This window comes from Aquarana catesbeiana, linkage group LG01 (assembly GCF_042186555.1).
Source record: "Aquarana catesbeiana isolate 2022-GZ linkage group LG01, ASM4218655v1, whole genome shotgun sequence".
In the NCBI taxonomy this organism is placed as follows: domain Eukaryota; kingdom Metazoa; phylum Chordata; class Amphibia; order Anura; family Ranidae; genus Aquarana; species Aquarana catesbeiana.
The window spans coordinates 831,779,737-832,068,094 of record NC_133324.1 but is presented as its reverse complement, the minus strand read 5'-3'; the positions used below and the strand labels follow the sequence as shown (position 1 = coordinate 832,068,094).

The following is a 288,358-nucleotide window of genomic DNA, read 5'->3' as shown; positions in this document are numbered from 1 at the left end:
ATTATCCTTTGGATATGTGTTTATTAAAAGTGATAAAAAGAAAACTACTCACAAACAATTGTAGAATTCTTGCAATATGAATAGTCATCAAGTAGCAGCATTCAGTCTAAGACGAACAAGACTCTCCAAAGATCACAGAGGAAATCACAGGGAACACTGCCAGCTGATGCATTTTCGAAGGGAACGTCCCTTCTTCCTCACAGAAGCGTTGATGGGGACAAGGTCCTCATCCCCACAACCCTTGCCCGGTGGTTGTGGGGATCTGCGGGTGGGGGGCTTATTGGAATCTAGAAGCCCCTTTTAACAAGGGGACCCCCAGATCCCGGCCCCCCCTGTGTGAATTGGTAATGGACCTACCATTTCACAAAAAAGTGTAAAAAATGTTAAAAAAGACAATAGCCGTTTTTTGACAATTCCTTTATTAATGTCTTCTTTCCCCGCTTCTTCTTCCATCTTCTGGTCTTCCTTCAGTTTTCTTCTTCTTCCTCCATCTTGTTCTTCCCCAGCTTCTTCCTCTATCTTCCTCTGCTTCATCCTCCGGTCTTCTTCTCCGCTTCGTCCTCCGGACGATCCGCCTCAATGGGAGTCTGTGTGACGCTTTCTGTTCTTGTGACAGTTCTTTTATAACTGAGGGTGGGGCCACACCGTGACGTTCCCGGGTGACCCCACCCCCTATAGCGCACAGGGACATCCCTATGGCTTTCCCGGGGCGTCACTAATTTGCGTAAATGGGTAACGGGTGACCCTGCCCCCCTCTATCACCACGGGGAAAGCCATAGGGAAGTCCTCGTGTGTCAGAAGGGGCGGGGTCACCGAGTGGCCCCGCCCTCCGTTATATAAGAGCTGCCACAAGAACAGAAGTGTCACACATTGGGAGACTCCCATTGAGGCGGATCGTCCAGAGGACGAAGCGGGGAAAAAGAAGCCGGAGGAAGATGCCGGACAAGAAGACCAGAGGAAAAAGCAGAGGAAGATAGAGGAAGAAGAAGAACACTGAAGGAAGACCAGAAGAAGATGGTGGAAGAAGCGGGGAAAGAAAAAGACATTAATAAAGGAATTGTCAAAATCCGGCTATTGTCTTTAACATTTTTGACACTTAATTTGTGAAATGGTATGGGTACATTTGTACTCCATTGCCAATTCACAAAAGTGGGGGGGGCAGAATCTGGGGCCCCCTATCAAAGGGGGCTTCCAGATTCCGATAAGCCCCTGCCCGCAGACCCCCACAACCACCGGGCAAGGGTTGTGGGGATGAGGCCCTTCTCCCTATCAACATGGGGACAAGGTGCTTTGGGGGGCTAACCCAAAGCACCCTCCCAATGTTGAGGGCATGTGGCCTGGTACGGTTCAGGAGGGGGGGCGCTCTCTCGTCCCCCCCTCTTTTTCTGCGGCCTGCCAGGTTGCGCGCTCGCATAAGGGTCTGGTATGGATTTTTGGGGGGACCCCCACACCATTTTTTACAACATTTTGGCTCGGGGTTCCCCTAAAAAGCCATACCAGACCCTTGATTTTGAGGGGGACCCCCACGTCATTTTTTTTTAAATTTTGGCGCAGGGTTCCCCTTAATTCAGGCCTGGTATGGAATTTTGGGGGAACCCCACGCTTTTTTTTTTTTAATTCCCCCACTGTGGGGGAATCCCATGCCGTTTTTTTTCAATGACTTTTATGTGCATTGCCAGGACCGACAATTCATTATAGCCGCGAGTAGTTTTAAATGACTTTTTTTCCTTTAGAAATGTCATTTTGCTCTCAGACTGTTCTAAACACGGGAGGCATACTATAGACACCCCCCGGTACGAAATTTAAAGGAATATTTCACTTTTATTGTTTCACTTTAAGCATTATTAAAATCACTATTTCCGAAAAAATGGACGTTTTTAAAACTTTTTTTTGCATTGATACATGTCCCCTGGGGCAGGACCCGGGTCCCCAAACACTTTTTATGATAATAACTTGCATATAAGACTTAAAAATTAGCACTTTTGATTATTCATGTTCGTGTCCCATAGACTTTAACGGTGTTCACGTGTTCAAACAAATTTTTTGCCTGTTCGCATGTTCTGGATGCGAACCAAACCGGGGGGGTGTTCGGCTCATCCCTAGCAATGTACATAGATCAGCCAGGGGGTATTTTTTTTCTCCTTAACCACTTGCCGACCAGCTGGCGTATAATACGGTGGCAGGTCGGCTTGTTCCCGCGAATCGCTGTACTGGTATGTCGGCTCCTTTAAGAGCCATAGCCGCCGGCCACCCACGATCGCGGGCACGAGAGACAGAACGGGAATCTGACATGCAAATCTCCATTCTGACAGGGGAGGAGAGACAGATCTGCTGTTCCTAGTAATTAGGAACAGTGATCTGTCTCCTCCTCCAGTCCGTCCCCACAGTTAGAAACACACATGAGGGAACCCATTTCACCCCTTGATCGCCGCCTAGTATTAACCCCTTCCCTGCCAATGACATTTACACAGTAATCAGTGCATTTTTATAGCTTTGATCACTGTATAAATGTCAGTGGTCCCAAAAAAGTGTCAAAAGTGTCCGATCTGTCTGCCGTAATGTCGCAGTCCCACAAAAAAAAAAAAATCCCAGATCGCCGTCATTACTAGTAAAAAAAAAAACCACACACACACACACCTTAGTTAGACTTACCGGTAATGGTATTTCTACGAGTCTTTCAGGACAGACCCTGGAGAGAGCACAGCTCCACCCACTTTCCCAGGAAACACTGCAGTCAGTTTCTTTAAAGACCGATCACTTCCACCATGGCCTCAGTTGTTTATAGAGTACCTCCAGCCATGCTGAAATTAAATAACCAGAACATAGCAATAGCATCACATTTTATAACACAATTAGGGTGGGTCATCGGTGCTGTCCTGAAAGACTCGTATAAATACCGTTACCGGTAAGTCTAACTATGGTTTTCTCACCTCGTCTTTCAGGACAGCACCTGGAGATGATTTGAGAGTACTTTCTCTAGGGTGGGACCACCGCCTACAGGATTTTCCTGCCGAATGATTGCTCTGACGCTGAGAGCAATGGGTTGAATGTGCCACTACTCCTACGGGAGGATCTACCCCTGAAGCTTTATAGGCTTCATTGATGGCCATTTGCAGCCATCTTCCTATGGTGTTCTTAGAAGCACTGCATCCTTTACGCGGGCCTGAGAATATAAACAGAGAATTTGATCTTCTGAATTCAATCTTCTCTTGTGATCTCGAGATGCAGTATACATCTTCTTACATCCAGGCTATAAAAAGATCTTTCCTTAGTGCCGGATGGTATAGGGCAAAAGGTTGGGAGAACTATCTCCTGTGACCTATGAAATACTGGTGAAACCTTTGGTAGGAATCCCGGGTCAGTTCTTAGCACTACCCAATCTGGAAAAAGAGAAAAAAATGGTTCAATAATAGACAGGGCTTGTAATTCCCTCACCCACCTAGCTGATGTAACCTCCACTAATAGTGCTAATTTGAGTGACCAAAACTTGATTGTCTCTTCTTCCGGAGGTTCAAAGGTTTTTTTCGTCAAACCTTGTAATACCACTGATAAGTCCCACTTGGGAAAGAAACAAAAGCTTTTGGCCTAGCTCTGGCCAATGCCTTAAAAAATCTTATAAGCGGATCCTGAGATATCTGTCTCTCCAGGAAAACCGATAGAACGGCCACTTGGACCTTTAAAGTACTAGCTGCCAACCCCTTCTCCATTGCCTCATGGAGGAATTCCAGAACAGAAATAACTTCCTGTGGGGAAAAAACTTTAGTCGTACACCAGGAATTGAAATGTTTCCATATTTTAAAGTTAATTCTAGTGACCTTTTTCCTGCTATTTAGTAGGGTTGAGACTAGTTTATTGGACAAACCCTTTCTCCTTAGGATTTGCTCCTCAGTAAGCAGGCTGTCAATCTGAGATGCTCGACATTGGGATGTTGAAGGGGCCCCTGAGTTAGAAGGTATTTTCGTAATGGAAGGAACCAGTGGGGTTCCATTTTCTGTACGGTTGAAAACCATGCCCTCTTGGGCCAAAATGGGGCCACTAAGATCATGGCTGTAGCCTCCCCTTTGCAGTTTCTTGAGTACCAACGGGATCATCTGAAAAGGGGGAAAAAGTGTAGCACAAGCGGAAGGTCCACGGCTGCGCTAGTGCGTTCAGTCCGTCTGCTTGGTCTCGTCTGTTCAGGGAAAAATAAACCTCCACCTTTGCGTTGGCCTGGGATGCGAATAGGTCTATCCACTCTGATTCCAGTACTCTTTCCCTGCTTAGGAAATCTGTCACTAGATACAGGTCGGCCTTTAGGTGTACCGCCGTCAGGGATGCTAGGTTGCCTTCTGCCCAGGACAGAATCTGAGGGCCTAGGACAGCAACACTTTGCTTCTCGTGCCTTCCCATTTTGATATGTAGGCCACTGCTGTGGCGTTGACAAACAACACTTGAATGTGGTGACCATTGACCCAATCCTTGAAGGCCCACGGTCCCAGAAGAATGGCCCTTAGCTCCCTCCAATTGGAGGATCTCTTGGCCTCTGTTTGTCCATGCTCCTTGGGCCATCTCTCCTTCCAGATGGACGCCCCAACCCCAGGAACTTGTGTCTGTTGTCAACCTCTTTTCGACAGGAAATGTCCAGAGTAGACCTTTGTCCAGGTTTGACTGTCTCCTCTACCACCACAACTTCCTCTGAACTTGAGAGGGCATCTTGATCAACCTCTCCAGAGACCCCCCATAGGACCAATTCCTCAGAATTGCCTGCTGGAGATCCCTTGAGTGGAGACTTGCCCATTGCACTGCTGGGATTGATGCTGTGAGAAGTCCTAGTACTGACATGGTGTAAGGGCTTACCTAGGTTGGAGTCCATGGCACAGAGATGTATGCTCACCCTTGCAAATACACACAGCCCACGTTAAGAAGGTAATAAGCTACCTGGGCTGTGAATCTGTGCACGGGGGCAGGAATTTGCCAAAGGATAGTCGAGGTGAAGCTGTAGTCAGGGATTCCAGAAGTCAGAATAAACGATAAGCAGAGCCAGGGTCAGAAGCCAGAGTCAGTCTTGGAACACTGTAACTAGAACACAGGAATAAAGGAATACTGGAACACAGGAATACTGGAACCTTTGGCAAAACAAGAAACAAGAGACAATTAACTGACCAAACCCTCAGAGTGAGGCAGTGTTTTATACCCAGCTGATTGGATAAACTGCCTCAGCTGAACCAGAAGTGACAGGTAGAATCAGAGTATCGCCCTCAGTACTTCATTCAGAACTAGGCATAGCTGGAAAGCAGGCTGAAAGGAACTGAGGCGTGGCTCAGAGGCAAGGTAACATGAGCACTAAACTGGCAGTCATGGGTTCAATACCTCCTTAAACCACTTGGGGCACAACCACACCTGGCCGTCTGCTTGGCATGGTAGTGACCGTAGGGACCGTGACACATGGCTGCCCTGATTGAGATTAGCAGATTTGTTTGAGCTTTTCTTTACTGTGTTTTGAACTCTCCTCTGGCAGGAAGATTCTTTACTGTATGGAATTGATGATATACCCCAGAAATCTTATTGTTTGAGATGGGATCATGTTTGACTTTTCTTTGTTTATGATCCATCCGAGACTCTCCAAGTGTCTCTTTGTCTCCTTCAGATCCATCTCCAACAGATCCCCTAATTTGGCAAATAGCAGGAGGTCGTCCAGGTAAGGTACGATTGATATTCCCTTTAATCTGAGGGGTGCTAAGGCTTCTGCTATAACCTTTATGAAGATCTTTGGAGAGGAAGACAGCCCGATTGGGAGAGCTCTGAACTGTAGGTGCAAGATTAACCCTCCCACCTTGACCGCTAACCGTAAGTATTTTTGTGATGCTGGTGCCATGGGCACGTGAAGGTATGCATCCCTCAGGTCTATGGACGCCAAAAAACAGCCTGGTGTCAGAAGACTCTTTACCGAAAAAATTGTGTCCATCCTGAACTTCTTGTATCTGATGGACTTGTTTAATATTTTCAGATTTAAAATTAATCGGAATTTCCCTGATGGCTTCTTTACTAGGAATACATGCAAATAGCACCCTCACCCTTCCTCTTCCCAGGGAACACTGATGATCAGTTTTTGTTGAATGAGTTCTTGCAGGAGAGATGACATTGCTAGGGACCTTTCTTGGTCTCAGGGAGCCTTTCCCTGCCCTCTTTGAGACCTCCAGGGTCTCTTGTATCCTGTCTCCTTCGTGTCCTGGGTTTGCTGAAAAGTACGAAATCTTTTCTTGACCTGAGGGGTTACCTTCTTTTTCACTGGGAAGGCCTTCTTTTTATCTGCTGTCCTATCCAGCACGGCTTCAAGATCAGGACCAAACACTAAATCCCCCTCGAAGGGAAGACTACATAACTTCACCTTTGAGGCAGTATCTCCTGACCACGTTTTCACCCAAAGTGCTCTACGCGCTGAGTTTACCAGGATGAGGATCTTTTTTTTTATAGATTCTGCGAGTGTCTAACAAGTCTTTGCGGGAGGTTCCGGCTTTAATATGGGTTTTCAACTGTTCAAGCCAGTGCTCTAGGTTCCTAGCCACCACAGTTGAAGCCATAGCTGATTTTAAATTGGCCAAGGTCGAATCCCAGGCTTTCAACAGGAAATCTGCCCTTTTATCCATGGCGTCTTTTAGGACGCCCATTTTCTCAAATGCCAGGTCTGTATTCCATGATACTTGTGAAAAGGCTGCATCAAGTTTTGGTTTCTTGTTCCATACTTGAGCGCTATCCTCCTCGAAAGGAAATCTCAGTTTAAATCATTTGGAAAAGAAATGGGCCCTTTCTGGGTCTGGGTCTTCCACTCTCTTTTCACAGTTTTAAATAGGAATTTATGCACTGGGAATACCCAATGTTTCATTTCTCCCATGCCCTGAAACATTTTATCATGTAAAGACAGATGGGCTTTGTCCTTTTTAATGTTTAAAGTTGTATGGAAAGTCTTTAATAGATCATCCACCTCTTCTAGAGATAATCTATAGCGTGAAGAAGAAGCTTCTTTTTCCTCATCCTCTTCTTCCTCAGAGCCTGGGGAAACACTTCCTCCTTCGTCCTCTGAATCACTGACCCCTCTGGGTGCAGAAATACTTAGACGAGAACAGGATGGCGAGCTGCCTCTACTGTTAGGCTGTGCAACCGAGCGTTTGTCCAGATAAGAATGGCACGTCTCAAACACGTCTGCAAGTTCTTTCCAGAAGGAGCTTAGTAGTTCTCCAGGTTGGGTAGCGGGTGTAGATGAGGAGGTTTCCTCCTTAATTAAATCTGCTGTACATGTCCTGCATAACACTTTGATCCAAGACTTCCTAAGTGTATTTTTGCAAGATGGGCATTTTCTCTTTGGGGGAGGGGAGGAATGCTTGGCTTTTTTCTGAAATACACCAAAAGCCCACTCCAATAAATACAGTCAAGCAATTAAAAAGCCCTTTACCTCACCCAAGCTGCCAAACAGAACAGCTAACCCTTTAGCCCCTGTGTTTGATACCGCAGCTTTACCTTGCTAGTGACTCCCCCACTGAGTCACCATGCTACAAACAAACACACTTTGCTTAGTGCAATGGTCCAAGGAAAGTGATGCAGGCTCCCTTCCCGACCCAGGGGAGTAAGAGAGGGAAAACTCAAGACCCTTAAAGGATAAGATACAGGGACCTCTGCCCCTGTTTACCTTGGTCTGGCTGGTGTTGGTGGCTCCTGCTCATGCCACCGCTGCTTGTTCCTCTGGATCCGTGCTGCCAAGGTTCCTAGTGGCGTCTGGCTGCTTTTATGTTTGATTTTCCTGGTCCTTTCGCCACTGTGAGGACTGGAAATTACACCAACTAAGGCTGCCTCCTCCCCCTGCGTTCAAGCATCTAGAACCGGAAGCCACGCACACCGCCGGAAGTCCCACCCCCCGGCCAGAAATTACATGCTTGCACCCAGGACCCGGAAAGCATGGGGACTGAGAGAAGAGGAGATGCTGCTCTCACCACTGTGTAGCGCGCCATCCCTCTTTCCAGCCAGCAGCTGGTCTGAAGAGAGCGGGGACCCCCAGCAGCCTGAACCCTCGCCAGGCATGAAGAGGAGGAGACACCTGAGCACCCCCCTCCTGTAAGGGCGGATGCTGGTCTGGCCTGTCATAGACTACACATACAGGTATGACTCTTACTATCCCCACCTGGAGAGAGCGTCCCTGCAGCGCTTCCACCATGGCGGAGGAAAAACTACAACTGAGGCCATGGTGGAAGTGACCGATCTTTAAAGAAACTGACTGCGCTCTCTCCAGGTGCTCTCCTGAAAGACGAGGTGAGAAAATGCCATAAATCTATCCCTTTTTGTAGATGCTATAACTTTTACGCAAACCAATCAATATACGCTTATTGTGATTTTTTTTTTACCAAAATTATGTAGCAGAATACATATTGACCTAAACTGATGAAGAAATTCATTTTTTAAAAACATTTTTGGGGATATTTATTACAGCAAAAAGTAAAAAATCGTTTTTTTTTCAAAATGATTGCTCTTTTTTTGTTTATAGCGTAAAAAATAAAAACTTTTAACATATATTGGAATTCAATTTATTATTTAGGAACAGGCATTCATCCCTATTTATTCAGCTGCAAAGTGCTGGTCTGTCATTTTTAGCAGTGCAGCACACAATACATTGGTGCTTTGCCATGCAACACAAGTACATTGGGAAGATGAGTTGGGGTGCCAATTGCTCCAATGTGTGTAACACTTTGCTGCACCACAATCATGTTATTGGCCATATTGGTTATCTTGGTTAAAGTGAATTTTTTTAAAACCACATAGCAGTAGTTAATATGCTGAGAGGTACCAATAACAGTGGAGATTTCGTTTAGTGTTGCATACAATGAGCATGTTTTTTTCTTAGGGGGAGATTTTCTATAATTTTAGAAACTCTAGAAGCAACAATTTGAATGTAATAATTCATAGGTCAGTGCATTTATAATCCTGATCCTGTCAAATGAGATGTCAGAAAATGCTGAGTCTTTTATTTTGTCATTAATACCTAAGGAAGCTGACAAGGTCAAGTCTTTCTCCCAAACTAACACAAACTTAAAAAAGCAGTTGAAAACATGACACCTCCAAACTCACAAAAATTAAAAAGAAAATGTAAAGAAACCTTCTAGTGTGATCTTTGTAGCCATATTTGCTTTGGGTGCTCAAAGGTCAATTGTCACATAAAGAGTCACAATGATGAGTGACCTCATTAAAAAAAGATATAGTAAATAACTATCACAAGATGTAACAATACGTGCATATTGCACTTGTCTCCATTAAAAAGTGTAGTGAGTAGTGATTGGTAAAAAAAAAAAAAAAAAAAGAAATACTATATATACATATATGTATATATAATCCAATATTTAGTCTGCTTGTCTTCAGCACAAGTAAACTATAAGACATACATATGTAAGATACCTGTGGTAGGTAGTGTCCGAAGTGGAGCTTGTATGCTGCAGATTCAGATGAAAACATAATCAGGCAGGTCAAGTCGACAACAGATCATGCAAAGCGGTACAAAATCGAAATCCAAAGAATGGTCAGGCAGGCGGAGCGGAGGTCATACATGAGATGGCGGTGAAGTACCAAATCAGCAGGCTGGAGAATGGTCAAGAATTCAGGCAGAGTTTCAATACACGGAAGTCAAAATCACAGGGCTAGCAATACACCCAAGGAGCAAGTCCAAACAAACAGGCACTGAGTAACAGGAAGTGCTGCTATTTATGGGCTGCTTGATAGTACATTGTCCGCAGCTGGTGGCAGGTGGGGCTAGTGAGTCCAAGGCAATGCATCAAGCTGGGAGAACATCTCCTCTGTGGCACAACAAGTAAGACTGCAGCTGTGGGAACAGGAACATCCCAGTTTGAAGACACCCAGGTACATGACAACATGTTTATGTAAGGGATTTATGCAGTTAGCAAAGCCCAGGTTCAGATGTTTGGCAGCTTCCAGCATGCGTGCAGAATTCCCAAACTCCTACTACTCCACACCCAGCACTAGGAGCTTCCTTTCCTGTCTTAAGTGCTGTTTCCTGGCTTACCCCTCCTGGCACCAGAGTCCCCGTAATCAGGGGTGGAGTTTCTTTCCCACCTGAATATCACTCTGATCCTCCAAAATTCCAGATCCCAAAATAGGCATTTATTAAAGCAGAGAGAGCCGCAAGTAATTTCTCTCCTTTATGCTTGACTGGCCCAGAACCACTCACCCTGCACAAGTGAGACCCCTGAGTACACCAACCATTTCTCTTAAAGGGACCATAGCCCAAATATGGGCAACGCATAGCACCTGTCCAGGACCCATCCCCAGCATCCTGTACAATATATATTAATTTTACGTAATTTATGGCTGAAGCCTGAATGTGGGTGTTTCCATGGGTGGGGGGGAGAAGTTACAGCCATTGAGGCTTGTCCCATCTCATTTCTCCTGTTCAGTACATGCAGATCCCAGTTGCTGCCAGCTTTTCAGGGCACAGAGAGTCGAAATTGTCAGCTTGTGTTGTGAATTATTGCAGCTGGAGAAGAGGGCTTAATTTCACAAAAAACGCAAGCTAACAACAGCGCACACTAACTACTATTTGTGTCTGAGACCATTGCAGTAATGCCCCGTACACACGGTCGGATTTTCCGACGGAAAATGTGTGATAGGACCTTGTTGTCGGAAATTCCGACCGTGTGTGGGCTCCATCACACATTTTCCATCGGATTTTCCGACACACAAAGTACACAAATCCGACGGACAAAGTGCCACGCATGCTCAGAATAAATAAAGAGATGAAAGCTATTGGCCACTGCCCCGTTTATAGTCCCGACGTACGTGTTTTACGTCCCCGCGTTTAGAACGATCGGATTTGTGTGACCGTGTGTATGCAAGACAAGTTTGAGCCAACATCCGTCGGAAAAAATCCTAGGATTTTGTTGTCGGAATGTCCGAACAAAGTCCGATTGTGTGTACGGGGCATAACTGTTATGTCCTGTTGTCAGCTTGTGTTTTTTGTGAATGAAAGAGCTCTTCTCCAGCGACAATTACTGTATTCACGGACAGTTCCTACTCTCTCCGTGCCCTGAATAGCTGGCTGTGGGTGGGAGGTCTGGACTTTTTTTTTCAACTTGTAATAGTTCTCCTTTAATGCCACTATATGGAAGCGTTAATGAAACTGTTACCTTATTTATAAGCCACCTCAGTATTAACACAGACACCAAGCCTTAAAAATGGTCAGAAAATCATATGGCCTTTGTGACAAGACTAAATTATTCAGATATCACTGTTACAAATCACAGTACATAAGCCATATGAATGCTACAATGTCATGTTCACCTTACACAGAACTGATCCATAAAATTGCAGTGAGATAGAGTTATGGTAGAAAAAAGCCAATATTATTTTGAGCTACCTGTGTTCTAAACCCAAGTTCAAATTTAAGCAGCAGGATATGTAAAAGAAGAACTGGGAAAAGCAACATTTAGCAAAGAAAGGGTGACATACATTTTCAGGACAGGGCATATGTCTAATCAAGCAAAACATTCCTAATCACTCCTAATTATGCTGCTGTGGTTGATCTCCAAACTCTTTAGTATGTAATATTTTACATATATTGATGGGCCAAAAAAAGTTTTATGAATTAACAAATAAAAGTTATATGAATTAATGTATATTATCTATTTTTTTGTTTCTAGCATAATATGATTCAGAATGAAGGAGGAAGAACTTTAGTAAGAGCCACCCTTACATCAAAATTCCCATCAGAGTCCCCCTTTGCATCAGGGTTCCCATCAGAATCCACTCTTACATCAGAGTTCCCCCTTACATCAGGGTCCCCCTTTACATTAAGTCCAAACTCAATGTCCCCCACACACACATTCAAGAAAACTGGCTGTTCAGTGATGCTGGGTGCTGTATTGACCATGGGCTGGAAACCGTGAATAATCAAAGTGAAGAAAATGTCAGCAGCACACCAAGGATTCCTCGAAAGGGTCCAAAGCTTTATTTTGTCATCATATAAAAGATATACAGCAATGTTTTGGAGTCACACAGGGCCCCTTTGTCACTTGCCTGACGAAGAGGCCCTGCATGGCTCCGAAACATTGCTGTATATCTATCATGTGACCACAAAATAAAGCTTTGGACCCTTTTGTGGAATCCTTGGTGTGCTGATGACATTTTCTTCCCCTTACAGTAGGGTTCCCATTAGAGTTCCCCCTTACATTATGGTCCCCATTAATCTCCCTTACCACAGTAAGGCTAACAGCGTAGCTGCAAGAAGGGAGCAAAAAGGTGAAACAGGTCTTGATGGAGGAAGTTCCACCCTCCTATGAAAGCTGAGGTAAGCATGTCATTGGTTGTTAGGATGCCATTAGTCCTAGCAACCAATGAAGGGGATGATGACCATGCAGCCGGGAGTGGAAAGGGGGTTTGGTAAGAAACAATGCTAAGATGGGGGGCAGGAGAAGGGAAGACCATAGTTAAAACACAACGCTGTATCTCATATAGTACATACTTATATATTGAGCAAAGTAAAGGAGGTATACTAATAGAAATTATTTTGATTATAAAAACTTTGTGACAATGCCATAGATGTGTGAAACTAGCAGACTGAATACTGCATCCTAAAACTGTCATTTCAGTCTTGGGGCACTCAGATGGTTGACACCCTATCTGTTGCAGGGGAATTCCAGAAATGTTACACTTCCCTTCAGTGGAGGTGCAGCCACCCCTTATATGTATCATGGATAGATTTATGAATTTATCTATGGCCCCCACTGCCACCCCCTATTCAGGCGTCCAGCCCCTTTTCAGATGCCGGGCACATGAATTCCAGTGGCGGGGGTGTTTTTTGAAGCACCTGATTAGAGCCATAGGCTCTAATAGGCTTCAAAAAAGGTGAACTTGGAGTATTGCACTCGCAGTCCACCCAGGTGTGTTAGAAAAGCGAATTAATATATCTTTTTCTAACACTGAACCCCCTCTCAGCCAATCAGGAGGCATGGGACTAATACCCATCACCTGATTGGCTGAAGGCACAAGTGATCCCATTGGCCGCCTAGCAGAAGGCAAGAAGAAACGCACGGAGGACACAGGAGCCGCCGCCTGATCCGCGCTTCCGGTCCCACAGCTCGCCGCCATCACCCGCTGCCTGACCCACCACCACGATGGGGTAAGTGCCGGACAGACAGCAGGTCAGCAGGTGGGTGGGTGTCACAGTGGCTGCATATGATGGGGCACAGTTGGCTGCATATGATGGGGCACAGTTGGCTGTATATGATGGGCACAGTGGCTGCATATGATGGGCACAGTGGCTGCATATGATGGGCACAGTTGGCTGCATTTGCTGGGCACAGTTTGCTGCATATGATGGGCACAGTGGCTGCATATGATGGGCACAGTTGGCTGTATATGATGGGCACAGTTGGCTGCATATGATGGGCACAGTGGCTGCATTTGATGGGCACAGTGGCTGCATATGATGGGCACAGTAGCTGCATATGATGGCGCAGTGAGGCTGCATTTGATGTTTTTGTTCCAGTATTTTTCAGAATTTTTTAGTTCGTTTGCGCTCCCCAAAAATTCTGAGCACCAGCCGCCACTGCTTTACAACACCCCAATCCACTTTTCCTCTGCGGGGGAATCAACACATTCTGCTAAGATACAGGTGTACCTGCGGGAATCTGCTTTTCCCAGTCTCTCTTCTGAGATCATAGAGGAACTGCAATGTCCGATTACTGAAGGGGAACTACTGTTATTGCCAACCTACCACTGGGTAAGAGTCCAGAGCCTGACGGTTTAAATAAATCGATATTATAAGAAATTTCTCTCTCAAAACCCCTCTGACACTATTTTAACTTGTCCACTATTAGTAATCCTTTGCCGCCTGAGGCGTTTTTGGCCCACATCATGGTGTTGCCAAAACCAGGCAAAGATCCTCCATATTTTGCCAATTATAGGCCCATCTCATTATTGAATTCGGGCACTAAAATATTGGCTAAATTGTTGGCTGTGCATATTAAAGACCATGTTACAGCCCTTGTTCATCCAGACCATATAGGTTTCATGGTGGGGCGCAAAGCCAGGGACACTACTATCCGGGCATTGCATCTCCTACATTGGGTCCAACACGGCCCTGAGCCAGTGCCTTGTGTGATTTTGTCGATGGATGCTGAGAAGGCCTTCAGTAGGGTAAATTGGACTTACATGGTGGAACTACTTCGAGGGCTAGGTCTGGCCAAACAGGTGTTGGGCTGGATTCTGGCTTTAAATCATAAGCCTAAAGACCGAGTGAAGGTGAATGAGATGTTGTCTGATTACTTTAGTATTGGTAATGGTACCCGGCAGGAATGCCATTTATCCCCTTTACTGTTCGCCCTTGTCCTGGAACCCTTCCTTAGGATGATTAGGAACAACAGGGACATCATGGGGATTCATATAGGTTCTACTAAACATAAGCTGTCTGCTTATGCCGACGACCTACTCTTATACCTTTCCTGACCCCTCACCTCCCTTCTGGTCCTCATGGAGGAACTCAATAGGTCTGGCCAACTGTCCAACTTCAAAATTAACTATAATAAATCTGAGCTGTTGCTGATCAATACTCCCTCCACTATGGCTGCCTCCTTACAACACTTTTTCATTTGCGTGGCAAAAGGATTCTCTTCCTTATTTAGGGACCCATATCTCACCTGACCTGAAACATCTATACGACCTGAACTTTGGTAAGCTACTGGACACAGTGACGGAGGACTTGAAAGTCTAGCAAATCAACCTCTGACTTGGTTCGGGAGGGTGAATGTGCTTAAAATGATGATACTACTGAGAATAGTGTATCTCCTACATACAGTAACCATCGCTTTACCACAGACCTTTTTTTTTTCGACTACGTCGAACCTTTATGACTTTTGTTTGGCACGGAAAACAGCAGAAATTGGTGTATGATATGCTGCGTAGACACAAATTTAATGGTGGGGTCAGTCTTCCAGACATTGCCTAGTACAATAAGGCAACAGCTTTAGTATGCATCTTAAATTGGTGTCACGACACTTTGAATAAAATCTGGGTACCACTAGAAAAATTAATGGCGGGTGGAAAGTTAGCAGTGGCTCCTTGGGAGCCATCTGACTATAGAGGACTCTCAGACTATACGTCCCCTCTGACACGGAACACCTTGATGGTCTGGGACAGAATGAATGTATCAGGCCAATTTGCCACCAAGACTTCCCCATTAGCTCCTCTCAGGAGATCCCCGTGGTTCCTGCCAGGTGAGGATATCGGGGGGGGGGGCCTGTCGGTAACACGGCCTGTGCAAAATTTGCACTCCAGGGTAAACTTTTATCCCTTGCTACACTGCAATCCTCTTATGGGAACTCCCCCCTAGCAACATGGAGATACAGGCTGATTCTGAGCTTCTTCGGAAAACGGACTCTAGATACCCTCTCCACATTCGACTCTATGTGTGTTCAAATTTCAGACTATAGGCACCTACTCTCCCAAATGTATAAACTTGTTCTGACTACTCAGTCTGTGTCTGTTCCGTGTTATATCAGAGAATGGGAAAGGGAACTTAGATTGGAATTTACCACCCCTCAGATTCAGAGAATCATTAAACTGATCTACGCCTCCTCCATTTGTACCCGTACATAGATCATCTTACAAGTTTTTTACCAAGCTGTATAAAACCCCTTCCCATCTGGTCCAGATGTTTTCCACTGCTGATGCCCAGTGTTGGAGGGGCTGTGGCCACAGAGGCACATTCCTCCACATACGGTGGCCTTGCACTATAATTAGAGCGTTTTGGGATTCCATTAACCCATGAATTAAGAAAACAAAATTAAGACCTATAGAAATTACCCCCCTACACTTTTTGTTCCATGGTGCCCCCTCCTCTATTAAATCATACAAGAAAAGTGACACTCCTCACTTATTGAATGCGGCAAAGTCCTTGATTCCCAGATTTTGGAAACAGCGAATCTGCCCTTCTCCTGCTGACTGGAAAAAGGAGGTGGATGCTATAATGGAGGCAGAACGCTGGGTACATACAGTTAAGGACCAGCAGGATAAATTTTAGAGATGGGTTGGATGTACTATTCTAATGAGATCCCAGCTCACCTACATGTGAGAGCAGCCCTGGTTATTGAATTTTTATTCTTTTCTGGACTAGCTGCTCTACTACAGTCCTGTTCAGGTCTCCCCAGACCCTCCATTATTCTTTTTTTCCCCTTCTCTTCCCTTCCCTATCTCAGTTTTGATTTATGTTATCTCTCTTCATAGGGGTGCTCAATATCATATATGTAACCTGTATTGTTTTCATTCACATAATAGCTGTCTCATTGACCCCCGTATTGCTTAGTTTATTTTACTAAACTGTTATAATGCTCTACTTAACATAAGCATGTCATGTGGATGTTCAGACAGACCTCTCACTAAGTTACTTATGGGCATTTGGACTTTTGTGTTTAATGCATTTTAATGGCATGGTATGTAATACCTGTTTTTTTATGTAATTGATGCCTTCTATTCCTCTTCCCACTTTTGAACTGTTGGAAAACTCAAAACTTTTGATTATAAAAAAAAAGATATGTTTGAACTGCTGCATATTCTCCTCATAGATGCACCCATTGTTTGTCAGTTGGACTTAATGTCCCCTCTTTTTTCACTTTTGCTTCCCTCAACTAGGGTTGTCTCTCCAATTCTGTTAATCCTTTATTCTCCCCTACAATGTGTAAACCTTTTGGAATAAGTTTGTATACTGTTTCACTTTATACATCTTAGGTGGGTGCAGGTACACTTCTACTGTAAGTTAGTGTCTTGTGTGGTACTTTGGTCTGACCACATCTGTCCTATCGTACCCGTGCTGACGATGGTGTGGGTCAGGTGGGACACTGAGGTACTCTTCTGTTGAATGCCTCTTGCTTTTTTTACTCGCCTGAGATCCTTGAATTACCCTTGTTGAAATTGTTATCAATGTGCAACCTTGGTGTGGAATGAAAGCTATTACACATTTGTGGACTTTATTGTTTTTGTTTATTATTTTTACTCTTTGTATTGTAACACTCAATACAATGTCATTATATAAAACACATTAAAAAAAGCTGAAGAATTTGAGGCATTTTTAATATAAAATGTTAAGGGGACTTTTCATCATGAAATGTTTCCCTTGTAATGTGAAAATGAAATTATAATGGATCTTAGTAAACTTTTCTTGTTAAAAAGGGTCTTAACTGTCATTCTATTCATTTTTGTTGTGATATAATCTTTTTTTTATACTTTTTTTAAATATAAATGAACATGTATTATGAGGTGCATTTACGAACCTTTGTTTAAAAAGCATGGTGCACCTTCTAATAAGAAAGCCCAGTCCTACCTCGGTCTACTTTTAGTACAGCAGCTACCTGAAAGGAAGAGACTTTCTTTCTCAACTTTCACAGGAGAAAGTTGTTGCAAAGAGCTGCACCTGCTGGCTGCAAGTGGTAAATAGGGATGAGCTTTCTGTTCGGGTCAAGCATGGTTTCGACTGGAACATTGGCTGTTCGCCCGTTCGTTGAAAACCGAACATTATGGGCCGTTCGCCCCAAATTCGAGTGGCGCATAACGGCCCCTATTGCACTGCAGGAGCGCAGTGCATTGCTGTATGATGATTGGCCAGAACATGCACCATGACCTGTATGTTTTGGCCAATCATAGGACCCTCAGCTAAGAGAGCCATAATTGGCCAAAGGCAGGGTGCCTTTCGCCAATCATGGCTCAGGAGGACCAAGTCCACGACCCACACTATACAAGGCCGCCTGCACGTCGGCCTTGTGTAGTGTGTTGTTGGCATGGACAAAGAGAGTCTCATTTAGATTGAGCAGGCAGGCAGACAAAATATTCAGTTAGCTGCAGTGTATTTAATATATATATATATATATATATATACAGATACTCTCGTATATATATATATATATATATATATATATATATATATATATCCACTGTATCCAGTTTAGCTAGATCTCACTGCAGGCCGTTCCCGGTGTACTGTTTCTAATACATTTCTGGCAGGCAGGTTATTCAGTTATCTGCTGTGTATTTAATATATATATATATATATATATATATATATATATATATATATATATATATATATATATATATATATATATTCACTGCATACAGTTTAGCTATATCTCACTGCAGGCCATTGCTGGCCGTTCCTGGTGTACTGTTTCTAATATATTTCAGGTGGTGTACACAGTATACAGTGCTGTGCACCCATAGTGCAGTTGCTCATACTTTTCTGGTGGTCAATACAGTACACCTATAGTTGTTATTATACTTCTGTTGGTGTGCACAGTACCGTGCACCCCTGGTGCAGTTGCTACTACTTTCCTGGTGGTGTACACAATACATACAGTGCACCCATAGTTGTTATTACACTTCTGTTGGTGTACACAGTACAGTGCACCCCTAGTGCAGTTGCTACTACTTTCCTGGTGGTGTACACAATACATACAGTGTACCCATAGTTTTTATTATACTTCTGTTGGTGTACACAGTACCGTGCTCCCCTAGTGCAGTTGCTGCTACTTTCCTGGTGGTGTACACAATACATACAGTGCACCCATAGTTGTTATTACACTTCTGTTGGTGTACACAGTACTGTGCACCCCTAGTGCAGTTGCTACTACTTTCCTGGTGGTGTACACAATACATACAGTGCACCCATAGTTGTTATTACACTTCTGTTGGTGTACACAGTACCGTGCACCCCTAGTGCAGTTGCTACTACTTTCCTGGTGGTGTACACAATACATAAAGTGCACCCATAGTTGTTATTACACTTCTGTTGGTGTACACAGTACTGTGCACCCCTAGTGCAGTTTCTACTACTTTCCTGGTGGTGTACACAATACATACAGTGCACCCATAGTTGTTATTACACTTCTGTTGGTGTACACAGTACTGTGCACCCCTAGTGCAGTTGCTACTACTTTCCTGGTGGTGTACACAATACATACAGTGCACCCATAGTTGTTATTACACTTCTGTTGGTGTACACAGTACCGTGCACCCCTAGTGCAGTTGCTACTACTTTCCTGGTGGTGTACACAATACATACAGTGCACCCATAGTTGTTATTAAACTTCTGTTGGTGTACACAGTACCGTGCACCCATAGTGCAGTTGCTAGTGCTACTACTTTTCTGGTGGTGTACACAGTACACAATACATACAGTACACCCATAGTTGTTATTACACTTCTGTTGGTGTACACAGTACCATGCACCCCTAGTGCAGTTGCTACTACTTTCCTGGTGGTGTACAGAGTACACAATACAGTGTAGTGTTTTTTTGCTAAACAAAATTTACAGGATGTCCGGAAGGCCACCAAGGAGAGGCAGATGCTCACAAGCCGCTAAAAGAGGGCAAGAAGGCTCTGTGTCTACAGTCGACAGTGCTGGTCGTGGACATGGTGCATCCTCAGCACGTGGCCGTGGGGCACGCTTGTCCTTTTTTCCTGCAGCTGGCTGTGATATTGAGCCACAACATGCAGATGAGTTGGTGGAATGAATAACAAAGCCGTCCTCATCCTCCTCATCCTCTGTCACCCAGGCTCAGTGTAGTTTGCCTGCCAATGCAGCTGCCAAAGCAGCCACGGAGGAGTCCCCCGAACTATTTGACCACAGTGTCGGGTACATGCTGCAGGAGGATGCGCAGCGATTTGAAGGCTCCGATGATGGTACCTAGGTTGAGGAAATGAGTAACATCCTAGAGAAAGGGGGTGCCCAAGAAGGTCAAGAAACTGGCAGTCATGTTCCCCCAGCTGCAGCATACTGCCAAGTTTGCTCCATTGAGGAGGAGGGAGGGGATAGTGAAGTCACTGACTCAACTTGGGTGCCTGATAGAAGAGAGGAGGAGGAGGAAGAGGCAGATCTCCAACGAGGTAGGATGCCCTCCAGGGGGTAGCTTAAGGGCAGCCACACTGTTGGATCACACCACAGAGCTAAGCAGGTACAGGGTGCTGCTGACTCCCCACATATTTTGAAAAGTTCTTTGGTGTGGGCCTTTTTTGACACGTGTGAAGCAGATCGCACCGTTGCTGTTGGCAACATATGTCTGAAGCGCATCAAGCGTGGCCAAAACAGCAGCCACATATGACAACCTCCCATGCAGTCCGTTGGCAACAGCACTTAAAAGACCCAAATCAAAGAACAAGGCGGACCTCTCCTTGCTCCTCATCAGCTGGGTTCTCCAATACCGCTATACCTCCAGTCCCCTCAGAAACCTGTACTGAGAAGAATAAAGGTATAGCAATAGGTGTCCCAAGTACTTGTGGCCAATCTGCTATCAGTACACCTCCATCTGATTTTAGCAGGCAAATTTCCCTACCCCAGTTGCTAAACCGTCTAAAGAAATTCGGTCCCAGCCATCCACATGCTCAGCGTCTGAATGCTAGCTTGGCCAAATTGCTAGCACTACAACTGCTGCCTTTTCAGCTGGTAGAGTCTGCCCCCTTTCGTGAATTTGTAGAATGTGCGGTACCTCAGTGGCAGGTTCCCATACACCATTTATTTTCATGGAAGGCCATTTCGGCTCTCTACCAGCATGTGAAAGACAATGTCTTGGCCTCGTTGGACAGGGCGATCAGCAGTAAGGTGCATATTACTGCTGACTCATGGTCCAGCAGGCATGGACAGGGATGTTACCTTTCTTTCACGGTGCACTGGGTAACTCTGCTGGCAGCTGGGAAGGATGCAGGACAGGGTTCAGTATTGTTGGAGCTTGTTCCACCACCACACCTTCAAAATGCTAATGGTGATTCTGCCACAGCTCTCTCATCCACCCCCTCCTCTTCTTCTTCCTCTATGGCCTCTTCCTCTGCAGATTTCTCCTCTGAACCAGCGGTGCTCCGTAGGCGTTCAAGGGGCTATGCAAGCACTCAGGCAAAAAGATGCCATGCGCTGCTTGAGTTGGTCTTCTTAGGGGACAGGAGCCTCAATAAGGGAGATTCTGGCAGCTCTGCAGGGGCAGGCTTAGAGGTCTTTGACACCATGCCAGCTGCAGCCAAGAATGGTGGTATGCGACAATGGCACCAACCTCTTCTCTGCCCTCCGACAGGGACACTTGACCCATGTTCCCTGTTTGGCTCACATTCTGAATTTGGTGGTGCAGCAGTTCTTGAGCAGGTATCCGGGCTTACAGGATCTCTTGAAGCAGGCCAGGAAAGTCTGTGGTCATTTCCGCCGGTCATATAATGCCAGTGCTCGGCTGGCTGACATTCAAAGAGAATGCAACCTGCCCAAGAACCGCCTCATTTGTGACATGCCCATCAGGTGGAACTCAATGTTGGCAATGCTGCAGCAGCTGCACATGCAGCAGAGGGCCATCAATGAGTACCTGTGTGAGTATGGTACCAGGACAGGGTCAGGGGAGCTTGGCTTTTTTTCGCCAATGCCAGTGGCTACTGATCAAGGATGCATGCACTGTCCTGTCACCATTTGAGGAGGCCACGAGGATGGTGAGCAGTGACAATGCATGCATCAGTGATACTGTCCCTCTTGTCTTCCTGTTGGAGCACACGCTTCGTGGAATAACGGACAGGGCACTTTATCCAGATACTAGTATTCCTGCAGGCCCACCGATCACACAGGAAGAAGAAGAGGAGGAGGAGGATTGTGTCAGCATGGAGGTGGAGGATAACACTCACCATCAGTAGCAGTCTTCAAGGGATCGTTTGCTGTCCCCAGAAACCCATGGAGTTGTACGTGGCTGGGAGGAGGTGGTTGAGGATCATGTGATCCTTAGTGACCCAGAGGACTCAGGATCGAATGCCTCTGCAAACCTACACTGCATGGCCTCCCTGATCCTGCAAAGCCTGCAAAAGGACCCTAGGATTCGTGGTATCAAGGAGAGGGATCATTACTAGCTGGCAACCATTCTTGATCCATGTTACAAGGGTAAGGTTGCAGAACTTATCCAGCCTACGCAGAGGGAGCAGAGGTTGAAACATCTTCGGGAGGCCTTGCAGAAAGGTTTGTGCAATGCGTTTCCAGAGCCTGGGAGGTTACAATTTCCTGGTGCTGGACATCATGTTGCTGAGGCTTCGTTCAGTCACAGAAAGAGCGGTGGAGAATGTGGCCGGCTGACCGATGCCTTCAGGCAGTTCTTCAGTCCTCAGCACCCAGGTCTGATCAGTTCCAGCAACCATCGCCAGCGTCTGAATTCCAGGAATGCAGGAATATCTAGGGGCAAGATCAGACCTGGAGACCTTTCCACCAGAACATCCACTGTGTTACTGGGTCTGGAGGATGGACCACTGGCCAGAGCTTGCTCAATATGCAATTGAGCTACTGGCCTGTCCTGCATCCAGCGTTCTTTCTGAACGCACATTCAGTGCTGCTGGAGGCCTTGTAACTGATCACAGAGTGCACCTGCCCACAGACTCTGTTGATTGCATATGCTGAGTGACTATCCTATTATGCTGAGTGACTATCCTATTCCTCCTCAATTTTCATGATGATAGCTTCTAAGAATGTTTTCGGTTCAGGGCACCACCACCACTAACTAAGGCCCAATTTTTTGCCCCTGTTTAACAGGGGTGTGTAATTACAATTTTTGATCAAATATTTAACAGCAGGGCTCGTTCCTGCACTCAACAAGAGTATGTGTGAGGGGTTGCAGTATTGTGGCACCACCACCACTGCCTAAGGCCCAATTTTTCTGCCCCTGTTTAACAGGGGTGTGTAATTACAATTTTTGATCTAATATTTCACAGCAGGGCCTGTTCCTGCGCTCAACAAAAGTATTTGTGAGGCTTTACAGTGTTTTAGCACCAAACATTAGTAAATAAATAAAGTATGTCAGAACACCTGATTCACAACACATTTTCACTGGGTGAAAAGCGAATTTTGAATATCAACTTTTTCTGTGTCAGAAGCATTTTCTGAAGGAGAAAATATATCTGTCTGTCTGTCTGTATAAGAATCTTGGTGGAGCTGAGCAGGAAGTCACCATGAATATGGTTTAACTATCCATACGGAAGCCAGAGATTATCCTGGGTGCCCTAACAACTGCGGTGGTGAGGAGATCGTTGAGGATATACCCATACGCACATTGCCCCTTTGGGGTGACTGGATTCGGTGAGTGGGGACCCTTGAGGGGGAGCACAAAAGTCACCAAGAACATTGAGAGCACTCCAGTCACGTTTTTTTTTAAGAACTTGAACACGTTTTGTAGAAATCCTATATAATTTATGGACTATGAACACTACACGATTCTGTTTGATGTTATGATTACGTGTTTTTTTTTAAATTGATTTGAAGGGGTTGCAGTTTATGGTTTCGTACAGTGGAACCCTACTATGTATATGTATGATGTTTATTTTAGGAATTTTTTGATGGCACATCACTATTATTTATAGGGGACTATTATAGATTTCTAGTTCCACTCCTATCCAGTTTTAGAAGGAACCATATGCTAACCTGCATGGCATCCATCACGATTTACTTTATCACACAGAGAAGCTTACGCTTACGCTTACGATCTACTTTATCACACAGAGAAGCTTACACTTGAATGATGGTGTTTATAACCTTCACTGGGTAATATTTAGCTTGTAACTACCACATTATTGGGCACAAGAGGGAAATGCTCACTAATTTAGACAGTTAGCCCTCTCATATAGCTGTCCATCCCATATAAACCTATATAGGTAGCGCCACACCCCATTATAGATATATTTGCAAATAGTCGGAGAATCCCTTGGGAAGCTCTTTTCAGGGGGGCTGCACACCTAACTATTGTCCTAAGCGCAGCCATCACATATATCTAATCTATTTTCTGAAGGAGCCCTGCCAAATATTTTCATGTAAAAAGTGAAAAGCATAGATATTACAGCCTCCCCTGTTTCATTGACCCCCACCTCTAGGAATTTTTTTTTATGTTTTTTAACCCATTCAGGTTACAAAGAAAGGTAACCATTTTTTCATGCCTGCCTCAACTCTCCCACCTCGTGTAAAACGTTTATGGTTTAAATAAAATTCCATCCTAAGCAGGCTCTTTACCCCGTCTGGGTTTACAGAAAGGAGTAACCTTCCCATGGTTGAGATCCTGGCCCAGCAATGTGCTTCCTGTGATAAGAATGAGTATAATGCTATTTAAGATATAACTGTGAACAATGGTACCCAAATAATAAAACACGCCCTCCTTGAGTTCCCACCACTGCGCTTTTAGAAAGGTGTGTATCTCAACACTGTGTATAAACCAATATAAAATATGTGAAAGTCTGTGAAACTTCCAAAGCTGCCTTTTTAAATGTGTGAATAATTATATAAACTCTATTAATTTGCAAAAACCCGGAAAATTAATGTAAGCGGCGCTAGTGTTAATAATATAACGTGATACAGTGACCAATTGTGTGAGACCAATGTAATGAGTGATATCAAATAAACAAATCATGTATATCACACAAAGCAATCAGTTGTGCATCACAAATGACCCCCCTGGGTCAGACAAAAATAAGAATTAAATTGTGAAGTCCATCCATAGAAAAGACACATCCATAGAAATATCCATAGAAAAGACACCGTGAATGATGTGCAGATTTCTTAAATGTCCACCAAATCAAACGTGCCAGTGATTCCTCTCCCTTCAGATTCAACACTCACCGGATGAATATGCCTCACACTCTCGTGTTTTGGCACATAAGCGTGATAAACGTTACATTCAGGTTTAAGCGAAAAATCCAAATTCCATCCATGTATGTACCATTTCATTCCACATGCAAATAAGAAAATGCACTGATAGTGTAGTAATGTAAAACCAGATTTAATTCACTGTGTATACTTCAAACATTGAACTCACATAAAATCTCTTTAAACCAAGCAAAAATCACAGCAACATCAACTCCCAGTCCTCCTGTGTAAACGCCCAACACCAGATGTAATGATGGTCACGGCGGACCCGAGGTGTGCGGATAAGGCTCTCACCACCACTGACTGATCCTCGCTTGCTCGAACTTGGATCCCCCTGCTCACAAACTCAGACCTGATCCAGCGCGTCCTCCGTTACACGCTGCTACTGATGGAAGCCGTACAGCCACGCCCCACACCTTTCTAAAAGCGCAGTGGTGGGAACTCAAGGAGGGCGTGTTTTATTATTTGGGTACCATTGTTCACATATATATATTTTTTTAACCACTTGCAGCTATGGACGCCATAAATGTTTTGTCTAACAGACAAATGAACCCTAAGTGTGTCTTCTCCATGAGTCAAGAAATGACTGACTGTAAGGAAGACTACACAGGAATGTTAAAGACCTTGGATAATCTGCTAGAGAAAAAGCTCAAGACATGGTGGGATGTTTTTACAGTCGAACATTACCTGAGAGAGAACCTTATTTTTCGTAGCCTGAGGTGGGAAGTATCCCCCTCAGGATGGACTCAATGACCAGGTGTATATGGACGAATGGTTCAAATTTTTTAATAAAGTAGGGAGGGAATTACAAACCCTTGTTTTAAAGAGAAAACAGATTAAACTTAGTAAACTTAAGGAGAAAATCACTGCTCTACAAAGTAAGTTAGAACTGATTAAAGAATCCAGTCAGATCAAGGAATTTAATGCTAGTATGAAAAAGAAGCTGGAAAAAATAGATCGAGAAACCCAAAAGAAAAAAGTAAAAAAATACAACAGAGATTCCAATGACTTCAAAACCAATAAAGTTTATTTATGGCAAAGCCTGAATGCTGAGAGCATTGAGGTCAGTGGTGCAAACAAGGAATGAGTGACAACTATGACTACTTCATACCCGGATCAAAAGAAAGATGTGACAAATAAGGGTACAAATAACAGAGGTGCACCAACAGGCCCTAATCACAATCAGAATGCCAATACCCCAGTAAATAGGAAAAATCACTATGGTAAACAATACCATTCACCAGGCCCATCTAGACCAATGAATGGGGGATACCCACAGTATTATAATTATCAATCACCCCGCCCATATCAACAGAGGAGGGGAGGGGGAAGATCTGAGGATTACCCCCAACGGGAATATCAACAATGGCAACATTACCCTCCCCATATGCCTGAATCCAATAACCATATACTGCTGTATAATAGGTACCAGCCATTAGCTGAAGAAGAATATAGGGGAAATTACCAACAGGAACCTTTTTTGGGGCAGCGTGGGAGGAGGGGGAGGGTGGGGGAACACCGAGGATGAACATGCACCCAGTGGATCACAAGGGAGGAGACAGAAATGGACCACCACAGTACCCAAGCAGAGATATTATACCCTTCCAAAGAGAAGAAGGGGATGTAGGGCAGGGAGACACAGACAACCCAAGAAAAAGATTAAGGGACACGTAGATACAGGGATATATAATCTTAGTGATGTCAAATTGAATGAGAAAGAATTAAACATACTACAGTCTGGCCTGAAATGTGCACCAAGAAAAAGGATGAACAAATTTGAAATATATATAGACACGCATAAATTTATCAGTACTTTAAACATGAAGAAGTATTTTCTGAGTCACCCTGTGGAATCAGGGATCAGAGCTAATAGAGTGGTGAATAGAATTGATAGCGGATTGAAGAACAAATCGATCTTCAATCCTCAGTTATCGAATAACCACTTCATTGAAGTGTTTAAACATTTGGTGTTGAGAGACATTGAGGAACTCCCCACTAAGAAGAGGGTGAACCCAGGATATATTAGAGATGGATTGAAATCCCTGGAGGATAAGAAAAATATAATTATCCGTCCAGCGGACAAGGGCGGAGGGGTAGTCCTGATGAACAAAGTTTTTTATCACGACCAGCTCATGGAACTTTTGGGGGACAGAATTACATACAAAAGGTTAGGATCTGACCCAACAGAAATGTATAAGCTACAATTGAATGCGTTGATTGAATGGGGCCATCATATCAGCGCATTAAGTATTAAAGAAAAACGTTACCTAGTACCGTCTGCATGTAGGATCCCAGTGATCTACACGCTGACGAAAATTCATAAGAACATGCAAGCACCACCAGCACGACCAATCGTGAACGGGATCGGATCAGTCACGGCACGTTTAGGAGAGTATTTGGATAGATTTCTCCAACCCAGTGTCATAACGACTAGAGCTTATCTGAAGGATACATCAGACCTTTTACAACACTTGAAAACGGTGGTGATTGATCCTGATGTAGAAACTTATCTGGTAACAGCTGATGTATCCTCACTGTATACCATTATACAGCATGAGGATGCACTGCTGGCGCTAAATTGGGCGCTGAGTAGGAGGGATGACATTCCCCACATGCAGAAACGGTTTTTGGGACATGCTCTGGACTTTTGCTCCCAGCCTCGCCAACCTGTTTATGGCCGAGTGGGAAGATAGGCGGGTGTTCAGTACCCAGAGGCCCCAATTGAAATTTTACCGTCGTTTCATAGACGATCTCAAGTTCATTTGGGAAGGATCAAGGGAATCGGTGATTGAGTTTTTGGAGCTCTTGAACAACAACCCGAATAACATTAGATTAGAGTACCAGATCAGCGATACCACTGTCAATTTCCTTGATGTAACTTTTGAAAGGAAATTGAATGGGTTGAGTACTAAAATATACTTTAAGCCAACGGATCGCAATAGCTACTTGACAATCAATAGTGGACACCACCCTACTTGGATCCATAACATACCCAAGGGACAAATTTTGAGAGTGCGAAGGAATTGCACTGAGCTGGAAGATTACCATATTCAAGTTAAAGTTCTGAAAGACAAATTTGTGCAAAAGGGTTACCAAGAACATATACTTGATAAAACTATACAGGAGATAGCAGATACACCTAGAGACCAATGTTTTGGGACTAAACACCCATTAGCGGATGCTGATCAACACCAAATAAGGTTCATCACTGGCTTTCATTTCCAATATAGGGATGTGGAAGCCATCTTCAAAAAACACTGGCACATTTTGGGTAGAGACAGACAATTAGGTAAAATTCTACCCACACTACCCAAATTTGTTTATAGGCGAGCCCCCAATTTTGGGGATCGGGTAGTTAAAAAATCCTAGATCCACCGGGTCAACAAACTTTGAGTATTGATTTAAAAGGATTTTTTCCATGTAGGAAATGTGCATGCTGTAAGACTGTAAGGGTCTCGAATAGGGGTATGACAAGGGTTATTAATGCAGATCAGGAAGTATTTGAGATAAAGGAATTTATCTCGTGCAATTCTTCGCATGTTGTGTACTTATTATGGTGCCCATGCGGATTATTGTATGTAGGGAGAACTAAAAGATTATTAAAGATCCGCATAGCTGAACACCTTACAAATATAAAAAATGGCTTTAAACATCATAGCGTATCGCTACACTTCAAAGAGAAACATAATCAGGACCCCTCTTTAGCACAATTTTGTGGGATAGATTGCGTACATCCATCATGGAGAGGGTCAAACAGGGTCAGGGACCTCTCACAGAGGGAGACCTATGGATATTCCGTTTAAAATGTCTCTCGCCTCGGGGCCTCAATATTGAGGTAGATTTGAATTGTTTTATAAATAATTTTTGAATCAGTTGAATAATAGATATTCCCCTGAATGATTTATATGATCCTGAATATTGATGAAAAATTTTAATTCATGTTAGCTGACCTTGATCTTGGGTATGCTGTTCACTAATATGCAGTGATCTTGCATTTAGGATAGCTAGAGTGAGAGACACTATATTAAGTGATCTTACACTTAGATTCATTAGATTTGATTATCCCCTTATACTTGTGGGTCTTTTGGACTAACTAAACAATAAAAGTTAATATAAATTCTTTAGATTTTTTTAGATTTTTTCTTAGATTTTTTTATTCTCATGTACATTTTGTCCAAATTGATGTAATTATAGGCCTCACCTCTAGAGGGCCCCATATGGTTCATTCATTGGGATGTGGGATAAGCCATAAGTGAACTATATATGTATATATACACAATTTGAACCATATATGTATACATACACAACTTTTATTAGCTGTAACAATTTCATATATACATAAAAAATGTGTTTGACTAACTGGATGAATCGGTTGTAGAATAGTGTGTGATTTTGATCAAATTATATGTAGGATATATGTACTTCATCTGTATTTTTATTTGTATTTTCGTATAATATATTAATCTGCATGTGAAAAACATGTATTTTATTATTCACAAATGTTATTAGCTATTTTTAATTGATTTAATGTCTTCCGATGTACATCACTGACATTTAGATATGGCGACCCTAACAAAATATTTGGGGATGCAGGCTCATATGTAATTGCCTCCCTTGTTGATGGTGATCGTCTCAATGTGGGATGTATTGCGGCCGCGGGGACACCTGGTGAGCGGAAGTAACAGTTACGTAGCCTTTAGCCGAGTTAGACGTGAAGGGTATAAGAGGAGGAGGAGCTGTACCGTACAGCCAATCCCATGAGTAAGTCAGGTATGACGAAACATATCAAAAAGGGGCGTGGCTGTACGGCTTCCATCAGTAGCAGCGTGTAACGGAGGACGCGCTGGATCGGGTCTGAGTTTGTGAGCGGGGGATCCAAGTTCGAGCAAGCGAGGATCAGTCAGTGGTGGTGAGAGCCTTATCCGCACACCTCGGGTCCGCCGTGACCATCATTACATCTGGTGTTGGGCGTTTACACAGGAGGACTGGGAGTTGATGTTGCTGTTATTTTTGCTTGGTTTAAAGAGATTTTATGTGAGTGCAATGTTTGAAGTATACACAGTGAATTAAATCTGGTTTTACGTTACTACACTATCAGTGCATTTTTTATTTGCATGTGGAATGAAATGGTACATACACGGATGAAATTTGGATTTTTCGCTTAAACCTGAATGTAAGGTTTATTACGCTTATGTGCCAAAACACGAGAGTGTGAGGCATATTCATCCGGTGAGTGTTGAATCTGAAGGGAGAGGAATCACTGGCACGTTTGATTTGGTGGACATTTAAGAAATCTGCACATCATTCACGGTGTCTTTTCTATGGATATTTCTATGGATGTGTCTTTTCTATGGATGGACTTCACAATTTAATTCTTATTCTTGTCTGACCCAGGGGGGTCATTTGTGATGCACAACTGATTGCTTTGTGTGATATACATGATTTGTTTATTTGATATCACTCATTACATTGGTCAAACACTTGGTCACTGTATCACGTTATATTATTAACACTAGCGCCGCTTATATTCATTTTTTTGGTTTTTGCAAATTAATAGAGTTTATATATTTAAGATATAACACCTGAATGGTAACTCATGCAAAAGTTGTCCTCAAACCAGACAGGGACTAGAATCCTGTCTACGATTAAAGTTTAATTAAAGATCTCAGTGTTTAATTAAACTTTAAACTCAGCCATGATTACAATGCATTTTAAGCAGTATTACACGAAAATGAACAGGAAATTAGCATGGAGTACTGCTGAATTTCACAAACATTCTCATGTGAAAAAAAATCTGCATTTGAAGGATGAGTTGAACAGAAAATGGGAAATGCTCAATCTTATGCCACGTACACACGACCAGACTTTCCGGCAGAAAAGGTCTGACAAAATCATTTCATCGGACATTCCGATCGTGTGGGGGCTTCATCTGACTTTTTCTTTTGAAAATTCTGACGGACCTAGAAATAGAACATGTTTTAAAGCTTTCCAACAGAATCAATTCCTATCAGGAAAACCGTTCGTCTGTATGCTATTCCGACGGACCAAAAATGACGCAAGGGCAGCTACTGGCTATTGAACTTCCTTTTTCTAGTCCCGTCGTACGTCATCGCATTCTAAACGATTGGACTTTGGTGTGATTGTGTGAAGGCAAGTCTGTTTCAGTGGAACTCCATCGGAAGTCCGTCGAAAAAACCATCAGAGTTTATTCTGCCGGAAAGTCCGGTCCTGTGTACGCGGCATAACATTTGCTATTTCTTTGCTTTACACCTTTGCATATTTCTGTGCTGTCAAAAACAAATAGATTTTGGAACAATATCGCTGTAGTTTGTGTATTATGTTGTATGCAGCAGTAAATTAAAAAAGACAAAATTGCTGCAAGGATGGGATATGAAAGTTTCATGTTCATCTTCCCCTTTGCCTTGTTATTCCTTCTATTCTCTGCATTTCCCTCTCTTTCCCCTTTTCATGCTCATTAGTCTAGGGGTGGTGATGAAACATTGGTGTGCATTCCACAGATGGAATTCCTTTACTCCTTCCTAACTGGTTCATTTGTCACATGTACTGGTGCAGCTGCAACATCCGTATCAGCTGCTCTAACTCCTAAGGGACTTGTTTGGCCTCCTGTGCATGTAGGGGCACCTTTACATTGGCCAATGGCAGCACATCTCCCACTGGCACTATTCAGTAATCCAATGCAAGTGCAGAAGGGATGCTGACATCACAGCAACAGCTGAGGCTGCTTTTGAATGGGGAAAACGGGGGGAGGTGGGGTGTGACTAATTTGATGACATCAGGAAGGTACCCTATTTAAATCAAAAGTGCAGTGGCAGCAAGCTTGTTTTGTTTTTCTGCTGCTGCAATTGCCCTTCTCCAACTTCCTGTTGTATTACGTTGCCATCCAGGTAACCTTGCTATTAAATGACCAGCCTTTCTTCTTTTTCTATTTTTGGTATCTCTGCTTCTTATGCTTTTGCTTTATTGTTTTTAGTTGCCTGAAGTAACTATGGACAATGCTGTCCAAACAGTCCAACTGGCTGTGGTACTGCACGGGTTCAGGTAAATATTTGTTGCAAATGCAGATTTAAAGGGGTTGTAAATTCTCGTGTTTTTTTACCTTAATGCAGTGCTGGATCCTGGTGGTGGCCTGAAAGAGTGGTGGCCCATGTTATATACACAAAAAGCGGATTTTGACCCACTTTAGCATAGGGTTAACATTATCTGGTAAGTTTTTATTTCAGGGAGAACTGTTCGTTAAGCATATACACCGTTAAAAACACACACATATTTTTTTCTGAGTAGACATTTGTTATGGACTTTATGTGTATGGTGCACAAGGGAAAATAACAGACACAGTTTTGTTTTCATATTTTTTATTTTATTTAATATTGTTAATTCCTTTATATACTTTCCATAGTATGTTCACAAATACTGGTATACAAATGCCAGGTTACTGCTACAGATATTGGTGTCATTACTGCAGTCCAATCTCAAATCTTGTGCACGTCCTCCACTAAGACCCCACCATATTCAAAAGTTTCCTCCACCCAATCAGATGTTCAGATACCTTTCCTCCACAAAATCAACACCTCAAGTCCAGTTGCCTATTTTGTTTCTTGAAGGCTCTGTAAGTAGTCATTCCTCAGCATGCTTCATTGTTCAAAAAAATATTTAGGCTTTTAAAGGTAGACTTTGTTTTCTTTAGAATTGCTACAGCGCTTTACTGCGCTGCGCTGCCCTGATGGAGCGTGAAGCATTTGTAGATGGCTGCTGCTAATCAACATAAAAAGCTTTGTCCAAGGCAGCAGAATAGTGCTCTGGCTAAAATGAAAGCCTACCTGGACATCATGCTTGTATCTGCCTATTACTAGCAGAGCTGATGTCAGTCACAGGAGAGCAGTGATGTGACCTCCCAACTGTTTATAGAAACGGTGACTGCTCATCTCCACAGGCAATAGATGCCTTCTCAATAAAAAAGGCAAACTATTCTTTCATTTCATGAAGCACCGGAATGACTAAAGATATATATATATACAGTATATTTGAAAGAGAAATCCTATAGTACAACTAATTCTGTTTAATAGATATTTGGCTGATTATGACATGCTGTTTCTGTTTAGTACATATTCTACAGTACTGAAAAAATTTAATAATTAATTCTGTAGTCTAGAAAATTATTACGCCATTAAAACCACATACTTTTACATAATTGAAAATAGACCTGCAAGGTGTTTTATCAATATGGCCATGTTAAGCTTCAGTATTCTAACATGCCTTAAGAATACTGCTTGTGACGTTTGGTTACATTGACAAACCAGCAGTACATCGCAGCAGTAGGAAATTACTCACGAGAAAGCTTCAAACACTGTAATATCATTCAGCACTAGAAACAGCAGGGTTCTGTGAAATGCTTTGTTGTAAGTAAAAATCAAAACTTTCAAGAATAAGTGAACAGCTTATACAATGAGGAAAATTTTCACTTGCCTCCTGCTGGCTATCTAACGCAGTATTCAATAAACCACATCAATCTGTAAAAGGTCAGCAACACCAAATGCAACTTTCTGTGGTCATAGGAGGAGGGGAAACAGGCAGAGACTGAGACAAGTGGTTTGGGTGTGGGGTTGACATTTATAAGTTTTTGATTTATACACAATTTAAAGTTTACATAAAAGCAAACTTTTTTGTTTTGTTTTGGATAGAGTAGAGAAGGTTAGACAAAAGTAAGAAAACCTAAAGTAAAACTGTGTTCTTTAAATAATAAGAACAATAAGGATCCACATGCAGTGCCACTTATTGTGATCATAGCCCCAATAACATATACTATATGCTGGGGTAACCAGTAAACCTGATCTATACTCCATTTACTCTTCTAGAGCCATTCATTCAAAACATGACAAAAAAGAGTGTCTACCTAGGCCACTCTACGTATATAAGAACATGCATAAAGTGCATAATTTTTCCCTTATAATCAAACACAGGTGATTGCTCCTTCAAATATCATCCATGGTATCTTCCAGAAAATGCAGTATGACTTAATTATCTAAAACCCTGTCTGGTTATTTCCTGCTTCAGTCTAATGCCTCGTACACACGATCGGACTTTCCGACAACAAAACCGTGGATTTTTGTTCGAAGGATGTTGGCTCCAACTTATCTTGCATACACACGGTCACACAAATGTTGGCCAACAATTACGAACGTAGTGACGTACAAGACGTATGTGATATCTCCATTATGAATGCTAGTTTTACAAGACACTTCCGGCTCGTACTTGATTCTGAGCATATGTGAATTTTTGTGCAACGGACTTGTGTACACACAATCGGAAAGTCCGACAACAAAGTTTTGTTGGCGGAAAATTGGAGAACCTGCTAGCCAACATTTGTTGGTGGAAAGTCCGACAACAAATGTCCGATGGAGCATACACAAGGTCGGACTTTCAGCCAACAAGCTCACATCCAACATTTCCCGTCGGAAAGTCTGATCATGTGTACATGGCATAAGTGTAAAAAATGCTTGATCTCCTGTTTTTAATATCCCATATAAAGCAACCATTTTACCAAGCTGACTAGCTTTGGTGAGGCTGCTCTCATATGGTGCATATCTTGTTAGAATGGAAAGAAACAACCAACAAGTTTTAGTGGTGTATGCACTCCCCCTTTATCAGGTCTTTGATGTTGTATAACCTCAGTAGGACTGGACTCAATATAATGATTGTGGCACTTGTACTGAACTGTCAGAAAATGGTAGCAGAAAACTGCACAGAAATAAATGTTTTTTTTTGTCTATGTCCTATTGGGGATATTTACCTTTAACAGGGTGTCCTGGACATGCAATGGGAAGTGAGAGGGAATCTCTCCACAGTGAGGGAATTTGCCCATTGGAAGAGTTACCCTTATCTTTTGTTCCAATAACTTCCAAAAACATTTTTTTATTACGTTGTATTACAGTTTTGCGTCTGTGACAATGGTTTCCAGGAAAAAATGGGAGAGTTAATCTTCCCAGTGGGGACCCAGACAGCAATAAAACTTAAAAAATGAGGTCTAACTTTCACCAATGTATTTAAAATGTAAAAAACAATTCCTATTATATGTACTTTAATGCTATCCGTCTTGAACCAAAGTAAATCTGCGTTTGGGATTTTACTGGGTAAGGTTCTAAACAATTATAGGAGACTCACTACCAAGGTTATGTGAACAGATAAAGGGAAGACCGTAATTTTGATGTTGACACTAAGTGGCTCAGTTACATGAGCTGGAGAGCCCTGGGGAGCTTTATTTGCAAACTGTGTACCTTTACCATGGTTGCAATACATTTTTTAGAAAATGACAGTTGGCTACAGATTGTTACAGGAAGGATACTTGGAATATCATTACAATACAAAAAGTCTTTGAGCAGTTCTATATGTTCCACCAGTAAACTAAATTGGTGTTGTACCAACAACACAATCAGCAATTGGTTCTAATTGCCAAGGTAAGTTCCAGATTTTAGTTTTTGGTTCTGTAAATGCAATAGCTTTGTTTTTTTTTAATTTGTATTATTCTTGCCTTTCAGAGTTAGTATTTTAGACCCAATGGGGTAGACTTACTAAAACTGGGGCACTCAGAATCTGGTGAAGCTGTGCATGTTAGTCAACCAGCTTCTAACTTTAGCTTGTTCAATTAAGCTTTGGTAATAAATCCTGAATGCTAATTAGTTTCTATGCAGAGTTGCACCAGATTTTGCACTCTCCAGGTTTATTAAATAACCCTTAATGAGTTTATCACATATGCATTTTCTCTTGTAGTGCTGCAGATGCTTTTAGACATAGTTCTCAAACTTTTTGCTTAAGTTTGCTATTAAAACTTTCAGTGAGACCAATTAACTCTGTAGGTAAAGACACTTATAGCTGCCTGTTTATTCACATCACAGACACAAGAGTAAACATTACTTAATTTATGTGTTATGTGGACTTTGTGCTACAGATATATTGAAAAATAAAAATAAACAAGTGATTACAAATAGCTGCTCCCCTCAAAGTGTAGACAATGCTAGCTTGAGTGATTTGTGACAGTGATAGGGGGCGGTAGTGTTAACGTTCTAACAACTAAACAAAAAAAATAATAAACCATTTTTTGAAAACTTGACATATACAACTTAATTTACATAATAAAGTGCTCCGTGTTTAATAATTTGTGGCGTTACACTTCATAAACGTCAATTGATGAAAGAATAAAATCATTTATAAGTCCATGAATTCTTCTGTGATAAATTTGCCAAAGCATAACACCTTCACCATATGCAGTAATCTTTGCAGTTGCACTCGATGTGTGTGGGTAAATTTCCTACTCACCAGAAGGACATGACCTCTTTAACTAAAAATAAGCTCAGAATGAGCTTTGTTTGTGGGGCTTTAAACTTGCCTGGATATTAGCTGGAGATGAACCAGGGTAGCCTTGCATACAACAACCTCCTTTCCACCAAGATATACCATTAAAAATAAGATATAAAGTGTGACATATCATAAAAACGTTTATTTTATTTGGCCATACTTCTCCTTTAACAGCACAGTGTTCAGAGCAGCATGTCTACTCTTTAGACTAGTGACAGTGAACCACCAAGTAAGACATCTATTCCACGTAGCTATCTGATACAGCGGGGTTACATTTCTAAAGGAGTACACGTTTCATTTCTTAGTGGAGCTGAATGCATTTTAATGATGAAATTATATGCAAAGGAAATTTCTAACTTTTTCCTTTGCAGATTAGCTGTTCAAAGTAGATACAAGTTCACTTATCTAAATGAACAAAACACGCATTTATAAAAATAAACCCCAACATTTTTATGACTAAAGAAACAATTCTAAAGCAGCATCACCTAAAGGATATGTTGGCTTTTTTTTTTAAAAAAAAAGATAAATGCCCTTTTTTTTGCAGATAAAAAAATGTGCATTTATTTACGGTATATATATATTTTTTTTTCACCTGTAAAGCATTGCACCAGGGATCAGCAGATTGCTGGTGCCATGCAGGTCTCCTGCAGACTTGTCAGTGTATCTGTGTGCCTGTACATCCCATAAGGGCAAGCAGATACACTGACTGCTCCACAGCTCTGTGGTAGTTCATTGAGAACTACAAGCTGGAACTTGATGTTCATTCATTCACCAGGGGCAGACTGACCATTCGGGCATTCGGATGCCAACCGAGGGCCCGCGGCCAGTAGGGGGCCCGTGAGAAGCTCCTAAAAGATGATCGTCGAAACTAGGGTATGCTGCTGGCAGTGCTGCGGCGGAGCCGTTCTGCCGCTGTGGGGGGGGGGGGGGCAAGACACAGCATCTCCCCCTCTGGCTTTCAGTTTGGGATGCAGTGGTGGTAGTGGGAGGCGGCGATCGGCAGCTCTATGGTGCTCATGGCATCTCCCTGGGGCTTGTATTTCTCCTTCAGAGTGTATACAGTGGAGAGGGGAGGGGCCTCTGACCCGGGCAGCTACAAGTTTCACTCTTCAGTGTACAAGTGACTTGCTCTGCTTGTACACTGTTGCTGACTGCTGCCCGGGTCAGAGGCCCCTCCCCTCTCCACTGTACAGAATCAGGAAGAGAACTACAAGCCCCAGTGAGATCCCGCGGTTCACAGGCACCATAGAGCTGCCGATCGCCACCTCCCACCTCCCCCTGTGCTGGGGGATGGAGGTGCACAGCCAGGTACAGGGGAACCTCTGGGGGGGTTAAGTCTGGGAACCCTGATGTATGGGGGGAGGCTCTCTGGGGACCCTGATGTATGGGGGGCTCTCTGGGAACCCTGATGTATGGGGGTGCTCTCTGGGGACCCTGATGTATCTGGGGGCTCTCTGGGAACCCTGATGTATGGGGGGCTCTCTGGGGACCCTGATGTATGGGGGGGATCTCTGGGGACCCTGATGTATGGGGGGCTCTCTGGGGACCCAGATCTATGGGGGGCTCTCTGGGACCCTGATGTATGGGGGTCTGTGGGGACCCTCATGTATGGGGGGCTCTCTGGGGACCCTGTTGTATGGGGGTCTGTGGGGACCCTCATGTATGGGGGGCTCTCTGGGGACCCTGTTGTATGGGGGGCTCTCTGGGGACCTTGATGTATGGGGGGCTCTCTGGGGACCCTGATGTATGGGGGGGCTCTCTGGGACCCTGATGTATGGGGGGGCTCTCTGGGGACCCAGATCTATGGGGGGCTCTCTGGGGACCCTGATGTACGGGGGGGCTCTCTGAGGACCCAGATCTATGGGGGGCTCTCTGGGACCCTGATGTATGGGGGGCTCTCTAGGGACCCTGTTGTATGGGGGCTCTTTGGGGACCCTGTTGTATGGGGGGCTCTCTGGGGACCCTGATGTATGGGGGGGCTCTCTGGGGAGTGGACCCTGATGTATGGGGGGCTCTCTGGAGACCTTGATGTAAGGTGGGGCTCTCTGGAGACCCTGATGTATGGGGGGGCTCTCTGGGGACCTTGATGTAAGGGGGGGCTCTCTGGGGACCCTGATGTAAGGGGGCTCTCTGGGGACCCTGATGTAAGGGGAGGCTCTCTGGGGACCCTGATGTAAGGGTGGCTCTCTGGGAACCCTGATGTAAGGGGAGGCTCTCTGGGGACCCTGATGTAAGGGGGGGCTCTCTGGGGACCCTGATGTAAGGGGGGCTCTCTGGGGACCCTGATGTAAGGGGGGGCTCTCTGGGGACCCTGATGTAAGGGGGGTTGGGGGCTCTCTGGGGACCCTGATGTAAGGAGGGGGCACTCTGGGGACCCTGATGTAGGAGGAGGTTCTCTGGGGACCCTGATGTAAGTGGGGGAGGTTCTCTGGGGACCCTGATGTAAGGGGGGTCGGAGGCTCTCTGGGGACCCTAATGTAAGGGGGGGTCGGAGGCTCTCTGGGGACCCTAATGTAAGGGGGGGCTCCCTGGGGACCCTGATGTAAGGGGGGGTCGGGGGCTCTCTGGGGACCCTGCTGTAAGCAGGGGGCTCTCTGGGGACCCTGATGTAAGAGTAGGTTCTCTGGGGACCCTGATGTAAGGGGAGGCTCTCTGGGGACACTGATGTAAGTGGGGGAGACTCTCTGGGGACTTATTTACATCAGCAGACCACTGTTCTGCCTCTGTTGGAAACGATCGTCGGGGCCCAGCTGATTGCGTTCGATGTGTCCAATCACAGCGGCAGCGGGTCAAACAGCACGCAGACCTGCAAGTGCAGAATCAAGTACCTGTACGTGATTCTGCTCACAGGAGATGCAGCCCCGCAGTAAATGTACGTGGTTAATGTGAGTTTATTTTTCTTTATTTTCTTAACTCTTTAAACATTTAATTTGAACATACAGTAGAGAAATTCTGTGACCAATGCATGTAATGTAGCAGTGCAATATATACGTGGGGCTTTGTGAGGGTGTGGCTTGTGTGTGGGTGGGTGGGGACAAAGGGGGCCCCATGATCCCTTATTGCCCGGGGGCCCCATGAGTTGTCAGTCCGCCCCTGTCATTCACAGAACTCTGTAAAAGGCCCCACACGACCATGCTGATTAAAAATTTGACAGTCAGTATGGGGAACTTCTCCCCGTACTGCTTTCACAGGAGGGGGGGGCCTGCAGCATTGGGAACAGGTTACATGTTCCACCCTAAAAATGGGTAACATGTAATATGTTCCCAAAGGTGAACTTATCCTTTAACTTAATGAGTTAGCGAAGCCCTGCCAGACCCCAATCCCATGTAAATTAAGCCAGCCAATTTGACAGGCAGGATAAACATCTAGAGAGATCCCTGTTGCCTTATACTGTATGTTGTGCTCATTCTTGCAATGACGGAATGTTGCTTTCCCCATTATAATATTGATCAAGGCTGCTAACTATAAGGCTAACTAGGGAAAATTTTCCAGGACACTTACCAGCTAGCCTGCAAAAAAGAAAAAAAAGAAAAAAAAAGCCCAAACTGACCCTATCAATTTGGGTTAAAAACAGAGGGTTTAGTTTGCAAACATACAGTATGTGAAAGGCACAGTGCCTCCCCAAGGCTCCTCTGTATACTGTGGTCCTAACTCTGTAGTTTTAAGAGTCTCTACATTGGAGCACATTGCATAGAAATTGGTAAATAAAGGAAATGTATGCCTGATGCCTGAAGGGAGCCCATTCCTCATTAAAGGCACAGGGACACATTGGATGCCCAGGAAGAGCACAATGGCAGCTGAAGGCATCCAATGTGTTCCCATGCCAAATTTCACAGACGAGCTCTACAGACAAGTGGCAACCACCCAATCTATACCTAGCCTTTACAGTAAGGTGCACATGAAAGGGCTTTGCACATCACAAACAACAGAAAAGTATAAAGCACCTCTGGGCCAGTTAGAAGCACAAAGTACATGTAAGTGTGCTATATGTATGTAAACCCTAACAAATAACTTATCTTATTTCCTCCCTTTGGTCCATTAAATATATACAGTTGAAAGTATTTTGTCATATCTGTTAGGTAAGTGTAAATAAATACCTGCTGATCCTGCCAAAAACCTAGTACTGTCCTGGTTACTCTGCAGCATCATCTTAAACAGGAGGGGGAGGAGTAGGAAAGGGGAAAATGTTCTTTCGGTCCTAAGGTAGCAATGCGCTGGAAATAGTATGGTTAGTGAGAATGGTCGCCCTAGGAATAGAAGTGTGTTGCTGGCAGCATCAAAAGGTAAAAGAAAAAATACTGCAAAAAAAGAAAACAAATGCAGCCACCACATCAAAGGACTGGTGATTTGCAATATACTGTATACATTTTTGTACAAGGTACAATTTAAAATGATACTCTCTTACACATTTTTCTTGTTTTGTTTCCCTTTGATGACAACATCTAGACATACTGTATGTGGCTGAATTTAGCAAGAGCACTCTAGAGGTAACTATCTGCAGGGGATAGCAAGGGCGAAGCATTAGAAATATAGATTATTTGTTAGAGGGCTGACCAAATCTTTATGTGGAAATATAGAGCAGTTGATTTCCAAAATTAAATTTGAAGAATGTTAGAAAATATGCGGTTAAGATTTTTGGAAGCCCAGCATACAGCTTAACTGAATTCTGTAATTGTAACTAATGCCAGGAAATAAGTAAATGGTGCCCATTTTACTGGAATTCTGTGAAATTTAGCTCATATCAAATTTGTGGTTGTTAATGTACAATAATTAAAACTTTACTGAAAATGTTTTCCACCAGTCTCTTATTGCACAGTGCAGTAATTTCTCTCTTACCTGCCACCAGTGCAATTAGTGAAAAATAGGAAAACCAATGATTAATGACCGCACTGTCTAAGGCTGGTCAAACATTGCCTGATATTTGGAAGTGATATAACCATGATATCCATCAGCTGTGGCAGTCGAGTTAGGGTTTTTTATTATAATGTATATCAATATATTGTAAAGTAAAGATCAAAAATCTATAAGTTATGGGAATCCTTCTGTACAGCCTTTTGATTGACTTGTCAATGTACCATTTATGATTCAGATATATCATAAGTTTGTAGATAAAATCTCCTTACATTAAGGATATTACTATGTGTACATTGAGGAAGCTGAATATTGAATGGGTACATCTCTTTGACCTGTTATGGCTTATTTATACTGAGTTGATGATGAAACACTGGTCAAATCTACATCATAAACTGGCACTAATTTAGTAGAAAATACATATCCAAACCAGCTAACCCTCCATATGCTTCCATTGGAGATAGAACTGGGGTGCCTGATCTGTAGTCAAGTTTGAAACCATGAGTTCATTATTAGAGTCTGAATATAAAAGCAAAATCCTTTAGTGCCGGTTTACACAGGGGCAACCTGACTTACAGCGCGACTATGCAAGGCGATCTGCACACGACTTCAGCAGCGGCTTGCAAAATGACTTCTGCATAGATCCCAAAGTAGTACAGGAACCTTTTTCTAAGTCGGAGCGACTTGGGTCGCTCCTATTAGAATGGTTCCATAGTGCAGAATGGAGCGCGACTTGTTAGGCAGCTAAGTCACCTGACAAGTCGCCCCTGTGTGAACCGGCACTTATTGTAATCCATCTAAAATAAATACAAAGCAGGTAAAAAACGACACAATGCTCTGGATGACATGTTTTCACTACTTAAGTCTTTATTCAATGCATTGTGAACAAACTAAAGGTCTCATTAAATCACACATCACCTGTATTGTACCACCTCCTGATGTTTTAACCAACCAATTAAACATATTCGAACACAGTTAGGGCATTCACTAAAGCTGCTGCGCCACTTTACTGGCATTAATCTCTCTTGTTAATGTATTCATGATGCATTTGCAGCACTTTTGGTTCTGACAGTGCCACTATTATATTGTCGTGCAAGGAATACTCCAAACTCAAAATAAAATAATGACACTTTGGGGTTGTTTTGCTAAAACTAGAGAGTGCAAAATCTGGTGCAACTCTGCATAGAAACCAATGAGCTTCCAGTTTTTAACCTCCCCGACCCACACTCAAGATTACATCTCAGGATCCTGGTGCGGTGTACTTACCTTGTCCCCAGTATTCTGCGATGTCCCCCTGCGCTGTCTGCGCAGGGGTTTAACTTCATTTGGCACTCATAAATGAAAAACATACTGAGCCCCCTGGCTCTCTTGTCAGCAGTTCCTCTGCTTGCTCCCAACAGACTTCTTGATTCCTTCCAGCCCCCTGGACTCACTGGCTTCCTCATTCTCCCTGACTCTCAAGGCTGGCCAGCCTTTCCCAGTCCCTGGGCAAAGAATTCCTCTTACACAGGCTGCAGTCTCCCACAGGACAGACCGCTTTCCTTACACAGGTCTGTCTTCAAACAACAACAGCAGTAGCAAGCTGCTCACACTCCACCTTCCACCTCCTACTGCTCTCACCAGCCCCTCATTATGAGGGCTGTGTACACCTGGGCACACACCCTGCTGGTTGTCAACAACACCCGGACATAGGGTTGGAGATCCCGTACCACCCAAGACTCTTAGGGATCTCCAAACTACAGAGCCCCATCTGGCGATAGCAAAATCCGGAGAAAGCTGCCAGAGCAGTTTTCTTCATTTAAAATCTATCCTCTGTAGTCATGCAGTCAGCAGACATACAAACTCTGTGTCCTTTTTAACCCCATTTTTTCAGAGACAGGGACTCTCGCTATTACATTAAATAAAGCTATCAACACAAAAGTACAATCTTGCAAAAAGTCTGCACTTGCTACACCCAGGTGGTTCCCATTTACAGTAGGTATTAACCAAACTTGACCCTGATTATCTTCCAGGATCAGATGCCAACAGGGTAATATGGCCATAGGCACATGGATCCATCTTGCTTTGTATTAATACTTTCGCTGCCAGGCCCTGTGCTCCATTTTGTACACTCAGGTGGCCAGACCATTTTTGCAATTTTTCCTTTGTTTTTTATTTTTAACTTATAGCTTTCAGAATTTGTGAAAGACCCCCTAAACCATATATTTTCTGAAAGCACATGATAGGTAGAATAAAAAGAAGGTGCTACTGATTTTTTAGACCCCGCGGTATTTGCGCAAATGTTTATCAAACCAATATATTTGCAAAAAAAACATTAAAACCATTATTAGCAGATAAAAACACAGCACATTTTACAAAATTCCTTCTAAATATAAAAGCTTAAACTGTATTGAGTGAATAAATAAAAAATATTTGTAACTTTTAAATTGCGCTTTTTTGCGAAATTCTGAAAATTGAACAGACGCAAAATTGTAAATATCCAAGGTTTTCATTTTTCCGTTACAGCTTTCAGAATTTGTGAAAGACCCCCAAAACCATATATTTTCTGAAAGTATATGACCTCTAAAATAAAAAGAAGGTGCTACTGATATATATTTGTGACTATATTTGCTAAAAATACACTAAAACCATTATTAGCAGATAAAAACACAGCTAATTTTACAAACTTCCTGCTAAATCCCTACTAAATATAAAAGCTTAACCTGTATGGAGTTAATAAATAACAAAAAGTTTTAATTTTTACATTGAGCCTTTTTTCAAAATGGTGAAAATTGAACGTACGCAACATGTAAATATCCAAATGTCTCTAAAAATCTGAAGGTTTTCATTTTTCCCTTACAGCTTTAAGAATTTGTAAAAGACCCCCAAAACCATATATTTTCTGAAAGCATATGATGTCTAGGATAAGAAGAAGGTGCTACTGTTTTTTTATACCCTGCGGTATTTGCGCAAATGTTTATCGAACCAATATATTGGCAAAAAATATACTAGGTGCTACTGTTTTTTTAGACCCCACGGTATTTGCACAAAATGTTTATCAAACCATTTTTAGCAGATAAAAACACAGTTAATTTTAAAAAATCCCTGCTAAATCCCTACTAAATATAAAAGCTTAACCTGTATGGAGTTAATAAATAACAAATATTTGTAAATTTTAAATTGCGCCTTTTTGAAAAATGATGAAAATCGAACGTACCCAAAAATTTCTCTAAAAATCTGAAGGTTTTCATTTTTTACTTACAGCTTTCAGAATTTGAAAACACCGCTCAAACTAGACATTTTCTAAAAGCACATGGCAAGAAAAATAAAAAAGTGCTACAGATTTTTTGGGCCCCGCAATAATTGCGCTAATGTCAATTGGGATGCAACGGATGAACAGGCATAGCTGCTGTTCCCAATCTGACATCCAGGTGGGTGTGGGTACATGACCCCGAACGCAGAGTGAGCTCAGGGACATGTATGCGGACCTACATGGATGTAAAATTGGGAGCAATGGCTCTGTTCATACAGGTGCTACATCCCAAATGACATCAATGGGACTGCCTGTACAGAGATGCATGGAACACCCGTGCTTCCCTGTAAAGGTACGCTGTGTATGCCCTGTGTGAACAGGGCCTTAGGCCCCTTTCACACAAGCACACCAATCAGGTCTGTCTGTCCAATTTTCAGGCGGGCCCAATCAGACCACCCATTGTTCTCTATGCAGAGACTGATGTGAATGGACATGTGTCCGTTTACACCCCCCTGCATCCGATCCAGTCCGCATCCGATCCAGTCCGCTCAAAACAAAGCATCCCATCCATCTAGCAGATCGGATCGGACGGCATCCGATGGAAATGGACAGGCGGTCTGTTTCCATCCGACCATCCCATAGAGAATAGGGAGCTGTGTCCGCTATGCATCAGCGGAGCGGACACTGGCCTGTCATCTGCCTGCTCAGCGGGGATCAGCAGACAGATCCCCCGTTGAGCAGGTGGATCTGCTTTTTCAGATTCTGTTCCATGTGAAAAGGGTCTTACCAGGAATGGCCAGTCCATTAGGGGCGCTGGGGTGCCGGTCCCCTGCAGGAAGCCAGACTCATACGTTTGTATGAGTTTTTTTTTTTCAAGCCACATGATTAGAGCTTGAGGCTCTCATTGGCTTGAAAAAGGTTGGGCTTGGGCGCACAACCCACCCAACATATTGTTGTGACAATAGTGAATTAATATTCTATATTGTCTTCCGGCTTCTCCTCCTGGCCAATCAGGATGGATCGGGTTGGCCGGGAGGAGAAGCTGAGGTATCCGTGGAAGGGTGAGTGCAGGGGGGGGACGGAACCGTGGAGGGGTGAGTGCGGGCAGACTTGGGGGGGTCTTGCTATGTTTGTGGACCTGGGGGGGTCTTTGGTGAGATATCAGAGGTCTAAACAGACCCCCATATCTCTTTTTTTGTGACAGAGAAGGGGACTGAAGATAGTTCCTTTTCTCTGCAGCACTTTACTTGAATGAATGAGAATCTGTATAGAGATTCCATCCATTCAGAAAATGACTCGTGGTTACAATAAATCAGTTGTCAGTGTCAGTGGGATAGGAGAGGAGAGTGGGGGGCAGTTTTATATGAAAGGGTGCGGCGGGTGTGGAGAGGCAGGGGACAGGGAGGCGGCGCGTGGGTGTGGGGGGGTCATATTAGGAGTTAATAACTCTGATCAGCGAGCTGTAATCTGCTGATCAGAGTTATAGAATTGTTCAGCAGAGTCTGCTGAACAATTCTGATATAAACTTATGGTCACTGAAGTGACCATAAGCTTATAGGAGAGGGAGAAAAGAGGTCTGTACGCCGTACTGACCTGGCCACCTGCAGGCACTTCTGTACATGACCTGGCAGTGAAAGGATTAATGGTCCAGGCTGGTGGTGGCATAATGGCGTGGGGGATATTTTATTGGCACACTTTGGGCTCATTAGTACCAGTTGAGCATCGTTTAAACACCACAACCTACCTGAGTATTGTTCATGACCATGTCCATTCTTTTATGACTACAGTGTACCCATCTTCTGATGGCTACTTCCAGCAGGATAATGCACCATGTTTCAAAGCTCAAATCATCTCAAACTGGTTTCTTGAACATGACAATAAGTTTACTGTACTCCAATGGCCTCCACAATCACCAGATCTCAATCCAATAGAGCACATTTGGGATGTGGCATGTGGCTATCATGTCAATATGAACCAAAATCTCCGAGGAATGTTTCCAACACCTTGTTGAATCTATGTCATGAAGAATTGAGATCTGAAGGCAAAAGGGGATCCAACCTGGTACTACCAAGATGTACCTAATAAAGTGACCAATGAGTGTAGATAGGCCTTGTGGTATATATAGATCTATATCTATATCTATATCTATATCTATATCTATATCTATATCTATATCTATATCTCTATCTATCTATTTAGTTTAGTTAAAAAATGTTTTTTTTAATCTGAATTATATGTCCGCTGATGAAGTCCAAGCCCATAGGGACGCAATGCATACGGTAGGAAGTGTTGTGACTTCACCCGCGGCCATCTCGCATCCTGTTTTACACAAGCTTATCATCTGGCACTAGATTAGTGCCATGTTTGTAAGTTTTATTCCTCTATTTTATTATCAAATGTTTATCTTGCGGAGAGCACTATGTTGTGTCCCTTTTTGCTTACATGATCCATGTGCCTTGGGAGTCACTTACTTTGCATAGTCATTGCCTTTTGCTGTATCCAGACTGGTCGGGATTTGCTGTTTACCATCTATATATACCCGTAAGGGAAGGTGTATCTGACCCTCTGTAATTAAAGGGTCCCCTTGTTAAGGTGAGAGGCCCTCTTTATCATTGGTGGAGGGTGCACAGATACCCACAGAGTTATCTGCATACTGCATCTATATATCAGCGCTGAAGATCACATGGATATTGTCTGACTGTTTGATTTTGGACTTGATTTTAGCGCTGCATCATCTATTTTACATGAATCAGAACACCATAGTCTAAGTTGGTGAAGTAAAATTAGTAAAATGTATACAAGAAACTATTTTTCAGAAATAAAAAAAATATAATTGGCATGTGCGTATGTATTCACCCCCTTTGTTATGAAGCACATAAAAAGCTCTGGTGCAACCAATTACCTTCAGAAGCCACATAATTAGTGAAATGATGTCCACCTGTGTGCAATCTAAGTGTCACATGATCTGTCATTACATATACACACCTTTTTGAAAGGCCCCAGAAGCTGCAACACCTAAGCAAGAGGCACCACTAACCAATCACTGCCATGAAGACCAAGGAATTCCCCAAACAAGTAAGGGACAATGTTGTTCAGAAGTACAAGTCAGAGTTAGGTTATAAAAAAATATCCAAATCTTTGATGATCCCTAGGAGCACCATCAAATCTATCCAAACCAAATGGAAAGAACATGGCACAACAGAAAACCTGCCAAGAAATGGTCACACACCAAAACTCACGGACCGGGCAAGGAGGGCATTAATCAGAAAGGCAGCACAGAGACCTAAGGTAACCCTGGAGGAGCTGCAGAGTTCCACAGCAGAGACTGGAGTATCTGTACATAGGACGACAATAAGCCATACACTCCATAGAGTTGGGCTTTATGGCAGAGCGGCCAGAAGAAAGCCATTACTTTCAGCAAAAAACAAAATGGCACGTTTTGAGTTTGTGAAAAGGCATGTGGGAGACTCCCAAAATGTATGGAGGAACGTGCTCTGGTCTGATGAGACTAAAATTGAACTTTTTGGCCATCAAAAGAAAATGCTATGTCTGGCGCAAACCTAACACATCACATCACCCAAAGAACACCATCCCCACAGTGAAACATGGTGGCGGCAGCATCATGCCGTTGGGATGTTTTTCAGCAGTCAGGACTGGGAAACTGGTCAGAGCTGAGGGAAAGATGGATGGTGCTAAATACAGGGATATTTTTGAGCAAAACCTGTACCATTCTGTGTGTGAGGCTAGGACGGAGGTTCACCTTTAAGCAGGACAATGACCCCAAACACACTGCTAAAGCAACACTTGAGGGGTTTAAGGGGAAACATGAGAATGTGTTGGAATGGCCTAGTCAAAGCCCAGACCTCAATCTAGAAAATCTGTGGTCAGACTAAAGCCTCGTACACTAGATTGGATTTTCTGCAGACAAAACTTCTGACTTTTGTCTGAAGGAGTGTGCCTGGATTTTGAATGTAGTGACGTTCTACGTGGTTTTTCAGCTCTTTAGTGCCACCCTTTGGGCTCCTTCTGCTAATTTCGTAGAAGTTTGGTGAGTGTTGATTCGTGCTTTTCATTTCGTGCTTTTCAGTTCATTTCTGAATGGTCGTTCGTCAACCAGACATGTTGTGGAATCGGAGGAGGTAATGTGTTATTTATTATTGGCCTTGGAGTTATTGCTTTGACCCAAGTCCAGTCCAGGAACAGGAGGAGTTCTTGGACCAAAAATTGGTTGCTTTATTAATCATGACCAATTATGTCATATGTCTTTGCTGTGGGAGCTCCAGGAGAATAATCCAGATGTTTTCGGGAATTCTCTGGGTGACGGACCCCTGGTGGTGTTGTGATAACTTGCCCAAAAACAAAAACAAAAACAACAAAGCATAATAATATTATTCTTGATATCACTAGAAAAAAAAAGCCTTTTGAAAATTTGCTGGCAATAACTCCATCGGTATCGCCAACAAAGCAGATTCATTATTATCCCATTAAAGAAGGAGAGAATGTGGGCTGCATTTCAAGATTTCATAATTTGCCATGTCACAAATGTTAATTCTCCATTACGAACGCTAGTTTACAAGACCGACAGCTTCTGGCTCCTCCTTGCTTACGAGCATGCGTGTTTGTACTTTCGACCTTTTTCCGACGGACTTGTGTACACATGCTCGGAAAATCCGACAACAGACATTTGTCCGCGGAAAATTTTAAAGCCTGCCATCCAGCATTTGTCCATTGAAAATCCGACAACAATTGTCCGATGGAGCATACAAACGATCTGATTTTCTGCAAACAGCCTGTCATCACACATCTCCCGTCGGAAAATCTGACCGTGTATACACAGCTTTAAAGATTGTTCTTCACAAGTGCAAACCATCCAACTTGAAGGAGCTGGAGCAGTATTGCAAGGAGGAATGGGCAAAAATCCCAGTGGTTAGATGTGGCAAGCTCATAGAGACCAAAGCGACTTGGAGCTGTGAAAAGGTGGCTCTACAAAGTATTGACTTTGAGGGGGTGAATAGTTGACTTTTTCTGTTATTTTGTCCTATTTGTTGTTTGCTTCACAATTTAAAAAATCTTCAAAGTTGTGGGCATGTTCTGTAAATTAAATGATGCAAACAAGCCATGTTAATTCCAGGTTGTGAGGCAACAAAACACGAAAAATGGGGGTGAATACTTTTGCAAGGCACTATATATATATATATATATATATATATATATATATATATATACTGTATATAAAGCATCTCATCTTAGAAGCTAAGCAAAGTTGGTTAGTACATGGTTGGGAGACAATCTGGAAATACCCAGTGCTGTCTCATTGCAGGATTATACTCAAGTGTTAATTGTTTAATATAGTTAGTATTTTTATATCTTTAAAGTTGCACTGAATTGAATAATTGTTTAGGAAGAAAGGCAGGAATGGTTTGAGAGAGGTGAAGATTTTTTTTGGCAGTGTGTCCATTTGCATAATGTAGAGTACTTACTGTCTTCCCTTGCAGTCTAAGGGAGAGGGTAGGGTCACTGCAAGGGTATTTTTTTCTTGTGCACGAAGTTGAGTTTTGACCCATATGTGCATTACACTTTACCATCACTGCCAACTCATAAGTTTCAAACATGTATGCCGCGTACACACGAGCGGACTTTACGGCAGACTTTGCCCGGCGGACTTTTCTACGTACTTTACGATGGACTTTCTGAATGAACGGACTTGCCTACACACAATCCACCAAAGTCCATCGAATTCGTATGTGATGACGTACGACCGGACTAAAACAAGGAAGTTCATAGCCAGTAGCCAGTAGCTGCCCTAGCGTGGCTTTTTGTCCGTCAAACTAGCATACAGACGAGCGGACTTTTCGACCGGACTCGATTTTGACGGATTGATTTAAAACATGTTTCAAATCTAAGTCCGTCCAACTTTTGAGAAAACAAAGTCCGCTGGAGCCCACACACGATCGAATTGTCTGACGAAATCCCGTCCGCCGGGCAAAGTCTGCCGTAAAGCCCGCTCGTGTGTACGCGGCAGTAGGAAAACCAGGCAGGATTTTGTATCAAAATCAGGCAAACTGAAGAAAAAAAAAAAGAACATACATTTTACTGTTTTATAAATAGAAAATAAATGTCAAAGGGAAATCTCAGTTTTAGCTACAGGATGATAGCTTTGTCAATTTTCCTGTCAATGCTCAGGAAACCCTCCACATAAATCAATACTTTTATCCAGTGCCTTGGTAAGGAGATACCATATCTCTTTACCTCTAATGATGATAATGCAATATCAACCAAGATCTTTATGTTTCAAAATGGCCGTATTAGTTTCCTTTTAAGCTCATTATTTCTGAACAATAAATAAGTGTCCCCATTCTAACTGATCTGAGCTATAAAAACCTATGAACTAGCATTGATTGCAGAATGTGAGCTTCTGTGTTATGGGTCATTAGAGTTCTTCTGCTAGACCATATGACCAGGCAGAGAGTTGTGTAGGAAATGGCATTCAGCATCTATTGCTCTTTTATATTACGATTTTCATGCTCTTACCCCCCTCTTCCTTAAAGCATTTAATTAAAACTTACAGTATCAAAATACATATTGATTCCGGAGAAAGATGTTAAATGAAAAAGTGAAGTAAATTACAGATTAGGCTTCAGTTGCACACACTGGAAGGTAACGTAGAATTCACATTGATTCCAATAAAGTAGGTTCTTGCATGTATACTTTATGCGCTTATGCATTATGCATTATGCACAGTATATTTTAAATATACTTTAGAGGTCAGAAAGCAATAGACCTAAATCATGTTAGTTTTCTATATACAAGTATATCTATATATGATATTATTCTCACAAATGATGCAGCTGATAGTTGCCATATTTGCATAGTGTATATTTTATGGGTACAATTCAAAACAAGTAAAAATGTAATCCTTGATATGCATACACAGGGAATAGTCTACCTGCCCATTAACACTATTTTTCATTCTTTCCACCATACTGTTTAAAATTGCCTTCCTGTTGGTAATCAGGTATTCTGGGAATATAAACTAATTAGCATACCTGGGAACTTTTGTAAGCTAAAGTTTAGCTATATGATGTTTAGGTGTAATCAATATGAAGGGTGCCAACCTCATACTCTAATAGATCACACTAAGTGATGTAAGGCTGCTGAAAATTTTACAGTGTGATCTATTAGAGTTTGAGGTTGGCACCCTTCATATTGATTACACCTAATCAATATTAAGGGTGCCAAGGGATATGCAATTAGCGGACCTCCAGCTGTCGCAAAACTACAAGTCCCATCATACCTCTGCCTCTGGGTGGCATGCTTGTGGCTGTCAGAGTCTTTCTATGCCGCATGGGACTTGTAGTTCTGCAGGCAGCTACAGCCACATAAACAAATGCCCCAGATTGTAACACTAGATTGGATAAAAATGAGGGGAAATTGCTGCGCTAAACCACACAATATAAAGCTGCTGTCACTAAACAAACAAAGTCCAGATAAATATAATATATAAAAGTGAAGTGCTGAATGTATCAATGTGACACCATGTAAACGGTGAACCTAAAAATGATAAAGAATCAAGGGAACAAAAACAATTGCTATGCACACAATATTAAACTTATAAATAACATAATATTCTAATACCCTATAAATAAGAGTGTGTTCAAACAACAACGTGGGTGTGTCTGAGCCCCAAAAATAATATAAGTGAACAAGTGCTGTAAACACAAATGACAGTGGTGATCTAATGTCCTGTAAGGAAGCAAAGATAGTGTTCAAAATTATAACATGGGTGTATCTAAACACCATAAAATTTATGAATGAACTTCATGAGCAAAAAGTCCATTCAGGTGACTTGATGGTACGTCCTTAGTGAAACATGGTGCACAAATGCAGACAAAAGATTTGTGGCGCATTCAAGAGTATTATTCATGATAAAATTGTAGATAAATACTTCTTACCAGACAAGGTGGACCCAACCTACTATACAGCAGTGGGTCAATCAGGCTTATATCGGCTAAAAGCTGGGTGGTCATTGATGGTGACAACTCCAATGGAACATATGAAAGGATCGCACGACAATCCCGATGTTCAATTGATCGGCCAGAGATGAATCTGGTGGTATGGCGCGGCTGGGTATCACAAGTTCAGGAACTCATCAGACCAGAAAGCAGTAGGGCTTCAATGGAGGGTCAATGACCAGCAATTCAATGAAAATGATCTCGCATTCAGACCATAAAACAAAAATGGAGAAAAAAACTCCACATGGTGCAGGTCAAAAAAAGAAAAAGATTTTAATCTTTAAAAAGTACAAACATCGAATCCAGATGCATGTATAAAATCGTGATCACAAAAAAGTGTTAAATGCAATGTGGGAAGCACATATAGCAATCCCAACGTTTTTCGATTTAGAGGTCTTCAACTGGGGCATAACATTGCTCCCCCACATTGCTTATATATATAACATATCCCATTGTCTATGAAGGAAAAAGGGTGTGCCTGCCACCGGTCAATGGACCGGAAATAGTAGCCCCTGGTGTGAGTTCCACGCCTCATTGTGAGATCCTCAAAATTGTTTTCCTCCAATAGTAAGCACCAAGGTTTACCCCCTCTATAGTAACCCAGAAAGCGGGGCCAACAGCGTGAGTTCCACGCCTCATTTCAAGGCTTTCAGAGGATGGACCAAGCAATCAATCAATGTGGTTCAGAGTCAGCTGGAGAGGCGCGTCGCTGAACAACCAGGTACACAAACTGCAACAGTGTTGTTCGCACTTGCACCATAGTGCTCCATAGCCGAGTCACAAGACCAAACACGTGACTTACCGTAAGTCACGTGGGCTGGGTGTCCATCATAGCACGGTGACGTCACACAACGAGACGCTCCAGAGGGATGCATAGGCCAATGGGAGCCTTGTTCGTGGTGCCGGGCTAACGTCACTCCTACACCCCCACGAACGGGCCTAACCCATGACCATCACACACCTTTGGATCAGGCCATGCTAGCGCCACGGCCATCCTAGCGTCAGAACTTGCTGACGTCACCTATTGCGCTCTGAAGCTTCACATTGAAGCAACACAAGCCTCGCTGTAAAAAGCAGGCCAGCGTGACTCCGGAAGTAGCAAATATGCAATACATGTAAACGGGACATCAGTATAGCAGCAACATATAAAAAATAAAATTCATGAACTCAGGTCCTATTCGCCATTCGGTTTGAATGTCGATTGGGACATACATTTTTCATCAATCAAGCTTGACTTAATATTTTAGCCACCAGTCTGCCTTCCATCATATTGACATTGTACAAAGTGACATATGCTTAATGCCAGTCCATCTACATTATGACATATGCACACCAATTGTTTGTATTACTGTTAACAACATTATTGTGCGTTTTTGTCACAACATTTTTATCAATATTTGGGTTCTTATTAACTCTTTTAAGATTATGGTATTCATGTAAATTGTATGCCATTCCAGTTGCATATACTTTTATTTTATTTTTTATATGTTGCTGCTATATTGATGTCCCATTTACATGTATTGCATATTTGCTACTTCCGGAGTCACGCTGGCCTGCTTTTTACAGCAAGGCTTGTGTTGCTTTAATGTGAAGCTTCAGAGCGCAATAGGTGACATCAGCAAGTTATGACGCTAGGATGGCCATGACGCTAGCGTGGCCTGATCCGAAGGTGCGTAATGGTCAGGGGTTAGGCACTTCGTGGGGACGTAGGAGTCACGTTAGCTCGGCACCTCGAATGAGGCTCCCATTGGCCTATGCGTCCCTCTGGAGCGTCTCGTTGTGTGACGTTACCGAGCTATGATGGACACGCAGCCCATGTGACTTATGGTAAGTCATGTGTTTGGTCTCGTGACTCGGCTATGGAGCATTATGGCGCATGCGCGAATGACACTGTTGCAGTTTGCGTACGTGGTTGTTCAGCGACACGCCTCTCCAGCTGACTCTGAACCACATTGATTGATTGCTTGGTCCATCCTCTGGAAGCCTAGAAATGAGGCGTGGAACTCATGCTGTTGGCCACGCTTTCCAGGTTACTATAGAGGGGGTGGACCTTGTTGTTTACTATTGGAGGAAAACAATTTTGAGTATCTCACAATGAGGCGTGGAACTCCAGGGGCCACTACTTCCGGTCCATTGACCGGTGGCAGGCCCGCCCTTTTTCCTTCATAGACAATGGGATGTGTTATATATATGAGCAATGTGGGGGAGCAACGTTATGCCCCAGTTGAAGGCCTCTAGGTCGAAACGCGTCGGAATTCTTATACATGCTTCCCACATTGCTTTTAACACTTTTTTGTGATCACTATTTTATACATGCATCTGGATTCGATGTTTGTACTTTTTAAAGATTAAAATCTTTTTTTTTTTTTGACAAAGAAAACGAATGCAGCCTTTGGGTTTAATACCGCTTTAACTGTGATGCAAGACTGATGGTGACAGCCAATGCCCCTGATGGTCTTCACCACAGAAAGTTTAAAAAGTTTTCCCCTCAGAATAGATCATCTGCATGCATGCAAGCAACCTAACACTCAGCAGTTAGTCATATTGTACCTTTCATCAGCTGAGATAAGTCATCACCAAGAGAAATGATTGCTGATTGGTTCTTGGTGATTGGTGCACTTTGCTCTTTTCTTTATTAAATAAATAAGAGGTCATTAAATATGTTAAAAAAGTAACCTGCTAATTTTCAGGCCAGTAAAATGTGTACAAAGAAAAATATTAATAATACATGAAGTGTACATTGACAGGAGTAGTTCAGCTGCATTCCCACATCATTGTTTAAGCACATTTTATGTTGTTTTATTTACTTTTTTATACATCTGTTCGCTGTTTTTTTCTGGTTTTATTTTTAACTTTGCATGGCTTTTACATCCAAACAGCAATTAAGTGGAATGTTGGCACTCGTCTTCCTTATATTAGAAGTTGTCAAAATATGTCACGGTGTAACAGAATTAATTAATACCTAATCAATGCGCAGTTCTAAAGGTCACTCCCCGCTGAGACCTGCTGGTTGCTGATGGAATCTGAATTGACTTTGTGTTGCGCTGTGCACTGTCAAGGTCCTACCTCTTTGCTCCGAACACTGCTATGGAGAAACTCAGAGTTACAGTAGACTGCAATATGCATAAGAACGAGAGTTCCTTACACAACTTAGATTAATTATAAAATGAAACTCAAACTTGGATGAAGCAACCTGTATTACCCTAATATCTATACTTATTTATTTGTATATATTTATATTTATATTATATAATATATATATTTAGTAAATGTTATTGTATTACAGATAAAAAGATTGCAACGAAGCTTAAAGGGTAACTCCACTTTCGTGGGGAAAAAAATAGCAAATAAAGAAAAAATAATATAGCGCATATAATTGCGACACTAATCATATTGTAATTGAATGTTATAAAAAATTACCTTTCCTTTTCAATCTGCAGCTGCTGTAATTTTCTGAGAATGCATTGCAATATGGCTACCTGGAGTTGTTCTGTACACAGAATGTGTACTGACCACTCCCCAGAAACATAATTTCCTGCTTGTGTGATTGGCTCACCAAGTTTCCTAGAAGTCTGCCTAAGATACAAGTTAGATTTCAGGCATCCCCTGTAACAAAAATGTCATTTTTGAAGAGATACTTTCAATAGGAGCATGTCTAAAGGGATGCAGACCCAGCAGCTTTCCTCATTAGTGCCCTGCAGCTGCACACCTGACAGTTAATTATGAAACCACTCCCATTAGACTCACTTAGTACAGAGGCACAGACAAACACACATGGATTTCTTCAGAAGTTTTTTACGTTTTTCCTAAAACAAAACTTTATCATACATTATTTTGATGCTTAGATGATGACCTCATGTGTACTGCATTGTCATAGCATAGAGGAAACATTTAGCCCTATAGATGTCACTCATACAATGCAAATAATACTACAGGGGGTCCCCTAGTTACAAACATCCGACTTACAAACGACTCCTACTTACAAACGGAGGGAGACAACAGGAAGTGAGAGGAAATCCACCCCTAGGAAGGGAAATTCACTTCTGTAAAAGCTATTATGGGGAAAAGGTACCTCCACTGATGCTTTATCACCAATCCTTGTTTCCACAACAACCCAAAATCCTATTGTCATTGGGACAGAAAGTGAGGTGAAATATTCTGAACAGGGGCACAAACAGCAAAACAAATGTTACAGGGGTGTTAACCCTTCCCTATGCTATCCAAAAAGTTTAAAAATAGTTTTTTTGGCTGGAGCTACACTTAAAAAATATACCTGTTCCGACTTACAAACAGATTCAACTTAAGAACAAACCTACAGTCCCTATCTTGTTTGTAACCCGGGGACCCCCTGTATTCCTAACAGGATACACCGAATGTATGGTTCAGTTAACTCTAATGCACTAGTGCAGTCCACTTGACATTTACTAAATGCAGTGAGAAGCTCATTTGGACACCTCCTGGCTGTCTATGTACAGTGTGTGTATATATATATATATATATATATATATATATATTAAAGGTTAACTTTATGTTGAACAAAAGTTAGCTCTATTAAAATATCCAGGGACACAAATTAGCATTGGAATTACACTATTTTACATCTGCCTAATCAAGTGCAAGCATTGCATTGTTTACATTTAGTCTATCTGCTGTCTGCACTATGAATGCAGACAAGGAATAAGAACAGTGAGGATGGATCTAATCCACATTCTTGTTTTATTCAGTATCTCTAGTGCCACTTATGATAAATAATGCTTCAATGATTTCATGTCATCATGATACAAACAGATTACAAAGTGATGGAAGGCAGTCCTGCTTAGGTTAAAGCGGAACTAAACAGTATCTGAGCACCACAAACTGAAAATGCAAATTTAATTCAGCTTTATTGTTCAAAGAAAAATCACCCATCCATCCATGTCTCCATGCTTTATTTTGTTGGGAAATCACTTTGAAAAACACCCCGCCAGCATTTTAATCCACAGCCATTTTGAGTAAGAGCAGATGATTTATGTGATATTTATGTTCTGAAAGCCATCTGCCCTCCCCTCCTCCAGATTAAAGTGGTTGTAAAGCCCCAAGTTTTTCCACCTTAATGCATTCTTTGCATTAGAGTAAAAAACCCTCTGTGCTGCAACTCCCCCTTTTTCTTACCTGAGCCTGATCCGACCCAGTGATGTGCACTAGTGCAGCAGCTCCAGCCACTGTCTCTCTCCTTATTGGACAGATTGAGAGCAACAGGAGCCATTGGCTCCCACTGCTGTCAGTCAAATCCAGTGATGTGGGGGCAGGGCCGAGTCCCACTGTCAGTGTCAATGGACGCAGCAGCGGGATTTTGGAGTGGGCCCACATGGGTGCCCCCACGGTAAGTGGCATTCTGTGGGGGCACCCAGTGAAGAGGAAGGGCCTGGAGCGCTGATGGGGCACCCCAGAAAAAGAGGATCAAGGCTGCTCTGTGCAAAACGATTGCACAGAGCAGGAAAGTATAGGCATGTTTGTTATTTTTATATATAAAAAAAAAAACAAAAAACGAGGGTTTACAACCCCTTTAAAGAAAAAAAAAATGCCTGTGAAGACTCCTGGGATGTATGACATAATTTGCCTAGGCCAAAAACCAGGAAGCAACCGAAGAAATATATACAAACAAAAAGGTTAAAACAACAAAATGTAATATCTTACTATCTATTTACTAAGGCTAGCAACAAAAGGATTAACCCCTTATCCCTGACAGTACACATATATGCAGCCCCACTGGACTGGGCTTTATTCTGTTGGGCCACCTATATGCATATATGTCTTTGTGCTGGGAGCTCACCGCACAGCACGCTCCCAGTACAGAGACCGGGATCTCAGCAGGAGCCCCTGGTCCCATACTAACTCACGGTTCTGAGTCACCTGATCTCTGGGTTAGCCTCTGATTGGCTATCACAGTAATCAGACACTGTGAAGCCCACCCCTGTGTTTCTCTCTCTGTGAATGGAGAGGAGAAATACACTGTATCTCTTTATCTCCTTGCAAAGAAAGACAAAAAAATACTGTGTAAAAAAAAAAAAAAAAAATACTAATAATAATAATAAAAAATGTAATAAAAATAGCTAGATCAAGGTTTAATCTAGGTCCGTGCCAGAGTTAGTGTTTGGGTCAAGTAAGGGTCAAGGGCAGGGTCAAAGTTTATTGTCAGTATATTTTGCGCAGGATTTTTTTAAAAACAGCATCTTTTTTAATTAGTATCAGTACCCATTAGAGTCAGTGTCAGTGCACCATTGTTTCTGGGCTGTACTATGGGTACAAACAACAATTAGCATACACATGTGTTGTATCGCTGCGACTGCCCGGAGCAGAATTGTTTTTGGGTTGTTCTTTGGTGGTAGTAACAAGAACAATAAAGCTAAATTTAAAAAATGATTTTTTTTTTTTTACTATTTTGGACCAGTTTTCCATTGATTAAAAAAAAATCAGGAGATATTTTATTGAAATTAATGGGCAGCGCTTCCAAAGTGCCTGAAAAGCGATTCGGAAGTGCCACAACAAGGGCGCTTTTAATTCCTTCTTTGGCCGCTAGCGGGGGCTAAAAGACCCCTGCTAGCGACCGAAAGGCACCGTAAGAGTGCCGCTAAAAAGAGCGGTGCTTTAGCGCTAACGCTCAATGGCCCCAGTGTGTAATTAGCCTTAAAGTAGCCCAGTACTGAATAGCAAAAAATCCACTGGTCATAAAAGGGGTAAAATCTTCCACTGCTGAAGTGGATAATAAAATTTTGCTGTGATCCACCCAACCCTTCTCTATTACATGGCTGCGAAGATATCAAATCGTTTTAATGCCTGTAGTACTGTACACTCCAAAGGACTGGCCTGTCTTCTCCCTGGTTTTCCTGTGAATTAAGTATTATTTGATTTACACTTGTATGTTTACATTGCGGACAAATGTGCTAAATCACATTTAAAAAATCAGCACAAGGAACGGTACTTACTTTCAGTAAAAAGTGTTCCTTGTGCTGGTGGCTGCTCTCTTAATTTAAATATTGTCTCTTCTTCCAAAACACTGTCCACCCCCTTCTCCATTCATAGAAGCAGTACTATAGCTTCCATCAATGAAAAGGTCACTATAAATGCAGTAGGCGGACCTTTCATACATTCGCCTGCCCTCCATTCATAGATTACTTTTCATTGATTGAAGCTATGGTACAGCTTTATGAATGGAGGAGGGACCAGAAGGTGGGCATAGTCAGTTAATGAGTGATTTTTGACAAGTCCAGCTGCTGTATTAACCCCCACAGAACCAGAAGATTACCACTGCGGGGGTATGGGGGGGACAGAGGGCAGAAGATTTAAATAAAGACAGCAACCACAAGCACAAGGGACACTTCTCACTAAATGCAATTACTATCTCTTGTGCTGAGTTTAACAAATAACTAAACTTAGGCTTTAAGATATAAAATAAGATACAGAAAGTCACATCAGCAATTTTATTGTCTTAAAGTGGAACTTTACCCAAAAGGGGAAGTCCTCCTCCCACCTCCTCTACCAAATTTGGCACATCATTTTTTTTTTTTTTTTGTGGGGGGAGGAATAGGTACCTAATTTTGGCAAGTAACTGCTCCCACTTCAGCCCCACTTATCTTCACCCACAGTTTTCTGGGACATGTCACGTGTCCCAGAAAACCATTCACAAAGTGTAGTGCAGTTTGTGCATGCGGAGTAAGAAGCCAGCTATGAAGCTGCAAGCTGTCACAACCTGCTTCCCACACTAAAGATTCTGGTGCTGGGGACCCAAAGTCTAGTGAAGAACTAGCTAGGGTGAGGACGGTGCAGGATCCCTGGACGATTAAGTTTCCTTTTATTTAAAATCAACAGCTACAGTTTTGTATTTTTAATTTTTTTTCTACAGTGAGAGTTATGGTCAAACGTGGATTTGATTCTTTGTATATCCCTGTTTCTGAATGCTCCATTTAAGTATTGACCTTATAACAGTTTAACTACAAATATAAAGAACAAAAATTGGTTTCCTTGCTTCTGCTCTAGTTAAAGAGCTGACCTGGGATCATCATTTCTTCTTAGCAATAAAGGTCTGCACATCACTATTATCTGCAATCTTCTGCAACCAGTGACAACAGGTTTTTAAGTGCTTAAACTCTTCTGCAGTGTACCAACCTGCTAGTACAATCATTTTAAATATATAAAGTAGGCACACCTTGTAACAAAAATGCTTTTGCAATAAAGTTGTGTTCAGCATATAAGCACAATTATACAGTAGGTACAAATATCCAAGTATGCCATTTCACATCAAGCATTACACAGGAAATGTATTTTCTTCCCTGTTAATTCCAAACTATATCCAAAAAAAAATACAGACACAGGTGGGTAAAGTGATCAGCGCTAAATCATATAGCAGCTGATGTTCAGAAATGCATACAAACCCTGGTGAAAAAAGAGAGAAGGAGGAAGAACCCAATGTTTTGGGTGTGTAGAAGCACCCTTTCTCAAGAACCTTCCACCCAAGCTTAAGGTTCTTGATAACAGGGCAGAAATTCTTTGGTTATGCAAACCGATTGTTGCAACAGCTGTCTGGGTGGCTGGTTTCAGATGATCTTGGAGGTGAAGATGCTGGATGTGGAGGTGCTGGGCTGGTGTAGTTACACGTGGTCTGTGGTTGTGAGGCTGGTTGGGTGTACTGTCAAATTCTCTGAAACGCCTTTGGAGATGGCTTATGGTAGAGAAATGAACATTCAATTCAAGGGCAACAGCTCTGGTGGACATTCCTGCAGTCAGCATGCCAATTGCATGCTTGGCATTGTGCTGTGTGATAAGACTGCACATTTTAGAGTGGCCTTTTATTGTGGCCAGCCTAAGGCACACTTGTGCAAGAATCATGCTGTCTAATCAGTATCTTGATATGCCACACCTGTGAGGTGGATGGAATAGGAGAAGTGCTCACTAGGGATGAGCCGAACACCCCCCACCCGGTTCGGTGCGCACCAGAACCTGCGAACGGACCGAAAATTTGCATGAACGTTAGAACCCCATTGACGTCTATGGGACTCGAACGTTCAAAATCAAAAGTGCTCATTTTAAAGGCTAATTTGCATGGTATTGTCCTGAAAAGGGTTTGGGGACCCGGGTCCTTCCCCAGGGGACATGTATCAATGCAAAAAAAACTTTCAAAAACGGCCGTTTTTTCGGGAGCAGTGATTTTAATGATGCTTAAAGTAAAAAAAAAAAAAGTGAAATATTCCTTTAAATATCGTACCTGGGGGGGTGTCTATAGTATGTCTGTAAAGTGGCGCATGTTTCCTGTGATTAGAACAGTCCCTGCACAAAATGACATTTTTAAAGGAAAAAAAGTCATTTAAAAACTGCTTGCGGCTTTAATGTAATGTCGGGTTCCGGCTATATGGATGAAAATCAGTGAGACAAATGGCAAGGGGAACCCCACACCCAAATTAAAAAAAGGAAAGGCGTGGGGCCCTCAGGCCCTATATACTCTGAACAGCAGTGTACAGGTGGTGCAAACAAGACAGGGACTGTAGGTTTGTTGTTAAGTAGAATCTGTTTGTAATTTTGAACTGGTACATTTTAAAAGTGTAGCTCCAGCCAAAAAATCTGTTTTTAAGCTTTTTGGAAAACATATGGAACGGTTATCACCCCTGTGACATTTGTTTTGCTGTCTGTGCTCCTCTTCAGAAGATTTCACCTCACTTTTTGTCCCATGACAAATGTTTTTTGAAAATTTGGGGTTTTTAGTGAAACAAGGATTGGTGATAAAGCATCAGTGGAAAGGAGAAAAGTTTTTCCAATATTAACTCTTACAGAAGAGAACTTCCCTTCCTGTGGGGTAGATTTCATCTCACTTCCTGTTGTCTCCTTCCGTTTGCAAGTAGGAGTCCTTTGTAAGTTGGATGTTTGAAAGTAGGGGCCTGCCCTATATACTCAGCAGAAATTTGGGCCTTAGGTGTTGTTGTGGCCTCAACACTGTGGCCCCTGTTGAACAGGGCCAGAAAAATTGGGCCTTTGGTGATGGTAGTGCTGGTGCCACAGCACTGTAAGTCCTCACAGTTAATCTTGGTGGGCGCAGAAACGGACCCTGCTGTGAAATATTAGATCAAGAATTGTATTTACAAGCCCCTGTTGAACAGGGGCTGAAAAATTGGGCCTTTGGTGGTGGTGCTGGTGGCACAACACAGGGGCTGAAAAATTGGGCCTTAGGCACTGGTGCCACAACACTGCAACCCCTCACAAATACTCTAGTTGGAACGCAGGAACGAGCCCTGCTGCAAAGTATTGCATCAAAAATTGTAGTTACATGCCCCTGTTGAACAGGGCCAGAAAAATTGGGCCTTTGGTGGTGGTGGTGGTGCTGGTGGCACAACACTGTAAGTCCTCACAGTTAATCTTGGTGGGCGCAGAAACGGGCCCTGCTGTGAAATATTAGATCAAGAACTGTAATTACATGCCCCTGTTGAACAGGGGCTGAAAAATTGGGCCTTAGGCACTGGTGTTGGTGCCACAACACTGCAACCCCTCACAGATACTCTAGTTGGAATGCAGGAACGAGCCCTGCTGCAAAGTATTGCATCAAAAATTGTAATTAGACGCCCCTGTTAAACAGGGGCTGAAAAATTGGGTCTTAGGCACTGGTGGCAGTGCCCAGAACCAAAAATGTTCTTACAAGCTATCAGCATGATCATTGAGGAGGAAGAGGATAATTACTCAGGATAGTCACTCAGCATCAGCATAGGCAGTCTTTGAAGGGATCTGACATTTCCCCAAAAAATTATTCAGTTACATCAGCATCAGGTGCTTGGTATCTGGTGGTGATCCAAGACTGATTCATTTTTACGAAGGTCAGTCGATCGACTGAGTCGGTGGACAGACGCACCCTGTGATCGGTTACAAAGCCTCCAGCAGCACTGAATGTGTGTTCCGAAAGAACGCTGGATGCAGGACAGGCCAGTAGCTCAATTGCATACTGTGCAAGCTCTGGCCAGTGATCCATCCTCAAGACCCAGTACCCCAGAGGATTTTCGGTGGGACAGGTGTCCAAGTCAGAGCTTGCCCCTAGGTATTCCTGCACCATGTAAAACAGACGCTGCCGATGGTTGCTGGAACCGATCATACCTTGGGGCTGCGGACTAAAAAATTGTCTGAACGCATCGGTCAGACGGCCACCTTCTCCACTGCACCTTCTTTGACTGACCGAAGCCTCAGCAACACGTTGTCCAGAAAGAGGAGTTTGTAACCTCCCAGTCTCTGGAAACGCATTGCACAGACCTTTCTGCAAGGCCTCCCGAAGATGTTTCATCCTCTGCTCCCTCTGCGATGGCAAGATAAGGTCCACAACCTTACTCTTGTAACGTGGATCAAGGAGGGTTGCCAGCCAGTATTGGTCCTTCTCCTTGATACCACGAATACGAGGATCCTTCCGCAGGCTTTGCAGGATCAGGGAGGCCATGCAGCGTAGGTTTGCTGAGGCATTCAGTCTGGAGTCCTCTGGGTCACTAAGGACGACATGATCCGCAGCCACCTCCTTGGGACTCTAAATGATCCCTTAAAGACTGCTGCTGATGCTGAGTGCCAGGCTCCACCTCCATACTGACACAATCCTCCTCCTCCTCTTCCTGTGTGATCGGCGGGCACGCAGGAACACTGTCTGGATAAAGGGGGCCTTGAGAGCTAAGGAAGTCCTCCTCTTCCTGCCTCTGTTCTGCCTCAAGTGCCCTGTCCATTATTCCATGCAGCGTGTGCTCCAACAGGTGGACAAGGGGGACAGTGTCACTGATGCATGCACTGTCACTGCTCACCATCCTTGTGGCCTCCTCAAATGGTGACAGGACAGTGCATGCATTCCTGATCATGGCCCACTGGTGTGGGGAAAAAAAAACAAGCTCCCCTGACCCTGTCCTGGTGCCATAGTCGCACAGGTACTCATTGATGGCCCTCTGCTGCGTGTGCAGCCTCTGCAGCATGGCCAACGTTGAGTTCCACCTGGTGGGCATGTCACAGATTAGGCGGTTCTTGGGCAGGTTAAACTCCTTTTGGAGGTCCGCCAGCCGAGCACTGGCATTATATGACCGGTGGAAATGCACACAGACTTTCCTGGCCTGCCTCAGGACATGCTGTAAGCCCAGGTACCTGCCCAAGAACCGCTGCACCACCAAGTTAAGGACGTGAGCCAAACAGGGCACATGGGTCAGTTGTCCCTGTCGGAGGGCGGAGAGGAGGTTGGTGCCATTGTCGCAAACCACCATTCCTGCCTTAAGTTGGCGAGGCGTCAACCACCCCTGAACCTGCCCCTGCAGAGCTGACAGAACCTCTGCCCCAGTTTAGCTCCTGTCCCCCAAGCACACCAGCTCAAGCACTGCAAGGCATCTTTTGGCCTGCGTACTTGCGTAGCCCCTTGAATGGCTATGGAGCACCGCTGGTTCCGAGGACAAAGCACAGGAAGAGGCCATGGAGGAAGAAGAAGAGAAGGGGGTGGAGGAGAGAGGTGTGTCACAATCATTAGTAGTGGCATTTTTGAGGCGTGGTGGCGGAACAACCTCCAACACTACTGCACCTTGCCCTGCATCCTTCCCAGCTGCCAGCAGAGTGACCCAATGCGCCGTGAAACTTAGGTAACATCCCTGTCCATGCCTGCTGGACCATGAGTCAGCGTTAATATGCACCTTACCACTGACCGAACTGTCCAGCGAGGTCAAGACATTACCTTCCACATGCCGGTAGAGAGCCAGAATCACCTTCCATGAGAAAAAGTGGCGTTTGGGTACCTGCCACTGAGGAACCGCACATTCCATAAACTCACGGAAGGGGGCAGAGTCTACCAACTGAAAAGGTAGCAGTTGAAGTGCTAGCAATTTTGCCAAGCTAGCATTCAACCACTGGGCATGTGGATGGCTGGGAGCAAACTTCTTTCGGCGGTGCAGCAGCTGGGGCAGGGAAATTTGCCTGGTACAATCTGACATCGGTGTACCGAAAGCAGATTGCCCACAAGTACTTTGATAGATTGCCCACAAGTACTTTGATAGATATGCTTGCCAACGAACTGCATGGCAGGTCAACATATGTCTGGTCAGGCATGTGGTGCCCAAGCGGGAGATGTTTTGGCCACGCGAGATATGCTTGAGACATATGTTGCAAATAGCAGCGGTGCAATCTGATGCACTTGTCTCAAAAAAGGCCCACACCAAAGAACTATTGGAATAACGCGCAGAGACAGCAGCGCCCTGCACATGTGGAGCTTTGTGGTGTGATGCAGTCAGTGTGCTGCCCTTAGGCTGGCCCCTGGAGGGCATCCTGCCTCGTTGGTGATGTGCCTCTTCCTCCTCCTCCTCTCTCCTATCAGGCACCCACTTGAGTCAGTGAACTCATCATCCCCTCCCTCCTCATCACTGGAGCAAACCCGGCAGTATGCTGCAGCAGGGGGAGCATGACTGCCAGATTGCTGTCCTTCTTGGGCACCCCCTCTGTCCGTGCTCACTTTACTGCCTTCATCTAGCTCAGTATCATCATCAGAGCCTTCTAAACGCTGGGCATCCTCCTGGAGCATGTACCCAACACTGTGGTCAAACAGTTCAAGGGACTCCTCTGGAGGACATGGTGGGGCTAGGGAAGAAGTCACTGATTCCATTGAGCCGAGGGAAGAGGCTGCGTTGGCAGCTGCTTTGCCAGACAAAGTACCCTGAGCATGGGTGAGGGAGGATGAGGAGGATGAGGACGGCTTGGTCATCCACTCGACCAAGTCTTCCGCATGTTGCGGCTCAACACAGCCAGCTGCCGAAAAAAAGGCCAAGGGTGTCCCACGGCCACGTGCTGATAAGGATGCACCATCTCCACGACCAGCACAGTTGCCTCTAAACACAGAGCCTGCTTGCCCTCTTTTATCGGCTTGTGACTGTCTGCCTGTCCTTGTTGGCCTTCCAGACATACTAATGGCCTGTAGCTGCACTAAGCTGGGATATATATATATATATATATATATATATATATATATATATATTGATACTGCAGCTAGCAAAATCAACTGCCTGCCTACAGTATGAGAACACCACCAACCTTCTACATGTAGCTTTAGCTGAACACTGTGCAGAGGTCGCACTACACTAATGTGTAAATAATTTAGCTGCTTGCAGTAGTAGTAGTGCTAGGATCAGAAAACACCACCAACCTTCTACAGGTAGCTTTAGCTGAACACTGTGTAGAGGTTGCACTACACTAACGTGTAAATACTTTAGCTGCTTGCGGTAGTGATAGGATCAGGAAACACCACCAACCTTCTACAGGTAGCTTTAGCTGAACACTGTGCAGAGGTCACACTACACTAACGTGTAAATACTTGAGATGCCTGCGGTAGTGATAGGATCAGGAAAACACCACCAACCTTCTACAGGTAGCTTTAGCTGAACACTGTGCAGAGGTCGCACTACACTAACGTGTAAATACTTTAGCTGCCTGCGGTAATGCTAGGATCAGGAAAACACCATCAACCTTCTACAGGTAGTTTTAGCTGAACACTGTGCAGAGGTCGCACTACACTAACGTGTAAATACTTTAGCTGCTTGCGGTAGTGATAGGATCAGGAAAACACCACCAACCTTCAGCAGGTAGCTTTAGCTGAACACTGTGCAGAGGTCGCACTACAGTAACGTGTAAATACTTTAGCTGCCTGCGGTAGTGATAGGATCAGGAAAACACCACCAACCTTCTACAGGTAGCTTTAGCTGAACACTGTGTAGAGGTCGCACTACACTAACGTGTAAATCTTTTAGCTCCCTGCGGTAGTGATAGGATCAGGAAAACACCATCAACCTTCTACAGGTAGTTTTAGCTGAACACTGTGCAGAGGTCGCACTACACTAACGTGTAAATACTTTAGCTGCTTGCGGTAGTGATAGGATCAGGAAAACACCACCAACCTTCAGCAGGTAGCTTTAGCTGAACACTGTGCAGAGGTCGCACTACAGTAACGTGTAAATACTTTAGCTGCCTGCGGTAGTGATAGGATCAGGAAAACACCACCAACCTTCTACAGGTAGCTTTAGCTGAACACTGTGTAGAGGTCGCACTACACTAACGTGTAAATGCTTTAGCTGCCTGCGGTAGTAATAGGATCAGGAAAACACCACCAACCTTCTACAGGTAGCTTTAGCTGAACACTGTGCAGAGGTCGCACTACACTAACGTGTAAATCTTTTAGCTCCCTGCGGTAGTGATAGGATCAGGAAAACACCACCAACCTTCTACAGGTAGCTTTAGCTGAACACTGTTCAGAGAACGCACTACACTAACTTGTAGTTTTAGCTGAACACTGTTCAGAGGACGCACTACACTAACTTGTAGCTTTAGATGAACACTGTTCAGAGAATGCACTACACTAACTTGTAGTTTTAGCTGAACACTGTGAGGAGGACGCACTACACTAACTTGTAGCTTCAGATGAACACTGTTCAGAGGACGCACTACACTAACTTGTAGCTTTAGCTGAACACTGTGCAGAGGTCGCACTAAACTAACTTGTAGCTTTAGCTGAACACTGTGCAGAGGTTGCACTACACTAACTTGTAGTTTTAGCTGAACACTGTGAGGAGGACGCACTACACTAACTTGTAGCTTTAGATGAACACTGTTCAGAGGACGCACTACACTAACTTGTAGCTTTAGCTCAACACTGTGAGGAAGCCGCACTACACTAACTTGTAGCTTTAGATGAACACTGTTCAGAGGACACATTACACTAACTTGTAGCTTTAGCTGAACACTGTGTAGAGGTCGCACTACACTAACGTGTAAATACTTTAGCTGCCTGCGGTAGTGATAGGATCAGGAAAACACCACCAACCTTCTACAGGTAACTTTAGCTGAACACTGTGCAGAGGTCGCACTACACTAACGTGTAAATCTTTTAGCTCCCTGCGGTAGTGATAGGATCAGGAAAACACCACCAACCTTCTACAGGTAGCTTTAGCTGAACACTGTTCAGAGAACGCACTACACTAACTTGTAGTTTTAGCTGAACACTGTTCAGAGGACGCACTACACTAACTTGTAGCTTTAGATGAACACTGTTCAGAGAATGCACTACACTAACTTGTAGTTTTAGCTGAACACTGTGAGGAGGACGCACTACACTAACTTGTAGCTTCAGATGAACACTGTTCAGAGGACGCACTACACTAACTTGTAGCTTTAGCTGAACACTGTGCAGAGGTCGCACTAAACTAACTTGTAGCTTTAGCTGAACACTGTGCAGAGGTTGCACTACACTAACTTGTAGTTTTAGCTGAACACTGTGAGGAGGACGCACTACACTAACTTGTAGCTTTAGATGAACACTGTTCAGAGGACGCACTACACTAACTTGTAGCTTTAGCTCAACACTGTGAGGAAGCCGCACTACACTAACTTGTAGCTTTAGATGAACACTGTTCAGAGGACACATTACACTAACTTGTAGCTTTAGCTGAACACTGTGTAGAGGTCGCACTACACTAACGTGTAAATACTTTAGCTGCCTGCGGTAGTGATAGGATCAGGAAAACACCACCAACCTTCTACAGGTAACTTTAGCTGAACACTGTGCAGAGGTCGCACTACACTAACGTGTAAATACTTTAGCTGCCTGCGGTAGTAATAGGATCAGGAAAACATCACCAACCTTCTACAGGTAGCTTTAGCTGAACACTGTGCAGAGGTCGCACTACACTAACGTGTAAATCTTTTAGCTCCCTGCGGTAGTGATAGGATCAGGAAAACACCACCAACCTTCTACAGGTAGCTTTAGCTGAACACTGTTCAGAGGACGCACTACACTAACTTGTAGTTTTAGCTGAACACTGTGAGGAGGACGCACTACACTAATTTGTAGCTTTAGATGAACACTGTTCAGAGGATGCACTACACTAACTTGTAGCTTTAGCTGAACACTGTGCAGAGGTCGCACTTAACTAACTTGTAGCTTTAGCTGAACACTGTGCAGAGGTTGCACTACACTAACTTGTAGTTTTAGCTGAACACTGTGAGGAGGACGCACTACACTAACTTGTAGCTTTAGATGAACACTGTTCAGAGGACGCACTACACTAACTTGTAGCTTTAGCTGAACACTGTGAGGAGGCCGCACTACACTAACTTGTAGCTTTAGATGAACACTGTTCAGAGGACACACTACACTAACTTGTAGCTTTAGCTGTACACTGTGCAGAGGTCGCACTAAACTAACTTGTCGCTTTAGCTGAACACTGTGCAGAGGTCACACTAAACTAACTTGTAGCTTTAGCTGAACACTGTGAGGAGGACGCACTACACTAACTGTAAATAGTCTAGCTGCCTGACTGTGGTACTAATAGGATCAAAAGAACACCAGCAATTTTCTTCAGGTAGCTGTAAATACTGTAACAAGACAAGCCTGCCTGTCAGTAGGAAGATAACAGGAACGGATCTAGCTGAACTGAATACGGTATATATATATATATATATATATATATATATTTATATTTATATATATATATATATATATATATATATACATACAACACCTGGGATGCATATATATACACAATACACTGTAAGTGCAGCTGACTGACTGTCCTGCCTAATCTAGCTAACTCAAATGAAATGACACTGTCTCTCTCTCTCTCTCTCTCTCTCTCTCTCTCTCTATCTCAGCACACCGGAACACACTACACAGGGCCGCCGTGCATGCGGCCTTATATAGTGTGGGGCGTGTTCTAAACCCCCTGAGCCATAATTGGCCAAAGTCACCCTGGCTTTGGCCAATTATAGCTCTCTCTACTGACGGCGCTGTGATTGGCCAAGCATGTGGGTCATAGTGCATGCTTGGCCAATCATCAGCCAGCAATGCACTGCCGTGACGCGGCATGCGAATGTGGCGCGAACGGCCCATATCGTTTGCAATTCGGCGAACAGACGATGTTCGAGTCGAACATGGGTTCGACTCGAACACGAAGCTCATCCCTAGTGCTCACTAACACAGATTTAGACGGATTTGTGAACAATATTTGAGAGAAATAGGCCTTTTGTGTACATAGAAAAAGTCGTAGATTTTTAAAGCGGAGGGCCACCCTAAAATAAAAAATTGCATCAATATTCTTTAAAAAATTAAAAAAAAAAATTTGAAATTTTTTTTTTTAACTTACCTGAAACCCCTGTTGCTAGGCAGTCTTCCTAATCTGCCTCTTCCTATTCCGCGGTGCTTCCTCCTCTTTGGCGAGCGGCCCCGTTGCCTTCTGGGACATCTTACATAGTTACATAGTTACATAGTAGGTGAGGTTGAAAAAAGACACAAGTCCAACCTATGTGTGTGATTATATGTCAGTATTACATTGTATATCCCTGTATGTTGCGGTCATTCAGGTGAATATCTAATAGTTTCTTGAAGCTATTGATGCTCCCCGCTGAGACCACCGCCTGTGAAAGGGAATTCCACATCCTTGCCGCTCTTACAGTAAAGAACCCTGTACGTAGTTTAAGGTTGAACCTCTTTTCTTCTAATTTTAATGAGTGGCCATGAGTCTTGTTAAACTCTCTTCTGCGAAAAAGTTTTATTTCTATTTTGGGGTCACCAGTACTGTATTTGTATATTGAAATCATATCCCCTCTCAAACGTCTCTTCTCCAGAGAGAATAAGTTCAGTGCTCGCAACCTTTCCTGGGACACGTGTGTGTCCCAGAAAACAACAGGGCCATTCACAAAGTGCCGCGCGACTCGCGCATGCGCAGTAGGAAACGGGCAGTGAAGCCGCAAGGCTCCACTGCCTGTTTCCCTTTGTTAAGATGGAGGCACCGGCAGCCGACCTGATGGACGGATCAGCCTAGGGGGGCCGACATCGTAGGCTCGCTGGACAGGTAAGTGTCCTTATTAAATGTCAGCAGCTATAGTGTTTGTAGCTGCTGACTTAAAAAAAAAAATCGCGGCCAGCACCCCTTTAAGTTCAGCTCATGATAAATAGGGGCAAACACAAAAGTGTTGCATTTATAATTTTGCTCAGTGTATATACATGCATGTATTATTTTGGATATACAGTGCCTTGCAAAAGAGTATTCACCCCCTTGGCATTTTTCGTGTTTTGTTGCCTCACAACCTGGAATTAACATGAATTGTTTGAGGATTTGCATCATTTTTTTTTTTTTTACAGGACATGCCCACAACTTTGAAGATGTTTTTTTTTTAATTTTTTTTTATTGTGAAGCAAACAAAAAATAGGACAAAATAACAGAAAATGTCAATGTAACTATTCTCCCCCTAAAGTCAATACTTTGTAGAGCCACCTTTTGTGGCTATGAGCCTGTCTCTATAAGCTTGCCATATCTTACAACTGGGATTTTTGCCCATTCCTCCTTGCAAAACTGCTCCAGCTCCTTCAAGTTGGATGGTTTGCGCTTGTGAACAGCAATCTTTAAGTCTGACCACAGATTTTCTTTTCAATCTTAGTTTATTTCAAAACAAATAAAAAAGTAACAGAAAGAGAAAGTTCTCTACATTGTAATATTACAATATATTATTACATACATTGCGTAAAGAATAATGAAATAAGTCTATACCATAGATAAACAGGTGTATACAGTTTGACATAAAATCTCTGATGAAACAACGAAATATCGCATTGTATATAACAGCCCTTAGACATATGGAAAGTATACCATATGAGTGGGATCCAACATGTGTTTACCCTTATGGATTTGCGTACTGGTATTCTCAGAGGGATCCTCCCCTTCATGCTGATATGCTGTCTGGATCTTTTAATTACTTATAAGAAGTATTGACGTCGTTAAACTAATCAGGGTATATGACCTTTGTTCTTATGTTTGAGTGACTAGTTCAGTGCAGGAAGAGGAGTAAGCAAAGAGGGAAGAAAAAGATACTGTGAAAATAGATAAGGGATGATGAAGAAGGTGGGAAACACACCAGCATGGCTAGCCAGTAGACGGTGATGGGGCATCCCTTACCCATACAGAAAAGTCATGGGAGTATCGAAACATTGCCCACGAGGTCCAGGTGATGGAAAACTGTTCCTCTTTCCCCGCTTCCTGCGCCAGAAGGCGCTCCGGATCTCTTATCTGGTTCACCTCGACAGCCCAGTTGCCCAAGGAAGGCACATCTGCTGTTCTCCAAAGGCGGGGAATCACTGTCCCGACTGCAGCCAGAAAGTGGCGCAATAGATCTTTTTTAATCGACTTGAGGGGGCCTGGGAGCATAGATAGTAGGGCTATCTCTGGTGTGGGTTTAATTGAGGTCGCCATCAGCCTGCTGTATAGATCAAAGACCTTTTGCCAAAGTTTCCTGATTGGAGGGCAAACCCACCAAATGTGGAGCATTGTCCCTTTAGAGGACAGGCACCGCCAACAAGTATCTGTCAAAGAAGGATTGAACCGTTGGATAGTCGCAGGGCATCTGTACCACCTCGTTAATAGCTTAAACCCTTTTTCTTGGGACTTGGTTGCTAAGGAAATCCTATGCGTCAGGACAAAGCTTTTTTGCCAATCAGCAGGGGAGATGGAGTGTTGTAAGTCTGTTTCCCATTTCTGTGTGTACGTTGGAAGGTCTGGGGCAGAAATGCTTAGTAGTATGGAATATAACAACGATACTACGTGGGTGGGCGGGTCTGATTGTAAAAGTAGCTTGTCGAAGTCTGATGGGTCAGCTAGGATCTCAGAGATGGAGGAGAAAGTACGTACGTATGACATTAATTGACCCCTCTGTAACCACATTGTTGGGGGCCCTAGGTCCTTCTGGGACGGTATGTCTGTTCTCAAAGATGGATCAGCGCGTAATACCTGTGCTAAGCGTCTAGGACTATCCCTATTCCAGGGTCCAAATCTCCACCTACTTACAGCCGGGGGGAAGGCCGGAGTCCCAAAGAGAGGGGTCATTGGGCCCTGTGACCACAGAATTTCTATTGGATTGAGGTCTGGGCTTTGACTGGGCCATTTCAACACATTTACATGTTTCCCCTTAAACCACTCAAGTGTTGCTATAGCAGTGTGTTTGGGGTCATTGTCCTGCTGGAAGGTGAACCTCCGTCCTAGCCTCAAATCACACAATCACAGAGTGGTACAAGTTTTGCTCCAGAATATCCCTCTATTTAGCGCCATCCAGCTTTCCCTTAACTCTGACCAGTCCCGACTGCTGAAAAACATCCCCACAGCATAGTTACATAGTTGAAAAAAAGACACAAGTCCATCTAGTTCAACCATAAAAAAATAAATTAAAAAATAAAATAAAAAATATCATACAATCCCATATACCCAATCCTATACCCACAGTTTATCCAGACGAAAAAAAAAGAAAAGCAGGATCCAATTTTCTACAGCAGAGGAAAAATTCCTTCCTGATCCCAGACAGGCAATCAGATTTTCCCTGGATCAACTTTACCTATAAATGCTAGTACCCAGTTATATTATGTACATTTAGGAATGAATCCAGGCCTTTCTTATAGCAATCTACTGAGCTGGCCAGAACCACCTCTGGAGGGAGTCTATTCCACATTTTCACAGCTCTTACTGTGAAGAAACATTTCCATATTTAGAGATGAAATCTCTTTTCCTCTAGACGTAATGAGTGCCCCCTTGTCCTCAGTGTTGACCGTAAAGTGAATAACTCAACACCAAGTTCACTATATGGACCCCTTATATATTTTTACATGGTTATCATATCCCCCTTAATCTTCTTTTCTCAAGAGTCAATACATTCAGTTCCTCTAATCTTTCCTCATATCCAAGCTCCTCCATGTCTCTTATCAGTTTGGTTGCCCTTCTCTGCACTTTCTCCAGTTCCCCGATAACCTTTTTGAGAACTGGTGCCCAAAACTGAACTGCATATTCCAGATAAGGTCTTACTAAAGATTTCTACAGGGGGAAAATGATATTGCTCTCTCTGGAGTCCATACCTCTCTTAATACAAGTGCTGCCACCACCATGTTTCACTGTGGGGATGGTGTTCTTTGGGTGATGTGATGTGTTGGGTTTGCTCCAGACATAGCTCTTTCTTTGATGGCCAAAAAGTTAAACTTTAGTCTCATCAGAACAGAGCACCTTCCTCCATTTTGGGAGTCTCCCACATGCAAACTCAAACCATGCAATTTTGTTTTTTGCTGAAATTAATGGCTTTCTTCTGGCCACTCTGCCACAAAGCCCAACTCTATGGAGCGTACGGCTTATTGTCGTCCTAAGTACAGATACTCCAGTCTCTGCTGTGGAACTCTGCAGCTGCTCCAGGGTTACCTTAGGTCTCTGTGCTGCCTCTCTGATTAATGCCCTCCTTGCCCAGTCCGTGAGTTTTGGTGTGCGGCCGTCTCTTGGCAGGTTTGCTGTTGTGCCATGTTCTTTCCATTTGGTTATAAAAGATTTGATGGTGCTCCTAGGGATCATCAAAGATTTCTATATTTTTTTATAACCTAACCCTGACTTGTACTTCTCAACAACATTGTTCCTTACTTGTTTGGAGAGTTCCTTGGTCTTCATGGCAGTGTTTGGTTAGTGGTGCCTCCGGCTTAGGTGTTGCAGCCTCTGGGGCCTTTCAAAAAGGTGTGTATATGTAATGACAGATCACGTGACACTTAGATTGCACACAGGTGGACATCAGTTCACTAATTATATGACTTCTGAAGGTACTTGGTTGTAACAGAGCTTTTTATGGGCTTGATAACAAAGGGGGTGAATACATACGCACATGCCAATTATCATTTTTTTATTTCTGAAAAATAGTTTTATGTATATATTTTTCTAATTTTACTTGCTCAATTTAGACTATTGTGTTCTAATCCATCACATATAATTCTGATTAAAAAAACATTGAACTAAAGGCTGCAATGTAACAAAATAGGTAAAAAAGCCTAGGGGGTGACTACTTTTGCAAGGCACTGTACGTAGATTGGAAATAACAGTGGAGCAAATACCTTTGCTATTTTATGCTTGATGTGATATGACATACATGGATATTTGTACCTATTGTATAATTGTGCTTATAAGCTACATACAGTTTTTTTTGTAAAAGCATTCTTATTATGTGATGTCCTTACTCTATATATTAAAAAAAAAATCACTTGTACTGGCAAAAAGCTGTCTTCAGACACAAGGCACTGTGCATATAGTTATATCAAAAAAGCATCCACAGCATCATTGCAGATTAATAGACCCTTATTAACTCTTAACTGACCTGCAGAATGCAGGTAAGGAGAATACACACCTAAAGGAATGTCAGGGCTCATTTCTTACAAAACATATTTTGCAGTTGGTTCTTCTTCTCTTAAATATTTGCCCTTTTTTAAATACATTATGTGACTCCACTTTGGATTCAAATAATGTATTCATTTTAGGGCTGTCAGTATTAGGAGCAACATAACAATTTAATTAATGTATATGAATGACTTCTATACGTTAAAATTGCACATCTAAAAACAGTTATACTGTGTTTGAAATGCAGCTGCATGTTTTCATCTGACATGTGCATATTATTGAGTAAGTCTGGTTCACTGGAATATTTAATAGCTTTATTCAATCAAGCCTGTAATTGGTGCTTTTTTGAATGTGATGGGATTCATCCAGCAATGTGGCATTCCCAGCCTGGTCCTCTGATTGCCAACTTGTAACCTTTTAACTCAAACAAGGTAATTATCTTAGCTGTGACAACTCCTAACAATGTACAGAAGTATACAAATGCCACGTATTCATTTAATGTATACGTGTAATATTTTTTTAATACATTTTCATATTACTGTCTATGCATGCTCAGCGTTACATGAATATGCGAACAATATAAGTAATCTTAAAGTACTGCTGCCACAATTCTGGACAGTTCAAATTAGGAATATGCTTAGCCATTTTTAGCGTTTTTCCACGTTAGCGTTTTTTAGCGTTAAAAAAACTTTCCAATGGATCAAAAACGTTAAAAAAAGATGGTGAGCTGCGTTTTTTGAGCATTTATCATCATTTTTGACGTTAGAGCATTTTTACAGCTGAAAAACAGCTCAAACAGCTTAAAAACTCCTCTCAGAACCCACTAGTTTGTTTTTTCTTTAAAGCCAAAAATGCCCCAGCCAAAAACTGCTGATAACAGTCTATGTGTGCATGGACACATAGGAGATAATGACGGGGAGTTTATTGACTGTAGAAAAAATGTCTGAAGCCAAAAACAGCAGCTTTAAAAATGTCCAGTGTGCATGAGGCCTAAGGCCCTTTTCACACAGCAAGCCCGCTCGGATCCACCTGTTTTTTGGTGGATTCGATTGGCCCATCCATTGACTCCTATGGGGAGATGGATGTCAGCGGAGATGTGTTCCGCTAACACCCGTCTGCTATCCGATCTGCTAAAATCAGACATATGGCGATACGTTTGCCATCCATCTTGGTGGATCGGATGAGATCTGATGAAAACGGACATGCTTTTAGTTTTTGTCCGATCCCTCCATAGGAATCAGTGGCACTCTGACAGGCCCTTCCCCACTCAGTGAGCAGAGACGGACCTGTCATCCGCCGGCTCAGCGGAGATCAACAAAGAGATCTCCTGCTGAGCTGGCAGACTCCTCTGAGCGGATCCGCCTCGTGTGAATGAGGCCATAAACAAACCATCATGTACCTATGTTGCTAGAGACATTGTGGAGAAATTAATCCTAAAATTCTGGACAGAGGTACCAAATTCAAAATTTACTATAGAGAGCAGAAACTTGGCAGTCTACCAGCTCTCTAATAAAAGCATATAGCCAATGTCATTGAGGCTGGGTTCACACTGGTACGACAAACGCTCCGACTATGGGAGATCATGTCGCATGACGTGTGAAAAGCAATGTTTTCCTATGAGAGCCGTCTTAACTGGTCCGACACAAGTTGGTCTGACTTTGAAAATGCCCCCTGCACTACTTTAGTCAGACTTTGATCCTACTTCAGCCCATTGAATATCACTGAAGTCGGATCCCTTCGGTCTGGTATGGATTTTAGGGGGAATCCCCCATGCTGAAAAAAACAGCATGGGGTCCCCCCAAAATCCATATAAGACCCTTATCTGAGCACACAGCCCAGAAGGTCAGGAAAGGGGGTGGGGAAGAGAGAGCGCCCCCCCTCCTGAACGGTACCAGGCCGCATGCCCTCAACATGTTAAAGGGGGCTTCCAGATTCCGATAAACACCCCACCCGCAGACCCCCACAACCACCGGCCAGGGTTGTCGGGAAGAGGTCCCTGTTCTCATCAACATGGGGACAAGGTGCTTTGGGGTGGGGGGACCTGCCCCAAAGCATCCACCCCCCATGTTCAGGGCCTACGGCTGGTACGGTTCAGGAGGGGTGGGGCCGCTTGCTTGTCCCCTCCCTTTTCCTGATCTGCTGGGCTACGTGCTCGGCTAAGGGTTTGGTATGGATTTTGGGGGGAACCGCCCATTTTTTTCGGCGTGGGGGTCCCCTTTAAAATCCGTATGAATGTGCTCAACTTGTCCTTGTTCAAACTTGTATGTCCAGTCCCCTATGCTCTATACTCAAAAGAGTCATTTTTTTTAGCGTATTCAGGGTTTTTTGACCTCTTGACTTCAATGGGTGCACCAGTTAACATGACACATGCATGTATTTTTGTACCTGAAAATCTCTCCACCTCTAGAACTGTTTTCCTGCTCTTGCCCAGCCCAAAAAACAAATGCCTGAAGTACAATACAAATTACAATACAAATTACAATACAATACAAAGTACACATACCTGTGTACAAAGCTTGTAAAATGCACAAAAGCAAGCTTCACAAATCACTGGGAATATTCTCTGCTCGGGTACGAATGCAGGCTTAGGTGTCAGAAATGGAATGGAACCTGACTTTAGAGCTTTTGCTGTCATCTATGAGGATTTTTGACAGTACAAGAAGCTAGAGAGGTCAGAGGTTTCTGGTTATGAAGCAATCCTTATCAGACCCTTATCCGAGCACACAGCCGGCAGGTCAGGAAAGGGGGTGGGAACGAGAGAGCGCCCCCCCCTCCTGAACCATACCAGGCTGCATGCCCTCAACATGTTAAAGGGGGTTTCCAGATTTCAATAAGCCCCCTCCCCGCAGACCCCCACAACCACCGACTAGGGTTGTTGGGAAGAGGTTCCTGTCCTCATCAACATGGGGGCAAGGTGCTTTGGGGTGGGGGCCCTGCCCCAAAGCACCCACCCCCACATGTTGAGGGCATGCGGCCTGGTACGGTTCAGGACGGGAGGGACTGCTCGCTCATCCCCTCCCTTTTTCTGACCTGCCGGGCTATGTACGCATGTTGTTTTTTCGGCATGGGAGTTCTCCTTAAAATCCGTACCAGACCGAAGGGCCTGGTATGCCCTTGGAGGGGGAACCCATGCCATTTAAAATAAAAATTGGCTGGAGCTCACCCTAAAGATTCATACCAGACACAGTTCCTGCTATTGTCGGGGATCAAAGTCGGATCCCTATTCACTGAAGTCAGACAGATGTTGGACTTCAAGTCGCAGGGCAAAGTCAGATCCAAAGTGGTACTACTGTTATGTCCTACCAGTGTGAACCCGGCCTTAGCCCCAATTTACACTTCAACATTTTTCAGCTTGTTTCCCTACACCTGAATGTGCTCAACTTGTCCTTGTTCAAACTTGCATGCCCAGTCCCCTATGCTCTATACTCAAAAGAGTAAAACATTTTTAGCGTATTCAGGATTTTTTGACCTCTTGACTTCAATGGGTGCACCAGTTAACATGACACATGCATGTATTTTTGTGCCTGAAAATCTCTCCACCTCTAGAACTGTTTTCCTGCTCTTGCCCAGCCCAGAAAACAAATGTCTCAAGTTTGATACCTGTGTACAAAGCTTGTAAAACACACAAAAGGAAGCTTCACAAATAACTGGGAATATTCTCTGCTCAGGTATTAATGCATGCTTAGGTGTCAGAAATGGACTGGAACCTGACTTTAGAGCCTTTGCTATCATCTATGAGGGTTTTTGACAGTACAAGAAACTAGAGAGGTCAGAGGTTGCTGGTTATGAAGCTCTTTTAGTGCCTGTTAAGATTATGCAACTACTTTAACCCTTTCCATCCCAGAACCATTTATTTCCCATATTTTGCACACGTTAAAATGCATATTTTAGACCTGAGGATTACTTAAAACCCACAAAACATTATGCTGGGAGTCACATAAACTTTACATCTGTAATGCTGGGGGTGAGCATCCAACGGTTTTCACATCCTAGCAACAAGTCAAGACACGGGGCTATTAACTAGGAGTTTTTTTAGCAAGGCTTCTGAAGGGATCCAAATGGCCTACATGTAAAACAATAAAATGAATGATCATTTTACAAAGCTGTACAGATTTTTAATATGGCCTCGGCCCCTTGACCGCATAGGCTTTTTGCTCGAAAAGCTGAACTTAGCCTTTAAAATGGTTCTAAAGACAGAACGTTTTTTTACTTTAATGCATCCTATAGATTCAGGTAAACAAACCTTCTGGGTGCAGCCCCCCAGTCCTCCTTATACTTACCTGAGCCCATCTTGATCCAGCAATGTGCATGAGAGCAGCAGCTCTCCTGAGTCTCTCTCTCCTCATTGGCTCACACAGCAGCAGGAGTCATTGGCTCCTGCTGCTGTCAATCTCAACCAATGAGATAATGTGGAGAGAGTGGGGGATGGGGCCGAGCTGTGCTGCCACGTACCTTCAGGTAGAGCCTGACAAGCAGAGGAAGGCCTCTTGTACAGCCCCAGTTCATGGACCACTGAGGTTGCAACAGTGGCCGCGAGAGCACGGTGAGGTAGGAGTGCCTGCAATGTTCTACGTAGCAGGTGAGCAAGTAAAGCAGGCAGCAGCGGTATTGGAGCTGTGGGGTATGGCTGTGAAGGCAGGCACATTGTGGATGGAGGGGTGCTGTAGGTGCAGGTACGTTGCAGGTGCTGGTGTACTGCAAGTACTTAGAGGCTGTAGCAAGTGGAGGAGACTGGTGCAGAGTCAGACAAGCCAGGTTATACATGGAATATCAGGTACATCAGAGACATCAGGCTCAAAGAATGGTCAAAATTCAGGCAGAGGTTTAGCAACAGAGAATCAAGCAGATAAAGGAGAATCAAGGTCCAGAAAGCCAAGGTCAGGAGTGGAGAGAATCAGAGTAGTCAGGAAGCCGGGTCACAATCAGATCACAGGCAGGTAAAGGAACAGGATACAGGGGAAAGCTGCAGATCAGACAGCAAGGTCTAGTGCATCTGCCATCCTTATATATGGCATTTGGGCGCCAATGCTAATGGGAACGCATGTGTTTCACGATCGCGCAGACATGCCTGCCAGGAAGGATATCTTTGGAATTGTGCCCACGCATACGCAACTGCCTTTGAACATTCGCTGCTCTATTTACAGGAATGTGGCTCAAGAGCAAGCCTGCGCGAGTGCTCCTATGGCAAGAGGCTTTTCACTGCTTTTTGCATTGTGCTATTAAGGGATAAGTTCACCTTTTAACATAAAATAATAAATGCCAATTTATTTGCAAGTAAAAAACTGTGCATTTAATATTTTTTGTTTTAGGAGCCTGGAAAGCTTTGCACCAGCAATCAGCAGATAATCAATGCCATGCAGGTCTTCAATGCCAAGGCAGGCAGTTTTACACAGACAGGAACAATCCATAAACTACCATAGCACCGTGGTAATTCGTGGAGAGCTACAAGCTGACAGCTGCAAAGGCTGTCGGGACTTGTGGTTTTCTCATTCACAGAACACTGTGAATGGATGACGAAGCTGGGTTGGTGGAGCCACATTTTTTCTTAGATTGTGGGGGGGGGGGGGTTACATTTGTAACACATTACATGATACACACTGAATATGTGTATAACATGTTACAAAAGGTGAACTTATCCTTTAACCACGTCAGTTCTCGTTCCCCACACTGCTTCTCTTCCCACACACACTGTTCCCTTTAACCCTACACCACCCTTCCTGTACACACTGCCCACATTTTAACCCTACACCTCCCTTCCTGTACACACTGCCCCCCTTTAACCCTATGCCCCCCTTCATGTATACACTGCCCCTCTTCCTGTACACACTGTCCCCCTACACCCCCCCTTCCCCACACACTGCCCCCTTTCTGTACACATTGCCACCTTTAACCCTGCAATCCCCTTCCCACACACTGCCCCCCTTCCTGTACACACTGCCTCCTTTAACCTTACACCCCTCTTCCTGCACACACAGCCCCCTTTCCTGCACACACTGTGCCCTTTAACCCTATACCCCCTTACTGTACATACTGCCCCCCTTTAACCCTACAACCCTCTTTCTGTACACACTGCCCCTTCAACCCTACACCCCCTTCCTGTATATACTGCCCCGTTCCTGTACACACTGCCCCCCTTTAACCCTACACCCCTCTTTCTGTAAACACTGCCTCCTTTTAACCCTACACCCCTCTTCCTGTATACACTTCCCCCTTCCTGTGCACACTTGTACACTTTTTAACACTGCACCCCCTTTCCAGCACACACCGCCACTTTTCCTGCACACACTGCCCAACTTTAACCCTACACCCCCCCTTCCTGCACACACTGCCCTCTTCCTCAACACACTGCCCCCTTTAACCCTACACCCCTCTTCCTGTATACACTGCCCTCTCCTTTTCCCTGTACAGGGCTTTATAATGACATGTGACTAGGAGTTGAATAGACCACAACTAAAAGACGAGGGGGTGGGATCCTGGGAAGAAATGCATGTGGAGTGAATTACTGGAGATTACTTACTGTGTGCTGGGGTGTAAACTGGACGAAGAGCTGCGGGAGGTGGACCTGGTGAATGGCAACAGCAAGTTCATAAAGCAGGTCAGGTAACCAGTGACGATTGAAGAGCCATAGCCTAGAAAGTGACATACGGGGATGGATGATCCTTTTGTCATAATTTAACAGTGATTGCAGATCTGTGATGACTGGGGAGTTGCTTGGGGAAGTGGTAGCCAAGAGTTCTGTTATCAGCATCAGGTCCTGGAGCCTGAATTCTTGCACCCTGCACCAGGACTTGCGGTGGGTCTGCTAGAAACCAGGATTATGCTGGTGCCGGCCCTGGGAAGAGAGTAGGCAAACCAGTGGCCTTGGCTGTACCCTTGGTGGCAGTGCGCCCTAGGCGGCTGCCTAGTTCGCCTAGCGGTAGTGATGGCCCTATATGCATGTATTACCTTTTTTTCCTGGCAGGTGTACTTTTCATAGTAAAATAAGCCCTTTATGTTAAATAAAATCACAGATCAGGTTAGTGTTAAGGAACTGTATTTCAATTAGCCCACATATAACATTAATATTTTAAATAATGAATATAGATACAATTAACACTGTCAAAATAAACTAGAAAAATGTATTTGAAGATTTGTAATGTAATAATTGTCTATGCCATACATGTTCTGTAACCAAAGCAATGACTAAAACTTCCTATACAAACAGTAGTGTGAAAAACACATGGACTACACTCTCACATGTTCTTCTGTTAAAACAAAAATCACCAAACAGCATATCATATTGATACAGACACACTCAGTACTATAGATTATAGAGTACTATAGATTAAATTCTATTACTGAATTAAAAATTGACAAAGGCCAAGGATCCACCTGATCTCACAATTGTGTTTTATTTCTAATGCTATGCTCATGCAGCTATGTATTTTATTGCATTTACATTGAATGGCATTTCAGAAATATGTCAACTGATTTTATCTACAGTCGTCAATTTTGTCATCACTGTTTTGTTACCATAATTATCATAATAAATACAGTCGTGAAAAGGTTACTGCAAAATGTATATTCATCAATGTGAGCACATGCATTTTTTAAGTTGTATTTCCCACTGTAGGGTAATGTTTGTGGGGCTATCCGAAAATTTCAATATTTGATTGTTATTTCAAAAAGTCATATAAGTATTACAAGGATTTTTTAATTAGATATACAGAACGGTATACTTGGTGTATGTTGTGTATGTAAACAAATTTAGTAGAAGTACACAAACATAGCGCAAATATTTCACTAGTAAATAGAATGTTCCTACAAATTATATTTTTCTAGTAGTTCCATCTGCCATGGACGTTTTTTCTCTGGAAAATAATCTGGAATTTTAATTTTTTTAAACTCTTGTATACATTTTTTCATTTCCTCCTCAATGCTTGGCTTCTCAGACACTTTCCTTTTAGAAAGGTTGTTATCCCGAGACTTGCTAATCAGTGTTTGAAAAAGTTCACTGTTCCTGCGTTTGTCTGGTGTTGGAACCCACTGGACTTGGTTCTTCTTTAAAGGACGATCCAGAGTTAAAGTATTCTGTTGATGAGAAGTTGATTGCTGAAGCACAGATGTATTTTCTTGAGGGGTACTAGCTTCTGACTGGCTATCACAACTAGATGTAGACAGTTCATTACATGATGTTCCACTTTCACTACCTTTATCTAAGACTTTTTCTTGCTTACTTTCTTCACAATCTTGTTTTGGAGATACTATTTTCTGTGGGGATCCTACAGGGATACAAATGTAAAAAAAAAAAAAAAATGTTTTAGTATAAGTAATTATGGCAATTCAAGTGTAAATTTTCTAAAGGGTTTAAACATAAAGATGAATGAACAGATTTATACACCATGGCAAAATGGTGAGGCTAGCAAATCAAATGATTCTGAAGCACCGGTCATTTTTTTCCAGTTGCTGGATGCATATTCAATCAAACTTGCAAATCACAATTAGTCTACAAGGCATCTGGATTATTTACCTCAATCTATTGTTAGTGACAGGTTAGTTAGTAAACTTCTTTTGCCCATACATGCTATATGACCATTTATGTAAGATTGACAATTTGCCAACAGTCAAGCATTATATGAGGTTGCTAAAATGTCCTCAGGAACCTGTGTTCCAAACAAAGCTGATATAGTATCTGGAGGCATTACTCCGCGTCAGAGAAATTAAAACATAGAATCTCTTCGATAGGAACTCCCTGTGAGCCCGACCAAAACAACGTTTAGAATTCCTGCTCCTGCCTTCCCTATTTGAAGCCCCCCTTGAACAGAGCTTGCTGTCTCTCTTCCCCCCTCTCTTTTCCAGATATTCTGTTCTTCATTTTTATGTTTTTCCTTTTTCCTTACCATCTCTCTCTTCTTATCTACAATGGGGCAAAAAAGAATTTAGTCAGCCACCAATTATGCAAGTTCTCCCACTTAAAAAGATGAGAGAGGCCTGTAATTGTCATCATAGGTATACCTTAACTACGAGAGACAAAATGTGGAAACAAATCCAGACAATCACATTGTCTGATTTGGAAAGAATTTATTTGCAAATTAAGGTGGAAAATAAGTATTCTGTCAATATCAAAAGTTCATCTTAATACTTTGTTATATATCCTTTGTTGGCAATGACAGAGGTCAAACATTTTCTGTAAGTCTTCACAAGGTTGTCACACACTGTTGCTGGTATGTTGGCCCATTCCTTCATGCAGATCTCCTCTAGAGCAGTGATGTTTTGGGGCTGTCGCTGGCCAACACGGACTTTCAACTCCCTCCAAAGGTTTTCTATTGGGTTGAGATCTGGAGACTGGCTAGGCCACTCCAGGACCTTGAAATGCTTCTTACGAAGCCACTCCTTCATTGCCCAGGCAGTGTGTTTGGGATCATTGTCATGCTGAAAGACCCAGCCATGTTTCATCTTCAATGCCCTTGCTGATGGGAGGAGGTTTGCACTCAAAATCTCACGATACATGGCCCCATTCATTCTTTCATGTACACGGATCAGTCGTCCTGTTCCTTTTGCAGAGAAACAGCCCCAAAGCATGATGTTGCCACCCCCATGCTTCACAGTAGGTATGGTGTTCTTTGGTTGCAACTCAGCATTCTCTCTCCTCCAAACACGAGTTGTGTTTCTACCAAACAGTTCTACTTTGGTTTCATCTGACCATATGACATTCTCCCAATCCTCTTCTGGATCATCCAAATGCTCCCTAGCAAACCTCAGATGGCCCCAGACATGTACTGGCTTAAGCAGGGGGACACGTCTGGCACTGCAGGATCTGAGTCCCTGGCAGCGTAGTGTGTTACTGATGGTAGCCTTTGTTATGTTGGTCCCAGCTCTCTGAAGGTCATTCACTAGGTCCCCCGTGTGGTTCTGGGATTTTGGCTCACCGTTCTTGTAATAATTTTGACCCCAGGGGGGAGATTGTCTTGTATGTCTTCCATTTTCTAATTATTGCTCCCACAGTTGATTTCTTCACACCAAGCTGCTTGCCTATTGCAGATTCAGTCTTCCCAGCCTGGTGCAGGTTTACAATTTTGTTTCTGGTGTCCTTCGACAGCTCTTTGGTCTTCACCATAGTGGAGTTTGGAGTGTGACTGTTTGAGGTTGTGGACAGGTGTCTTTTATACTGATAACAAGTTCAAACAGGTGCCATTAATACAGGTTAATGAGTTTAAGACAGAAGAGCCTCTTAAAGAAGAAGATACAGGTTTGCGAGAGCCAGAAATCTTGCTTGTTTGTAGGTGACCAAATACTTATTTTCCACCATAATTTGCAAATAAATTCTTTCAAAAATCAGACAATGTGATTGTCTGGATTTGTTTCCACATTTTGTCTCTCATAGTTGAGGTATACCTATGAAGACAATTACAGGCCTCTCTCATCTTTTTAAATGGGAGAACTTGCACAATTGGTGGCTGATAAAATACTTTTTTGCCCCACTGTACACCTCTATCTCGGTTGAGCATAATTTCATTTTGGAACTACCAGTATTCTAGTTCCTTACATTTGAACACCATTACCACTCAATGCCATTCAAAATTGTCATGAGTATACACCAATGTTTGTGCACCCAGAAGTTCTGGATATTATTATCCACATATTTCCCTATTATTATGTTTATAACAAAACTTATATTAGCGTAAATGACACATAATGTGGTGCCCCCATCCCATAGGACACAGTCTGCTCCCACTGGGGTGTCTGGGTTGGCGGGACCGCGTATAGAACGCAATAAGTTCATTACACCGAATTAAATGGTATTGACTTGTCTTCCATGTATTCATGTATGCTGTATAGAATACTTTGTTAACAACTATACAACCCAAGCATAATATGCCAGTGTGCCTACTGGTTTGCACCTGGTTACCTTGTTGACTGAAATGAGTTCCAGACAACAATGAAATGAATACTCACCACCGTATAAGAGTATTCATGTGTAAAAATGTTGTCTTTTCTATTACTAGTTTATTAGTAATGATTCTCAAAATAAAATGTCATTTTATGCTTTGTTATCACATCCAAAAACTTATAATTTCACATTGAGTTATTCACTTTGTTGTGAAGGATTAATGTAAATTCTGGCAAAAACTAAATCACCCCTGTTAGGTTTCTAACAATTATGTTTTGTAACTTTTAAAGAAATAAATTCAATTTTTTTAAACAAAAAAAAGTAAAGATAATAAAGAAAATTAGGTATTGAAATGCAAAGAGCAATAACTCACTGCAAGCAGTTTGATGAATGGGATCTACTAATGATGAATTAAAATTGTTAACAAACTCTGTAATACTGTAGAATGTAAGCAGAATAATGAAAATAAATAAAATTGTACTGTTTATTGCCTAATGAATCAGATTGGAATCTATATATTTTAATGCCATTATTTGGACTTACTCATAGGGGTTGAGGTACTAAAGGGAAAGACTGTTTACTTTGCAAAAGCAATAGCACTCTGCAAGGGTATTATTCTCAGAGCTTAGTGAATGAGATAAAGCTCTGCTAACGTCCATCATCCAATCATGTGCAAGCAAATTGCAGGTTTTTTTCTTTTATTTTCAATGCACACAAATGGGTATTTTTTGCAAATAAAGCTTCAACACATTCAAGCTCTGGGGAAAATTCCCTTGGAGTATGTAACTTCACTTGAAATGTAAACAGTGTATTTGCCTTTAGTAAATAAACCTAATAAAGTCTAGTAATCCATAGTGAACAAATCAGAATATATCTTTCAGTGATCTTAGTTCAACTAAAATCCATTGGTTACTGTAGGGTATAACATCAGCACTGCTCTTTGAATTTCCCTAAAGGATCTGTCAACCCAAAAGAAATACTTAAAGTTCTATGGCCTTTGCTGAACTACACACGAAGAGATTCTTCTGGCTATGAAAGGCCTCCCTTAATGAGATCTCTGCTCTTGAATTCCCGGGTTTACTCATCTGCTGTAGTCAGAAAAAGGGGACCCACTCTCCATGTTGGAAATTCTGTGGTAGTTTATAATATGGTGAATGCAAATGGAAAAGAATACACACCCAAAGGTGAGCACTCTAAGGTGGACAGGAAGGTGGACTAGAATATACCAGAGCGGGACAATCTTGCCTTTGGAGTTCTCAAGAGATATAAGAAGTCAGGTAATACAAGGATAGTGCCTTTTCTTATCTTATCTCAATGATATTTTCTCCTTTCTCCCTCAGCAGCATAGGTTGTGAGACTGAGCACCAGTGGTGGCTCGTCCATACTCCATACGGGGCACAGGGGCGCCTCCCCCCAATCCATGTGCCCAGCCCCGAATCTACATGCAGGGCTCCGGACACATGGAATCCAATGGGTTTTTTTTATAAGCACATGAGTAGAGCCTGAGGCTCTAATTGGCTTCAAAAAAGGGTGGGCATGGGTCGCAGAGCACTGCACCCTGAGCCCACCCAGTTGTGTGCCAATAGCGAGTTGATATTCGCTATTGTCTTCCTGATTCTCCTCCTGGCCTGAGACCCATCACCTGATTGGCCGAGAGGAGAAGCGATCCTATTGGCCGCCTAGGAGGAGGAGGAGGGGGAGGAGACACACGGCGGAAGCCGCCATGATACAGAGGAGGAGGGGAAGCAGGGGAAGCCACCGCCCGGAGGAAGCGCTGCCCGCGACCTAGATGGGGTAAGTGCGGGGCTGGTGACCGACCGGGGGGGACCCAATTGCCGCCCCCCAAATAAATATACCACCAGCCGCCACTGCTGAGCATTGTAAAGCTTCTGTCAGCCATCCCCTGAGCCAAGACATACAACCAAAGCTAGTAATGCACACTTTGCAGAAAATGGCATTTTTTTTTGTGAGTCAGGAAAGGGGGAGAGTTTTCAATAAGAAAGTGACTGTTCTGGGCTTCAACAACATGGTGGTATCCAGCAAGAAGAAACTGGAGCAATGCTGGAGGCAATTTACAGCACACACTAATTTTGGTAGCATAATTATTCATGTGGAATGCAAGTTTAAAGTACATGAACTTGTTACCATTGTTATGTGCAAAGTTCCGCTTTAAGCTTACTCAGTTTTTCAATAAATGATAAAACTCTAATTCCATAGGGTTGGTTCACTTTGCAAGGGAATTACCATTTTGCAAAGGACGTTTCTCCAAAGTTTAGTAAATGTCATCAAATTTTAGTTTGCAAAGAATACACAATCAGAAAACTGCATTTTTGCTTGCACGTGATTGGATAATGGAAGTCAGTTTCACCTTATTCATTAGGCTATGGGGAAAATACCCTTGCAAAGTACATATTCTCTTGCAAAGTGAACAGTATATTTGCCTTTAGTAAATCAATCAAAAGAAGGTCAAGCAATCCAGGCAGTTTTTAATATAATATAATATAATATATTAATATAGCCACAGACCTGACAATAATATCTAAATAGGTATGTTTTCTTATAAAAGATCTTACACACACTTTTATATCAGATTATTTTTGCCAGATTTCTAAATGACATTTGCAGCATTTGATAAGCAGCAGGAGGCACACCTAATCTACCCAACCTTGCCCACTTTTTTATGTCAATTTCTTACATTTTAAAAATATTATTTTCTTAACACTTCAGGAAACCTTTATGGGAATATTCTGCTATATTTCTGTGGCCCCCTTTAGCGTGACTGAATGAAAAAGCACTCTTACTCAAGAGGATTTAGTCTTAACCAGATATACCACTGGCAGCACCCTATATTTGTAAATCCATTGTAAGAACTTACAGTATCTTATAGGGATGTCTTATGTAGCATTTATACATGCTAGATTTAAATGCATCAAAAGTTAAAAGCAGCATTAAAAAAGTGGAGACATGCTACCAATGTTATTTTGACGTAAAATTTTGATTTAGTTTTAGTCATAGTCTCTTGAATAAAATGCCATTTTTGTTTTAGCCGTATTTTAGTCATCTGAATTGTTTTAGCTCTAGTTGTATTTTCATTGCCTAAAAGCTACATTAGATTTTAGGCAACTAAAAACCCCAGTACATTTCAGTCAACTAGAATTGAATAGGTTTACTTAAACTGTAATGCCCCGTACACACGGTCGGACAATGATCGGACATTCCGACAACAAAATCCTAGGATTTTTTCTGACGGATGTTGGCTCAAACTTGTCTTGCATACACACGATCACACAAAGTTGTCGGAAAATCCGATCATTCTGAACGCGGTGACGTAAAACACGTACGTCAGGACTATAAATGGGGCAGTAGCCAATAGCTTTCATCTCTTTATTTATTCTGAGCATGCGTGGCACTTTGTGCGTCGGATTTGTGTACATACGATCGGAAATTCCGACAACGGATTTTGTTGTCGGAAAATTTTATAGCCTGCTTTCAAACTTTGTGTGTCGGAAAATCCGATGGAAAATGTGTGATGGAGCCCACACACGGTCGGAATTTCTGACAACAAGGTCCTATCACACATTTTCCGTCGGAGAATCCGACCGTGTGTACGGGGCATAATGCATTTTATTTAAAAGAGAAGTATGGGAATGTTTTTTTTTTTTCTTGAATCATACATACCGATGCTGCATCTGTCCCCTGCCAACTCTAAGACTGAGAACCAAGCGATCAAACACTGTTACTCACTCGGTTCTCAGAGCTCCATGAGCAGAGAGCTGGTGACTGTCAGTGACTGCTCTCTGCTCTGCGCCCCCCGCCCCGCACTCACTGAGAGGCTGAGCTGGGTGTCAGTCCAGACTGATCTTTCCTGAGCCTGGATCGTCACTGTGGCATCAGCTGACAGCAGGCTTCAGCCCACTGTCTGCTGAAAATGGGTCACAGGAATGCAGACCGTAACTGCACTCCTGTGATCCACAGAAGTACAGCCAAACTAACTTTGGCTGTACTTCTCCTTTAAGCATTTCTCTAGAATTGCCAGGTGCAAGTAAAAAAACGTGTTATTTATGGCAGGGCTTTACAAATGTGCTTTGAATATAGGAGCCTGCTAAAAAAGTTTTCTTTGCCTACTGATTACTGTCACCCCCTTCCTGCCCAGGCCAATTTTCAGCTTTCAGCGCTGTCACACTTTGAATGACAATTGCGAGGTCATGCAACACTGTACTCAAATAAAATTTTTAGCATTTTTTTCAGACAAATAGAGCTTGCTTCTAGTAGCATTTAATCACCACTTGGATTTTATTTTCTGCTAAATGCATGAAAAAAATAAAATTTTGAAATAAAAAACCCTTTTCTTTATTTCTGTTATAAAATGTAGTAAATAAGTAATTTTCCTTCTACACTAATGTGTGATGATGATGCTGCACTGATAGGCACTGATGAAGCTGCACTAATGGGGCACTGATGATACACTGGTGCGGCTGCTCTGATGGGACACTGCTGAGGCTGCACTGATGGGGCACTGCTGAGGGTGCACTGATGAGGCACAGGTAAGGCTGCACCGATGGCACACTGGTAAGGCTGAACTGATGGGGCACTGATGAGGCTGCACTAATGGGACACTGCTGAGGGTGCACTGATGGGGCACTGCTGAGGGTGCACTGATGGGGCACTGGTAAGGCTGCACTTATGGTGCACTGATGGGACAGTGATGAGGCTGCACTGATGGGACACTGCTGAGGGTGCACTGATGGGGCAATGGTAAGGCTGCAATGATGGGGCACTGGTAAGGCTGCACTGATGGGACACTGGTAAGCTTGCACTGATGGGGCACTGATGAGACACTGAAAAGGTTGCACTGATGGGACACTGGAAGGGCAGCACTAATGGGGCACTGATAACGCTGCACTGATGGGACACTGGTAAGGCTGCACTGATGGGGCACTGGTAAGGCTGCACTGATTGGACACTGGTAAGGCTGCACTGATGCGGCACTGGTAAGGATGCATTGACGGGGCACTGGTGAGGCTGCACTGATGGGACACTGGTAAGGCTGCACTGTTAGGCACAGATGTGTGATGTGCAGACTTGACTCGGAGCCCGTCCAGGGTGGGAACTGGAGAGCCCAGGGGATCCTCTACAAGGTGGTAACCGACTCCGGGCCACTGCTGAGCCCACTCAGAGCCGACGGTTCGTACTGCAGGTTGTCTCCCCGGACAGTTCAAAAGACTTGCACCCAGCAGGAGGAAGGAGAGAGACGCACAGGGGACACTTCCTGCCAGCGGCTCCGCTCCGCCCGTCAGCTCCACTTCTCCCCCGACCCACCTGTCCTACTACACTACAGAACCGCATCTGCCCTAACCCGCCATTCACAGTGCTGTCCTCACAGCACTGCCACTCCCCACCCCCAGCATCAGAAAACACTTTTCCGGCCTGGGATTTATCGAGCCCTGATTTATGGTATTAAGGTTGAACATGCACTATAGACACAGATTTAGTTGTGATATATAACTTCATAAACAAAACAAGTTTCAGAAACAAAATTCATGTTTCTTGACAAACAGAATTGCAACTTTAAAATATATATAAAAAAACTGCCATTACACATATTACCTGAATACATTACCAACATTAAATATTAAGCAAAAAAAAAATAATATTTTTTTTTTCTTTCAGCAGCCTAGTAGATGCCCCTTATTCTTATGTGGTAGTGCAGTGTTAATTTTAACGTCACATTTTGATTTAGTTTTAGTCATAGTCTTTTGACTACAATGCCATTAGTTTTAGTCCGAATTGTTTTTGTTTTAGTCATATTTTTAATTAGACTAAAATGGTGTTCATTTCTTCAACAAAATGAACACTCCATGAAACAAATACAGGCATTAACAATCAGCACATAAGGTTCTATACAAAACAGTGGACTTTATTTTACAATGCGTTAATGTTTGTTCAGCTGCAGCACTAAATACATGTAACAAACGTCCATGTGTATAAGCGCTCTGCAGAATAAAATGTTAAAATGTTACTTATCTTTGGGGTAGATTTACTAAAACTAGAGAGTTTTTTATTCAAACCTTAATTGAGCAAGCTGAAGTTAAAGGCTGGGTTCACACTGGTCTGACAAACGCTCCGACATTGGGAGCTCATGTCGCAAGATGTGTGAAATTCAATGTTTCCCTATGGGAGCCATCCTAACTGGTCCGACACAAGTCGTTCCGACTTTAGAAATGCTCCCTGTACTACTTTGGTCTGACTTTGATCCTACTTCAGCCCATTGACTATCATTGAAGTCGGATCAAAGTCGGATCGCCGTCTTGCATGATCCGACTTTGGCATGCGACTTGTGCTCAGATGATCTTGAGGGGGAACTCCGCGCCAAATTTTAAATAAAAAACCGGCATGGGTTCCCCCTCCAAGAGCATACCATGCCCTTGAGTCTGGTATGGATCTTAAGGAGAACCCCCTACGCCGAAAAAACGGCATGGGGGTCCCCCCCAAACCATACCCTTATCCGAGCACGCAGCCTGGCCGGTCAGGAATGGGGGTGGGGACGAGCGAGGGCCCCTCTTCCTGAACTGTACCAGGGCGCATGCCCTCAACATGGGGGGGTGGGTGCCTTGGGGCAGGGGGGCGCCCTGCGGGCCCCCCCACCCCAAAGCATCTTGTCCCCATGTTGATGAGGACAAGGGCCTCTTCCCGACAACCCTGGCCGTTGGTTGTCGGGGTCTGCGGGCGGGGGGATTATCGGAATCCAGGAGCCCCCTTTAATAAGGGGGCCCCCAGATCCCGGCCCCCCACCCTATGTGAATGAGTATGGGTACATCGTACCCCTACCCATTCACCTAGGAAATAAAAGTGTCAATAAAAAAACACACGACAGGTTTTTAAAGTAATTTATTAGGCAGCTCCGGGGGTCTTCTTCCGACTTCGGGGGTCTCTTCCTTCTTCTCCGCAGTCTCTTCCTTCTTCTCCGCACTCTCCGGTTCTTCTCCCGCTCTCCGGTATCTTTTTAATTTATCTTTTTATTGACACTTTTTTTCCTAAGTGAATGGGTAGGGGTACGATGCCCTCAACATGGGGACAAGGTGTTTTGGGGTGGGAGGGCCCGCAGGGCGCCCCCCTGCCCCAAGGCACCCCCACCCCCTTTCCTGACAGGCCGGGTTGCGTGCTCGGTAGAGGTCTGGTATAGATTTGGGGGGGACCCCCACGCCGTTTTTTCGGTGTAGGGGGTGCCCCTTAAAATCCATACCAGACCCAAGGGCCTGGTATGCTCCTGGAGTGGGAACCCATGCTGTTTTTTCATTTAAAATTTGGCGTGGAGTTCCCCCTCAAGATTCATACCAAACACAGTGCCTGGTATTGGTGGGGATCCAAGTCGGATCCCCGTTCATTGAAAGTCGGACGTATGTCGGCTTCAAGTCGCGGGGAAAAGTCGGATCCAAAGTAGGACGCCTGTCATCTCGCACCAGTGTGAACCCGATCAAAAGCTGATTGATTACCATGCACAGCTGCACCAGATTTTGAACTCTCTGGTTTTAATAAATTAACCTGTCTGTGCTGCAAAGACAGCAGGTTCTATATAGCACAGGATACCAGGTTGACATGTTAGGAGGATGCATGGGTATAGGGCTGCAGAATGTTGGTGACCCATTGCAGTTGTGAGGGTCTGGACAGTCCCAAAGGCATAGAGTACAATGTGTATGCTGTTGTCCAGGTATGGTCACATAGTGGGCAGAATTTGGATGAATAGTTGAGGCCAATATTAACCTGTAAATACAGAACTGTAAGACCTGCCACTGAAAAATGATTTCAGGAGATGCAGAGCTATAATTATCATCTTTGATTTACTACTTAATGAGTCGCTGGTACAGAATTAATTAGAAGGTCTCGAGTTCCAGCTTTAGGAGGTGCATATAGGCTCCAGGTTTGTGAATAGCAAGGAGAAAGCAAGGGTAATAATGAACTTTCAGCAGCTTGTTCCTTCAACAAGTCAAAAGTCAAGTGTTGGCTTAAATGTTTTTTATTATGCCAGGTTCACTTTTAAATGTCCCAATTTTGTATGGTTGTTGGGGGGGTGTAGCTTAGAGTTAATGTATGTGATCCATAAAGAAAATAGAGGAAAGATATTTTATGAATGCCATACTAACACTGGCAAATGTACGGTCTTGAAATCAAGTCTAAAATTAAATGGCAAGGTAAAACAGCCAAAACATAAAAAAAACAACCTGTGCTGAACAAGGAAAGCTGCTAGCAATATGTAGTATAAAAAGTAAAATCATCTGGAACTGAGGCATGTAGAAAGTACAGAATTGTAATTACATTCAACTGCCTATGACCCCATGGATAGAATCAATTATATACTCATTTAGTTTAATACAAGATATATGACAGAGGATTTTCCATATTTAAACTGACAAAAACATTTGTAAAGTGGTGTAATATGCTGAGTGGAACTTATTAATAAATATTTCGGCATCTTTCATTACAAGCAGGATTTAGTGTCTATGTCTAGAGACAAAGATGATAAACGATAACAGCATGCAGCAAGAGAGCAAAATTCCCCTAAGGCAATTTATGAATTTTATTTCGCCATTAAATATTTATTTGATTTACTACTCACCCTACCTTGGTTTATCCATCTGCCAACAAAGATGTGTACACTGTTTGTGTGTGTGTGTGTGTGTGTGTGTGTGTGTATATACACACTGAGCAAAATTATAAACGCAACACTTTTTTGTTTGCCCCTATTTATCATGAGCTACTCAAAGATCTACGACTTTTTCTATGTACACAAAAGACCTATTTCTCTCAAATATTCTTCACAAATCTGTCTAAATCTGCGTTAGTGAGCACTTCTCCTTTGCCAAGATAATCCATCCACCTCACAGGTGTGGCATGTCAAGATGCTGATTAGACAGAATGATTATTGCACAGGTATACCTTAGGCTGACCACAATAAAAGGCTACTCTAAAATGTGAAGTTTTATCACACAGCACAATGCCACAGATGTTGCAAGTTTTGAGGGAGTTGGCATGTTTTTGATGCAATTGGCATGCTGACTGCAGGAATGTCCACCAGAGCTGTTGCCCTTGAATTGAATGTTCATTTCTCTACCTTAGGCCATCTCCAAAGGTGTTTCAGAGAATTTGGCAGTACATCCAACTGCAGAGCACGTGTAACCACACCAGCCAAGGACCTCTACATCCAGCATTTTCACCTCCAAGAAGATCGTCTGAAACCAGCCACCAGGACAGCTGCTGCAACAATCGGTTTACATAACCAAAGAATTTCTGCACAAACTGTCAGAAACCATCTCAGGGAAGCTCATCTGCATTCTCGTCATCCTCATCAGGGTCTCGACCTAACTGCAGTTCGTCGACTTGAGTGGGCAAATGCTCACATTCAATGGCATCTGGCACTTTGGAGAGGTGTCCTCTTCACGGATGAATCACGGTTTTCACTGTACAGGGCAGATGGCAGACAGCGTGTATGGAGTCGTGTGGATGAGCAGTTTGCTGATGTCAACATTGTGGATCTAGTGGCCCATGGTGGTGGTGGGGTTATGGTATGGGCAGGCGTATGCTATGGACATCAAACACAGGTGCATTTTATTGATGGCATTTTGAATGCACAGAGATACTGTGATGAGATCCTGAGGCCCATTGTTGTGCCATTCATCCACGACCATCACCTCATGTTGCAGCATGATAATGCACGGCCCCATGTTGCAAGTATCTGTCCTGGAAGCTGAAAACATCCCAGTTCTTGCTTGGCCAGCATACTCACCGGACATATCACCCATTGAGTATGTTTGGGATGCTCTGGATCGGCGTATACAACAGTGTGTTCTAGTTCCTGCCAATATCCAGCAACTTCGCACAGCCATTGAAGAGGAACGGACCAACATTCCACAGGCCACAATCAACAACCTGATCAACTCTATGTGAAGGAGATATGCTGCACTGCGTGAGGCAAATGGTTGTCACACCAGATACTGACTGGTTTTTGGACCCCCCCCCCCAATACAGTAAATCTGCACATTTTAGAGTGGCCTTTTTTTGTGGCCAGCCAAAGGCACACCTGTGCAGTAACCATGCTGTCTAATCAGCATCTTGATATGCCACACCTGTGAGGTGGATGGATTATCTGGGCAAAGGAGAAGTGCTCACTAACACAGATTTGTGAAGAATATTTGAGAGAAATAGGCCTTTTGTGTACGTAGAAAAAGTTGTAGATCTTTGAGTTCAGCTCATGATAAATAGGGGCAAACTCAAATTTTGCTCAGTGTATTTACAGATATACATATTTATCTAGATAGATATACATAGTATGGCATATGAGCTCTTACAAGAGTTTAAAGGAAAGCTATAATGATTTGGTTTTTGGATTTTATTTATTTTTAAACTGTTGCTATCTGTTTTTTTTTTTCTTTTTTTTTACTATTACATTACAAAAAATTCGCAGAGCACTAAGAGTATTTAGACCCCTTTCACACCAAGGCGCTTCAAAAACGCCCTAAAACGCCTTAGCGTTATTACAGCGTTTTTACCGCATTTTAGGGGCGCTAGCGATAAAATTAATGCAACGCTGCAAGCGTTTTAACAGCGTTTTTTAAGCGTTATTGAAGCATGTGTTATTGATGCTATCTTTCTGCTTGCATGTTTATACTTTGTGAGATCATGTAAAACAAGCAGTGTCTTGTAAAGTAACAAGCAGTGTCTTGTTTTACTTCAAATCTTCATTTTTCTGGGATTAATTTTTTTTTTGGCACTTTAATTTTGTTTTTTTGATGGTCTGTTTAATCATTCTGACCTTCCCACAATGTTGTTGTAGATGCTCTCTTTTCTGCTTGCATGTTTACCTTTTTGTGAGATCATGTGACTTTTCTACAGCTCAGGGCGGATTATAGGCGCTATTCAGGCGTTTTTACAGCGTTTTCAAATCATTTCAATGGAGAGGGGCATTTTTGAAGCGCTTTTTTCAACGCCCAAAAGCTGCTCCAAAGATGCTGCTTGCAGGACTTTTCTCAACGCCCCGCCAGCGCAACGCCTCAGTGTGAAAGGGTCCATTGAGATGCATAGGGAGCGTTTTATGAGCGTTTTAATAGTGTTATTTTTAGCGCTAAAACGCTGCAAAAACGCATTGGTGTGAAAGGGGTCTTAGCTAAAAAAAAATGGCAGAGCTGTTTGCTTTGAAGCACAGTTTATCTGACTGAAACTTTAAACTGAACAGTAAGATAAAGGATGAGCCACTGGAAGGAGTCACTGCTGATGGGTCTTTGAGATGGTTAAACAACTGGCTTATCAGATGAAATAAACCAACTAACAGCCTTTAACTGTGTCTACAGCTTTTGAGTCTACAGTTCTACCTGCTGGATCAAAAGCAGAAAGCAAAAGTGAATTGTGTTAGTGTATATTGGAGGAGTTAATGTTAAGTACCAAAGCATTCCACGCATTAGGAGGTTAGAATGTAGGTGAATTAAATGTGGCTAACACATCAAACTATAGTCAAAACTTTGAATAGTTTTATTGAAGGTGTAAAGCATCAATCAGATTTTATCTGCTGCCTCTTCCCAGACCAGCAACCACACAGAAGGTGAGGGGAATCACTCCAACAGGGGTACAGACAGAAATAAAAAAATGTACAGGAGGTTATAATGCTTCCCCACTCTACCTAATACAAGTACGAACTGACACTATCCAAAACAAAAGCTTTGGCTACTGTTGAACTAATATTCTAATATTTCTATTACGGTGATCGTAACGCCAAAATATTTTTAACGTTTTGCATAAAGTAGGAAACAGTGAAGATCCCTGTCTAGCTTTGTTTCTGTCTGTGAGGGAGATTTCCCTTTACTACCCGCCCCAGAGACAATTGTTCCCTCTTAGACAATTATTACCGGAGCAGGTTTACCCATTGGAAAAATTTCCCTTACCTCCTCTTTTTGTCACAACTCTAAATTTGATTTTACCTTCACTGAAATATCACTAAAATGTATACAAAAAAAAAATCTCCAATGGCTGTGTGAAATGGGTGTTGCTTAAAAAAAAATCACACCAGACCCAATTCCTATTACCAAACATGTGAGTTTGATCCATGTTAGTGCTGACATTGTCATCAATTTCTAAATAGCTGCCCCTGCACCTATTTTAAAGTACAGGCAATGTGCATCTAGAAAGAACTGCTTTTCCTAAAGAAAACAACCCTCAGGAACCATTAAACTCCATTGCACCCTTAAAAACCATAAAAAATCTTAATTTTGCCCTTCCCATTGACTCCGATGCTGAATTTTTTGTAAAGCAAAAACTGCTAATTTTACACATCACTACTGAAGGACAAAAATAATATGAGTAATGTGAGTTTTCTTTTTTTTTTATCCCAGCCTTAAAGATGGTTTATACCTCAAGTTGTCTCTCTGTTACTTGATACACTTAAAGTGTTACTAAACCCAGGATCCTGCATTCACTATATCTGGTCTCCCACAGTACACGGAACATGGAAATGCAATAGTTTTAGTAAATATAAACTGCTAAATACCTTTTCTCATCAGCGGTAAATAGCAGTCTTGTGACTACTATCAGTTCCTGGTTAAAGCTTGTAAGAGGAGTTTTCATACTGCACTGAGCTGTCCTATCAGAATCAAGGACCCCTGACCCTCTGTCTGGACAGTGCTGATTGGCCCTGTGCTGATCACATGCACTCTCCCAAGAAAAAAAAAAAAAACTCTCTAGCAATACACACCAAACTGAGCATGTGCAGCCTGACTCTAGTAACTCTGTCTTACACGGACCTGTTCTGGAGTCACTGGAAGAAGAAGAGGATCTGTGCATACAGGATCAAACCACTTTTTTACTCAATGCGGAGGACTGACCCCTTAGGTTCCACAGTGAGTATAAGAAGCATGCTTTACCGCATATACAGACTGATTTTACTGTTGTGGGTTTATTAACACTTTATCCAATTTCATCACAAGTACCAGACAACTAAAACATGTTTATGATGTGCATGTATAGAAAGGGATGGGCTCAAGTGGCCTTAGAATGAGCACTAAAATAGAACCAGCAGTGTTCATAGGTTCTAAGTATATTTCGTATCCAGTTAACACAATACTATTCCTCAAACTGATGGTAAAACATTTCCTGGAGTTTATGATACGAAAACAGGGATCTAAAAAGCATGTCTCTCCGTTCTAAAAGACATTTAGTCAATCTATTAAAAGCAATGGTAATTTACTTAGTGTTTTTGAGATTAATATTACATTTATAAATTGATATACTAATGTAATTAGAGCCAATGAACACTGCATACCCTATTTCTGTGACCGTTTTTTTTAGTATTGGAGCTTAACAAACTTTTTTTTAAAAATGCTAAAAACCCTTTTAGAATTATAATAAAAGGACACCCTTCTTCTTTGTTTTTAACCTCTTTCTACATAAAGATAGGTTTCTTTCAAAGAGAACCTGTCACATCACTACTAACCTAGGTCAGCTGTGGTATCTATCCAATACTGGAGAATTCTAATGGTCCAAGGTGTATTCAGAGACAAGTGATAAAAGCCTCCAGCAGTGTATAGAGGTCTTTGCTGACAAAAGTAATAAGGACCTGAGGTGTTTCCTTTAAAGCTGAACTTTTGTAAAAAATACCAATGTAATGACCTCTCCCCCTCCCTCAGCAAGGTTTAACTGCTTGTTAAGTCTAGGGGTAGAGAAATAAGCTGTAATAGATACCCTATTTCTCATTTAGGTGCTCACCTCTTCTCTCTGACGCTCAGGGTTGTGGAAGACCCTCACTGTCCACACATAATGCAAAAATAATGGTATTGCATTGTGCTTGATAACGTTAGAGTGTGACCCCCGACCCGACTGTTTTAAAGAAGAGGTCTGGAGGGACCGCTTGCACAGCATGGTGGATACCTGGCAGAGCGAGAAATATAGTAAGAAATACAGCTTATTCCCCCTAATCTAGATTTAATAAGCATTAAAACTAATGGGTGAAGGGGGGGGGGAAGACCCACTGTATGGGTATTTTTTCCCCTTTTTCTTATCTCAGAGTTCAACTTTAAGGAATATGTAAGATCTAGGGCCTAATTGCCATACCCAAAACTCTAATTTTGCTTAGAGATCTCTTTTAATCAGTTTAAGTGTCAACAGAGCTACATATAAAGGAGTAACTGCTATAAAATTTCTGTATAATAACTACAAAAAAATGACTGATTACTTACATCTTATTATTGTTGCTCAATTTTGTTCTCTCTCATACGGTGAGATGCTAAGCTCTCAGTAAGCCAAAAATAGATTGGGTTGGAAATTTGGTCCTAAAAAGTAAAGCGTAGTGCGCCATAAATATCAAATACATAGATTTGTCAAATAATCTACAGCATGAAAATGTCTGTAATTCTACACAGTTTAGACTTGACATAACATATTAACTAACTGTACGTAAACATTGCAATTTTATGCTAATGTAGTGATGTTTGATTTAACCTAATGATAGATAGGTGTTTAACATTGTATGAAAAATGATGTGAATTAACAACCCCCGTGCTTTCAGTGTCATTCTTATGCTCAACAATGGGTGGTAAAATGACAAGAGCAATCATGCTTTTTTTTTTTTTTTTAAAGCATCAGGGAGTGGTATTGTAATAAAGTTAAACAATAACTGTGTGAATAAAAAAAAAATCACACATACAGTGCCTTGCAAAAGTATTTACCCCCCTTGGCATTTTTCATGTTTTGTTGCCTCACAACCTGGAATTAACATGGATCGTTTGAGGATTTGCATCATTTAATTTACAGAACATGCCCACAACTTTGAAGATTTTTTTTTTTTATTGTGAAGCAAACAACAAATAGGACAAAATAACAGAAAAAGGATAACTATTCACCCCCCTAAAGTCAATACTTTGTAGAGCCACCTTTTGTGGCTATCACAGCTCCAAGTCGCTTTGGATAAGTCTCTATGAACTTGGGGATTTTTGCCCATTCCTTCTTGCAAAACTGCTCCAGCTCCTTCAAGTTGGATGGTTTTCCCCTGTGAACAGCAATCTTTAAGTCTGACCACAGATTTTCTATTGGATTGAAGTCTGGGCTTTGACTAGGCCATTCCAACACATTTACATGTTTCCCCTTAAACCACTCAAGTGTTGCTTTAGCAGTGTGTTTGGGGTCATTGTCCTGCTGGAAGGTGAACCTCCATCCTAGCCTCAAATCACACACAGAGTGGTACAGGTTTTGCTCAAGAATATCCCTGTATTTAGCACCATCAACCTTTCCCTCAACTCTGACCAGTTTCCCAGTCCCGACTGCTGAAAAACATCCCCACAGCATGATCATGCCACCACCATGTTTCACTGTGGGGATGGTGTTCTTTGGGTCTTGTGATTTGTTGGGTTTGCGCCAGACATAGCGTTTTCTCTGATGGCCAAAAAGTTACATTTTAGTCTCATCAGACCAGAGCACCTTCCTCCATACATTTTGGGAGTCTCCCACATGCCTTTTTGCAAACTCAAAATGTGCCATTTTGTTTTTTGCTGAAAGTAATGGCTTTCTTCTGGCCACTCTGCCATAAAGCCCAACTCTATGGAGCATACGGCTTATTGTTGTCCTATGTACAGATACTCCAGTCTCTGCTGTGGAACTCTGCAGCTGCTCCAGGGTTACCTTAGGTCTCTGTGCTACCTCTCTGATCAATGCCCACCTTGTCCGTGAGTTTTGGTGTGCGGCCGTCTCTTGGCAGGTTTGCTGGTGTGCCGCGTTCTTTCCATTTGGTTATGATAGATTTGATGGTGCTCCTAGGGATCATCAAAGATTTGGATATTTTTTTTATAACCTAACCCTGACTTGTACTTCTCAACAACATTGTCCCTTACTTGTTTGGAGAGTTCCTTGGTCTTCAAGGCAGTGTTTGGTTAGTGGTGCCTCTTGCTTAAGTGTTGCAGCCTATGGGGCCTGCCTTTCAAAAAAGTGTGTATATGTAATGACAGATCATGTGACACTTAGATTGCATACAGGTGGACATCATTTCACTAATTATGTGACTTCTGAAGGTAATAGGTTGCAGCAGAGCTTTTTATGGGCTTCATAACAAAGGGGTGAATACATACGCACATGCCAATTATCAGTTTTTTATTTCTGAAAAATAGTTTTATGTATATATTTTTCTAATTTTACTTCACCAACTTAGACTATTGTGTTCTGATCCATCACATATAATTCAGATTAAAAAAAACATTGAACTAAAGGCTGTAATGTAACAAAATAGGTAAAAAGCCAAGGCCCCCTTACTTGTTTGGAGAGTTCCTTGGTCTTCAAGGCAGTGTTTGGTTAGTGGTGCCTCTTGCTTAAGTGTTGCAGCCTATGGGGGCCTGCCTTTCAAAAAAGTGTGTATATGTAATGACAGATCATGTGACACTTAGATTGCATACAGGTGGACATCATTTCACTAATTATGTGACTTCTGAAGGTAATATGTTGCAGCAGAGCTTTTTATGGGCTTCATAACAAAGGGGGTGAATACATACGCACATGCCAATTATCAGTTTTTTATTTCTGAAAAATAGTTTTATGTATATATTTTTCTAATTTTACTTCACCAACTTAGACTATTGTGTTCTGATCCATCACATATAATTCAGATTAAAAAAAACATTGAACTAAAGGCTGTAATGTAACAAAATAGGTAAAAAGCCAAGGTGGGTGAATACTTTTGCAAGGCACTGTACATCTCAAGAAAAATACAATAAATTATTATAGTTGCCCTGTAAAGTAAACTTTTCACAGGATCCCAAAAAGGAAAGTGACCTTGTAGCTGCACAGTAACCATCTTCAGTAACACACAGTAGCTTTTTTGTGCATGCCACCCTGATCTTGTATGGAGGCCTAACACTATCACATGATGGCCTGGCTGCCCTTCCAGTGGAAGATCAAGGTGGCTGGTAGGCACAGGAAAGGTAAAGTGTGACATCTAAGGTTACCTCCTAAACAGTTGAAGGTCACATTTTTCTTGGGAGTAAACCTACAACAGTTGTGCATCAAACAATCGCAGTTACCAGATATATTTTATGTTATAATACAAAGTGTGGATGTCCATTAACCTAGAAGAGTTTATTGAATACTGCTTTGAAGTGATGGCTGCTTTTAGGAAAGTGGCCCTTAATGGCTAAATTCACAAAGTTTTACACAGAGAGAAGGTTCTTTATTTTCAGCCATGTGACTGTAATTTTGAAATCTCATTGGACTCATTTTGGTGATTTAATTTTGTGAATAAAAGTAGATTTGGTCAGAGTGGTGAGAGGTTAGAACCTGTGTCAGGTGTTTATTAAATCTGTCCCCGTTAGAGAGATTTTCTCTCTCTAATTGTCCTGATCAAATTAATTAATACATTGAAGTGAGGGTGAATCCAAAATTTAAATTTCCACACTTGTTCTCAGGGAAATGAGGGGATTTCCCTCACAGTGGAAAGATATCCTCTTACTTCTTAGTGAGTCTACAGGACAAGAAGGGAAATCTCCGTAATGAGAGACAATTAAAAGAAAATCAGACAACAGCTTGACCCCCTCCCCCAGTCTATCCCTATTAATGAAAACAAATTTGGCTTTGGATACACTTTAAGCCTATACAGCTACTCCTCACTTAACGACCAGGTTCCGTTCCAACAACCAGGTCCTTAAACAAATTGGTTGTTAAATGAGGAATCACAAGTAATCAATGTTTTAAGCATTCTTAACCACTTCAGCCCCAGAAGGTTTTACCCCCTTAATGACAGGCCATTTTTTGCGATACGGCGCTGCGTCACTTTAACTGACAATTGCGCGCTGTGCGACGCTGTACTTAAACAAAATTGACGTCCTTTTTTTCCCACAAATAGAGCTTTCTTTTGGTGGTATTTAAACACCTCTGTGGTTTTAATTTTTTTGCGCCAAAAACAAAAAAAGACCGACAATTTTGAAAAAAAAAAATGTTTTTTTACTTTTTGCTATAATACATATCCAAAAAAAAAAAAAATATATAAAAAAAAAATGTATTCATCAGTTTAGGCTGATATATTTTCCGCTACATATTTTTGTTAAAAAAAATTTTGCAATAGGCGTATATTGATTGGTTTGCGCAAAAGTTATGGCGTCTTCAAACTACGGGTTAGATTTAGGGACTTTTATTTTTTTATTATTATTTTTACTGGTAATGTTGGCAATCTCCGATTTTTAGCAAAGTACACTTTTTGGGGACCCGAAATGACACTTTTTGGGGACCAGTGACATTATTACATTGATCGGTGCTAAAAAAATGCACTGATCAATGTAAAAATGACACTGGCAGGGAAGGGGTTAACACTAGGGGGTGATCAAGGGGTTAAGTGTGTTCCTTGGGTGTGTTCTAACTGTAGGGGAGGTGGGCTTACAGAAACATGACAGAGATCACTGTTCCCGATGACAGGGAACTGATGATCTCTGTCATGTCATTAGGCAGAACAGGGAAATGCTTTGTTTACATAGGCAGTTCCCTGTTCTGCCTCTCCTCGCCGCGATCGCGGGCTACCAGTAGACATCGAGTCTGTGGGAACCACAGGCTATCCTATTTTTACAGACTGACGTACAGGTACATCAGTTTGCGCAGGAGAGCCGACCTGCCACAGTATATCTGTGTGAGCAGGTCAAAAAGTGGTTAACTACTGTACTGTACTGTATTGTGATAAACAGGTCTGAACACAAAACTCCAGCTCAATAACGGTGTTTTAATTTGCATAAGAACAGAACAAGAACAAAAATTCTGTACTGTACTGTAAAATACAATGATGTATATACGCGTCGTTAGAGTGGGGAGAGCTGGTCGTAAGTTCGAGTAGTGGTTAAACGGGTAAGTCGTTAAACGAGGAGTATCTGTACTATTATATTTGTGATCCCCAGTCACTGTTCTGTTTTTCTGTCTCAGAACACACAGGCACCCTATAGGCCTTCCAAAACCTCAGTGGTCCAGAGTCTATGGCGATTTTGCAACAAGTAACCAAAACATAAACGCTATTACTTCTACAATGGACTTTTCAATAATACACAGCAAAACAAAAGAAAGTGATCTGTGGACTTTACAGTGCCGACCATAACCCCAATGAATAAACGAAACAGACACAAATGTCTAAAAGCACATAATTTTATTACAATATATTGTTAAAATGTTATGGGACATAACATGTAAAGTGCAAGCATATGAGCAGCACAGTAACTTCCCTGACAGAGCAATAGTCCTATCTGGCCCAAACAATCATAAATATAAATCTCATAAAACTAGAAACATAGTAATATGACAATTCAAGGGACAGTGTTACAGGAAGGTGTGCAGCAGTCTCGACATGTTTCGCAACTGGTTTGCTTCATCAGGAGACCATATGAAGAACCCAATATGCACTGTGTGGACAGTGCTGCAACCAATGGGATAATATTCTTGACAGCCCAGACAAAAATTATAAAAAGAGGGATAGAAACTCTAAACTGGTGGTGAAGTGGTGGAACCTCTCTGTGGACAGCCCTTTAAATCATTAAGTCCAAAAAGGTCCAGATAGATGGAGCATAAAGGCTACAAAACAAAGGCACCCTATGAGAAGAGCCGCTAAAAGCAGGCCCAACTGCTATGAATAATAGAGATGGTCCGAGAGCCAAGCAGAATTTCTAACAACAGTCCAGGTAGTCAGTAGTTCCATTGCTTCACCTCCAATTTAGAGTTGTTTTCCCTCTTTTTTTTCATTTTCGTCTCCGCTGTTAAGAATATTATCCCATTGTTTGCAGCGTTGTTCACACATGGCATATTGGGGTCTCCATATGGTCTCATGATGAAGCAAACCAGTTGCAAAAAGCATTTAGACCGCTGCACCCCTTCCAATAGCACTGGTCCCTGAATTGTTATATTACTATGTTTCTAGTTTTACGAGATTTGTATTTATGATTGTCTGGGCCAGACAGGACTAGTGCTCTATCAGGGAAGTTGCTGTGCTGCCCATATGCTTGCAGTTTACATGTTATGTCCCAATTGTATATTGTAAAAACATCATGTGTTCTTAGACATTTGTGTCTGTTTTCTTTCTTCGTTGGGATTATGGTTGGCACTGATAAGTCCACAGATCGGTTTCTTTTGTTTTGCCACAGTTTAATATTAGAATATGGTGACATATATAGCGAACTGTGCTCCTTATCCCTTATTTTCTAATTTCTATAATAATCAAAAGAGATCAAAAGTTGCAAACCACTCAATGGTTCGATAGTCATGTCCCCATTTTAAAACAAATAAATGTACAAATGTATAAAAAGTATCACGGTAAAGAAAAATACCTATTAAAATCCCACTACCAAATATCCCAAGGAGAGCTATCTTATGTATAAGTTTGGTATGCTGTCACTCTATATTTCTAGGACAAAAATTGACTGAGAGGTTTATGAACCAAAAGAGAGTCAGCACAATTATGATGCCGTATACCAAAGAACATACAGTAAATATCATGTACAATATGCACAAAAAACAGCTCCCACCAAAAACACACAGTTTACCACAGTATGCCCCTGAAAAAGTTGTGTCCTACAACATCAAAAATGGATGTCCATAATTGTATATGACTAACAGAAAGCTAGTCAATTTTCTCCAAAGCTGCAACACCGCTTTTGATCAAACTGTATTGGGTTGTCTTGTTGGGCTTAAGAATTTAATCATAGACATTCATAGAGTGGTATCTTCCCATTGACGAAAAATGGTAATAATGATCAAGGTAGTAGTATAAATTCAACCATATGCAAGACCATGTGAAACCAAACTGGTCAGTTGTTTTCCACACATTAAATTGTGGGCATGATTTAATATTCAGGAAACAAAATGGAAAATCACATTTTTTTCAGTGTCCTACTGTTTTTGGAGGGAGGTGAACATTGTACTATATACATACTGCATATTCTTTGGCATATGACATTTTGTTCCATGTATGCTTTTGATTTTGCTGGCTCTCTTTTCATCTGTTTAGGTTCCTTTGTCCTAGTAATATAGAGGGACAACACTGCAAATGGGGACATTAAAGCATTGACAGGTTTGTAATTATTGTTTTGATATCTTTTGATAAAGTATTTTTTTTATAGAAAAGTGTCAATTGTAGTCTAAGTATTGGTGTTTAGGTTTTGGTTCCTTGTTGCCTCAGAACACCATGCTGTATAAACTTTATAAATAGGAAGAGAAATTTAAAAATACAGAAAATAATTACATAAATATATACATAAATGCTTAGTATAAAAAGCAAATAAATACATTTGCTAAGGTGAAATTGAAGACAAAATTGTTAGGGCCTACTTTTAGATATTATTAATGCTGATTTAAGCTTGCTGCATTATTAACGATATTTTAACATCAATGAGCTGTGAATAAGCGTGTTATGAAGCAGGTGTGTTGGCCCAGTTTTATATTTTCAAATCAGTTGGGATGCAGCAATTTACATCTTCTGATGAGCCTAAATAGGGAATTTTATCACATGGCAATATTTAGAGATCAGGTGCTCATAAAGCCCAGCATCTGCCAGCATTGATAAATCTATATATATATATATATATATATAGAGAGAGAGAGAGAGAGAGAGAGAGAGAGAGTATATATATATTATATAATATATATATATATATATATATATATATATATATATATATATATATTATACAATATGTGACACTAATGCAACATATCTCACAAATGGACAAATAAAACTTGTAGCGGAAACTTGTGCTTATATAAAAAAGAATAATACAGTATTTATCACAGCATATGAACATGTTTAGGAATGTTGATTTCTTTCCAAAGACAGCTAAACTTTTTTAAAGGAATGTTTACAACAGATGGGTGTAGGGTCCTTGTCCCTAGCTAACATAGAGAATGTTGGCAGCTATCCTTTAACCAGCTTGAGCTTTGTTTTAGATCAGATGTGTCCAACCTACAACCCAAAACTGCTGTGAATACAGCCCAACACAGAATTGTAAACGTGCTTAAAAATATTGATTTTTTTTGGAGGGGGGGGAGTAGAATTTTTTGTAAAAATGCGTTTATACTTAGCGAACACATGTGGCTGAAGAAAAATTTGACAGTAGACCTTTACTGGACTTTTATAAGTTTTATCTTCCCAAAGAAAAATATCCCACTCTTCACAATCACACCCTATTCATGCTATCAGTTTTCAGCAGTTTATATATTTGTGAGCAACTATTTTCAAGGATGAAGCACAAAGGGAAAAATTAGAACAGTTATAGTTCAGTACAAAAGGAATAGGAGGGCCCTACTCATGGAGCTTACAATCTAAAGGGAGGGAAAGGTGGTACAAAAGGTATTAGCTGCAGGGGTGACTTGGGTACTTCTTAGGGTGGAGGTGGGGTAGGCTTCCCTGATTAAGTGAGTTTTCAAAGATCGCCTAAAAGCGGACAGGGTAGGAGCTGACCAGATATACTAGGGCAGGGAGTTCCAGAGGATGGGAGAGGCTCTGGAGAAGTCCTGGAAGCGAGCATGGGTGAAGGTAACAAGGGAGCTAGAGAGCAGGAGGTCTTTGGAGGAGCGGACGATTCGGGTGATATTTGCAGATGAGGTTGGTGATGTAGTTGGAGGCAATGTTGTGGATGGCCTTGTACGTTGTGGTTAGTATTCTGAATTTTATACGATGGGGTAGGAGAATCCAGCAAAGTGATTGACAGGAACAGCAGTCATGGATTGGTTAGTTAGGTGTATTAATCTAGCAGCAGCATTCATAATAGACTGAAGGGGGGATAGCCTGTGTAGAGGTAGGCCAGTGAGGAGGGAGTTTTAGTAGTCAAGGCAGGAAATAACCAAGAAGTGAATATATTGTTTTGTGGTGATGTTAGTCAGGAAGGGGCGCATTCTGGAAATGTTGTGGAAGTTAGTCAGCATGATTTAGCCAGTGATTGGATGTGGGGGCTAAAGGAGAGGTCAGAGTCTAGGATTACACCTACACCGTGGCGTGTGGCGAAAGACCAATGGTTGTGCCGTTGATCTCAATGGTAAAGTCATTGGGAGAGGATCAGGGAGGAGGAAACATTACAAGCTCAGTTTTAGAAAGATTGAGTTTGAGGCAGTGGTGTGATATCCATACTGATATGTCACTCAGTAAGTTTGTGATACGTGAGGGGATTGAGGGGGTGTCGTCAGCATAGAGGTGGTATTGGAAGCCATGGGAGGTTAACAACTGGCCCAGGGAAGAGGCATAGGGCGAGAATAGGAGGGGCCCAAGGATGGAGCCTTGAGGTACCCAACAGAAAGAGGAAGAGAAGTGGAGGGGATGTATAGTATGTGACACTTAAAGTGCACTGAGATAGGTAGGAGGAAAATCAGGAAAGAGCAAAATCACGGAGTCCAAGGGAGCAGAGTCTGTTGAAGGGGAGTGGGTGGTCAACTGTGTCAAAGGCAGAAGTAAGGTCCAAGAGTATACGTATGGAGTACTGGATGTTGGTTTTAGTAGTTAGTAGGTGATGGGGTAATTGTATATTTTATATTTCCATATTATTGTTGGTTCATATTGTAGCTCACTAATGTATTCCAGGCCTCCAAATCCCGGTCAAGAAACCATATAAGGTTAAATGTATTGTTTTACTTCACTGATGTAAAGCCTGAGGAATGCAGGATGACAGCGTCCACTATCCCCCTTAAAAGGTGATATCACTGTCCAAACAATTTAGATTGGTCATTTACTCACATACTAGCCTTTGTCTACCACAGCCCAAACTGGAATAGGCTATTCTCACATCAGAGCTGCGTCTGAACCTGGTCGGCCATGCTGTATGAAAAACAGGGGGACTCCATTGAAACAGCATCTTTAGTTAAGTATTCTTGTTATATTTTCTAATAATATCTGTCATTACATTTAATAAATGTTATACGTTTAAGTATTTGTGTGATCTCTCTTTGCACATATTAAACACAACCCCAAAAACATGACAAAACAGTAGGTCATTGGTGAGTTTTCGTAAGGCAGTTTCAGTGGAATGTTGGGGATCGAGGAGGTAGTTGTCAGTGAGGGAGCAGCTCATACAGTTGTGGAGAAGGCTTTCAAAATGCTTGAAGGCAAATGGGGATAACCAGTGCATGTTTGAGAGGGGAGGGAAAGGTGCCAGAGGAAAGGGAGATGTTGAAGATGTGGGTTAGAGAGTTAAGAATAGAGCAGGAAGGTGGTCGCAGTAATTGTGAGGGGACAGGGGACAAGTGGTGAGGTGGGCCGTGGAATGGAGTTTGGCAACTTCCTCAGTGGCAATAGGGTTGAAGGAGGAAAGTATTGAGTGTAGTATTGGACCTGGTGTGTTGGTTTGGGGAGGAAACTGGACGCTGGATATCTGACAGGGCCTGGACATGAACCTGGGACCTCTGCTGTGTCTGGCAATGACTCTTCTTGCTGAGCTGCCAGAGATGCTGGACAACACCCTGTCTGATCCATTGGACAACCCTGCCTTGTCTCTGCACTTCCTGTTTGCCAGATTATTGTACTCTCTCCAGCCAATATCTCACTCTGTCTTCCACTTGCTACCACATTGATCAAACCAGATATTGATATGATTGTTTATCGAAAACTGTGTCAAATATAATACTAGTTGTATGTTGCCCTCTTTTACTTTTATTTTTAATTATTTTTATTGTTTTTAAAAGAAAAAGAAGGTACATATACAAAGCCTCTGGCTCGTAAAAAATACATCAAGAAAAAACATAATAAAAGATAACAAAATGAAATAAAATGTAAACATCCCAAAAACGTACTGCTTAGATAAAAAGAATGGGAGGTGCTCAACCATGCTTAGCGGTATGCGTGTCAGGTAAGAAAAACCCTTGTCAGCTACATCGTCTACACTCATCTCCGCTGTGCTAATACCCTTAGGTGCGTAGGGAGCTTGAGTTGTTTGGTATGTTATGCAGCAATTTTGCCATACCTGCAAAACATGTGTACCTGACTTCCACCTATATAGAGCTAATTAAGGGGAATTGGTCGCAGGGTCATGCTGTTTAGTCACAGTGGCATCAGATTCTAGCCAGATATCCTTCATACACCTTATAAAAAAAAAATTGGGAAGCCCATGTGTGTGTGTAGGTATCTTTATACAGCGGGATGACCGAATTGACCAGCCTCTTTTACGATACTTTTTTTTTTTAAATGAAGTTTTATATTTCAGATAGGTACATTATCTATATCAGTGATCATTAACTTGTGATCTGCCTGACTTTTTCTCCTCATCGGCTATCCTTATTATCACTTATCTTTATACTCACTATGAACTTGTTCATAAATGCTTGTGGTCTGCCATGACTCTTTCTCCAAGGAAACATTTAAAATGTAAGAAATATAAAAAAATAAGTTGTTGTGTGAATGGCAACATATAGTGGGATTTTCTCAAATGGGATTTTCTCAAAAGAGGTCATGCTGGAGACACACCCAAAAAGAACTAGCATGAGAAATGGCTACCTGTATGGAGCATCTTTGGGAAAATCTACTATGGAAAATGGCTACCTATAAGGAGCATCTTGGGAAAAACTATTATGGAGGATGGCTACCTGTATGAAGCATCTTCAGAGACATCTGCTATGCTGATGAGTATACTGGACAGTTTAGAAGAAACTGCTGCTGGTGGAAATTGTATGGAAACCTAATTTCTCAACTTTTTAGAGTACAAGTAAGGTACCATTGCTCAACATTTTAAGGTAAGTTAGAAGGCTGCTCTCAAAACTGTCAGTAACATTTAAAGTCAAAACCAAATTTTGTTAAAAATGTGCTATAAAAATAAAATGAGCATAGCAATGAAGAGTCTTAAAAAATAGTGCAGCAACAATGCAGTTTCTATTCCATGGGATTCCTTAAATTTGACTTCCAGCTCTATGTAGACTTCTGACATTATCAGTGATTCAATGACTCAATCAGCATATTATATTTCTTGGGGAGTTCTGCAGACAGTTAGTTGAGTTTGTTTTTAAAAATGTGTAATGGGAGTTCTGCTACAAAAAGGCTAGTATTACATTATAGTGTGATATATGACATACAGTATGCAGAACTCCCTCCAGACTGGAAAGCAGCAGTCAAATTTATGTTTAGCTCTACATTATATTAACCGTATAAAAAATAATTGGCTGATAGTTAAAAGCAAGAAAGAAATTTGCAAAAATTCACATTTGTTAAAACACCTATGGTAACAAGTTTCTCCACGCTAGGCAAGTGCTCTGAAAACTTGTATGTCCTGGTAACCGAAAAGTTGCTTTGGCCCCATGGCCACAGTAACATGTAGAAAAATTGGTAATGGTAATAAAAAAAACATTGGATTAGACCTTTTTCAGACCATCTATACAAACTGAAGGCTGTTTGCCGACTAACTATGCAAAAGTAACTGACATAACACATGCACAAGAAGGTTCACTGGGATATGTTGCAAGTTATCAATAGGAAAGGTTTTTTTCCAGGAAAGGGCAGCAACCTTAGTCTGCTCTGCTCTTCCACAATATGCTACTACAAGGCTTGACAAAGATAGAGTTTCCCAAACACATTGCCTTCCAACTAACCTAACAGGAAGTTCATTGATGTTCAGTGGTCTCTGCATATCACATTGTGAAGGGTGCAGAGTGGATTATGTTTTTCTGTACTTCAGCAATCTGGCTGTTTCTTCTCCCTGAAAAGCAGGGAGAAAAAACAGCCAGATCAGAAAGTAAATGAAGAACACATTAAACACATGACATATTGTTAGGCAATCAGTTTTCCCCTTGATTGCCCCTAGATGTTAACCCCTTCCCAGTCAGTGTCATCAGTAAATTGTCAGTGTATAGTATTATCACTGATTACTGTATTGGTGTCAATAGTGACCTCAGTGTCAGTTAGCGACCTGCCCAACAAGTGTCTGTTCGCACCAGATTGGCCGCCACCCTATTATGCCCTGTACAGACGATCAAACATTCCGACAACAAAATCCATGTTTTTTTCCGACGGATGTTGGCTCAAACTTGTCTTGCATACTGACGGTCACACAGATCTTGTCAGAAATTCCAAACGCCAAGAACGCGGTGACGTACAACACGTATGACGAGCCGAGCAAAATGAAGTTCAATAGCCAGTGTGGCTCTTCTGCTTGATTCCGAGCATGTGTGGAACTTTGTGCGTCGGAATTGTGTACACACGATCGGAATTTACGAGACTGGATTTTGTTGTCGGAAAATTTGAGATCCAGATCTCAAATTTTTGTGTGACGGAAATTCCGATGGAAAATGTCCGATGGAGCCTACACACAGTCGGAATTTCCGACAACAAGCTCACATCGAACATTTTCCGTTGGAAAATCCGACCGTGTGTACGGGGCATTACAGACACACTATAAGTCGCTCATCACCGCCATTACCAAGTAATATACACTTACTGGATTTTTTTTTTTTTTACCAAAGCCATAAACCAGAATACATTTTGGCCTAAATTTATGAAGACATTTTATTTTTTTATTGGATGTGTTTTATAACTGAAAGAAAATATTGTTTTTTGTTTTCAAAATGTTTCATTTATATAATAAAAACTGAAAAAACCCAGTGGTGAACAAATACCACCAAAGGAAAGTTCTACTTGTGTGAAAAAAAAATTAAAGTGGAGGGCCACCCTGGAAAAAAAATGCCACCAAAAATCCTAAAAAAGTTAAAAAGAAAAACATTTAGAAAAAAAAAAAATGTATACTTACCTAAACCCTTGTTGCTAGGCAGTATTCCTAATCTGCCTCTTCCTATTCCGCGGCATGTTCTTCTCCTCAGAGAGCGGCCCCGTTGTCTCCTGGGAACTGTGTGTGTTCCCAGAACACCACGGGGCTATTCACAGATCGCCGCGCCGCTCGTGCATGCACAGTAGGAATCCTTACCTAGGATGGCGGTGCCATCGCGGGCACCCAGGACAGGTAAGTCTACTTATTTAAAGTCAGCAGATACAGTGTTTGCAGCTGCTGACTTTAAATTTTTTTTTTTAGCTGGCCGGAATTCCGCTTTAATTTGCGTACAGCGTTGCATGACCATGCAATTTTCTAGTAAAAGTAGCACAGTGCTGAATGGTAAAAATGCTCTGGTCATTAAGATTGTAAAACCTTCCGCAGCTCAAGTAATTAAAAAACACATGCACAGGAAGGTGCACTGACCTAAGGCATTATTCAAAATATGCTTATTAAAGATTGATAACAATGTGCACTAGGGTTGCACCAATACCCGTTTCTTTATCGACAAGTACGAGTACCTATACTTTTGGTCACCTACTCACCGATACCGAGTCCTGATACTTTGCAATGTGATTGGCATTAACACAAAAAAGTGCGCAAATCGCACTGCAAAGAATTGCATGCAATTTCCATGTATGTGTATATAGAAGCACCATCTAGTGGGCAGTTTAGAACTCACAAAATTCAGCAGAGGGAGCGCTGTTCCAGTAAGACAGTAGAGACAGATTAGAAGTTCAAAGCAGCATTAAATTTTTGGAAAACTGAACAGACTGATGATATTTGGTAAAAAGATCACAAGCCCATGCAGGGAGATGGTAGTGTGCCAATGAGGCACTGTGACTCAGGGGTTCTGTAGTTTACTCTGCTGAGCCTGGTGGAATGAACGGGTGCATCCATTGGGTTCACCGTCTGCCCCCAAGAAGCTCCAGTTTTCCAATAAATGATTGGTGCTTTAAACTTTGAATCTGTCTCTACCTACTTACTGGAACAGCGCTCCTTCTGCTGAATTGTGTGAGATCTAAATTGCCCTCTAGGTGGCGCTTCTAAACACACACACACAGGATCAGTGGGGGAAATTGCATGCGAATCGGACAGGAATCGCATCACGTTCCTATTCAAATTGAATGTGATTTCTTGCATTGCAAATTGCGCTCATTTATTTTGTATTGATGCAAATCACACCGCAAAGTATTGGTTTCGCTAATTGCAGCATTTGGGCGACTACCGATTCTAGCTCAAATGCCTGGTATCTGCACTGATACCGGTATCGGGGCATCCCTAATATGTACCCAGTGGAAATCAGCATGAAACATAATCCACTCTGCACCCTTCACAATGTGATATGCAGAGACCGCTAAGCATTCATGAACTTCCTGTTAGGTTAGTTGATAGGCAATGTATTTTGGGAAACTCTATGTTTGTCAAGCCTTGTAGTAGCATATTGTGAAAAAGCAGAGCAGATTAAGGTTGCTTCCCTTCAAAATATACCAACCTTTCCTATTGATAATTTGGCAACATGTCTCAGTGATCCTTCTTGTTCATGTGTTGTGTCAGGTACTTTTGCATGGTTAGTCTGCAAACAGCCTTCATTTTGTATAAACTGTCTGAAAATGGTCTAAACGTTCAGCAGATACAATTAGCTTCTATCCTGTTAATGACCCCAGACAACATGTTCTTCAGGATTCTGCAAAAAAATTATTATAAAGCAATATTTTCCGTAAATCTAGCTTATTTAATATAACTGAGCATGCCAAGTTTTCTTGTAAGACCCAACAAAATGCTACTTAGTACTGTTTCCTCAGGAGGAATGACCATTTATTTCACAAACATTGTAAATTGGCAGTAAGATATACCATTGTCTTTTCTGCCTTTGTATGAACCCATTTCTTTGCAGCACTCCAAACTCTCAAGGAAACCTTTATTGAGATAAATAAGGAAGCTGCAATTAATGAACTCTGTCTGAAAATGCTAGCTGCTTCACTATTTCTGCTTCCAGTACTTTGAGACACTAAGGCTCGGTTCACACTGGGGCGACTTGTCAGGCGACCTAGTCGCCTGACAAGTCGCCTCCCGTTCTGTGCTATGGAACCGTTCTAATTGGAGCGACGCAAGTCGCTCCGACTTAGAAAAAGGTTCCTGTATTACTTTGGGGGCGACTTGGGGCGACTTGCATAGACTTCTATGCAGAAGTCGTCTCGCAAGTCGCCCCGGCAGTCGTTTGCAGGTCGCCTCGCTGAGGCGACCTGCAAGTCGTGCCGCCCATGTGTGAACCGAGCCTAACCCTATTGAAGTCTACTAGGGGCGCATCTTTTTGTTAAATTCTGGACATTTTTAGGACTAATATGCAAACTACTTTAAAAGGCATGGGGAAATGGGCACTTCCATGGGTATTGTATCAATGCAAAAAACAACATTTTAAAATACTGTACAGCAGTAAGAGGGTCTTTTCATGCGGATTTGAGGACGACATTTAGAATGCACAAACCCTTTAAAACTTTGGGTGTAGGCGACATTTTTGAGATTAAAGCGTCTGTTAACCAAAAAAAAAAAAAAATGGATCCTGCTCCTTTAAAGCATGTTATATGACACAGTGCTTGTCTTGTGTCATTTGGCCCCCTGTAAAGCCTAAAAAACCTAGCTGATCCTGCCAGTTTCTCCCCATCCCTCTGTAAACTCACAACGGTGTATAATGGCTGCTGAGACCAGACACCGTGGTCAGTGTAGGTGCCTCTGTCATCAGCGGCCTGCTATCTGCTCTCCTCTATGCTCCTGTGTCCTCCTCCCCCTCCCCTCTCTGTCTGTGTGTGTCGCCCCTCCCCCCTCCTGCTGCTATCATAACACTAGCCTGTATACACCATCAGCACTACCTCCTATTGCAGTGCCCCCCTCTGTGAATGATTTATAAATATAAATTCTGTAAATACCTAATTTAAGAGCCGAGATTGTGATCACATGACCAGCCAGCTCTCTCCTCCTCTACTCCTCCCCCCCTCCAGACTGACATCACCAGAGGAATCTCAGCCCCGCCCGCTGCATCTCTCAGAGGAGGAAAGGAGAAAGCTGGCCAGTCATGTGATCGCAATCTCAGCAGTGAAATTAAGTATATGCAGCATTTATTTTTATAAATCACACACAGAGGGGGATACTACAATAGGAGGCAGTGCTGAAGGTGTATACAGGTTAAAGTGGCTTAACAACCACCTTAAGTTAAAATGGTTGTAAACCCTCTCATATACCCAGTGAAATGAATAGCTTCAGGTGATACACAAAGATGAAACAAATCCTCCTATATAAGTTTTACTTGTTTATCTGTGGTCTTCTCTTCTCTACATCCCTTCAAAAGTGCAGAATTGTGTTAAAATCCTTCTTTATTTGTGAGGATCAGAGAGGAGGGGTGGAGAGCTGCAGATACAGTGTGTGAGAGCTGATTGGAGGACAGGGACACACCCCCCCTCCACAAACTGCACAAGGAAGGCAGGAACATGCAAAGCTGTATTTTGAGTAGACAAATGTATCTCATGTATCTGGAAAACTTGTCAGAAGTGACTAATGCTGATAACAGAGGATCGAAGCACCAGAGAGAACCAAGACTTAGAGCATTTGAGATAAACAAGTAAACAATAAAGATATGTGCTTTGTTCAGATTTCATAAATGCGGTTTATAACCACTTAATGATAATTATTTTATGATGGGAGATTAGTTAAAACCCCCAAACTTTTATGAAAGCAGAGACCCAGGTAAATAAATTGGTGGTAATCCCATTCATTTTTTGTGTCTCACGATATCAGCACAATAGTTTACTAAACACAAATTTTCTGGCAAAAATACACTTAAGTTAATATTAGTGCACACAAACACAATATATCACCCACTTTTTGCTACTATATATAAAAAAAATGAGGTTGCAGGTCAAGCCTTAAAATCACATGCTCCCATGGAATGGTGACAAACGTTGGTACACAATAATTTTCCATAAAAAATGCATTAAAAATCCTTACAGGTCATCAGTTGCTATCACATAGGAGAGGGAGTATTGGTCCCCTATGTGATAGGAAAAAATAAACAATCAGCAGGAGCACAGGATCAACGTGTCCTGTACCAAGATATCATACCACCTAACAGTCCTAGATTGTGTGGGACTCTTCTGCATTTATACTGAAGTCCTGTGTACAGAGGCTTTGTCTTGCAAAGGATCACAAGATTTGTATATGCTTGAGTGGCCATAGAATCTGCATAAAAATTAGTCAGCAGCAGGATTTACATATGAATGAGCTACTGAAGCTCATTTTTATGCAAAGCCATTAAAGGCTACTCCTATACTCCAGTCATATGGAGGACTTTCTGCTGCCACTGCATGTGACATTAAGGGGGGAATCAGAGTGTTTTTTTACACACTTCTGCACTCTGTGCTTTATACACTCCTGTGCCTTGCACTCTGCCTATTATGCCCATTATTACTTTGTGTGTTTACCACTCCTGACCTGTCCACTCTCTGTGCCATGCATTCCTGACCCCTGCACTCAATGCGTTATGCACTCCTAACCCCCGCACACAACATGTTACTCACTTCTAACATTCTTAACTCACTAACTGCACTCACTGTGTTACATACTCCTGACCTCTGCACTCTCTATGTTACACACTTCTGGCCCCTGGAATTTGTGTGATCTGCACTCTTGAGCCCTGCTTTATCTGCTTTGCACACTACTGAGCCCTGCACTCTTTGTGTTATGCACTTCCGACCCTGCACTCTTTGTGTTGCATACTCCCAAGCCCTGCTCTCTGTGTGTTATGCACTGCTGAGTCTTACACTCTGTGCATTATGCACTCCTAAGCCCTGTGCTCCCTATGATAGCCATTCCTGACCCATGTACTTTGTGCGTTATGCCCTGCACTCCGTGGGTTATGCATTCCAGAGACATGCGCATGGTGCCTTACTCACTCCTTAATCCTGCACTTTGTATGTTATGCACTCCTGAACCCTGCACTGTGTATGTTAACCAGCCCTGAGCCCTGCACTTTGTGCATTATGCACCCCTGATCCCTGCACCCTGTGCATTATGTACTCCTGTCCCCTGCATGATAGACATATGTCGTACATTTCTTATGTGACCACTGCACTCTTGGCTTTATATGACATATTCCTGACAGCTGCACTATACGTACAGTGTACTTCTGACTCCCGCATTGTATGCTCTATATTGTACATTATACTCCTGACCCCTTCACTACATTTACTATGTTGTACACTGTATTCATTATGTTGAATGTTTACTCCTGAACCCTGAACTGTATACAGTATGTTGTACATTATGCTGGGTGATAGAGTCCTAACTAGTTTTATTACATATTAACCCATCAGCGGTCACAACAGGTGCTGCAGTTCTCAAAAGTATTGTCAGTGTCAAATGATATTTCCTTAATATTTTATGACAAATGTGTTTGCTAATTGTTAATTGGTGTTTTCTACTGTAATATCTGCATGGGCTGTTGGGTTGCTGCACTTTAAATAGACTATACAGACAAAACTTGTAGCTAGCTAAACTAATACATGAATAACTTTATAAGTAAACAATACTTTCTTGTATGAGTTTCTGTCCTTATCATGTGCCAGCCAAATGCAGCTGGATGCTGCACCAAGCTTTTCATGTGTTTAGGGCTATATGCATTCAGCCACGTATGCCCCAAATGCAAAATTCTTGCGCTTGGGGAATATCTCCCTCAACGCAAATGGCCCTAAATACATGTCACACTCAGTACAGCATCCAGCCTCTGCACATGTGCCTCCCAAGTGTCTTAAAATGCTGGGTTTGGATGTTGATGAGCCAAACCACACATGTGCATGAGGCCTAAAGCATAAATCCAATGTTTACAGCGAATTAAGTTCTGTTAATTAGGGTAATAAATAACAAGATTTGTAAACAGCCTGTTTTTGCACATTTTATTTTGACATGCTTGTGCAAGATTTTGAAGTGTCCATTGTGTTTATTAATTAACTGATTTATTACACATAGAAGCAACAGTTTTTGGCACATGTGCATTCTTGTCTATCTCCACAGGATATGCAGCAGAGTTAAGTATGAACAGTCATAATACGAGGGTTCTTCAAAAAGTTTCCACACTTTTTTAAACTCTATTAAATATGAAAAAGTGTGGAAACTTTTTGAAGACCTCTCGTATATTACACACATACAGTATGTAATCCCTGCCTTTCACTATAATTAGGTGGGTCTTATTGCCTCTGCAGTCTGGGCTGTCACACACAACTGCATGTGCACCTGTATGTAAGAAGTTGTTAAAAATTGCCTTTAAAGCGGCCCTTTTGTAATAAAAAATGCAATTTAATGTTGTTCCTCATACCTGCATGATTCAATGCCAGCAGCCCTGTGTGAAAGCAAAGCAAAAGGAAAAATGTACACAAGGAAGAAGAGAGACCAAAGTATTCTGAAATGTTATTTAAAAATATTTCAGCTTCTTATAACAAAAGGGCAATTCTGACATTTATGTAGACGTTCTTGATGTGTGCTCTTTATTTTTTGACTAGTAATAAAACAAACATGTCAACTCAAAAAAGATAATAAAATATCTCTAGCAGGATAGTGGGTAACGTGAAGTACCAGATGATACCTCTAGGTTCCATGTCTCCATTAGCCTATTGACTGTAATTGCAACTATCACTGGGTCCCTAGGTGGGGGACCCAGGCCAGTTCTGACCTTCTCACCATTCCTGAATAAAGGTAATTTATGCTTATTATGCAGAGAAAGCTGACCAGAGATATGCTTAGGTACGTTTATCCTCTGTAAACTAAGCAGAGTGTGGAGGCACTTTACATGTGTCCCTGTGCCCCATCGTGCAATATCATGGGTTACTGAGTGTAGGGTGTGCATGGGAAGTACCACTGTGCTGACAAGAATCTACATATTCTAGCTTGTTTTCAGTTCAGGAAAAGGGTAAGCACAGTAGAAGAAAGGCAATCTTGTTCAATGTAACTTTACTACTGCATGGCCCATTCCTGACTGGGCCACTGAAGCTTTATGAAAACTTCCCTACTTATGGCATGTGAAAAAATCAGACATCCCCTTGCTTCTACCATGTGAGACAGGTGGGGCTTTAGCAGTGGCAAAGGAAAAGCAGTTGCAGCAGTCAAAGCTGTGACCGGGCTCCATTCTAGCAAACCCATTCGGCACCACTTCCACAATAGCATTTATCACAGCATCCTCCTTACTGCTAAGTGCACCAGACATATTAATGCAGCTACTGTAGATGAGCTGCAAAAAAGTTACCAAGCTGGTGCAAGGATACTCTCCATGAGTCTCATATGCTTGATCCTGAGATCTATAATGTCACTGCATGGGAAAACATCCCTACAAACACCTGTTAACTACCCTGTGTAGGTATGCTGGATTATCTTGCTTCAGAAATAAGTCTAGCGAACTCTGCATCTATAATATAAGTGTGATAATAATAGTGATAAGTGCTATCCTGAAGGTGGTCTCCATACATGGGGGGCGAGTCCAAAGATTTCCCTGGGGCTTGTTGGTCTGTTACTATGAGCAAATGCTCTTACTCTTGAGCAAATGCAAATATCCAAATCTCTGAAAGAAGGTAAGAGGGTCACAGGACCAAGAGGTATCACCTGACATCTCATGAAGCCTACTTTTCTTATAGGGCTTAATTTCTGTTCTTTAATTAAATCATACAAATTATGTGATTTACCAGTAGGTACAGAAGACATGTGCCTGAAGGCAGCAGAGGCTGTTTTTTCCCATCATCAATAGAAAATTAACCGTCTCATAAAGAGTAAATTATTTATACCTTGTCAAAACATTCTAGAACAAGTTAGGACCAGTGAAGCTGAGAAAGGTTGGGTATAGTTTTAGGCACCAAAGGTTGTGTGCCTGCAGGCTGCCATGATGGTAATTGAAGTCTAATGATATATTTTTAGTTTATGCTAGCCTAGAGAACATGCACTTCTAAAGGAATGCTAAATATACTTTGATAACATTTTAATATCAAGTGACCCTTTTTTAAGTTTTGAAAGGGTTAATAAAAAACTTTTGTGAATTTGATTTCATCAAAACTTGTAAAAGACAACTGGAGACAGGAAAATGTTGTAACTACATAGTTACATAGTAAGGTTGAATAAAGACACCAGTCCATCCAGTTCAACCCTATGTTTTTGCTTAATTTTCTGTGATTATTTTTTAAAAGAGGAGTAATATCTAAATGCTTTACTTTACCTGCAGCTTATATCTATTATAGAAATCTATGAACAATGTTTGGTATCCAGTGCAGACTGATAATGGTGTTTTTTTTGTTTTTTACTTCTGTTTTTATTTAAAAATCCCTGTGTGCGTTCTTTGGAAGTAAGCTATTTACAAGAATTGCAGTTTTGTACTGAATAGTGCAATTTGCTTCGTTTGCATTATTTTTGCTGACCAGCATGTCTGAAGAAGTTTATCTAAAGTTATTAACTCCTAGTTATAGAAGGTTACTTGAACTCCTCTGTAATTTAATGTTGAAAAAAAACACTTATTCTATCTAGACCATTAATGTTATAAAACAATAAAGCCCACTGTATTAAATATATGTATGAAAATGTTACTTCCATTTTCTTGCACATAATAATATAATATGTTATAAGATGCTTTTCTTGTATGTTGTCCTGTGCCATTCCATATTGCTATTTTATGAATGCATGCTATGCTTAACTTCAAAGAAGTTTTTAATAAAGATTTAACATAAATTGGAAAGAGAACTTTGTGAAATATCCTCCATTAAGACAACTGTCTTCTCAAAGGTTAACATCTGAACTGTATCGTGAGGAGATTGTGAACACCTCAAAGCAGGACCGAGGCCTACTGGTCTATTTTTACAAAAATACTATCACTTCTGCTTTTGACTCCATTGTTTCTGTCAAAATGAAGTCTCATCCCTCTCATTGCTCTGTGGCCTGGTATAACAAAACTTTGACGTAAATGAAACAGAAGTGATGCAAGCTGCAGTAAAACGCGAACTGAACAGGCCAAAAACCCTTAAACCTAAATCTTAAAGCGGAGTTTCGCGAAAAAATTTTTTTAGATGTCAGCAGCTGCCTTTTTAAATAAGGACACTTACCTGTCCCGGGGTCCAGCGATGCCGGCACCCGCGACCTAACCGTCCCTCGATCCTCGGTTGCTACCGCTGCCATTCTCACTGAGGGAATCAGGAAGTGAAGCATTGCGGCTTCACTGCCCGGTTCCCTACTGTGCATGCGCGAGTCGCGCTGCGCGTCTACACAGGTCCCCGTTGTGTTGTGGGAACTGTGTATTTCCCACATCACAACGGGGGTGGGCGGGGGTTTTGTGGCTAGCTGCGGCTAACTATTCCCGGAAGTGGGTGCAGATACCTGTATTATACAGGTATCTGCACCCCCCCCCCCCGCCCGAAAGGTTCATTGACAACTACAAACTGATAGCCGCAAAGGCTACTGGACCTTGTAGCTTTCTATTCACAGGACTCTGTGAATGAGTGCTGTGGCCTCATTCTTTGCAGAGAATGACAAAGAGGCTGGGAAGAAGATCGCGCGCCGCCTGTCACATCAGGGAGCAGGGGAGGTTCAGGGCCCGGTGGATTTGTAACATATTGCATGTTAAACCCTGAATATGAGTGTTAGAAAAGGTGAACTCATCCTTTTAAATTGTTGACAAAATGAGACGCTTCATTCTGTTTGTAAACTCAGCGGTAAGGCTATACCAGACCCTTATCCTTGATGAGGGTCTGTTCTAGATATTAATGGGGTACCCCACAAAAAAAAGGCATGTTGTTTCCTTCCCAGAAAAATGGGGGAATGAGCATGCGGCCCCCCTCCTGATCCATATAAAGCCACAGGCCCTGAACATGGGTGGTTTGCTTGCTAGTGGGGAAACCTCTGGCAAACATCGTGACCCCATGTTGATGAGGGCAAGGACCCCAAAGGGTCTGGTGTCTGGTATATAATTTTGGGGAGCCCTAACGTCTTTTTTTTGCGTGTGTGTGGAGTCCCCCTTAAAATTTATACAGACCTAAAGGGCCTGGTATGAATTAGATAGCACCCCCACATCATTTTTTTTAATCCTAGCTCAATTGCTTACATGACCAGAAATGTAAGTGAATAGAGCCTGTGATGTTACTGGTTGTTAAGGACTCAGAGAGGTTTGTGTATGCCAGGGAGGGGGCGGGTACTGGCATACAACTGGGGGTAATTCTCTAAAGCAGGACTGTAATTCGCTGCTGGATTTTAGCCCCAACCCCTGGACACGGGGGGAGAGGAGGAAGAGAGATGCAGAGAGTACCATGATTAGCTCAGGGAGAGGAAGAACAGTGGTAATATACTTATTAAAGTGGTGCAAGAAAAAAGGAGCTGGAATATACAAGTTCCCATTTAAAGAGACATGCAACAATTTTGACTCTACATTATTAGAAATAGGGTCAAAAGGTGAGAGCACAACTACTGGTGGTGTTTGCACAAGAAGTGGAGAAGTGGAATGTGAAAGCATTACTTTAAAGCATTAAAGAAAGCACACAAGAAACTTTGTTATATATGGGCACTTTTCTTGAAAACATTTATATTTACATTTGATAACACTAAGTGCTGCAGTTATAATGAGATATTCGCGCAACACCAATTCTGGCTTAACTTAAATTTAAACACGTTTGAGAAGTGCTTTTAAGGTGTTGGCAGCTGAAATTGATTTTAGAGAGTATACATTTTGGGGAATAGCAGTGCAAAGGGGATATTGGTAATTTATCACTAGACTGCAGGTTTAATACTAGTTACTCTTACTATATTCTACCTATCCTCCATCAACACAGTATAATATACTATAATGAGGTGGCATTTAAATTGCATCTGAAGCTGTAACATGTAGTGATACTCTGAAGGAACCACCGCATTGTTGGGGTTCCTCTGCCCTGCACCAGATGACCAGCCCAGTACCTGGACCTTAGAGACCACACACACCCTGGGAAATGGTGTAAATGGGTTTTTTTTTAAGGAGAATGCCCTGGGAAGAAACAGGTTTATTAAGGCAGAGTAACAACGATAAGGCAATACTGCTACACAATTACAGCAACAAACAGGGTTATCACCATACAGCATGTAGGGGAAAACGTGTTTACCTATTCACAATACTGTGGCCCTAAACTATAAAGTGCTGCTAGCATTGGGGCCCTCAATAGATGGTCGAGTGCTCACCCACCAGATATGTTACATGAAAATCACAGAGAGATTAAAGACAACTTGGCAGAACTCCTTTGTAGGCAAATAATAGCCTTGGCAACAACAGACTAAACATTTTAAGATGGTCAACGGGACTCACACCAACCAATATTGTGATGAAGTTCCCCTGGTCACCACTTGGTCCTAGATCGCTCTCTTATTCATGGTTAATGTAAAATAGGAGAAAAATCGCATACCTTGACTGGTGAAGTCTGGTAAAAGGTAGCATGCAGATCTGGGCCAGCACAAAAGATTAAGTTCTTAAAAACTTCAATAGAGTTTTGTAGGCTTGAAATTAACATTTTTTCTTGCTTCATCCATTAAAGTAAATCTGGCCTTAAAATTGCCTAATATAACACCAGTGCCGATGTACAGGCACCTTGGGGTACATGCAAGTACCTGTGGAGCCCCTTTGAGCTCTAAGCCTTGGCAGTATTTGAGGCCTTGACTACTGCTCAGGTCTAGTTTAAGCCCTATTCTGAAACCAGTTTCAAGCTATACCTTCTTATTTAGCAGTCAAATTGACCATCCCCTATCCTTCTCTTCTCAGGTCTCTCAATGGTGCTCCTATAGCCAGCCACTTGCCAATGGCTCCCACTGCTTTGTCTGAGCCAATGGGGAGGGAGAGAGCAGCCAGAGCCTCTGCTCTTATGTAAGTATAAAGGGGGGACTTCATGATGGAGCTTTTTACTTAATGCATAAAATGCATTAAGGTTAAACACATTCTGCCTTTAGAACCACTTTATTCTTCACTTGGTGAGAAGGCCAAACCAAACGTACAGTTTAGAGTTTGGATCCAAGGGAGTTGCTAAAAACTCAGGGATTTATTTGAAGACTAAAACAGTGGGGTTTATTTACTAAAACTGGAGAGTGCAAAATATGGTCCAGCTCTGCATACAAACCAATCAGTTTTCAGGCTTTATTGTTAAAGCTTAATTGAACAAGCTGAAGTTAGAAGCTGATTGGCTACTATGCATAGTTGCACCAGATTTTGCACTCTGCAGTTTTGGTAAATCAACCCCTAAGTGTCTGCACTTCAGCACCACTGCTATCTTAAAATCATGGTAGATGCAGTAAATTCATGCACTTTAAACTTTGGGCAGATTAGATCTGCATGGGTACAAAAGCATGGCTTGCCTAGCAAGGTTCTACCTGACATAAAAAAGATTTTCATCTAGTTTTATAGTGATTGATTTACAGCACAGAACATCGTTAAAGTGGTTGATAACCCACTTTTACTTAATGCTGCCATTCACTCTGGACCACTATAAGAAGTTCCCCTGTACCTGTGTTCTGTAAAAACAAGTGCCCGAATGTATCTGTATAAGCTCCACTCCGGGCACACAGCTGATTCCTCTCCTCCTTCTCCCTCTGGCTCACAGCTGCAGTAGGCGGGGCCGAGCGCTCCCGTTGACATTAGCCAGGGAGGAGGGGGAGAGAGGAGAGAGAGAGAGCCGTGAGCGGTGGGAGCGGAGCTCATACAGGTACAATGGGGCCGATTTTTTTACAGAAGGCAGGCACGGGGAAACTTCTTTTAATGGTACAGAGAGGATGGCACCATTTAATAGCAGATTTGCGATCAGAAGGAGTGGGGGGGGGGGGGGCAGGCGCAGGTGCGAGCTGGGAGGGGCATGGAGGACATGGCTCACATACACAGACTACCGTGCTGACAGGCAGGGAGGGAGAGGGAGAGATAACTGAGGCACGTAAACTGACCACGGTATCATGGATCAGCGGACATGATTACCGTGGTCAGTTCACATAAGGGTACACAGGAACAGGCAGGATCAACCAGGTATTTTACAGCATAGAGAGGGCCAAATTACACTGAAGAAGCACTATGCTGTGTATTGTGTTTTAAAGGAACAGGAGCATTTTTTTAGGGTTGCAACTTCTTTAACCACTTGCCGACCAGCTAACGCAGATATACTGTGGCAGGTCAGCTCTCCTGTTTGAACCAACATGCCTGTACGTCGGTCCGTGCAAGAAGGATAGTGGGCACATGCCCGTCACGCTCGGTGTCAACAGGCGACCCGCGATCGCTGTGTACAGAGGCAGAATGGGGAACTGCCTATGTAAACAAGGCGATTCCCCGTTCTGCCTAATGACATGACAGTAATCTACTGTTCCCTGTGATCGGGAACAGTGATCTTTGTCCTGTCCCAGGCAGCCCATCCCCCCTACACTTAACCCCTTGATCGCCCCCTAGTGTTAACCCCTTCCCTGCCAGTGTCATTTTGACTTTGATCTGTGCATTTTATAGCACTGATCAATGTAATAATGTCACTGGTCCCCAAAAAAGTAATTTGGGGTCAAATTTGTCCTCCGCAATGTCGCAGTCCCGCTAAAAAGCGCAGATCGCCGCCACTACCAGTAAAAACAATTTTAAAAAATAAAAGTCCCTAAATCTATCCCATAGTTTGTAGACGCGATAATTTTTGCACAAACCAATCAATATATGCCTATTGCAATTTTTTCTTATCAAAAATATGTAGAAGAATATATATCGGCCTAAACTGATGGATACATTTTTTTTTTACATATATTTTTTGGATAGGTATTATAGCAGAAAGTAAAAAAAAAATGTTTTTTCTAAATTGTTGTTTTTTTTTGTTTATAGCGCAAAAAAGAAAAACCGCAGAGGGGATCAAATACCACCAAAAGAAAGCTCTATTTGTGGGTAAAAAAGGACGTCAATTTTGTTTGGGTACAGCGCCGCATGACCGCGCAATTGTCAGCGACGCAGTGGTGTCTCGGAAAAATTTGCCTGGTCAGGAAGTGGGTCAAACCTTCCGGGGCTGAAGTGGTTAAATTGAAAATAATTCTACACTTAGTTTTAGTTAAAGTAGCTAAAGCCCATCTTTTTTCCCATTTTGAAAAGAGTAGGTAATGGTTAAAACTCTGGTTCATTTTTTTGCCATCTTTGTCCAATAGTAAAGATTTACCTTAATTTTGTGTACTGCAAACACAATAATAAATGAGAGAAAATCTCTCCAAAGTAGGGTTACATTTTTTCTTGGACCATTGCCACTAAAACATGTCCTGATGACAACTAAACATTTTGCATTTTCCCTCAATAGCAGTCATAGTGGCAGTGGTCACCAGGGATATACAGAGAGTGTCATTATTTTCAGCAGGAACATAATACCAAATTATCAACAGGTTTTCATTTCTAATCCTTAAATAAAAATATTTGAAAATCAAAAATCAAAAACATAATTATAATCAGAACTCTCACATGTAGCATGCCCGTATAGAGCTAATAAAGCTAAAAGATTTTACAAATGGGTCACAGTGTAACCGTTGCATTTCACTGAATAAGCTGTGCCTAAATTTCAGAAGGATCGGTGGCAGTTTTGTGTTATTACACAATACATAAAATGATACCATGCTTGTGGGGAATATCACTTAAAAACTCCATAGTCCGTACCAAGACCAAAGTTGGAAGCTAAACAATATACCGCTGTTAATAGTCCAGTTCAAAGTACACAATGACCTGGAAGAAGGTGTTTTATGCATTTTCCTGTTTCACTGTCACTTTATAATTTGCAGGAACAAACTTTTAAATGGATTCCGTTATCAATTTTCAGCAGCTGAATGCCATTAGAGAAATGGTTTAAACCAGCGTTCCTCTAAAACCCTTGGGTACATAAGATCTGTAAGTTGGCAGTAAAAATGTCTAGTTACCACTGTAAGGGATAATTAATCTAATTAATAAACACAGCAGCAAGCTGTTATTGGATTTAAGAGTCACTGTTTTTCCCTCGCAGTTCCATTTCATATTAAGTGAAATGAATATCCTTTCAATGGATATGTTTACACTGGTTTCAGTCTTCAGTGGCATTTTCAGTCTTTAATAAATATATATTGAGAGTAAAGATCTGTTCTAAAGAGAAAGTTGAATTAACATGGAAATCCATGCAAACAGCTGCACACACATGTGAACTGCATTGTCTGCCAAAGTATTTGTAATTCCATCCAGCTACTTTTGTAATTTGGCAACACAACCAAGATATGTCACTTTTTTTGTTATAGGTAAGAAATACAGTAGTGTCATCTCTCTAACTGTAATCTGCTGATTAAACAATGAAGGGAAATAAACATACCCATAAGACATCAAAATTGCTGCTGTGCAAAAGTGCTGCTGTGCAAGGGATGACAGGAGGCCGACATTGAAGCAGATTTAGCCTCTTATGCTGGTTATAATCTTTAAAGGAATATACAACTTCAGACAAATATTCGATTAATATTTATTAAAGTGTATTACAATTTTGGATAAAATAGATCGATTAGACAGATAGACAGATTTATTTTGCCGTCCGTGTTCCTGCTGAAAAGAATGACTGTGACCCATTTGTAAAGTCTTTTAGCTTTATTATACGGGCATGCACATGTGAGAGTTCTGATTATAATTATGCTTTTTGATTTTCAAATATTTTTATTTAAGGATTAGAAATAAAAACCTGTTGATAATTTGGTATTATGTTCCTGCTGAAAATAATGACACTGTCTGTATATCCCTGGTGACCACTGCCACTATGACTGATATTGAGGGAAAATCCAAAATGTTTAGTTGTCATCAGAACATGTTTTAGTGGCAATGGTCCAAGAAAAAATGTAACCCTACTTTGGAAAGATTTTCTCTCATTTATTATTGTATCTGCAGTACATAACATTAAGGTAAATCTTTACTATTGGACAAAGATGGCAAAAAAACTAACCAGAGTTTTAACCATTACCTACTCTTTTCAAAAAGGAAAAAAGATGAGTTTTAACTACAACTATGTGTAGAATTATTTTCAATTTAACCACTTCATCCTCGGAAGGTTTTACCCACTTCCTGACCAGGCCATTTTTTGCGATATGGTACTGCGTCGCTTTAACTGACAATTGCGCGGTTGTGCGACGCTGTACACAAATAAAATTGATGTCCTTTTTTCCCCAAAGATCAAGCTTTCTTTTGGGGGTAAAAGATCACCTCTGTAGTTTTTATTTTTTTGCACTATAAACAAAAAAAGACTGACAATTTTGAAAAGAAAAAACATTTTTTTACTTTCTGCTATAATACATATCCAAAAAAAAAATAAATAAAAATAAAAATGTATTCATCAGTTTAGGCCGATTTATATTCTTTTACATATTTTTGGTAAAAAAAAAAACATTACCGCGTCTACAAAGTATGGGATAGATTTAGGGACTTTTTAAAAAATGTTTTTACTGGTAATGGCGGCGATCTGCGATTTTTAGCAGGACTGCGAGATTGCAGCAGACAAATCTGACCCCAAATTACACTTTTTGGGGACCATTGACATTATTACATTGATCAGTGCTAAAAAAAAAACATTTTTTACTTTCTGCTATAATACATATCCAAAAAAAAAAAATGTAAAAGACTTAGGCCAATATGTATTCTGCTACATATCTTTGGTAAAAAAAAAAAATCACAATAAGCGTATATTGATTGGTTTGCGCAAAAGTTATAGCGTCTACAAAATAGGGGATAATTTTAGAGACTTTTAATTTTTTGTTTTTTTACTGGGAATAGCGGTGATCTGCGATTTTTATTGGGACTGCGGCGGACAAATCTGACCCTAAGTGACACTTTTGGGGACCAGTGACACCAATATAGTGATCAGTGCTAAAAAAAATGCACTGATCCCTGTATAAATGACACTGGCAGGAAAGGGGTTAACTACAGGGGCGATGAAGGGGTTAAATGTGTTCCCTGGGAGGTGTTTTCTAACTGTGAGTGGATTCACTGGAGTAAATGAGAGATTGTGAATCAGCTTAACTTAGCTTTGTTTACATCGGCACACCGCTGCTCCATCTCTTCTGTGAACTATCAGTGTGTCGCGGCACGGCCGCTGGACCCACTGATTGGCTCCCGCTGTGTTCAATCTCAACGGGAGCGGCTCACGATTTTGCGCACCTGGGCCGCCCTGCCACAGTAAATGTACATGGGGCAGGCCAGAAGCATTTAAAGTGTGATCTAATTGCATGGGTTTATAAATATACCAGTTATTGTAGGTATACTTGTCTCCCAGTGTTCATTATGGCCAGCCTTCCCAATCTCCTGTCTTTTTTCTGAAGTCCAATCCAGACAGTAAAATAGATTAACTATCTTGGAATCAAGTCCATTGTGAGATGGAATTTCTTGCTGGAACCTAGATGCTCATCCTTAGATGATTCAGGACAGTCATCCATACAGTTGCTGGTATACACATAGGTTCTGTTGAACGGTCAAGCTGGAAAACCAGCATTCAATCAGTGTATTCTGACGGAGGGCCCCCCCGCAGTCACAATGCAAAGACACAGCAGGAGAGATCCCTGCATTAACATTGCTTGTGTTGATGCAGGGGTCTCTGAGTTTTTTTTTTTCATTAAAAATTCAGCGTGTATGCCCTGCTTTTGTCTTGCAAGATTGCCTCGGAGATAACGGGCAGTGCAGTCTAATTTGGTTTACTTTAATTACAATAAAGGCAGAAATAGGCAGCCCCGTCAGTGTCATTACTTCATATAGCAAACACTGTTAATGCTTTCATTTTGCTTAATGTGGAACATAAAGTAATAGATAAAAATGGGCAAATAGGCAGGATAAGTCTAGGCGAATAGACAGGATTGTCCATGCAGAAGAGACATGTTTCGTCTCTTCTGCACTAAAATGACCTATCTGCCTATCAGCCCCTGTACAATGAGCTGTGCACGTGCAGCTCACTGTAGAAATTTGGCAATGCCGAATATGACTGCGCTCCTGAACAGTGGGCGCAATAAAGCGCCCGTATCATGGGATTGTGGTTGCCAAAGAAAAATATTTTATAAAGTTTTAATTTTCAAAAAAAAAAAAAAGAGGTCACGAGGCAAGGAGCGGGAAAAACGTTTTCTCCTCAGACTAAGAGGCTATATAAGCCTCGGTGTGACAGACCCGCTCACACTTGCCCTGAGGTGGCTTAAGTTTGAGCTCCCCTGCGCTAACCTGGCTGGCTTGGGCTGTCTCTGGGCATGAAGTCGCTAGTAAGAAGAGTCCTTGAAAGGGCTGCAGCAGAAGGAGGTGATGAATGGCTCCAGCGGTGTTTAGCTCTCTCAGAAACGGACACTCCTGTGGGTAATGTAGCGGAACAGCGAGCTATGGAGCCGCTCTGTGAATCTCGGCCAGCTGTCTCTGACTCAGCACAGCGCTCACAGGCTCACAGCATTCAGCGGAGCTCTCCCTCAGAACGTTCTTTTTTAGAAACAGCAGCGGTGAGTGAGGATAGAATTACAGCCATAACTGAGCAAGCGGAGTCAGTGCAAGGGGTTAGAAGAAGCAACAGGCGGGGGAAAAGAAGTAGGAGAGTTTTATCCCCTTCTCCAAGCCGTAATAGCCGAGGCAGGGGCAGAACACACATATCATCAACACAATGCAGGGAAACTCAGCCCAGGAATGAAGCAGCTTTGCCTAGTTTAACAGATGTTTCGCCGGACTCTCCACCTGCAAGCCTGGCTTCACCTACAATACAGCAGTCGCCACAGTATGCTGGCAGTCAGTCCAGGCAGATACCTCAGTCAAATGTGGCATCACTTGCATCCAGGCCAGCCAGGCTGGATGCTGTGAGAGCCCCTCTGAATCTTTCCTCCCTTACAGGTGATTTTAGTCAAGCAGTGCCAGGTATACAGATTCCACTCAGATGCAGTCATTCTGAAAACAGTCCAGTCGGTCCTGATAGTCAAGTAACAGCACCAGGTATACAAATTCCTGTCATATGTAGTCAGTCTGAACACAGTCATGCTGGTCCTGATATTAGTCCAGTAACAGCACCAGGTATACAAATTCCTGTCAGATGCAGTCAGTCTGAACACAGTCATGCTGGTAAGTTTGCTCAAAATGAATTAATAAATCAATTATTAGTGTCATTAAATAAATTTAATGAGAATATAGCTATTAATAATTCCACATCTGTCTCTACAAACGTATCTCCTTTTCCAGCTGTTTGGTCTGGTAACTCTGTAGCTAATATTAATCCTATTCCTATAAATACAAGCATTCCTGTATGCATTCCTAACTCTGTTTCTGAGATATGTTTTAAAGAGGTACTCCCCTGTGAAATGTCTCCGGTTTTCATTTGCCTTTATCAGTAAAAGAAAAAATATGGAAAGGGGAATTCTTGGATTTATTATCGTTATTACCTATTGCTAAAGATTTCATTATAAAAATGGATAGAAGATCTGAGGATAGTGCTGAAGATAGATGCCGACCTGTTGCTAGATCCTTTTTTAATTGGTTGCAGGCGTTTTGTATATTCTCTGCGATAATGGGTGAGAAGCATCCAGAGAAATGTCCTGGACTTTTTCAGCATTTGGAGCATATTTTGGAGGCATATAAAAGTTTTGGCGGCATGAGATGGTTTAACTATGACGAATCTTTTCGTCAAAAAATTGCAATATACCCTATAATTTAAAATGGGGTAACAAAGATGTTGGGCTGTGGTTAAATTTAATTATTCCTCAGAACCGGTATATGCAAGACCTCAGCCTCAGTCAAATCTGACCTCAAATGCGTCAGCATCAGTTTATAAGAAAGGAACATGTTACGAATTTAATGAAAATCAATGCAAATGGTTGAATTCATGTCGTTACCGTCATGAATGTTCTTTTTGTTTTGGTAACCACCCAGTCTCCAGATGCTTTAAAAGAACATCTAGCAATCAAGTCCTCAGGGATCATACAAAAAGCCTGCACGCCTGTGAGGCTAATCGAAATGCATCCATGGTTAATGTTGTACCCCAACAAGGAGAAAGCACAATTACTAATTGAAGGTTTTTCTACAGGTTTTAAAATCCCTATTTTCACAGGTCCAGGTTGTCAAGTTTCAAAAAATTTGAAATCAGTTTCCCTCAATAGTGAAATAGTTAGGGAAAAATTAATAAAAGAAATTTCAGCAAATAGGATTGCTGGGCCTTTTCTCTCTCCACCGTTTAATAATTTAGAGTTTCCCCGTTGGGTTTAGTACCTAAAAAAGAGCCTAACTCTTATTCATCATCTCTCTTTTCCTACAGGTCAATCCTCAAAATGATGAAATTGACCCATTATCTACTACAGTCAAATATGCCACATTTGATGATGCTATTCATATTATTAGAACATTCGGTCGGGGTGCTTTATTAGCAAAGCAGACATCCAATCAGCCTTTAGATTATTGCCCATTGCTCCAGAATCTTACAATTCCCTTGGTTTCTGTTTTGAAGGCTATTTCTTTTATGATAAATGCCTTCCAATGTTCATTGTCCTGTTTTTATTTCGAAAAATGTTTTGCTTCTTTTCTTCAGTGGGTACTACAATTTGAATCGGGTCATACGGGGATAATTCATTATCTAGATGACTTCATGTTCATTGGTCCGCCAGATTCTTTAGTTTGCGATTTAATCAGGTTATTTTTCCTTTTATCTAAATATTTCGGTATCCCCCTAGCAATGGAAAAAACTACTTTTCCATCTCCAATTATTGAATTCTTAGGCATTAAAATTAATACGCAATTATTCCAGTTTGAGCTTCCTGATCTAAAAATTTACAGGTTACAATCCTTTATTTCCTTCTTCCTGCGCAGAAAAAAGATTTTATTAAAAGAGCTTCAATCATTTCTGGGTCTTCTGGCTTTTGCTACACGCATTATGCCTATGGTTAGAATATTTTCTAGAAGATTATCCTAAAATCCCCATTTTCCCACATTAGGTTGACCTGTGCTCTAAAAGATGATCTACTGGTATGGTCCCAATTTTTGCAGGATTTTAATGGCAGATCTTTTTTCCAGGAAGACTTTGTTTTCGCAGCAGATTTAGAGTTATTCACAGACGCTGCTGGTTTTCAAGGTTTTGCTGCTATTTTTCGTTCTCATTGGTGTTCTGGCGTATGGCCCCCAATTTGGATTGTTAACAAGTTTACGAAAAACATAGTTTTGCTGGAACTCTTTCCGGTTCTAGTGGCTTTGGAAATTTGGGGTGATCAGCTCGCTAACAAAAGAATCATTATCAATACAGATAATAGAAGTGTATTATTCGCTTTAAACTGTCTTTCTTCAAAATCGTTACTGGTCATAAAACTTTTGCGTTTTTTAGTTCTCTTATGTTTAAAATTAAACATTTGGATTAAGGCAAAACATATACCTGGCAATCTTAATGTCATCGCTGATGCCTTGTCTCGATTCTAGATGGCTCGCTTCAGACAGCTATAAAAAAAAAAAAAAAATGCCTCACGCAGATCTGGTTGGGTACCGCTGCCCGAGTCATCTTTGGGATCTAATTTAAACCCAGTAATCCAGGTTATTAAGAATTTGATTGCTCAAAAAACATGGACCAATTATTGGGTTGCATGGGAAAGGTGGTTGAATTTCAATAAGGAATTGGGTTCTCCTGCTTTACCACCTTCTGAGAGTTCGATCTTAGCATTTCTTTTTTCTTTAATTCAATTGGATTTTTCCTTTAATCACATTAATAAAATATTAGCAGGAGTTGCTTTTATCCTGAAGCTGAATAATTTCCCAGCCTGTAACAGTTTCTTTTCTGTTAAACAAGCTTTAAAAGGTTTACGGAAGGTTAAGTTGGCTCCAGATAAGCGAAGGCCAATTACTTTGGACACTTTGTCAAAGCTGTGTTTGGCTACTCCTTTTGTTTGCATCTCGGAATACGAAGCTATTTTATTTCATGCTGCATTCGTTTTGATGTTTTTTGAGGCCTTTCGTATATCAGAGATGTTGCCAAATAACAAACACAGTTTAGAAGGTTTGTTTTTATCAGAAGTATCCTTTTCAGACAATAAGGTCTTTGTTTTTGTCAGAAAATCAAAATGGATAGATCAGGCAAAGGCCAGTGGCTCAATCTATTCGCTTTTGGTGACTCCATCTTCTGTCCTTTATTAATTCTCAAAAAATACCTTTCAGCCAGACCAGCTTCAGGTCAGCATTTTTTTTGTTCACATAGATTCATCTCCTATGACAAAATTCCAGTTTTCAGCAGTCTTAAAACGTTGTTTTACTCATTTGGGCCTTTCCCTTTTCAAATTTTCTACTCATTCTTTCAGAATTAGAGCCGCTACTGAAGCTGCTAGATTGGGTTTGAGTGATGAAGTTATTATGAGATTAGGTAGATGGGAGTCTAGTAGATTTAACATTTACATCCGTCCTAACTTGTCTCTTTGATTATAGGTGATAAATCTTGCATTTGGATATTTGGCCATTCGTACATTTACTGGGCTCATAAGAGAGCTGCTCAGCGTTGCTATGGTTCCAACTTATCCTTGCCTGCTGATAAGTTTGTTATACTTTGGAAAGGTATTCGTGGTCTACAATGGTCTAATCTTTTCCTTCACATTTCTGAATTATTTCTTTCTTGGCCTTATCCATCTATCATAATTTTACACGTTGGAGGTAACGATGTTGGTAGATTAAAAACTTTGGATTTAATGTTTTTAATGAAGCAAGATTTGCATCGTTTAAGATTAATGTTTCCAAATACGTGTGTTGTTTTCTCTGTAATGGTGTCTCGACTGCATTGGTTATATTCTAAAGACAGCAGACCATTGGAAAAGATAAAGCGGAGAATTAATCATTCAATTGAAAAATTTTTAACATCAATCGGGGGGATCTCCTTCCGTCACGTAGATTTGGAAGGTGGTTTTCCTGGTCTTTACAGACAAGATGGTGTACATCTTTCAGATGCTGGTCTTGACATTTTCAATTTAGGTCTTCAAAATTGCATTGAACAGGCCGCGGTGCTGGGGTAGCCTGGTTTTGTTTTCAAAACCCGGCTGGTGGGGACTTGTTTTTTATGAATTTAATTTTCAGCTTGAGTCCTATGACTGAGCAAGTTAGAATTGGTTTTAATTTGAAAGAATATTTATTATATTTCATGGTTTATTGAATAAAGTTATTTGTTTAATTCTAATACCAATAAAGGTGCCGCGGCCAATTTTATTCCAACCTGTTGTAGTGTGATTATTTATTGTTATATAGTGCAACCTACAATTCCATGCACATACACGGGAGTGATGTCATCCCCGTCTGGCCAATGAAAGCAGCCAGAGTTCGATACCTGGAATCCGGCCGCTCAAAGATGTCTACGGCTGGTGGTGAGCTCCAGGACGTCGCATTACTGAAGCCAAGGTGGGTAGAGTTCCACTTTAACTTTAAAGTGGCCCTGTCATGAAAAAAAAAAATTCCCCACACATGCAGCACCTGCCAGAACTCTTTTCAGTAGAAATCTTCCTTAGAAGTACACTTAGAAACTGACACTTCTGTCAATTTGTAGGGTCTCCCATAGCTTTAACTTGTTCCTCCCACTAAACTCTAAATCATTACAGGCACTAGAGACATTTTAGGTGTGTTGGTCTCCCAACAGACTTCAAAGAAAGATTTCCGCTGAACAAAGCAGCAATCTGGCATTGCAGGCAGAGGGAAAGGTAACTTTATGAAGTCTTTTTTTATAGGTATGTCTATTTGTGATTTTTTTTTTATGACGGGTCACTTTAAAAATGTTAACAAGCACAACAGGCAGTTGGAGGCACCTTTTACCTCGCAATAAGATTTTCCAGCTCAATCTACATAGCCAGCTAGGTTCAAATGGTCACTTGTAATATAGGTGTACTTTTATATTAAAAACCGTTAACAGTCCTCCAACCTCCCTACTATCAGTTATACCCAGACCTTAGATGCAACACGGACCGGCCTATCCGCCCCTGTACAGTGAGCTGTGCACGTGCAGATCACTGTAGAAATTTGCCAATGCCGAAGCTGACTGCACTCTTCACATACGCAGGAATGATGTCATCCCCTCTGGCCAATGAAAGCAGCCAGCGTTTGATACCTGAAAGCTGGCCTCTCGAAGATGTCTACAGCCAGTGATGAGCTCCAGGACAGAAAAGGCAGTGTTTACATCTGTTAAACCTGACACCTGTACTGAAGTGTGCACAACTACAAGCTCTATAGAAATTAATAGGAGAGTTGGACTGAAGAGTATGGAACTTTGGTAATAAGAATTGTTAACGCACCTTTGTGTCTAGGTCATTGTGTTGCCACTCATATGCCCCGTACACACGGTCGGATTTTCCGATGGAAAATGTCCGATCGGAGCGTGTTGTCGGTCATTCCGACCGTGTGTGGGCTCCATCGGACATTTTCCATCGGATTTTCAGACACACAAAGTTTGAGAGCAGGCTATAAAGTTTTCTGACAACAAAATCCGATTGCGTCAATTCCGACCGTGTGTGGCCAGTTCCGACGCACAAAGTGCCACGCATGCTCAGAAGAAATTCCGAGACAGAACAGCTCGGTCTGGTAAAATTAGCGTTCGCAATGGATACAGCACTTTCGTCACGCTGCAATGTAAAAAATGGTTTAATACAGCGCACTCTCTTCATCTTTATAATGTGAGAAGAATGAAGTAGTTTTGCTGCTCATATTCACAGACTTCTCACAAACTTATTTCTTTATTATTTATCGTGATTCCCTCAATATATTTTGATTTGTCACATCTGACAACATTTCTTTTTTGTTGTTTTATTTATTTATTTTTTTTTAAAGGCTGTTTTTTTTGGGGGGGGTTTGTATTTTTTTCAAGGCTGATCTTTGTTTTATTCTATTTTTAGTTTTACTCCATAATATTTTTGTGTGTGTTTTGTGTGTCAAGTTACCACAACACCATTGATATCTTATACTATTTTATCTCAAAAAGGTTGCTTGGTGTTGGTGTCCCTTGTTAATTTCACATTGTATTTTTGAAATGTACCTGAATCCTCACAAACAAACTGTCCTTTTTTAAGGAAAACACACATAGGCAAGTATAATTGAAACAAAAAATCCTTTATTAAGGGCTCAGAACCAAAGAGGGAGGCAACGCTGGAGAAACATCAGAAACTGGCGAAGCCTTGGACCCCCAGGGCACACATCAATTATTTTACATCAAAATTGGTGGCCTGAGGAGTCCATATCTAAGGGAGTGCAGTCTGGTCCAGAAGTCCCAGAGATCATGAAAGCAGCAGATGACATCTGTGTCCCCAGGCTGTGGTACTACAAGAGGCTGCATCTTTTGCCAGACCAGACTGAACCCAGGTCATCACTCTCTGGTCTTCTTTCTACGCTTCCTTCCACACTGTGGTTCTGGTGTTAGAGATGTGGCAGGAGGAGGAGTAGGACCTGGAGATGGAGGAGGAGGAGGAGGAGTAGTAGGACCTGGATGAGGAGGAGGAGGAGTAGTAGGACCTGGAGGAGGAGGAGGAGGACTATGTGTGATTCTAAAATGTGGGTAGCACATGTTATTTGGCCCCTCAACCCCTTATTGAGAGCTTCCAAAATTAAGGAGTCACACAGGAGTCGTTGGCCCGCCGCCATCTGCAGCATTTTGCAGGCAGTTGTGCAAGCAAAGTCCTCCTCCACACTGTGGGGGCTTCTCAGTGCCTCTGTAGCCTTCCAAAAGAGGCCTATGGCAGCCTCCTCCAGGTTACTCATCTTCCTGCCACTTTGTCTTTGAAGGTGTAGGGGAGGGACCTGGATATCAGGCAGCCTGCTTGGCCCGGCCACCTCCGGCTGAGACTTCCCTGTGTATGAAAAAGGGACATGGTTGTAGTTTTTGCATCATCAATCACAATCATAAATTAGTACTCCAAACTAACATCTAGTTAACATCATTGATTGGACAACCAGAAATATTTAGAAGAATGCTATACCTGGCTCAAGCTGGGCTCCTCCACATGTTGCTGTCTGGAAGGCCCAGGTTGGGCGTCAGAAGCCTCAGCTGGGGGGGAAGGAAGCATGGAAGGAAGAGTGGAGAGTGCTGGCCTGGGTTCAGTCTGACCTGCCAGAAAATGCAGCCTGTCATAGCACCACAGCCTGGGGACATAAATGTCATCTGCAGCTCCTGATCTCTGGGAATCCTGGACCTTCTTGTGCTCCCTTAGATAAGTGCTCCTCAGGCCACCAATTAGGATCTTCAAATAGGTGATGTCTGCGGTGGGGATCACCGTCTTCACAAATTCCAACAAATTATCCAGCGCTGCCTTCCTCTTTGTTTGGTTCTTATATTCAGAGTGGTTTATCTCCCATAGACAGGGCAGCTCCCTGAACATATCAATGAAGATTGCCATAAAGTCCTCATCTTTCAAGATATCCATTTTCACTGCAAGACACAACACAAGACAAACCCTAATGTCAGCCTAAAGTCTTCTAAACTTGTGCAAATACAGGCCTCAATCTAGAAGCAGTATAGGCCCAATGTTAAATCTTACCTTCGTTATCACGATCAGCGCCTCCGTTACTCCTTCCTCTGCTCACAGATCGTACGTACTACGCACACGTGTTACGCTTTATAGACACTGCGCATGCGTGAAACTCCGCCCGTCCCTGACGTTCTTTCTAGTCTATTCTCCGCCCCTTCTCATTTGGCGCAGTGGGGAAGAGCACATGGCGGAGTCAGAGCAGGTGTCTGATATTTACACCAACGAGGAGGAGGAGGAGGAAAGCCCGGAGCCAGAAACGTCCCGATCCAGAAGGAGACGATATAAGGCATCAAATATGTCCTTTGGGGAGATGTTGAAGATGGTCCACATAATGAAGAGGGCCGACTATGATGGAAAGTATGGACCTTACCCCAACCCCAATTTCAGAAAGGCCAAGATCATGGCAAAAGTGGTCAAAAGTCTGCACCGGAATTTCGGGGTACGGCGATCGAAAGATCAGCTCAGGAAGCGGTGGTTGGACCTAAAATTAAGAGAGCACGAGCAGTACAGAATGATGCGGAGAGTGCTGCAAAAAAGTAAGTAGTTGTGCTGTGTTCCTATTCTTTTTGTGTTTATTATGTTCGTGCTGCTCCATTGTGCTTTTCTTAACTGTTATCCAGTTTAAAATGTCAACTTTCATGTTCATGGGCACATTATTCGTTCGTATCAAACATTTTTCTTTCGGCCTATAAAACACCATTGTTTGGGCCATATGCATTTGCCCACATTTTTTAGGGCCTACTTGTCTGAAAATAATTTGGTTGTGTAGATGGGTTTGTTACTAGAATGAAATGCAAACTAGATTCTGTGTAAGGAGAGGACACTCAGCAGCTGGTTACACATCTGGACGCTGGAGCACTAGTGTGGGACACAAGAACACCCTTTTTATTAGGGGTCCCACACAGGTGCTCCAGTGGATACTATAGGGGTGTCTCCATCTGTGAAGCTTGTACAAGACAGGTAAAGTATTGAAGCTTGACAAAGGACACTAAAAATTCTACATCTTGGAACTCAGCCAAAATAGACAATTGTACCCCACTTCCAAGCAATGTTTCATATTTATAGTTCTTCCCTCAAATATCTGTGTGCTAAGTATACCATTTTTTTTTACATAGGGGAGAAAAGACTCGGAGGACACCCCTCATCCGAGGAGACCAGAGACCCCCCACCTCTGGAAGAAGGGGGAATCCAACCAAGACAAGAAGAGCAGGAGGAGGAAGACGTGGTGGAAATTGGCACCACAACAGGTGAGTGTCTGCGACCACAGGCTCAGGTAAGAGATGGATGCCAGCATATTTATAATACCTGTTTTTTTTTAAATTTCTATCTTTTTAGGTGATCGTGATGTTGTGGATCCAGATCTTTTCATCTCGGAAAGTGCACAGATCCTGATTGGGGAGATCATGGGGTGTAATAGGGACTTGGAAAACATCAAGAAAAACATCAATGATGTTCTTCAAAAAAATAAGAACATCATTGATGTTTTGGGGAGAGTTTAAAACCCCTCCAAATCCCTTTGTTTTTTGGTGTGCTACAATTTTAACATTTTTTGTCAAATAGTAGAAAAGCCAAATTTTGAAGAGGCACACAGTGTGTCAACATGTGCTATCTGCCATCACGGGAGATCAATGGATGCGTTTTGGGGGTGCAACCCCTTCCTCAATAATAAAGTAGCTGAGAGGAAGGCGTTGCTCCCCCAAAACACGTCCCTTGATCCCCCATGATGGCAGCTAGCACATGTTGACATTCGGCTATTTGTGTGCATCTTCAAAATTTGGCTTTTCCGGGGGTGACTTCACCCCATCTGAACGCAATATCAAACAGAGTTTGTAAATACTCATGTCTGATATTGCCTTCAAGTTCTACCAAATGTGAACTTTGTAAGTTCAAGATTTGTGTCTTTCTTGTTGGTTTTAAACATGCCTGTTTTATCATAAATGGACATTTCTACTTTTTCTAATGCGACCCCAAAAATTGTTATACAACAAACATGTTGGTTTGTTTTAAAAACCTTTTCTAAATGAACATGTGATTGTGCAGGTATTAAAAAGATTGTTAATCAAAAAAGTGTGGATTATTGTCTCAACGCTCCAACACTTTTGTGGTGCTCTAATTGCTGCTTTCTGTGACAATGGTGGTTATTTCCTAAGGGCAAATCCACTTTGCACTACAAGTGCAGTTTCAACTGCACTTGTAGTGCAAAGTGTCTTTGCCTTTAGTAAATAACACCCAACAGTGCTTTGTAAGGTTACACAATCACACCATTTTCAGGACTCAACACATTTCTGTCAGGGTCAGCTAAAAGAAACACAAGCAGTAAATGTCACCAAAGATTTGCTTAATTTTTTTTTTTATTTGAAAAAGATTTCACACATTGTCTGGCATATTGATAGCCCCCCTACCCGCAAAGAATTCAAGGTATCTTAGCCGGACATCACGGGTACTCAGGGAGGGCAAGCCAGGACGGCCACTTTCAAGCGCCGTCAGGGTTGGTTCATTTTGAATTCCCGCCTCAGGCCCAACTGAGCCAGCATAGTTGGCAGAATGTTTCCGTAAAAAGTTGTGTAGAACACAGCACGCCAGGATAATATGATTCAGTTTATACTCCGCCATATGTATGGCTGTAAGAAATAGGCAGAACCAGCTGGCCATGATTCCAAATGTGTTCTCCACCACTCTTCTGGCTCTGGCCAGCCGGTAATTAAAAACCCTCTGGTCCGGGGTGAGGGTCCTCATCGGGAATGGCCGCATAAGATGGTCCCCAGCACAAAGGCTTCATCCGCCACGAAGACGAATGGGAGTCCTTCCACATTGTCTTCTGGAGGTGGCAAGTCCAAGCTGCCATTCTGGAGACGCCTGTAGAACTCCGTCTGGGCGATGGCTCCACCATCAGACATCTGGCCATTCTTCCCCGTCCACATACAGAAATTCATAAGTAGTCGACACCACCGCAAACATCACAATATTATTGAACCCCTTATAATTATAATAGTACAACCCCGAGTTGGGTGGTGGGATGATGTGGACGTGTTTCCCATCAATTGCCCCTCTGCAGTTAGGAAAGTCCCACCGCTCGGCAAAGTGGGAGGCCACAGTCTGCCATTCCTGTGGCGTGGAAGGAAACTGTGGAGTAAAACCAAAAAAAAAATTAGTCTTTTTGCACATAAACATGGAAAGCAGATTAGACACAAACATTCTTGGCCAACATCAAGATAACATTTATTTATGGGAATTTTTAAAGACCAAAGTATAAGGTACACCGATCATATCCCCCCCCCCCCCATGGGCCATTTCTAACATTATACGGGGGTGGGACTCTTGGACAGGTAACCCTCTCTACTTCATTGAGAGATGAATGCCTAAATAATGTGTATTACTTTGAACAGCCCCTCCTTAGTTACACTATTGGCAGCCCACTGGACAGGTAAGAAGTGTCATAATACAAAGATATAAATACACACTGTACACATTTGAGCACATTTGGACATTCTGCTATTACCTATCAAGATAATAATAGGATACAAAAACTTTAAACATTACCATTTTAAAGTATACAGGTAGGCCCTTGCACTACATGCTTTGGGGAATTCATCCATAAATCTGAGCACAGAAGAGATGGGTATAGTGTGTATGGGTTTGGCAAAGTCAGCAGATAGATGATTGAGGACAGAGAATTGGTATCAGCTGACTTAGCAGTTGGGGGGGAAGGAAGGTTTCCAAATGATTTGGGAACCCCCCAAAAAAAGCCTCTGGCACTCTGCCTGAATTTAAAGCACAAATCACATTTAAAAACATTTTAGGGGTGTTTGGGGTAAAGCACTACTATGGAGCTGATAAAATACATTGTTAAGTGACTACATGAGGTGAATATAGGGCCAGGAGAGCATGCTGGGGAGGTAAGTGAAGGCAAATATGTATGAAGGACAACAAAAATAATTACAAAAATATCAAGCATGCATGAGGACAAAGGTGACATTCACAGCATATTACAATCATGGTAATTAGGGAATGAGGAAAGAAATACAATATATTATCAAACATTAAATACAATAAAATGTGATATTAAAGGATAAAAATCTTACCTTAATATACTCCTTCTGCAGGACCTGGATGATGGCAGAACAGGTCTCTGGGATAATGATCCCCAGAGCCTGGGGGGAGATGCCTGTTGAGAACTTGAGGTCCTGCAGGATTCTCCCCGTCGCCAAGTACCGCAGGGTGGCGACTAGCCTCTGCTCCGGAGTGATGGCTTGCCTCATGCAGGTATCCTGCCTGCTGATATAGGGGGTCAGCAAAGCCAACAAACGGTGAAATACGGGGTCCGTCATCCGGAGAAAGTTCCTGAAATCATCAGAATTATTCTCACGGATCTCACGGAGCAAAGGCATATGACAGAACTGGTCACGCTGAAGCAACCAATTTTTGGTCCATGAACACTTCCCCACCCTGTTCATGGACTGGACTTGTGTCAATGTCAGGACCCCAACACCAAGCCCCAGCACAGCACGAACTCTACGAGGAGTACGTATACGCAACATGGCTAGAAAACGGTCTGCTGCTCAGAACGAGGTAACAGAACGCACTGAAGAACAGCAAGGCCTGTGAAGAGCGACCTGAAAAACAGTAACGAATGAACAAGAACACAATGACAAGTCAATGGTACTCGCTGCATGCACTGAAGAGCAGATACAAACCCACAAGCACAAACTGAACAGCAGAAAACGATCTGAAAACCACGAGTCTGAAAAAGTGCGAATCGTCTCTCACCAAACTTTTACTAACACAAGATTAGCAAAAGGAGCCCAAAGGGTGCCGCGCTTGGTTCTGAACTGGCCTTTTCTAGTCTCGTCGTACGTGGTATACATCACCGCGTTCTTGGCGATCGGAAATTCCGACAACTTTGTGCGACCGTGTGTACGCAAAACAAGTTTGAGCCAACATCCATCGGAAAAGATCCTAGGATTTTGTTGTCGGAATGTCCGATCAATGTCCGACCGTGTGTACGGGGCAATAGTCTTCATCCCTTTTTTTTAGAGCCCACCCACACCACATGCTCAATGCAGGCCCAATACAATGACAAGCTGAAATTGCAATACTTCCAGTTCCCACCAATGCTGGTTTGCACTTGGTAAAAATTGAACAAGCTGCATTTAATTGCAGCGCAATGTGTCCCAACGCATTGCAACTTGTACTATTAAGAAACAAAAAATAAAGTCTTTTGGCCCCTGTTGTGAATAAAACACACATCAAACCAATGGCAATGCATTAAAAAAAGGCATGTCAATGCATGTCAACTCAAGTGTGTTTAGCAACAAAAGGGGCACATATCTAGCCTTACTGGTGTCAAATGAGGTCAATTTATGCATTACATGTTCATTTAAATTACATTTAAACACATAATTGAAAGCTATCTTATGTTCTAAATATTGTAAGCATTAGAAGTAACAGTATAAATCTTCTTAAGGTAGATTGACGTGTTTTTTTTCCTCCTATTAAACACTGTGTGCACTCAGCATAAATAATTTAGTACTTAATATTTGTTGTACCAATTTACTAATTAGAGTACAGGGCTGCATTACATCACATACTGTACCTTGTCTGATAAATGGCATAATTGGAAAGCCAACCTTTAAACATCAATAAAGTCTCGTACACACGGTATGAAAATCAGAAGGGGATTGTCATTTGACAGGCTGTTGTCCAAAGTTCTTATTGACCAACAACTGTTGGATGACAGGCTAGTAAATTTTTGTCAAATGACAGCTCCATGTCAGATTTCTGGTCAGTACACAAATCCGTCACACAAAAGTTGAAAGTACAAACACGCAGGCTCAGAATCAATGCCCACCAAACATGAAATGAGCAGAAGGGGCCCAAAAGGTGGCGCTCAAGAGCTGAAATTCCCCGTAGTACATCACTACATTCGTGTTTGTGGCACGACAATTTGTGTAATGTTAGTATGCAAGACAAGATCCTGGCATACTCTCTTTTGACAAAAATCAAACGCTCGGTTGTCCAACAATCGTACTGTGTGTACGGGGCTTAACAGCCTCCATGTCTATAGCTACTATGCTTCTGTTGCTAAGTCAAGTATGTCTTTTTTTCTGTATCAATTTTTACATTAAGTAGCATGTGTTCTGAGATAATTGCCCTTATTGATGTGCAATTGACTTTAGTTTAATTTAGATACATTTACTTGAATGCTACCTTTTGTTCTAACACTGGAAAGCCCTAAATGTAGCACTATAAATCACCACAAGGTCGATTTTTCAAAAATATTATACTCGGGCCTATACATTAAATAATATTAAATTTATTATAGCAGTGGCTACTTTTGATTGTACATCCTCAGGTACCATACTGTGATGTGTTCTATTAAATACATTTTGTTGGTAAAAAATAGATTTGGCAGATTCAAAGGTTTGGTCATATAGCAGTCAAACACAGAATTTAGGCAGGTGTGAAAAAATGCTGTAAATTAGGAATGCTTTCAGAAATAGAAGTGCTAATTGTTTATTTGGTGTGACCACACTTGCACACAGTTTTTGAAGGAACTCAGCAGGTAGGTTGTTCCAGACATCATGGAGAACTAACAACAAATCTTCTATGGATATAGGCTGCCTCAAATCCTTCTGTTTCTTCATGTAATCCCAGACAGACTCAATGATTTTGAAAGTTCTTAAGGCCTTTGGCTGTATGTTTGGGGTTTTTGTCCTGCGGCAGAATAAATTTGGGGCCAATCGCACATCTTTCTGATGCTATGACATGATGGATAAGTATCTGCCTATATTTCTCAGCATTGAGGATACCACTGATCTTGACCAACTTCATTTGCAGAAATGCAGCCCCAAGCTTGCAAGGAACCTCCACCATGCTCCGCCTGTTGCTTGCAGATACCCATTATTGTTCCACTCTCCAACCCATGGCAAACAAACTGCCTCCTGCTCCCTTCAAATATTTCCAATTTTGACTTATCAGTCCAGAGCACCTGCTGTAATTGTTCTGCACACCAATTGGTATGTTTTTGCGCATAGTTGTGTTGTTTAGCTTTGTTTCTATGTTGGAGGCATGACTTTTTAGACACAATTCTTCCATGAAGACAACTTCTGGCCAGACTTCTCTAGACAGTAGATGGGTGGACCTGGGTCACACTGGTTTCTGCCACTTCTGTACTGATCGCACTGCTGGACATCTTCTGATGCTGAAAGGAAGAAGCCATGATGTGTCTTTAATTTGCTGCATTGTTTCCTTGGCTAACTACTGTGTCTATGGTCCTCAACATTGCCCATTTCTTTGTGCTCCTTTAAAGGTGTTTGAACAGCACATTTTGAAACTTCAGTCTGCTTTGAAATATTCACCTGGGAAAGACCTTGCTGATGCAGTATAACTACCTTGTGTGTTCAGTCTTGCCATGGTGTATAACCTGTGGCATGAAAATGTCTTCCACAACCTCACCTTAGTAGAAGAGTTTGCGTGTTCCTAATCCAATTGTGAGCCTCCTACACAGCTGTTTCTGTTTCAGTTATAGACTGTGTTTCAGCCGACATATGAAATTGATGATCATTAGCACCTGCTTGGTACAATTGCTTAATCATACATCTGACTCTAATCCTACAAATTCCCTGATTTTGTGCATGTGTACAAAGTGTAAGAATTGATGCTGGTTTGAAGCCAAAGGGTAGTCACACCAAATATTGATTTAGACTAATATTTTTTTTCTATTCGCTCACTTTGCATTTTTGTAAGATGATAAAAATAAACAATTAACCGCTTGCTGACTAGCCACCGCAGTTGTACTGCGGCAGAATGGCACGGGCAGGTGATTTGCCGTTATGTTACGTCGCTCCCTCGTGTAGCCACTATGTGCGCGCGCGCCTGCAGCTCGCCCCCAGAGCTGATGTGAGTGACCGGCCGTCTCGATGACTGCCGGGCTCCCGAGATCGCTTGTAACATGGCGAGAACCGGGATCTCTGTGTGTAGGCACAGAGATCCCAGTTCTCTGGGGGAAGAAGTGACAGATCGTCTGTTCATACAAAGTATGAACAGCGATCTGTCCTCTCCCCTAGTCAGTCCCCTCCCCCCTTCAGTTAGAACACGTACTAGGGAACACAATTAACCCCTTGATCGCCCCCTAGTGTTAACCCCTTCACTGCCAGTGACATTTTTACAGTAATCAATGCATTTTTATAGCACTTTTATATTTATTATAGCAAAAAGTTGCTATTTATTATAGCAAAAAGTACAAAATATTGTGTTTTTTTCAAAATTGTTGCTCTTTTTTTGTTTATAGCACAAAAAATAAAAACCGCAGAGATGATTAAATACCACCAAAAGAAAGCTCTATTTGTGGGAAAAAAAGGATATCAATTTTGTTTGGGTACAACGTCGCACGACTGCACAATTGTCAGTTAAAGCGACGCAGTGCAGAATCGCAAAACGTGCTCTGGTTAGGAAGGGGTTAAAAAAAATCTTATTTTACAGCATTTCTTCACGCCTGCCTAAACTTTTGCATGGTACTGTATATTTCCAATTAATTTAGATCTTTGAATACTATGACCATAGATATTTTTTAATATGAATCTGACCAATTTACTTACAAAGCAGTTACACCAAGGCATTCTATTTAGATATACTGTATCTGTAGGTAAAGTTATCTTCTGAGCATCCCAGAAACCCAGAACACTTGGGGGATATCTTAAAGGGTTTTGTAGACACCCTTTGGATTTTCTTTGGCCACCATAACAAAACTGTTGGTGTCTTTGGCCGATTTATGTACCTGTTACAAACAGGTACATGAATCTGTCAGTGCTGAGCAGATTACTGGACACTTCTTCCTAAGTGTACTCCCTCCCTCATTGTCCACTGCCCTGTATTACTGACAAGAGCATGGCAAAGGAGTTTCTGGATAGATGTGTATGGAGCCAGATGGGGAAAGACTAGTTCCCCACTAAGTCTACCAGCATGGCAATGGGTGAATCCATAGCTGATCTTCAGTCTTATAGCAGCTTTTAAATCCGCTCTCTAACAATCCCTGTCAATTAAAAGTAAGGTGGATCTAATTCTATACTGGTCTCTCAGAATTCATTCACCCAGTGACACAAGTATTTTCTCAAATGTAGGCAATGCAATATTTGGGTAATGACATGACCATTATTCCTGGCCCTTTTTTTTACTTTTAGTTTTTGGCTGAGGAATCTCCCAGCCAACAGCTGTATGGATATATATAAAGGTAAATTGCAGTACTAGAACCACAACATATTACATCAATATTTTCGCTAAAAATACACTAAAATCATTTTTAACAGATACAAACACAGCAATTTTTACAAAATTCCTGCTAAGTTCATACTAAATATAAAAGTGTAACCTGTATTGAGTTAATACATAACAAACAATTGTACATTTTAAATTGCACCTTTTTGCAAAATGGTGAAAATCAAATGTATGCAAAACTGTAAATAACCAAATTGTTCAAAAAACTGGAAGGTTTTAATTTTTCACTTACAGCCTTCAGAGATTGTAAAAGACCCCCCCAAACAATACATTTTCACAAAAACACATAACTAGTAGAATAAAAAGGAAGCGCTACTGGTTTTTAAGGCCCTACGATATTTGTGCAATTCTTTATTTTCGCTAAAACTACATTAAAATCATTATTAGCAAATACAAATACAGCAAATTACACAGCAAAGTAATGTTTACATAGGGCCGCATATAATATCTATAAGATCTGGGCCATTCTTTGAGGGCAAAAAAAGTCTCCTGCGCTCGGGTGTTGGGTCTAGGGGTGTGTGGTGCAGTCAACCCTTTTGTATGGAATGGTCAATGGCCTTGCTGCCCTCCTCAGAACAATGGGTGTCCTTGGAACTGAAATATATAAAAAGAAGGGAGGGCGCACCGACCTTGTGCATTACCAAAAATAATTTTAATGAAGGTAAAAAGCAATGGTTAGTATACTCACATAAAAATGTGGTAAACATGCATATAAAAGCAACAGCAATAGCGGGCGGTGAATCTTAGGTCTATGACTGGAACCAAAGATGCCAGAGGACCAGACTGTATTGCAGGGTGGCCCATTCTTTCAGGGCTCCTTATTGCTGTTCAAACTTCACCGGGCCTTCTTTCTGTTGGGGTAACACTGGGATATCCTTTTTGGTTGGATGCAGAGCTATACATACATTATATTGGCTATGGATATGTGAATATACAACCACATGGTATTCTTTTCATATAGACGATAACTGTATATGCTGTATAATAATTGAGGTGCATACTTTAAAATCATCGGGTCTCCAGACGAAGCTAATTAATGGTGAAACGTGTCAAGAACTTTGACCCCATTATTTCTGCCCTGTCTTCATGTGTTGATATGTTGATTTATGAAAATGGAAATGGTCATTACACTTATTTCAGTTGGGTAGTACAAGATAAGCACTCCTCTAAGTGATCATAATTGGGGTAATCCCAGAGGGAGAGGAGAAGCAGCTGACTTTCAGTGGTTGCAGAAGGAAAATTGAGAGGATCAGTTCCTGTATATGCCGCCCCCCTGGAGCATGGACACCGTTGTAACCCCTGACGCTACACAAGTGGTTGGGGGTGTGCTAAAAACACGGCTCAATTATGGGGTTTTACCTCCCCCATAAACCGCAAATGTAAGTGAGCACTGAAAGTGCACCACACCCACAAGATATAATAAAAGTCTATGGCAAAGTGCAGGCAACCCACAGGAAAGCCACAGATGTACTGCACTGCAACTGCAGATCAGTGTGAAAGCAACGTAATAGTTGTTAACCCTTTTATAGGTGCTAAAATGCGCATTGCAAACATGCAGTGTATGTTTTGTTTAATACACTGACCTTTTTTTTTTCCTCTTCCAGCTTCTGTTGACATCACTCTCAAGGCTGCTTGAAAGGACCCAGATAAAGTGCACTTGGTATCACTCTGCCTGAGACAGGAGCCAGCCCTACAGAGGAAGCTCAATGCACTCTGATGCTCTGGGATGGTGGGTCAGCAAGCCCAGATCATGATGAACGGGCTGCCCACCCCAGACAAGCACTTCCCTGGTTTGAGTTCAAGGGCCACACCAGAGGGCTCTGAGGGCCACAGATTGAGCATCCCTACATTATCACAGTGTGCCATTTTGTCAATAATTTTATTTATTTCTCATTTATGCAATTTTCATCATACTTGTATCTATGGTAATACCTGATTTCTTAACAATATTGTTGCTATACAGTACATGTATACCTGGAGGTAATAGCACGTAGTGTAGTTGTCATTTTAGTCACAGGGTTAACGTAGTACCATTTATTGTTTGTAGTTTAAGAATAGGACAACATTCTTCTCTCAAAACTCCAGCAACTAGTCTACTCAGTTCCCAAAGGTTTACAAAGTTTTGTTAAAAGAAGAAAGGTTGCTAAACTGTGGTAAACATTGCCCTGTCCCAACTTTTTTGAGATGTGTGGCTGCCTTCAATTTCAAAAGTACCCTATTTTTTTCTTAAAATGGTATATTTTCTCAGTTTAAACATTTGATATGTGTTCTATTTTCTATTGTGAATAAAATATGAGTTTATATTTGCAAATCATTGCATTCTGTTTTTATGTAAATTTTAAACAGCGTCCCAACTTTCCAATGTGTGTGTATATATATATATATATATATATATATATATATATATATACATATATATATATATACATATATATATATACACACACATATATATATATATATATATATATATATATATATATATATATATATATATATATATATACACAGTGGGTACGGAAAGTATTCAGACCCCCTTAAATATTTCACTCTTTGTTATATTGCAGCCATTTGCTTAAATCATTTAAGTTCATTTTTTTCCTCATTAATGTACACACAGCACCCCATATTGACAGAAAAACACAGAATTGTTGACACTTTTGCAGATTTATTAAAAAAGAAAAACTGAAATATCACATGGTCCTAAGTATTCAGACCCTTTGCTGTGACACTCATATATTTAACTCAGGTGCTGTCCATTTCTTCTGATCATCCTTGAGATGGTTCTACACCTTCATTTGAGTCCAGCTGTGTTTGATTATACTGACTTGATTAAGAAAGCCACACACCTGTCTATACAAGACCTTACAGCTCACAGTGCATGTCAGAGCAAATGAGAATCATGAGGTCAAAGGAACTGCCTGAAGAGCTCAGACAGAATTGTGGCAAGGCACAGATCTGGCCAAGGTTACAAAAAAATTTCTGCTGCACTTAAGGTTCCTAAGAGCACAGTGGCCTCCATAATCTTTAACTGGAAGACGTTTGGGAGGACCAGAACCCTGCCTAGAGCTGGCTGTCCGGCCAAACTGAGCTATCGGGGGAGAAGAGCCTTGGTGAGAGAGGTAAAGAAGAACCCAAAGATCACTGTGGCTGAGCTCCAGAGATGCAGTCGGGAGATGGGAGAAAGTTGTAGAAAGTCAACAATCACTGCAGCCCTCCACCAGTCGGGGCTTTATGGCAGAGTGGCCCGACGGAAGCCTCTCCTCAGTGCAAGACACATGAAAGCCTGCATGGAGTTTGCTAAAAAACACCTGAAGGACTCCAAGATGGTGAGAATCAAGATTCTTTGGTCTGATGAGACCAAGATAGAACTTTTTGGCCTTAATTCTAAGCGATATGTGTGGAGAAAACCAGGCACTGCTCATCACCTGTCCAATACAGTCCCAACAGTGAAGCATGGTGGTGGCAGCATCATGCTGTGGGGGTGTTTTTCAGCTGCAGGGACAGGACGACTGGTTGCAATTGAGGGAAAGATGAATGCGGCCAAGTACAGGGATATCCTGGACGAAAATCTTCTCCAGAGTACTCAGGACCTCAGACTGGGCCGAAGGTTTACCTTCCAACAAGACAATGACCCTAAGCACACAGCTAAAATAATGAAGGAGTGGCTTCACAACAACTCCGTGACTGTTCTTGAATGGCCCAGCCAGAGACCTGACTTAAACCCAATTGAGCATCTCTGGAGAGACCTAAAAATGCAGAGGCGTAACTAGAACCTTCAAGGCCCTGGTGCAAGAACCATGAAGGCCCCCCTGCCCCCCCCCCCTTTCCATCGGTCCAGGGGCCCCTCCTTCTGAACCCAGGGCACTTCCCACTGATCCCAGTGGCATGCAGTATGAATTATACCCCCTGCTTAACTTGACCCATTCAAGCAACTGCGTGCAATGCACATGGTTATGGCATGCTAGTGCAGAATTGAAAGGGTTAAAGCAGGCAGTGCAGAGGCAATACAACACCTCCTCACTACCTGTCAAATGAACTATGAAGAGTGATCTGAATGTGGATTGCTCTTCAGAGACCAAAGCAAGCCCTTATTCTTTTACATTTTTTAAACAGAATTTTTTTATTGACTTTTTTTTACATGTTTAACAGCCATTTGGTCAAACATCAGGGCTCCAAACAGACCCCTGATAGCTCACTTTTGAGATAGAGACACCATGTGGCTCCATGTGGTTTGGTGCATGTGAAAATGCCTGGGTTAGCAGATGTGTTGGGGTGCCATTAACAATTAATGGCACTGCTGTGTGTCTACTAAAGGCCAGTGTGTTTCTGTGTGTGTCAGGAAAGCCACAAGCCTTATAGTGGGCTCACATCGGTGTGCTGCAGTTTGGCTGCAGTGGGATTGTATGTGTGCTTTACATGCAGTTATAGCTGCGCTCCCATTGAATTTTAATAGGAAGTGAGTTTTCTGAAAGCACAGCAAATATGCAGCATGTAGGAATTTGATGTACCTTTGTGAAAACGCATGAAAACTTTTCATGCAATCACACTGCGCCCAAACTGCAGCACACTGAGTGAGTCCACTATTAGGCCCCTTTCACATTAGTGGACTGATTGGGTCAGACTGTCAGTTTTTCAGGCAGACCCAACTGGACCCTCCATTCTCCTCCTATGGAGTGGCAGGTATAAACAGACATGTGCCTGTATCCAATCCAATCTGCTAAAAACAGACGGATGGGGATCAGTTCTCCATTTGTCTGGTGGATGGGATTACATGGCAGTCCGGTCTAAACGGACAAGCGGTCCATTTACATCCGACTGCCTATTGAGAAGAAAAAGGTGAGGCTGTGGCCGCTCTGCATAAGCGTATTGGACCAGCCATCTGCCTGCTCAGGCCGGATCAGCGGAGAGATCACTTGCTGAGCAGGTGGACTTCTGGCAGAGCCCGCCCCGTGGAAAAGGTGCTTTAGCGATAAGAAAATAGTGAATAGGTGGGGGTCTAAGTAGTAAGAGTATGTGTTCATGAAGGAGTGCAGAGAAAGTGCTAAGGCTACAGTATAGGGACAGTACAGTTAGAGGAGTAAACTGGGATAGAAAGGGTGTCAGATATATGGGAGTGTGGAATGTCCAGAGCTGAGGGGAAGGGGAGGGGGAGGGGGGGCTGCTGCAGGGATGTGTGTAGTGCAGATTTATGGGGGGTTAAGCAGATAGGAGAAGAGAAGGGATAAAGGTAACAGGAAAAAAAAATGCAGGAGAATTGCTGCTAACTTACTGCATGATTGTGCAGACAAGGTAGAGAGAGATGCAGACTGCTGAAGAAGATGAGCGAATCAAATGGGACCAAAGAAGAAGGTGAAGTGACAAGAAGAGAACATGCTGAGGGCTGGAGGGGAGTGATTACTAGTTGCAGGAAGAAAGAAAGATAAAGCAAAGTTCGAGTGAGTGGAACTGCAGTGTTGGGGAATCGGCACATCCTGCAAACGAGTGAGAATAACAATCTCTGCTGTCAGGCAGGAGAAGATCCAGAAGCTCCGTGTGTCCCTCACTCCCCCCTCCTCCCCTCACAGATTAAGAGTGCCCGGGGTGGGCTCTTCACTCACTGTCCATGCTTGTCCTTCTTGCCATCTCGGGGCCCCTCCTACAGTGACAGAATGCCAGGCCCAGTCGCAAATGCGGCTGCTGCGACCCTGGTAGTTCCGCTACTGTAAAAATGGCTGTCCACCAACGTTTACCATCCAACTTGACAGAACTGGAGAGGATCTGCAAGGAGGAATGGCAGAGGATCCCCAAATCCAACTCGTCCGACCGGAAGTGAGTCATCGACCGGCATCCCGGGCTTCTGAGGACCATGAATCGCTGGTATCCACCGGCGCAACCTGCTCCACGGTTCCCACGTCTTTGCCTCTGAGGGACTCATGGCTGGACACCCCGTTGGACTTCCTTATGGATTCCCCCTGGACATCTCACTTTGGTGAAATGCTTACCTGTCACATATCTTTGTGAGTACAACACATCCTGTGTCCAAATAAATTGTATCTTATACTGCACTTAGAGTGGCACTTTTTTGTGCTTTCTCCTCCATCACACAGAGTTTTGCTTCTAATACTCCACGGAAGCTGCCTTCAAGTGCTTTTTCACAGACTTCATAGACTATATTTAGTCACAATATTATAATATTGTTGTCCCTCTTGCTATATTAAGGCGTGCAATTAGCCAGGTGGATCTCTTCCTAGTTGATGTAAAGCGCCAACTTTTTTCTATTTGAGCCAGGCTGTTTGCATCTTTTCAGACACACATCTCTGGTCACAGGTTTTGACTAACAGTAGTTGGAGCCAACGGTTCCCTCTGCTCTCAGCCAAGCCTGTGGAGCCGGAAGAGGGGAGAATAGCTGCTGCAGACGTGAACGGCGCTGGATCGAAATTGGCCTCAGATGAGTATTTTGAGGGCCTGCGGGGGAGCTGCACTTAAAATGTTTTCTACCTTAATGCAGAGAATGCATTAAGATTAAAAAAAAAAAAAACCTTTTAGCTTTACAACCACTTTACTACACGCCCTTCCTTTATGTACAATGTGCTATACAGTCTTTACACCAAATGGTTTCACATTGCACACTCTACTGTATGTTATTCACTCCACATGCTAGTGTATACACATATCCTTCTCCTACTATACACTATATTTCCTACTACTGTCTGATGCATCCCTCAGACTTTTTTTTAGCAATTATATTATTTACTTAAAAAACTGGCTGAACTAAAATGACAAAAGTGCTATCAGTGGCACATAGGTGTGCACAGACTAGTGCATTAAAGTGTGCACCCCAAAGCTCAAACACACGTCTTTTTCTGTAGCCTCAGCTGCGTAGGACAGTGAATAATGGGAAGTGCTGTGCTAAACGGCTTCCTGTTAATTCACAAACTGAAGCATAGTAAATACAGTTTACTATGCTTCAGTTATGAAAAAATACAGTGAGTGAGTGTGTTCACTGTGTTCATTTAGAAAATGAAGGCGCTGGAAAATTACATATTTATTAGCCCCTTCCCCCACTCTCCATCCTGAAACATCCCCCTCAGCAGCTGAGAAGAGAGGCAGAAAGCCAGCAGCACTGCGAGACGGGAGGGCAACACAGGGGAAGCCCGGGCAATAGGGGTAACTGACAGCGTGCGTAGTGATAAGGGTGCACCCAGGCACACCCTCTGCGCACGCCTATGTAGTGGCAGTTTGCTGAGAGCATATGCTTGCCCACACATACCCCTTAGTGACACTTCTACTGCAGCGCTGTAAGAAATAATTTGCATATCTATTTCTGCTAGCTTAAAGCAATGTAACAAGGCACTAAGGGGTATATTTATAAGACAGTGAATGCGGCATTCACCTGCAGTGTATGCTTAGTGAACTCATGCCTATAAATATGCCCCAAAGTGTTTTGTACTGACAGCTTATGATTTCAAGCCTCTGACTGTACTTTTATCATTTTAGTTTAGCTTTAAAAAATTGTATTAGAGAAAGGAATAATGAATAGCTTTCCTTCATCTACAACATTGCCGGCCTATATCCAGACCTATATGACTTTTACATAAATATGGGCAAATTAACAAGATCAGTTAAAGAAAGATTTTGCTCCATTGTTAAAAGGTCATTCAGTTTAGAAATTACATCAGATTCGATGAAAGGAACGTATCTGTATTAGCCACAGAACGCAGGCTCTGCCTGCCATTTCCAGTGCAAATTAGAACAAATGATTGGTTGCTCATGCTAACAGCCCTCCTTTCCTCTTTCTTTAGTTGAATAGTATGGAGACTTTTATCTGTAACTTCCATACTTTATACCTGCCTGATGATTTTTACTGTTATATTACTACATTGGGCACATCTTGTTACTAGCTAAGAGGCATGCAGGACTCACAATGTCACCCTAAATATTTCCATCTATTAAATCTTCTGCCTTTGTTGTTTTAACTTTGGATAATAATAAAAAAAAAAATGACAGTAAATACCTTATACAGCCCACTTCCTGTTTGACATCATGCACAGCTCTCTCTCTCTCACTCTCGTAAGAGTTTGCCAGGAAGGGAGGGGGGATGAATCATAAGAGGGCCAATGAGAGCTGCATAGCTCCAGGTGTGCCTCTGTGTAAATCCAGGAAGTGAACAGGCAGCAGCTTCAACTGTTCACAGTTTAAATGGTTGCAGCCAGACTTAGTGGAGGGAGATTTCTGCAGCATATTTGGCAAGTACAGAATCGCAGTATATATAAAATAATATGCCAAGTGGTTGGAGAGAAGCTTCAGAATGGCAAAGATGTTTTTTTGAAAATTATGTGAGCAGACTGCAGTTCCTCTTTAAGACACTGATAATGATATAAACATTTCTCAGAATGCAAGATCAAGGGATGGCTCTAACCAGGGGCAGTTTATCACCTATTACCTTAAGCCTTTTTTGAACAGCTGGTTTCTTTGCTTTTCTACTGTATTTTTCCTTTTATGAGGGTTCAGATGAATCTAAAATGTATTCAAATAAGCATTTCCTTGTCTAGAATTTATTGATTGAATTATTTTGTGCATGCAAAAAAATGGACCAAAACCTCTGCTGTGTACCAATCGCAAAGAATTCAAGCACATTACATAAATATTCAGTAAACGTATACAGTGTTTGGTCATGTACACTCTCTAAAAGCTTGGATCACTCTAAGCTCCAGAAGTACCTGTAATGAGGATTATAAATCTACTTTTATTCAGTCCCCATATTTACATACACAGCAGCAACACATTCTTCATCATTCAAATCCTGTGGAATTTGTAATCTAATCACCCTTCTGCTGCTACAGTCATCCAGTAAAAGGCCTATATAGGCATTTAGACTGAAGTCATTTAACCTACCACTACATCTTTAAACTGTGACAGGCATTCCATGCCTTAATTTTTATTATTATTATAAAGAATGTATAGAGATCCAACAATTTGCACAGCGCTTTACATTACGCTTTACATTAACATAAAGGGAGACAGCACAGTTACAATACTTTTGAAAACAAAAGGGAAGAGAGAACCCGTCTGGTGATAGTTTACAATCTAAAGATTTGACCAAGAAGTCGGTCAAGAAAGTAAAATGCAGTTGTTATGCCGCGTACACGCGATCGGAAATTCGCCCAGCAAACGACCGATGTGAGCTTTTGGTCGGAAAATGCGACCGTGTGTATGCTCTATTGGACTTTTGCTGGCCAAATTCCCGCCAACAAAAGATTGAGAGCAGGTTCTCAATTTTTCGATCGGAAAAAGTTTCGATCAGAAATTCCGATCATCTGTACCAATTCCAACGCGCAAAATTCCTACGCATGCTCGGAAACAATTCGACGCATGTTCGGAAGCATCAAACTTCATTTTCTCGGCTCGTCGTAGTGTTGTACGTCACCGCGGTCGAAAGTTCAGCAAACTTTTGTGTGACCGTATGTATGCAAGCCAAGCTTGAGCGGAATTCTGTCGGAAAAATCCGCTTGTGTGTACGGGGCATCAGGCAAAGGTGGGATAGGCTTCCATGAAAACAGTTTTCAAGGTTTGCTTCTTATTAACCAAAACATCCACAAGAGAGTTTTTTAATGGGTAAACTACAACTTTGGGCTGCTCACAATGACTGTATGGTCTAATGTATTATTTTAGTAATCATATAAATAGATTACTGTCATATGTGTGGACTGTCAGGCTTCAACCTGGAAATGCTGGATGACACAATGAATACTACTTCTTTAGGTTACCTGTTATTATTAGTCAGCTACATATACATAGTTACATAGTTAGAAAGGTTAAATAAAGACACCAGGCCACCCAGTTCAACCTGAGTGAGTGTGGGTGCATTTCTACAATTGTCCCTATCCCTGTACATTGTGTCTTATTAAGATGCACATCTATTATATTATTATTTATGGTACCCATATAGCACCATCAATTTACACAGCCCTTCACACATACATCACACACTCACATCAGTTCCTACCCTCAAGGAGTCTACAATCCAAGGTCCCCAACTCACATTCATATACTAGGGCCAATTTTGGACAGAAGCAAATTAACCTACCAGCATGTCTTTGGAGTTTGGGAGGAAACCAGAGTACCCCAAGGAAACCCACACAGGCACAGGGAGAACATGCAATCTCTAGGCAGGTAGTGTCACGGTTGGGATTTGAACCAGCGACCCTCTTTATTGCTAGGTGAGAGTGCTGCCCACTACACCACTACACCACTGTACCACCCAATCTCAAGCAGGGGCATCAGCAGTCAAAGTTGGACCACAGCTTCTCACTGCTGTTAAGGAGCTCATGGGAAGGAAGGCTGTGCTCTCTCCCTTCCATCTCTTAACTATGGCCATGGAGAAGACGTGTGTGGTTAGAGTTAGAAGAACATACTAAACCCTGGATAGATTTAAAAAGGGTGGGGATGCATGGATTGACAGACACAGCATTGTCACAGCTTTTTTTGAACTGTCATTACTACTACGGCTACCAAACTTCGTATATGTGCTTAATATGAAAACACCTCTCAAATATGCAGGTACTAAGCACACCAATTCATTACGGAATTTCATGTCCAGAGTGACTTGCATTCAAGTCTCTGCTTGACCTGCTAACACCACTCTCTCCACCTCCCATCTGTCATGCTACACCTTTTCATCTCAGTCTGTTTATGCTCCCAAGCAATTTCTCTGATTGGCTCTAGAATGTAATCAGTACACGTCATTGGAGGTGAAACATGTTTATTGTTTTGAAACAAAAAAAGAAACAAGACTTTAGTATCACTAAGTATCAGTATTACTTATAAGTATTAAGTAATGTCACAGCAGTGGAGCTTGACAATTTTCATAGGCAGTAAAAAGCACTTTCATCATTGGGATTATTTATTCATTCTTTATTTGTTTTATCCTCTTGCTGCCTAAGTGGTAATAACTGGACATATAAGTATCTTGAAGATAGCACTGTGCTTCCCTAAATCTTATCCTCTTGGGATTCTGAACAGGACTCTTACAGAGCAATGGCTACTGCCATATTGGATTCCTTTGTGAATGCCAAGGGCAGGTAATAGATATCAGTTACAGCCCACTCTCCATATTCCTTATGCCTGTACCTTTACTTTTGCCCCTGGTTGTTAGCTGTTGTGAACTTCTTGCAACACTTGGACACTGTCCCAATTTGCAGGTGAATTCCCAAGTGTTTCAAGAAGTTCACAACAGCTATCAACCAGGGGCAAAAGTAAAGGTACAGGCATAAGGAATATGGAGAGTGGGCTGTAACTGATATCTATTACCTGCCCTTGGCGTTCACAAAGGAATCCAATATGGCAGTAGCCATTGCTTTGTAAGAGTCCTGTTTAGAATCCCAAGAGGATAAGATTTAGAGCAGCACAGTACTATCTTCAAGATACTTATATGTCCATTTATTACCACTTAGGCAGCAAGAGGATAAAAAAAAAAAATAATAATCCCAATGATGAAAGTGCATTTTTTTGCCTATGAAAATTGTCAAGATCCACTGGTGTGACATTACTTAATACTTAAAGTGATACTAAAGTCTTGTTTTTGTTTCAAAATAATAAATATGTTATACTTACCTGCTTTGTGCAGTGGTTTTGCACAGAGAAGCACTGATCCTCCTCTTCTTGTGTCCCTCTTCTGTGCTCCTGGCCCCTTTCTCCTGTTGAGTGCCACCACAGCAAGCAGCTTGCTATGGGGGCACCAGAGCCAAGCCGCAGCTCTGTGTGTCTATTCAGGCCCCATCCCCCTCTCTCTCCTCAATGGCTCACTGACTTTGATTGACAGCAGCAGGATCCAATGGTGCTTCACTGCTGTCTCAGCCAATCAGGAGGAGAGTCCCGGACAGCCGAGTCTCTTGTGCAACATCGCTGGATAGAAATGGGGCTCAGGTAAGTATTAGGGGGGCTGAGGGGGGCTGCTTAACACAGAAGGCTTATTATCTTAATGCAAAAAATGCATTAAGATAACAAAAACCTTCTGCCTTTACAACCACTTTAATACTACGTTGTATTGCGCCATAAGGTCTTGAAGTTACTTCTACAAAGCAGGTTTACATATTAGATGCCGTTTTAGATGCTGGTCATACTAGCTAATATCCGTACTTTTCTACATCCTCTCTTTCTGTTTCTTTTTTTTTTCACTTGATTTAGTGAAATCTGACAGTAATCTAGATATGCTGTCACCATTTGGATTTTCTTAGCCTCTGGTTTCTAGTTCACATAAAAAAAAAAGAAAAAGCCTCTTATCTCTAGTGCCCCAGTATTACTGTATGCTGCAAAAATATGCACAAAACTGCCTTTTCTTGACATGACTAAGTTGCTGATGCATGTCTTATCGTAAATGTATATTATTCTCCTCCATCACGAAGATGTAGCAGCTATTTGCATATGGAAAGAAGTCTAATGCCTGATTACAGTTTACTAAACTGAAACAGCTGCAGTGTTTCTCAAGAAATATTCCTCTGTGCTTCACAGTTAACACAGTATAATTTTAGTAAATTAAAGATTGTAGAATTAGCCTTTCAAGACACGATGTGTGATAATCAGGTAATATGCACGACAAGCATTTAAAGCACATTACAGCAAGGTGTACAGCGCAGTGCATTTATTATCCCAAACATTTATTTGAAATGAATTTGTAATCTGAGAATATCATAATACCTCTTACCTGCCAGTTGGTTAGTTCTTGTGGCTAGGAGAGTTGAAGCAATTCTGTCCTGAGAAAATACTGGAGGCTGCCATAGCTGATCTCTACCTATGAGAATGCTAGTTCCCTGACTGTCATGCTGATGCTCCGGTTTCAAGGTTGGCCTCTGACCCAGAACAAGCAAGATGAGAAGTTCTGACAGTTTTTTTACACTCATTTGCAACATGCTATTTCAAGGTATGTGACCTAATGCCCTGTACACACGACCGGTTTTGCCGTCGGAATAAACTCTGAAGGTTTTTACGACGTAGTTCCAATGGAATCCCGCTCAAGCTGTCTTGCATACACATGGTCACACCAAATTCCGACCGTCCAGAACGTGGTGACGTACAACACGTACGACGGGACTAGAATATGGCAGTTCAATAGCCAGTAGCCAATATCTTCCGTCTCGTACTTGCTTCAGAGCATGCGTCCTTTTTGGTGCGTCGGAACAGCATAAAGACAAGCGTTTTTTCCGACAGTAATTTGTTCTGTCAGAAAAATATAGAACATGTTCTCTATCTAAGTCCATCTGAATTTTCGACAGATAAAGTCCAATGGGGCATACACATGGTCAGAATATACGATAAGTAGCTCCCATCGGACTCTTTCTGTCGGAAATTCCGCTCGTGTGTACGTGGCATAAAAGTACTAAAGTCATACATCCAAGCATCTAGGATTTTCAGGAAGCCATCAATGAAAGCCCCCATATATTTTCAATAAGTCACTTTAACCACTTGCTTACAGGGCACTTAAACCCCCCTCCTATCCAGACCAATTTTCAGCTTTCAGCGCTGACGCATTTTGAATGACAATTGCGCGGTCATACAACACTGTACCCATATGAAATTTTTTATCATTTTTTCACCACAAATAGAGCTTTCTTTTGGTGGTATTTGATCACCTCTGCAGTTTTACTTTTTGTTAAAAAAATGTAAAAAACTGAATTTTTTTTTTTAATTTTTACATTTTTTTATATTTTGTTATAAAAAATTTAAAACAGGTAATTTTTCTCCTTCATTGATGTACGCTGATGAGGCGGCAGTGATGGGCACTGATAGGCGGCAGTGATGGGCACTGATCAGTTACACGGATAGGCAGCACTGCTAGGTGGCACTGATTGGCACTACTGGTGGGCATTGATAGCTGGCACTTGTGGGCATTGATAGGTGGCACTTGTAGGCATTGATAGGTGGCACTTGTGGGCACTGTTAGGTGGCACTGTGGGCACTGTTAGGTGGCACTGTGGGCACTGTTAGGTGGCACTATTAGGTGGCACTGATGAGGCAGATGTGCCTCTTCCACTTCCGATGTCCCTCACATCTGAGCCGGTGATCGGCTTTTTTTTCTGCTCATGCTGTCAGCATGAGTAGAAAAAAAAAACGATTACCGATCTTTTGTTTACATCATGTGATCAGCTGCCATTGGCTGACAGCTGATCACATGGTAAGGGGCCGGGACCGGCCCCTTCCTTAGATCGGTGATCACCCAAGTCTCAGTGACTCAGTGATCACAACGCGCTCGGCGCGCGCCCTGCAGAGCACGTGCACAGGGGAGGCCGTCATATGACGGCCTCCCGGGAATTCAGGTCCGCGCTGTGGCCGTCATTCGGCCATAGCGCGGATGCCAAGTGGTTAAAGTGGAATTTCATTCTCCCAATCAACATTGATTATTTTTTTTTTTTTTTTTTGTTTTTGTTTCATAATTATTATTTGTAATCTTTATGCTGCTAGCATTTATAAATAGATAGCAAAGTATATCATATTTATTGCATATAAAAGAAAAGGAATTTTGGGACTTTATATGAGACAATGACTAGTAAAGTGCATACGGTATGTCTCCATCCCTGTTACTTGGAAAAAAGGGAAACATGGGAATAAGGAGTTTGTGGGACTTTATATGAAACACACCACTGGAGTAAAATTAATCAATTAATATTCAATGACATATTAATAATACATGTGGGCGTACATGCAAACAGGAAAATTCATCTCAGTAAGTAACATAAAAAAATAATAAAATAAACATAATTGGTAAATCACATATTGGTAAAAATAGTAGCATAATACATAAGTACACCTGCATGATTTATAATAGTAAAATGGTATAGTACCCAATATAATACAAACATGAGTAACATGATAAATAGAGACCATGGCATATATAATTGAATCATGATTCTGAAAGATGAGAGTTGCATGATAGACGCATAATGCTGTGACATTGTATCAGTGAAAGCTCAACGCGTTTCGTGGATAACTTCCACTCATCAGGAGCAGTGATAAACTGGATATATCTAGAAAAATAATAATATTTACCATAATTACATAGTAATATAATGTGAAGAGGGGGAACAAAAACTATATTTCCAACACTCTTACCTATGGGTAACATCAAGGTCAAAAAGTATAGTTATTGTTATTGACAGCTAGAGGCACTGTGGGAAAACTGGGGGGGGGGGGACACTTTTCACACAGTGCCTCTAGCTGTCAATAACAATACCTATACTTTTTGACCTTGATGTTACCCATAGGTAAGAGTGTTGGGAATATAGTTTTTGTTCCTCCTCTTCCCATTATATTACTATGTATTTATGGTAAATATTATTATTTTTTCTAGATATATTCCAGTTTATCACTGCTCCTGATGAGTGGAAGTTATCCACGAAAACGCGTCAAGCTTTCACTGATACGATGCCGCAGCATTATACGTCTATCATGCGACTTTCATCTTTCAGAATCATGAATCAATTATAAATGCCATGGCCTCTATTTATAATGTTAATCATGCTTGTATTATATTGGGTACTATACCATTTTACTATTATGAATCATGCAGGTGTATGTATGTATTATGCTACTATGTTTACCAGCATGTGATTTACCAGTTATGTTTATTTTATTATTTTTTATGTTACTTACTGAGATGAACTTTCCTGTTTGCATGTATGCCCACATGTATCATTAAATATGTCATTGAAAATTAATTGATTCATTTTACACCAGTGGTGTGTTTCATATAAAGTCCCACAAAGTCCTTATTCCCAAGTTTCCCTTTTTCCATCTTATTTACTTGTTTTTAACTTTTCTAAAAATGTATTTAGTGACTTCCTGGTTTCCTGTCTATGCAAATGATGTCATACATCCCAGGAGCATTCAGGAGGGGAGGAGAGGAGGAGGGGTTTCTCAGCTAAGCACACTCTCCTGCATGCATGCTTGAGCTAAGGGCAGATGGATTCCGGAAAATAAATGCTACATGAATTATATGACCTTACTCAAGATGGCTACGGACAAAAATGCTAGGATGGTGTTTTTTGCAAAGTGATTTCTCAACAAAACAAAGCATGAGGATATAGATGGATGAGGAGTTTGCTTTGAATATTAAAAACAATTTTAATAGTGTTTTTTGTTTGTGGTGCTCAGATGCAGTGAAGAAATGCTTTAAGGTGTCCCCAGAAGTATTTATTGACCAGGTCAAGACAGTTTAGAGTCAATCTGTTGACAAGCAGCATGCTTTTGGGACAAAGCTTTACAAAAGTTATTACAGAGTCCCACAAAAATTTGTAAATTTTTATTTAATCTCCTACGGACTAAATGCATGTGCAACACTGCTAGAAAGGAGACAGATTTGCGAGATCAGCCATTCACAAAAGATTGCACAGCCTGCAGGCTGTCATAAACTAGACTCCTGTCACTCCTTGACATTAATGCCATGAAGGTACCTGGTACCCCATTGAAGAAACCTTAGAAGTCCAGTCGAGGCAGCCTGCACATCCGCTCAGCCATCTTCCGGCATGAGCAAGTACCCTCCCTGGCTCTCTCATTCAGCACTTGCCCACACTACACTGGCACGCTGTCTTGGGCTAGACAACGTGAATTATTAGTTAGCTAAAAGCTTATGTATAGTTCTATATATGTAAAGGCACAGATACAAAAGCCTTCCTCCTCTATAATGATAAACTAGGAATGGTGGCTTGACCGTCTCCCCCATTGGACGCCATTTACTCCCCCTCCCCTCCTTTTTTTTCTTTTTCTATCCTACTCTAGGGTCCCCCCCCCCCCCACTAATATTTGTTGGATAAAATCGTTTTGTTAATGCTTTATTATATCATAACTATACAACGCTACGTAGATTGCTGCCATATGACATGTCGATGTGTTGAAATTTTTAGCCTCTAGTAGACTCAACAATATGAATAAGAATTGTTGATGTTATAGCACTGCATTCTCCAACAACAATAACAATTTACTAAAGACAAAAAAAAAAGAAGAAAAACATAAATTACATTACCCTTGTTTGGTTCATAGATTCCAAAGGTTTGTTAATTACATGCTGGATACATATTTTGTCATAAAACAATACCTCTTAGAACTAGGTGAACTCTTATGAAAGCATCAAATAATGCATGACTGAATACTACGTAACACTATGGTATCTATAGTTTTTTTTTTTTTTTTATATATAATTAAAATAATACACATATGCAATACAGCTTCACACACGTACTTTATAGGTTATAACAATAAATAACAAGCAGCTTTTCATCGACATTATAATAAAAATATCAGGTCACTTAATTTATTTAAATATCATTTTGCCCAAGGGTCTATAAAGATTATCATCTAGAACAAGTCATAAATCAATGTGAATCTGTCCCTTGTTCCTTAATATACCAAGCTCTCTGCAGAGCATGCAGAATGATGAATTAGACTTGTCTTCAGAACAATGTCCTAGGAAGCCATCATGACTGATAGTAATATTATCACTAATGTTTCACATATAACTCATCTGTCATGTCTAGATCACAGCCATTTACCGGATGACTTTGTTTCATAGTTGAAAAAACACATTACTTTGATGTCTGCACAGATCCCTTTAATATTTTCACTTTGTATTGGACCAAAGGGAAACCATATAGGGTGTTTAAGGGACAACTCCATATTCTATAATAGACAGGGATCAGAAGGTTGGGAGATGTGAAGGAAGAGTGCAGAGTGTATCATTTTTATTGAATCTGTCTGTTAAATGGCATCATTACATAGACCTGTACAACACTTTTGTTAGATATGAAGGTATTATGGCACAATGAATAGCTAGATGCCTCTTGAAGTGTATGAAGGCCACACACCTGTTTTTTCCACCTGCGTCCATATCAGAATTTAAAGCTGAATGGGATAAATATGAATTAAGTCCTATGTGTAGAGCTGCACAGTGCTGACGGTGGTAGACTACATATATCTTCAGATGCTTGCAGTAAGTGCAACAAAAGGTGACGTGCAAAACCAACATTTGAAAGATGTGTTTCTGTAATTTATTGTAAACAAATATAATGTCACATAGATCAATACGCCATGCCAATGAGCTTGCCCTGTCCACTCCACACATTGACCTGGTATTGCAGTACCTCCAGGACTGGTGAACCCCTCTCTTATCCCATTTTTCAAAAGCAGAAAAAGATCCAAAGTCAACTGGAAGAAGGAGGACAAGCTCAGGACTGAAAAAGTAAGCACAAGCTATGCTGCTGCTGTCTTGTCCAAGCCTTGTCTTCGCTCCTTCTGACCCTGAGGCACCTGTACTCGCCAGGTGATATGTATTACTATGTTGTTTTGAGGGCCACTCTGGTAGTCACTAGAGGCCTCTGAGGACGCACATTCATGTGACCGCGTTGGGCAGAGCTAAGTGCATGACATCACACCACCACATCGATCTGTTCTGTGGTGGCAGGAGATGTAAGTGTGCAGCAGCATTGCCTACCTTTTAGCCTGTCACCGAGTCTGCTTATATGTTATGTGTTATTCTATTGTCTGTGGATTGTCTGTGGATATTGGGTTTTAATAAATGCTACACTATGAGGCATATTTTATTCATGGTGCGTGGCGTTACTTCTAGAGCATAAGTGGATGACAGCTCCTAGTGGAGGATAAAGGGAGAAGTTGGCCAGACCTGTGGAGACCAGTGGGGACCATGACTGATGCCTAGTTGTGGAATGTACTGAGCTTCTTTGCTGCTTATCACCTGGAAGCCCAACTGTGTGGTAAGTGTGCATTCTGTCCATCTGGTAGAGAATACTCACAATACTTTTGGTGCAATTTTGGTGTCAAAAAGTGACTGCGGAGGTGAAATAGAAGTAGCATTGATGCTTCAGTGAACACTGATATAATTTGGACACTATTGCTATTCCTTTTGGGACTTTATTATTAAAGCACTATATTAGGTGTATGTAATATAGTTGTGAAAAGTTTTGTCTAGCGCTGCCATTTATGTTGAAACACCATGCCAATAATTTATGCCTTTGCAGGGTCCTCTTTCTACAGGCAGACTCCGTGAATAATGACATGTAAGTGTACACAACATATAGAGCACAGGGTAACTTTTAGCAAACAGTATACCTCACCCATCGTAATGTCATAATGATGTCATAGTCCCGCCAAAACCACCATAATGCCCCGTACACACGGTCGGACTTTGTTCGGACATTCCGACAACAAAATCCTAGGATTTTTTCTGACAGATGTTGGCTCAAACTTGTCTTGCATACACACGGTCACACAAAGTTGTCGGAAAATCCGATCGTTCTGAACGCGGTGATGTAAAACACGTACGTCGGGACTATAAACGGGGCAGTGGCCAATAGCTTTCATCTCTTTATTTATTCTGAGCATGCGTGGCACTTTGTCCGTCGCATTTGTGTACACACGATCGGAATTTCCGACAACGGATTTTGTTGTCGGAAAATTTTATATCCTGCTCTCAAACTTTGTGTGTCGGAAAATCCGATGGAAAATGTGTGATGGAGCCTACACACGGTCGGAATTTCCGACAACAAGGTCCTATCACACATTTTCCGTCGGAAAATCAGACCGTGTGTACGGGGCATAACAGTGAGAAATATAAAATACACTGAAAAATGGAATCTGTGAACAATATCCAAGTGAACATATAACACATATGCTGCAAACCTACTGTATAAACCCCTTTAAACAAACCAAAAAGAGGTCTGAAGATCTGCAGAGTTCACTAGCAACTGATTTTCAAGTGTTATGCAACAGAAGCACCTGTTCCACCCAAGTACTGCCCTCTGCTGAGGATCCCTTCAGGCTAAATTTATGTGCATTGGCCACACATGGGAAGTTGAAATCTCTGTGCACATGAACTAGTTGTTCATGTGCACTAGCAGTCATGGCTCACATCACTATACTATACTATACTATACTATACTATACTATACTAAACTCCCTTCGTGGAAGGGAGTTTAACAAGACTTGTGGTCACTCATTAATATTAGAAGAAAAAAGGTTTAACCTTAAACTACGTACAGGTTTCTTTACTGTAAGAGCGGCAAGGATGTGGAATTCCCTTCCACAGGTGGTGGTCTCAGCGGGGAGCATCGATAGTTTCAAGAAACTATTAGATAAGCACCTGATCCACCGCAACATACGGGGATATACAATGTAATACTGACATATAATCACACACATAGGTTGCACTTGATGAACTTGTGTCTTTTTTCGACCTCACCTACTATGTAACTATGTAACTATCGCTCAGCAACATTTTCCCTGATCATATCACTAATGCATAGACAGAGTATCATCCACTGAGAAAGGCAAAGTGAAGGACAAGAATAAAAAGGAGGGGAGAGAAGGGAAATAAACATGCAAAACAGGGTGGATATATATGAAAATGTTGTGTAAGCAATGAGGCACACAAATCAATGAATAAACAGACATGTACATCACTACATGATACATACATTACAGTACCGGACCAGATAAAAATCCATAAATTGGCCTCAGCACCACTCATTACCCTCAGTGACTGAACAGGGAGGGAAAAAGGGAAAACAAGAGAAAATAGGTATGTATAGAAAAAAAACTGTGTTTAAAACCTATGGGTTGATAGCATCTAGTGTGAAAATCCAAAACGTTTCCCACCCTTTTATTGCCCCGTTTACCCCCCCCCTTTATTTTCTACCTTTTTTATTAATCATGGCCCACGATTCATGGCTTATTGGGATCTAAATCCTTGCTCAGTCTCTTTTTTCTAGTTTATCACTGTGGTTTTTGTTATTATTTAAAGAGGTTGATTGTCTCACCAATGAATACCTGGGAAGAAAGGCATTTCAAGTGGTGGTGGTGATGAAACACCCCGCCATGTTCACAGAAATGTAATTCATTCAATTATAACATATTGAACAGCCCTTCGTATCAGAGATTTGAAACTCTTCTGTATTTATCCTTGGGTTCGGCCTGTATTAGAAAATCGTGTAAAGATTTATTGTGAAAGTAAACCTCCTGTGGTGGTTGTTAATGGCTTCCAGGATATTTTTATTGAGATGGATGGCTTTTGAAATGTGCTCCTATAAAAAGCTGTTTCTTGCACAAAGGGAACAATATCAACCTCTTTTTGTTGTGGTTTGGGTGTCAGGGCCCTTTCTCATGCCTGTAGAATGATTTTTGGGTAGCCACTAGCCTCAATTTTTTGCTGTTCATGGTCCTAGGGATTCAAGCAAATTTTCAATGACCCTCAGGAACTGTGAAATGGTAAGACTGTCTCTTAGGTTTTCAGGGTGAACGTTCTGATAGGTCATTATTGTGTTACAGTCAGAAGGTTTATTGTGTAATGTGGTATGCAGTTGGTGGTCTCTAAACAACATACATTATAACATCAAGAAATGGGATACCTGGTTGTGAACATTCCGAGCTAAATACAATGGGGGAAATTAATAACTGCTGATTAATAAGGCACAGCGAGTCCCTGCTCAGCCTGTCAATCAACCTCATTAGTCAGCTGTGCACAGGCCAAAACCCACTAAGCAACAGGTTCATTTCCTAACCCAAGGATCCATTCTGCTTTAGCTTCTGTGGCTCTGCATTCTCCAGATGTATACTTTGACTCTGCGTCATAGACCTTTAAGGTCTTATGCACACTGAGCGTTTGCCCAGTTCTCCTGAAAGCCTTTCTCCTGGCAGGAGAAAAGCAGCGTCAAAAACATGCCTAAAGCTAAATTTTTGTAAACTTGTTTAGGTGTGTCATGTGCTCGGGTGTTGATTTATTTAATTGGACAGAATAATAATTAATTCTGGCCTTTGAAATTAATTAATGCTCATGAGCCTAGCTTTAACGCGTGTTTAGATGCATCTCCATGCGTTTAGGCAAGTCAAGTGGTTTTGCTGCTCCGGAGTGTGTTGGAGAGAGTTTTTTTTTTTCTGCATCTAAACACCCCTGCCTCTAAACTCCTGTAAATGTGTGCATGGATACATGGGCTAACATTGAGGGGCATTGAAAGGTAGAAAAAAAATTCAAATGCTCTTAAAAATTTAGATTTTAATGCCCAGTGTGCATGAGGCCTTCTCCAATGTGCATATAGCACAGAAGGTCCACTATCATTTATTATCCATAACACTTCTCTTTGTTCCATTTTGGTCTGCTAGATAAACCTTTGAAAGTGCTTTCTTATATTTCGTATGTTGATGAACGAAAAAAATACCTGTGCATCTTCCCAGAAATCCGTGAGCCTTTAACATCACATAGTGATCAGGCAACGCTGCACTTATATTTCAACAATGTTATCGGACTTGTCTGAGTCCTCTCTGTGAAGTACAAAACCCCCCCGCGTTATAGAGAAGGGGGGGGGGCTGGAGGTGTTCTGTAGTCCTGACACACTTCCTGTTCTAGGGTGATGATGTTGCTCTCTATAGAAACACTATAATGAGTGAATTTTGTCACCATTGGAAAGAAAGAATGTTACTGCCACTTTCACAAGTTGAAAATAAAGAAAAAATAGAAAATTAATATAGCCACCACGTTTAAGGAATGATAAGCTGCAATATGTAAAATGTTGTTCGTTGGTTTAGTTATCCTTTCAGGAGAAAAGCATAGTGATTGTCAATTAAGTGTTTGCTCCCTCTAGTCACTAATTTACATTTGTCTGCATTTAAAGTGACACTAAACAATATCCTTATTCTCCAAAAAAGAAACTATACACATCCACTATTTAATGGCCCTGTAGTCTATTTTTCATGAAATCATTCCTCAGGGCCGGTTCACACTGCTGCAATGCGGGAACCCTGCGAATCCACTGTGGGTTCCTGTATCACTTGTTTCCCTGGTGGCAGTTCACACTGCCCTATGCGAACTGCTGGGAGTGTCAGGTAAAAGTTAATGACACCCCCAAATTAGTTTGCATATCGCAGTGCAATCTGAAAACTCGGACAGGAATCAGATCGCATGGGTATTAACCCATGTGGAAAAAAAAAAGGGTGTGAGTTTGATGCAAATTCAGCCATATGATCTTTATGGCTAAAATCGCTTCGCACAGAGAGCGCATGTGATTTTCACTGCAGTGCGCTGCGAATCACATCCGATCTCTGACATCGCACCAGTGTGAACCAGCCCTTACTGTGTTTTTCTGCCTCCTTGTAATCTCCTCTGTGAGCTAATTTCCCCCCTCAATTCCGTTTGTCTGGAATGCTTTATGTACTCTACAAATCCCATAGTGCATAGTCCATCTAGGCTTAGTGAGTGAGCAACAGAGGGTGGCTATGTTTCTACCAGCGGCGGCCCGTCCATTAAGGGCACATGGGCACTGCCCCCCTATACATGCGCATGAGTTACAGTGGTGGGGGTGTTTTTTGAAGCACCTGATTAGAGCCAGAGGCTCTAATAGGCTTCAAAATAGGGTGGGCTCTGGACACAGAGCATTGCATCTGGAGCCCACCCAGGTGTGTTGCAATAGCGAATGAATATTTGCTGTTGTAACACTGATCCTCCTCCTGGCCAATCAGGAAGTGGGTTTGAAACCTGTCACCTGATTGGCTGAAAAGACAGGCTATCCTATTGGACGCCTAGGAGGAGGGGAGGAGACACACGTCAGAAGTGAGGAGGAGGAGAAGACACAGGAGCCCGAGGCCCGCCGCTGCCTGATGCCCACCACTGCCTGATGCCCGCCACTGCCGATGACCGTCGCTGCCTGATGCCCACCACTGCCCGATGCCCGCCACTGCCGATGACCGTCGCTGCCTGATGCCCACCACTGCTTGATGCCCAATGCCCACTAATGCCTGATCCGGGATGCCCACCGCTACCCAATGCACGCCACCTAGATTATTATAAAGGGGGAAAGTTTGGGACGTTAAATGAGACACCTTGGAAGTAGGCCAATGGCAAAAAGGGCGGCGGTTTAGGACTTTGAATGAGGCACGTGAGTGGAAAGCACATAAAAAACACAAGTTTATTAAAGATATACATGACATAACGCATATGCATGCATAAATGATTGGTTGAATGATCATCATAACCAATGGCCCAATGTTGGGCAATAACATGTAAAGGTATCAATCATGAAGAAAATTGTACAAAAATCTTGGGCCGGTTGGCTGCATATAAAAATTTATGTAGTAACATAATGTATCTAGGATAGCCTGTTGGCTTGACGTGTTTCAACGACTATATCGCCTCATCAGGAGTGAATGCATGTGCGCTGTAAAGACATTGTACATATGTATGAGAGCCAGCATGATCTATTTATGGCTCCCCTAATGAAGGTTAAACACAAAAGGGGAGGAACAAATAAAGGTGCGGAGGAAGGAAGTTATCCAACCCCCTACATAGATGTAGGTACACAATATGTGCAAGTGGTGCTGAACTGGTGGTGACCATCATGCATGTCTCTCGGGAGCTGAGGGGGTGAGGAACCCCAGGGAAGATGGACGCTGGCATAAAACTCCAAAAGGTATAGTAATGTCCACAGATTACACTGCTGGTGATGTCGGAGGGTGACCATGGAGGTGTCTAAAAAGACAGAAGGTGGGCTGGGATGTGGAAATCAGAAATACAAACAAGGGTATGGACTCATGACACTCATGACAATAAGTGCCAAGGAAAAGTGAATGTAAGTGAAGTGACTGTGTGATTACCATGTTGTTTGGATATAGATAGAGACCAAAGTGTGTGATGGAGTGAAGAGTTTGGTAAGGGACCAAAAATGTAATATACCAAAGGGTGAGTAAGGAGTGTTAAAGTTGAAGGATGTGGTTATGGAGGAACCACTGTCTCCAGCAACAGAGTATGTACCGGTGTATTCCCAAATACCAAATTCTAGAACATCTGGAATATGTGAAGGACACAGCAAGGAAGGACACAGCAACAGCAGCCAGCAAACAGCATGGACGCCCAAACCAAATGGGAAAACATGTAGGCATCCAGATCAGCCCAGGGTCAAGCCCCCAGCGTCACGCTAGTGTGACTCAAAGGTGGACCCACGCCCAGAGCAGCAATTGCCACCCATGATGACGAAGAATCAACTCCCCCGTGAGCATGCCATAAGATAGAGAGAGGATGGCGTGATGGCGCTCAGATGTCACATGCACAACGTCATGCGTGGCGCCGATGCGCAGCGGGACAGGCCCGCCCAGACCCCCGCAACCAAGGCGATGTGGGGGAAAGGGAAGGGGCACGGATCGCATTGCAGCTCCCGGGCAAGTGGACGACACCTAGATGGGGTAAGTGCCGGAGGCCCGTCCGACAGACAGCGAGCGGAGGGGTACTGGTTGTTGTTTGCTGCCCCCCCCCCAAAAAATAACACCAGCCGCCATTGGTTTCTACATACAGTGGGACCATGAAAAATGAATGTAGGTATCCTTTAACAGGAGGTCAGATCACAGCAGCAAAAAATAAATAAATACATTTTTGAATAAAATAATTTTCCTATTTTACTTGAAGAATCTGTCTATTCTTTTACAAAATGTGTTGGCTTTTAACATAAAATGCATAGAATCATTATTAGGCAAGTGGGTATTTTGACCAAATCATCTATTTTCTGCATATTGTCCAACTCCAAGGTGTATAAATGTGAATGCTTATTGGATTTAAGCATATCAGGTGATGTGTATTTGTGTAATGAGGGAGGGTATGGCCTAAGGAGATCAACATCCTATATCAATGTGTGTATCAATGTACCCCGATTAAATGTTTGTTTTTTGTATATTTTATTATGCAAAATAAAGTATAACTTTTCAACCAAATATTTTGGATTGACCGAGTGCACTGTAAATGTTCAATAATGAAATTAATCCTAAAAAATACAACTTGCCTAATAATTGTGCACACATTGAAGAAATGGTGGTGAACATCTAACATAATAGGATTCTGTCCATTCTTTGGGGTTAACTGGGGTAATGGTTTGATAACTCTTCCAGTGTACTTGTTGAATAAAACATTTTTATCAATCTATTAATCATAACGTAAGATGTGAAAACTGTGAAATGCTACCTTAAGATCCCCGATATCTGAAAATGATGTGCCACTCATTAACAGCAGCAAATTAGTAGGATGACACTTTTAAGATATAACTGATTACTTTAATCTGATGTGTGTTGAAGGGAATATAAAGGTCACTCATACTTCGTTAAGCACTTATTAACATATATTAAATTAATTTTGACACTGCAAAAATCATTTAGCTTTTAAATGCTGGTGCTTGGTAGCTGCTTATTAATTTGGTTTCATTTATGAACCTATAAGAAAGATTTTAATTGTTTTTAGTAGTGAGATAATCATTGCTGTTCACTTGAGGATGAAACTGCGGTATTTGCAGCTATAAACAAAATGATTATTACAAAAATAAGAAAATTATTATTTAAATTGGCACATAAATTATTTAAATACAATTCTTATAGAGAGCTGCCTTTACTCAAGAATTGAGGACTACTCTTCAAGTAGAGGTCTAGCTCTTCACCAAAATTTCAACTTTTTATAACATAACCAGACAGATTATGGTGAGGTGGCTGTAAAGGAATAAAAAAAAACCCCACTTAATCTTTGTGATGCAAAAAAAAAAACCTTTTCAACCAGAAGGTATTTATACATCATTGTTTCCGTCCCAAAAATCAATGGATTCATCCTCATCCTGGGACAGTGCGCACAGCCATGCAAATCATTACTTTATGCCCCTTAGGCAACTTTTACACTGGGGCGGGGTGGACGACGTTAGCTGTAATAGCGGCGCTTTTCACTGCTAGCGGGGCGTTTTTTAACCCCCGCTAGGGGCCAAATAAAAGGTAAATAGCGCCCACAAATCGGCAGCGGCAGTGGCCATTGATTTCAATGGGCAGGGGCGGTGGAGGAGCGGTGGATTCAACGTTCCCACACCGCCCCAAAAGATGCTGCTTGCAGGACTTTTTCTAACGTCCTGCAAGCGCACCGCTCCGGTGTGAAAGCACTCAGGCTTTCACACTGGGGCTGCAAAGGAGGGGTTTTTCAGGCACTTTACATTCACTATTTTTAGCCCTTTAGCGCCTGAAAAACGCCTCGGTGTAAAAGGGGTCTCTAAGCAACAAGCATTTATACAAGACCGTAATATGAAGGGGTGAGGTCCCTGACTAGTGGGTTGTGATTGATGGTGTTGTCTCATCTTCTCTATGCAATGTGAGGGGAATGATCGTAGTGCCCATGGGGTAAAAACTCTGGGACATAACTGAGTAGAGTTCTTGACCACTAAATATGCACCAGTGAGTTGTGTAGTAGCCATGCACTAAATGTTAAAAGAGAAGTATGGGAATATTTTTTTCTTTAAATCATATTTACCTAGCTGGATGCAGCATCGATCCGATACTGCATCTGTCCCCCGCTGGTCCTAACACTGAACCAATCGTTCAAACACCGCCGATCGCTTAATTCTCACAGCTCTGTGAGCAGAGAACTGGTGACTGTCAGTCACCGGCTCTCTGCTCTGCCCCCTCACGCTCACTTGAGTGCTGAGCTGTGGAGAGGGTGGGAGCGGCTGGCTCAGGCTCTTAGTGGCTCGCTGAGAGGCTGAGCCAGATGCCAGTCCAGGCATGTGGGTGGATCCTGACCATATCTATGCAATCTTTCCCAAGCTTCAGCCCACTGCCTACTGAAATGGGTCACAGGAGTGCAGAACGAGCTACACTCCTGTGATCCACAAGAGAAGTACAACCAAACATGCTTTAGCTGTACTTCTTTAATAAATAATGTCTGCTTGCATGATAATAAAGGAAAGTACTAGTTGTACTGCCGCTTATCTATTTATGTATAAAGGTGCTCTATGAGTGTAATTATATCTGAATGGGAGAGAAAGGACCTTGTGCAACATTAAATAGTATATGAAGTCCAATGACTTAATATACAAAAGAGGGGCTTGTGTGTACGAGTACTTTGTCTTCAATAACACTCTAAAAAGCAGGGAGAAAGAGGGAAAATAAATTATTACCAAAAGAAGGTGGAAAACATTTTACAAGGAAGGGTTCTATAGCAGAAACTATAATTTAAAAGCAGAGAACTGCTTTAAATAACCCATTTCTGGTCAATTCTCAGAAGACACTATAGTAATAGAAAAGCTTGTTAGTCTGAAAATAGAAAAGGATGAAGAAAAGCTGCAATGGGTTTTTGAATGACGTACATAAAAATGTTTGTAGACAAGCAGTTTACTTCCACCTGTGCTCCATTTCTGTTATGCTTCATTCAAATATCAGTTTAGAGAATACTAGCCAGGGTGGTAAATACCTGCCACTACATCACATAAGGTGTATACCCTCATACTTATTATACAGAGGATAGTGGTTCAAAAATATTGGGGCATTCAAGACATTTATGATTGATTACACACATAATAAAAAAAATTGTTGCTGTAAACTGTATGCCTTTCATTACTAGACAGGGATAAATCATCCTTTTAGAAAACTCAGTTATTACACCCCTCGAGATGCTTAGAGCAAAATGCATGTATGAAAGGGCAACTTCAACTTCCAGAAAAGCCTGAAATTGTAGGTCAAGAATTGCAATAATAAACTCTGTAAATAGCATTCATTAGTAACCACTGTCTGTTTTGTCTGCAGGTCTGAATTTCGGTCATTGCCATAGGGACATTATCTATAGCTGTGTACATTTATGTATGCTCAGCTGACTGCGCAATACCCATACAATTCAAGTATCCATGTATCTACAGCTCCTACATGTCAGCAATCAAACACTGAATATTTCCCTGTGGGCATATTGAGTACTTTGAGAAAACTATTAAAATGCAAGGTAACAATACTAAATAATAGTTGCAAAGTTCCACATTTTGCTGTCTTGTTTAGCAATTTTCAGTTGGCAGAAAAGTTCAAAATAGTTTAACCACTTCCGGACCCCCCACCGTTGTTATACATTGGCTGTTTGAAGAGGACTATCGTTGTTATGGCAGCATCTAGCTACCATAACCCCGGTATCTTCTTCTTCAGTGAGCGGTCCGGTTTAAGATAAAAGTGGTCTCTGCCATTTGCCGCAAGATCACTTTTATCAGCGGCGGGAGAGGGTCCCCCCCTTCCGCCATGATCCGGTGCCCTCCGCTGCTTACCAGAGCCGTCGGCAGCGGTGGAGGCAATTGGATCCTTCCTGTGGCCTGACATGGAGACGAGTGAGGGGAAGATGCCCCCCCCCTCTCCATTTCATTGCAGGGCGGAAGCGACGTCAAAACGTCACTTCCGCCCATAGCTATTAAAGGGCCATCTTTTTTTAATCATTTTTTAAAATGACACATTTTATTTTTTTTATTGCATTTTAGTATAAATATGAGATCTGAGGTCTTTTTGACCCCAGATCTCATATTTAAGAGGTCCTGTCACCTGTACCTGTAGGTACTGTAAATATCTCCTAAACCTGCACAGTTTAGGAGATATTCAGAGTGCATGCCACTGATGACATCACCGGCGCATGCGCTCTGAAGGTCTGGCTTACAGTGCCGGACCTTCAAAGCCTGTGCCAAAAACTGCGGCTCATGTACGCATGTGCGGGAGTGACGTCATCACGCCCCCTTCCATTCAAGTAGCCAGAGGCTGCGAACCCAGAAGGAAGACCGTGGGAAGATTTCATCCCTCTGAGTGGTGACATTGCGGCGCTGGAGGGATTTGTTCTAAGGTAAGTTTTGCATAATGTGCTAGTATGTGATGCATACTAGCACATTATGACATTGCTTTGCAGGGAAATTTTTTTTTTTTTTTTTTAACCACCTGCGGTTTACTACTGATTTAAGAAAAAAGTGGACACTGTTTAAAATTTTCACTAGGGTGGAATTGATACATTCTGTTTTGGATTATCTTGGACAAATGTTTGAGAGCAGGTTCTCAAATTTTCCGACAACTTCACTTGTTGTCGGAAAGTCCGATCGAGCCACACTGGCTATTGAACTTCCTTTTTCTCGGCTCGCTGTACGTCTTGTACGTCACCACATTATTACGTTCCGAATTTCTGACAACATTTGTCTGACCGTGTGTATGCAAGACAAGTTTGAGCCAACATCCTTCGGAAAAAAATCCAGGATTTTGTTGTCGGAAATTCCGATCGTGTGTACGCGGCATAACAGTTTGCTTGTTTGTTTTGTTTTTGGACCTTACCACTGCTTTATAAGAGCATTAAACCCTCAGCATTTTTATAGTCTAACATATTGAGCACAATAATATAAACATTCCCCAGTAAACTATCTGTTAAAACTCTTATGCAGCGTACACACGACCGGATTTTACGGCATACTTGGTTCGGTGGACTGGAGTCCATCGGACAATTCCATCATGTGTTTTTTTTTGTTAACCACCTGCGGTTTACTACTGATTTAAGAAAAAAGTGAACACTGTTTAAAATTTTCACTAGGGTGGAATTGATACATTCTGTTTTGGATTATCTTGGACTCATTCAATTCTAGTTAAGGTCTCGATCACGTGGACATGTGTGTTTTTCAGAAAGGCATGCAGGTTCCTGCTGGCAGAAAAACACATCCATTTAGAAGTGATAGCATGAGTTTGGACGCATTTATGCCTGTTCCGCAGTGTTCTTAGAATAATCTAGCAGGCAACTGATGTATATTATGTACCGTATTTATCAGTGTATAACACGCACCCCAAGTTTAGGAGGGAATTTTAAGGAAAAAAACATTTTAAGGAAAAAACTTACATTTAAATGCCCATCAATGCAGCCTTATCAGTGTCCATCTGCAGCCTTGTCAGAGTCATCTGCAGCCTTGTAGTGTCATCTGCAGCCTTGCCCAGTGACACTGCAGACTTGTCAGTGTCACTGCAGTTTTTAAATATGGCGCCGCCGAGATACACAGAGCCGGTCCTGTGTATCTCGGCGGCTCTCGGCCGCTTTCGGCTCCTCTCGTAGTCCTGTGGGCGGAGCCGAGCACCGCCGATATACATACATAGTCGAGTGTACTTGGCTAGGTTCGGCTAGCTCCGCTCACAGTCACACCCAATCCCTGTGTTATGTCCATCATAGGGCGGGACTGGACGTGACTGTGAGCGGAGGAGCCGAGCCTAGCCGAGTACACTCGGCTATGTATGTATATTGGCGGCGCTTGCTCCTCCGCTCACAGTCAGCGGGGGATCGGCGTATAACACGCACCCGCGATTTTCCCCTGATTTTAAGGGGAAAAAAGTGTGTGTTATACGCCGATAAATACAGTAATTTCAAGCAATTGTACATATAATATTGGTCTATGAAACATGCATGCTAGCGCATGCCTTGGAATGGTGTAATATGGGCTGCTTTGGGCCAACAGATTTTCTGAACATTAAATTTGTGCTAGAATTACCTTTTTTATATTCAGATTATTTAATTTGAACTTTTTTTTAAAGCACTGTAAGAGCCCTGCAAGTAATCTACATTTATTTAAATTAGGGACTAAGATTTAAAGGCTAATAAAACCCATAATTAAAATCATGCATATGAAGATCATGCTACCTTAATCTTGCAAAGCATAATTGTTTTCACATTCTAGATTGCATGTACCACTGTTGTCCCTGCAAAATTGACTTATCATTGCAAACTCTACTACTTGACAGACCGTGTCTCCCACCTTTAGCAGTAGGGAGCCATGTCTAATTATTACCTCAGCAAAAATGGCAAACTACTAACAGCCCTAAGCCCTGCAGAATAAAAGAAGCAGACAGCACTCAAAAGGTATTTGGAATAATTATTTCACAACCTTTTTTTGCACATTGAAGATTCTGTATGCCAGAATAATGCCTTATACACGCGGTCGGAATTTCCGATGGGAAATGTTCGATGTGAGCTTGTTGTTGGAAAGCCCGACCATGTGTATGCTCCATCGAACATTTGCTGTCGGAATTTCCGCACACAAATGTTTGAGAGCAGGTTCTCAAATTTTCCGACAACTTCACTTGTTGTCGGAAAGTCCGATCATGTGTACCCAAGTCCGTCGCACAAAAGCTCGCGCATGCTCGGAATCAAGCAGAAAGAGCCACACTGGCTATTGAACTTCCTTTTTCTCGGCTCGTTGTACGTCTTGTACGTCAACACATTATTACGTTCCGAATTTCTGACAACATTTGTGTGACCGTGTGTATGCAAGACAAGTTTGAGCCAACATCTTTCGGAAAAAAATCCACGATTTTGTTGTCGGAAATTCCGATCGTGTGTACGCGGCATAACAGTTTGCTTGTTTATGTTTTTGGACCTTACCACTGCTTTAGAAGAGCATTAAACCCTCAGCATTTTTATAGTCTAACATATTCAGCACAATAATATAGAGGTCGACCGATATGGGTTTTTCTCTGGCCGATGCCGATATTTAGAAATCGCGGTGGCCGATGGCCGATATGTGATGCCGATTTTTTTTGGGCCGATATATTAGGCCGATTTTTTTTTTTTTCCCTTCATCTCATAAAATCTAACAGTTAGACCCCTTTCACACTGGGGCGTTTTTCAGGCGCTTTTGGGCTAAAAATAGCGCCTGTAAAGTGCCTGTAAAACGGCTCCCCTGCAGTCACTCGGGCTTTCACACTGTGGTGATGCGCTGGCAGGATGTTAAAAAAAAATCCTGCAAGCGCCATCTTTGGAGCTGTGTATACCGCTCCTCCACCACTCCTGCCCATTGAAATGAATGCGCACCGCTGCCGAAGCTCCTGCAAAGCGTTTTGGCAGCGGCGCATTTAACCCCTTCCTCGGCTGCTAGCTTGGTTATAAGCGCCCTGCTAGCAGCCGAATAGCGCCGCTAAAATGATGGTAAAGCGCCGCTAAAACTAGCAGCGTTTTACCGTCAACGCATGCCAGCTCCAGTGTGAAAGCAACCTTAAATGATACAGACATTTTTTTACATTTAAACATTTATTAAACAAAACAAACCTCCAATCAGTTCACTTGTATGTAGAATTTAGATTTAAAAAAAAATTTAAAAAACCATATCTTAAATATTAAATACACAAAAACAGGTAATCAAAACTTTTGGATGAAAAAAAATGGGCTAACTTTACGGCTTAGTTTTTTTTTAATTTATTAGTGTATTTTTAAAAAAAATATTGCGTTTGAAAGACCGCTGCGCAAATACCGTGTGACATAAAATATTGCAACAACCGCTATTTTATTCCCTAGGGTCTCTGCTAAAAAATATATATATATATAATGTTTGGGGGTTCTAAGTGATTTTCTAGCAGAAAATACAGGATTTTTACTTGTAAGCAACAAATGTCAGAAAAGATTTAGTCTTTAAATGGTTAAACTGAGAGTTTCTACACAGGGAGCTCAGTTCATTCATAAGTGTAAACATTGTATCCTTCAGGTTCTTTTTATCAGATTTGGCAGGCTGCCCAGAGGAGGGGAGAAGTCTCTTCACAGAAGTTTTCAGGCAACTTGTATTGACTTCTATTACAGAAGTCATTTGCAAGTCCGCTGATATCGGCCTTTTGTATCAGCACAATCGGCCGATGCCGATTAAGTAAAAAACACCAAATATCGGCCGATATATCGTCCGGCCGATATATCGGTCGACCTCTACAATAATATAAACATTCCCCAGTAAACTATCTGTTAAAACTCTTATGCAGCGTACACACGACCGGACTTTACGGCATACTTGGTTCGGCGGACCGGAGTCTGTCGGACAATTCGATCGTGTGTGGGCTCCAGTGGACTTTTTTTCCCCAAAAGTTCGACGGACCTAGAAATGAAACATGTTTCAAATCTTTATGAGGGACTCGGGTCCAGTCGAAAAGTCCGCTCGTCTGTATGCTAGTCCGACGGGTAAAAACCAACGCCAAGCCAGCTATTGGCTACTGGCTATGAACTTCCTTGTTTTAGTCCGGTCATACGTCATCACGTATGAATCCGTCGGACTTTGGTTGATCGTGTGTAGGCAAGTCCGTTCATTCGTAAAGTCCGTCGAAAAGTCCACCGGACAAAGTCTGCCGTAAAGTCCAGTCGTGTGTACGCGGCATTACCCTAGCAATTGCAGCTTACAACTTTCAATGCTGCTGCTCTCTAAGCGCTGCTTCCCTGAATTTCCCATTTTCAAAGAAAGGAGTTAATAGTGGACAGTGCAGTCTAGAGTATTTCAGTTAGCTTGGAGGAGAAAGGAGGGAGGAGCAGGGAGTGCTTGCCATCCTAGGCTTTGGGGCTGTATGTTTCTATTGATGTTCACAGTCTAGGGAGATACAACTTGTCACGGAACGTCCCACACTCTGCTTGAGTGCTTCCGTCATATACCACTTCCTCCCAGTCTGTATACAGATATCAGATATTCCAACCTCTCTGAGCACAAACCAAGGCGACACTTGCTTGTTGCTAACATGAACTCACTTTATTCAGAACCAGAATACAGTCTTATATACAGAAGAAGATGAGGTTCAACCCTCCTGCTCATATTACTCTAACAATACAAACGTAACCTAATTAACCTAATTAACATGAGCTAATTAACTAATCCTTTATACAGCCTAGGTGACTGAGACATGACCTTTTACCCAGACTGAGTTAATTATCACAGGACATTTTCTCACAATAGCAGCAGCTACAATAGGAGTCGTCCTGTCTCCTACATTGTATAGAGGACAATGTGATCAGCTCATTCAATTAACATAAACACAGGTAGTTGGAGTTGATGACACCAGCATCTCCTCACAGGATGTGTCCCAACAGTATGAATCAGTCTTATCAGCAGGGGTCTGCTGGAGGAATCCCCCCTCCCTCTTCAGGGACACAAATCCCAAATGACCACAGCAAGGAGTCCACAACAGAATCAAACAACATACAATATATACATATATACACGACTGAGTCCGATTAGTACAGTTCAGACTGGATTTATAATTCACCTCACAAAGAGTATTGTTCCATTGAAAATCCAGGGCCCATAATCAAAAGGCAAGAGGCTAGCATTCAGTCCTCTCCAACAGCCTCTGTCCCGGCTAGGTCTGTCACACAACTCTAGTCCCTGCATAACAAGAGTGGCTCTATAGGATGTTAAAATGGAAAGGAGCCACTCTAAAACAGGAATATGGGAAACAAAAAGAACACAGGAAAAAATAAAAGATAAAGAAGCTGCATACTCAGTGACCAAATCGCCTTCTGAAAGTGCTTAAAATAACTGAGGGTTAATTTCACTTTAATTCCGCCAGCAAAAGACCGATGGAGCATACACACGGTCGCATTTTCCGATGAAAAACTCTCATCGGTCTTTTGCGGGTCGAAATTCCGATCGTGTGTACGCCGCATTAGACTTGTCACATTTCACTCTCTTAAAGAAATTGCTTTAAGAGTGTCTATATTCTGTGTCTTATTTTCTAAAGAATTCAAGGAAAATCCAAAGTATTTCCTTCTTAATCATATCTGACACACTACATTATCCTGTCAACCAGTTGTGCAATTAGCATTGATTTGTATAGCTCTAATAATTACTCACGGCATGGCTCTGGTTATACAGACATGCATTCTTGACAACATTTCTTTTGCCTCAGCAGAACTACAGTAACTTAGTAACACATGACAATACTAATCAGTACATTTACTGTAGAAGGGAGGCCATACATGGACAGATATCTTACGATGGGTAGTGAGGGCTCACCACGATCCTTGTCCAACAGGAATTAGTGGCATAAACAATGAAATATACTTTTCTTTCACTCAAACATTAATAATTAACTGTCAGTGGCAGAAGTTGAACATTTTTGATAATTTTTTTTATTCAATAACAGCTGCTTCTCAAAAACATAAATGCTGTTCAAATTTTATGACTGGATTGTCACAAGCAATGCTTAAAACACAGACATCACTTGGTTTTATCGGGTTGTAAAAGGCCACCTTTACACATCTAATTCCAGGTTAATTTAGCCTGTTGGGCTCATGGGTTTGTATTTATTACAGCGCCTGTAACAGCATTCTACAGCATTTTGAAAGAAACTGAAAGACTGGCTGCTTTGATGTGGATGGTGCTTTTTCTACTTCTTGTGATTTTTTAATATTCTCCTCTTCCATATCATCTTCAGAATCGGGCAGATCCTCATCTTGTGTGTGGGTGTGGGGCAATGTGGATTTTCTTATGGCACAGCCATACTCCTCTGCCTTCTTAAGCAGTTCCTGAATATTATCATCAGCCACATTAACAAGGGTTTCACAGACAGTAGGGTTGACATAACAAGCAGCTGCTGCAAGTAGAGAGAACATTTCATCAGTTGGATCTAAAAATGAATGAAGCAAAACGCTGGTTCACATTCCCTTTCATTTTCTGTGCAATTGTGGAAAAGTTTTGGTAGCTAGTATTCTGTTTAAAGTCCTCAGCTTGGCTGAGCAGAACAAAGAGGTCAAGGACATGAACATGATGTCACTCTGGAGGGTTTTAGTATGTCCCAAACTATGCAAACTATGCAGCCAGATCAATCTATCCAAAAGTGTTACACACACAAGTGGGACCTTCAGTATCATGGGATCTTACAGCTGTATCTCCAGTAATGTTGTCTACCTCATCCAATGCAAAAGCTGCAGCAAAGGATCTTATGTTGGTGAAACAGGACAGAAGTTGCAAGCGAGGATGAATTTGCACAGACATACCATCAAAGAACATAAAGAAGACAGTTTATGCACACCTGTGGGACATCATTTCTCACACCCGGACCACACTATAGAAGACCTCAATGTTTTAGTTCTTAAAGGGAATTTCAGAACTATCCAGGAAAGGAAAACGTTTGAACTAAAAATGATACTTCTTTTTGACACGAAAAATAACGGCCTGAATTTAGATATTGGTTTCCTTACACATTATGCTAAAGTTTTAAGACCCCTCTGTGACTAGTATCCCCCCCCCTGCATTCTATAGCTCTCTCTCCCTCTGTCTTATCTCACTAACTCTGCTGCTATCTTTATTACAATTGATTTGTATGTGTTTGGCTTTCCCTTCTTTTTTTTTTTTTTTTTTTAACATGCTGCTTAAAAATTTGTGAATCAGTACTGCTTGGACCTTGAAGAAGGGGACATACCCCGAAAGCTTGTCCTGAAAAATTGTATGTTAGTGCAAATAAAAAAAGTATCACGGACAGTACTCAATTTTCTCTTAGTATGTCCCACAAAAGGTAGCAGTAGGTCATGCAAAGATCTGAGCTTTTGCCATTCACAAGCTATGTCCCATCCCATGTTGTGATTTGGCAGACTGACTCTTTCAGTTTCAGGAGTCTTGCGATCATGTTGAATGTACTTGACCAGCATGTGGGGCAGTCATTTAAAAGAATAAGGTCACACTGCTCCAATATCTTCTATGTTGCAATGTAAGACTTGCAGAAGAGGTTCATAGATCTTGCTTTATCAAGGATTCAACACGTGTCTCTTTCTGCTGCACCATGTGGACCACAAGTTGTAAGGTATGCACGAGACCACACACGGTGTCCGGTCATGTCGATCTGTTGGTACCTAACAAGTGGAACGCCAAATAAGCATGAAGTATAGAAAAGGTTACCGTTTCCATTCTATTTTAACCCTCAGCATCTTATGGGAATACCAGTAGAGTAGAGCAGACAGCCCCAATATCAATCATTTCATACCTATGTTATAATTGACTGTCATCATGTAAAAGAATAATAACAAATAAAAATGACTCACCATAGATCATCAATTTCAGACTCAGAGTCACTTTCCATCTTGGGGGAGTTTTCCGCACTAGAGCTGGGTAGTTATTCTGCCACTGCTGTGGTTTGCTTAAATGCTGCCACCATATTACCCCTATTGTCTGTTATCACTGTTAGGATCTTCCTCTTTGGTAAGTCCCACTCTTGCAAGCATTTGCCCATCCATTATGTAATTAACTGTGCAGTGTGTGGGTGGGCTACTTGTTCAAGGGCCAAAAATATGTGTTCAGGTTTATTTTGTTCAACACAAAAGTAGCATGCACTTATTGCAAGGAATGAAGCTGTGAGACTTTTTCATCCACAAATCAGTGCAAAGAGAAACTCTCCGGGGTCCTATCTCTCTTAACATTGACAAATTTGACAATATAGGTAAATATCACACTAATGAAAAAGAAAAATAGACCAGTAACTGTCAATTACTGAAATTACATTTTCACTGGCAATTTGTACACTTGCAGAGCACTTGAAGCACAGGTTCTAGCTGACACTTTTCCAATTTGCAGCAAGTTTGTGTGGCTAGTCTCTAGCAAGAGCAAAGTTTAAGTGGTGGTTCTACAGCAAGAGCTCTGCAAGTCACAGTGACCCCTGTGGTGGGATGACTATTGTACAACATAACTGAACCAGAACTTGCAGCAGACTTGCAGAATGTTTGCAAAGAAAGTTGATCTGGAGTCATGCAATTCGGAATTGCTGCAATTGTGCAACAAACTTGTGAAGCCTGGCAAGTCTAGCTGATCAAAGTTGAAAGTCAAATGGCTTTGTGAGCCATTGAGAAGGTGATTAGCTACACCTGATCAAGTTTACAGGTCATTTTTAGAAGTGGGTGATCCTTTTACCAACTCAGTGATTCTGTTTTTTTGATTTTTTTTTCTGACACGTGGATGTTATGTTGCACTGAGTAAATACAGCTGGATAAAACAAAAGCTGTGTCTGTTTTCATTTCAGGCTGCAAAGCAACATAATGTGATCTTAAAGGGGGGTGATTCTTTTCTATACCCACTGCATGTATCTAGCAGACAAAAGGTGCATGGGGGAAAATTCTAAAAGATGTACAATACAAAAAATAGACATAGGCGGCCATTAATCACACAGTATGAAGCAACAAAAACAGACTGAAATCCCCTAAAATGGCAATTAAAAGTCACAGGCTCAGAGCTGATGTGTGTAAATAGGTAATTAGGATAATGATTTTGCAATAACCCACTGAAAGAAATCATTAGCTTTTTATGCTCACAATGTAATGTGTGGAGAATTATGTATATTGAAAATTTGATCCTGCTGAGAAAACAATGAGAAGCCATGTCAGAACTGTTAAAATTGTTCTATTTTAGGAATTTTTAAGAACAAAAAACTCTATTAAACTCTATTAATTAGACAATAAAATTTCCACTTAGATTGCATTCTGAGCTGCTACACTAAAAGTACTAGTGGGCCAGAGGCAAATATACAATATGCCCCCCGTAGAGCTTGTGTATATAGTAGTATAACAGGCAAGAAGAAATTGGCCAAACTGCAGAGAGTGGGGAACAGGGAAACTTTTATTCCCCACTGGCAGTGTCCAGGAGCCAGGCAGCTTGTAGAAACCAAAAGGATTATGGGAACCCAAGGCATGGATAAAAAAGAAGTTAAAGGAGTCTATGCCTGCATCTGAGCATGGTGAGTCAAAGGCAATGTGCACTACTTTACTCTTGTTCTGGTCTGGCATTCCCCGTCACAACCCCCCCGTGCCAGTCGGTCGGATCACCCACACTAAGCCCCCCCCCCCGGGCTGTCGGTCGGTGATCTAGCCCTTACCCCATTTAGGTCGGGCGGTGGCTTCCATCACGTCTCCTCCTCCTGCTGTGCCTTACGGCGGCTTCCGACATGCGTCTCCTCCCTCTTCCTCCTAGGTGTCCAATAGGATCGCCTGTCCTTTCAGCCAATAAGGTGACGAGTCTCAGGACTCACTTCCTGATTGGCAGGAAGGAGGGGAGGAGCATCAGTGTGAGAGTAGCAAATATTAATTTGCTATTGTCACACAACTGGGTGGGCTCAGAGCACAGTGCTCTGTGCCCCGAGCCCACCCTTTTTTGAAGCCTATTAGAGCCTCTGGCTCTAATCATGCACTTACCCCCCCCCCCTCATTGAAATCCATCCGTCTGGCGCCCTGCGTATAGATCAGGGGGCCAGACGCATGGATGGGGGGATGGGGGGAGGCGCCCATGCGCCCCTAATGGATGGGCCATCACTGCCTTTTGCTATTCTACTGTAGAAGATTGAAATGTGCAATATTATGATTTAGATGTGGAGGTACAATTTTACACAATTTAAGTTCATCTCTAGCAAAAACTTCTCTTTTTTTGGACAGAATATAAACCCATATCAGGTTATATTTTCCTGCTATGTGTTTCCCACTGGGTAAATTTTCCTTAATTTCCTATCCTGTTGACAGCATTGTCATTGTGGCAGAAAGTGAAGGGAAGACTGCAGTGCAGCTCCAACCAGCAGTAAAAACCTGAGGTTTTAATCTTTACCAGCTCTGCTATTTTATGTGACAGTTGCAGTTCCTATTTAAATGCAAAATACCTTTGTAAATGTCAGATATTGAATGAAAATAGTATCAAAAATCACACAGATATATACATATCCTTCTTCCACCAATAGAAAAGACAAGTTTGTCATTGGGGAGATTTCCCTTCACTTCTGTCACATAGCCAAAACAGGAAGTGAGAGGAAATTCCAACAAATGGGAACCAGTGTTCCCATTGGAAGACTTCCTCTCTATTACTTTTCTGGGGACAACCCAAAATTTGGGATTTTTTTTCACTTTCAATGACAGAAACAGGGCAAATAGAGAGGGTTAATCTCCATAACAGGGACACAGACAGCAATAAAAACCTGACAGGGGGTCTAATCCCTCTCCACTCTATCCAAAACAAAAAAAAAAAAAAAAAAAAAAAGTTTTGCCTTTAGTTATACTTTAAGTAAATCAGCCCCAATGAATATATGTTTTCCATATTTAGGTTTATATGCATTACTGTTGAGAAACTGATCCAAAAAGGTAGAGACCACTTCAAATCGGCTATTATATTTTTACATTCCTTAAAGTGTTTGTAACCCCAAAAATGGCTATTACTGGCAGCCCCTCTACTTTATCTGGCAATAACTTACTCTCCAAGTGTTTTTTAAAAAAAAGATGTCTCTAAATACCACAATACGATCACAATGCATTGCAGTGCTGAACAGTCCATTGCAAGCCCTGATTGGCTAAATCAGTGAAAGCTTCAGCCAATCAGGGCACAGAGCACTGTCAGAGTCATGATTGGACAATGTCATCATGACTTTATCCAATCATGGCTCATTCCCGCCCCACAGTATAAAAGTATTCTTTCAATGGCAGCCATTTTCAGTGTGATTTTGGCATGGAGAGAGATAGAACAGGGCTCTGTTCAGTGCTATTAGTTAGTTAGTGTGCTATACTGTGCTATTTTGCTTCAATCGTCAGTGTAGAATATTAGTTTAGTGTCAGTCTAGGGATAGTATGAGTGTAGTGAGGAGGACCATCATTCAGCTTTGCAGAGTGTGCAGCTAGAGTAGGGACAGCTCAGATAGTTTAGTGTAGTTAGATCGTGTCAGTAATCTTTACATTAGTGTATAGCTAGAGAAGGGACAGTTCAGATAGCGTCAGTGTAGTGACAGTTGAACACCGCCTATTTGATTGCGTCACTGCCAGTTTAATGCCATTTACTTCTGTATGTGTTACTGCCAGTTTAACGCCTTATAGTTTTATGCGTTACTGCAAGTTTAACGCCATATAGTTTTATGTGTGTTACTGCCAGTTTAACGCCATATAGTTCTGTGCATCACTGTACGTTTGGCACATTATATTGCAGTATATTATAGTGTATCCGTGGATATGTCTGTGTAGTGTGAGTACTCAAATGAAAGTGCACCAAACACCACTTTACAGTGATTAAAGTGCATCTACGTACAGATTTCCACTTCTTCTTTACATTTGCTTATAAGCACCGCCCCCTCCCTCCCAATAATGTCTGGGAGGACAACAAAAAGAGGCAGACGTTCCCTTGGCACTGTAAGGGGGCCAGCAACAAATATGTCCAGAGGCAAAGGTGAACATGGTGGTCAGTCCTCAGGCAGGGCATCATTTCCAGTTTAGTGAGTTTGCCCATGTTATCCAGCCACAGCATGCAGAGGAGGTGGTGGACTGGCTTACTAAACCTTCCTCTTCATCCTCTGTCATGCAAGCAGAGACAAGTGCGCAGTCCCCTGCAGTTGCCAGAGAAGATACACCTACCTCCTTGTCCACATCATTTGCTGCCATAGCCCCAACATCAGCAATCAGGGGAGTCAGCTGAGTTATTTAACCACAGCGTCAGCCACTTTCTCCTTGATGATGCCCAGCCATTACTGGATTCAGATGTTGTTTCCGAGGTTGAGGATGACAGGATCATGAGCCTACAGAGAGGGGAGAACACTGGTTGACAAATTGGTATTCACGTTCCCCCAGCCGCAGCGTATTGCCAAGTTGTCTCCAGTGGTAATGATGATGATGAAGATGGAGAAGATGGAGATGATGATGATGATGATGAGGTCACTGATGCAACTTGGGTGCCAGATAGAGCAGAGGAGGAAACTGAAGGTGAAGCGGCACAATCCCAAGGAGGCCGACATCAAGAAAGAGTAGAGAGTAGCCACCCTATTCCATCACATTCTGCAGCTGTTATCTCCCAGCCCACTCCCTAAAGCTCTGCTGTCTGGGCCTTTTTCAGCACATCTACAGCAGATCGCACTGTTGCTATCTGCAAACTGTGTCTCAGGCACATCAAACGTGGCAAAAACACCAGCTATTTGGGTATCACATGCTTAACAAGGTATTTAAAGTTCAACCACTCAGCCCGTTGGCAAGAGCACCTAAAAGTCACACAAAAGGGGCACAAATCTGTCCCTCCTCCTCCTTACCCACTTCAGTCTTCCCCTACTATACCGAGTCATTACCTCTCAGCAGCCTCCACTGACAGGGATGATGGTATAGCACATGGTGTCCCAGGTCCTAGAAGCACATCTGCCAGCAGCACACCACCAGCTGTAGACTGTAGCAGGCAAATTTCTCTGCCCAATCTGGTGCAGCAGGAAAAAAAATACAAACCCTGCCACCCACATGCCCAGCGTCTAAATGCAAGCTTTTCAAAGCTGTTGGCTCTCCAACTTCTGCCTTTCAGCCTGGAGGATTCTGCCCCCTTTCGTGAATTCTCACAATGAGCTGTACCACAATGGCAGGTTCCCAGTCGCTACTACTTTTCATGTAAGGCCGTTCCATTTCTCTACCATCACGTGGAAGTAAATGTTCTGGCATCGTTGGGCAAGGCAGTCAGCCGTAAAATCCACCTTACTGCTGACACGTGGTCCAGTAAGCATGGGCAGGGACGATATATTTTGTTCACAGCACACTAGGTAACTCTGCTTGCAACTCGAAAAGATGCAGGACAGGGCTCGGTGCTGCAGCTTACTGTACCCCACGTCTCTATACAGCTGGTGGTGATGATGCCAGACCTGTGAGCTCTACCCCCCCTCCTCCTCCTCTGCGACCTCCATGCCCTCCTCTGCAGAATTGTCCTATGAACATCAGGTACCCCCTAAGCATTCAAAGGGCTATTCCCAGAGTCAGACTAAAAGGTGCCATGCAGTGCTTCAGCTGGTGTGTTTAGGGAACAGGAGCCACACAAGAGCAGAGATTCTTGCAGCTCTGCAGGGACAGACCCAGAGGTGGTTCACACCACGCCAGCTGGAGACAGGAATGGTGGTGTGCGATAATGGCTCAAACCTCCTGTCTGCCCTTAGACAGGGAAAGTTGACACATGTGCCATGCCTGGAACATGTATTCAATTTGGTGGTGCAGCATTTCCTAAATACGAACCCAGGGTTGCAAGATGTGCTAAAGCTGGCCAGAAGAGTCTGTAGCCATTTCAGGCGGTCATACACAGCCAGTGCACGTTTGGCTGAAATTCAGCAGGAAATCCACCTGCCCGTAAACCGCCTGATTTGTGACATGCCCACCAGGTGGAACTCGACTTTGTCAATGCTGCAGCAGCTATACTAGCAGCAGAGGGCCGTCAACGAGTACCTGTGCGAATACGGCATGACGACAGGCTCAGGCCGCCTCTGCTTTTTCTCCCCACACCAATGGCTGATCATTAAGGTTGCATGCCTGATTTGTGACATGCCCACCACGTGTAACTCGACTTTGTCAATGCTGCAGTGGCTATACTAGCAGCAGAGGGCCGTCAACGAGTACCTGTGCGAATACGGCATGACGACAGGCTCAGGCCGCCTCAGCTTTTTTTTCCCCACGGCAATGGCTGATCATTAAGGATGCATGCACTGTATTGTCACCATTTGAGGAGGCCACAAGGATGGTGAGCCGTGACAGTGCATGCATCAGTGACACAATCCCTGTTGTGTTCCTGCTGGAGCAGACTCTGCATGACATTATAGACAGGGCACTGGAGGCAGTGCAGCAGGAGAAAGAGGTGGACTTCCTTTCCTCTCAGGGCCCACTTTATCCAGACACCATCTTTCTATGTCACAGAACACACAGGAGGAGAGGGGGAGCAGGATGAGGAGGAAGATTCTGGCACTTTCATAGGCTTCGAAGAAAAGGAAGACATGCGTTAATCTGTAAGTGATGGCTTTCAAACCCCAGAACCCTTGGGAATAGTACATGGCTAGGAGGAGCAAGTTCCAGATGCTGTCATCCTCAGGGGCCCCAAGGAGTCTGCTTCTCAAGCCTCGACAAATGGGGAACCTCATGCTTCAAAGCTTGCGAAAGGACCCAAGAATACGTGGCATAAAGGAGAAGGGTGATTACTGGTTGGCAACCCTCCTTGACCACCGTTATAAGGGGAAGGTCTCAGAACTCATCCCGTCCCCACAGAGAGTGCAGAAGATAAAATCTATGGAGGACACGTTAAAGAGGATTTTATTGAACGTTTTTCCTGACTCCAGTAGGTTACAGTGCTGTGGAAAACTTAGTTTTGAGTCTTCTGTTGGTCAAGAGAGGAGCGTTGGAGAAGGTGTCCTCCTAAGTGAGGCATTTCGGTATTTTTTTAGCCCTCACCGCCCAGGGCTGTCAGCTTCTCTTCCCATCGGCAGCGTCTGCATCACATGGTGGACGATTGCCTCGGGGCCAAAACAGAGATGGAGAGCTTTCCAGCTGACGATCCACTGACTTACTGGGTCATGAGAATCGACCACTGGCCAGAACTTGTCCAGTATGCTATTGAGTTGTTGGGCTGCCCTGCATCCAGCGTGCTTTCAGAACGGGCATTCAGTGCTGCAGGAGGTTTTGTTACTGATCATAGAACGCGTCTGTCCATAGACTCCATGGACCGTTTGACTTTTATAAAAATGAATCAGTCCTGGATTACAAGCTATGAAGCCCCTGATGCCGATACCACTGATTAAGTCTATTTTTTTTGGCTTTATAAATGCAATTATTGCTGCAGAAGATTCTAGACATGGTACAGATGTGCCACTTTACAGGTAGACTAAGGGGTCCCCCCAGGCACTATATTTGAAGGAATTTTTCATTTTTATGCTTTCACTTTAAAAATCAAAAAAATCACTGCTCATTTAAAAATGAAGTTTTTCACAAACTTTTTTTCTATTGATACATGTTCCCCAGGACAGGATCCGGACCCCTTGTATGCCCAATAACTTGCATATAAGCCTTCAAAATGGGCACTTTTTATTTTTGACATTCAGGTCCCATTGACTTTAATGCTGTTTGTTATTCGGGTACGGAACTTTTGCGGTGTTCAAAAATTCTGATGCAAACCGAACAGGGGTCCGCTTGGCCCATCCCTATCTGCTATAAGGGAACAGGATCTCTTTTTTTTTTTTTAGGGTTACAAACACTTTAAATATCTCATGCCTGGACCACTACCTATCATGCATTTTTTTCTTTCCTCAAATTAATTGACTTTAACACCGTTGTATGAGTTATTAATCTCATTTTTTTGTTTTGGTTTGTGAGGTAAATACCTCATAAGGTGATAGTAAATTGTCATTTTCATTATCTCATGAGATAATTGGAAAAAAATGTGTCACATGATTCAATTATCTCTTGAGATATTCTTTAATGAACTGAGCTCTCCATCTCTATTCAAAGTAAATACAGAAAAGAGGACCTTTAAAGTGATTGTAAACGATCACCTTGTAAAATAACCCAGTCAGTTTAAAATAGAAATGAATAGAAATGAAAGGCAAAACATTTGTGTATACGTAGATATAAAAAAAAAAATTATCAATACCTTTTTTTCTCTTTTTTTTTATAGTGATCACATTCCCTCTGTTCCCTCTGTTCTCAGCTGCATATGACCTGTGGAGTGTAGAATCTACAACCCCAATTCCAAAAAAGGTGGGACACTGTGTAAAATCTACATAAAAACAGAATGAAATGGTTTGCCAATCTCATACATCTCTATTTTAGGACAGTTAAGGTCATCTGACCCCCTGGAATATTCTGGAATTCCAGGGGTCTTTATAAAAGGGGTCAACTCTCTGGGTCCAGGGCCAGTCACCTGGGGAAGGATCATCCAGTGGAGCTTAGATTTTAATGCTGGCCCGAGAGCTATAATACAAGAAGCCCGCAGGTTCCCTCTCTCGGCGACTTGAAGACCCTCTTCCGGCAACTACTAGAACGGGCTAAAGCAGAGAAGGGGGAAGACTGGCTCCGGCGGTACCTCACATTACCTGCTGATCCTGGGAATCCTGTGGCTCCCACTGAAAACACCGGGTTCATCATGAGAAGTATTGTGGAGCTGCAGGTTGAAGCCTCCATCCCGGAAGAAGGCACAGAGTCGCTTTAGGAGGTTCTGCTTCCAGGTTGGAGAGCCAGCATCACTCCGGAAGGCGGAGCCAAAGAGGGGAGGGGAGGCAAGAGGCAGCTAATTCAGTGCGGTTCTTCTCTTCCCCACCCAGGATCGCATACTAGCGTAATTTCGGGACAGCGGGGCACAGCATTCCGGTACTTTCTCCATCTCAGCAGCCAGAGATTCCAGGACTTGTTCCTTCTGTAGTAACTAGCGATTTACAATTACTGTGTGATCTGTCTTTATCCTTATCCAAGCTAGTTAAGGATTTACAGTCAAGACCTGCTACTTCAGTTAATCCTGCCAGTGGGTCATCAGATCCTTCAGTCATTGTTTGGTCAGCATGTTCTGGGTTTACTAGCGGAATTTTGTCTGCGTCTGCCCCTCTTATTGTTAAAGAGCCAGTACCTGTAGTTAACTCTAGTGGGGTTCCGGCAACTTGCTTAAGAGAGACAATGCCATGTTTTATGTCGCCTTTGGGATTTCATTTACGGTCAAGTGTAAAGGAAAAATTCTGGAAAGGTAAATTTGTAAATATTTTATCGCTATTACCATCTGTAAAAGAATTAATAGAAAACATTTAGAAGAAGGATGATAGGTCAGAAGAGGGCAGGCAAAGGGCTGTGACAAAATAATACCCTAACTGATTACAAGGTTTTTGTATATAGTGAATCTTCGGGCAAAAGTCCGAGCCTCTTTCAGCATATAGACATTATTCAAGAGGCACATAGGAATTTTGATGTTTCTTTGTGATATATGTATGACAATGAATTCCGTCAGAAACTATCAGTACATTCTGGCTTGCAGTGGGGTTCCAAAGATGTGGTCTTTGGCTTAATCTTTTCCTTCCACAGAAGCCAAATAGGGCATGACAGGTCCTCTTTACAGTGAGATCTGGGGTCTATAAGTCCCCAGATCTCAGCTCTAGGCTGGGGAGCCTGAAATCCAAAAAATAAATAAATAAACAAAGATCTCAGCTTTCCAGCCAAGGCATTTTTTCAAATGCAGAGGCCGGGCGTGACGTCAGGGTTAGTGCCAAAAAAGGAGCCCAATTCGTACAGATGAATTCATCATTTGTGCTTCCCATACGGACCATCTCTGAATGATCAAATTAATGAAAATCTTTCATTGGTTTCATGTGCATCTTTTGATAGTGCTGTTCTAAAAATTAGGTTATTAGGTGAGAATGCTTTGCTTGCAAGGCAGCTTTTAGATCGCTACATATTAAGCCTAGTTGCTTCAACTCTTTAGGCTTTAAACTGGAAATGTTATTTCCAATGGGGTACTCCCTTTCTTGTTTTTGTTTTAAATCTTTTTCTACTTTTCTTGAATGGGTTATCTCAGTTAGGTCTGGTTCTTCTTTTTTGATTCATTATCTTGACAATTTTTTATGTATGGGTCCTGCAAAATCACCACACTGCCGATCTCTCTTTCTTTGCTTTCTTTGATACTCTTAAGGAATTCGGTGTCCCTTTAGCTGGGGAAAAAACAGTCTGTCCAACAACATGTCTTGATTTCCTAGGGATCACGTTTGAAAAGGAGTTTGGATTTCCTTTGGAAAAAGAAGAGATGATTAAACAGCTGCTTGTCTCTTTTGTTAGAAGAAAAAAGATTTTATGAAAAGAGATGAAGTCATTGCTAGGACTTTTAGCTTTTGCTACCCAAGTTCTACCAGTAGGAAGAATTTTTTCTAGATGTCTATTCATAGCCATTTCTGGTTTGAAAAATCCTTTTTTTATATATCAGATTGAACACTAGTTTAAAAGAAGATACACTCACCGGCCATGTTATTAGGTACACCTTGCTAGTACCAGGTTGGAACCCCTTTTGCCTTCAGAACTGCCTTAATTCTTTGTCGTGGCATAGATTCAACAAGGTGTTGGAAACATTCCTCAGAGATTTTGTTCCATATTGACATGATAACATCACACAGTTGCTGCAGATTTGTCGACTGCACATCCATGATGCAAATTTCCTGTTCCACCATATCCCAAAGGTGCTCTATTGGATTGAGATTTGGTGACTGTGGAGGACATTGGAGTACAGTGAACTAATTGCCATATTCAAGAAACAAGTTTGAGATGATTTGAGCTTTGTGACGTGCTGCATTATCCTGCTTGAAGTAGCAATCAGAAAATGGGTACACTGTAGTTGTAAAGGGATGGACATGATCAGCAACAATACTCAGGAAGACCGTGGCATTTAAACATTGCTCAATTGGTACTAAGCAGCCCAAAGTGCGCCAAGAGAATATCCCCCACACCATTACACCACCAGCCTGAACCGTTGATACAAGGCAGGATGGATATATGCTTTCATGTTGTTTATGCCAAATTCTGACCCTACCATCTGAATGTCGCAGCTAAAATCGAGACTCAACAGACCAGGCAACATTTTTCCAATCTTCTATTATCCAATTTTGGTGAGCCTGTGCCAATTGTAGCCTCAGTTTCCTGTTCTTAGCTGACAGGAGTGGCACCCGGTGTGGTCTTCTGCTGCTGTAACCCATCTGCTTCAAGGTTCGATGTGCTGTGCATTCAGAAATGGTATTCCGCATATCTTGGTTGCAACAAGTAGTTATTTGAGTTACTGTTGTCTCTCTACCAACCTGCCCATTCTCCTCTGACCTCTGACATCAACAAGGCATTTTTTCCACACAACTGCCGCTCACTGGATATTTTCTCTTATTCGGACCATTCTCTGTAAACCCTACAGATGGTTGTGCGTGAAAATCCCAATAGATCAGCGGTTTTTGAAATACTTAAATCCACTTTCTTCCCCATTCTGAAGCTCGTCTTCACAACGTTGAGTTGCTGCCATGTGATTGGCTGATCAGCAATTTGTGTTACTAAGCAATTGAACAGGTGTACCTAATAAAGTGGCCAGTGAGTGTATGCTGATTTGGTTGAATCTCTTGATACATTTCAACGGAAGAGCATTGTGGCAGGACAAATTTATTTTGGATAAAGATTTTTGCTTATTCACAGACTCTGCAGGTTCAATCGACTTTGCAGCTATTTGGGGTACACATTTTAGTTCTACCCCTTGGCCTGTGATTTGGGCAAGCAGAGGTCTTTGTAAAAATATTGTACTACTTGTTTCCAATAGTTACGGCACTTGAAATTTGGGGTGAGCATTTTGCAAACAGGAGGGTCCTTTTTAGCAAAAGGGGTCCTTTTTGCTGTTAATTTCTTGTCCTCAAAATCTCAACCTATTATTTCTCTTCTGCATCACCTGGTGTATAAGTGTCTTTGTTTAAATATATGGGTCAAGGCAAAATATATCCCAGGTAAGGTGAATGAAGTAGTTAATGCACTTTCTCGTTCACAGATGGAACATTTCTTTTCCTTGCTGCCCACAGTGGTTTGCCTTGGAACACCTTGCCTTTCGCATTTATGGGAACTCATCTAGTTTCTGACAATATTAAAAAATCCTTAGCTACTTCTGCATGGGTTGGATACAGGTCATCTTGGATGTTATGGTTACAATTCCTGAATTCTAATAATAGTTACATTTTCTTGTTCTGAAAATTTCAATTATGTTTGGAATTTCTTATGAGTAAAGAATATTTATGGTCTCATATTTACAAGATTTTGTGGAATTTCCTTTTTTCAAAAATGTAATAATTTAACCTGTTTCTTTTCAGTTCGGCAAGTTCGACTGGATACCTCCTGAGCTCCCCTGATAGTTGGGTGGGGGAGACTGGGGGGGAGCTGGGCCCGAGAGGGCGAACCTAGTGTTTAATTATGATCCCAATTATAACCAGTATAAGGGCGTTCTGTAAAGTATGCATTATTATTGTTTATTGTCGTTTTGATCTTTGGTGGCGGACCCAGTGCACCTCCAACAGTCTCCGCAGGCATCTCATTTGCCTCCAGGAGACGTTTTGGAGTCCCTGTTTACAGGGCTCTCTGGACCTCTCAGGTTAAGGGGTGGGCAATATATGATCATGTAGAAGGATCTGGACAGCCGCACACCGGAATAGGCAGATAAAATTCTTCTTTATTAAATGAGTATATAGTACATAATGACACCGCTAACGCGTTTCACACTCGTACAGAGCACTTACTCATACATAAGGGGCGGGCAATGGTGGGCCTATTCTTACCCCAGAGTGGGTGGGGGTCAGGGAACCCCCTGATACTGTTTCTTTTTCTTTATTTTTTGAACAAATGCAGTAAGAAGTATGACTTTACTTGCCTAACCCCCTTCTCTTATTTCATTCCTTCCCCTTCCTACTTTGCTACCTTCTTCTAGATTTACTCCAGGTTCTCCAGATGCATCCGGTCTTCTACCCTGGGCCCGAGCATCAGCTTCACTGATGTCATGTCCTCTCCAAGCATACGCATCTCCAGGAGGAGGTAGGTTACGTATCATTTCAGTGAATTCTTCACCTCTGATCCATGGCTAACACAAACCACCCAATCCCAACTCTCAAAATAGTCACGCACAACACTCAGGGTCTCAATTACCCCATTAAACCTCGGAAGCTATTCCAACTCTACCATTACATGCATGCTGATATCCTACTATTACAAGAGACCCACTTCCCTGCTACATATAAACCCACTTTCCTACATCAGTGCTACCCTCAATTTTATATCGCTTCCGCTGACAACAAAACAAAAGGTGTAGTCATCTGCTTCGCCAGACACATCAACCTTTCTCAACCGGAGATTATATCGGACCCCTTAGGCCGCTACCTGCTAATCTCAGGCACTATCGATGGAGAGACATACACATTTGTTTCATATTACACCCCTAATAAGGGCCAAAGGAAATTTTTTGAATCACTACTGCACAAACTGCAAAAACATTTTAAGGGAATGGTATTCATCGGCGGGGACTCTAACACCACCTTTAATTTCTCCCTAGACAAAGCGGAGGGAGAGAAACTGAAACCCAAACGCCCTTCTAAACAGAGCGCGAAAATCGCACACCTGCTACATTCAGCAGGGCTTGTAGACATCTGGAGAGAGGTTAACCCTCACACAAAAGACTACACCCATTTTTCGGCACCCCACAGTTACTATGCCAGGATAGACCACATTTTCACGCACTCCACAACGATCCCACCATTCAGGGGGTCTAAAATTATCAATACCCCTCTTTCGGACCACTCTATTGTCTATTGTCTATTGTCCACCAATTGAAGGCTTTGATATTCAGGCCTGGGGGGAATTTTGGGTTGTGAAAAATATGTGATAATGGCTTCAGGGTGAGATCAGTGAGTGGTGTGTATGAAGTATGGAGCACAATGCTACTGAGTGGGAGCTTAGAACCCGATTAAAATAATAGACACTTTCTTATGGTTTTCTCCGACCTTTAGAAAAACCAACCCCCCGCCTCCCCAAACACTCAAGAACGTCTTTCTGGACAACCTCCCTTTGCTATCAATAGCCAGAGACCACAAAGATCTGTTGGAAAACCCATTTACGCATGAGGAGGTGTTGGACAGCATCAACTCCCTTAAATTAGGATCCTCGTCTGGGCCTGATGGCTTCTCCACTGGATACTACAAAAAATTTGGCCCCTGCCTAGTCCCATACCTGATGCGGTTCTTCAACTCTCTCAGGGATGGAGCCCCCCTAGGGAATGATCTCAACTCAGCTTACATTTCAGTCATCCCTAAACCATGGTAAGATACAAGTGAAGTTGGTAACTAGCTCAGATCTGGAGAGGGATTGATATTATCTCCTTACTCAAGTCACAATGGGATGGGGTCCCCCTCAAAAAGGCTTCCTTCTCTCAATAGACCTTCATAAGGCATTCAATTCGGTAGACTGGCCATGCCTTTAAGAAATTCTGGGTAGATGGGGATTCAGCCCTAACTTCCTATGGATAATCTATTCACTATATTCATCCCCGAATGCACAAGTACGCTTGATGGGCAGATACTCTGACACCTTCAAAAAGAAACAAAAAGAAGAGAGGGCGCACCTCTCTTTTGAATGCCCAACATTCTGAAGAGGGCTGCAAGATGGCAGATACCATTGAAGCCTATTGGCCTTATCACACAGTGAGCATATAGACACTTGAGCGCAGGAGAGAGTTGTTCTCTTTTGGTTATATACTCTGACACCTTCACCATTGGCAGGGGTACTAGACAGGGTTGCCCGCTATCTCCCCTCCTCTTCGCGATAGCCATCGAAACCTTGGCCATAGCGATCTAGTCTAGTCCCGACATCAAGGGGGTTACTTGCGGAGAACAGGAACACAAATGTGCATTATATGCGAACAACTTACTCCTTTTTATTACCTCCCCGCTGATGTCCACTCCTACGGTATACAAAATCCTTCAGGAATTTAGTCGAGTCTCAGGGCTGCAGGTCAACATGACTAAATCTATAGCTCTAAACGTATCAGTCCCCCCAGAATTACACACACACAGCTAACACATAATTTCGCCTTCTCATGGGCGACAAACGCGATCCTGTACCTGGGCATTAGACTCACTCCTGACATTAACAAACTCTTTCAAGCAAATTATCCCCCTATGATACATAAATGTAGGGAAGACCTGGAGAAGTGGTCGAAGTGTGGTCTATCCTGGCTGGGCAGAGTGCACGCGGTAAAATTTACCCTGCTTCCAGGACTATTATATTTATTTCACTCTCTCCCAATTCCTGTAAAAAAACAATACCTTGGTAAATTTCAGTCCTCCATCCTCCATAGTGCGGTTTGTCTGGGGAAGCAAAGGCTACAGATGCTCCAAAGAGATATTACACAGGTTGTCATTACGGGGGGGGGGGGGGGTAGGTCTGCTGAACCTGTGGTGGTAAGGTGGTAATACCAAGCGGTCCAACTGACCCAAATATGCACTGTTTATTCTACGGGCGCTAAGCCCGATTGGCTCTCCATGGAAAGGCAAGCCATTCCTTTAGATACCATAGATTCGAAGTCCAGACCAGCAATAATATCCCCAACTCTCTCCCACTCAGTAGCATTGTGCTCCATACTTCATACACACCACTCACTGATCTCACCCCGAAGCCATTATCACATATTTTTCACAACCCAAAATTCCCCCCAGGCCTGAATATCAAAGCCTTCAATTGGTGGACTAACAAAGGCTTATATCGCATTGGTCACTTTCTCACTCCGGCAGGTCCCCTCACTCTGACACAATGTAGGAAGACATTGGAGATGCCCAATTCTAAACTGTTCCGCTTCTCCCAAATAGCTAATTTCCTTAACTCTATCTGGACCGACAAGAAGGACCCCCCCCCCCCCCCACAATCACCCATATGAACACTGGTGCTCAAACTCTATGGATCAGAGGGGCAGAATCTCGCTGATTTATTCCCCTCTGGCAGATAAAGAAGCTACCCCAGCTTATGCTCGGGCCTGGGAGGAGGACACGGGTTTCTCCTGGAAACTTCCTGATTAGGTGTTACCCCTCTAGATTGGCAATGATATACCCAGGGGTCTCTCCCTTATGTTTGAGGGGATGTGATCTAGAGGGCACAATGTTCCACATCTGGTGGACCTGTCCCTGTATTAGATCTTATTGGAAAAAGTTTTTCCACACCATTAGGATTATAACAAAACGTCACCGTCACTCCTGACCCCACCGTAGCACTCCTGAACCACCCCTTTCCCAGGTTACCCAAACACCTCCAAGCACTAACATTCTATATCTTACAAGATAACGCTCGCAAGGGCATGGAAAACTCCTACTGTTTCCATTGGGGGGTTCAAGAGGAAAGTGTCTTGGGTAATGGCACAGGAAAACATAGTAGCAAAACTTTATGATAAAATAGGGAAGTTCAAAGCTATATGGGAACCCTGAGCCTCTTATTGTAATATCTCTATCTGCCCGGGCATTCCACCCAGAGCGCTGGACGAAACTGGACCTCTATAACTTCTACCCTTTATCCTTTTTCCCTCTCTCTCACATCTTCCCTTCCCTTTTCTGTCTGGGACACTCTGATCCTACTCTCCTGCCTCCTTGAGCAGAGCATCTTGCAACCCCTATGGATGAAGCAGAAACAGACCTAAGCAGGCTTACAGATTATGTTTACCACTGCAGCGGGAACTCTTGACCTTCTACTGGGTCAGAAACACTTCAAACAACAGGCCGTGACACACTAGCTACACTACCCTTTCAGCTAGCCACTGGACAGGGTGAGGGATTGGCACGATACCTCGGGGGGGCTGGGCACTTCCACATAGAGTTCCCAAAGGGGTGGGGTGCTGGGAACCTCCCGAGCTGAGTGACTGATGCCCTCTAGAAATCCCAGGGAATAATTACATCCTGGGGCCCTGCTACTGAATGGCAAGACTCGAGCAGCTGACCCCCCCAGGTAAATAGTTTTTTGTAACTTGTAATCACTTGTAACCAGGTTACCTGCTAGCCTAGGTCACACAACTAGTGATAGTTGTTGATCCATTTAGGATGCAAAACTGTACTTATGTCGATTCATGTGATTCTGCTTTACCTCTGCTGTTACAGGACCGTAAGGTTCGACGATAAGTTTGATACTGTTTTGTATTGCTTATTTTTCCTAGTTTGTTATAACAAGAATAAACACTTTGAAACTAAAAAAAAAAAAAATAGGAAGTGATGTCATGTGTTGTAATGTATTTGTATTGTATTTTTGGACGACAACTGTACTGACTAAAGAAAATCGTACGATCTGGTATCGTATGAGGAAAATTTTCGTGCTTTTCCGATTGAATAATTTTGGATTAATTGTCGTGATCGGCTCTCGAAAGCTCTATACTCACGATCCGATTATCGTATGATCATGTCAAAGGCGGTATCCAATTTTCGGATTGTGTGTACGGGCCATAAGTGCTTTTGGCTGTCTGGCCAGTGATGTTACAATGCAAAAAAAATAATAAAAAATCTGACTCATTGGGGGTTATTTACAAAAGGCAAATCCACTTTGCACTGCAAGTGCACGTGAAAGTGCACTGAAAGTGCACTTGGAAATCTAAGTGGTAGATCTGAAATGAGGGGAAGCTCTGCTGATTTTATCATCCAATCATGTGCCAGCTAAAATGCTGTTTTTTATTTTCCTTGCATATCCCCCTTGGATCTACAGTGACTTTACTTCCAAGTGCACTTTCAGTGCACTTTCAAGTGCACTTGTAGTGCAAAGTGGATTTGTCTTTAGTAAATAACCCCCAGTGCAGCAACTTGGAATGAGCACAGCATGAAACAAGGTAAACTAAATATAGTGAAGGTGGAAATTGATTGTTTAAACACAACCGTTTCTTAGGTTTCAGCAAACTCAAAAAGTCCAGTCTAGGACACTTTGGGGGAGATTTACTAAAACTGGACACTCAAAATCTGGTGCAGCTGTGCATGGTAGCCAACCAACTTCTAACTTCAGCTTGTTCAATTAGGCTTTGACAATAAAACCTGGAAGCTGGTTTCTTTGCAGAGCTGCACCAGATTTTGCATGCTCCAGTTTTAGTAAATCCCCCTCTTTCAGTCAGAAGAACGTATGTACAATCTACTATCCTGGGCAGTAAGGAGAAATGGAGTGGCTTACAGTTATTCAACATTAGAGTTATACAAGTTTATGACCAAACAACTGATGCAGGTGCAAAATAGTTCAGTTTTATATTCAAACCCAGGCTGAGATTGACAAGAACTGCAAGCAAGATATACCGCTATTAATTGGTAACTGGAATGCCAAGGTAAGAAAATAAGGAGAAAGGCAATACAGTCATTCTATATAGGTAATGGAAACATAAATTAATAAGACTAGTTAGCACTTACAGTGACCTCTTTATTACTAATACACTCTGCAGGCAACCAAAGCCACATTCATACACTTGGACATCACCATGTGGAATTTAATGAAATTAAATAGACTGCATTCTCAATCCCAAATATGGAAAAAAAAACTCAATTTTCTAAGTCAAGAAAAACAAAACTATCAGTATTTCTAAATACAACCTGGAAAACAGACCCACTACATTAAAAGTAAACATCAAGAACAGATTTTTAGATGTTATAAATACCCAATTAAGAACCAGATAAACTGTGCATGGAATTAAAAAAAACATCGAAGAGAAAAGCAAAAAAAAAAAAAAAAAAAAGCAAAAGGAAAACAATTACACAAAATAGAAGAGAAGTTAAAACCAGCTACACAAAAGAGACTTCATTGATGAAGGATGATAGACTGGTAGTGAGATCACTTTCAAAAAGGAAACCCACAAGTAGACATGTACAATTCGTTTCGGTCCAAATATACCTTTTAGAAATGGTAACAAATTTCATTGAAATTCATTTAGTTTAGTTTTGTATATTCGTTTTCTAACGAATTTCAAATTTTCTAAACGATTCGAATTCGGAATGGTCGAAAAATTATAGACTGATTCAAATTCTGTGTGAAGACTAGTTCGTTGTTAAGGAGCGGACCAGGAACTCAGCCGCCATGTCCTTAAAAACTGATCACTTTCCCGCTGACATGGTGTGGGGTCCCATCCAAAATCCATACCAGAACCTTACCCCTACTCATTCACCAAAATGTGCTCAAAGGGCTAATAAAAACACCCGTTTTTGAAAAGTGCTTTATTAAAAAGAAAACATAAAAATGCAGATCTGAACGAATCAGTGTGAAAGCAGCCTAATAGTTGCATGGAACACCTGTGTACACATTTATACGTTCAATGTGAACGAGGTCTAACTGAAGTAGTGTAATGAGGAACTGTTTATAAAGAAGTAAACACTATGAAAAGACAGAGTTGGTCTGAGTCTTGAGAATGCAGTTACCATTATGCCGGAGTACAGTGAACGGGGCTCTGGTTGGGAAATGGGTGGTTGGCCTGCTGTGGGAGATCCCACTGCCACAACCTAGAGTGAATGGGTGTCCCTGTCGTATTGCTGTGCAATGTTGGGCCTTGACTTCTCATGGAAGCAATGAGTAGTGCGACTAGGAAGGCAGTAAAACAGAGGCCACTCCTGAGTAGTAGGGATGAGCCAGCGTGTGTGTCGAACATAGGTTCGACTCGAACATCGGGTGTTCGTTTGTTCTAAAACAAACCGAACATAAGGGGCGTTCGTGGGAAATTTGAGCGCCGCAGAACGCCCCATAATGGACTGCGAGATCGCAGTGCATTGCTGTATGACGATTGGCCAATCACAGCGTGGTCTGCTTAGAGAGCCATAATTGGCCAAAGGCAGGGTGCCTTTGGCCAATCATGGCTCAGGGGGACTAAGTCCACGCCCCACACTATATAAGGCTGCCTAAATAGTGGCTGTGTGTAGTGTTGTTGGGATGGACAGAAAGATAGCTTGAGTTAGATTAAGCAGGCAGGTTATTAAGTTAGTGGCAGTGTATTTGATATATATACAGTCAGTCTAGTATATATGTATATATATATATATATATATATATATATATATATATGTATATATATATATATATATATATATATATATATGTATATATATATATATATATATATATATATATATATATATATATATATATATATATATATATATATATATGTATATATATATATATATATATATACTCTGCATTTAGCATAGACTTTATATTCAGTGTTTACTCTATATTCAGTCAGTGTAGGCAGTGTATTAATACAGTATCTCACAAAAGTGAGTACACCCCTCACATTTTTGTAAATATTTTATTATCTTTTCATGTGACAACACTGAAGAAATTATACTTTGCTACAATGTAAAGTAGTGGACAGCTTGTATAACAGTGTAAATTTGCTGTCCCCTCAAATAACTTAACACACAGACATTAATGTCTAAACTGTTGGCAACAAAAGTGAGTACACCCCTAAGTGAAAATGTCCAAATTGGGCCCAATTAGCCATTTTCCCTCCCCGTTGTCATGTGACTTGTTAGTGTTACTAAAGCCTTAGGTGTGACTGGGGAGCAGGCGTGTTAAATTTGGTGTTATTGCTCTCACTCACTCATACCGGTCACGGAAAGTTCAAAATGACACCTCATGGCAAAGAACTCTCTGAGGATCTGAAAAAAAATAATTTTTGCTCTACATAAAGATGGCCTAGGCTATAAGCAGATTTCCAAGACCCTGAGACTGAGCTGCAGCATGGTGGCCAAGACCATACAGTGGTTTAATAGGACAGGTTCCACTCAGAACAGGCCTCGCCATGGCTCCCAAAGAAGTTGAGTGGACCTGCTCAGTGTCATATCCAGAGGTTGTCTTTGGGAAATAGACTTATGAGTGCTGCCACTAGGGATGAGCCGAACACCCCCGGGTTTCGGTTCGCACCAGAACCTGCGAACGGACCGAACGTTAGAACCCCATTGACGTCTATGGGACTCGAATGTTCGAAATCAAAAGTGCTCATTTTAAAGGCTAATTTTCATGGTATTGTCCTAAAAAGGGTTTGGGGACCCGGGTCCTGCCCCAGGGGACATGTATCAATGCAAAAAATGCAGTTTTTTCGGGAGCAGTGATTTTAATGATGCTTAAAGTAAAAAAAAAAAATTGAAATACTCCTTTAAAGCGAGATTCCGTTCTAAAAAAAAAAAATATTAAAGTCAGCAGCTACTAATACTGTAGCTGCTAACTTTAAATAAGTACTTACCTGTCCTGAGTGCCCGCGATGTCGGCCGCCCGAGGCCGACCCGTCCCTCGGCTCTCAGGTCCCGGCACCGCCATCCTAGGAAAGGGAAACAGGCAGTGGAGCCTTGCGGCTTCACTGCCAGTTTCCTACTGCGCATGCGCAAGTGGCGCGGCACTTCGTTCTGTCGTTTGTAAGTTGGATGTTTGAAAGTAGGGGCCTGCCCTATATACTCAGCAGAAATTTGGGCCTTAGGTGTTGTTGTGGCCACAACACTGTAAACCCTCACAGGGCCCTGTTGTGAAATATTAGATCAAGAATTGTAATTACATGCCCCTGTTGAACAGAGGCAGAAAAATTGGGCCTTTGGTGGTGGTGCTGGTGCCACAACACTGTAAGTCCTCACTCGCTCTTGGTGGGCGCAGAAACGGGCCCTGCTGTGAAATATTAGATCAAGAATTGTAATTACATGCCCCTGTTGAACAGGGGCTGAAAAATTGGGCCTTAGGCACTGGTGCTGGTGCCACAACACTGCAACCCCACACAGATACTCTAGTTGGAACGCAGGAACGAGCCCTGCTGCAAAGTATTGCATTAAAAATTGTAATTACACGCCCCTGTTAAACAGGGGCTGAAAAATTGGGCCTCAGGCACTGGTGCTGGTGCCACAACACTGCAACCCCTCACAGATACTCTAGTTGGAACGCAGAAACGAGCCCTGCTGCAAGGTATTACATCAAAATTGTAATTACACGCCCCTGTTAAACAGGGGCTGAAAAATTGGGCCTTAGGCACTGGTGCCACAACACTGCAACCCCTCACAGATACTCTAGTTGGAACGTAGGAACAAGCCCTGCTGCAAAGTACTGCATCAAAAATTGTAATTACACGCCCCTGTTAAACAGGGGCTGAAAATTTGGGCCTTAGGCACTGGTGCTGGTGCCACAACACTGCAACCCCTCACAAATACTCTATTTGGAATGCAGAAACGAGCCCTGCTGCAAAGTATTGCATCAAAAATTGTAATTACACACCCCTGTTAAACAGGGGCTGAAAAATTGGGCCTTAGGCACTGGTGCTGGTGCCACAACACTGCAACCCCTCACAGATACTCTAGTTGGAATGCAGGAACGAGCCCTGCTGCAAAGTATTACATCAAAAATTGTAATTACACACCCCTGTTAAACAGGGGCTGAAAAATTGGGCCTTAGGCACTGGTGGCGGCGCCCAGACCCTAAAATGTTCTTTCAAGCTATCAGCGTGATCATTGAGGAGGAAGAGGATAATTACTCAGGATAGTCACTCAGCATCAGCATAGGCAGTCTTTGAAGGGATCTGAGATTTCAAAAAAAAATTATTCGGTTACATCAGCATCAGGTGCTTGGTAGCTGGTGGTGATCCTAGACTGATTCATTTTTATGAAGGTCAGTCGATCGACCGAGTCGGTGGACAGACGCACCCTGTGATTGGTTACAAAGCCTCCAGCAGCACTGAATGTGCGGTCCGAAAGAACGCTGGATGCAGGACAGGCCAGTAGCTCAATTGCATACTGTGCAAGCTCTGGTCAGTGATCCATCCTCAAGACCCAGTAACCCAAAGGATTTTTGGTGGGAAAGGTGTCCAATTCAGATCTTGCTCCTAGGTATTCCTGCACCAGTCGCACAGGTACTCATTGATGGCCCTCTGCTGCGTGTGCAGCCGCTGCAGCATGGTCAACGTTGAGTTCCACCTGGTGGGCATGTCACAGATTAGGCGGTTCTTGGGCAGGTTAAACTCCTTTTGGAGGTCCGCCAGCCGAGCACTGGCATTATATTACCGGCGGAAATGCACACAGACTTTCCTGGCCTGCCTCAGGACATCCTGTAAGCCCGGGTACCTGCCCAAGAACCGCTGCACCACCAAGTTAAGGACGTGAGCCAAACAGGGCACATGGGTCATTTGTCCCTGTTGGAGGGCAGAGAGGAGGTTGGTGCCATTGTCGCAAACCACCATTCCTGCCTTAAGTTGGCATGGCGTCAACCACCTCTGAACCTGCCCCTGCAGAGCTGACAGAACCTCTGCCCCAGTGTGGCTCCTGTCCCCCAAGCACACCAGCTCAAGCAACGCATGGCATCTTTTGGCCTGCGTACTTGCGTAGCCCCTTGAACGCCTACGGAGCACCACTGGTTCCGAGGACAAAGCACAGGAAGAGGCCATGGAGGAAGAAGAAGAGGAGGGAGTGGAGAAGAGAGGTGCGTCACAATCATTAGTAGTGGCATTTTGGAGGCGTGGTGGCGGAACAACCTCCAACACTACTGCACCTTGTTCTGCATCCTTCCCAGCTGCCAGCAGAGTCACCCAATGCGCGGTGAAACTTAGGTAATGTCCCTGTCCATGCCTGCTGGACCATTAGTCAGCGGTAATATGCACCTTACCGCTGACCGCCCTGTCCAGCGAGGCATGGACATTGCCTTCCACATGCCGGTAGAGAGCCGGAATCGCCTTCTGTGAGAAAAAGTGGCGTTTGGGTACCTGCCACTGAGGAACCGCACATTCCACAAACTCACGGAAGGGGGCAGAGTCTACCAACTGAAAAGGCAGCAGTTGAAGTGCTAGCAATTTTGCCAAGCTAGCATTCAACTGCTGGGCATGTGGATGGCTGGGAGCGAACTCCTTTCAGTGGTGCAGCAGCTGGGGCAGGGATATTTGCCTGGTACAATCTGACGTCGGTGTACCGAAAGCAGATTGCCCACAAGTACTTGGCTGTGACACACCTAATTCTACAGCTTCATTCCTCTCAGTGCAGGTCTCAGAGAGGACTGAAGGTATAGTGGGGTTGGAGATCTCAGCTGATGAGGAGCAAGGAGAGGTCCTCTTTGTTCTTTGGTGTGAGTCTTTTAGATACACTTGCCAACGAACTGCATGGCAGGTCAACATATGTCTGGTCAAGCATGTGGTGCCCAAGCGGGAGATGTTTTGGCCACGTGAGATACGCTTGAGACATATGTTGCAAATAGCAGCGGTGCGATCTGATGCACTCGTATCAAAAAAGGCCCACACCAAAGAACTTTTTGAATAACGCGCAGAGACAGCAGCGTCCTGCACATGCGGAGCTTTGGGGTGTGATGCAGTCAGTGTGCTGCCCTTAGGCTGGCCCCTGGGGGGCATCCTGCCTCATTGGTGATGTGCCTCCTCCTCCTCTTCCTCTCTCCTATCAGGCACCCACGTTGAGTCAGTGAGCTCATCATCCCCTCCCTCCTCATCACTGGAGCAAACCTGGCAGTATGCTGCAGCAGGGGGAGCATGACTGCCAGATTGCTGTCCTTCTTGGGCACCCCCTCTGTCCGTGCTCACGTTACTGCCTTCATCTAGCTCAGTATCATCATCAGAGCCTTCCAAACGCTGGGCATCCTCCTGGAGCATGTAACCAACAGTGTGGTCAAACAGTTCGAGGGACTCCTCAGGAGGACATGGTGGGGCTAGGGAAGGAGTCACTGATGCCATTGGCAGCTGCTTTGCCAGACAAAGTACCCTAAGCATGGGTGAGAGAGGATGAGGAGGATGAGGACGGCTTGGTCATCCACTCGACCAAGTCTTCCGCATGTTGCGGCTCAACACGGCCAGCTGCCGAAAAAAAGGCCAAGCGTGTCCCACGGCCACGTGCTGATGAGGATGCACCGTCTCCACGACCAGCATTGTTGCCTCTAGACACAGAGCCTGCTTGCCCTCTTTTATTGGCTTGTGACTGTCTGCCTCTCCTTGTTGGCCTTCCAGACATACTAATGGCCTGTAGCTGCACTAAGCTGGGATATATATATATATCTATATATATATATATATAGATATATATATAGATATATATATATATATAATAAACTTCAGGTGGGTTACCCTCTTCTCTTTAATCCTGTCCGGTCAAGACACCGTCAAGGTGAACTCCCAACTTTCCACCATAAATGGATAAGAAAAACGTGGATCGATGCTTGATGCAAAAAGTGTCCTTTACTGAAATTTTTCAAATATACAGTACATGCAAGCCACTGTACAGTTCCGAGCGCAAGTCGCTCTTCGTCAGGCTGAAAAAGCCTGACGAAGAGCGACTTGCGCTCGGAACTGTACAGTGGCTTGCATGTACTATATATTTGAAAAATTTCAGTAAAGGACACTTTTTGCATCAAGCATCGATCCACGTTTTTCTTATATATATATATATATATATATATATACTCTGATACTGCAGCTAGCAAAATCAACTGCCTGCCTGTAGTATGAGAACACCACCGACCTTCTACAGGTAGCTTTAGCTGAACACTGTGCAGAGCTCGCAAAAAACTAACTTGTAGCTTATTTAGCTGCCTGCGGTAGTGATAGGATCAGGAAAACACCACCAACCTTCTACAGGTAGCTTTAGGTGAACACTGTGCAGAGCTCGCAAAAAAATAACTTGTAGCTTATTTAGCTGCCTGCGGTAGTGATAGGATCAGGAAAACACCACCAACCTTCTACAGGTAGCTTTAGCTGAACACTGTGCAGAGCTCGCAAAAAACTAACTTGTAGCTTATTTAGCTGCCTACGGTAGTGATAGGATCAGGAAAACACCACCAACCTTCTACAGGTAGCTTTAGCTGAACACTGTGCAGAGCTCACAAAAAACTAACTTGTAGCTTATTTAGCTGCCTGCGGTAGTGATAGGATCAGGAAATCTCTACCAACCTTCTACAGGTAGCTTTAGCTGAACACTGTGCAGAGCTCGCACTACACTAACTTGTAGTTTTAGCTGAACACTGTGCAGAGCTCGCAAAAAACTAACGTGTAGCTCATTTAGCTGACTGCGGTAGTGATAGGATCAGGAAAACACCACCAACCTTCTACAGGGAGCTTTAGGTGAACACTGTGCAGAGCTCGCAAAAAACGAACTTGTAGCTTATTTAGCTGCCTGCGGTAGTGATAGGATCAGGAAAACACCACCAACCTTCTACAGGTAGCTTTAGCTGAACACTGTGCAGAGCTCGCAAAAAACTAACTTGTAGTTTTAGCTGAACACTGTGAGGAGGACGCACTACACTAACTTGTAGCCTTAGCTGAACACTGTTCAGAGGACGCACTACACTAACTTGTAGCTTTAGCTGAACACTGTGCAGAGGTCGCACTACACTAACTTGTAGTTTTAGCTGAACACTGTTCAGAGCACACACTACACTAACTTGTAGCTTTAGCTGAACACTGTGCAGAGGTCGCACTACACTAACTTGTAGTTTTAGCTGAACACTGTGAGGAGGACGCACTACACCAACTTGTAGCTTTAGCTGAACACTGTGAGGAGGACGCACTACCTTAACTTGTAGCTTTAGCTGAACACTGTGAGGAGGACGCACTACCCTAACTTGTAGCTTTAGCTGAACACTGTGCTGAGGTCACACTAAACTAACTTGTAGCTTTAACTGAACACTGTGAGGAGGACGCACTACACTAACTTGTAGCTTTAGCTGAACACTGTGCAGAGGTCGCACTACACTAACTTGTAGTTTTAGCTGAACACTGTTCAGAGGACGCACTACACTAACTTGTAGCTTTAGCTGAACACTGTGCAGAGGTCGCACTACACTAACTTGTAGTTTTAGCTGAACAAAGTGAGGAGGACGCACTACACCAACTTGTAGCTTTAGCTGAACACTGTGAGGAGGACGCACTACCCTAACTTGTAGCTTTAGCTGAACACTGTGAGGAGGACGCACTACACCACCTTGTAGTTTTAGCTGAACACTGTGCAGAGGTCACACTAAACTAACTTGTAGCTTTAACTGAACATTGTGAGGAGGACGCACTACACTAACTGTAAATAGTCTAGCTGCCTGACTGTGGTACTAATAGGATCAAAAGAACACCAGCAATTTTCTTCAGGTAGCTGTAAATACTGTAACAAGACAAGCCTGCCTGTCAGTAGGAAGATAACAGGAACGGATCTAGCTAAACTGAATACAGTGTATATATATATATATATATATATATATATATATATATATATATATACATATACAACACCTGGGATGCATATATATACACAATACACTGTAAGTGCAGCTAACTCACTGACTGTCCTGCCTAATCTAGCTAACTCAAATGAAATGACACTGTCTCTCTCTCTCTCTCTAAGCACGCTGGAACACACAACACAGGGCCGCCGTGCATGAATGCCAACATGTACTGTGACATACTGAAGCAGAGCACGATGCCCTACCTTCAGAGACTGGGCTGCAGCACAATATTCCAACATGATAACAACCCCAGACACACCTCCAAGACAACCACTGCCTTGCTAAATAAGCTGAGGGTAAAGGTGATGGACTGGCCAAGCATGTATCCAGACCTAAACCCTATTGAGCATCTGTGAGGCATCCTTAAATGGGAGGTGGAGGTGGGCGAGATCTCTAACATCCACCAGATCCATGATGTCGTCATGGAGGAGTGGAAGAGGACTCCGGTGGCAACCTGTGAAGCTCTGGTGAACTCCATGCCCAAGAGGGTTAAGGCAGTGCTGGAAAATAATGGTGGACACACACAATATTGACACTTTGGCCCCAATTTGGACATTTTCACTTAGGGGTGTACTCACTTTTCTTGCCAGCGGTTTAGACATTAATGGCTGTGTGCTGAGTTATTTTGAGGGGACAGCAAATTTACACTGTTATACAAGCTGTACACTCACTACTTTACATTGTAGCAAAGTATCATTTCTTCAGTGTTGTCACATGAAAAGATATAATAAAATATTTACAAAAATGTGAGGGGTGTACTCACTTTTGTGAGATACTGTATATATATGCATTCGGTGGTGTACTGTTTCTAATACACTTCAGGCGGTGTATTAATATATATATATATAGTCTAGTATATATATATATATATATATATATATATATATATATACACAGTGGGGACGGAAAGTATTTAGACCCCCTTAAATTTTTCACTCTTTGTTATATTGCAGCCATTTGCTAAAATCATTTAAGTTCATTTTTTTCCTCATACATGTACACACAGCACCCCATATTGACAGAAAAACACAGAATTGTTGACATTTTTGCAGATTTATTAAAAAAAAGCTGAAATATCACATGGTCCTAAGTATTCAGACCCTTTGCTCGGTATTTAGTAGAAGCACCCTTTTGATCTAATACAGCCATGAGTCTTTTTGTGAAGGATGCAACAAGTTTTTCACACCTGGATTTGGGGATCCCATGCCATTCCTCCTTGCAGATCCTCTCCAGTTCTGTCAGGTTGGATGGTAAACGTTGGTGGACAGCCATTTTTAGGTCTCTCCAGAGATGCTTAATTGGGTTCAAGTCAGGGCTCTGGCTGGGCCATTCAAGAACAGTCACGGAGTTGTTGTGAAGCCACTCCTTCGTTATTTTAGCTGTGTGCTTACGGTCATTGTCTTGTTGGAAGGTAAACCTTCGGCCAAGTCTGAGGTCCTGAGCACTCTGGAGAAGGTTTTCGTCCAGGATATCCCTGTACTTGGCCGCATTCATCTTTCCCTTGATTGCAACCAGTCATCCTGTCCCTGCAGCTTGAAAAACACCCCACAGCATGATGCTGCCACCACCATGCTTCACTGTTGGGACTGTATTGGACAGGGGATGAGCAGTCCCTGGTTTTCTCCACACATTCCACTTAGAATTAAGGCCAAAAAGTTCTATCTTGGTCTCATCAGACCAAAGAATCTTATTTCTCACCATCTTGGAGTCCTTCAGGTGTTTTTTAGCAAACTCCATGCGGGCTTTCATGTGTCTTGCACTGAGAGGCTTCCATCAGGCCACTCTGCCATAAAGCCCCGACTGGTGGAGGGCTGCAGTGATGGTTGACTTTCTACAACTTTCTCCCATCTCCCGACTGCATCTCTGGAGCTCAGCCACAGTGATCTTTGGGTTCTTCTTTACCTCTCTCACCAAGGCTCTTCTCCCCCGATAGCTCAGTTTGGCCGGATGGCCAGCTCTAGGAAGGGTTCTGGTCGTCCCAAACATCTTCCATTTAAGGATTATGGAGGCCACTGTGCTTTTAGGAACCTTAAGTGCAGCAGAAATTTTAAATATGTGAGTGTCACAGCAAAGGGTCTGAATACATAGGACCATGTGATATTTCAGTTTTTCTTTTTTTAATAAATCTGCAAAAATGTCAACAATTCTGTGTCTCTCTGTCAATATGGGGTGCTGTGTGTACATTAATGAGGAAAAAAAATAACTTAAATGATTTTAGCAAATGGCTGCAATATAACAAAGAGTGAAAAATTTAAGGGGGTCTGAATACTTTCCACCCCCACTGTATATATATATATATATATATATATATATATATATATATGCTCTGCATTCAGTGTAGCCTATATATACAGTGCATTTGGTGGTGTAAAGTTTTGAATACACTTCAGGCGGCGTACACAGTATACAAGTGTAGTGTGGTGTTGAAAAACAAAAAATACATCATGTCCGGAAGGCCGCCAAGGAGAGGCAGACATTCACAGGCCACTAAAAGAAGGCAAGCAGCCTCTTTGTCTACCATTAACAGTGGTGGTTGTGAACATGGTGCAACCTCTGCAGGTGGCTGTGGGGCATGCTTGTCCCTTTTTTCTGCTGCTGCCCGTGTTATTGAGCCACAACATACAGAAGAGTTGGTGGAGTGGATAATGAAGCCGTCCTCATCCTCCTCAGCCTCTGTCACCCAGGCTCAGAGTAGTTTGCCTTCTAACGCAGCTGCCGCCATCATTAACGGAGGAGTCCCCAGAATTATTTGACCACAGTGTCGGTTATATGCTGCTGGAAGATGCACAGTGATTTGAAGGCTCCGATGTTGGTTCGAAGGTTAAGGAAGGGAGTAACGTGAGCCTAGAGAGAAGGGGTGCCACAGAAGGACAAGAAACAGGCAGTCATGTTCCCCCAGCTGCAGCATATTGCCAAGTTTGCTCCAGTGATGAGGAGGGAGGGGATGATGAGGTCACTGACTGTACTTGGGTGCCTGAGAGAAGAGAGGAGGAGGAGAAGAAGGAGGTACAACTCTGAGGCAGGATGTCCTCTAGGGGGCAGCTTAAGGGCAGCCACCCTATTGCATCACACCGCAGAGCTCTGTAGGTGCAGAGCGCTGCTGAATCCCCGCTGACTTTTAAAAGTTCCTTGGTGTGGGCCTTTTTTGACACGTGTGCAGCAAATCGCACCGTTGCTGTTTGCAACCTATGTCTGAAGTGGATCTAGCGTGGCCAGAACAGCAGCAGCTTGGGCACCACATGCTTGACCAGACATATGACGACCTGCCATGCAGTCCATTGGCAACAGCACGTGAAAGACCCACATTATAGAAAAAGGCGGATTTCTCCTTGCTCCTCATCTGGGATCTCCAACCCTACTATACCTCCAGTCCTCTTAAAAACCTGCACTGAGAGGAATGAAGGTATAGCAATAGGTGTCCCAAGTACTTGCAGCCAATCTGCTAGCAGTACACCACCAATTGATTTTAGCAGGCAAATTTCCCTACCCCAGTTGCTGAACCGTAAAAATAAATTAAGGCAATGTTTTGGCCTCATTGGACAGGGTGGTCAGCAGTAAGGTTCATATTACCGCTGACTCATTGTCCAGCAGGCATGGGCAGGGGCTTACCTTTCCTTCATGGTGCATTGGGTAACTCTGCTGGCATCTTGGAATGGATGCAGGACAGGATTCAGTGTTGCTTGTTCCGCCACCACGCCTCCAAAATGCTAGTATTGATTCTGCCACAGCTCTCTCCTCCACCCCTTCCTCTTCTTCTTTCTCTATGGCCTCTTCTGCAGATTTGTCCTCTGAACCAGCAGTGCTCCATAAGCATTCAAGGGGCTAAGCAAGCAGGCAGGCTTAAACATGCCATGCGGTGCTTGCGTTGGTCTGCCTAGGGGACAGGAGCCACACTGGGGCAAAGATTCTGTCAGATCTGCAGGGGCAGGCTCAGAGGTGGCTGACGCCACGCCAGCTTCAGCCAGGAATGGTTGTATGCGACAATGGCACCAACCTTCTCTCCGCCCTCCGACAGGGACACTTGACCCATGTTCCATGTTTGGCACATGTCCTAAATTTGGTGGTGCAGTGGTTCTTGACCAGGTACCCAGGCTTACAAGATCTCCCGAGGCAGGCCAGAAAGGTCTGTGGTCATTTCCGCCGGTTATACAATGCCAGTGCTCGACTGGCTGATATTCAAAGGGGATGCAACCTGCCCACCAACCGCATCATTTGTAACATGCCCACCAGGTGGAACTCAATGGTGGCAATGCTGTAGTGGCTGCAAACACAGCAGAGGGCCATCAATGAGTACCTGTGCGAGTATGGACAGGGTTAGGGGAGCTTGGCTTTTTTCCACCATGCCAGTGGCTACTGATCAAGGATGCATGCACTGTCCTGTCACCATTTGAGGAGGCCACATGGATGGTGAGCAGGGACAATGCATGCATCAGTGACACTGTCCTTCTAGTCTTCCTGCTGGAAATACGCTTTGTGGAATCATGGACAGGGCACTTGAGGCAGAACAGCGGGAGGAAGAAGAGGACTTACTTTCCTCTCAAGACCCCCTTTATCCATATAGCATTCCTGCAGGCCCACCAAACACACAGGAAGAAGATGAGGAGGAGGAGGATTGTGTCAGCATGGATGCAGAGGATAACACTCAGCAGCAGTCTTTAAGGGATGGTTTTCAGTCCCCAGAAACCCAAGGAGTTGTACGTGGCTGGGAGGAGGTAGTTACGGATAATGTGACCCTTAGTGACCCTGAGGACTCAGAATTGAATGCCTTTGCAAACTTATTCTGCATTGCCTCCCTGATTCTGCAAAGCCTGCGAAAGGACCCTAGGATTTGTGGTATCAAGGAGAGGGATCATTCCTAGCTGGCAACCCTTCTTGATCCCTGTTACAGGGGTAAAGTTGCAGAACTCATCCTACCTTCGCAGAGGGAGCAGAGGATGAAACATCTTCAGGAGACCTTGAAGAATGTTTTGTGTAACGCATTTCCAGACCCTGGAAGGTTACAATTTCCTGGTGCTGGACAACGTGTTGCTGAGGCTTCGTTCAGTCAGAGGAAGAGCGGTGGAGAAGGTGGCTGGCTGACCGATGCCTTTGAACAATTTTTCAGTCCTCAGCACCAAGGTCTGATCGGTTCAAGCAACCATCGCCAGCGTCTGCATTATATGGTGCAGGAAAATCTAGGGGCAAGAGCAAACTTGGAGACCTTTCCAACAGAGCATCCACTGGGTTACTGGGTCTTGAGGATGGACCACTGGCCAGAATTTGCTCAATATGCAATTGAGCTACTGGCCTGTCCTGCATCGAGTGTGCTTTCTGAACTCACATTCAGTGCTGCTGGAGGGTTTGTAACGGATCAAAGAGTGTGCCTATCCACAGACTCTGTCGATAGGCTCACATTCAAAAAAATGAATCAGTCTTGGATCAGCAGCTATCAAGCACCTGATGCTGATGTAACTGATTGAATTTCCTATAGATCTGGGATCCCTTGAAGACTGCCTATGCTGCCTATCCTATTCCTCCTCAATCTTGATGATGCTAGCTTCCAACAATATTTTTGGTTTAGGGCACCACCACCCAAGACCCAATTTTTCTGCCCCTGTTTAACAGGGGCATGTAATTAAAATTTTTTATATAATATTTAAACGGCCTGTTCCTGCACCCAACAAGAGTTTCTGTGAGGGGTTACAGTATTCTGGCGCCACCAAAACCAAAGGCCCAAATTTTCTAACCCTGTTTAACAGGGCCATACAATTACAATTTTTGATATAATATTTAACAGCAGGGTCCGTTCCTGTGCCCAATAAGAGTAACTGTGAGGGGTTACAGTGTTCTGACACCACCAACACTTAAGGCCCAATTTTTCTGCAGAGTATATAGGGCAGGCCGTATAGTATATATACTGCTGTGCAGATTATATAGTGCCTGGGGGACCCCCACGCCATTTTTTTTTGTATTTTTGGCGCTGGGGACCCCTTAATACTCATCTTAATATTCATACCAGACACAAAGGGCCTGGTAATGGACTTGAGGAGGGACCCATGCAGTTTTTTTCAAAGATTTTTAACTACATTGGCGAGATCCGACAATACATTACAGCCGCAAGCAGTTTTAATTTAGATTTTTTCTTTTAGAAATGTAATTTTGCTGTGGTACTGTTATAAACATGGGAAAGATGCAATACTTTACAGGCAGACTAAGGAGACCCCCCCCCAGCCCCAAACCCCCCCCCCCGGGCACGATATTTAAAGGAATATTTAATTTTTATTGTTTCACTTTAAGCATTATTAAAATCACTGCTCCCGAAAAAACTTCAGTTTTTAAAATTTTTTTTGCATTGATACATGTCCCCTGGGGCAGGACCCGGGTCCCCAAACCCTTTTTATGGCAATAACTTGCATATAAGCCTTTAAAATTAGCACTTTTGATTTTCCACGTTTGTGTCCCATAGACTTTAACGGTGTTCGCATGTTCGCACAATTTTTTGCCTGTTTGCATGTTCTGCTGCGAACCGAACCGGGGGTGTTCGGCTCATCCCTACTGAGTAGGAGAGAGTGTTTCCAGGTGAGGTACAGAGATGAGTAATGATCTTTTGGGTCTTAGACTCCCAATTACTGAAGTACATGGAAGGGTGACTTTGCAAGTTCTGAAGCTTATAAAAAATTGCTGGAAGTTGCGGTGACATGTATTTCCATCTTTTCACACCTTTCACCCTGAGCGTTTCCAAGACTGAAAATTACTTTTCAAAGATGGTAAAACTTATTTGAAATTTTAGTTTTGGGTTTACATATACTTTAAGGTAAACCCGTACTTTGCTTGGACTAGGCAAAAAAATGGTTTGCTTGACACCAGGCATTATCAAGTCTCCTCTACAATCTCCTGCCAGTCCAATCTGCAGCATCAAAGCCCTGGCACAGTACAATTGGAAAACATGATACTCTGCTCTGCTTCCTAGAGTATATTGCTTAGGACATTAGTAGCCACTTGCTATGTCCAAGTATTGTCATGCAAGATCCGGTACCCAAACAAAATTGACATCCTTTTTTTCCCACAAATAGAACTTTCTTTTGGTGGTATTTGATCACCTCTGCAGTTTTTATTTTTTGCGCTATAAATAAAAAAAGACGGACAATTGTGAAAAAAACAATATTTTGTACTTTTTGCTATAATAAATATCCAAAAAAAAATAATAATAATTTCTTCATCAGTTTAGGCCAATATGTATTCTTCTACATATTCTTCTACATATTATAAAAATCACAATAAGGGTATATTAATTGGTTTGCGCAAAAGTCTACAAAATAGGGGATAGATTTATGGCATTATTACTTTTTTTTACTAGTAATGACGATGATTTTTTAGTGGGACTGCAACATTGCAGCGGACAGATCGGACACTTTTATGACATTTATACACCAATCAGTGCTATAAAAATGCACTGATTACTGTATAAATGACACTGGCAGGGAAGGGGTTAACACTAGGTGCAATCAAAGGGTTAAATGTGTTCCCTGGGAGGTGTTTCTAACTGTGGGGGGAGGGGACTGACTGGGAGTACAGAGAGATCGCTGTTCCTAAGCACTAGGAACAGAAATCACTCAGTACTTCTCAGTACTTCCCTGTCAGAACGGGGATCTGTTTGTTTACATTGACAGATCCCCGTTCTCGCTCTCTGCGGAGCGATCGAGAGTGGCCAGCAGACATCGTGGCCACTGGCCACGCGCATCAGCTCCTCTGCTGTGCGCCTACTATAGATGTTAAAACGTACTGTTATGGTGATTCACGGGATCGAACTGACCTGCCGCAGTATAATGATGGCAGCTGGTCGGCAAGCGGTTAAAGTGTAACTAAGGGCAAAACTTTTTTTTTGTTTATTTTAAATAAAGTGGAGATGGATTAGAACACCTATTAGTCTCTTTTTATTGCTGTCTGTATCCCAGCTAAGGAGATTCACCCTATTTGTCCTGTTTACCATTATCATTGAAAGTGAAAGTAAAAGAAAATCACAAATTTTGGGTTGTCCCCAGAAAAGTAATAGAAGGAACATTTTCCAAAGGAGACATTAGTTCTGATGACCTGGGAGTCCAAAAGGGATTGCTTTAAATTGCAGGGATTTCCTCTCACTTCCTGTTTTGGCTATGGGACAAGAAGTGAAGGGAAATCTCCACAATGGGACACAGTTGGCAAAAAAATATCTGAATGGAATATAATCTGCCCTTACCCTATTCAGAATGAAACAAAAAAGTTTTGCCTATAGTTCTACTTTAACCAAAGATATACTGTACACTCTAGTTCTGGGAAATACCAGACTTGCCAGAAGCTCAGTCCAGGCCTGCACATTTTCCACAGCTAGTGTTTAGTTTTTCACTATCTAGTGCCACAAATGACACTTGCCATGTATCTTCTGAATTCTCTTGTGTTATATAAACTTAGGGAAGAAAATCAAAGCTTCCTTTCAAGAGAGTTCAAACAATTTCCACAACAAGCCTTTCAGAAAAATGTTTATAAACTGTCTAGAGAAGCATGCATAATTTATACATCTGAGCTGATCACGGGCTATGCATCTGTGCGATGTAGCTCAGAGCTGAAAGTTTCACAGGTGCAGCTGCACGCTATACACAGAAAGAAAATTGCATCCTACAAACAGAATTATCACAGCACCATTTACCAGCAGGACAACTGTGATCAGTAGTTATGCTACAGCAATATACATCACTAAAAAAAAGGGAGAACCTGTGTATCATGTAACCTGCAGTTGCACAAAATAAAAATAATAATTTATACACAGTACAGTGCATGTGCCTGAAAATAATATATTATATATACGTCTGTATTTTTATGTAATTAAGCACTTGTGGCATTACCACTGAAAATAACGAAAGCAAATGTAAAAAGTAATTTCTACTGCGGCGGCTAATATAGCACTTAAACCACAAACTATAAAAAAGTTTCCAGTACAGATGGGGGAACAAGCTGGCTATAAAATATTGATGAAAATAGGACTGTCAAATACTGTATTTTAAACAAACCAAAATTGCTTTGCAAGACTGTTTATTTGTAGCGGTTTTGCTTTCCAGTACAAAATAAACGAATAAAAGAAGCAGGAATATGTCAGTAAATATGTTAATCATTTCTCCCTTGCAGTGCTGGTGTCTTAAGTCCAAATTCTGAAAAGAATATAATATGAATGTAGCATGTATTTTCCCCAATGTTTGCACTGGTTTTATCCGTTTTTCTGATTTCCTTCCACAAACCCCAAAGCGTGCCTCTAGGCTACTCAATTTTATGTGTGTGTCAGGGATATGGGATAAAAAACTTTTTTGCGGGTAAGGATTGATGTGAATGATTTAGGATTCTCTTTAGAGGAGCTCCAGTCTCCAGTGTAAAAATGTAAAGTCAGCAACTACAAAAACTGTAGCTGCTGACTTTTAATGAACGGTCACTTACCCGTCCCATGATCCATGCGATGTAGCGATGGGCTCACCCCAGTCGTTCTCCCCTTCTGTCATCTGTTCCCGGGCCTGGCATGTTAACTGTGGGCACCCGGCTGTGACAGCTTGCGACTTTACAGCTGGGTGCCCACTGTACATGCGCGAGCGGCAGTGTGCCATGTGAACGATCCCTTAGTCTTCTGGGACATGTCACATGTCCCAGAAAACTGTGGGGTGGGAAGGGGGGAGGAGAACGACTGCTTCCAATCGCCTAGGTGATCGAAGCAGAAGTGGGAGTCGGGTACCTGTCAAAATCAGGTACCTGCCCCTGTCCCCATAAGTGCCATTTCTTCACCAGGAGCAGGGGAGGAGGCCTTAAAGCGGAACTTCCCCTTTTGGGTGGAGCTCCGCTTTAAGGGCTCATTCACATGGGCAAGAAAAAATGTTTTTAGATGCGCACTGCGCATAGTCTCGTGTGCATTTACATTTAGCACTATAGTAATCAATGGGCCCATACACAAAGCTGTGCCTACCTGCGAAAATGTATGCTGCAAATACACTGTATGCACAATTATTAGGCATGTGAGTATTTTGACCAAATCATCATTTTTATGCATATTGTCCAACTCCAAGCTTTATAAACTTATTGGATTATTGGATTTAAGCATATCAGGTGATGTGTATTTGTGTAATGAGGGAGGGTGTGGCCTAAGGAGATCAACACCCTATATCAAGGTGTGCATAATTATTAGGCATCTTCTTTCCTCAGGCAAAATGGGCCAAAAAAGAGATTTAACTGACTCTTAAAAGTCAAAAATTGTACAGTCTTTCAGAGGGATGTAGCACTCTTGAAATTGCTAAGATATTGGGGCGTGATCACAGAACCATCAAACTTTTTGTTGCAAATCTTCAACCGGGTCGCAAGACACATGTTGAAAAAAAAAGGACGCAAATTAACTGCCAAAGATTTGATAAAAAACTAATGTGAAGCTACTAGGAACTCATTATTCTCCAGTGCTGTCATATTCCAGAAATGCAACCTACCTGGAGTGCCCACAAATACAAGGTGTTCAGTGTTCAGAGACATAGCCAAGGTAAGGCAGGCTGAAACCATCACTGAACAAGACACGTGAGTTGAAATGTCAAGACTGGGCTAAGAAATATCTGAAGACAGATTTTTCAAAGGTTTTATGGACTGATGAGATGAGAGTGACTCTTGATAGACCAGACCTGTGGCTGGATCAGTAACGGGCACAGAGCTCCACTTCGACTCAGACACCAGCAAGGTGGAGGTGGGGTACTGGTATAGGCTGGTATTAAAGATATGCTAGCTGGACCTTTCCAGGTTGAAGATGGACTCAAAATCAACTCCAAAACCCACTGCCAGTTTTTAAAAGACACTTTCTTCAAGCAGTGGTACAAGAAAAAGTCTGCATCTTTCAAGAAGACCATAATATTTATGCAGAATGCTCCATTGCATGCATCCAAGTACTCCACTGTGTGGCTAGCCAGTAAAGGCCTTAAAGATGAAAGAATAATGACATGGCCCCCTTCCTCACCTGACCTAAACCCTACTGAGAACTTGTGGGCCTTTGTTAAACGGGAGATTTACAGTGAAGGAAACCAGTACACCACTCTGAACAGTGTCTGGGAGGCTTTGGTTGCTACTGCACAAACAGTTGATCGTCAACAGATCAAGAAACTGACAGACTCCATGAATGGAAGGCTTATAACTGTTACTAAAAAAGAAGGGTGACTATATTGATCACTTAATTTTTTTTTTAATGTTAGAAATCTTTATTTGTAAATTTTGAGTTGTTTGTTTATAATTCTCACTTTAACAGATGAAAATAAACAAGTGAGATGGGAAAATGTTCATTTTTCATTTGGTTGCTCAATAATTCTGCACACTAATGCCCCGTACACACGGTCGGACTTTGTTCGGACATTCTGACAACAAAATCCTAGGATTTTTTCCAACGGATATTGGCTCAAACTTGTCTTGCATACACACGGTCACACAAAGTTGTCGGAAAATCCGATCGTTCTAAATGCGGTGGCGTAAAACACGTACGTTGGGACTATAAACGGGGCAGTGGCCAATAGCTTTCATCTCTTTATTTATTCTGAGCATGCGTGGCACTTTGTCCGTCGGATTTGTTTGTCGGAAAATTTTACATCCTGCTGTCAAACTTTGTGTGTCGGAAAATCCGATGGAAAATGTGTGATGAAGCCTACACATGGTCAGAATTTCCGACAACAAGGTCCTATCTCACATTTTCCGTCGGAAAATCCGACCGTGTGAACGGGGCATAATAGTTGCCCAATAATTCTGCACGATAAGATATTTTCCTAAGAAAGTTAAAACCTCACTTTTACTTTCTTAAATATTCAGGTTTGAGGTTCATTAACATTTTGGATTGAACGAGAGCACTGTAGTTGTTCAAAAATGAAACTAATCTTCAAAAATACAACTTTCCTAATATTTGTGCACATAGTGTACTGTGTGTAGGACACCTCTGCACTAAGGCCTCACAGATCTGCAGATTTTCTGTTTAAATGTGCATAAATGCAATATGCAAGATTAAAGTGATTGTAAATGATCACCTTGTAAAACAAACCATTCAGTTTAAAATAGAAATGAAACGCAAAGCATTTTTGTATATAAAAAAAAAAACAAAAAAAAAACCTTTTTTCCCTTTTTTATTAATTTATTTATTTAGTTCCCAGTATATCTAGAGAACTGACCACGGTGTGCTCACTTGCTTCATGTGGTCAGTTTTTAATAGGAAAACAGAGGGACTGGCAGGAACACCAGGGATTTCACAGAAAGGAAGCAATACAAAGAGAACAGGAGACTTTCTCAAACATGTACAAGGTACAGCAACATATTAGGAGTATTAATTGGGATAACAAACACTTTAAATGCATACACGCATACAAGTGTAATCATTAATTTTCATAAACGTATAATTGTATGTACCTAAATGCTGTACTTATCTAAACAGGTTTAAATGCAAGTACTTTACATGTGCATTTTCTGCAGGATCTTGTGCCAGCTGTGCCAGCAAGAACCTGTGTTCATGTGGAAAATACACATATGCCTCAGTCTCAGGAGCACAGGTAGCCACTCATATATATGAGTAAAGCTTGCAAACAGTGATTGACAGCAGCATTCATAACTATAATGTAACAATGCTAATGTGCTTAGTGCTAATGTGCAATTCAAGAACATGCCTTTTCATCTGAAAATCATGTCAATTCCAGCAAACCTGCAACTGTAAAAAGAGAACAAGTTGTTCCTATTTAACCCTAATTAGTTATTATTGACCACTCATTGCCCTAGCTATTTTTATTGCTGATTTTCTTATGACATATTCTTACACATTGTTTTGTTTTTATTAATTTAGTTTGCTCCTTTCTGCAGTACCGTTTAAAAAAAATGACTTCTCCATGTGCAAGAAACATAATTTTACTGCCTTTATAAAAAGGGAAAATCAGAGAATATAATTTAGACAACGATGAGAATATAATTTGCACCTTTACAAGAGTAGATTGAGAGGTTATAAACTTTCTAGACAGAAATGTTTTAGGTATTACACGATTAATGAAAACATGACTTGGTTTTACTGTGCTTTCATGCTTTTTACGACTAAGGCTGCATTCACACCTGAGCAGAGCACTTACTGTAAAGCAGCAGATGAAAGACACATCATACTTACTTTCCTTCAACATCGGAAGATGTCCAGCAGTTTTATCAGCACAGAACCGGCAGGAACCAGTGGGACCCATCTAATGTCTGGAGTAGTCTGGCCAGAAGTGGTCTTCATGCAAGAATTGTGGCCAAAAAGCCCTACCTCATAAAAAGAAGGGTTTGGGACTTTAAATGAGGCACATATAAAAATGTGCCTCCATCCCTGTTTATAGCAAAACAATAGGGGAAATTTAGGACTTTGCATGAGGTGTGTAACCACTCATGAGTAATACATAAAAATATGGTATACATTTAGGTACAACAAAAAGTAGGTGCATAAAAAGCAGATATTTTATTGTATAGTTCAATCAGCAGAAGATGTTACATGATTGAAAGAGTAGAGCTAAATACATACAACAATGGTACAGTTGAACCATAGCACTCATAGGGATGTAACTTTCTCAGAAGGGCACATACAGGCAGATTAACGTACCTGTATGTTGCCCTTTAAGAAGCAGTTTGTGGGCAGTTAGCTTGAAGTTAGCTCCGTGAGCGTGAACGCGAGTCCCGCGGACTCAATGTCTGCGGGCATACCCGCGATTGTCTCACGGAGAGCAAGAACGGGGAAATGCTTATGTAAACAAGCATTTCCCCGTTCTACCTAGTGACAGGACACTGATCACCGCTCCCTGTAATCAGGCGTGGTGATCAGTGCATTGTCACACATAGCCACGCCTCCCCAGTTAGAATCACTCCCTAGGACACACTTAACCCCTTCACTGCCCCCTAGTGTTTAACCCCTTCAGTGCCAGTCACATTTAGACAGTAATCAATGCATTTTAATTGCACTGATCACTGTATAAATGTGAATGGTCCCCAAATCACGCCATAAGTGTCCGATGTGTCCGCCATAATATCGCAGTCATGATAAAAATCGCTGATCATCGCCATTACTAGTAAAAAAAAATTATTAATAAAAATGCCATAAAACTATCCCCTATTTTGTAGACACTATAACTTTTGCGCAAATCAATCAATAAATGCTTATTGAAATTTTTTTTACCAAAAATATGTAGAAGAATATGTATCAGCCTAAAAGGCTGATACGTATACGATAGAGGAAAAAAATGTTTTTTTATATATTTTTTGGGGATATTTATTATAGCAAAAAGTAAAAAATAATGTGTTTTTTTTCAAAATTGTCGCTATTTTTTTTTGTTTATAGCGCAAAAAACAAAAACCGCAGAGGTGATCAAGTACCACCAAAAGAAAGCTCTATTTGTGGGGAAAAAAGGGCGTCAATTTTGTTTGGGAGCCACGTCGCATGACCGCGCAATTGTCAGTTAAAACGATGCAGTGCCGAATCGCAAAAGGTGCTCTGGTCTTTGGCCAGCCAAATGGTCCGGGGATTAAGTGGTTAAAAAAGAAAAAAACATGATGGTATGGATATATGATAAACATAAGTAGAAAAGCAAATAAATACATGATAAAAACAATAAAGATATGCGAAAGTGCAAAAAGTGTGCACTTTCCCTGGGGACACCTGACACTACAATTCAGACCATCAACACATCAGAGCACATAAGAACCTTTTGTGGATGGCTGGCTGAGTCATCAATGACTCCCCTTTGGAGATTTTCACCTTTCCTGCAGCCCTCCTATTACAATCTGAACTTCACGGGCATTGCTCACACAGTTCCCGGGTTAGACATTCCCAGTGAGCCCTTGGTCCTCAACAACATGTGAACAGTCTGAGCTGATCTATACATGGATTGCACACGCACCTGAGGTAGTGAATTTTCACGAAATGCATAGAGAAATTAGGATGCAACCTTTATTGTTTTTATCATGTATTTATTCGCTTTTCTATCTACTTATGTCAGGGAAATGTGGCCGTGGAAGTATTGGCAATCTTGCCAGTAGAAGAAATGGGTGCCAAAGGCGCATCATGTGACAGATGGATCCACCTGCTGACCTATAAAGGACTGCCTCTGTCTGACCCAAGTTACATAGTTAGTCAGGTTGAAAAAAGACACAAGTGCATGTAGTTCAACCAAAAAAAAAAAAAAAAAAAAACAATCCCATATACACAATCCTTCACCCACAGTTGATCCAGAGGCAATCAGATTATCCCTGGATCAACTTTACCTATAAATGTTAGTACCCAGCTATATTATGTACATTTCGGAAAGAATCCAGGCCTTTTTTAAAGCTTTAACTGAGCTTGCCAGAACCACCTCTGGAGGGAGTCTATTCCACATTTTTACAGCTCTTATGCCCCGTACACACGGTCGGACTTTGTTCGGACATTCTGACAACAAAATCCTAGGATTTTTTCCGACGGATGTTGGCTCAAACTTGTCTTGCATACACACGGTCACACAAAGTTGTCAGAAAATCCGATCGTTCTAAACGCGGTAACGTAAAACACGTACGTCGGGACTATAAACGGGGCAGTGGCCAACAGCTTTCATCTCTTTATTTATTCTGAGCATGCGTGGCACTTTGTGCGTCGGATTTGTGTACACACGATCGGAATTTCCGACAACGGATTTTGTTGTCGGAAAATTTTATATCCTGCTCTCAAACTTTGTGTGTCGAAAAATCCGATGGAAAATGTGTGATGGAGCCCACACACGGTCGGAATTTCTGACAACAAGGTCCTATCACACATTTTCCGTCGGAAAATCCGACCGTGTGTACGGGGCAATACTGTGAAAAAAACGTATTTGGAGATGAAATCTTTTTTCCTCTAGATGTAAAGAGTGCCCCCTTGTCCTCTGTGATGACCTTAAATTGAATAACTCAACACCAAATTCACTATATGGAGCACTTATGTATTTGTACATGTTGATCATATACCCCCTTAATCTCCTCTTCTCAAGAGGACAATCCAGTTTTTGGATTGTCGTCAGCTTCCTGTATTCCTGCACCTCTGTGTTATTATTCGGATCTCCTGTTCATTGACCCGGCTTGTTCCAGACCTGTTGACCTAGTGTCCTGGCTCATCCCCTTGCTTGCTCCTGGATTTGCCTTCTGCCTGATTACCCATGCATGACCCCGGCTTGCTTTATGGACTTTGCCTCTCTCTGCCTGATTACCTGTGCATGACTCCGGCTTGCTACAGTACCTGACCGCGAGATTGTGTTTCCCATCGCGCTGGTTCTCGGCGACAGGGTACTGTGCATGTCGCGCTGGCTCGCTGATCGGGGAAAGGAAAACTTTTTTTTTCCTTTTGCGATGAGTAACAGGCAGTGCTGACAGCTGTCTGGTATGAATTATGAGGGGAAACGCTGCGCCAAATTTTAAATGAAAAAATCGGCGTGGGTTCCCCCCAAAATCCATACCAGTCCCTTATCCGAGCACGCAGCCCGGCTGGTCAGGAAAGGGGGTGGGGACGAGCGAGTGCCCCCCCCTCCTGAACCGTACCAGGCCGCATGCCCTCAACATGGGGGGGTGGACGCTTTGGGGCAGGTGGGGCGCCCTGCGGGCCCCCCCACCCCAAAGCACCTTGTCCTCATGTTGATGAGGACAAGGGCCTCTTCCCGACAACCCTGGCCGTTGGTTGTCGGGGTCTGCGGGCGGGGGGGCTTATCAGAATCTGGGAGCCCCCTTTAATAAGGGGGCCCCCAGATCCTGGCCCCCCACCCTATGTGGATGAGTATGGGGCACATGGTACCCCTACCCATTCACTTAGGAAAAATAGTGTCAATAAAAAAAACACACTACACAGATTTTAAAAGTAATTTATTAGGCAGCTCCGGGGGTCTCCTTCTGACTTTGGGGTCTTCTTCCATCTTCTCCCGGTGTTCGGCTTCTTCTCCCGGGCCCCTCCGCTATCTTCTTCCAGCTCTTTTGCTAGTGGGGGGCCCGGTCTGCTGCCGCTGTCCGGTTCTTCTCTGGTATCTTCTGCTGGACTCCCCCGCTATCTTCTTCCAGCTCTTTTACTAGCGGGGGCTCGGTCTGCTGCTGCTGTCTTGACGCCGCTGTCTTGTCGCTGCTTCTCTTCTTCCGATGTTGACACAACGCTCTCTCCTGCTGGAATGCTGTGTGCGAGCTGCGCAGCCATTTATATAGGCGGTGACCCCGTCCCCTTGTGATGTCACAGTCCCAGCATGCGCAGGGACTCTGGGGTCACGCCCCCTTATGACGTCATATATATGTATATGAACTTTGCCTTTGCCTGATTACCCATGCATGACCCCGGCTTGCTTTATGGACTTTGCCTCTGCCTGATTACCTGTGAATGACCCCAGCTTGCTATACAGACTTTGCTTCTGCTTGATTACCAGTTTATAAACTCAGCTTACTTCACGGATTTGCTCTTGCTTCTTGCAATCCTGTGTTTGACCCTCAGCCGGGTTTTCCTGTGTTTGACCCGTAGCCGATTGTTCCTGTGTTTGACCTTCAGCTGAGTGTTCACTGTTGTCCCCTGAAGCACGGTTTATTTCAAGCACAGCGGGGAGTTCCTGGCCGCCTGTGCACTACCATGCCCTAGTAGTCCTCACACGGTGACTCTCTTCTGGACCCATACAGATCCTGCCAGCAACCTGTGCTTCTCCCAGCCGTATACCTTACGTGGCACTTTCAGAAGTATACCGCACCCAGCCACAAGGAGAGCCCCTCTCTGCATATTGGCTTCAGATCAGGTACGTGACAGTACAATCCAGCCAAGTCAGAAGCCGACAGAGGTGGCTGTCCACTGGAGGCACTGTGCCAGAAAGTTACCGCCCTTACCCAGGCAGTTCAAAGACTCCAGGAGGGTTATTTCCAATTGCAAGGATTACCAGACAATATTCACATCCAAGTTGGGAGGGATCTTTGTAAATTCATATCCATTGAGGTATGTCTATCATCTGTCTATCACCCTCAGAGTAATGGTCAGACTGAAAGAACAAACCAGACTTTGGAGCAATGTTTCTGTTCAATGTTGCAGTGTTTCTGTACCTGCTCTCATGATGGCTGGGGGGGGTTATTTACGAAAGGCAAATCCACTTTGCACTGCAAGTGCACTGAAAGTGCACTTGGAATTGCAGTTGCTCTAGATCTAAGGGGTAGATCTGAAATGAGTGGAAGCTCTGTTGATTTTATCATCCAATCATGTGCAAGCTAAAATGCTGTTTTTTATTTTCCTTGCATGTCCCCCTCGGATCTACAGCGACTTTACTTTCAAGTGCACTTGCAGTGCAAAGTGGATTTCCCTTTAGTAAATAACCCCCAGGGTCTCACCCCTCCCTCGTGCAGAATTTGCTTATAATAATTGCATGCTGCCACTAACTAATCTCCATTCTGGGCTAACTATGGGTTTCATCCCTCTTTCCTACCTAATACCGTACCAGAGGCATCGGTCCCCGCAGTCCAGGATCGGGTAAACTTTATTCAAGCTAACTACCAGCGACTTCAGGAGGCAATGCAGTAGGCTCAGGAAAGCTACAAGAAATTCCATGACAAAAGGAAGAGAGGAAGTTCTGCTTTTCAGGTAGGAGAAAAGGTGTGGTTATCGGCCGTTAATCCTAAGCTCTCTTGTCCTTCTCGGAAGCTTGGACCAAAATTTATTGGCCCTTTTGAAGTCAAGAGGATGATTAATCCAGTAGCCTTTGAACTGGCATTACCTGACTTCTATAGAATCCATCCGGTATTCCATGTTTCGCTTCTCAAACCAGTGGTTCCCAGCTTCTTTCCTGGAAGGGATGAATTGCCACCACCTCCAGTGTCAGTGGAAGGCGAAGCAGAATTTGAAGTGGAAGCCATCATAGATTGCAGGAAAAGAGGTAGGCAAGTTCAGTACTTGATTAAATGGAAGGGATACCTCCAGAAGATAATTCTTGGGAGCCTTCTTGCAATATATATGCTCCAAGATTGTTACAAAACTTTTAACAGGAGACAGCCGGAGAAAGTGGCCCATTTGGGCATCCAGAGGCTGCCCCTTGGGGGGGGGGGGGGGGTAGCAGCACTTCCAGGGAAATAGCCGTGGAAGTATTGGCAATCTTGCCAGTGGAGGAAATACTTGGATCTCCTGTTCATTGACCCAGTTCATTCCAGACCTGTTGACCTCCTCTCCTGGCTCAACCCCTGGCTTGCTCCTGGACCTTCCTTCTGCCTGATTACCAGTGCATGACTCCGACTTGCTTTATGGACTTTGCCTCTGACTGATTACCCGTGCATGACCCCGGCTTGCTATATGCGTGAGTGCAATTGTGTTTTATTACCCACATGTCATTTTTAGTTTATTTATTTGCGCAATGAGGTATGTTCTTTCTTTTGTTTGAGCAATATCGATCTATGAAGGATTGAAAGCAATGAAGGTTTGAAAGCAATCCACCACATGTGAACATCATCAGAGACTACACACCTGATCATTTGGGTATTGTCCTTCTGTGTTTTATCTTACAAATGAGCGGTATTTGACTTTTTCCCAGCATCTCCAGAAATCTACAAGCATTTTGGGAAGGACAGTAATTAATTTATATCTAGTGTGGTTTACTGGATATATATATATATATATATATATATATATATATATATATATATATATATATATGATTAGTTTATTTATTCTTTATAGGATAATATCCTTTATTGGATCACATTATTTATTGGATTACTGTTCTATTATAAGGTTGATGGTAGCGCTTTATTAACTTTTTATATATTTTTTTTATACATGGACTTTGCCTCTGCCTGATTACCCGTGCATGACCCCGGCTTGCTATACAGACTTTGCTTCTGCTTGATTACCAGTTTATGACCTCAGCTTACTTCATGGATTTGCTCTTGCTTCTTGCCATCCTGTGTTTGACCCTCAGCTGGGTGTTCCTGTGTTTGACCCTTAGCCGGGTGTTCACTGCTGTCCTCTGAAGTACGGTTTATTCCAAGCACAGCGGGGAGTTCCTGGCTGCCTGTGCACCACCACGTGTTGTGTTGGTCTATCACATAAAATCCCAATAAAATACATTTACATTTTTGGTTGTAACATGACAAATGTGGAAAATTTCAAGGGGTGTGAATACTTTTTCAAGGCACTGTATCTTGCAGAAGAGTTGCGCTTGGATAATTTATATTTATTTTGTCACTTATTCACATTAATGCAGTTTTTTCTTTGGTTTGTTTACATTCTAGCAACTGGGGATTCAGGCAGATAAACTGGCAAAATAGGGTCAATTTGTTTGAACGTTCACCAAACTGCAAACAGGCTGAGATCGGGAAATAGCTCATCCCTAGCTGTCTCACACAATCTTGCCTGGTTGCAGATAGTGTGATATCAGCCACCTCTCAGCTTGCGCCTGCAGATCTATTAGTAGCTATCAGAAGCTGTGGCTCCCATTCTCCAGACATACAAGTTGAAAAAACAGCATGGCAGATTTAGCCTTGGATGTTGCATATGGTCTAGGATGCTTAGAGAGATGCTGGTTGGAGGAGGAGGCCAGTGAGCAGGTGGGGGTAAGGGTGACTGTGCTGTCACTATCTAACATGAAAAGTGGTCACAAAACCAGCTCCAGCAGTATGCCCCATCCTGCATCAATCCCAACCACCAGAAGGTCCACCCATTTTACAGCAATCAATACGAAGTGTCCCTGCCCATGCTTACTAGACTATAGGGTTGATTTACTAAAAGCAAATCCACTTTGCACTACAAGTGCTCTGCAAGTGCACTTCGAAGTGCAGTCGCTGTAGATCTGAGGGGAAGATCTGAGATGAGGGGATGCTCTGCTGATTTTATCATCCAATCATGTACAAGCAAAAATGCTGTTTTTTATTTTCCTTGCATGTCACCCTCAGATCTACAGCAGCGACTGCACTTCCAAGTGTACTTGCAGTGCACTTGTAGTGCAAAGTGGATTTGCCTTTAGTAAATAACCCCCTATGTGTCCATTGTCATTTGTATTCTGCTGCTAACAGTATGGTCCAGTGACACAAACACATTACATTCCACATGATGCTGGTAGACAGGCATGGTCTTCTGGGTGAAATAATGGTGACTGGGTATGTGCCACTGTGGTGTAGCACAGGCTATGGACTCACAGGAGACAGCTGATTCCATGAGTTATAATGAGAACAACTGCAAAACCAGCAATTTTGCCAAACTGGCACTTAGACACTTAACATGGGAGTAATTTGGAGACTTTTTTTCCACACCAGCAGCTGCCTTGGTAAGGATGCTGCAGGGGCTAGTGTAGGAGTATTATGTTTTATGTAGAGCTTCAGGCCGGGTTCACACTGGAACCGGCTGCGGATCGCACAGAAGCACTGTACATCCCTGTTCCCCATTTTAAGGACGAATCAGGGCTGAATCCATGCCTGAATTTGGCCCTGAAACGGAGCCAAAGACGCACAGCGTTTCTGTGCAGTGCGCTCCGCAGCCCCAACAGAGATATGTGAACCCGCTCCATAGGGAGCCAGTCACATTCTCCTGCTATGCGAATTGGATGCGGGGAAATCTGCATCTAATTTGCATAGGTGTGAACCTAGCCTCAAGCCTTTGCACGATCCTCCACAGCATTGCCCTATGATCCTCTTCTCCACTTTATGTGGCATATTCTAAGCCTCTAAAACTCCTTATGAGTTCCCTCCCTGTCACTGAGGGCTGCAGATGTTGCAACCGATGCAACAGGAGAATGTTGTGACGAAGTTGAGATGCAACAGGTGAGGAACGAGAAGGAGGAGTGCAGGCTTTTTGCTGCCCATTTATCTCATAGAGGTGTTGTTCATGCTGAGCTCTGGCTGTGGACTGTACTGATTAGCCTTAGCTGGGGATGTGCACTGGTATCTTCACCATGCACAATATCAAAGACAAAATCTGAATTACCTTTGGAAATCTGTTTTGTCATTAAATTTGTTTTCAATATCCATGCAATATACTGTACATACACATTTCCAAGACAAAAAAATTCAAAGTGTGTGTCAGGCCAACATTTTTTTTTTTAGGTTTGAATAGAGTTGAAAGACAAGAACCCTTGTTGGATTTTACTGCTTTCTGGGCCTTCAGTAGAGAAATGTCCCCTCACTTATGGACATAGTGACAAAGCTTTCTCTAGACAGGAAGTAATGCAAATTTCTCAACAGGCACACATCCAGCAATAAATAGCTGGCAGGGGTTCTATGCTTTCCCTGTGTAATGGGGGCAGGCCCAGCTGGTAGTGGCAGTGGTAAACCATTAAAAAAAGACATGGGAACCCAGTAGCAGTATAAGCAGGTTTGTCCTGCACTTCTGTTCATCAATGCAGTAAACACAGTTCAATGTAGGAGGGCTTTGCACAGCAAGTCCATCGTATAAAATCCAAGGCACTAACTAAACTTATGCCGTTTCTTGACTAACAGGGGGCCCCCTATTGGGTTCCTCAAACAAACAGGCAGCACCTGTACTTTTTTAGCGTTTTATCAGCAGTTAGCTGTTTTACCCAGCAGCAGGCTCTCACAGCAGAGAGAGTAATGCCCCATACACACGGTCGGACTTTGTTCGGACATTCCGACAACAAAATCCTAGGATTTTTTCCGACGGATGTTGGCTCAAACTCGTCTTGCATACACACGGTCACACAAAGTTGTCGGAAAATCCGATCGTTCTAAACACGGTGACGTAAAACACGTACTTCGGGACTATAAACGGGGCAGTGGCCAATAGCTTTCATCTCTTTATTTATTCTGAGCATGCGTGGCACTTTGTCCGTCGGATTTGTGTACACACGATCGGAATTTCCGACAACGGATTTTGTTGTCGGAAAATTTTATATCCTGCTCTCAAACTTTGTGTGTCGGAAAATCCGATGGAAAATGTGTGATGGAGCCTACACACGGTCGGAATTTCCGACAACAAGGTCCTATCACACATTTTCCGTCGGAAAATCCGACCGTGTGTACGGAGCATTAGAGTAAGGTGGGGGGCCAGAACCTCCCTGCCCCAGAGCACTCATGTTCAGGGCATGTGACCTGGTATGGTTCAGGAGAGGGGGTGCTTGCTCACCCCTCCCCCTTTCCTGATCTGCCGGGCTGCATGCCCAGATAAGGGTCTGGTATGGATTTTGGGGGGTGCCCACGTCATTTTTTTTAAAAAATGTTGGCGTGGGGTTCTCCTTAAAATCCATACCAGGCCCCAAGGGTCTACTTTTTATTTTTCAGCTTTTTTTTTTTGAGGGGGGAAGACCACTGACAGCTGATGAGTTATCAATTGTTAAGGACGTGGTGGCCGGCTTCCTGTCCCACTCTTTAGCAACCAGCTCAATGTGGTAAATTACCGAATTAACTAATGCAGTAATTACCGTTAAATCGAAAAAATACCGCATTCGGTATTTAACTACAAATTCTTAGTGAATTAAACAGTTGCACAATTGTTACCGCATGCAGTATTTTACTGAATAAGATTAGCCGTTATTTAACTCTTGGTGAGTCAACTGTATACACTGTCCACAATCCTGTCAGCCAGGTCCTCACACATGCTAAACGATTGATTTTCCATCACTTCTTGTCTTGTGAAATCATTGTCAACAGGACAGTAAGTTAGGGGAAATCTTTTTAATGTAACCCCAGGTAGCAGTAACTAGGGACGAGCTTTGGGTTGGGATTGAACATGAGTTAGACTCAAACCTAGCCTGTTTGCGGTTTGGCAAACTGCAGAACAAGGGGCCAGCTCACTAGTCTGAAACCTTGGTTGTAAACAAAGTGGCAGGGGATCCCTGGCGACTTCAGTAACCAAATTTGGTCCCCAGGGGAGGGCAGATGTAAGGGATATCGAGTGTAGGTATCCAATGGCAGCAGGGATGACCAGTTCAGCGTAGCTGTACATAGGAGACTGGAATCAGATGTTCAGTATTATCAAATCAGATGGTCAGTATTATTAAAATAAAAGTTTACTAATGCACACGACACCTATCCAACACAAAAAAATAAGCTAAAGTGAAAAATGAACGTAACAGTGAAGAGAACTAAACCAACAATCTAACTTTAATACACTATATCGAATGGAGGGAAGCTGACATAAACAGAGCATAACCAGGACTGGGACTAGGAACAAGGGGAGCAAAAATGGAGTAATGGGATACAAAGTACTAGATACAGGATAAGGCAGAGATCAGGATAATCAACGAGCAGGTAAATAGCTAACAGTCAAAACACTGAAGCACTGATGTAAATCAAGGAAACATTTGGACAAGGTGCCTTGCAAGGCACCCCCCATGCTGCAAGGCATGTGGCTTGATGTGGTCCAGGCTTGGTGACCTTTCCTGGTTACCCAGCCTGCATGTCTGAACAAATACATTGTACTGTCCCATAACACCATGTGCAGCTTTAAAGTGGTTGTAAACTCTTCCATATATCCAGTGAAGTGGCTGGCCTCAGATTATACACAGAGATGAAATAAATCATCCTACATAAGTTGTACCTGTCTATCTGCAGTCTTCTCTTCTCTGGATCATTTTAAAGTTGCTGAATCATTAAAACTCATCTAAAATGTCAGAAAAAAAGGGAGTGGAGAGCTGAAGTCACACTGTGCAGAGCTCAGTGAGGAGAAGTCATTTTGCACCTACACTGCCACCATTACCTACACATTGTTGATGCTAAAAAATCTACACTCTGTCCCTGAATCAAACATTCACTAGGCAAAAGTGGCAGCGCAGGTACAGAATGACCTTGACATTTAGTCGTTGTGAATACATGACTGTACATAGTATGCATCTCATCCTGCACCAATGTCACTGTCTATGAAAAATCTTTTGAGGCTGGGGGTAAACATCAACAACGTGTAGGCAGCAGTGTCAATAGAGGAACATAATGAACTCACTTCAGTCATTCTGCCTACACATTGCTTATGTTTGTAGCATTGGCACATATGGCAATGTCTTTGTATGTGTTATGCATGTAAATTCTTGCAGAAATGTTCACATGCATACCGTGTAAAACACATACAAAATCGTACTGTGAACATAGATTTTCCGATTTTGGTTTACTCTGCTTAATAATGCCGACCAAAATACAGCTGCATGAATGGGCCCATCGCATAAAATAATGCTGTGTTCATATACTTATGAAACTGTAAGCAGTATGAGGCCTCTTGAGCCCCCTAGGGAAAGAGAGCCTTGACTGATGGGGGCATGTCTAGGTGTGTGACAAGGGGAACAATTAGTTGGGACATGGGGATGGGATGGGCCTAAGCTCAGGAAATCGTGTGCCCCAGGGAATTCTGGGTCTTCGGAAGAGTCGTTGGAAGAGCTGCCCACGCTCCTGCCCCCTTTTTCCTATGTTTGGTATGTCACAGCTTGCTGCGGTTTTCTTGACCTTGCCAGCAGTTAAAGTTGTTGTAATGGGCTATGCCCTTGATGGAAAATTGGAAATAGGCTGTCTGTCCAGCACTTATGGTAAGGACAGGCCCCACTTCCCTCTTTTGGTTAAGTGCTCACAGTACGACTGTGACTGGTACTGGTTAAATATGTTCACATGTTATGTGTTGGAATTTAATAAAGCTGTGGCCTTGCCCTTTCCAACCTAATGGTTGTAAGTGTCTTATTTAATGGAGTGAAGGGCAAGGGTGGTGGGGGATTTTATCCCTTGGTGTTACGTTAAGTGGGACCTACGCCCATTGTGCCTCAGCAGTCATGAAGGCCTCTTGAGCCCCCTAGGGAAAGAGAGCCTTGACTGATGGGGGCATGGCTAGGTGTGTGACAAGGGGAACGATTGGTTGGGACATGGGGATGGGATGGGCCTGAGCTCAGGAAATCGTGTGCCCCAGGGAATTCTGGGTCTTTCGGAAGAGTCGTTGGAAAAGCTGCCCACCCTCCCGCCCCCTTTTTCCTATGTTTGGTATGTCACAGCTTGCTGCGGTTTTCTTGACCTTGCCAGCAGTTAAAGTTGTTGTAATGGGCTATGCCCTTGATGGAAAATTGGAAATAGGCTGTCTGTCCAGCACTTATGGTAAGGACAGGCCCCACTTCCCTCTTTTGGTTAAGTGCTCACAGTACGACTGTGACTGGTACTGGTTAAATATGTTCACCACTTCCCTCTTTTGGTTAAGTGCTCACAGTACGACTGTGACTGGTACTGGTTAAATATGTTCACGTTATGTGTTGGAATTTAATAAAGCTGTGGCCTTGCCCTTTCCAATCTAATGGTTGTAAGTGTCTTATTTAATGGAGTGAAGGGCAAGGGTGGTGGGGGATTTTATCCCTTGGTGTTACGTTAAGTGGGACCTACGCCTATTGCGCCTCAGCAGTCATGGATCTGAGCTCAGCGAATTTAAGTACAAACAGTTCTGTGTGCATTTCATCTGTGAATTTAGCAGGTTTGTGAAAGGCTTGTGAAAGGTTTGTGAAAGACTGCTCCTTTGCTGGTTCGATACAAATATTATTTACATTTTTTAGATTGAACTTTCTATTTTTATTCTGCATTAGAACAGATGCTGTCTAGGTTAATATAAATCCAAATATATCATATTTCCTTGGAGGTAACATTTTTGGTTTCCTAATGTAGAATAATGTTCTTGTATGATAAGTACTGTGTCTCGAAAAATGCTGATCTTTTTTTCCAGTTTGCAATATGCCACCTAAGTGCTGATCTGTTCTTAAAACTAAAACATAAGGGCGATCTGAAAGATATTGGTATTCCATGCTCTATATATAGGTTAGTGTTATTGAATAAGGGGTGTGTGTCCCAGACTTATTGACAGACTGTTTCTTGTTACACTCTTCTCTTGTAAACTTTTTGCATCTTATAACAATGCTCTGTACGATGATGTCATCAAGCAGCATTTCTCTGAGGTATACAATATTCATACATTTTTTGAGGCACACGGTATTTCTGCCATGAAGGCCAAAAATCAGGCAACAGAGGACTATGGGGGTTATTTACGAAAGGCAAATCCACTTTGCACTGTAAGTGCACTTGGAAGTAAAGTCGCTGTAGATCTGAGGGGAACATGCAAGGAAAATAAAAACAGCATTTTAGCTTGCACATGATTGGATGATAAAATCAGCAGAGCTTCCCCTCATTCCAGATGTTCTCCTTAGATTTAGAGATACTGCACTTCCAAGTGCACTTTCAGTGCAAAGTAGATTTGCCTTTTGTAAATATCCCCCTATGTCTCGAAGAGATGCTGGCAATACATAGATGCTCCGAATTGTGGCTAAGTGACTTTGGCATGTGTAGTGGTCTTCAGACCCAGTACCCTGTAGACTTTGGCCTGTAAATACATTTATTAGGATTTCAACTAACTGCTGTAGCTAAACCAGGCAACCGTTCTTCTCATAGAGCTCTTTGACAAGCTGGATAGTTACTTTCTTGATCTCCACGTCTACATTCACCTGTGTGGTGGTGTATTTAGGTTATGTGCTGCCCTAGGCTTGACTAAACTCATGCACCCCCCAATTTAAATACAACCCTACCCTGCCCCGCACTTAAACACGCCGTCGTAAATTATCTCATGAAAGGACACTGTTAAATATTTTATGCAGAATTAAATTCCAAAAATAAATATTAACAACTTTTGGACAATATCAATATAAAGCACATCAGTGCAGCCTTAACAGTGCCCATCAGTGCAGCCTTATCAGTGCCCATCAGTGCAGCCTCATCAGTGGCCTCCAGTGCAGCCCATCAGTGCAGCATATCAGTGGTCATCAATGCAGCTTACAAGTGCTGCCTCATCAGTGCCCAACAGTGCAGCCTTCACAGTGCCTATCAGTGCAGTCTATCAGTGCAGCCTTATCAGTGCCCATCAGTGCAGTCCGATTAGTGCAGCCTCACTCTGCCGGGGACAGAGACGGATGCTGGGGACAGACAGAGGGATGCCGGGGACAGAGAGGGACACAGTGCGACGAGGACAAAGGGGGACACCAGGGACAGAGAGAGACGGTGGGGACAGACAGAGAGGGATGCCCGGAGACAGAGAGGGATGCAGTGGGGACAGAGAAGGATGCTGAGAACAAATAGAGAGGAAAGCAGTGTGATGAGGGCAGAGAGGGACACTGGGGACAGAAAGAGTGGGACGCAGTGCGACAAGGGCAGAGGGGGACACCAGGGACAGAGAGGGACGCTGGAAACAGACAGAGAGGCATGCAGTGCGATGAGGACAGAGGGACGCCTGGGAACAGAGGGATGCAGTGGAGACAGAGAGGGACGCTGAGGACAGAGAGGGACACAGCGTGATGAGTGCAGAGAGAGATGGTGGGGACAGAAAGATGACAGAGAGGGATGCAGTGACAGAGAGGGATGCAGTGGGATGACAGAGAGAGATGCAGTGCGATGACAGAGAGGGTTCTCAGTGCGATGACAGAGAGGGTTCACAGTGCGATGAAATAGAGGGACGCCGTGCGATGACAGAGAGGGACGCAGTGAGATGACAGAGAGGGACGCAATGCGATGACAGAGAGGGACGCAATGCGATGACAGAGAGGGACGCAATGCGATGACAGAGAGGGACGCAATGCGATGACAGAGAGGGACGCAGTGCGATGACAGAGATGGACGCAGTGAGATGACAGGGAGAGATGCCTTGCGATGACAGAAAGGGACACATTCAGACGATCGGTTTTCCTGATAGGAATTGGTTCCGTCGGAAATATTTAGAACATATTCTATTTCTAGGTCCATCAGAATTTTCAAAAAAGAAAGTCCAATGAGGCATATACACGATCGGAATATATGATGACAAGCTTCCGTCTGACTTTTTCTGTTGGACATTCCGCTCGTGTGTACGCGGCTTAAGGTCAATGTCCAGAAAATGTGCTTCCAATTCTCTGATCTCCAAAACATCTCTGCAATCAGTAAAGCTCATTCTACTTCTGATTGTAGAGCTCATGCTCCAATTTCCCCACTCTGCAGCTGTTGGCAGAGTAAAGGCTTTTCTACTTAAGTTACGGCTACTTTCCAAAGAAAACAAACTGTAATACTTTAAACATATTTTGCTCTAATGCACCTAAAATGTTTTTAACAGTTTCAAGTTCGAGATGGGTCTCAGCATTTTGTGTTCTCTCTTTTCTCTGTGCTCCTAATCTGTGTAGAATTAGAATAAGGCTTCCAATTTACTGCCGGCAGGGGAGCTGAGCTACCCAGAGAAAGTAAAATTGAAAAACTGCAAACTTTGAAGATGAATTATTTAAAAGTGGTTTCAACTACAGAGGTATGTATGGACATGTTTTAATGTTTTTTACTGCTTTTTAGGAATATGTAAAATAATAGTTGAATGTCCATAGCCTGGCCACAGTTCGACTTTAAAGGTACCAGGACACACCAGAAATCCAAAGTCGTTCAAGACAGCTTAAGACCCCCAGTGCATGTCAAACAGAATCCAATAAAACAAATATGGCAACCACTCAAATAAATAGTAGCAAAGCAAAAGTTGCTATCTAACTCTTTTTTTGTAATCAAAGGCATAACATACCATTAACCTACACAGGCTATGGTTCTAGTCTATAAATACAAAGCATGATAGTGCAGGCAGCTTCACTTGCAGAAATGTTGAATAATTCTTATGGGTTATTATGTCATATGCTAAGCACTTCAAGTCTTGTTCATAGTGGCTCCTTGACTGGATTACATGTAGGTGTGTAGGTTTTCACAAGCCTATTCTATGCTGACTTTTTAGAACAGCTGTGATGTAGGCGCTGGTACATTGCACCTTTGTGAGGAGAACTAGCTCAGATCCTAAGGAGAATATCATTGACCTTAGTAATACAACTGAATAAAGTGCATATAGTAAGTGTACTGTATAGGGAAGGCAAATTACAAAGACACAAGCTAGTGTGCCCCAAACTGTAGATTTCTTCTTACAATGCTAAATTTGTGTTTGAATGTCAAGCACAGAGTAAAGTGGCAAGCATTAAAAATGCTTAATATACTGTATGTCTGTGCACATACTGAACTGTATGCTAAGTTTTAGGAACTTCTAATAAATTTACAGTATATGAGAAGACAGGAAATTTTAGTAAAGATGGTCCACCCAAAAGGGATATTCAAATCAGAACTCTAGGTTCTGCAACAAATGCAAAAGGTAAAAGCTGTGTCTACGTTAAAAGCTAAAAGATTTACCTGCAATATTCACCTTTATATATATATATATATATATATATATATATATATATATATATTCAAGAGCTGTCCTATTCAGAAAGTCTGCTCTAGCCTAAATAAAGAAAAAATCCTTATGAGAGTGGCTATCTTCATATAGGGGCCACAGCTTAGAGATATTTTTACTTGCATATTCCAGTTTAACTCTCCAGCATCAACTAAAAAAAAAAGAAAAATCAGCTTTAGGGTGGACTGACCCCACTAATCTTACCTTTCTGCTAAGAAACTACAAAATCGCACATGTAATGCAACATGAAGATATATAATGTTAAAGTGGTTGTAAACCCCCCAAAAAATAAAAAAAATAAAAAAAACCTGTAAGACAAAGGCATAATGCATAGCAGACTAGCTCATTATGAATTACTTACCTTAGATCTAAGCCCCCATAGCGGTCCTCGTTCACTACTGCGGTGGCCAATGTCTCTGCTAGGGGTTACTTCCGCGGCTCCGGCGATGTGATTGGCGGAGCCGCAATGACATCACTCCCACGCATCCGCGCGGCAGCCGCCGGTAACGACACAGTCTAACTGAAAGAACGGCATGTACGTGCCGTTGCTTCAGTTTGCTTAACTGCACATATGCCGATGACGTTGGCACATGCAAATACAGGGATACAGGGAAATAAAGGGTTTACAACTACTTTAACTTGTGTACAAAATGCAAATTAAATCAGAAACATTTGAGGGGTTGTTTACACTTACATTATTCTTTGAAAATGTGCGTTGTATTTCACAGGCAATGAAGAGATGTTGTATCATCCCCTCACTGCCTGCTTTAATCCTTAAATGCTGGACTACCACACCACAACTCCATGCATTGCATGCGGTTGCGAGCCAGTTGCAGCATCGCCACTTGAATGGGTCACGTTTGGTAGTGCCTGCTGAGCACAACAAAGGCTATAAATACTACTGACATGTGTATACCCCCAGCCACTGCCATTCCACCTAGGAGGAGTTGTTGAGGGGTGCCAAAAATAAGGTTCAACCGTTTGGTTTTACCATCCCCCTCAACCCCTAGTGTAAACATGCCCTATACATTCTTCAAGCTAGTAACCTTTAAAAGACTGCTGTGTTAGCTAATTTGTTTAACCCTGACACATGCCCGCAGAGGTTTTCAATCTTAACTGGTCCCAAAGGGTGCCTGGGGTAGTTCTTCAATGGCATCAACAAGTAGGCTTCTGGAGGCGTGGTGACTGCGGTCCAATATGGACGCTGATTAACAGAGCTCCGCTCAGCCACCACGGCTTTTACCTTTTTCTGGAGCCCCCATACAGTCCACAATGGCCGTTTCTGCTCTCAGCGCTGCAGGTACACCTCCATTATGCCCCAAAGATGCTGAGACCCACCACATCTGGACAATTTTTTCTCCAAGCTCCCCGCTGGTCTCAAAATGGCGCCACCGCCGGCTCCCAGCTAGGTGCAGGCACTCTCTCAGACCACTATGCTGGCATACAGCTATCACAGAGGGGAACTCAATCCCCCCTCCACACTAGCCCACCACTGTCAGGAGTTTCCACTCCATCTACTAGAAGCCCAGCTATATCTAGGCCACATAGGGACTCCCTTGATGGTACACCAGGGTCCCTAGTCATGGAGATGGGCACACAGCAGCATGCTGCACATGCATCCCAGCCCTCTGAGGATCCTTTTGCTGCCTTCTCCACTTCTGACCATCCTGTATCTGATGCTAAGCTCAAAAGCATGCTCTTAACTTTATGGGCTTCTCTACAACATGACATGAAATCCTGCTTTCGTCAGTTACAAGCAGGCGTCCAAGACCAAGGGGACAAAGTGGATCACATTGAGGACAAAAATTGCAAACATGTGGATTTCTACAACACGCTAGTAGATGCATACTCCACTCACAAGGATGAGTTAGCATGGTTGAAATCAGAGGTGTAACTAGAATCTTCAGGGCCCCGGTGCAAGAAACCATGATGGGCCCCCCTGACCCACCCTTCCATCTGAGCCCCGGGCTTCCAATTTTGGGAGGGCGTCCATGGACATCCTCCCAGAACCCTGCTACCCGCATGCCCCCTGGGATGTGCATCCAGCGCAATCACAGTGGCCTTTTATCATGTGATCAGTAAGATGAGCCGAACACCCCCCCGGTTTGGAGCTTGCGAACAGGCAAAAGATTTGGACGAACACAGGAACACCGTTAAAGTCTATGGGACACGAACATGAAAAATCAAAAGTGGTCATTTTAAAGGCTTATATGCAAGTTATTGTCATAAAAAGTGTTTGGGGGCCCTGGTCCTGCCCCAGGGGACATGTACCAATTTTAAAAAAGCTTATAACTGAGGGTGGGGCCACCCGGTGATGTAAAGGGGTGACCCGCCCCCTCTGACGCCACGTGACTTCAGAGGAAGCGGGGATCGCTCGTTTACGTCACTGAGTGGCCCCGCTCTCAGCTATATAACAGCTGTCATCGAGAAGAAGAGGTCCTCCCATGGAGGGGGAGCAGCTTTTTTTTTTTCTTTTTTCGCCTCGTCGGGTGGTGTGAGATGGATCTACATTGCGGGACATTTTTATTTTTTTATTTTTTAATAAAGGACTTGTCCCAAAGTGTCTCCTGTCTTTTTTACTATTTTTCACACTTTTGTTTGTGAAATGGTAGGGGTACGATGTACCCGTTACCAGTTCACATAGACCCCCACAACCACCGGGCAAGGATTGTGGGGATGAGGTCCTTGTCCACATCAACATGGGGACAAGGTGCTTTGGGGGGCTACTCCAAAGCACCCTCGCCATGTTGAGAGCATGTGACCTGGTACGGTTCAGGAGGGGGGGCGCTCTCTTGTCCCCCCTCTTTTCCTGCGGCCTGCCAAGTTGCGTGCTTGGATAAAGGTCTGGTATGGATTTTGGGGGGGGGACGCCATTTTTTTTTTATTTCGGCGCAGGGTTCCCCTTAAAATCCATACCAGACCTGAAGGGTCTGGTATAGATTTTGTGGGGCCCCTACGCCTTTTTTTTTTACATTTTTGGTTCGGGGTTCCCCTTAATATTCATACAAGACCCAAAGGGCCTGGTAATGGACTGGGGGAGGGGCCATGATGTTTTTTTCAATGAGTTTTATCTATATTGCCGGGATCCAACAATTCATTACAGCCGCAATCAGTTTTAAATGACTTTTTTTTTAGAAATGCAATTTTGCTGTGGTACTAAACACAGGAAAACTGAACCACTTTACAGGAATACTATAGACACCCCCCAGGCACGATATTTAAAGGAATATTTCTTTTTTATTAAATTTATTAAAATCACTGCTCCTGAAAAAACAGACGTTTTTAAAACTTTTTTTTGCATTGATACATGTCACCTGGGGGAGGACCCAGGTCCCCAAACACTTTTTATGACAATAACTTGCATATAAGCCTTTAAAATGAGCCCTTTTGGTTTTTCATGTTAGTCTCCCATAGACTTTAACGGGGTTCCGTGGCTTTCGAATTTGCCGCGAACACCGCATAATGTTCGTTGTTCGCTGAACGTACGAACAACCAAAGTTTGGCCCGAACTTATGCTCAGGCCGAACCGTTCATCCATCCCTAGTGATCAGCTGATCACATGTAAACAGACTTGCTGGTTATCAGCAGCCCTTTCCTCCCACGCTATCACGCCACGCTGTGTCTGTGTGAGGAAAGGAGAGCTGTTAACCGGCAAGAATGTTAGTAAATTGTTTACAGTGATCATCAGTGCAGCCTATCAGTGCTCATCAATTCCGCCTATCAGTGGCGATCAATTGTGCCTATCAGTGCCACCTATCAGTGCTGCATTACAGTGCCTCATATCAGTGCCCATTCATTCCACATATCAGTGCTCATCAATTCTGCCTATCAGTGCCACCTATCAGTGCTCATCAATGCCGTCTATCAGGGCCGCCTATCAGTGCCCATTTATTCTGCCTATCAGTGCCCATCAATTATGCCTATCAGCGCCACCTATCAATGCTCATCAATGCTGCCTATCAGCGTCCATCAGTGCAACCTATCAGTGCTCATCAATGCCGCCTATCAGTGCTGCATTTCAGTGCCACCTATCAGTGCCCATCAATTCTGCCTATCAGTGCCACCTATCAGTGCTCATCAATGCCGCCTATCATTGCTGCCTATCAGTTCCCATTAATTGCGCCTATTAGTGCCCATCAATTCTGCTTATCAGTGCCACCTATCAGTGCTCATAAATGCCGCCTATCAGCGTCCATCAGTGCCCACCAATGCCGCCTATCAGTGCCCATCAGTGCCACCTATCAGTGCTCAATACCGCCTATCATTGCTCATCAATGCTGCCTATCATTGTTCATCAATGCTGCCTATCAGTGCCCATCAGTGCCACCTATCAGTGTTATCAATGCCCATCAATGCCGCCTATCAGTGCCCATCAATGCTGCCTATCAGTGCCCATCAGTGCAGCCTCATCAGTGTTTATCAATCCCACCTATCAGTGCTCATTAGTACCTCCTATCAGTGCTCATCGATCAATGCTGCCTGGCTCCCCAGCAGGTCTCTGAGCAGAGAGCGTGTCTCTCATACAGCTCAGAGCCGTCATTGACAGTTCTCCCTCTCTCCTCTCTCACACGGCATGAGAGAGGAGACAGCCGATCTGCTCTGTCTCCAACCCCCTCCCCCCTCACCTGTGTGTGCACTGCGGGATGTGCGAGCTTTTAGTTCACACTTGACTTCCAAACAGTACACTTGAGTACACACAGGAGGGGGGGTTGGAGACAGAGCAGATCGGCTGTCTCCTCTCTCATCCTGTGCAAGAGAGGAGAGAGGGAGAACTGTCAATGACAGCTGTGAGCTGTATGAGAGACACGCTCTCAGCTCAGAGACCTGGGGTTAGCAACCCCACTGGGACCCCCTGACAGTGGTGGAATGCCAGGGCCAGGGCAAGTGTGACTGCTGCGACCCTGGTAGTTCCACCACTGGTTGAAATCCAAGTAGCTGACTTAGAAGACAGATCCCGTCGCAACAACTTGAAAATATGTGGTGTTCCGGAGTCGGTCCAACAAGCCCAACTGTCGCAGTTTGCAAGGGATCTCTTTATATCCATCTTACCTTCACTGACATGAGCAGATTTAACCATCAACAGGACCCACTGGCTCCTTAAACCAGAGTACATTCCATCCCATACCCCTAGGGATGTCATACTCAGAGTGCACTTCTACCAAGTCAGAGAACAGCTTCTGAAGGCGTTCCACAAACCAGAACAGCTCCCTGAACAATGCTCCAAGCTGCAGCTTCTGCCCAACCTCTCCAGACACACTCTCCATCTGTGTAGCAACCTCCGCATTATCACCAACGCTCTATATAATCATAAGACTCTGCACCACTGGAAGTACCCTGCCAAGCTGACCATCAAACACAACAGATAAACCAAAACCATATCCACATTGAAGGAAGGATTGCAACTACTCCATAAATGGGATATCATTCCTGACTCTCCACCTCCTTAACGCGTATCTGCCCACCCTCGCTCAGTGAATTCAGAGTGGCAGAAATCCTAGCAGGGGTGATCCTCAAAACACCAGTCCAAAGGAAGCTCATGAATGACTGCAGAAGAATACAACTTTCTTCTAATCCCTGGCTGCCAGAGTATTTTCCACCTTGCTCCACCCTCGGCCTGTAAAAGCAGTGAGTACTGCCTTTGGTCTATTGCAGGACACTTTTTTCCTAACTTTCTTGTTCATACTTACTCTTCAAGTTGTTCCAGTTGTTTGCTTAGTTTTTTTCCATTTGCTCACCCTGGGAGGATGATATCACGAATACTGATTTCCTTGTCTTTTTCGAGCACAGCCCTGGATTCCATGTTATGCCCTGGAACTGTAACCACTATCACTTATGCAACTTGAACTCCCCTCTTTAGGGAAGGGCGACTTGATCTCTTGACTGTCTCTCTTGTCATATGGGATTTTAAATTATTTATATTAATGCAAGAAGGCTAAACCACCCAGCCAAGCACTTTTCTCTGTGGCAAGGAAGCTGATATTGTATGCACTTTCACCTGCACGCCACTCCCAAACATACGCATAAAGACTTCCCACATATTTTTATGGGACGGGCTGCTTTAAAGCAAAGGGGGTGCTTCTTGCCATCAATAGCTCTATGGTCTTTACTCTGAAGTAAGTAATAGCTGATCCTGAAGGTCAGTTTTAGATACTATTAGGTGATATTAACAATTGTCCATACACACTGGTTAGGGTTTATGCTCCTAAGACACACCAAAGATGTGATTTGTACGTAAACTGTTGTCCAAAATAGACAAGGTGAAATATGGCAACCTTATTTTGTGTGGGTATTTCAATGTGATGGCTAACCTTCATATTGACTACACTTCTACTGTAAAGCCTACCTTTATTCCAGGCCTTGCTTCACCAGGAGGATTTATATAAAGCCTGGCATTGCCTTCATGATAACGAAAGTGACTATACGTACTTCTCAACTTGACATAATACCTACTCCAGAAATGATGTATTCCTGGTTGACAAATGGTTATTGCAACGAGTCTCTTTGGCCACTATATCAGATATCATGTGATCTGACCATGCGACCGTAATTATCAACATAGTGGAGAAGGATATGTGTAGTTCATCTAGGGCAGTGATGGTGAACCTTGGCACCCCAGATGTTTTGGAACTACATTTCCCATGATGCTCAATTACACTGCAGATTGCATGAGCATGATGGGAAATGTAGTTCCAAAACATCTGGGGTGCCAAGGTTCGCCATCACTGGTCTAGGGTGTGGAGATGTAATACAAAACTTTTGCAAGACCCAATCAATAAAAGCATGCTCTCTTAGCATCTTCGGGAATTCTTTCAGATTAATGCCCCTACTGCTGCCGATTTTTTCTCAGTTTTTCTCTTTGAAATGCCCACAAAGCATACATGAGAGGCATTCTTATTCAAATTGGGGCACGGATAAAGAGAACATACAATCTACATTTTAATACCCTGTTGCGAGACATCCATACCCTTGAATCTTCTAACAAACAAGCTCCCACGCGAGGTAGACAACAGATACTGTCAAAACTCCGTAAGGACCTTAGGAGATCTGTTGTTTGAACAACACAACAAATTTATAAAACGCCTCAAAATCTATACTTTGTGACTTGTTAGAGTGACAAGGTCTCAGGTGTGAATGGGGAGCAGGTGTGTTAAATTTGGTGTTATCGCTCTCACTCTTTCATACTGGTCACTAGAAGTTCAACATGGCACCTCATGGCAAAGAACTCTCTAAGGATCTGAAAAAAAGAATTGTTGCTCTACATAATTATGGCCTAAGCTATAAGATTGCCAAGAATCTAAAACTGAGCTGCAGCAAGGTGGCCAGGACCATACAGCGGTTAAAAAGGACAGGTTCCACTCAGAACAAGCCTCACCATGGTCGACCAAAGAAGTTGAGTGCACATGCTCAGCGTCATATCCAGAAGTTGTCTTTGGGAAATAGATGTATGAGTGCTGCCAGCATTGCTGCAGAGGTTGAAGGGTTGGGGGGTCAGCCTGTCAGTGCTCAGATCATATGCTGCACACTGCATGAAATTGGTCTGCATGGCTGTCGTCCCAGCACAGGAGTGGCCGTTCTGGGATGCCATCATATGACGGCATCCCAGAACGAGAGCCGCTCCGCCGTCATTTGATGGCGGGCGGCAACTGGTTAAAGTGTAACTTTACCCAAAAGATGAAGTTCCACTTTTCCTCCTCCTCTCCCTCCTCTCCCATATTTGGAATGTCTTTTTTTTTTTTTTTTTTAGTTCACCCCCCCTTTCCCAGAATCCTCTTGGGATACATCACAGGTTCCAGGAGACTGTGGGATCATTCATGGGGCACAGCGCGGCTCGCACATACACAGTGGGCAGCTGGCTGTGAAGCTGCTAAGAGTCACAGTCGGCTGCCCATAGTTAAGCTGCCAGTGCCTGGACCCGAAGACTAGCAAAAAGCCAGGTCGGGTGATGACATCGCTAGACAGGTAAGTGTGTGTTTTTGAAAAGTCAGCAGCTACAGTATTTGTAGCTGCTGACTTTTACATTTTTGTTTACAGGGTGAACATCCTCTTTAATTCATTTTTAATATTCAAAGCAAACTCACCCATCCATTCATGTCTCCATGCTGTATTTTGCTGAGAAATCACTTTAGAAAAACACCCCTCTAGCCTTTCTATCCATGGTCATCTTAAGGCCAGATGATTCATGTAGCATTTACTTCCTGGAAGGCCAGGTGTATAGACAGGAGGGTGTGCTTAGCTGAGAAAACCCCTCCTCCCTTCCTGAAGACTCCTGGAATGTGTGACATCATTTGACTAGGCCTGGGAACCAGAAAGTAACTGAAGAAATGTTAAAAAAATAAATAAACGTTTAAAACAAATAAATATGACATACCTTTCTATCTATTTACTAATGCTAGCAGCATAAGGATTACAAGTAGTCAATGTTGATTGAGAGACTGAAGTTCCGCTTTAACTGCTAATTCATGCTTACACAGTAGAAAACATTGCTCCCAGCCTCAAACATTTTATTCCCAGAGCGTTGTACTCACTTTCTGCTCTTAACATTATGCAAGTAATTGCTTCTTTAAGCTGCAGAAGTAAATTGTTGGGTCCATAGTTCCTTCCATCTATTCATAAATGGTGATCTTAGCGAATCAGTGCAGAGCCTTGCACCCGCTAGTATGATAATTTCACTCAAACACTTCACAGCTACCTCCGAAGACCATTAAAATGTTTCACAGTAACTGCAGGCTCTTGACAGAAAATTCCTCTGAAGTATTTGCCTGTTTGTATTGCAACTAACTTACCATTAAGCCTAATTACTCTGGGGCCATTGTCCTTTATTATACACTTAGCAAACATTTAAAACGTTTGGATTAGCAACAAATGCAGCCATGGGTCGCAGGCCGATGCAGATATGTCAAGTGCAAGTAATTAGAAAAGATGTTGTGAATGTTGCAAAGCCATGATAAATGACACGTTAGCATCAATGGTTCGCTTGACTTTAGAACTCTCAGGTGTTTTATAGTGGTGACTTTAGTTTCGAATAAACTGAATTTATTATCCTTTTTTTCACTTGCATCCTGAATCAGTTATTGCTTTGTGGTTTCTTTTTGTACCAGATCTGCTTTTTATCCATTTTATGTTTTTTTTTTCCTCCCCCAGATGGTGTGTGTTGACTTTGTAGCTAATAAGAATGTGAAAGAAATACAGACAAGGCTAATCTTTCAGAGCCAAACAAATGTGGAAACCTTCAAAGCCAAACCCCTGTTTTCACACGAATGCAACAGAAAATCATTTAATGAAGCTGGAACATCTTTTTGCATAGACGATAGAAAGAGGACTGTATACCCTCAAGGCTTGAATCTTAAAGCTCAGCTAACCGTAATCTTCTGTAAGCTAAAAAAAGGAACTTAAAGATGTCCTAGGGTTAAGGTATCCACAGACATGAAATGATCATTGATTGAGCCACCAAAGTGAGTGGCATTGGGTGATGAGCAGGCATTGGTGGGTGATTATAGACCTCAGCAGACACCCATTACCGCTTCTTTGAGTGCTCATAGAAAGGCAGAACTCACACCGGAAATTGCTGATACTGAAAATCGTTCTTTTCTCAGCTGAGTTGATGGACTCACCGCAATCATCTGACTTGGCCAGAGAATGGACGTGGCATGTGTTCCAAAGGATGAAAAGCCCTTTTCTGACATTTGATAGATCATTTGGCAGTTAGTTTTGCACATAATTTACATTACTACCAAATTTCTGTGTGTGCAAAGCAGGCCAATCTGGTGCTTAGACTGTAGGTTTTAGTTAAAGCTTTGATTCAAATGACTACTTGAAGCAGTTACTGGTGTTTAGATATTTTGCCTTTCAGATGCCGTGTAGGGAAACACTTTGTAAAAGATTAGCAACTAGTATTTATTTTTCTTATCATCGACCCTCAGCTGAGATTAGTAAAATGTTAGGGGCGTCTGACACATAGACAGGCATACCTTAAAGTGTTACTAAACCCAGAACCCCGAATTCAATATATATGGTCTCCCACAGTACACAGAACATGGAAACGCAATCATTTTAGTAAATATAAACTGCTAAATACCTTTTCTCTTCCACAGTATACAGTATAGCAGTCTTGTGAGTTCTATCAGTGCCTGATTAAAGCTTGTAGGAGGAGTTTTCATACTGCATTGACTGTCCTCTCAGGATGCAGGACCCCTGACCCTCTGTCTGGACAGTTCTGATTGGCCCCGTGCTGATCACATGCACTCTCCCAAGAAAAAAAAAACTCACTAGTAATACACACCAGACTGAGCTTGTGCAGCCTGACTCCAATAACTCGGTCTTATCTGGACATGTTTTGGAGACAGTGCAAGAAGGTGAGGATCAGAGAACACAGGATCAAACAGCGTTTTTTACACAATGCAGGGGATTAACCCCTTATGCCGTGTGCACACGGGCAGACTTTTCGGCATCAAAGGTCCAACGGTCTTTCCGACGGACTTTCGACGGACTTTTGACGGACTTGCAAACGAATGGACTTGCCTAAACACGATCACACCAAAGTCCGACGGATTCGTACGTGATGACGTACGACTGGACTAAAATAAGGAAGTTGATAGCCAGTAGCCAATAGCTGCCCTAGCATCGTTTTTTGTCTGTCGGACTAGCATACAGACGAGCGGATTTTTCGACCGCACTCGAGTCCGTCGGAAAGATTTGAAACAAGTTCCAAATCTAAAGTCCGTCTGATTTTAAACCAAAAAAGTCCCCTGCAGGGACACGGTTGGATTGTCTGACGGATTTGTCCCGTCGGACCAGTCCGGTCGAAAATTCCGCCCATGTGTACACGGCATTAGGTTCCACAGTGAGTATAACAAACATGCTTTACCACATATACAGACTGATTTTACAGTTGTGGTTTTAGTAACACTTTAAGCCCCGGTTCACACTTATGCGAATTCTATGCGAATCAGATGAGATCCTTAAAGTATAGATTCGCATGTCATCTAAAAAAGCATTAGTTCCAATGTAGTCTATTCAAATATATGCAGTGCGAATTTGATCCGGTTCAAAAAAGGGTCCTGTGCGAGTTTAGTGCGGTGCAGTGCGAATTTCCGCTTCATAGACTTCTACCACAGTCCAGTGTTCACTTCATTGTGAATATTTTTTTTTTTGCCTAGTTTTTATAGCAAATAAAATCACAGGTGTGATCAACCCCCCCCCCCCTCACAAATTCACACTAGATTTGCATTGAAATCGCACATGGCAAGCAGAAATTGCAATGCAAATTTGCAGCATGTACCGCTTTAAATTCACTCAAGGCGTGTTAACACCAGGTGTGCTGCAGAAAAAGCATAAAAATATGCTCTGGAACACAGACATCCCTCCAGTCATCCGGGTTTTTCGTGTTGAATGGCGACATGAGGATAACCTAAGGGAGCCTGGAGATTTACCCCCCATAGGAACACCGGGAGCGTCAGCAAGCTAAAAGGCCTTGGCTAGGCTAAAGCCACTTGCCCTTTTATGCTTGCCATCTGGTAAGCAGGCTCTACTACTAGGGTGGATTGTCACTACTGCTTAGAAGTGCACGGTGGTGGTGTTTTCACTTTGAAATAAGGACTTGGAGAAATCCCCTTGATGTCATTTATATGAACTTTTAATAATTTTAGCGCAGCTTTTTACAGGACCATAAAAATATGCTGCCTTTTAAAGATGTGTGCAGGCGCCATTAATTCTTAATGGCACTCGCATATTTCTAGTAAACATGTGTGCGCTTGTCCCTGGCAAATTGCATTGTGCCACCATTCCACGTATTTTGGGGTGGTGCAATTTTTAAAAATCATGCCTGCAACCTTTTTGCACATTTCATGGCAGGGAATACACAAAAAAGCATAAGCTCAGACACACCACCTGGTGTAAACGAGCCCTTAATGTGGTTGTAAACCCTCAAATATACCCAGTGAAGTGACCTGTAGCCTCAGGTGTTCTGATTAAACAAATCCTCCTACATAAGTTGTAACTGTATATCTACTGCTGTCTTTTCCCTACAGCCAAAGAGCAGAATCTACACAGGATCTCTCAGCTGTGAAAAGCAGGGGGCAGAGAGCTGAAGTTACATCAGTGAGTAGAGCTCTGAAAGCTGATTGGAGGCAAGAGACAACCCCCCCCCCCCCCCTTCACACAGCACACAGGAACAGAGATGAGGCAATCAGCTGGAGGTCTCTCCCCTGTCACCTTTTTCGCTTGGGTGTCAGGAAAACTTGTCATAAGTGACTCATGCTTATAGCAGAGGAATGAGGCAGCGGACAGAAACGACACTTAGTGCTCTGGATTGGGACAAGCACACATTATAGAGGGATATGCTTTGTTCATATTTCATGTCTGAGGTTTACAACAACTTTAAAGGAGAAGTCCAGCCTGAGCTTGTTTGGCTGGGCTTCTACTCTGGGTCACAGGAGTGCAACTAGTTTTGCACTTCTGTGACCCGTTTTCAGCAGAGAGCAGTCTGAAATCCGCTCTCTGCTGAGGTCCCTGGAATCAGCCTAGGTACCGGGTCATCACGACAATTAAGTCTGGATTCACCAGGTGCCTGGACTAATGTCCGTCTCAGCCTCTCAATGAGGCGGCCGCTCAGCTCCACAGCTCAGCATTGCAGTGAACGTGGGCTGGGCAGAGCGGAGAGCTGCTGACTGACAGGCAGCAAATCTCCGCTCGGCGGGCTGAAAGAACCAAGCCATCGGCGGTGTTCGATTGCTCAGTTCTCAGTGCAGAGGCGCCGGGGGAAAGATACAGCATCAGTCCGATGCTGCACCCACCTAGGTAAGTATGATGGGGAAAAAAAACCCTTTCTTCTCTTTTAAGACAGGAGCTTAGGGTACATTTGTACAGGTGTTTTGTCACAGTGCGAATCCTCGTGGCAAGACTCCGCTGGGTTTGACAGCTGCAAGCAGCCGCTGAGCCCGTACACAGTAATGACAGGCTGTCGGAAGTTACCGGCAGTGATCCTGGCTGGATACACTCAGTGTGCTTATCAAGTTGGAGAACCATAATCATTATTAAACATCAGTCCTGCATTTTATATCTGTTGACATCTTTGAAAAAAAAAAAAAAGCCCCGACCTACAAATGATCACAGTCCAATGCGAGTAAATTATAAATGGATTTAAGGTGCCCATACACATAAAATTCTGAATATTCAAATGAAGCGATTAATAAGTTTGTGCTGTCAGTATGCACAGTCAATGTTAAAAACAAGTGGAATACACAACATCAGGGGCACAGTATCGAATAAACACTTTAATAAGTCAGGATGAGAATTTTCTCATTTTCAGAGGATTCTTCATTTTGGGTGTAGTTCTAAGTCAAGCACCACAGCTCGTGTTTTGGTTGTACGTTACAAAATACAAAGTGTATTTGTGTCTAACAAATAAAAACATAAAGGTTTTCCTATAGGTTTGCCTTTTGTTTGACCATCATCTGATGTTTATAGTGAGTAAAAAGATATACAAACCTGTTCTGTCCACTAACAAACAGGAGTTGCCATCTATGAAGCTGGTGTATAACTTTGCCTTTTAGCAAATGAACCTTGTATTATCATAAAAAACCCATATTTTTGTTTAATATGCATTTACAATGTGGATACGATGAATACAAATATTTGCTATGTACTAATCAATGTATGTTGTGTTATCAAAGATGGGGTACCAGCAATTAAGGCTTCATGTATACTAGGGGTTCTACGTGGCATTAAAGCATTTGTCCAGCTGTGCTTGAAGCATACGTCAGTTCACAAGCACTGCCCCGTATATCTGCCTCTTCACATTCACCTCAATGGACGGCTGTACATGAGGGCCATGTGTATGAAGCTTTAAGATGATCGATAAACAAATGGATCCTTTCATCTCTATGGAATTCTGGCAAACAGACTGCTGCACCGAGTTCCCAGCTCCACCCACTTGCTGCCAATTTTACTTAGAGTCCTACTCTGCCTGCTTTGTCTTTTCTCATTATGAACACCTAGCCCCTGTTAACATCGGCACGATTTGACAGGTCAAATTGTGTGTCAAATCGGAGCCTATTGCTGGCAATAGAAGTATCCCAATCGGCGCCGCAAATTCCAAAAGTAGTTCCTGAGCTACTTTTGGCGACTTCTGGGGCGATTTCAATGAACCCACACAAATGTCTTTCAAGTCACCCCCCCCCCAAAGTCGGACTGAAATGTGGCCATGTTCAGTGTGAACGAGGGCTAAGGCCCCTTTCACACGGGCTGTCTGATCAGATCCACATGTCAGTTTTTCCGGCGGACCTGATCAGAGCCTCCATGGAGCGGCGGATGTCAGCGGTGAAATGTTCGCTGACATCCGCCGATATTCGATCCTGTCTGTGAAATCCAGACAGATGGAAACCCTATTTTCCATCCATCCGGAGGATCGGATCTAATGGGATCGGATGAAAACAGACAGGCGGTCCATTTTCATCCGATCTCCCCATAGAGGGGAGCGGGGCTCTGACAGGTCCATCTCAGCACAGTGAGCGGAGATGGACCTGTCATCCACCTGCTCAGCGGGGATCAGCGGAACGATCCGTCTGGCGAACCACCCATGTGAAAGAGCCCTAACTGGATGACATGTAGGTTGCTAAAGCACTATGTATAATAAGCAATTGCCTTTTTTTTTGTCAGAAATTGCGTATTTTACCTTTTTCAACCCTTTTGATTTTTACATGTGTGTGCTGCTGATCTCCTGCAGCCTCTTTCAGCCACTTCCTATCTACAGGCAATCACTTCAGCGTAGGCTGCACATTACTGCTCTGGATCGACTTTCTGATCGTGAGAATGGTGGACTGTGCCTGCACAATAGTAAATCAGCATGGCCGCTTATAGTTTTCATCAGGGGTATATGTGACAGGGTGACTACGCAGGAGCACAGTTGGGAGACAGCTGTCATCTCATAATAGGAAGTGCCTGAATCTAACTCTTCTTGAGCAGATCACTAGATGTTATTTTAATACTTTAATACGATTTGAAAAAAAAAAAAACTTTTTGCAATAACGTCACCATGCTAAAATTCACACCCAGGCATTGTGATGCGGTAGTTTGCAACCCGCAAGTACAGCAACCCGCTGCGCGCTGTACTTCTTTCAGAGCATACCACAGAGTGGACCAGCAGTGTGGACTGCCCACATGTTGTATCGATCGGCAGAACTAAGAGTTTTTTTCATATTTCGACTGATCAGATTATTAGTTTGCATGGGCAAAAGAGAGATGTGATCAATAACATATGATTGTATCTTTCAAATAGCAATAGAAATCTTGTTTGGAACAAAAAATAAATAAAATCTACTTCCCCATCTGTGCCATATCGATCAAATTGGCCACTGACTATATAGATTGATTATTCCTATCAAAATCCTAATCCCATCCTATCAGTATATCCTATTGATCGGAAAATAAATTGTCCATTTATTGAAGAGTATGGCCACCATTAGTGGTTGAGTTTAGATCTACTTAAAGCTCTACTCCAGGGAACTTAAAGAATGTGACTTGCAGTGGGGATGTGCTCGTAGTTTGGGGACCGAAAAGTGCCTTTTCCTTTCCACCAATCCCCAATAGAGAGCACTCTGCCATGCTGTGGCGGTGGACTGTCCTCTGGCTTCCTCACACCCAGTGCAAGGCTATGGACCCTGCATTCATCTTGATGATGTCAGAAGACCTTAAAGTGGTGGTTGTAAAGGCTGAAGGTGTTTTTTCCTTCCTGCAGTCTATGCATGAAGATAAAAAAACCTTCTGTGTGCTGCCACAGTCCCCCTAATACTCACCTGAGCCCCCTCTAGATCCAGCGATGTGCAGGAGAGCCTTGGCTGTCCCGGGACTCCCTCTCCTCATTGGCTTAGGCAACAGCGGGAGCCATCAACAAGCACATGTCAATCACAGCCAGTGAGCCAATGAGGAGAGAAGGGTGCGGGGCCGAGCCACGGTTCTCTGTGTCTTAGGGCTCGGGAGAGAGTACGCACCAGTGCTGCCATAGCTAGAAGCTTGCTATTGGGGGCACTGGTCAAGGGGTAGAAGCCAGGATCGCTGGCGGGGGACCTGAGAAGAGGAGGATCGGGCTGCTGTGTGCAAAGCCACTGCACAGAGCAGGTGTAGCGTCACATATGGCGACCCATCACATTTGGCTACCCGCTGGAGTGTGCATGCGCAACGCCACCATATGCATTCCAACACTTCTACGACAAAACACAGTTATTATGTGGCTCCACCCCTAAGTCCAGGTTCAAGTCCCACCATCCAAGTGGACATAGAGTTAGAATATAATAATGCCGAGCGAAGCGAGGCCGTGCCCGAAGCGTGGCGAGCAAAGCAAGCCCGCGAGGGGCCCTGTTGCACTATCTGACGGTTTTAGTGAGGTGTTTTGTCCTAAAAGTGTTGGAACGCATATGGCGGCATCGCGCATGCGCACTCCAGTGGGTAGCCAAATGTGATGGGTCGCCATATATGATGCTACACAGGCATGTATGACATCTTTGTTTTTGCTTTTTTTAAAAAACAAAAATGTAATACCACTCTAAACTGCCAGAATGCATTGGAGAAGATGCTGCGAGGAGCAGTCTAGCAGCTTGGAGAAGCCTACAGGAGTGGAAGATCGGGTGAGTAAAAGTGCTTTTCTTGTGCCCCTCTAGACCTAGACGACAAGCAGTGAAAGTGGTTCTTAAAGGCTTAAGGTTTTTTTTTTTTACCTTAATGCATTCTCTGCAAAAACCTTTTAGGTGCAGACCACCAGAGTGCAGGGGAGAAGGCACTATCAGGAGCGGTCTAGTAGTGTGCAGGAGGATCGGATAAGTAAAAGTGCTTTTCTTGTTCCCCTAGACAAGCCGTTATCCCTTCCAGTGTAGCAGCAAACATCACTACAAGGGAGGATTTTAAATTTTCCTGGATTTCAGCTTTAAAGTGATTGTAAACCTTTGTTTTTTTTTTAAATAAAAATAACAAACATGCCTATACTTACTTGCTCTGTGCAATGGTTTTACACAGAGCAGCCCTGATCCTCTTCTTCTGGGGTCTCCTGCCGGTGCTCCGAGCCCCTCCTGTTCATTGGGTGCACCCACGAAAAACTGCTTTCCCTGGGGGCACCCGGGCAGGCTCGCTTCTAAATCCGCTGCTGCGTCCATTGTCACAGACTGAGAGACTCGGCCCCGCCCCCCACTCCCGTGTCACAGGATTTGATTGGCAGCAGCGGGAGCCAATGACTCCTGCTGCTATCAATCTGTCCAATGAGGAGAGAGACAGCGGCTGGAGCCGCTTCGCTCGTACCCATCGCTTGTCCGGATCAGGCTCAGGTAACTATAATGGGGGGGGTCTGAGGGGGGGCTGGAGCACAGAAGGTTTTTCACCTCAATACATGGAATGCATTAAGGCGAAAAACCTTAAGGCTTTAGAACCACTTTAAGGCTCCATGCACACTGGCTTAAAAATTGCTGCTTCTACAGGAGTTTTTGTTTTGCCTGTAGAATCAGCTCAATGTTATCCTATGTGTCCATGCACATTAGGATGTTAAGAGGCATATTTTGAGTTCAGCGATTAGAGGCAGGAAAAAATACCTTATCTGGTTTGCGTTTTTGATTGGAGCTTTCTGGTAGAAAGAACGCTAAACACTCTTCAACTCGCCTAAACATGTGTACAAAATGCTTTTTTTCTGCCAAGGAAACTGGCGTTTTTAAAGCTCAGTGTGCATGGAGCCTAAATAGTTGTGAATGGACTGTCCCTTTAGGCTGGGTTCACACTATTGCGAATTGGATGTGGGTTTCCCTGCATCCAATTCACATGTCAGGAGATTGTGACCAGCTCTCAATGGAGCCGGTTCACACAGCTCCGGGATGGCTGAGGAGCGAATTGCACAGAAGTCCTGTGCGTCTTCTGGTCCATTTCAGGTTTGAATTTAGCCAAAAATTTGGACCTGAAACAGTGAACAGAGACGCACCAGACCCCTGCTGTGAGCCGCTACGCACGGCAGTGTAAACCTAGCCTTAAAATGCAATGGAGACTAAGCCCTGATTCACACCAAATGCGGCTTTGAAATCATGCTACTTCAGCTGATTTAAAAGCCGCCGGTCACTGCGATTTCATGTGCGACTTGCCGACAATTGTACGACTTCATGTACAGATGTCAATGCAAGCCGCACATGAAATCGTCAAAAATAGTGCAGGAGCCTTTTTCAAATCGGTGTGAGTCACACTGATATGAACAGTTCCATAGCCAGAAATAGGGTGTGACTTGTCATGCGACTTTGATCTGTCAAATCGCACCGGTGTGAACGGGGCCTAATATTACAAAGAGCGATCTAGAGTGTAATAAAACACATATAAGTCTGTCCTGTAACTTACTGTAAAAGATGTACTCGGTGTAGCTGCTCCAGATTTTGTCGTCCCTGTATTGGTTGACGAAGGCCGCCGTTCCCGTGGAGTTGCAGGCGACCATGTGAAATCCAGCTTCGGAGAGCCTGTCGAAGGCTTGTTCCAGGTAGGTGAACTTCAGGTAGAACCTGGACGTATACTTTTCAGGGGGGCGATCGGGGTCCCGACTCTCGTTTAAAGTTTCGCCAAAAACTTCCTTGGCCAGAGCTATTCTGCCACACACCATGATCCTGGCCACCCTCCTGAACTTGGCGTCGGCCTGGTTGTCCCTAACCATGGTGTAGGAGCCCCTGTAGCCTATAGTGATGAAGCCAGACTTTTTATCCACAGCTGCAGTCCTGATCAGATCACTGCTCTGGGAGGTCTCCTCCAGGTCGCTCTGGCAGCCCTCATCGTTCAAGGAGCTTTGCTTGGTGACTTTGGGGGTCAGAAGCTTGACCAGGTCGTGCAGTTGGAAGTACTCAGCTTCTCTGAGCAGACGCTCCTTCTCTGGGAAGTGGTCGGGCAGGGACAGCTGTCTGTCCCGGAGGAAGTCCAGGACGTACCTGAAGAGGAAGCCGTCCCTGTCGATGAAGAAGCGGGCTCGGTTGTCCCTGGGCAGCTCCTGGACGTTGTTCCTGGAGAACATGCTGTGCAAAGTGCTGTCCGAAACGCTGGTGAGAGTGGAGTGCTTGGTGACATAGACCTGGCCGCCCACGTTCAGCTCCACCACTTCTGGGAAGGGATAGGACATCTCGCTGATCGGGAGGATGGTGTCCTTCAGAGCCATGGCAGCCAGGCATAGGCAGCCCGGGGAAGCGCTCCAGACGCTCAGTGCTGAGCCCGATCTACTAAGACTGAGCGAGTCTCAGCACCGCGGACAGCGACCGCCGCTCTCCACCGCTCACAGCCAACCACAGGCACACGTCACTGCGGGCTGGGCTACGGCAACTTTCATTGAGGATCCCACACAGCCAGCACCCCCTATCCACACACAGCCCACCCGAACCCCACATCTCTCCTATTACCGGCTCTCACTTTTATATTTTACGTTTTTCCACCTTTATTTTCCACCTGTTCATTCTGCTAACACACACCTCCCAACTTTCTTACATGACAAAGAGAGAGACGCCTTCTAAAGCAATATTAAACCCAAAAGCTAACATTTATTTTATCGCAAATTACCAATTCTTAGATGTAATGGCTGCACGACTTTTCCTTTTCTAGGAGTTTTTTTTTATACAAACTGGTTTTATTGAGAATATTCACCTAGATGGAGAAACATTCACAAAATAATATTGCAGACATGGATACATAACAAGAGCATAGGCGTGCGCACAGGGTGTTGCAGGTGTGCCTGGGCACACCCTAATCACCCTGTGTGACCTCGATTCCCCCTGTTTAACCACTTCAGCTCCAGAAAGGTTTAACCCCAGTTCTAAGGTGTGCACAGCCTAAGCAATTAGCAGACCTCCAGCTGTTGCAGAACTACAAGTTCAATGAGGCATAGCAAGACTCTGACAGCCACAAGCATGACACCCAGAGGCAGAGGCATGATGGGACTTGTAGTTTTGCATCAGCTGGAGGACCGCTATTTGCATATCCCTGGCCTATTGCATTAGGCTAGGGTGTGCACCTCAAAGCTCAAACACATGCATGCGTGTACAGTATCTCACAAAAGTGAGTACACCTCTCACATTTTTGAAAATATTTTATTATATCTTTTCATGTGACAACACTGAAGAAATGACACTTTGCTACAATGTAAAGCAGTGAGTGTACAGCTTGTATAACAGTGTAAATTTGTTGCCCCCTCAAAATAACTCAGCCATTAATGTCTAAACCTCTGGCAACAAAAGTGAGTACACCCCTAAGTGAAAATGTCCAAATTGGGCCCAAAGTGTCAATATTTTGAGTGGCCACCATTATTTTTCAGCACTGCCTTAACCTTCATGCATGGAGTTCACCAGAGCTTCACAGGTTGCTACCAGAGTCCTCTTCCACTCCTCCATGATAACATCACGGATCTGGTGGATGTTAGAGATCTTGCGCTCTTCCACCTTCTGTTTGAGGATGAACCACAGATGCTCAAAAGGGTTTAGGTCTGGAGACATTTTTGGCCAGTCCATTACCTTTACCCTCAGCTTCTTTAGCAAGGCAGTGATTGTCTTGGAGGTGTGTTTGGGGTCGCTACCCTGTTGAAATACTGCCCTGCGGCTCAGTCTCCAAAGGGAGGGGATTATGCTCTGTTTCAGTATGTCACAGTACATGTTGGCATTCATGGTTCCCTCAATGAACTGTAGCTCCCCAGTGCCGGCAGCACTCATGCAGCCCCAGACCATGACACTCCCACCACCATGCTTGACTGTAGGCAAGACACACTTGTCTTTGTACTCCTCACCTGGTTGCCGCCACACATGCTTGACACCATCTAAACCAAATAAGTTTATCCTGGTCTCATCAGACCACAGGACATGGTTCCAGTAATCCATGTCCTTAGTCTGTTTGACCAATTTGATGCAGTGTGCAGCGTATGGTCTGAGCACTGACAGGCTGACCACCTCTTCAGCCTCTGCAGCAATGCTGGCAGAACTCATACGTCTATTTTTCAAAGACAACCTCTGGATATGACACTGAGCACATGCACTCAACTTCTTTGGTCGACCATGGCGAGGCCTGTTCTGAGTGGAACTGTCCTATTAAACCGCTGTATGGTCTTGGCCATCATGCTGCAGCTCAGTTTCAGGGTATTGGCAATCTTCTTATAGCCTAGGCCAGGGGTGTCCAAACTACGGCCCTCCAGCTGTTGCGGAACTACACTTCCCATGAGGCATTGTAAAACTCTGACATTCACGGACATGACTAGGCATGATGGGAGTTGTAGTTCCTTAACAACTGGAGGGCCATAGTTTGGACACCACTGGCCTAGGCCATCTTTACGTAGCGTAACAATTATTTTTTTCAGATCCTCAGAGAGTTTTTTGCCATGAGGTGCCATGTTGAACTTCAAGTGACCAGTATGGGAGAGTGAGAGCGATAACACCAAATTTAACACACACTGAGAACTTGTAACACTAACGAGTCACATGACACCGGGGAGAGAAAATGGCTAATTGGACCCAATTTGGACATTTTGACTTAGGGGTGTACTCACTTTTCTTGCCAGCGGTTTAGACATTAATGGCTGTGTGTTGAGTTATTTTGAGGGGACAGCAAATTTACACTGTTATACAAGCTGTACACTCACTACTTTACATTGTAGCAAAGTGTAATTTCTTCAGTGTTAATGATGATATAGTAAAATATTTACAAAAATGTGAGGGGGTGTACTCACTTTTGCGAGATACTGTATATATATATATATATATACAGAGAGAGAGAGAAATATATATATATATATATATATATATATATATATATATATATATATATACATATATATATATATATACAGTGCTTTGTGCACTGGTCCAAATCATTTGGTGTAGGGGGAATTGTGGAGGGGGGATTATGGTGTGAAGTTGTTTTTCAGGGGTTGGACTTGGCCCCTTAGTTCTAGTGAAGGGAACTCTTAAGGTGTCAGCATACCAAGACATTTTGGACAATTTCATGCGCCCAACTTTGCGGGAACAGTTTGGGGGGTGGCCTCTTCCTGTTCCAACATGACTGCGCTCCAGTGCATAAAGCAAGGTCCATAAAGACATGGATGAGCGAGTTTGGGGTGAAGGAACTTGACTAGCCGACTGGTCCGTTTACATCCAGCTGCCCATAGAACAGAGCGGGCTCTGTCCATGTCTACTCTGCAAAAGGGAAAGCAGATATGGACCTGTCATCCGGCCGCTCTGCTCAGCAGCGGATAAGCGGAAGGTTCCCCTGCTAAGGAAAAAACTGATCGGACCCGTGTGAAAGGGGCCTAAGTTACAGTAATGAGACAAACCATTTAAGACTGGGGAGCCTACAATGATCAGCGTTTAGTTATTTATGTAAAGCCTATATCCCAAAGGGAGAAAAAACAGTTTTTAAAGTATTGGCTGGAGTTTTTTTTATTAGTGTATCTAAATCTGCTGGTTCATCTATCACTCCCCTCTCCCCAGACTGAAAATGCTGCTGTCCAAAGGTCCCCCCTGTGCTCCTTCATCCAGAATGGGGGCACTCTAATACAGGTGGTGTGTTACTGGCCAACTCACCATGTGAAAAAACTATTCGGATCCATTTATTTTTATTGTAGTGAACCAGATGCTTTACTAGAATCTCCAGGGCCCCGGTGCAAGAAACCATGAAGGGCTCCCATCAGGGGCGTTGCTGGGTCTACAAAAAATCTCGGGCTAGAGCCCATAGCACCGAAGTAAAGAAAGTCATACACATGTACCGTATTTTTTGGACCATGAGACGCACTTTTTTCCCCCAAAAATATGGGGGGAAATGTCTCTGCGTCTTTTGGTGCGAATATACGACAGGCACCGCCCCCCCCCCACTGCCGCTACCGCCCCCGCAGTTGCCGGCAGCGCCCCCTGCCACCACCGGCATTGCCCACCCCCCACCCCCCACCCCCCCGCCGCCTTCGTCATCGCCCAATCCCAGGCCCCCATGATCTCCCGGCCTGACACCTGCTGAGGAGACAGAGCAGCCTGAGCAATGACTGCATTTATGGTAATATTCAGGCTGCATTAATAGTAATATTCAGGCTGCATTAATGGCAATGGCCAGGCTGTATTTCTTTGACACAGGTCAGGCTGCATTTCATGGGCACTGGTAAATATTTTAGTACACCATTTGGTTCAAAATATTTTTTTTCTTGTTTTCCTCTAAAACCTAGGGGCGTCTTATGGTAAGGTGCGTCTTATGGAGCGAAAAATACGGTATATATGTGTGTGTGTGTGTGTGTGTGTGTGTGTATATATATATATATCGTTACATATGTGAGCGCAGATCCCCCACTTACATCAGGGTCCTCAGAGAGCCTCCCCCTACATCAGGGTCCCCAGAAAGCCTCCCCTTACATCAGGGTCCCCAGAGAGCCTCCCTACTTACATTAGGGTCCCCAGAGCCCCCCTCATTACATCAAGGTCCCCAGAGAGCCCCTCCTTAAATCAGGGTCCCCAGAGAGCCCCCCTTACATCAGGGTCCCCAGAGAGCCCCCCCTTACATCAGGGTCCCCAGAGAGCCCCCCCTTACATCAGGGTCCCCAGAGAGCCCCCCCTTACATCAGGGTCCCCAGAGAGCCCCCCCCCTTACACCAGGGTCCCCAGAGAGCCCCTCCTCACACCAGGGTCCCCAGATAGCATCCCCTTTACATCAGGGTCCCCAGAGAGCTCCTTTCTTGCATCAGGGTCCTCAGAGAGCCCCTCCTTACATCAGGTCCCCAGAGAGCCTCCACTTACATCAGGGTCCCCAGAGAGCCTCCCTACTTACATCAGGGTCCCCAGAGAACCTCCCCTTACATCAGGGTCCCCAGAAAGCCTCCCCTTACATCAGGGTCCCCAAAGAGCCTCCCCATACATCAGGGTCCCCAAAGAGCCTCCCCATACATCAGGGTCCCCAAAGAGCCTCCCTACTTCCATTAGGGTCCCCAGAGCCCCCTCATTAAATCAGTGTCCCCAGAGAGTCCCTCCCTCCATCTGGGTCCCCAGAGAGCCCCTCCTTACATCAGGGTCCCCAGAAAGTCTCCCCTTACATCAGGGTCCCCAGAGAGCCTCCCCATACATCAGGGTCCCCAGAGAGCCTCCCCCTTACATCAGGGTCCCCAGAAAGCCTCCCTACTTACATTAGGGTCCCCAGAGCCCCCCTCATTACATCAAGGTCCCCAGAGAGCCCCTCCTTAAATCAGGGTCCCCAGAGAGCCCCCCCTTACATCAGGGTCCCCAGAGAGTCCCCCCTTACATCAGGGTCCCCAGAGAGCCCCCCCCCCTTACATCAGGGTCCCCAGAGAGCCCCCCCTTACACCAGGGTCCCCAGAGAGCCCCTCCTTACACCAGGGTCCCCAGAGAGCCCCCCCTTACACCAGGGTCCCCAGAGAGCCCCTCCTTACACCAGGGTCCCCAGATAGCCTCCCCTTACAGGGTCCCCAGAGAGCCTCCCCTTACATCAGGGTCCCCAGAGAGCCTCCCTACTTACATCAGGGTCCCCAGAGAACCTCCCCTTACATCAGGGTCCCCAAACAGCCTCCCCATACATCAGGGTCCCCAGAGAGCCTCCCCTTACATCAGGGTCCCCAGAGACCCTCCCCTTACATCAGGGTCCCCAGAGAGCCTCCCTACTTACATTAGGGTCCCCAGAGAGTCCCTTCCTTACATCTGGTTTCCCAGAGAGCCCCTCCTTACATCAGGGTCCCCAGAAAGTCTCCCCTTACATCAGGGTCCCCAGAGAGCCTCCCCTTACATCAGGGTCCCCAGAGAGCCCCCCCTTACTTCAGTGTCCCCAGAGAGCCCCCCCTTATTTCAGTGTCCCCAGAGAGCCCCCCCCTTACTTCAGTGTCCCCAGAGAGCCCCCCTTACATCAGTGCCCCAAGAGAGCACCTCCCTACATCAGTGCCCCCAGAGAGCCCCCCCTCACATCAGTGCCCCCAGAAAGCCCCTCCTTACATCAGAGTCCCCAGAGAGCCCCTCCTTACATCAGAGTCCCCAGAGAGCCCATCCTTACATCGCGGGCCCCAGAGCCCCCCTTCCTTACATCGAGGTCCCCAGAGAGCCCCTTCCTTACATCAGGGTCCCCAGAGAGCCCCTTCCTTACATCAGGGTCACCAGAGAGCCCCTTCCTTACATCAGGGTCACCAGAGAGCCCCTCCTTACATCAGGGTCACCAGAGAGCCCCTCCTTACATCAGGGTCCCCAGAGAGCCCCTTCCTTACATCAGGGTCCCCAGAGAGCTCCTTCCTTACATCAGGGTCCCCAGAGAGCCTCCACTTTACATCAGGGTCCCCAGAGAGCCGCCCCTTACATCAGGGTCCAAGAGAACCTCCCCTTTACATCAGGGTCCAAGAGAGCCTCCCCTTTACATCAGGGTCCCCAGAGAGCCTCCCCTTACACCAGGGTCCCCAGAGAGCCCCACTTACATCAGTGTCCCCAGAAAGTCCCCCTTACATCAGTGCCCCAAGAGAGCACCTCCCTACATCAGTGCCCCCAGAGAGCCCCCCCTCACATCAGTGCCCCCAGAAAGCCCCTCCTCACATCAGTGCCCCCAGAAAGCCCCTCCTCACATCAGAGTCCCCAGAGAGCCCCTCCTTACATCAGAGTCCCCAGAGAGCCCATCCTTACATCGGGGTCCCCAGAGCCCCCATTCCTTACATCGAGGTCCCCAGAGAGCCCCTTCCTTACATCAGGGTCCCCAGAGAGCCCCTCCTTACATCAGGGTCCCCAGAGAGCCCCTTCCTTACATCAGGGTCCCCAGAGAGCCCCTCCTTACATCAGAGTCCCCAGAGAGCCCATCCTTACATCGGGGTCCCCAGAGCCCCCCTTCCTTACATCGAGGTCCCCAGAGAGCCCCTTCCTTACATCAGGGTCCCCAGAGAGCCCCTCCTTACATCAGGGTCCCCAGAGAGCCCCTTCCTTACATCAGGGTCCACAGAGAGCCTCCCCTTACATCAGGGTCCCCAGAGAGCCCCCCTTACATCAGTGGCCCCAGAGAGCCCCCCTTACATCAGTGGCCCCAGAGAGCCTCCACTTTACATCAGGGTCCCCAGTAGGGCTGCAACTAACGATTATTTTCATAATCGATTAGTCGGACGATTATTGTTTCGATTAATCTTAAAAAAAACAAAAATGTGATGTATAATTTAGTTAATATGTAAAGTTTAGAAAAAAGGCAATTTATTCTTAAATAACTATATGCAGTGGTAAATATAAATAACCAACTATATGGTTGAGAGCAAAATATCTAATCCACTCTGAGAATAAGAGACAAAAGAGAGATATACTGTATATACTATTAGAGGAGATATATACTGTATATACTATTAGAGGAGAGATATACTGTATATACTATTAGAGGGGAAATATTGTATAAACTATTAGAGGAGAGATATATACTGTATATACTATTAGAGGATATATACTGTATATACTATTAGAGGATATATACTATTAAAAGGTGAATCTGGTAAATATCAGACTCAGAGATCAAATTTTTTTTATTTAAAAAAAAAAAAACAATGTCTTCCTTAAAAAAAATGTAATTTTAAGAACGTTCGTTCGATTTTCTAATCGTTAGTGGGGTCAAATCGAGGTTCATTTTCAACCACAGTGACGGGAAAATTTGGAAATAATCGAAGGAATTTTCAGACAGTGTATGTGGTTTTCGGTCAGAAATGACATTCATTTTAAAAACAATGTTAAAAACAAGTGAAAATTTCAAACAACATTCTTTTATTCAGCGAATGTACAAAGATTTTTCGTCTGAATATTCTTGTCTGAAAAAAATTGATCCGTGTGGCCAGCATAAGGCTCGGTACACACCTATGTAGTTTGCTTTTGATGTGTTTCTGCAGTGCTTTTTGCTGTGCGTTTTGATTTTAGCGCACGTGATTTTGCTGCGATTTGTGTTTTTGCATTTTTTTGGGCAATTTGTTGTTGGGCAGAAATTACATGCTTTCCTGCAGCTTCTCCGTTGAAGTATATTGAACCAAAAAAGCATTGTTTTGCATTAAAAAAAAGTCACTGACCCTTTCCAAATACGCAGTGGCTGAAAAAAGCATAGATGTGAACGTGTCCCATAGGAAACCATGTAAATGAACTGTAGTGCGTTTCTGCAAAAAACACCAAAAAACACAAAGATGTGAACCAGGTCTAAGACGTTTAGTAACATAATGGGGTTAAAAAAACTAAAATTAGCCCTTTATAGTACAAAAAAAGCAAATAATCACTACTGTAAGGGGTTCATTTTTTTACTGTAGAACTGTGAAAGTAATATTTACAGTAGCGATTACCGTATTTATCAGCCTATAACACGCACAGGTGTATAACACGCACATTCATTTTAAGAGGGAAGTTTCAGGAAAAAACTTAAATTTTAAATAAGGAACTTTGAAACAAAATGAGGGTCAGTGCCCATCTGCAGTCTCACCATTGCCATCAAAACAGCCTGATCAATGCCCATCTGCAGCCTCACAAGTGCCATCAATGCAATCTCATAATTCCACATCAATGCAGCCTCACCATTGCCATCAATGCAGCAGCCTCACCATTGCCATCATTGCAGCCTGATCATGCACATCTGCAGCCTAGGGGGGACAGGGAGGGGGGCGGGATGAGCGCAGACAGATTATATACAGTGAGAATCTCCTATTACAGACAGAACAGTGGTCCAATGGTGGCCAAGGAGACGGGGCTTCCTATTACAGAGGCCGCCAAGTTAACAGGAGATCCTCACTGCATGTAATCTGACAGCGCTCGTCCCGCACCCTCCTTGTCCCCTCCGAGGCAGCTAAAATTGAAGTATTGGTGTATAACACGCACACGCTATTTGCACCCGAGTTTTAGGGTGAAAAAGTGAGTGTTATATGCCAATAAATACAGTTTTTTTTCTTTTTGTACTATAAGGGGCTCATTTTAGTTTTTTTAACCCCATTATGTTACTGGCCGATTAATCGATTATGAAAATAGTAATCGATTAATTCCATAATCGATTCGTTGTCGATTAATCGATTAGTTGTTTCAGCCCTAGTCCCCAGAGAGCTGCCCCTTACATCAGGGTCCAAGAGAGCCTCCCCTTTACATCAGGGTCCCCAGAGAGCCCCTTCCTTACATCAGTGTCCCCAGAGAGCCTCCCCTTACACCAGGGTCCCCAGAGAGCCCCACTTACATCATTGTCCCCAGAAAGCCCCCTTTACATCAGTGCCCCAAGAGTGCCCCCAGAGAGCCCCCCCTTTACATCAGTGTCCCCAGAGGGCCCTCCTCTTACATCAGTGTCCCCAGAAAGCCCCCCTTACATCAGAGTCCCCAGACAACCGCCCCCCCTTTCAGAGGTTCTCCTGTACCTGGCTGGTCTCCGCTGTCTGTGCACCTTCAACCCCCAGCACATCTCCGTACCCCCCACCTGGAGTGAGGTGGGAGGCAGCAATCGGCAGCTCTATGGTGTCCACGGGCGACGGGATCTCCCTGGGGCTAGTAGTTCTCTTCCCCCAGTGTATACAGTGGGGAGGGGCCTCTGACCCGGGCATGTATCAGCAAGAGTGTACATGCAGAGCGACTCACTTGTACACTGAAGAGTGAAACTGATACCTGCTAGGGTCAGAGGCTCCTCCCCTCTCCACTGTATACACTGACACTGGGGAAGAGAACTACTAGCCCCAGGGAGATCCCGCCACCCATGTTCCCCCACTACATTCTAAACGGACAGCCAGAGGTGCAGGGGGAGATGCCAGGTCTTGGGCCCCCCCCCACAGCGGCAGAACGGCAGGGCCCAGTCGCAATGAACTAAAAAAAGGTGAAAAAGGTGAGTACACATGGCTAGAAGATAAGTAGATATCAAAAACATGTTTTTATTGGTGAAACAAGGAACATGGCAAAATGACATGATACATGCAGCAGTGAATAAAATTGTCAATCACATATTACAGACCATATATAGAAACAAACATAAGTAGCAACCAGCCAACCACTGTGTGGTATGGAGCGAATCCTGGATGTCGTAAAAACACTTAAAATTACATGGTAGATGGAGAACTCAAGATAATGTATTGAATAGGGGCGTCTGCATGAGAATAAGTGCATTCAAATTATCCCGACGCATTTCGTGGATAATACCACACTTCAGGGGCAGGTGCACGCAAATCTATAAAAAAACACATGAGTAGACCAGGCAAGTGCGACTGCTGTGACCGTGAAAGTTCTTCCACTGTAGTGAGCGTTAGACATGTGCACCGTCAATAAATTTGTTTTGTTTTGTTCTGTTCCGTATTAAAATTAATTCGTAATTCGTGTACGAAATACAATTCGGATTCGTACAAAATACGAATTTTCGTTATTGTTAGGAAAATTACGAACCTAGCGAAAATTCGTTATGATAAGTTTATCCTTATGAGGGGCTCCCACCATCCCTGTGCTGTGCTGACTTCCTGGGTTTTTAACTTTTAGTTTCGTTAACTTTTCGTAACAATAACGAAAGTTCGTTATGATAAGTTTGTAAACAAAATTTCGTATTTCGTACAAAATTCGTATGCATAAAAATTCGTATTTCGGAACGATCCAAATCTTCCGAAATACCTTTCGAAAATACAGATTGATTTGGAACAATGAATATATGAAATTAATCCGAATATACAAAACAAATTCTGAAAACGAATCATTCTAACATAACAAATATGATGAAATGAAATCATTAATGTAATGAATGAATACAAAACAAAACAAATGTTTTTGTCATGCAGATCTCTAATCACATGTTTTTATAACGTATAAAAGCCAGAGCAATGTCTTAAATAATGGCATATAAACTAAAGAAGTGTATTATTTATCAATAGGTCTTGTGGCATTAACACAGTTACAAAAAATATAGGGGTCTAATTCAATATACTGAAGCACCAGGGGGACACAGAGGTAATCTACTGTACAGCATCAGAAATTAGAGAGAGAAGGGAATTACTGGTATCTTGAGTATTTAGCCCCCCCCCCCCAATTTAGTAGAAACTTCCCTGGACAGCCCCTTGCTTCATACGTCAACTTGTACAATGGTAATCTCTAGTTAACCAATCTCTTCCACACACCAGTAATCTCTGGTTAACCAATCTCTTCCACACACAAATATGTACTGGTTGAAGGTGGACTTTTCTTCTATTTTATCTGGTGATGACAGTAAGTTTTTCACAAGCTCAAGCTTTCCAGCAGAATGTATCAGTTTACATGGATAAGACAAACCACCTAACAATGGCAGGGGTGATTAAAACGACCAGCTTTTATTTATTTATGCAAAACCTTTATCCCAAAAGGAAAAAAAAAATCTTTGCTGTAACATATAACGTGTGAGTCAGAGCTTGGCTTCAGTTTGTTATTGCATCTAAACATGCTAACACATTTATCACTGCCTTCCCCCCCAGACTGACAATGCTGCTGTCTGCTGTGCCTCCTGTGACCATTCCTCTAGAGTGGGGTCTGTATAATCCTAGCAGTGGTGGAATTACCAGGGTCGCAACAGTCGCAGTTGCGACGGGGCCCGGCATTCCGCCACTGTGGGGGGGGCAGCGGGATTGCTTTTCACACACGGCTCTGAGCGGAGATCGTGTGTCATAGAACAATAGCACAGAGACACCGGCGGCATTAACGTTCTACTTGCCCGTCTGTCCCCTCTGGCAGGGGATGAGAGAGGACACACAGCTGATCTCACGGCTCCCCCTTCTCCCCCCTCCCCTCTCCTGTGTGCTCCGTGGGAAATGTGAGCTCCTTAGCTTAACACCTGACTGCCCGCGGAGCACATAGGAGAGGGAGGGGGGAGAAGGGGGAGCCGTGAGATCAGCTGTGTGTCCTCTCTCATCCCATGCCAGAGAGGACGGATGGGCAAGTAGACCGTTAATGCCACCGGTGTCTCTGTGCTATTGTTCTATGACACACGATCCCCGCTCAGAGCCGTGCTGTCCTGAGAAGGCAGACGGCACTGATGGCGATTAATAGCAGGCACTGATGAGCACTAATAGAAGGCACTGATGAGCACTAATAGAAGGCACCGATGAGCACTAATAGAAGGCACCGATGAGCACTAATAGAAGGCACTGATGAGCACTAATAGAAGGCACCGATGAGCACTAATAGAAGGCACCGATGAGCACTGATAGAAGGCACTGATAGAAGGCACTGATGAGCACTGATAGAAGGCATTGATGAGCACTGATAAGCACTGATAAGCACTGATAGAAGGCACTGATGAGCACTGATGAGCACCAATAGAAGGCACTGATGAGCACCAATAGAAGGCACTGATGAGCACTGATAGAAGACACTGATGAGCACTGATAGAAGGCACTGATAGACGGCACTGATGAGCACTGATAGAAGGCACTGATGGGCACTGATGAGCACTGATAGACGGCACTGATGAGCACTGATAGAAGGCACTGATGGACACTGATAAAAGGCACTGATGGGCACTAATAGGAGGCATTTATGGGCACTGATAGGAGGCACTGATGGGCACTGATAGGCCACATTGATGAGCACTGATAGGCAGCACTGATAGGAGTCACTAATGTGCACTGATAGGCTACACTGATAGGTGGCATTGATGGGCACTGATAAGTGGTACTGATGGGCACTGAGGAACACTGATAGGCAGAACTCAGGCAGTATTGATGGGCTTTGATGGGCAGAATTGAAGAGTACTGATAGGTGGCACTGATGGATGCTGTTAGGAGGCATTAATGAGCACTGATAGGTAACACTGATAGAAGGCACTGATGAGCACTGATGAGCACTAATAGAAGGCACTGATGAGCACTGATAGAAGGCACTGATGAGCACTGATAGAAGGCATTGATGAGCACTGATAGAAGGCACTGATGGGCACTGATGAGCACTGATGAGCACCAATAGAAGGCACTGATGAGCACTGATAGAAGGCACTGATGAGCACTGATAGAAGGCACTGATGAGCACTGATAGAAGGCACTGATGGGCACTGATAGACGGCACTGATGAGCACTGATAGAAGGCACTGATGGACACTGATAAAAGGCACTGATGGGCACTAATAGGAGGCATTTATGGGCACTGATAGGAGGCACTGATGGGCACTGATAGGCCACATTGATGAGCACTGATAGGCAGCACTGATAGGAGTCACTAATGTGCACTGATAGGCTGCACTGATAGGTGGCATTGATGGGCACTGATAAGTGGTACTGATGGGCAATGAGGAACACTGATAGGCAGAACTCAGGCAGTATTGATTGGCTTTGATGGGCAGAATTGAAGAGTACTGATAGGTGGCACTGATGGACGCTGTTAGGTGGCATTAATGAGCACTGATAGGTAACACTTGTAGGTGGAAGTGATGGGCACTGATAGGCGGCATTGATGAGCACTGATATGCAGCACTGATGGGCACTGATAGATAGATGGCACTGAGGATTGGGGCACTGATTATCAGTGTAAACAATTTACTGACATTCTTGACAGTTAACGGCAGTCCTTTCCTAACACAGACACAGCGTGTGAGGAAAGGGCTGTGGATAACCGGCAAGTCTGTTTACATGTGATCAGCTGACATCACATGGTAAAGGGCTGATGTGATTGCGCTGGATGCATGTCCCAGGGGTCATGCAGGAAGCACGGTTTTGGGAGGATACCCGGGGCTCGGATGGAAGGGGGGCCCATCATGGTTTCTTGCAATGGGGCCCTGAAGGTTCTAGTTACACCTCTGAGTAGGTGTGTTACTGGCCAGATCACCAGGTGAAAACAGAGGGAAAAAAAGCCAAAGAAAAGAAAACTGATTCAGCTAAGGATTGGTAAGCTGCAATATATTACATTTTTCGTTTTGGGTTTCATATCGCTTTAAGTAGACAAAGGATACGTTACCATGATGCACAAGTTCTGTGGACCGTGAAGAATGAATACGCAAACCATGAATGGTTAAACCCACAAGTGTTTTTTTTTTCATCCACTAATTTTTCTGTATAGTGGCTTTTTAACCAATTTAATACCAGGCACTTTTATCCCCTTCCTGCCCAGCTTCCATCGTTGTAACATTTTGAATGACAATTGTGCGGTCCTGCCACACTAAACCCATATCAAATTTCTATCATTTTTTTTGCTATATAAAAGAAAAAAGACCAAAAATGTTGAAAAAAAAAGATTTTCTCAGTTTCTGTTATAAAATATTACAAAAAAATAATCTTTCGTTATAAATTTAAGCCAAAATGTATTCTGCTACATTTCTTTGATGAAAATAACCCAAAGCAGTGTATATTATTTAGTCTGTAGGAAAGTTATAGTCCACAAACTATGATATATACTGTATATCTGAAAATTGATCAGTCCTGATGTACTGATCTCATTTCCTGAGGCCCAAAAATGCCAGAACGGTACATATATTCCCCAAATTACCCCTTTTTGGAAAGTAGACAGTCCAAAGTATTTAGTAAGAGGCATGGCAAGTTTTTTGAAGTAGTAATTTTTTATAAAAAATTTTTTGGACAATGAAGCAATAAAAAAAAAAAATGACGTACAGTCGAGATTTTCAGCCCTTTTTTGGGGGCTGAAAGTGCCCCACTCGACTTATACTCGAGTCACCGCCCTCTGCCTACATGATCAGCCTGTCATGCAGGCAGACGGCGGCCAGCGTGTGCTATTACTATTCGGCGGCCGTTCACTGTTCAAAAGTCGCGCCTCCTCCTCGTCTGTGATAGGCAGAAAACTCCATTTCCCAGCAGTCAGTGTACAGCCTATCACGGACATTTTCTCATCCTCGTCCGTGGTATGAGGATGAGAGAATGTTCGTGATAGGCTGACCGCTGATTGCTGGGAAATGGAGTTTTCTGCCTATCACGGACGAGGAGGAGGCGCGGCTTTTTAACAGTGAATGGCCGCCGAATAGTAATAGTACACGCTGATCGGTGCAGAGCGGCAAACAGAGGCATGCACACATACACAGGACACAGACACATGCACACATACACAGGACACATACACAGGTACAGGACACATGCACAGGACACATGCACATATACATATGACACATGACACATGCACATATATACAGGACACAGACACATGCACATATACACAGGACACATGCACAGGATACAGGGAGGTATACAGCTGCAGATGGGCATTGTTGACCCTCTTTTTTCACTTACAGTAGCTGCTGCATTTCTCACCCTCGTCTTATACTCGGGTCAATAAGTTTTTCCCATTTTTTTGTGGTAAACTAGGGCCTCGGCTTATACTCGGATCGACCTATACTCGAGTATATACAGTATATAGTTAGTCTGGCAGTGATCAGTACTTTAAACAAATTAAAACATTTTTAATAACTTGTTTTCAATTTTCTTTTTTTACATACAATGATCAGAGCAATACAGTGTTACCATAGTAACACTGTACTACTATGATTGCTTATAACTGTGAATTTTACTGTTATAAGTAACCATTTTTTCTGAATGAAAAATTATTCAGTGTTTTCTATTGTGATTAGCTGTGATTGGCCACAGCTAATCACATGGTACAGCTGGGTTGTGATTGGCCCTGTCTGTACCATGTGATCACTGTGACCGATCACAGAGATCAACACAATAGTACCCAATGAATGGCATGAATCAAAGCCATTCTTTGTGTACAATTGTCATTTGATCTGCTGTGATTGGTCACAATGATCACATGGTACCAGCAGCAGGCTGGTACACTGATCTGTAATCCGTTGTGTTCGATGGATACAGCGGGTGACAGATCGCACCAGAGCATGGGCCATGGAGAGCGCAAGGAGCGATCCTGGAAGGATGTCATATGATGTCCTCCCAGGATAGCCCAGAGAATGTATTAAGGTAAAAAACCTTTTACCTTTACAACCACTTTAATGTTTAGTAAAAGAAGGACAAATATCCACTTTAAGCTGACTGTGGGTTGGGTGGAAGTGCTTTATAGCCTCCCTATCACTTTCACACCCTGATGCAGGCACTACCCACAATATGTATTCTGGGTTCCGTCGGCTCACCTGTGGGCCTGGTATTAGCTTGGCGGGTTTCGGCGGGTGGAATGGAGGGAGATCAGTGAACATCCACTTGCTGATCTTCCCTCCAATTTATGAACATGGAAATGATGTGCATTACGTTGTTACAGATTAACTGCTGCCATTCCTTGGTTGCTGTTGCTGGGGAAGCTGCTAATGGAGCATGATCTGAAGGGGAGACATCAGGAGCCTAATAGACCTCTGTTGACTCAATAAAGAGAACCGTTCATTACAGTGTGCTATCACATAATGGGGCTATTGGCCCTCTATATGATAGCAATAAAGTTAAGTGTAAAAAGGAAAAAAAGTTAAAAGTAACAGTAACAGTTGAAAACACAATATAAGGTTTCACTGTTAATGTCCGTGCAAGAGCAATCATTTTAGAGCCATCATTCTAAACTGGTAACTTGTAAAGGCTTGTAAAGGGTGCGTGCAGTTTTAAGGCTTGACGTGTTTGATATCTATTTACTCATCACAAGCTCATCTTTTACTTATTTACCTAACTCATCTAACTTTTTTACCTAAAAAATTGGGTAAAATGCATTGGTGTATTTTTACTGAAAGTTTGCATTTAAATAATATTTGCGGTTTTCTGCTCTCAGAAAATATATAGTATTTTTTTTTTTTTCTTTGGGGGGGTTGTTAATTAATCTTCAGGCCTAAAATATGCATTTTCATGTGTGTGCACAAACTGAGAAAATGGCTCTGGTTGTGAACTGGTTAAAATACTGTATTCCGTTCCCCAAACAAATGTCTTCCTGTGTAGCTGCTGACACCGTTGTCCTTCCCAATTTAGCCTGCACGCAGGAGGACACACTCAGTGCTGGATACGTGGAAGTGGAAATCCACAAAAGGGCACTCTTGGCTTCTTTCCCCACCTGTTCATGCACAGTCCATGCTCCCTTGCAGCTCAGCATTTTAGTGACAATAAAAGAGAGTGGGAGGAGAGCAAGAAAAAATGAGGGGAAATAATTGCGCTTCAAAGTGTCTAAAATATGATGAAAAAAAGCAGCGATATCCTAAATGTGACACAAACACATAACATAAGCAAGAGAAAATTGTTGACTCGCACTATACAAATCAGTGAATGTGTGGCCAAAGATGCCACACCAAAAACACTAGATACAACAGGTATTAGTGAATACATAAACCATCAGTGCAGTAATATATCACAATTAGTGCAGGCAAATGTCAAATTAAGTCCATGTGTAATAAATATAGTAGAAAATAATTGTGAATGGTTGAAAGAATAGTCCATAAGAAAAACCCAAAAAAGTGAATAGCAATCCCGGGTCTTTCAACCGTATGGAACCTTGGATGTGTGGGACCACCACCAACAGTAACAGCCTGGCCGCTTACCAGAACCCCATGACCCCCCGTTACAGAGGGTCTGAAAGGGCTTTGAGATCCTGCTGGTCCGGAATTCCCAGGGGCAGAGATGGAGATGGAAGATGGAAAGGACGTCGGGTGCTAGGATGGAGATCGATGGGTCCACAGAAAGGGGCTCAGCCCTCAGCATAGTATTGTCAACATAGGAAGAAAGAAAGGGAGGGCTCCCATAGTGTAAAATCAGACGGCAACTTATTAAAGTAAAAAACGTAAACACTCACATGTAGGCAAGAAAATCAGCATCATCAGTGGAAGAACAAACTGTGGCACCGGCCGGATGACCACAGATAGCCCGTCCTGCTGGAAGTACAGCGACAATGGGAGGTGGCACGATGATACCGCTCAGCCCTACGCTATGTTTCGCAAAAAAATTGCGTCTTCCAGGGGCACGAGCTGCTCATCGCATCACCTTCCTTAAATAACAAATAAAACTCCTCACTTTGAGATCCCCCGCGCCGGACTTCCACATTAGTCAACTTCCTTGTGAGCCTGGAGCGTGCCTGGCCTCAGGCGCCACCGCGCATGTGCGGCCCAGGACTCAATAGGCGTCACTCGATATCACGTCAAAGGATTAGATCCGCACACTCGAGACAGAGACCGTCGGGATCCCATGCGCATGTGCGCCTCCCAATGTCAATCTTTCTTATATGGTAAACAATCAGGCGGCCACATGTGTAGCACAGATGGAAATTGGGTGAGAGAGAAAGCCAAAATACAATGTGTAAAGAAAATAAAAATAAAATAAATAAAAATGCCAACTAATGCAATGTGTTTGGGGCACCTTTAGCTAAAAGCACCAAATTGCTGTTAAATCAGATCGTTCTCAAAGACGATCGCTCGCAGTAATCTGTCATGTTGGCATTTAATGTACAGTTGGACTAGGAGAATGTATACATACAGGTCAAGCATTAGATATACCAAACCTGTATAGACACACCTGCTTTATGCTAATATTAGATGTTGAAAACGTTTGGGCGTGAGTAGTGACACACGCAAACCAAACCCAAAGAATGTGTCATAAGGGGACATGAAAAAAATGCAAAAAACGACCCCTAGTGGCCATGTTGAGAATGTACACCCCAAAGCCGGTCTCCTCATGTTATAAACAGTCAGGCGGTTGTGTGGGAGAACACAAAAAAATGTGAATAAATACAAATAAACCAAAAATAGCGGTTTATAAATGAATCATTATTAAAAAGTACTAACTAGTGCTAAGTGTAAAGGCACCTATAGCCACAACCATCAATTAGGTTGTCAAAAGCGACCGCCTCCAAAGACGGTCACTCGCAACAACCCACGATGTTGGCATATGGTGCATAAGTGAATTGGGGGAATACATGTCCTAAAACTTCACATTGCAACAAACTGGGTATGTCAAACTAATGCAGACACCCCAACTATTAGACTAGTCATTAGTGATAAAAATCTGTTAGGCCTGAGTGACACATACAGGCCGGACCTAAAAAATGGGTCATAAGGGGACATGAAAATTTGTAAACATTGCAAAACGACTCCTAATGGCCATCGTAAAAATTACATGTACCATTTGAATTGGATACATGTGTGAGTATGTGAGAAAAAAATGAAAATGAGCTAATGAATTAATAAAAAAAAAATAATAAAAAATTAATAAAAAAACCCCAGTGATGAACTGAATGCTAATTGCAGGGCTTATCCGGTGCTCCGGACGTGGGGATCCAGATCAAAAATATCCCGCAACATTATAATTCAAACATTGTCTACATAAAGGAAATAAGAAGAACCATATTCAACAACATCCCGTAGATTAGGCATTATTAATAAAAGCATTGATGTCAGTGTCGACATTCATGCCATGTGGCACATAACTTTTAACCTTATATATCCAAGACATCTCTAACTTGGAGATCTCCCTGATAAGTGAGCTACCCCGCCAATGAGGTTTATATTTATCTATGCCCACAAATAAAGTCTTGGAAGGGTCTCTTTCGTGAAATTGATCATAGTGTCTGGAAACGGGATGTTTATCATACCCTCTTCTAATATTTCCTATGTGTTAGTTTAAACGAACCCGTAGGGCCCTTTTGGTCCTCCCTATATATTGGAGACCACACGGGCATTGTAAAAGATAGGAGAAAAGGAGAAAGGAGAGCAAGAGCTTATATGGGTTGGAAGGGAGGTCAAGTGTGCTCGTTCGTGGATTTCTGGGGCTGCACATTTGATGTTGAGTGTGTCCTGACATCTAATTTTTTTCTAGGTGTATCTTAACATTTGTGCGAACAGTAAATTAAAGTGTCTGTTATGCATTCCTCACATTTTAAATACCTGGTTGATTTGGCCAGTCCCCCTCCTTCCTAGTTCAAAGTAGGAGGATCAAGAAGATTGCGTTTATCACTATAGTAGAGCAAACTACTACAGTAATTGTCAGCTTACCCAGTGGTTTCACAGGTATGGGATATGCATTTTTACATTGGTTCAAGTTGTAGTCCAGTATAACATTCAAATACCATGCAGGTTGTTCCCTTGGTGAAACTCAAACCTGAGACCCTAACAATGCAAGGAAAATTACCATCAAGCTGCATATAAATCAGGTGACACTCTTTGGCCATAAGATTGTCCTATACATCTTATACATTGACCTGTACATGAGATCACAGTCTGTCTACCTAATTTTGTCCACATTAGGCAGCCTAAAGCGGAACTGAAAGCATTTTAAAAAAACGTATGGGCAGGCATAGTGTTTATCGCAGAAGAGACATGCAAGTCCCTTCTGCAACAAAATATACCTACCTACCTGTTCACAGTCTTCTGTCACAGCTCATGCACAGCTCGGTTTACATCATCGGCATGGTCCCTGTATGCCAGGATGACTGACTCCTGTGCATGCGCAGGAGTGACGTCATCCCATGCCATCCAATGAAGATTGACCCATTCAGGTGAATGGGGGTATGCGGAATCTGCCCCGCACCCGCGCACAATGTGCATGTTTTTTCAGTCTTTAGGGGGTTGAAACAGGTCTGTTTATTGCTGTCTGATGAGCGATCCAAACGTGGATCATGCTTCAAACAGCAAAGCAGGTGTAAACAAGACCTTGAAGAGGAAGTATTTGACTAGTGACTTTAGCTCTCATTTATGAAACAGAGAGGTTTCATTTATTAAAGGTAAATAGACTCTTCACTTAGCAAGGGAGTGTGCACTTTGCATGGAAATTCTCCTTTTAATGTGATGAAAATTTACTTTGCAAAAAATACCCAATCACGTGCAAGAAAAATTAAAAAAACTGTATTTCTGCAAATGCTTTGATGATGGAAGTCAGCACAGCATCCCTTATTTACTACGCTAAGAAAAAATGCCCTTTCAAATTGTAAATTCCCTTGCAAATGGAGAGCCTGTTTGCCTTGATTAAATCATTCCTAGGGTCTCAATCTAATGAGTTCAGACACTAAGCATAACAGCCAGGGTCTCTTTAAGATGCCTGCACATTAGAACATACCCTGAAAGGAAGCATTGATTGTCTGTGTTGGATTTTTTGAGTTGATTTATAGCTAATATAATTCTATGATAAACTGGCATTGGGGTGTCTAGACGATGTATGGAAAAACATGTTTGATACAATTTTCTGTAGATTAAAACTTCAAAGAGAAGTGATGAGAAATCTGACTTTGCCTTGATCGCAAAAAACACCTTTCACCTTGTCTCAGACAACGCTGACTTGAAGGTAAAAATCTGATTCCTTTTCTACGGAGATAAGGGAACAATCCTAGATTGTTTATAGGGAATTTTCGCCATGTCTGAAAAACTCTGCTATGCCTGTGTGTGCTCATTATCACAGCATTAACCCTACACTGCTGGATTATCATAAGCTATGTTTAGATCAATGTCATTGCTTTCCAGTGTTGAGCCCTATATGGCTTTTATCTTCCCTGTGAATAATGCCCTAATGTCATCTATCCTACCATGACTGCCTGATGCAAATTGCAACTAAGGGATAAACTACAGCCATAACTATAATCTATAGCTGCAGAACAATTTAACCTTTTGTCGCATATCCCCTCATCAGCAACACTGAAATCCACCTACTGCGAATGAGTTGATTCCCATTAAAAGATAAAAGCATTCAGTAACATGAATTCAAATCAGCCATGTCGTTCAGATTTTATGTTACTGCCGGCCATACACAACCCAATACTGAAACATTCTGGGAATGATTTCTGGCTACCTGGTAGCTGCTGCAATTATTTCCTTTATTTCTTTCCTATTTCAACTATGTTTCATCACACAGTTCTGCAAATGGGTTTATACTTTAGTGACAAATTTACAGCACGGCGGATGTATTTCGTGACTAATGCTACAGATGCTCACAGCTGATTACCCCTTAACCAAACCTTCCCAGTTACTGCACATAAAACTCAAATTGTGTCATCATACTGGGCAGAAAATCAATTTATGGGTATGCTGTAAGTGGGGTAAGGCACTAACCCTTCAGTTACATTGCTGTTCTTTTACGATAGTTAATCTTTTTTTTAACTCTTTTTTTCAAGCTAAGTACATTTTCTTCAAGTACAGAAAATACCTGTTAATAATGACAGTATCCTTGCAAGTTTCTGTGAGGTGAAATGAAATCCCAAATGTTTTCAGATCTCTAGTTCCAAATGATGCTTGACATCTCCTTTCCAGTTCTCTATGTGGACATCAAAACAACGTCTTGTATGTTATGGAGATGTGGAGAGGGAGAGACAATCTGCGTACAGGGCTGATCACTCATGAGCAATTACATGCAAGAGGCCGTGATAAGCTGCAGGAGCTGGCAGTCTCCCATTGTTTTCAATAGGGCTGCCTCCTGATGCTAATCTCCGGGAACCCCTGCTGGGGTTCTCACATGAAATTGGTGTCGGGCCTATTCTCAAGTGTGAATATGGCCTTTAAGACCTATATAAGGTTCTATAAATACTCTGGTAAATATAGGAAACTTGTGGTAAGAGGAAAAACAGCTGCCATTGCTGATTACACCTGAAAATGCTTGTGGCGGCTAGTGCTCCATTTTTTTGGGGTGGCGGCAAACAAACCCCCCCTATCGCTCACCCCCGATAGGGCCTATGGAGGGATATGATCCCAGTCCCCCAGTACATACCGGTATATGGGCTCGGTTCCACGGAGGAAGGGACGGGTAGGGAAGTATTTATTCCATCGTGCCCGTATCAGGCTGGCCCTCGGGCTCCCAGCTCCGGAAGATCCCCCGCGCAGTCACCGGAGCGGAGGATGTTCTTGAGACCGAACAGTCGCTTCTCCTTCTGGCCAATCGGGTCTTCAGATCCGCTTTCTATTTGGCCGGGAGTAGAAGCAGGAAGACAATATTAAAAGACAATATTAATTCGCTATTGTCACCCACCCTTTTTGAAGCCAATTAGAGCCTCAGGCTCTAATTATGTGCTTTTAAAAAAAAAAAAAAACCCTTTGAAATTCATGTGTCTGGTGCCCTGCATGTAGATTATGGGCTTGGCGCATGGAGATTAGGGGGACGGCGCACCTGTGCCCCTAATGGGGCAGCCGCCACTGGTGGTCTGGCTGTCCTATTGATTTATTGGCTTGAATAATATACATCAATCACCTGTAGCTGTATGTAAGTATCAAGTATGTATCTGTAGCACCCTCCTAGATAGGTGCTAGGATTAGGTACATTTAGTTCTGGCTTACTGTATCCAGTGGGACTGCTGTTTTGTTGTTAGACAAATTGAGTGTTGCTCACTGTAATCAGTGAAGCCATGTTAATTATTCTGGTCTGTTCAGTTTTTCACCTGCTGCAGGTTTGAATGCTCTCTCTGCTTTCTAGAGAATTATTGCAAATAGTTCTAGAGAACTATGGAAAATAGGTGTGGAGCAAGGCTAAATGGGCAGCATGAATATTTATACAGCCCTAGCCAATCCCTGGGAGGGTAACCCAGATGGCTGCTGGGAGTCTGTATAAATACTCTGAGAACAGATCTTACAGATCTTTTACTGTAGGAAAGGAACACTTGCTGCTTGCCCCCTTAGGCTATCCTGCCATGTGCCTCTGAGGTGCTGAAGCCTCAGGTGGGCAACCTGAGGGCCTGCTTGGCTGAAGTTGCAGAGGGCCCGACTAAAGGGGCTGTCATCTGAAGATCTAGTCTGGTATCACAGGTAAAAAAAAGGTGTCACGTGGCTGTTGGAAGGAGGCAACCAACTCTCTGTGGACATTTTATGAGTACAGACTGCTGTGACAGATCTTAGAGATTTTGGGCTGCTGCCACCCCTCTGGTGCAAGAGAGTCAGCTATGTGTGTAAAGGAGACATTGGCTGGGGTCCTGAAAGCTCAGTCTATCGAATTCTTTGTGAAAGGGGCTCTGCTCTAATTGCTCGAAAGGGGAAGCTTTTGTGTCTTTAGTTGCAACTACTACAAAACCAATGTCCACAGTCTGCTTTTACAAGGACTTTGCTTACAGTTCTTTAACCACTTGCCGACCGCCTCACGCATATATACGTGAGCAGAGCGGCACGGGCAGGCAAAATCACGTACCTGGTACGTGATTGCCTTCCCGCGGGCGGGGGGTCCGATCGGACCCCCCCCGGTGCCATCGGCGGTCGGCGTTTGGCTGGGAGAGTTGAGAGACGAGGGGGAGACCATCCGATCGTGGCCCCCCCTCGCGATCGCTCCCAGCCAATGAGAAACATCCCCTGCCTCTGTATAGTACACAGAGGCAGAGGATGTGATGTCATCTCTCCTCGGCTGGCCAGTTTCCGTTCCAGCACCGAGGAGAGAAGACATGTAAGTGCACCAACACACACACAACACAGTAGAACATGCCAGGCACACTAAACACCCCCGATCGCCCCCCGATCCCCCCCCCAATCACCCCCCCCCCTGTCACAAACTGACAGCAAGCAGGTTTTTTTGTTTTGTTTTTTTCCTGATTACTGCATGGTGTCAGTTTGTGACAGTTAGCAGTGGTAGGGCAGTTAGTATTAGCCCCCTGTAGGTCTAGGGTACCCCCCTAACCCCCCCTAATAAAGTTTTAACCCCTTGATCACCCCCTGTCACCAGTGTCGCTAAGCGATCATTTTTCTGATCGCTGTATTAGTGTCGCTGGTGACGCTAGTTAGGAACGTAAATATTTAGGTTCGCTGTCAGC

General features: G+C 42.9%; 1 protein-coding gene across 3 annotated transcripts; it reads right to left on the bottom strand.

Moving 5' to 3' along the window:
• Positions 1 to 82,195: 82,195 nt before the first annotated feature.
• Positions 82,196 to 264,551, bottom strand: KCTD8 (potassium channel tetramerization domain containing 8). Of its 3 annotated transcripts, none has more exons than XR_012237020.1 (3): positions 263,187 to 264,546; positions 100,387 to 100,479; positions 83,425 to 83,561 (listed from the first exon to the last, which is right to left on the bottom strand). XR_012237020.1 is itself a non-coding variant. In XM_073608498.1 (3 exons), the coding sequence occupies exons 1-2, from the start codon at positions 263,983 to 263,985 to the stop codon at positions 112,751 to 112,753; spliced, it is 867 nt and encodes a 288-aa protein (XP_073464599.1). In that variant the 5' UTR covers positions 263,986 to 264,551; the 3' UTR covers positions 83,426 to 83,561; positions 112,712 to 112,750. The 3 variants fall into 3 exon arrangements, 2 of the variants coding, with proteins under 2 accessions (XP_073464598.1, XP_073464599.1); XM_073608498.1 differs by lacking the exon at positions 100,387 to 100,479 and adding an exon at positions 112,712 to 112,818 and having other exon boundaries at positions 83,426 to 83,561; positions 263,187 to 264,551; XM_073608497.1 differs by lacking the exon at positions 100,387 to 100,479 and having other exon boundaries at positions 82,196 to 83,561; positions 263,187 to 264,240.
• Positions 264,552 to 288,358: the final 23,807 nt, after the last annotated feature.

What these genes read in the sequence shown, in the direction of transcription:
- KCTD8 (XM_073608497.1), bottom strand. Translation starts at nt 263,985, where the DNA reads ATGGCTCTGAAGGACACCATCCTCCCGATCAGCGAGATGTCCTATCCC. An exon ending in CACCGAGTACATCTTTTACA is followed by an intron (nt 83,562 to 263,186) that starts GTAAGTTACAGG and finishes GTATCCCTGTAG; the next exon opens with GATCCCCACAGAAAATAGTA.